The 288,358-nt window shown below is 45.9% G+C and overlaps 1 protein-coding gene and 1 long non-coding RNA gene across 2 annotated transcripts; both read right to left on the bottom strand.

Annotated features, from left to right (window-relative positions):
• Window positions 1–15,745: 15,745 nt before the first annotated feature.
• Window positions 15,746–92,444, bottom strand: LOC138282638 (uncharacterized). The gene is made up of 3 exons (XR_011200981.1): window positions 92,382–92,444; window positions 53,487–53,642; window positions 15,746–16,519 (listed from the first exon to the last, which is right to left on the bottom strand). It is a non-coding gene; the product is annotated as an uncharacterized lncRNA (long non-coding RNA).
• Window positions 92,445–100,544: 8,100 nt separating this feature from the next.
• LOC138277424 (carbonic anhydrase 13-like) lies at window positions 100,545–224,587 on the bottom strand. Its single transcript, XM_069219224.1, has 5 exons — window positions 224,375–224,587; window positions 193,149–193,346; window positions 122,567–122,685; window positions 104,591–104,683; window positions 100,545–100,580 (listed from the first exon to the last, which is right to left on the bottom strand). The coding sequence occupies exons 1-5, from the start codon at window positions 224,406–224,408 to the stop codon at window positions 100,545–100,547; spliced, it is 480 nt and encodes a 159-aa protein (XP_069075325.1). The 5' UTR covers window positions 224,409–224,587.
• Window positions 224,588–288,358: the final 63,771 nt, after the last annotated feature.

Here is a 288,358-nt window from a genome sequence, read left to right as displayed (position 1 = left end):
TTGACTGAACCACAAAGTCACTAAATAAACCTGTATTTATCCATCTGGTAGCTTGGCACAAAAGTGGTCAGGCTTAATCTAGAGGCAATGTGTGAAGTATTTATGCAGCATTCAAACAGTAATAAAGTAAAAAGAAAACACAAGAAAACTGTCAAACAAATTTGGAACAATAGAGCTATTTTTGATAAATCAAATGGAGCCAAATTGACAATTCCCAAAGCGTCACTAGCCAGTATCTCGTCACTCTGGACTGGGGCAAATTCATAAGCTTAAACTGACCACGATGGAGTCTGGGTCAGATACAGGGACCAAGTTCATCCCACTGAAGTCGGTGGCCACAGGAGGAGCCGCAAGTAGGGTTTTGCATTGGCAGGTACCTTCATGTGAGAGTGAGGAGCAGGCTGGACATTGTGAACAGTAGCTGTTATTCTACAAAAAGTCAGTCATCCTCAGAGATTCACGCTGGTGGTCAACGCAGGCCGTTTGGTCCAAAGAGTCCGCTTTGCAATTGCGAGGAGACCGAACCTTCAGATTTTTCACCAGGAGATCAGAGGGGGTGCATTCTGATGTCAGCCAAGGGTTCAGGACCAATGAAGCACCTCTTGGGGGATCAGGACTCACTGCACTAGAGGACTGCAGCAGGGCTCAGGCAGGTCCAGGCAGGTCCATTTGGCGTGGTCAGCTTGGCAGTTGCAGGGAGGTCTCTGGAATCTTGTTGTCAGAGACATTTTAAGACATGGGCAAAGTGGGCTCTGGCCTAGGGCCCAATCTTTTAGGAGGTCCATTGATAAAGCCAGGTCTGTCCTGCCCTGATGACCTCAAATGATTCTTAAACATAGATGGTCTTAAAAACTGTTTTCCTTTTGTTTATTTTTAATACGGGTACCATGTGAGAGTTTGCTACAGACATTTTGCAGAGAAATATTGCGTTTATATTTTTCAACATCATGCAACATCCATAAAGTTTCATTTAGAGCGAAACAGGACCTCACATTTTCAAAGGAGGAGAGGATTACCAAGATTATTCACAATAATATTAGTGAGCGTCTGTATTGCAATTTTGATAACACATGCCACCATCCCTGAAAATTAGATGGAAATACATTTATATTTGTACCAGTGTGCCTTTCAGTGTGTCAAGCACCTGGCCAAGGAGGACATGAAAGGGAAACATCCACAACAACGATGCTTGCGTTAACAACAACTCCCTTTTTCACTGCCTTAATCACGCATGTGCTGAACAACGCACATGCGTGATTAAGGCAGAGAAAAAGGGAGAGTGCATCGGGAGAGGATGTGGTCAGGTAAATAGGGCTGGGGCAGGGTCGGGGTAGTTTTTAGGGGTGGGGGATCGGTTTGTTTTTTTAGAGGTGGGGTGGGGGATCGGGGTAGTTCTGTTTTTTAGGGGCAGGGGGCTCAGGGTAGTTCTTTTTTTATGGGCGGATGGTCAGGTTGGTTTTGTTTTGGTGGTTGGGGGGTTGGGTACTTTTGTTCTTGGGGTGGGGTAGTTTCGTTTTTGGGAGAGGGGGTGGGGAGCCGGGTAGTTTGGTTTTTGGGGGTGGGGTGGAGCAGCAGGTGCAGTTTGGTTTTTGGGGGTAGGGGGGGGGGATCGGGTATTTTTGTTTTTGGGGGTGGGGACTTGGGTAGTTTGGTGTGGGGGGTGGGGAGGTTAGGGTAGTTTGGTTTTTGGAAGTGGGGGTGGGGGATCGGGGTATTTTGGTTTTTGGGGGTGGAGGTCAGGGTAGTTTGGTTTTTGGTGGTGGGGTATTTAGGCTTTTGGGGGGGTTGGAGTAGTTTGGTTTTTGGGGGTCGGGTGTGGGGGGGTCGGGTAGTTTTGTGTTAAGTGGCAGATGGGGAAGTTCAGGGAAGGGTTTAGGGCTCAGGGTGGGTGGGAGGTATCCGGGGTCGTTTTGTTTTAGGGGTGGGGTACTTCTGGGCCTTTAGGCAGGTGGGGTGGGTTGCATGCTAGAACCACGCATGCTGTTCCCACACATGCCTTTACTAGGCATGTTTTTACAATGAAAAATCTTTCTAAAGGCATTCGTGGTAAAAACGAGTTGTTCCATCATAAATTCAACATGAAAGAGCTATAATTAGATCATAATTTCAAAGCTGTTCCAAACGTAGCCCCCAAAATACATTTGGCCTGGGGACCCTAACATCCTTAAGATGCCCCTGCTTGTTCTGGGAATGTAGATCAAATAGAACGTCAACCAACTGACCCTTGAATGCCCTTCTAGGCAGCCTGGGTTTAAAGCAAGCAAGTCCACTCTTTCTTCTTCAAACAACAGGGCACTTCTTCTGAATCCTTCATAGGTCCAGGTTTTTTCTGACGAGAGGTTCTGAAGTTGCTATGCTTATACCCAGTACCAGCCTGTGGGTGGAGGATACCTCTTTGTTTAACCTGCCCACTTTCCTGGGTCTGACCCCAATGTGTATGGGGACAAAGGCAGGAAAGCCTTGGTGTGAGCTGCATTTGTCAGTGCCAGGGCAGACAACCCTTATAAGTCTGGAAGGTGGTGAGCATAGCCGTGAGGCTATCCTTCATAGCTCTGGAAGAGCTGAGTACAACCCCAGGGACATTTTCTCAGGAGAGGAACATCCTGTCTCCCACCCAAGGCCCCTTTGTCCCTATGTATGTAAGTAATACACAACACACCACAGGAAAGCCATTTTTAGTAATCTGGCCTGGACACTGACAGAAAGGCACATTTGGTTTAAACAGAAAAATCCCAACTTTATAAAAGTGGCATTTTCAGACCAGCAACGTAAAATCTGGCATTATCATTAGGCAAGATTTTACATTACAATGCAAATGAGTGAAAAAGCACTTCTCTATTTGTTACCAAAATGAAATTATCATTTTATTAGTGTAATAAGACAACCCAGTGTTAGTCTTTGGGAGAGCTATCCTTTCAACAGTGAAAACCCACTTTAGGAGTTTTTTACCATCAGGACATGTAAAACTTAAGTTCCCATTTTCTATTTTTTAAATACCATGCACCTACTGCAAAACTCTATGCTTAACATAAATCCTTCTTGTTAACTATATGCTTTGAACTTTGGATACCTAATACCTTTCTTGTGCGTACAAGGGGTTTAGTAAGTCTAGTAGTGGTTAATGCCAACTTTATGGGTGACATATAAGTATTAAAAACAATGGTTTATACCTGGCAAAAGGTTTATTTTGCCAGGCCCAACTCCCAGTTTAAAACTGCACTACAGGCTGCAGTGGCAGGTCTGAGACATTATTACAGTATTATTTTAGTGGGTGGCAAAATGTATGCTGCAGCTCACTATTAGCGTTTAATTTAAAGGACCGGGGTATAAGGAGGACCATCAACTAGAGACTTATAGGTAAATTAAATGTCCCAAACAGGTCTCTGCTAAGTTTACCATGTTTAGAAGGGAAAGCACACGCACTTTACCACTGATGACCAGAGGCAAAGTGCATAGTCCTAAAAGCCAGCATAAAAGGAATCAGCAAAGGGGGTAAAATTCTGGGTGACCCTGCAGATTCGACCCGGTTCAACATAACAAAACATTGGTGCACTTCTCGCATCAGCTTTCTGTGACCTTTCTAAACAATCAATTTTATTTCATATTATAGAGATAAAACAATGAACTGTGAAACGGGATGGCCGTGTTACATGTTGCACTGCACAGTACATACATGGAAAGGAAGAGCGAAGGATGTATGTGCCGTACTGGCTTCTTAAACTTTACATTATTTTCGACTGCATGGTTTCCTGGCAGAAACATATTTTTTTCTGTTATCAGATTGGAGAGAACCTGATCTATTCTAATGACAGCTAGGGACGTGAATAGTTTCTATTTATAACATTATATTTATAACATAGTAAGGAAATGGGGCAGTAAGAGTAGAGTAACTTTAAGGGTTTATCCTTTTTCAGGAAAACAACTATGAGGGTCACATTTCACAATGGAAGCGGTGAAGTACATTCATGTATTGAATCGATCAATTAAAGAAAAAAAGGAGATACTTCCTGTATAGGAAGTTGGTTTACCGTGCTCAGTAGGGAGTCAGGCCCAGCTGCCTTACTTATCAGGTAATCTTGAAGCTCAGCTAATGTAATTGAGACATGTAATGACTGGAAACTGAGAGGGAATGCAGAGCTATTGTGTTTAGATAATGTTCAGTTTTCTTTAATTGCATGTATCAGCTGTCTGAGAGCTGCAGAAGTTTTAATAATATGAGCAGAAGGCATTTAGAATATTACCCATGGTTAGACAGAGCTGTCCAGCTTGATCCAGCAATTCCCATGTAGATTGAAAGGTGACGTGTTCACATGCTTGATAGCTAGGAAGGCCCCCACACTGTCACCAACTTCGTACCTATAAACTTTACTAGGTCTGATGTGCTAGCTGGCTTACACATTGTATAAAAAATTAAGTGGGATATAGTATATATTAGTTCATCACATGTTTTGGTATATACTGAATGTTGTGATTGTGTCCGACATGTATGCTGATCTTTAAGGACCCCCATCATTTCATACCTAAGAGAATCTGCTAATGCGTTGTATGCTGTATGTTGTCTAAAGACATATTGCATTGTGAAGCCACGCATGAATGCATCATAGTATCACAAATGATAGCATCAGGAGCGGATTGGGTGTTTTCAGTAAGGAACATCTTAGTCGTTAGCTGCTGTATGTATGTCTTAGCCTTTAACAAAGATCCTTTCAATGTTCATTGAGGCAGTGGTTCCCAACCTGTGGTCTGGAGACCCCTGGAAGTTCATGAGGCCTCCTAAGGGGTCCAAGACCTCTTACACAATTAAATAATTTTAACAGATTAATAAAGTGCATACACATTTGGTGTCTAAATGTAGAATTCACATTTTTAAAACACACTGAAAATGATAAGGAATTTGAAATTGGAGGCTAAAAATTAGATTAGTATCTTCAAATTGACTCATGGAAGCAATGCAGGAGCATCAAACAGCATAAAGTATGATAGTATGGTCAGTGATGACTCAGTGGATTAACATTATGATTCAGTGGGGGTTTCTGGATTCCATTAATGATAAAGTGGGGGTCCATAGAAGTCAAAACATTGAGAACCACTGCATTATGGCATGGGTGGTCAAACTATACTTTTTTTAATGATGTCTAATGTTACAGAAGCATAAACGGACACCCAGAGATGATGATATTGCACCTGAGATATTTATGACAAGGCCTGCCTTATGAAATAGTAGTCTATTCTAGGGTACTGTTGAAGTACTATAGAAAGAAAGAATAGGCATTTGCCTGGGGATATCTCCATCTCCAGGGAGCTGTGACATCCAGTGCCTGACAAAAAGCTAAGATAGTATTTTGTATTCAAGCCATACACAGATGCAACTTGGTATTAGTAGTGTTAAGGTGCCGAGAGCTAATGCAGTTATAATCATCTGTAATAATACACCTCCCCATAGCTGTGATTATTTTATTTTGTATTTAATTCTATGGCATTCGTATGTCATCATTAGGCCCATGTAGGGAACAGATGTACAGTTTTTGGTTACCCATCATAATTGGTCAGTGGTATCTGACTTGGCTTGGATAACTTTAGGGGAATAATTAAATATTTAGATAGCAGCCTCTGTTACCTGAGGCAAAATTCTAAGAAAATGCCCCATGAATCTGTGAGTTTCTTTACATATAAACTGTATTTGACACAAGTTACAATCCACTATTTGCCACCTATTCTCTATTTATGTCTCCTACACCCCTACCTTTCTGTTCCCCACCCTCACATTGTCTCACCTGGGACCTGAAGCCAAAACTGACATCCCTCCACTCTTATGTCTTAGGTGGGAATGCTGATTTGCATTCCTAGAAATGGCACAGCTGCTACTGGAGAAAAGAGAGGGAAAAAGGCAGGGTGAGGTGGAGTAGAAGAGTTAGATGAAAGGGCAGCCGATAAGCCAACAACTCATTAGAGCTACCTGACTTAATAAACATTTGGGCTTCTTCTTGCTCAGTGAAAATGTTTAAGTCCCCCTGCCATGGTGTTTTCAGGCATCTCAGTGCTACAACAGAGGATATGATCCCCATTTGTTTTTATTCAGCCTGGCAGGTTTTCATTTCCCTTTATCTCTTGGCAATGTTAAAAGAATAGTCACGAAAAAATTATAAAAAAGTGTAACCTGCTGTTTTAGAGATGTTTCTTTTGATTCTAGTTTGTTCAGAATTCATTCATAGATTAGAAAGTTTTAAAAAAATACAAAAGACAGAGCTCCTTGGTTGAGAGTCAAATAAGTAATGTTGTGCTCTCTGATAATGGTTAGCAATTCCAGATAGTTGTCTTTATCCTGTTCCAGGATTGTTTCCCTTAAGAGATGTGAAATTTATGTGATAAAAGCCAGATTATCAGGTGATGGCTCTGTTCCTTCAGGGATACTAGCTATTCTATAATTAGTATGCCTTGAACGGTTCTCTTAGCATTTCCGTTCTAGGTTGCGAGCGGAGGTATTTTGTCACGTAGTGACATCTAAAAGTTGTGCTTGAGCCGACTCAATCTTCTGTGTGGCAAGATCATTGATACCACTTTATTCTGATAAATAATCCACTTTCTCATTTGGCTGCTTGAAATTCACTATATGCTTGTTTTGATCTTGGTTACTTTTGCAGTAGATGTATCAGATTATTTTTCATTTTGGTGCCAGGCAATTTGAGTTTGTTTGGCTTGTTTTCTTTGTTTGACATCCCTTCATACATTATGAGTTTTCATACATAAATTGCTGGACCTCATGGAATAACTTGACTAATATAGTAGTTGGTATCTTGAGTTAGCCTGGGGCACATAGATTTCATTGTCAGAAGATTACTGCTAAGTTGCCAGGTGAACTTCATAGAACCACCGTAGATCTAGCTGTGAGTTTATCTATCAGATCTATCTGAGGAGGCCTTGAGATCGCTCATTTTACAGTAATCACTCTCCAGCCATCCTTTTGGTTGATTGCACTGTTGCGAGGTATATGGGTCATGACAGGGGATGGTATTGAAGTTGGTAAACTAGTTCTTGGGTCATCTTTAGGCTGCTTATTCGTCTTGCTGGCTCTCTGTGTGAGTTATGATTTTTGTGGGTTAGTGGATAAAGCCTGCTTGCTCAAACTTGATATTTGGAGGGGATTGCATAATGTGGTATCCAGAGAAATAAGAACTGGATCCATAAGAAGCATACATGACTTAGCCACCAGCATCACCACCTCTAGATTAAAACTCTGTGATTGAGTGTATGACAGATTGCCAGATTATTTGGCTAGTTTAAATAGATGTGCAGCTTTTATCTGCTTCTTGTTTAGTCCTCTTGGATCAGTGGAGGATCTGGAGATCAACCCCAACCCATGAAATCCACTTCTGTAGGCATGGTCTTGGTGCATGTCAATTCCATTTTGGGGTGATCTATTGGAGCTGTATTTCTTGAGTGACTTGAGCTTATATTATAACTGAGAGCCTAAGTAGTGAGCCGCTCAGAACCAGCTCTTGCAGTGACCTTTTTCCATATTTTCTTCCAGTAATTCTGTATCTTCAAACTTAGGACCAGAATTATATTTTGGCATATAGATACTCTGTTGCCATGGTGATGGTCTGTTTATACTGCCAAGATAATGGGCCACCAACCAAATTTAATATGGGCAGACCTTAGGTTTAATCACATGATTAAATCCCTTGTGATGGCCCTGTGGAGTGAGTTCCTTCGAAGCTGGACCTCGATTCCCACCCACTTAATTTGCACTGGTGGAATAAGAGGTCAATTTTCACTGCCCATCACCTCCAGGAAAACAACAGCAGTAAGGGGCGGTGACAATGGCAAAAATGCTCCTGTTAGCATAGGATAAGTCTCTATGGCAACATTTTCTTTTTTGTTTTCGTAAAGAAAATCCTGCTTCAGGATTGTCTTTTTGAAAATAAAAAACGAAACACTATGGTGCAGGGCTCCAACATCATACTGTAAACAGCACTGACAGGAACTGCCATGATAGCGTTTCTGTCAGTGCTTTAGAAAAGACCGCAAGCTTGGTGGTGATTTCTAAATTTAGTGGGTGTCTCCCTGATTGAGAACATGAGAAACTGAGCGCCTGCCAAACTTAATATAATTGGCCCCTTATTCTGGCACAGGTATGTCACTCCTGCTCTTTCATGGTTATCAAGTAGCCCCAACACACCCACATACCACATTCAAAACACTAAATTATGTCATCTGACAAAAGAACCATGCCAGTATCAAGGCTCGTTGGTTGAATGTCACATATGTGACTAACAACATGTTGTCTTGGTAATCATATATCGGGATGCATAGATGTACTATTATGAGCTGCATATCTGAACACCTTGCTGATTATGTTAGTAGTCTATACAGTCAATTAAATGTAAAAATCTTGTGTGTGGTGAACATCAGCTCTTTTCACAAATGGCACTAACCGTCACCAAAACCATCTTCTCTCATGTTTACGAGGAGGAGCAAGAGAAAATGTTGACACACAACATCTTATATTTTCTGGTGCAAAAAGATAGATTCTGTGGATATATGGCTGTCGTTTATCCAAAAGAGAAGGTAGTCATACGTACAGCTTAACAAGAATGATTCTCCTGTTTGCATTCACACTAATAAAATCAGTAGGAAACATAAGACACTTGACAACTGACATAAAACACTGCCAGACTTAAGAAAAAGAACATGCATCGATACACATTGGACTAAATTTACTCCAGAGTAAGCACCACCCACTCTGTCACACAAACTAGAATTCCTCAGCATGAAACAATTGCTACTTCTGACTTGAGATATTAGACACAGTCTTAAAAGTCTTGATGAAACCAAGTTTCAATCTTTTTGAATAGTCTGGATCAAGGTCTTTGCCTGTGTTTTGTTGCATCTGACATTGACGGTAATATAGGGTGTATGCTTAGGGGCATATTTACAAGCCCTATGGCACAGGGCAGTGCAGCAAGTGACCTTGCTGTGCTGCCCTGCACCAGGGGGCAAAGGAAGAAATGCACCATATTTACAAGATACAGTGCATTTCTATCCTTTTTCTCCTGCACTGGCACACAAATTGCTGCCTAGAATCAATGCAGGCACCCTTGCAAGGGTGGTATTGAAAAACCAAACAAATTCAGCCATTACCTAAAATGTTAACCCTCCAATCACCCTTGGTACTCTTTGGTTTCTTAAAGAAAACTCTCACCCACAAGCGTTATGCCTTGGTGGCATGCTTCATCATTGGGTTCATCCCATTCCACAATGGAACGGGGTGTGCTGCGACCTACGAATTACGTGGTAGCACTTCTCATATTTTCCACTATGCTGGCAAAGAAGAGTGCAAAAAGGTTTAAACATACCTGCATTTCAAGGAAAACCTTGTTTTATTTCTTGCCCTAGTGGCAGTATGTTTTAAAACAGGGTGAGTGGAAAGAGAGGGTATTTAATGTACTTGCCTTTCAAATATATCTGTCTACATGTTTCAATCCTACCCCTAGGCTTTTCAACAGGACCAAGGGAGACTGCCTGGTGCCTCTCCCAATAGAAGAAATGTGATAATACTGGGGGTGACGGTGAACTCCACTCCTTTCATGGAGTTTGCTGAGTTTTCTGAAAAACTCCATGTAGCAGCGTCTTTTTCCTCACTTGCTCCTCGGTCGCTACCGCTCGTATTGAGAAATATTCTGTTCATGTTGAGGAAGCTGCAGCTCGAGTACTGTGGTGATATAGTGCTGCAAGTGGGCCTTAACCAAAAGTTTTTTTGAATTTGATGGGACCTTCTACTGACACTGCCTTTTAAACATGACAAGGTATCATTCCACTTCCCAACTTTGAACATTGATCCGTTTTTCGATGAGGCACCAATACAGCCACCTATTTATGTGGTCCTAAAAGTGGAACATGGAAGAAGTTCCACATAGCACTGGCACTGCCATTTTGAGAGCGGTGCTGGGAGGCCACCAAGTCGGTCAGATTCCCAACATTCTTCAACAACGTTGAGGAAGGTTACATTCAGACTCCGGTAAGGAAACTTGCAGGTTTGAAAGTGGGAGTGACACTTTGGAGTAGTGAGTACCATTATTTCTTGTTTGTTGCAGTATGAGAGAGGATAACGGCAAGAAGGAAGAGACATGCCATAATTTATCCTTTGCCTTGTTTCAGAGTGTGACTACAAGCTCACCCCTGCACCGAAGGATCCATGATACATGACCCTAATACTAGAATTGTATGTTGTGTATTTACCATACACAAAGTGTGCTCTATGTCGTTTGTCTTGTGTTGTGCTTCACATTACTCAGGCATCAATGAATGTGACCACCTCTTGTAATATTAAGTGCATTTATCATGACTGATTTTCAGGTTTGGGCTGTTTTATGTAAATCTAATGTGCTTAAGTCTAGTGCATATACCTAAGCAAACTTAACTACTGTCCAGGAGTAGGGCAGGTTAACTCTCTTGTTTGTACCTTTACAGGCAATTACCAAAACACGACAAGGAATAGGTGAAGTATGCCTTATTAACAACATGGAAAGGAGTGTGTAATGCTAGCGTGCCTGGTCCTTAATAAGTAAACTTATAAGGGGACGCGAATCGGTCGATGAACCTTTTGATTTGCATGGAGTATCCTAGCGACAGTGTAACCAATGTTGATCAATAATCAATACACAAATGAATAACCATTGAGCAAATATTAATCAGCAGTTAATAACTTCACACCATGACATTCAGTCATGAATAACCACAACTCAATATACGTTTTATCAGTTTTATTTCCCTATTAGTTACAATAGTAAGTAATGTGTTAATTCAAACTTTATTCAAAGCAATTCCATATTAATTCATTAGAAGGCGCCAAAAACATAATCTAATCAAAACTTGCATCAGAGTACATTCTAAAGCAGCAGCATAGGTCAATAACTGAATCAGGAATGAATGAATCTGCATGAATAGTGAAGTTCAGCAATCAGTTTGTCAATAAATTGTCTCTGCAATTGTCAATGTCATAAGGTAGGGACATCACCTAACCCAGAATAACATCTGCATGTCGGACTTCATGCTAAAATCAATTTAGAACATGAATTTGGAAAAACATCTAGCTAAAAGAAAGCTGTTAAACATCCCAGTTGGTACCTAGAAAGAAAAGACACAAAAAGGTAATTCAGTCACATTGTCATGGCTACCTATCCACAGTAATGGATCAAAAACAAAGTCAGTCTTCGTCTTCAGCTCACTAATCGATCAGCAGCTCATTAGGCTCTCATGAGCATGAGCCCAATGAGAGAATCTCAAATCTCTTCGATTTCGTAGTGTCACTCCGAACATCTGCACCTAACTCTCCCCTTCTGTCACGTCATTATATTAAAGTCACACAAACTATTCCCCAATTTCTAATTGGTCAATTAATCTCATGATTTCAAGTTATCCAATAGTCCTTATTATCCTAATCTGTAAAGTCTAACATTACACAGTTCTCAAGAGGTCAATTGGTTCGCTGTACGATGTCCTCATCGTCCGGCTTGCCAGGTAACGAAAATGTTGCATCTTCTTCTCCAGTCAGTATCTCCATTGTTCAAGTCCTAGGAAAGTACATCCAGTATACTTTACACTGATTTGGGTTCAACTTTTTCTCCGTCATCTCCTGTTCGTGGTTCACACATAGGATTTTTGCTGAGCAGATTTTATTAAACAGTAAGCGGTTCACGGTCAGTCCAGCACATTAGTTTTTTTCTACATTGCGCGTTAATAATCGACTTCTGCACAAGGCCTGGTAAACTAGGCCACAGCTTCGGCTAAGTTAGCTCTACAATATAATGTAAAACATATGTTATGTATCTCAATATGACATACTACTACATTATTCAATACGTTTTCCTATATTTCATACATGTTATTTATTTTATTAGTACATTTGTGAATCTTGGTGATTGCTCTCCGAGGGCAAATTTTCAAAAGTGTACTTTTCTTCTACATTAATTACTCAAACTACTTAAACGTTCATTTCTAATTAGTATACCTGCATTATCAGTAATAACACATTTATTTTCTTAGGAGTGGCACCAAGGCGTCACCCTTGGTCTTGATGAAAAGCCTAGAGATAGGCTTGAAACATGTAGACCAGATATATAAGAAAGGCAGGTACATTAAATATCCCTCATTTCCACTCACCCCTTTCTAACCATACTTCCACTAGGGCAAGAAATGAAAAAATGTTTTCCCTGAAGGGCAGGTATTTTAAAACCAAATCTTTTTGCACTTATGTAAGATCCCTCCACTCCTATCCTTTGCCAGCATAGTGGAAAATGTGAAAAGTGCTCTCACGTAATTCATAGATTGCAGCATGTCCCCTTCCATTGCGGAATGGGATGAACCCAATGATGAAGCATGCCACCAAGGGGCAATCCTGGTGGGTGAGGGTTTTCTATAGGAAATCAAAGGTTTCCAAGGTTGATTGGAAGGTTAATTTTTAGATAATGGCTGGACTTCTGTATGTTTTTTCTATATAGCTCTTTAGGAGGATAAGCCCCGTCTGTGTCTTCCTCCTACTCCCTCTTATGTTCATAAACCCTTGCAAGGGTGTTGGCGTTGTCAGCAGGATTGTTTTTTTCTGCAGAATGGGAGTCCTTTCTGCACAAAAACAATCCAGAGAGGCATTTTTCAGAATGCAGCACACATGAAAGAGGAACAACGAGGATAAAGAAAGATATTTCTTCTTGTTGCACCTACCGTAGGGAGGAGTACAGTTCTGATGCATTCCCAGGCTTACAGGTTATTGTAATGCATCAAAACTCACAGGTGTTGCATGGGCACACTTACACTAATGCACAAGGTATGCCTCCCTCTTGCAGTGTAAGGCAACACAGCGACTTGTACTCCTTTGTGTTACACCATATCTACAAGGCCAGGAACAATTAAGCAAAGTGGCTTTGCATGACCTGGCAGATATGGGCTTGTAAATATGCTCCTCAGTTTTTTTATATAGTTTGAACATCATTGTGCAAAGTTGTCGATGAAATGAAAAAGATGACAACATAACAGGCAAATGTCACAAATGTGTTCAGTTTTAGTTATTCTTCTAGAGTCTATGAATTTTAAGGAGGCATAAGTTATAATATAACATCTCTGGACATTTGTCCTCTAACATTATTTCACCTAATGGAATGCCTTGCTGTTCATACTTCAGAACCCGACTCTTGGAGGTCAATGAGCACTCCTCCTTAGATTCTTTGATGCTGTGACACATTGGAAGCTACCTGGGACATGATTGGGGCATCTTTCTCAGGTGATAACCTGTCCAAGTGTGGAGTAAATAAGTGAGTTTTTCACATGAGCAAATAGTTATCTCTTTTTTCACCTCCTTCATATCTTACCCGTGAAATTAATCTTTAGATTGAGGCAGTGCTCAAATCAGGGTTGACAAAATAATCCATATCTGTTTGCATGTGAGAGGGGACACTGATGTTCTATGCTGTTGACAAGTGTTTTGGTTGTGGGTGACACTCCTGAACACTGCAATGTGACCTCTCACTCTCTCTTTATGGACCTACACTTCCACTTTGTCATCAAACCGAAAGTTATTCTGGTTTGCAAAATGCACTGATCAGAATTACTGACTGTACTGGGCACATGCAAAAATCAGTCATGCAAATCTCCTGGCTCAATAACACTATCCACCCTAAAACTATTCCTCTCCTTTTCCAGTGTTAGCCTCCTTATTATACCTTGTCCTACAAAGAGTATTTACTCTCCCATTCTCTCTTTTTATTTCATTATTGGAAAAAGAGAGCTACATTTACCGTAAATTCACGCACAGCCACACAGTAGGCCACCTTGCTGGGCTGTACTGTGATGTGCTGGGTGAAAGGGCAGGAATGCAGAATGCAGCACATGTATAAAGAGGAAAAAAGGAGGAGAAATGAAACATATTTCTCCTTGTTAAATCTCCCCAGTTCTAGGTTGCTTGTGTTCCGGCTCAGGAAGGACCTGGTCTGGCAGTTTCAGCTGGACTGTTCCCATGAGCAGCAGGGTCAAGGCTGATTTGCATATATATGGGTCCAAAATGAGGTAGCATGCTGGGCAAAAAAAGGGGGATTGGGATGTGGCCCATGAGCTTGCCAGTGGCTGAGAATAATTTAAACATTTCATCCATCACCTTGTTGTTTTTTTATTTGTCTCCCTAAGTGAACCAGGTATACCTAGACATAGGTCCTGGGCTTACTGTGCCACTAGAACCAAGCAATATCTGGCTAAAGAGTTCTAACTAGAATGAAACCAGTCCTAGATTGCTTGTGTTCTGGTTCAGAGCAGATCTGGTCTGGCAGTTCCAACTGGGCTGTTCCCATGAGGTGCAGGGTCAAGACTGCTTTGTATACAGCTGGGTCCAAATGGAGGTGGCATGGTGAGCAAAACAGGATGGATTTGGATGAGGCCTTGAGTAAGTGACCTTTTTAATTAGGTGGGTCGGTGTCTAGTGAGAAATGGATGGCCTTCTCACCCCTTGAGTGGGATTAACTACTGCAGATTTCGAAGCACTAATTGATAAATCTGCAATTATAATTATATGGACGTCTTCCATAGGGCCCATGCACAAAAAGGTATTTTTGCCGTAAATGTAAGTTCATGGCCGAAAATACCTTGACAAATTGTCCTTTATAACACACCTTGCTGTGCTGCCCTGCATCACTGGGAAATGGCAGGAACGTGCTGTATTTAAAGAATACCTCCCATTACTGCTCTTCCCCCTGCTCTGGTGCCTGTTAGGCATGGTGCAAGGCTGCCTACATTGCATGCAAGATAGTTTTTGTGCAGGAAGGATAGTCTTCATGCACAAAAACAATGCTGAGAGGTGTTTTTCTCTTTCTACGTGTTCTGCAGAATGCATCACACATGGAAAGGAAAACAAAACAAGGATAAATAAAATAAATTTATCCTTGTTACGCCTCTACTGTGGAGGTGTATCTTTTTGACCCATTCCCAGGTTTACAAGCTCTTATGAATCTGGGAATGCATGAAAATCCATGGATGTTGTATGGGAACACCCATGTAACACCCATGGAAACGATTCCCTGGCACAGAGTAATGTAACACAGCAAATTGCACTGCGTTACATTCGTCAAGATTTATGAAGCCACACAAGGTGGCCTTGCGTGACTTCATAAATTTCACTTCAAGTTTGAGTTGCTCTTTCACCACATTACATGGTGCGATGCAAACTGGGTCATAAATATGCCCTTCCATTTTTGTTACATTCATTGCCCAATGGTATGCCTATTTTCCCAGATATTCTACTCCTTTTTGTTCTAGCTGGATTATACTTTGGATTTCCTAGTTATGGAAGTCCCTACTTTGGGCTCTTTTTGAACCCTAACCCCGGATGCGTTTGGTGCCTTACTTACCAAATGAATATCTTCCATTATCTACAGTCGAGAACTACTGATATTGCCAAGAAGGATTTTTGCCCTTGTGGCTTTTTTCTCCAACCTGGGACCCTCTTAAGAAGACCCTTGACGCACAAACATACTAAGAGCAGAATGCCACTTTTGCTACTTGAAGGAGTCACCCTTTCTTCGGGCAATCAAGGAGAAATCTTTAAAGACCTTCATAGTGTCCTTTCCTTCTTTTACACTTACAATTTTTGTATCTCAAAGAAAATGAACTAACATTAGCATGTCACCCTTCTTGGTGTTAGAAACATGCTGTGCTAAGCCATCAGAACGATTTTTAAACACCCACGAGAGTCGTAGAAATAAAACTATCCACATTAATGATATTCCAACACATACCATTTCCCATAAACCAAACAGAGGAAGATAGGACAGTTATAATTGTTTTTTTATTGATCAACATATGGCACTAAATGTCAATGTATTGTTGTATTTTAATTAAGGAGTGCCATACAATTGTTGCAGCGTGTACAATGACCATGCAAAGGCAATTTCCCAATTTGTCCAATATAATGAAATTTAGAATAATTTCAAATTCATTTTATTGAACATGTATACTTTTGACAACTGAAATAAATAGTTCTGCCTTTCGGAATGTTGAAGCAGGGAAGAGCAAATGCTGCAGCCCCCATGGTGTGGGGGGTGGAGGGGCCCGAGATCTAGGGCTCCCCTCAGCACAGTACCCTGGCTTGAGCGCTCTGGAGTGAGTCCAGACGGAGCCTCTACATGTATTTTGGAGGGGGAGGACCTCACGTTTCGTTATTCCACTGGCGAATGACCATTTGTCTTTTTTTGACTAGTTTAGTTGACCAGTTATGCATGATCTGCCTTGCATAAGGTGCCACTTCAGTGGCAAAAGGCAAGACTGAAATGGAAAATCCAATGGAATTTCTGTAGCCACAGTGCAGATATGGTTAGGAGGATGTGTGCTTTCTACCTGCCGTGCCAAGATGAGAGAAAGATTACTGAAAGGATGCTCGCACTTTCCGACCCTTCAGAGGTTGCGGTGGGCGATAATTGTTCACCATAGGACACGGGGTCTCCTTCTCTGAGTTAAAGTAAAGGCCACGCAGCTTGGCCATCTGAAAAACAGAAAACACCATTGTTGCTTTTTACATGGGTTCCATTGAGTTGGGTAATGACAACAACTATTATTTAAATCACAAAGGTTATCCAGACTTTGAGGTGCACTGGTTATACATAAAACCAAATAAAATCATAGCAAATAACATTATATTGTAAAAATATAGGAGTTGCATGAAAACGAAAACTATGGCCATCATTACGAGTCTGGTGGTCTACTGACTTGTGGTAGCATTCCCACCACTGACGGGCCGGCGGTGAAGACCACCAGGTTAAGATTGTGGCGGTTTGGCCTGTGCCAAACAGCCACTTACCCATTCCTACCGCCAGGGCGGGCTGACCGCAGGGCTGAAGATAAGCATCTCCGATCCCGCGGTCCACCTAGGATCGCTGGCGGTATTACAAGTCCCCTTCCCGCAAGGGATTTCGTGGCGGTAGCATTGCCACGAAATCCCTGGCAGCAGGGCTACCAGTGACATGAATTTGCATTCCTGTCACCAGTAGATGACTCCCCCAAACCCCCTGCAATCCCAACACCCCTCTCACCCCCTTCCATACCAGAACCCCCTCCCCCAACCTCTTTCATACCAGATTCCCCCTCCGCCACCCCCCTTCCATACCAGACTCCTCTCCCCCACCCCCTTCCATACCAGACCCCCCTGCATACACAAAAACACCCACACCCACACGCACCCCGCATACACTCATTCACAAAAACTGACATACACACATTCACTCACACCCATCCATACACGCATTCACACAGACATTCTAGCACGCACTCACTTCAACAGTCATACACGCATTCATACACTAATACATACACGCATACACACAGGCATGCACATACGCATTCATACATGCTAACAAACACTCATAAAAACACCCATACACAAACGCATACACACACAGATACACACTTACATTCACACATGTAGACAACACCCATTCACAAACGCACACAACACCCCCAACCATCCCTTCCCCCTCCCCTGTTGGACAATCAGCTTACCTTGTCCGGTGAGGAGGTCGTCCAGCAGGGAACGGGTGCTTCCTGCCCTGGCAGCACCCCTCCATCAGGACACCTCCAGGCCACATTACAGGTTGTAATACGGCTGGTGGATTCCTTTAGGCGGAGCGGGCCAGTGGTGGAACCACCCTTCGCCTCCGACTACCAGCACGACTACTGGTGGATTGCCACCCAAATTGTGGCGGAAATCCCTCAGTACTCATAATATGGTGGTCGGAAGACCGCCAGCACTGGAGGGCTTCCGGTGCCACGGCTTCGGCGGTCTGTGCAAAAGACCGCTGAAGTTACAATGAGGGCCTATATGCCTATTTATGGATGTGCTATAACACTGAATCCTGAATTTTAAATCTAACTTCTGGTTAAGTATTGTATTGTGTATTCCATGTAATGGCTTAATGCTGGATGCAGTCAAGTTGAAGCAACCACCCACAAACACATATATTGATATTTATTTCAATGATCTTCTGACAGAAGTCACCTATTTAAAGAGTTCACACTGGTGCTGATTCAGTCATTTGGGGATTTCAAGGAGTTGACCTAACATTGTGGGTACTCTAGTCAGCTATTATGATGGCTTCCAATGCCAATTGACAATCCACAGTCAACTTAGTATACAATTCTGGGGCACAGTATATTATCTGTTTCTTTAAACAGAAGCTTACTTTCTGAAAAGCTCAGCAGAAGTAACAACATCTATTGACAATTTGCCATTCAGCTCATGAGTGCGGTTGGGAAGGCAGCAGTCAGTAATCATAATGACTTCTGTAGCAAGGTTTCTATGTATATTTTCTAATGTTGTTAGCAATCTTGAAATGGATGTACGTTAATGTGATCAATATTGCCTATGCATTTAGAATGTTTGAGTGGATGGTGCAAATGCAGGGCCTAGAAGCTAGTGTAACTTGTTTGCATGGTGTGGCTCATGAATGTGTGGCTGATTACACTTTTCATTTAATCCATAATAAACAATGAAGAGAAATACACTTCCAATTCTGTGGCCCATGTACTGTTTACCCACACGGTAGCTGAAATGTGGCTACAAGGTGATAAATATATATATATTTTTTTTCTTTCTTTTTTTTTTTTTTTCTTTCTTTCTTTTCTCTTTTTCGGCTGCAATGTAAATGTAACTTTTCTGCTTTCTTCTTTTATGTGGACCCCGGTCGAGTTCCAAATCATAAATAAAATAAAATTGAAATTGAAATTGATACAAGGTGATATGCCCTTATGTGTTCTTTCTTCTAGGAAGCAGCAAGTAGAAGTAACAGTCATTTTATAGCTATATTTTTACTAGACGTATTGCACAATATCCTGTGTAATGATAGATACGCCACCCACCCCTCCTTGCTCAGTAGGAGACAGGGGTATGTAACGTTTAGTATATTCTGAATAATAACTGTTTGGTTGTTTCTGATTAGGCTTGTCTTGTTTCAGTTTCTACTTGTGAATTCGGGTCGGGTTTTTTAAAAACATTTTCCAATGTTTTTAAAAACCAAAAAAACAATGGGCATTATTGTTTATTCATTTTTCCTCCTTAAAAAGTCACAGTGATGGTGTACGTCCAGTGTGAATACAGGGCATTTCTTATTCACGTCCGCCCTTCATCAATTCTCTTTGTCAATTATTGATTCGGTCTTTTTTGCTTCTAACTCCATTTATCAAACCCTTTAATTGATGTTGCTCTTTCAATTTACTTTTCATTATTTCTTCCCCCGCCGTCTGTCCAAATTCCAAGCAGTCAAATCCCGCTTAGAAGATGTCCTCCCCCACACCTCAAGGATGTGCATGGATGGAGATATGTTTACACCTCATTAATATTTAATTATAGCAGTTAAAAGGTCAACTGGTGGGCATTTAACACACCTTCTTGCTGCTCTGTTCTTCAAACATATGACATATGAGGATTTGCTACTTAGGACATGATATATATTTTGTGGAGAGTTCAGTAATTTCAAACCACTGTTACAATGTGCTGTCTTTTGCCTGAAGACAACAAGCAAGGACTGAACTAATACATTTACTGTTACCATCTGATCAGAGACTATTCCTGCTGTACAAAGTCCTAACAAAGAAATCTGCTAAGGAACTATTATTAGGGCCACTGGAGTTATGAGATTCTGCTGCCGCTTCGTTTTTCACCTAATTAAGGAATTGCCATATTTGCCATATAATCAGCCGATTTTAACAAAAAATAAATTTTATTTCTAGCTCAAACAAATCAAAGTTACTGAAAACATTGCAACATGTGTTCTCCCGCATGTGTGGAAGGCCCTGTGCAAATATTAACTGGTCATCTTTCAGTTGCTTATATCTGTATTTGGTCATTAAACTCATACCAATGAGGTGAAATCTTTACCCAGACGGAATTTCTATGTGTAAAAATTAGAAAATAATGAAGTAAAACTCTAAAAAATGTGCCACATTATTCTGCATAACTCATCCTTTCCTGTGGCATAATTTAGACATCCCTTCTGCATAGTTTGGTGCTCTCTGCTGCATAATTCCTGTACCCTAATTATTATACATATTGTAAGCTTGCAGGTCTTCGGGGACAGAAAACAGTGTTGCTTTACGAAGAAGCAAATACAGGTAGTAAAGGAACTTTATGACTTGATGCCTTGGGTCATTTGCTAGTGCAGTTCACACTGTGACTGAAGCTTATTTTACATTGTTAGGCCATACTTGTGGGATTTTAGGTGTATATGAAGACAGCACCGCAGTGGCGGATCACAGGAGGGTAAAAGGACAGGGTGGTATGGCACGGGGCAGGGCCGGGCGGAGGGGGAACACAACAGAAAAAAATAATATAATTTTCAAAAACCATACCTTTTTGCTCGGTGCCACTCCTCTCCGCTCCCATCCGGTCCTCGACTGAACTGCATGCACAGGCTCCCAGCCTGCCCTGTGTCCAATCCTAGCAATGCTTTCATACTGTTGGTAGCATGAAAGCAGTGTTACCATTGGACGGAGCGCCCAGCCAGGGCGCTTCATGGCAGAGTAGAAGTCTCTGCCTGCTGTCTCCAACCCAGCAACGCAGCGCCTGCATTGATGGGTTGGAGAGATCCCAGTGCGCATGTGTGTTTGGGCAGCCCGAGACAGCCAGCCAAACATACACATACACTGAGGGGGAGTGCCCCTTTTACTATAAAATGATAATAAATGGTATCGTTTTATAGAAAACGTTTTCCAGCTGCTGCTGCTGGCGCAGAGGAGGGGCAGTGCTCCTCCGCCATATCGGAGGAACCGCCCCTGCAGCGCCACGACCTCTAGACATTTATTTTTTCCATGCATGTGGGAGGTCTTTGTTTATTTGAAAGTAGTGTGTGGACTGCCTTCCTGAGGGAAAGGTGTGACAATTGTGCAATGCACTTTACCTTTGGGTTCGGTGCAGAGTGCACTGTTCTAGTGAATTGTCCATCTTGGAGGAAAGAATAATCACAGTTCAAAATGTTTCTATTAAATGCAGTCCAAACCGTGGTGTATTGTGAGTGATGTTGCTAAGTGATAAACCTTGTTTTTGCATCAGACATTCTAAGGTTTAGTTTGAAATGTAGACCCTAGGACCTGGAGGTGCTGTTGATTTTGATATCTAGCATTAGGAATGACAGTTGATGTTGGTGACACTCAGTCTGTTTCATGAATACATTCTACATCAGTACACAGGCTCAGAATAGGTCCTGAGACGTTTTTTTGCTGAATCTGCTCCGTCTGTATCACATTCAAGGAAACACAGATCAGTGGTTGCCTATTCCTTTTTCTGAGCTGCACTGTGTATAGCTCATACACTAACTTAAAGATTTCCTGAGGTTATTTATGTTCTAAAAGCAGCAATGTTTTAGCATGCACAGTGCCTGAATAAGTCCATGATATGACCACTAATCCTTTTTATGATCTGGCATGCCAGCAGAGCTGTCACCAGACAATTATGTGAGCACTACGACAGAGGGGTTGGGCTCAGCTCACATTTTGAGAGCCAGAAGTACGTTTTGATTGGGCAGACATTGTATGCTTCCACAAAAAAGTACTTGCCCTACACAACTGACATTTTTGTTCATTTATCCAGCTGTCTGAGCATGAACCTTCAGGGGTACACAAATGACATTGTAATGCTACTAAAGTGTCTTAGATACCACGATAATTTATACAGCAGTACAGTTTAGAGGAGAGCAGTCCATCTACATGGATGTTTAGGTCTGGCTTGACAGTGCAACTGTCATTGGACCTTTTACCCAACACCAATATTATTCTATAGTTCTTTAATTCTGTACAAATACGTATCCATTCCCATGCTATTTACTTGTAATATTTAACATTCCCATATAACATTCCTTTAAAGCCAGACTCATTGGAATTGCCAATGTGTGTTCATGAGGGTATGCAGCTTTCTTGGCATGCTTTTCAGACTACCACAACGTAAACCAAACAGCAGCAGGGGTTGGCGTAGTGATTTATGAGGATATTGATTCTGAGGTATATGTATGCACAGTGATATTCGTTGCCACAATCTTGATACCAGAGCTGACAGAATCTAACCAACTGACCTCTTCCTTGCCAGTCACCAATGCAATGTCACCACTGAAAAAAATTGATTATCCATAAAATACCATAGGCTGGCCCAAAATGTGAAGAACACAGCAAACTAGCCAGTGGCAGAAGGCACCCAACCCAAACAAGCTAATAGCTCAAGGGACTGGTACAATACTATGTTTGCTTGGTGTATTAGTATTCTTATGTCTCTGACAGCACAACGCTGTCAATCCAAATCTGAAACAAAAAGTCTTCTGAAAACTTTGGACTTAAAATATCTAGTAAAGAGTTAGTACTTAAATTAAATGTGTATATTGGGATATTCATCATCCCCAAAAAGCTTCTTTGTGCTGATATTAAGTTTAAAACCAATACTTAATGTTATTCAAATATTTCTATTGCTCAGTATCATTACACACATTTTCTGTCGTGGAAGCAACAACCGAGAGTTTGCTTAATGTACATCAAGACTGATATCAATTAGGATAATGGAAAACACAGCAAATCTAAGAATTTAATTAAATGGAATGTGTTTAGTGTTGTCAAGGGAATCTAGGGCCAGATGTACAAAACATTGGTCACAAAAGTCTGGTCACAAAATGACATGTATTCTTTTAGTCAGTGTGGAATTTTGTGAATTGACTGAAGCAAGAATAGACTGGTTCACAAAATTACGAATTGTAGTGGGTTAAAATGCAACCTACCTCATCAATATTCATAAGGCAAGTTGTAAATTGAGACTCACCAGGATTCGTGTCCATCACAGTGATGGTAGCCTGCTGGGGTCATCAGGCCACCTGACTTGGATGGCTTTTGAAGCCTTTTTTTTTTTATTGCAGCCTTTTTTTTCCTTAAAGGAAACAAGGCTGTCTTTAAAAAAAGTGTTAAACTTTTTTAAAGGTTTTTAAGATTTGACAGTGGCCCCTTGGAGCCTTGGCTCCTTCCCCACACCTTTTTTTAAAAACTTTTTTTACATCCACATAATGGAAGAGGTCCCAAGAGGTGCTCGGTAACATTTCAATGTTTTACAATGGTTATTTCGGTCCTAAACATTGAAACATATGGATAAGAGGATGTATGACACAATTTTTTTGGAACAACAATATCATGATGCTGGGGGGTTGGGGAAGGGAGTGGCATGCCACAGAGCAAGATGGCTGCACCATGAGTTGGCTGCCTCACCGTAATTAATATCATCCCTCATTCGCCCACAAATCAGCACATGTCTTGTCTCAGAACTTATCCCTGAGTGAGGGAGACGTATTACGAGCCGGAGATCTGATAGTTTGTGCAAAAAGTAATAAGGTGCCCACGAACGGCCTGCAGTGCAGAGCCAGGCCTGCGGCTGAGATGCATCACCATTTTGAGGGAAGCAAGTCATACCGCTCCAATCACTAACATCAGAGAGCAGAGATGAGCCTATGGAGGTGCCACAGAGAGGGTCTTGTGCCTGGGGGGGTCTAATAAGATGCTGAGATTGCTGTGAGGCGAGCATGGGGCAGCGAAGTGTGATGCATAGTGGAGAGCCTTGCAGGCTCGATTGAAGTGCACAGGCTGTGGAGGCAGTTATAGAGCAGGCATGTAGCCCAAGGAGTTGACTGTGGCTTGAAAGGCCTCGGAGGCTCCCTTCAGGTGCTGGGGTTGCTGTCATATAGGCTGGGGAGCCGTGGGGGCTCAGGCGGCAGGCCGCGACGTAGCAGGCCCGAAGATGCACACTGAGTTCCAGCCCACAAGGGGAAGCAGGTTGGGCAAGATTGCAGGAGGGCCCAAAAGGACCCTGAAATCACCATAGCCCTCTCCAGCCCTACTAGCTACAATTGATGGCAGTGATGTGAAATTGGCACTGAGCTGAACGTGTGCTGGAGCTACACCCATTGACTCTACACCCTTTGAATAAGGGAGATGTGTTGCTGGGCCCTGCCGTGCTCCACCGGCAGCGAGGGGGGAGGCGCACACTGAGCCCTGTATGGAGATGCTGCAGACTTAGCGGCTTATGAGCCTCATTTGAGGTCAACCCTTAGGGAGCTGCACTTTATGTCTCTTTCCCTCATGCCCCTTTTGCTGACTCAGCCTGGTGCCTCAGGGGGCTGCTGTTCCAACCCATTCTGCTCATGTTGGGCTGATCTCTACTGCTCTAGCACTGACATTTGCCGCCAAGAGACAGCTGGAGGATTGTCAATGACTGACAAGTGCCTATAGCCACTCAATCAATCAATCCAAAAATGTATAGAGCGCGCTACTCACCCGTGAGGGTCTCAAGGTGCTGGGGGGGGGTGAGGTGGATTACTGTTTGAACAGCCACGTCTTGAGGTTTTTTCTGAAGAGCAGGAGGTTCTGAGTCTTGCGGAGGTTGGTGGGGAGGGAGTTCCAGGCCTTGGGGGCGGGGTAGGAGAAGGATCTGCCTCCGGTGGTGGCGCGTTGGATGCGTGGGACTGGTGCGAGTGCGAGGTCGGCAGAGCGGAGGTGGCGAGTAGGAGTGTGGAAATTCACTCTTTCGTTGAGGTAGGTTGGTCCAGTGTTGTGGAGGAATTTGTGTGCGTGGATGAGGATTTTGAAGGTGATCCTCTTGTCGATCGGGAGCCAGTGAAGGGATCTGAGGTGTGAGGAGATGTGTTCATGGCGTGGGAGGTCCAGGATGAGGCAGGCGGCTGCGTTCTGGATCCTCTGGAGTTTGCGTTTGAGTGTGGTGCCGGCGTAGAGGGCGTTCCCGTAGTCTAGCCTGCTGCTGATGAGTGCGTGGGTGACGGTCTTTCTGGTCTCTATGGGAATCCATTTGAAGGTTTTTCGCAGTATGCAGAGAGTGTTGAAACAGGAGGAGGTGATGGCGTTGATTTGCTGGGTCATGGAGAGGGAGGGGTCCAGGATGATGCCAAGGTTACATGCATGGTTTGAGGGGGTTGGTGGGGAGCCTAGGGCGGTGGACCACGAGGAGTCGTCCCATATGGTTTTGTTGGGGCCAAAAATTATGATTTCAGTTTTGTTGGAGTTGAGCTTGAGGTGGTTTGCTGTCATCCATGTGGGTGGTGTCAAGGAGTGCAGTGTGGAGGTTGGTTTTGGCGGTGGTAGGGTTAGGGGTGAGGGAGATGATGAGCAGGGTGTCGTCTGCGTAGGATATGATGGTGATTCCATGAGGTCAGAGGATGTTGGCGAGTGGGGTCATGTAAATGTTGAAAAGGGTAGGGCTGACGGAGGACCCTTGGGGGACTCCGCAGATGATTTTGGTGGCTGTGGAGTGGAAGGGAAGGAGGCGGACTTTCTGGGTCCTTTCAGTGAGGAAGAAGGTCAGCCAGTCTAGGTCCTTGTGTCGAATAACTGCGTTGTGGAGGCGTGTGCAGGATGTTTGATGGCAAACAGTCGAAGGCAGCGGAGAGGTCCAGGAGGATGAGTGCGACGGTCTCGCCCTTGTCGACTCTGGTTCTGATGTCGTCAGTACATGCAATGCAGGCGGTCTCAGTGCTGTGGTTTTTGCGGAACCCAGACTGGGAGGTGTCGAGTGTGTTGCTTTCCTCTAGGAAGTGGGACAGGCGGGTGTTCACTAGTTTCTCAGCGACCTTGGCGGGGAAGGGGAGGAGTGAAATTGGGCAGTAGTTGGTGAGGTCATCAGGGTCAGCTTTGGGCTTTTTCAGGAGTGCAGTGACTTCTGCGTGCTTCCATGGGTCTGGGAAGCTGGCGTCGTCGAAAGAGCTGTTGATTATGTCGCGAAGCTTGGGGGCGATGGTTGGGCTGGCTTTTTTGTAAATGCGATGGGGGCAGGGGTCCGAGGGGGATCCTGAGTGGATGGAATTCATTGTTTTTTCAGTTTCTTTGTCATTGGTAGGGGCCCAGGTGAGTAGTAGGTTGGGGGGGTCTTTGCTGGTCGAGTCGGTGTTGTGTGTGGCGGGTGCGTGTGGTGTGAAGAGATTGGTGACCACCTCAGGGGGTTGCTTTAGACATGGTGGGTAGCTGTGGTCCTCTGCCAGCTTAACTCAGCAAAATGGATAAATAGGCTATGGCTCTTGTGGTGCTCGGCTGTGTGGATGAACCAGAGGGTACTACAAAGGTCCCACCATGAGTGGCAATACCGCCCAGCAATGAACCCTTTCTGAAGGAATAATGGTAGTGAGAAAAGATGTGAATAGGACCAATGAACACAAACTCGATGCTGTCACAGTCAATGTCACATGTGGTGTGATCCATCTGGTGGACTTGTGGTTCAATCTGGTACCTGGGAGGGTCTAACCTTTAACATCTATTCAATATAGGTCCTGCCACGCCTCTGTGGTTCCCGATCTGAGCACCCTGGTTTAGATATGGTACCTGGTATCCTTATCCTGGAAGGGGACATTAACGTGGTAGCCGACTCTGGGGTTTTCAGGATGAACCAGGCAAGGTCCATTGAAACAACTTAACCCTTACCAGCTTTTATCGAGGCACTGGGTCTGGTGGACTTTTGGCATGACCATAAACCACTATAACATCAAGTCATTCCACCTCTTTCATACCAGATTCCCCCTCCGCCACCCCCCTTCCATACCAGACTCCTCTCCCCCACCCCCTTCCATACCAGACCCCCCTGCATACACAAAAACACCCACACGCACCCCGCATACACTCATTCACAAAAACTGACATACACACATTCACTCACACCCATCCATACACGCATTCACACAGACATTCTAGCACGCACTCACTTCAACAGTCATACACGCATTCATACACTAATACATACACGCATACACACAGGCATGCACATACGCATTCATACATGCTAACAAACACTCATAAAAACACCCATACACAAACGCATACACACACAGATACACACTTACATTCACACATGTAGACAACACCCATTCACAAACGCACACACAACACCCCCAACCACCCCTTCCCCCTCCTCTGTTGGACAATCAGCTTACCTTGTCCGGTGAGGAGGTCGTCCGGCAGGGAACGGGTGCTTCCCGCCCTGGCAGCACCCCTCTATCAGGACACCTCCAGGCCACATTACAGGTTGTAATACGGCTGGTGGATTCCTTTAGGCGGAGCGGGGCCAGTGGTGGAACCACCCTTCGCCTCCGACTACCAGCACGACTACTGGTGGATTGCCACCCAAATTGTGGCGGAAATCCCTCAGTACTCATAATATGGTGGTCGGAAGACCGCCAGCACTGGAGGGCTTCCGGTGCCACGGCTTCGGCGGTCTGTGCAAAAGACCGCTGAAGTTACAATGATGGCCTATATGCCTATTTATGGATGTGCTATAACACTGAATCCTGAATTTTAAATCTAACTTCTGGTTAAGTATTGTATTGTGTATTCCATGTAATGGCTTAATGCTGGATGCAGTCAAGTTGAAGCAACCACCCACAAACACATATATTGATATTTATTTCAATGATCTTCTGACAGAAGTCACCTATTTAAAGAGTTCACACTGGTGCTGATTCAGTCATTTGGGGATTTCAAGGAGTTGACCTAACATTGTGGGTACTCTAGTCAGCTATTATGATGGCTTCCAATGCCAATTGACAATCCACAGTCAACTTAGTATACAATTCTGGGGCACAGTATATTATCTGTTTCTTTAAACAGAAGCTTACTTTCTGAAAAGCTCAGCAGAAGTAACAACATCTATTGACAATTTGCCATTCAGCTCATGAGTGCGGTTGGGAAGGCAGCAGTCAGTAATCATAATGACTTCTGTAGCAAGGTTTCTATGTATATTTTCTAATGTTGTTAGCAATCTTGAAATGGATGTACGTTAACGTGATCAATATTGCCTATGCATTTAGAATGTTTGAGTGGATGGTGCAAATGCAGGGCCTAGAAGCTAGTGTAACTTGTTTGCATGGTGTGGCTCATGAATGTGTGGCTGATTACACTTTTCATTTAATCCATAATAAACAATGCAGAGAAATACACTTCCAATTCTGTGGCCCATGTACTGTTTACCCACACGGTAGCTGAAATGTGGCTACAAGGTGATAAATATATATATTTTTTTCTTTTTTTCTTTCTTTCTTTTCTCTTTTTCGGCTGCAATGTAAATGTAAATTTTCTGCTTTCTTCTTTTATGTGGACCCCGGTCGAGTTCCAAATCATAAATAAAATAAAATTGAAATTGAAATTGATACAAGGTGATATGCCCTTATGTGTTCTTTCTTCTAGGAAGCAGCAAGTAGAAGTAACAGTCATTTTATAGCTATATTTTTACTAGACGTATTGCACAATATCCTGTGTAATGATAGATACGCCACCCACCCCTCCTTGCTCAGTAGGAGACAGGGGTATGTAACGTTTAGTATATTCTGAATAATAACTGTTTGGTTGTTTCTGATTAGGCTTGTCTTGTTTCAGTTTCTACTTGTGAATTCGGGTCGGGTTTTTTAAAAACATTTTCCAATGTTTTTAAAAACCAAAAAAACAATGGGCATTATTGTTTATTCATTTTTCCTCCTTAAAAAGTCACAGTGATGGTGTACGTCCAGTGTGAATACAGGGCATTTCTTATTCACGTCCGCCCTTCATCAATTCCCTTTGTCAATTATTGATTCGGTCTTTTTTGCTTCTAACTCCATTTATCAAACCCTTTAATTGATGTTGCTCTTTCAATTTACTTTTCATTATTTCTTCCCCCGCCGTCTGTCCAAATTCCAAGCAGTCAAATCCCGCTTAGAAGATGTCCTCCCCCACACCTCAAGGATGTGCATGGATGGAGATATGTTTACACCTCATTAATATTTAATTATAGCAGTTAAAAGGTCAACTGGTGGGCATTTAACACACCTTCTTGCTGCTCTGTTCTTCAAACATATGACATATGAGGATTTGCTACTTAGGACATGATATATATTTTGTGGAGAGTTCAGTAATTTCAAACCACTGTTACAATGTGCTGTCTTTTGCCTGAAGACAACAAGCAAGGACTGAACTAATACATTTACTGTTACCATCTGATCAGAGACTATTCCTGCTGTACAAAGTCCTAACAAAGAAATCTGCTAAGGAACTATTATTAGGGCCACTGGAGTTATGAGATTCTGCTGCCGCTTCGTTTTTCACCTAATTAAGGAATTGCCATATTTGCCATATAATCAGCCGATTTTAACAAAAAATAAATTTTGTTTCTAGCTCAAACAAATCAAAGTTACTGAAAACATTGCAACATGTGTTCTCCCGCATGTGTGGAAGGCCCTGTGCAAATATTAACTGGTCATCTTTCAGTTGCTTATATCTGTATTTGGTCATTAAACTCATACCAATGAGGTGAAATCTTTACCCAGACGGAATTTCTATGTGTAAAAATTAGAAAATAATGAAGTAAAACTCTAAAAAATGTGCCACATTATTCTGCATAACTCATCCTTTCCTGTGGCATAATTTAGACATCCCTTCTGCATAGTTTGGTGCTCTCTGCTGCATAATTCCTGTACCCTAATTATTATACATATTGTAAGCTTGCAGGTCTTCGGTGACAGAAAACAGTGTTGCTTTACGAAGAAGCAAATACAGGTAGTAAAGGAACTTTATGACTTGATGCCTTGAGTCATTTGCTAGTGCAGTTCACACTGTGACTGAAGCTTATTTTACATTGTTAGGCCATACTTGTGGGATTTTAGGTGTATATGAAGACAGCACCACAGTGGCGGATCACAGGAGGGTAAAAGGACAGGGTGGTATGGCACGGGGCAGGGCCGGGCGGAGGGGGAACACAACAGAAAAAAATAATATAATTTTCAAAAACCATACCTTTTTGCTCGGTGCCACTCCTCTCCGCTCCCATCCGGTCCTCGACTGGACTGCATGCACAGGCTCCCAGCCTGCCCTGTGTCCAATCCTAGCAATGCTTTCATACTGTTGGTAGCATGAAAGCAGTGTTACCATTGAACGGAGCGCCCAGCCAGGGCGCTTCATGGCAGAGTGGAAGTCTCTGCCTGCTGTCTCCAACCCAGCAACGCAGCGCCTGCATTGATGGGTTGGAGAGATCCCAGTGCGCATGTGTGTTTGGGCAGCCCGAGACAGCCAGCCAAACATACACATACACTGAGGGGGAGTGCCCCTTTTACTATAAAATGGTAATAAATGGTATCGTTTTATAGAAAACGTTTTCCAGCTGCTGCTGCTGGCGCAGAGGAGGGGCAGTGCTCCTCCGCCATATCGGAGGGACCGCCCCTGCAGCGCCACGACCTCTAGACATTTATTTTTTCCATGCATGTGGGAGGTCTTTGTTTATTTGAATGTAGTGTGTGGACTGCCTTCCTGAGGGAAAGGTGTGACAATTGTGCAATGCACTTTACCTTTGGGTTCGGTGCAGAGTGCACTGTTCTAGTGAATTGTCCATCTTGGAGGAAAGAATAATCACAGTTCAAAATGTTTCTATTAAATGCAGTCCAAACCGTGGTGTATTGTGAGTGATGTTGCTAAGTGTCAAAGCTTGTTTTTGCATCAGACATTCTAAGGTTTAGTTTGAAATGTAGACCCTAGGACCTGGAGGTGCTGTTGATTTTGATATCTAGCATTAGGAATGACAGTTGATGTTGGTGACACTCAGTCTGTTTCATGAATACATTCTACATCAGTACACAGGCTCAGAATAGGTCCTGAGACGGTTTTTTGCTGAATCTGCTCCGTCTGTATCACATTCAAGGAAACACAGATCAGTGGTTGCCTATTCCTTTTTCTGAGCTGCACTGTGTATAGCTCATACACTAACTTAGAGATTTCCTGAGGTTATTTATGTTCTAAAAGCAGCAATGTTTTAGCATGCACAGTGCCTGAATAAGTCCATGATATGACCACTAATCCTTTTTATGATCTGGCATGCCAGCAGAGCTGTCACCAGACAATTATGTGAGCACTACGACAGAGGGGTTGGGCTCAGCTCACATTTTGAGAGCCAGAAGTACGTTTTGATTGGGCAGACATTGTATGCTTCCACAAAAAAGTACTTGCCCTACACAACTGACAATTTTGTTAATTTATCCAGCTGCCTGAGCATGAACCTTCAGGGGTACACAAATGACATTGTAATGCTACTAAAGTGTCTTAGATACCACGATAATTTATACAGCAGTACAGTTTAGAGGAGAGCAGTCCATCTACATGGATGTTTAGGTCTGGCTTGACAGTGCAACTGTCATTGGACCTTTTACCCAACACCAATATTAGTTCTTTAATTCTGTACAAATACGTATCCATTCCCATGCTATTTACTTGTAATATTTAACATTCCCATATAACATTCCTTTAAAGCCAGACTCATTGGAATTGCCAATGTGTGTTCATGAGGGTATGCAGCTTTCTTGGCATGCTTTTCAGACTACCACAATGTAAACCAAACAGCAGCAGGGGTTGGCGTAGTGATTTATGAGGATATTGATTCTGAGGTATATGTATGCACAGTGATCTTCGTTGCCACAATCTTGATACCAGAGCTGACAGAATCTAACCAACTGACCTCTTCCTTGCCAGTCACCAATGCAATGTCACCACTGAAAAAAATTGATTATCCATAAAATACCATAGGCTGGCCCAAAATGTGAAGAACACAGCAAACTAGCCAGTGGCAGAAGGCACCCAACCCAAACAAGCTAATAGCTCAAGGGACTGGTACAATACTATGTTTGCTTGGTGTATTAGTATTCTTATGTCTCTGACAGCACAACGCTGTCAATCCAAATCTGAAACAAAAAGTCTTCTGAAAACTTTGGACTTAAAATATCTAGTAAAGAGTTAGTACTTAAATTAAATGTGTATATTGGGATATTCATCATCCCCAAAAAGCTTCTTTGTGCTGATATTAAGTTTAAAACCTATACTTAATGTTATTCAAATATTTCTATTGCTCAGTATCATTACACAAATTTTCTGTCGTGGAAGCAACAACCGAGAGTTTGCTTAATGTACATCAAGACTGATATCAACTAGGATAATGGAAAACACAGCAAATCTAAGAATTTAATTAAATGGAATGTGTTTAGTGTTGTCAAGGGAATCTAGGGCCAGATGTACAAAACATTGGTCACAAAATTCTGGTCACAAAATGACATGTATTCTTTTAGTCAGTGTGGAATTTTGTGAATTGACTGAAGCAAGAATAGACTGGTTCACAAAATTACGAATTGTAGTGGGTTAAAATGCAACCTACCTCATCAATATTCATAAGGCAAGTTGTAAATTGAGACTCACCAGGATTCGTGTCCATCACAGTGATGGTAGCCTGCTGGGGTCATCAGGCCACCTGACTTGGATGGCTTTTGAAGCATTTTTTTTTTTTATTGCAGCCTTTTTTTTCCTTAAAGGAAACAAGGCTGTCTTTAAAAAAAGTGTTAAACTTTTTTAAAGGTTTTTAAGATTTGACAGTGGCCCCTTGGAGCCTTGGCTCCTTCCCCACACCTTTTTTTAAAAACTTTTTTTACATCCACATAATGGAAGGGGTCCCAAGAGGTGCTCGGTAACATTTCAATGTTTTACAATGGTTATTTCGGTCCTAAACATTGAAACATATGGATAAGAGGATGTATGACACAATTTTTTTGGAACAACAATATCATGATGCTGGGGGGTTGGGGAAGGGAGTGGCATGCCACAGAGCAAGATGGCTGCACCATGAGTTGGCTCCCTCACCGTAATTAATATCATCCCTCATTCGCCCACAAATCAGCACATGTCTTGTCTCAGAACTTATCCCTGAGTGAGGGAGACGTAATACGAGCCGGAGATCTGATAGTTTGTGCAAAAAGTAATAAGGTGCCCACGAACGGCCTGCAGTGCAGAGCCAGGCCTGCGGCTGAGATGCATCACCATTTTGAGGGAAGCAAGTCATACCGCTCCAATCACTAACATCAGAGAGCAGAGATGAGCCTATGGAGGTGCCACGGAGAGGGTCTTGTGCCTGGGGGGGTCTAATAAGATGCTGAGATTGCTGTGAGGTGAGCATGGGGCAGCGAAGTGTGATGCATAGTGGAGAGCCTTACAGGCTCGATTGAAGTGCACAGGCTGTGGAGGCAGTTATAGAGCAGGCATGTAGCCCAAGGAGTTGACTGTGGCTTGAAAGGCCTCGGAGGCTCCCTTCAGGTGCTGGGGTTGCTGTCATATAGGCTGGGGAGCCGTGGGGGCTCAGGCGGCAGGCCGCGACATAGCAGGCCCGAAGATGCACACTGAGTTCCAGCCCACAGGGGGAAGCAGGTTGGGCAAGATTGCAGGAGGGCCCAAAAGGACCCTGAAATCACCATAGCCCTCTCCAGCCCTACTAGCTACAATTGATGGCAGTGATGTGAAATTGGCACTGAGCTGAACGTGTGCTGGAGCTACACCCATTGACTCTACACCCTTTGAATAAGCGAGATGTGTTTCTGGGCCCTGCTGTGCTCCACCGGCAGCGAGGGGGGAGGCGCACACTGAGCCCTGTATGGAGATGCTGCAGACTTAGCGGCTTATGAGCCTCATTTGAGGATTTGAGGTCAACCCTTAGGGAGCTGCACTTTATGTCTCTTTCCCTCATGCCCCTTTTGCTGACTCAGCCTGGTGCCTCAGGGGGCTGCAGTTCCAACCCATTCTGCTCATGTTGGGCTGATCTCTACTGCTCTAGCACTGACATTTGCCGCCAAGAGACAGCTGGAGGATTGTCAATGGCTCACAAGTGCCTATAGCCACTCAATCAATCAATCCAAAAATGTATAGAGCGCGCTACTCACCCGTGAGGGTCTCAAGGTGCTGGGGGGGGGGGTGAGGTGGATTACTGTTTGAACAGCCACGTCTTGAGGTTTTTTCTGAAGAGCAGGAGGTTCTGAGTCTTGCGGAGGTTGGTGGGGAGGGAGTTCCAGGTCTTGGGGGCGAGGTAGGAGAAGGATCTGCCTCCGGTGGTGGCGCGTTGGATGCGTGGGACTGTGGCGAGTGCGAGGTCGGCAGAGCGGAGGTGGCGAGTAGGAGTGTGGAAATTCACTCTTTCGTTGAGGTAGGTTGGTCCAGTGTTGTGGAGGGATTTGTGTGCGTGGATGAGGATTTTGAAGGTGATCCTCTTGTCGATCGGGAGCCAGTGAAGGGATCTGAGGTGTGAGGAGATGTGTTCATGGCGTGGGAGGTCCAGGATGAGGCAGGCGGCTGCGTTCGGAATCCTCTGGAGTTTGCGTTTGAGTGTGGTGCCGGCGTAGAGGGCGTTCCCGTAGTCTAGCCTGCTGCTGATGAGTGCGTGGGTGACGGTCTTTCTGGTCTCTATGGGAATCCATTTGAAGGTTTTTCGCAGTATGCAGAGAGTGTTGAAACAGGAGGAGGTGATGCCGTTGATTTGCTGGGTCATGGAGAGGGAGGGGTCCAGGATGATGCCGAGGTTACATGCATGGTTTGAGGGGGTTGGTGGGGAGCCTAGGGCGGTGGACCACGAGGAGTCGTCCCATATGGTTTTGTTGGGGCCAAAAATTATGATTTCAGTTTTGTTGGAGTTGAGCTTGAGGTGGTTTGCTGTCATCCATGTGGGTGGTGTCAAGGAGTGCAGTGTGGAGGTTGGTTTTGGTGGTGGTAGGGTTAGGGGTGAGGGAGATGATGAGCAGGGTGTCGTCTGCGTAGGATATGATGGTGATTCCATGAGGTCGGAGGATGTTGGCGAGTGGGGTCATGTAAATGTTGAAAAGGGTAGGGCTGACAGAGGACCCTTGGGGGACTCCGCAGATGATTTTTGTGGCTGTGGAGTGGAAGGGAAGGAGGCGGACTTTCTGGGTCCTTTCAGTGAGCAAGAAGGTCAGCCAGTCTAGGTCCTTGTGTCGAATAACTGCGTTGTGGAGGCGTGTGCAGGATGTTTGATGGCAAACAGTCGAAGGCAGCCGAGAGGTCCAGGAGGATGAGTGCGACGGTCTCGCCCTTGTCGACTCTGGTTCTGATGTCGTCAATACATGCAATGCAGGCGGTCTCAGTGCTGTGGTTTTTGCAGAACCCAGACTGGGAGGTGTTGAGTGTGTTGCTTTCCTCTAGGAAGTGGGACAGGCGGGTGTTCACTAGTTTCTCAGCGACCTTGGCGGGGAAGGGGAGGAGTGAAATTGGGCGGTAGTTGGTGAGGTCATCAGGGTCAGCTTTGGGCTTTTTCAGGAGTGCAGTGACTTCTGCGTGCTTCCATAGGTCTGGGAAGCTGGCGGCGTCGAAAGAGCTGTTGATTATGTCGCGAAGCTTGGGGGCGATGGTTGGGCTGGCTTTTTTGTAAATGCGATGGGGGCAGGGGTCCGAGGGGGATCCTGAGTGGATGGAATTCATTGTTTTTTCAGTTTCTTTGTCATTGGTAGGGGCCCAGGTGAGTAGTAGGTTGGGGGGGTCTTTGCTGGTCGAGTCGGTGTTGTGTGTGGTGGGTGCGTGTGGTGTGAAGAGATTGGTGACCACCTCAGGGGGTTGCTTTAGACATGGTGGGTAGCTGTGGTCCTCTGCCAGCTTAACTCAGCAAAATGGATAAATAGGCTATGGCTCTTGTGGTGCTCGGCTGTGTGGATGAACCAGAGGGTACTACAAAGGTCCCACCATGAGTGGCAATACCGCCCAGCAATGAACCCTTTCTGAAGGAATAATGGTAGTGAGAAAAGATGTGAATAGGACCAATGAACCCAAACTCGATGCTGTCACAGTCAATGTCACATGTGGTGTGATCCATCTGGTGGACTTGTGGTTCAATCTGGTACCTGGGAGGGTCTAACCTTTAACATCTATTCAATATAGGTCCTGCCATGCCTCTGTGGTTCCCGATCTGAGCACCCTGGTTTAGATATGGTACCTGGTATCCTTATCCTGGAAGGGGACATTAACGTGGTAGCCGACTCTGGGGTTTTCAGGATGAACCAGGCAAGGTCCATTGAATCAACTTAACCCTTACCAGCTTTTATTGAGGCACTGGGTCTGGTGGACTTATGGCATGACCATAAACCACTATAACATCAAGTCATCTATTTCTCAGTGGTACGTTATAGCTACTCCCGGCTTTACTATATCTTCACACAACACCTGCATTCTAACAAGTTTCAAAACACAATACATAAGGCATGGTGCATCTTAGACCATTCTCCATTGGGAGTACCACTGCACAGGCAGCTGGGCTGCAGTGCGGGAATCCCAAGAATAGATCCTTGGTACTTGAAGGATAAAGTCCTAGGAGGACAACTTAGTGAGGTGGTAAATCAATACTTCCAGGAGAAGAAGGACACTGTAGACTCTGCTTGTGTTCTGTGGAGGCATTCAAGGCAGTCCTTAGGAGCCAGGCACTCTCTACTATAGGAGGGAAGAGAAGGGAATGACAAGCCTGCTTGGTAAAACCTGAACTCGAAATTCAGGGGCTAGAGCTCCATCTCCTCACCCTGGGAGGACGCTGATCTCAGGCACCGGCTCAACCTCAAGCAATGTGATTTTCAGGAGCTGACAGAGAATGTGGCTGGCACCCATGCTGTAGCTGCCAAGCATCAGCTTTACGACTTGGGTAAATTATTGCCATGGCTTGAGAGGCGAGACCAAGGTAGGAACTGAGTGCTGGAGATACTTGTTTAGACAAGTGTGGTCAGGAATATCAATGCTGAAATTGCAGATGCCTTTGTGACTTACTATGAAGGTACCTATACCTCTACAACCAGCATGACAGATGATGTCTGCGTCACCTTCCTCAAGGACATTCATTTCCCATCATTATCTGATGAAGACAGGTAGGTCCTAGACAGCAACCTCACTGCTGCTGAAGTACTACCCAAAGCAATTAGAGACCTTCAGTCAAGTAAGGTCTCTATAATGGTATTGCCAGCAAGCTGGCTGAGCACATGCTGGCAATGTACCAGGGAGCTTTGGAGCAGCGGCAATAGCCAGGGGACCAGAGCATGGCAACTATCATTGTGATTCCCAAAAAGAATAAGCCACTGATCAACTATGCGTCCTACAGGCCTATCTCCCTACTCAACGCAGAAGCTAAAATACTAGCAAAATTACTGGCGACCCAGCTCCTTCGGGTGAACACTACTGTGATTCACCCAGATCTGACAGGATTCATGGCGCTCAAAGGGGCCAGACTTAATTTGCAGCACTTATATGGAGTGCTTTGTATGACAGAATATGAGCTCTCTGGTTCTATCCTTGGATGCCAGGATGACTTTTGACAGCATAGAATGGAATTATATAATTTCAGTCCTAGGTTGTTTGGGGTTCATCCCCAAATATTGCAACTGGGTTACATGTCTCTACACAGGACCTATGTCAAAGTACAGATCAACAACATGCTATTACGGGCTTTCCCCTTGCAGAAAGGTACACAACAGGGTTGTCTACTGTCATCAATGATTTTTGCGTTGGCACTTGAGCCATTAGCAGCATGGGTTCAGCAGGACCCTTTGATACAGGGAGTGGGCGCCCTCTGGAATTAGAGACGTGTATATCATTATATGCTGATGACATGTTGCTATATCTCCCTCGATCCACGGACAGAGTTCTGCAAATGTTTCAGATCTTCAGGGATTTCTCTGGCTACCATATCAATTGGGACAAGTCCTGTGTCTACTCCCTTGCAGGAGGCACACTTACTCTACCCTCTGGAGGCAGTATACCGATGGCAGCGGATGGCTTTTTGTTCCTAGACATTTATATTACCCATGATCTTGCAAATTTCCTGCAAAGGAACCTCTACAAGTTTTTTGATCAATTTTGTTGAGATGTTTGTCACTCGAGAGCTCTGCCCCTTTCCCTAATGGGACGGGCTGCCATGTACAAGATGATGGTCTTACCCTGTTTCTTATAAGCACTTCATATCACACTGTTTAGGATTCCCTGAGACTTTTTCATAAAATAGATCTTGAAGTCCGATTGCTCTTGCAGGATGATGATGGCTCCTGTACTGCCCTCCGCAAGCTAAAGACAGGGGTGTATGATGGGGGTCTTGAAATCCCAGATATCCTCAAATGCTATTAGGCCTCACAACTAGTAGTGATAAATGACTGGGTCTTTGCAGACCACAATGAGCCAATGATACAGGTTGACAGAGAAGTGATGGGACCCAGGGGCTATCCAGCACTACATTACAAATGGGAGCGAGGAGAAACACTCGGACAGTTGTCGAGGTGTGGGTATGGCAACAAAACTCCTGGACTAGGCCAGAGAGTTGACAAAGCAGACACCCCCTATGGCATGGCAACTTACTGCAGGGTTTCTCCAAGTGGGGTCTGATAGGCATAGAGCGCTTGGGAGATTTATGGAACGAATCTGCCTTATTGACATTCAAGGCACTCCGGAGGGAATACCAACTGCCAGACTTGGAAAGGTACAGATATCTAGAGGTGGTGCTTGCCTTTGGGGGACACGCAAATAGCGGATTCAGCACTGCTGGAAGATCGGCTTCTCCTAGATCTCATGCCTGATAAAGCCATCTCCAATGCCTACAAAAAAATAATGAACAACATGCCTGACACTCTACACACTCTAAGGGACAAGTGGATAGCAGACTTGGGAGAGTTAGATGCTGACGAATGGAGGGAGGCTCTACAGAGCCCACGCTTTATTGCAATACAAGCAGGGCTCTGGCTTATTCAGCTTGGCATACACAGGTCATATTCCACCAGAACACTCTTGTACAGGACCGGATGGTGACAATCCAGTCAGTATCTGTGGGGCACTGGTCAGAAGGGAACCTTTATACATATATTTTGGGCCTGCCTGGTAATTCAGACTACTGGGAGGGAGTGACAGGAATAATGCCACAGGTTCTGAGCTTAGAGGTCCCACTTAATGCCAAATGGCTTCTGTTGAACACAGCTGCAGCCCGTCCTTTAGGGCGGAGGGGCCACGCCCCCCCCACCTTTTGCTGCTCATAAAGAGTGCCTGTCAGGCTGAGCAAATGTCAGTCTTCATGTTCAAATCAGGCGGCCAGAAGTGAGACGTGCAATTTGCGCAGGTTCCTGGCTGTCTGAGCTGAACTTTGAGGGCTGAAGAGGTCACAAGTCCTATGGGTGTGACCTCCTCAGCTCAGCAAAGGTGCCTCGAGGCCCTTCCCCTCGGTGACAAGGAGAAGTGTCACTCATTGACTTCGACCTGGGCACTTTAAGTTTAAGCCCTGAAGCGCCCAGGGCGAGTGTCAATCAGTGACACATGGTCACAGAGTGGGGAGGGGTCAGCAGTCTCACTGACCCCATCCCACACTGTGACGAAGTTGGGACTGCTGCCTTCCGAGGGAAGGCAGCAGTCCCAACCCTCCTAGGACCTCCAAGCTGAAGGTCAGTGTGTGTATGTGTGTGTGTGTTTTAAATGAATGTTTGGTGCGTGTGTGCATGTATGTTTGAATGTTGATGAGTGTTGTGAATGGATGTGCATGCGTGTGTGAATGAATGAGTGTGAGTGTGCTGCCTTCCCCTCTCCCTCCTAAAATTACTGGCCGCCACTGGTTGAACATAGAAGGTGAGCAGATGTGTCCCAAATATTCAAAATTGTGTTTAGTGTTGGGAGCTGGAGGGGCTAAATGAATTGTGTTACAGACATGAGGTGGCACCTCCCCCAAGTTTCTGACTGGGAATCAGACATGGACTGGTGTCAACACGTGGAGACAGTGGTGTATCACAGCAGGGGGGTGCCCGTGAAAATGGGAAAGAGTCTGGAGTGGCTGAAGTGCCTATCGGGATCACTAATACATATAGGCCCTCATTCTGACCCTGGCGGTCGGTGATAAAGCGGCGGCCAACCCGCCAACAGGCCGGCGGTCTAAAATATGCAATTCTGACCCTGGCGGGAACCGCCAACACAGCCCGCCAACTTAACACTCCGACCGCCACAGCGGTACAAACAAACAGCGCGGCGGTTCCCGCCAACAGCCCGGCGGCAGACAAAGTACCGCCCACCCTATTACGACCCACCAATCTGCCACCTTTTCCGGGGCGGGAGCACCGCCGATAAGAACACGGCGGAAACAGACTACGAACGGGAAAACGCTCACCTCTACGCACTCCACGCGAGATTCCGGCAGTATGGAGCCAGAGTTACAGGTCATCCCCGCACTCCTATTCCTCCTCATATACCAGGAGCACGCCCGGCGGCGCGGAAGACATCGGTGAGTACTGCACCTACGACACAGGGGAGGGAAAAGATTACCGGCACACACCCACCCACCCACACCCACTACAACACACACATCAATGCATTCCCACAGATCACTGTCACAACCCACAAACCACCCCCCTCCGAAATAATGCAAAGACCAAAAGAAGAGATCATAAACGGGCAGATATATTGAAATATGTACGCCATTAATCCCAATAAATAAATAAACTATGTACAAAATATATACAGCTACTAAATGTAGTCCAACCACTGTCCGTGGATCACAGGGGTCCTGTGCAAAGGGGCAAGGCCCAGTCCCACGACAAGAACTCCACGGAGAGAACACTGCAGGGGCATCAGAAAGAAAATAGGACAGGCACCTCAGGGGGAAGGGAAGGGGGGGCACCTCAGCCACTTGAGTACACGACGCCAGATCCACGAGGGGACTCCATGACCACTGGGCCATCCTGGGGAGAGCAAAGCCACAGTCCATACAGTCCATACAGTGGGTGGCCTGCCCACTGGGCCATCCTGGGGAGAGCAAAGCCACAGTCCATACAGTCCATACAGTGGGTGGCCTGCCCACTGGGCCATCCTGGGGAGAGCAAAGCCACAGTCCATACAGTCCATACAGTGGGTGGCCTGCCCACTGGGCCATCCTGGGGAGAGCACAGCCACAGTCCATACAGTCCATAACAGACCCCACTGCCACTGGAGGAGGCAAGTTGGCCAGAGGACATCCTGCAGCCCTGCCCGAGATAGATCCTGCCCTGCCACGTCTGCCAAAGGGCCAGCGGTTCTTGCCCTGAAGGGCCCAGTTCAGCGGTTCATGAGACGGCGGGGCCCAGTTCAGCGGTTCTTGCCTTGAAGGGCCCAGTTCAGCGGTTCTTGCCTTGAAGGGCCCAGTTCAGCGGTTCTTGAGACGGCGGGGCCCAGTTCAGCGGTTCTTGAGACGGCGGGGCCCAGTTCAGCGGTTCTTGAGACGGCGGGGCCCAGTTCAGCGGTTCTTGAGACGGCGGGGCCCAGTTCAGCGGTTCTTAAGACGGCGGGGCCCAGTTCAGCGGTTCTTGCCTTGAAGGGCCCAGTTCAGCGGTTCTTGCCTTGAAGGGCCCAGTTCAGCGGTTCTTGAGACGGCGGGGCCCAGTTCAGCGGTTCTTGCCTTGAAGGGCCCAGTTCAGCGGTTCTTGAGACGGCGGGGCCCAGTTCAGCGGTTCTTGAGACGGCGGGGCCCAGTTCAGCGGTTCTTGCCTTGAAGGGCCCAGTTCAGCGGTTCTTGCCTTGAAGGGCCCAGTTCAGCGGTTCTTGAGACGGCGGGGCCCAGTTCAGCGGATCTTGAGACGGCGGGGCCCAGTTCAGCGGTTCTTGAGACGGCGGGGCCCAGTTCAGCGGTTCTTGCCTTGAAGGGCACAGTTCAGCTGTTCTTGCCTTGAAGGGCCCAGTTCAGCGGTTCTTGAGACGGCGGGGCCCAGTTCAGCGGTTCTTGAGACGGCGGGGCCCAGTTCAGCGGTTCTTGAGACGGCGGGGCCCAGTTCAGCGGTTCTTGAGACGGCGGGGCCCAGTTCAGCGGTTCTTGCCTTGAAGGGCCCAGTTCAGCGGTTCTTGCCTTGAAGGGCCCAGTTCAGCGGTTCTTGAGACGGCGGGGCCCAGTTCAGCGGTTCTTGCCTTGAAGGGCCCAGTTCAGCGGTTCTTGAGACGGCGGGGCCCAGTTCAGCGGTTCTTGCCTTGAAGGGCCCAGTTCAGCGGTTCTTGCCTTGAAGGGCCCAGTTCAGCGGTTCTTGAGACGGCGGGGCCCAGTTCAGCGGTTCTTGAGACGGCGGGGCCCAGTTCAGCGGTTCTTGAGACGGCGGGGCCCAGTTCAGCGGTTCTTGCCTTGAAGGGCCCAGTTCAGCGGTTCTTGCCTTGAAGGGCCCAGTTCAGCGGTTCTTGAGACGGCGGGGCCCAGTTCAGCGGTTCTTGCCTTGAAGGGCCCAGTTCAGCGGTTCTTGAGACGGCGGGGCCCAGTTCAGCGGTTCTTGAGACGGCGGGGCCCAGTTCAGCGGTTCTTGCCTTGAAGGGCCCAGTTCAGCGGTTCTTGCCTTGAAGGGCCCAGTTCAGCGGTTCTTGAGACGGCGGACGGTCTATGGCCAACTGCTAAATGCCTGGTGGTGCCCTCCTGGGCAGCGGGGATGGTGCTCCTTCACTGCCCACCTGGGCTGTGGGTGGTGGGGCCCTCCTGGCCAGCTGGGCTGGGTCCTCCCTGGGCAGCGGCTATGGGGCTGGTGGGCTCTCCCGGGGCAGCTGTGCCGGTTCCTCCCGGGGCAGCGGCTATGGGGGTTGTGGGCTCCTCCTGGGCAGCAGGCCTGCTGCCTGACCTCTCCAACTTGCTGCCCTTGCCCTCCTTAGTCGTCGGCCTGTGGCCCTTTCCTCCCTTTGGAGCTGTGGCTGGTGACTGTCTCTGGGTGGTGTCCGGGGGGGATGTAGAAGGCGGGCTCCTGCGGCGCCCCTTCCGCCTTCTGCTCCTCTTCCCAGGGGGTGGGCTGGCTGTCCCCTTGCTGCTGGGCGAAGATCCAGACATGCGGGCTGGCGGGCTCCAATACCCCTGCACCCTTGTCAAGGGGGCTGCAGGGCTGGTGGTGGCTGAGGTGCTCTTCTTACCCCGACGAGAAGGAGGGGGGGGCTCAGGGTCAGGAAAGAAGTTAGTAGTGGCGAGGAAGAGCTTCTTGGGACAATGGAGAGTGGTAGGTACAGTGGGAATGGGAGTGGAGGGAGAGGATGTGGTTGTAGGTGAGTCACGTTTGCTGTCTTGGGTGCAGGTGCAGGAGGGATAGGCTGTCGTGAGGTGGATGGCTGTTGGGTGGGTGGGTGGCTGCGTTTGTGTGGTGTGGAAGAGGGGGTGACAGACACAGTGGGAGAGGACACAGGGGACGTGTAAATGGCAGTGGGGGTGGTGACTGCACGTGTGCGGACTGGAGTGGAGGGTGTGCTGGTGATGGAAACACTGGCTGATGGTGAGGTGAATGGAGGTGTGAGTGTAGACGTCACAGGGAGGGAGGAGGGAGACGAGGAGGTGGGGGTCACAGAGGTGGTAGTGACTGTTGGCATGTCTGCATCGGAATGTTGCGTGTGTGAATGTCTGCGTGATCTGTGGTGCTTATGTTTGGATGAGCTTCTCTTGGGTGTTGAGGTGTGTGCAGGCTGGTCTGATGGTGTGGGTGGGACAGGCAGAGGAACAGGAGACTGGGAGGAGGGAGTTAGTAGAGGCAGGCAGGAGACAGGGACAATGGCTGCCGTCAGTGCTGAGGCCAGAGCCTGGAACGATCGCTGATGGGCAGCCTGACCCGAATGAATGCCCTCCAGGTACGCATTGCTGCGATGAACCTCCCTCTCCACCCCCTGGATGGCATTCAAAAGGGTAGTCTGCCCAACAATGAGCGTTCGGAGGAGGTCAATGACCTCCTCACTGAGGGCAGCGGGGGTAACAGGGGCAGGGCCTGAGGTGCCTGGGGCGAAGGAGATGCCCGGCTTCCTGGCAGAGCGGGCACGGGGCGAACGCGGAGGGGCTGCTGGGAGGGCGGAGATGGTGCGCTGGGTGGCGGCTGTACCTGTAATGGCGGGGGGCACGGATGGTGCCACCCCCGCAAGGGAGCCCCCTTCCGAGGACGTGTCCGTGTCGCTGCAGGCTCCAGTCGTCCCGGTCGTGGAGCTCCCCTCGCCCTCCGTCTCACTGGTCCAGTCTGACTCTGTGGCATGGCCCTCCTGGGCCATGTGAGATGCAGCTCCCTCCTGCCCCGATGCCACTTCTCCTCCGCCTGCTGATGCTGATGCACACAAGCACAGAAAGACAAACAAAAAGGGGGGGGGAGAGAGAAATAAAGGGATATTGAGTACATGGATCTCCGGTACAGTTAGCGGACATGACAGACACAGATGCCCCCTGCACTAAGTTGCGCACTTGGGGTCCGCTACGCATTCCGTGGAACATGCCCTACACGCCTAGAGTTGACAACTGCACCCATGGATGACACGGCCCAGGGATGGCTGTACTGACAAACTACTGAGGGTGGTGGCTGGGGCACAGGGGCTTACGGGGGTGCCCAGCCTACAGATATCGCCCTGGCCTAGGGGGACCCCCAGCCCTCCTCCCCCACCCAGACACCTCCACTGCGCGACAACAGAGTAGATAATGCTTGTACTCACCCCCTTGTATCTGCTGTGCTGCCCTCACGCGCCCATCCAAATCAGGGTAGGCCACCGCCAGGATCCGGAACATCAGGGGGCTCAGTTGACGGCAGGCACCCCGCCTACGTTGGGAGGCCATCCCCAGCAGAGACTCGGCGGTCTTCTTGGTCCCGCGGCAGATGTCCTCCCACCTCTTGCGGCAGTGGGTGCCCCGTCGATGGTGGACCCCCAGGGCCCGGACTTCCTTGGCGATGGCACGCCAAATCCCGATCTTCTCATGGGCGCGGACCTATGTGACACGTACAGGGAGGGAGAAATACCACGTTCAAGTTACTCAGCATTTTCCTTTCCAGTGGCCCAACGCCCCCCATCCCCGCCAGGCCCCCCGCCATGCCCCCCGCCATGCCCAACATGCCCCCCATCCCCGCCAGGCCCCCCGCCAGGCCCAACATGCCCCCCATCCCCGCCAGGCCCCCGCCATGCCCCCCGCCATGCCCAACATGCCCCCCATCCCCGCCAGGCCCCCCGCCAGGCCCCCCGCCAGCCCCAACATGCCCCCCATCCCCGCCATGCCCCCCGCCATGCCCAACATGCCCCCCATCCCCGCCAGGCCCCCCGCCAGGCCCCCCGCCAGCCCCAACATGCCCCCCATCCCCGCCAGGCCCCCAAGCCAGCCAGTGGCCCCAAATCCATATTGAATTAAACTCACTTGTTGGTCTGGAGGACCGTAGAGTAGCGCATACTGGGGGAGGACCCCATCCACAAGTTTCTCCAACTCCTCTCCAGTGAAGGCAGGGGCCCTTTCCCCAGTCGCAGCAGCCATTGTCCCTTCCAGACCGAGGTCACAGCAACACTTGCAGTATAGGTCCTCTCCTGTGAAAGTTCAAGTCGCAAGTGGATAAGTAGATAGAAAATGGCGGTCACGTCCGCGGCGGTGCGTACCGCGGCGGTGCGTCCCGCCACCGCCGGCGCCCTTCGCCATTGGCTCCTGAAACCCATAGGCTTCAATGTTAACCAATGCGGCTTCGCGCCGCGGTCTTCGCCCGCCGCCCGCCGCGGTGTGCCACGCCAGCGCATTGACCTCACATCCCATTGTCACACTTCACAGGTCAGGCAGCCGCCATTTCCAGGGCCCACATGGCTCAATTTCAACTGCGTCACACAGGCCTAGGCCTTGCATAGCCACTCAGACACGCCATTCACTGCATAGAGAATCGTATACTGTGCTAGCTGTGAGTACGTACCTGTGGGTTGCTTGACTGTGTGCTCCATGTTGTCCTTCCTAGGCACCGTCCGCTGGGTTGGGCGAGGAGACGGATGAATCCTCCCGTGTACCGACCGCTGGTGGACCTGACGACAATGGAAGAACGCCACATTATCCTGACCTACCGTCTTAACCGTGCCACTATCCATGAACTGTGTGCCCGGCTGGAGCCCGACCTGATGTCCCCCATCCGCCAACCCACAGGGATTCCCCCTCTGGTGCAGGTCATGTCAGTACTACATTTCTTGGCAAGTGGGTCATTTCAGACAACCGTGGGAATTGCTTCCGGGATGTCTCAGCCCATGTTTTCGAAGGTGTTATCCAGAGTGTTGTCTGCCCTGATGAAATCCGTGAGGAACTACATCATTTTCCCTGAGGTGGGCGAATTGGCTACAGTGAAGGGTGATTTCTACGCCCTTGGACATATTCCCAACGTAATTGGTGCCATTGATGGGACCCATGTGGCTTTGGTTCCCCCAAGAGACAGGGAGCAGGTGTACAGGAACAGAAAAAGTTACCATTCAATGAACATCCAGGTGGTGTGTTTGGCTGACCAGTACATCTCGCATGTAAATGCCAAATTCCCAGGGTCAGTGCATGACGCCTACATCCTCAGGAATAGCAGCATCCCTTACGTGATGGAACAGCTACAGAGACACCGTGTATGGCTAGTGGGGGACTCTGGGTACCCCAACCTGTCGTGGCTACTGACCCCAGTAAGGAATCCCCGGACCAGGGCAGAGGAACGGTACAATGAGGCCCATGGGCGTACTAGGAGGGTGATCGAACGCACCTTTGGCCTCCTAAAGGCCAGGTTTAGGTGCCTGCATATGACCGGTGGATCCCTAATGTACTCACCTAAGAAGGTGTGTCACATCATCGTGGCCTGCTGCATGCTTCACAACCTGGCTTTGCGCCGCCAGGTGCCTTTCCTGCAGGAGGATGGTCGAGACGGTGGTGTTGTGGCAGCGGTGGAACCTGAGGAGAGTGACGAGGAGGAAGACGACGGGGCTGAAACAGACAACAGGGACAGAATCATTGAACAGTACTTCCAATAGGACACAGGTAACATTTCAAATATAATTTAGTAAATGTTAACTACTCTGCAGCATCTCTGCTGCCTGTCTATTTGCCCCAGTGTATGATGACTGAGTTTTGGCTTTTCCCTCCCTATTTCAGATCTGGGGTCCCCACTACGAGTCCTGTGCTTCGTTTCCCCATGGACTACAGCTTTGTGGCAGCTGTTTGTTGACTTCACCATGTACAAGGACATATTTGCACTGTCATGTCAATTACAATATATTGAAATCACAGCCAGACTCCAGATATTTTGGTGCAAAATAGGTGTTTATTGAAGTGCTCAAAATGGGATGGGTGGTTTCAAGTGGGTGGGGGCTATGGTGAAGGAATGTCCATGGCAGAGTCCAGAGTAACAGTCACACAGGTGCATTGTCCAGAGGCCTGTGGAGAGATGGAGCATGGGCAGTTCGAGGATGGACAGGGTGACAATGTGGGACAGTGGGATGACATCAGGTGGTATCCATTGCTGGCGGGGGTCTTGACATCCTACTCTGTCTTGCGAGATCTCAGGGCCCTCTTGCGGGGTGGTTCTTCTCCTGCAGGAGGTGGGGGTCTGGTGGGCTGCTGCTGTGCGGGGGCCTCCTGTCCACTAGCGCCGGCGGAGGTGGATGGCTGTTCTTGGTCCAGGCTAGTGGCAGGGGCCCTTGGGTGTTGTTCAGTGTCCGCCCTGCTGTTTACGAGGTCCTGCAGCAGCCCTACCATGGTAACCAGGGTGGTGTTGATGGCTCTGATGTCCTCCCTGTACCCCCGATAGTGTTCCTCCTGCAGCACCTGGATCTCCTGGAACCGGGCCAGTACCGTCGCCATCGTCTCCTGGGAGCGGTTGTATGCTCCCATGATGGTGGTGAGGACCTCGTGGAGAGTGGGTTCCCTGGGCCTCTCCTCCCCCCCCTGTCGCACAGCTGCCCGCCGAGTTGCCCTGTTTCCCTGGGCCTCTGCCCCCTGGCCGGTGTGCCCACTACCACTGCCCCCAGGTCCCTGTTGTTGTTGGGGTGGTGGGTTATCCTGGGTGCCCTGTAGTGTTAGACACACCGCAGATTGACGCGCCCTGGAGACAGAGGCATGGGCCCGCTGGGTGGGAGCTGTGCTGGTGTTCCCAGAGGGGTTAGGGTCTATAGTGGCCTGTGCCTGTGTGAGGGGAACCGACTGTCCAGAGGTCCCCGATGGTCCGGGCTGGTCATCGGTGTCCAGATCGACAGAGCTGCTGTCATCGCTGACGGCCTCTTGGGTGGGGGGTGTGGATAATTCTGGCCCCTCCGCCGCGGTGTGTTGACGGTCGGGTCCTGCAGGGGTATAGAGGTATGGTTATAGTTTCAATGTGTGGCATATGGGTGTATCTGTGGGTTCCCGTGTCCCCAAGTGCTGGCATTCGTGTGTGGGGGCTTTGGTGAGGGTGGCTTGTGGGGGGGATGTGTATATGCATTGGGCATGCTTTGGTGATGGGTGTCCATGCTTAGTGGACGCATGCAGGCCTAGGTTTTGGGATGTGTGGGTTGTGATGGTGAGACATTGGCGGGGAATAGGTGTGCTGGGGGTGGGGGTGAGGATGGTGGTGGGGGTGAGGATGGTGGTGGGGGTGAGGATGGTGGTGGGGGTGAGGGTGGGGGTGAGGATGGGGGTGGGGGTGAGGGTGGGGTTCGAGGATGGGGGTGAGGGTTGGGGTCTGATTTGGCATGCAGGTGGGGGGGAAGCAGTATTGAAGCTTCAACTTACCAGTATCCATTCCTCCGCCGACTCCTGCGAGGCCGTCAGGATGCAGGATGTTCAAGACTTCCTCCTCCCATGATGTGAATTGTGGGGGTTGAGGTGGGGGTCCTCCGCCAGTCTTCTGCACGGCGATGTTGTGCCTGGATACCATGGAACGCACCTTCCCCCGTAGGTCGTTCCATCGCTTCCTGATGTCTTCCCGATTTCTGGGGTGCTGTCCCACTGCGTTCACCCTGTCGACAATCCTCTGCCATAGCTCCGTCCTCCGGGCAATGCTGGTGTATTGTATCTGTGTGCCGAACAGCTGGGGCTCTACCCGAACGATTTCCTCCACCATAACCCTGAGTTCTTCGTCTGTGAAGCGGGGTTGTCTTTGGGGTGCCATGGGGTGGTGTGTATGATGTGTGGGGTGGAGTATGTGTATTTAAGTGAGTTGAGTGTGGTGGTGTGTGTTGTTTTGTGTGTGGATAGTGTGTGGGTGATGGTGTTGAGTGGCTGTGGCTGTTATGTTTTGGATGCTGGTGTCTCGCTCTTGTCTTCTTTACGAATTTTTAAGCGTAGGGGTTTGTGGGTGATGTGGGTGGGTGTTTTATATTGTATTGTGTGTGTGGGAGTGGTGTGTGTATGTGTATCAGGTGTGTGGGATTCAAATCGTCCAATGTGGGTGAGTTTTGTTCGTTTGTGTGTATTCTGATCGCGCCGGTGTGTCCCGCCAATGGAATACCGCGTTTGAATGACCGCCGCGTGGATTCGTGGGTCGTAATGGCATGGGCGTATTTCTGTTGGCGTGGCGGTGGAGGTTTGGTCACCTCCACCTTTCCGCCGACCGCTGGTCTGGCGGTCTGTTGTGGCGGTCGGATTTTCGGAGGTTTGCCTTCTGCGGGTCAGAATGACCGTGGCGGGTTTCCGCGACCGCGGCGGGATTATGGAGGATTTCTGACCGGCGGTAGGCGCCTTTTACCGCCGAGGTCAGAATGACCACCATAGAGTTATGCAGGTTGGGGATGCTAAGACCTTTGACCACACTGATGTGGATGTGCACTAAGCATTTACTTTTTCTGCTCCTGTGTCCTGGTAAATACTGTAACAAATTCCTGTATGAGATATTGCTATGTTTTTCTCCATACTGATGACTGTTCTATGGTTTTTACTGCAGCACTTGGAAAAATAATAAAAAGTGTTTTTAAAAAAGCAATATCATTACTCCAGAATATTGTGTCAAAAATGTTGTCTTTGTGTTGGTCCTGGCCCTCTCTTCAGGGTTACCCCCGAAGCTTTTTGCCGTCACCCCTTCTGTTACGCTGAATTTGCTTTTGTTGGTCTTAGAACCCTGTGCACTTCACCACTGCTATCCAGTGCTAGGGTGCTTGTGCTCACTCCCTAAAACATGATAAAATTGGTATACCTGATTGGCATAACTAGTTTAGTTATACGCCATTAGTAAAGTCGGATAACATATATCAAGGGCCTGTAAATTAAATGCCTCCAGTGGGCCTGAAGCAGTTATTGTGCCACCCACCTAAGTAGCCCCTTAAAGTGTGTCTCAGGCCTGTCATTGCAGCCTGAGTGCAGTTTTAAACTGCTTATTCGACTTGGCAAATGAAACCCTTTAGGAAAGTCTAAAAGTCCCTTTATAAGACATGTTGCCCCTCCAGTTGGCCCTAAATAACCCACAGGGCATGGTGAATTGTATTTAAAAACTTGGACAAGCACTTTTAAGTTTTACATGCCCTGATGGTGAAGAACTCATTTTCCACTACTGTGAGGCCTACCTTTCCCATAGGATAACATTGGGTCCCTGCATTACATTTAATAAGTATTAACTTTTGTTTAGCAGCAGACAGAAATGTCATGCCTGGAGTACAAGGAATTGTAATTTAAAATCTTCCTTAATTGTAAAGTCTGAATATAAGTTGCAATTCTGAAAATGCCACTTTTATCAAGTTGGCATTTTCTTGGCGTAACAATTTGGTCTCTGCATATTCCTTCCAGACAATCATACAAAAAGGGGACTGGGTGTTGGCAGGATGTCACATCCTGACAGGATTGGAGGGTGGATCTGTGCACAGCCCCATTTCCACGTCAAAGACCCTGTACACAAAGAACTTCACACTAGCCTTTTGTACCACTAGACAACCTGGGACCAGGCTGGGCGGAAGGGAATTGCAATCATCTGTGGGAGGAAAACTCTAGCTGTTTCTTCCACTTTAAAGCTGGCACCTGGTATAAAATTATGACCCTCAGAAGCACTCTTCAGTTCACTTCTGGACTGCAGGAGACTCTCAGAGGAATGCCATGCTGCCCATGGCCTGCTGTGTATTTCAGAGGACTGTCCTGTTGCACCAAGATGACTGCTATACTGGCCGAAACCTTCCCTGTGCCCTCAGATGCATGCACTGCTGCTTAAGGCCTGCTTTCTGCTTGAACCCAGGACTAGTAGAGTGACTCCAGTTGGCCGCCATCCTGATCAGACCTTCAGGAACCATCTTTAACTCGCACCTGGGTTAAATGCACACAGGAGTGACTCCCGACCCTCCAAGGGGTGCCCCTCCAGTCCTGGACCCTTGAAAGTGGTGCTAAAAGTGCCTGGATTGTTCAAATCCCAAACTTGGGACTTTAAAAATTTTAAGTCAAAATTTGCTGTGTGCACCAAGAAGAGACTGGGACCTATCTGTCCTCCAATCCACCCAAAGTGCATCGCCAGTCAACCGGACTTTGCAGTAGCTCCCACTATGTTCTTCTCTGGCAGCAAATCTTGTTCAGAGGCTTCTTAAAGAAGGGGTGTCCAGATCCTGCTGGAGAGTTTCAACTTCCCAAAAAAGAGACTAAGGCAATATTTATGGCCAAGTCACACAGTGCAGCACAGAATGTCACGTTACTGCGCTGCGCTGCACTGCGTGACAGGGAAAGGGCAGGAATGCACCGTATTTATAACAATATGGTGCATTCCTGTCTTTTCCCATGTGATGGTGCCCTTTTGGCTGCCTAGTGCCAATGCAGGCACCCTTGTACAGTGGCGCAAGGGTGCCTGTGTTGCATGTGTTGCATGCAGGATTGTTTTTGTGAAGGACGGGGCACCCTCCTGCACAGAAGCAATCCTGGGAGGTACATTCCTCTTTCTTTGTGTGCTGGACAATACAGCACACACAGAAAGAGGAAGAATCGAGGAAAAATAGAAATATTTCTCCTCATTATGCCTCCTCTGGGAAGACATAAGATTTCGGTGCATCCCCAGGTTTACAAGTTCTTGTAACCCGGGGAAGCATCAAAATCCATGGGAACACCCACGCAATGCCAATAGAACGCCTTACCAGAGCAGAGTAAAGCAATGCAGTGATGTGCACTGCATTGCGTTACTCCAGATTTTTGAAGCCACTCACAGCCACGCAAAGGCCCTTATTTATACTTTTTAACGCTGCATATGCGTAATTTCTTTACGCAAAATCGGCGCAAACTTACAAAATACAATTGTATTTTGTAAGTTTGCGCCGATTTTGCATCAAAAAATTACGCAAATGCAGCGCTGAAAAAGTATAAATAGGGGCCAAAGTGTCTTTGCATGGCTTCACAAATTTCACATATGTTTGTGTCTCTCTTGCACCACCAAGTGCTGAATAAAAACTATGGGACAAATTTATTAAAGGGTTGCATTGTTTTTGCAGCACGCAACAGGGTGCAAAAGTGACACAACCCTTAAAATGTGGTTTATCAAGCCATGCAAGGCCACTTTGTGTAGCCCTGAGTGGCTTCATATACCCAGAATAATGCAACACAGCGCAAATTGCTGCATTGCGTTCCTCTGCCCCAGGGAGATGTTTAATGGGTGGTGCGTGAGTGTTACCATGCAGCCCCCACGGACTTTGATGCATTCCCAGATTTACCATAAGTGGTAGACGTGGGAATGCGCCAGAACTGCTATTTCTCCCCAAGTGAGGCATAACGAGGAGAAATATGTTTACTTCTTGTGTTTTCCTCTTTCTATGTGTGCTGCTTCCTGCAGGTCACATAGAAAGATGGAAATGCCTCAGCAGATTGTTTCTATGTGATAAGATACCCCCTCCTGCACAAAAATAATCCTGCTTACAATGCAGGCACCCTTGCACCATGGTGAACGAGTGCAGGCATTGGCGCTAGGCAGCACATTGTGCGCCAGTGCTAGGAAAAGGCAGGAATGCAACGTATAATGTTAGATACAGTGCATTCCTGCCCGTTCTCTGTCATGGATCACAGCTCAGCAAGGTGACTTTTAATAAATGTGCCCCTTTACACATTGCCTCTAAGTTAAGCCTGACTGGGTTTGTGCCAAGTTACCAGGAAAATTTAGTGACGTTTGTGGTTCACCTTGACAAGGATTAGGCTGTTGCTTGAGAAAACCTCCCCCCAACCAGCAACCCAATTTCTCCCATTTCAAAAATATCAAGTTTACATGCTTTGAATGTCAAATACCAAAATATTTGTCAAAATATTGTGGAACCGAATTTCATCGAAAACAAGGTAAGTATATCCAAATGCTAACATATATATATATATATATATATATATATATATATATATATATGTGTGTATATATATATATATATATATATATATCTGCTGTCCCGAAAGCTTGCATGCCTGTATAATAAAAGGCATTGCTGCTTATGGGATTCGAGGGTTTGGGTAATCAATAACTGCTTGGCATACCACTATTTAGTAATGTGACGAAGTCAACATTAGGTATAATATTTGAATAGTTCCTAGAGCACGGCGTCTACTACTACTTTACAGGAAACTTGGACCTCCATCTTGCCTTTTCCTTAAACAACACCATAAACAATACATATGTTAGTCTTCTTATGGAGTGGTACTTATAATTAATGGAAGGCTTCAAAAGCAGTCGAGAGAAACAGATGCAGGTGAACAGCAGGAAGCAGAAACATACATAGGGCCTGATTCTAACTTTGGAGGACGGTGTTAAACCGTCCCAAAAGTGGCGGATATACCACCTACCGTATTACGAGTTCCATAGGATATAATGGACTCGTAATACGGTAGGTGATATATCCGCCACTTTTGGGACGGTTTAACACCGTCCTCCAAAGTTAGAATCAGGCCCATAGTATGCACCGCGTGCAGCGTAGTTCGTACCGCCATTGAGCGAAATAAATAAACTGTTAAAACCTGAGGAAAATGTTCATGAAGAATGTACCTGCTCTGCACCGAGGGTTAATGGTTCTCGTACAACTATCCATATGATGCTTTCGAGGAGGGGAGGTGTGGTCAAAGAGCCCTGGTAGGTCTAGTAATCCAGTGATCTAGGTAGTAAAACTGAAGGATCGTAATCGGTAAAATTGATTTGTTTACCCTGTAAAAATAAAATATATTTAGCTTCAACATAAATAACGCATACAAACATCTTAAACAAATGCGTGTTCCTGTAGAAGGGCCTGTCCCTTGACTAATCAAGCAAAATCCAAAGGTAGGAACTGAAGCTAAAGCTAATGAAATTAGAAGAAACAAATGTTAACAAACACTGCTGAAAATGGGGTTGGCGTTTCATAGTGAACAGCATTGGCGTTTGGTTGCAGTTTGGCTGTTGTGAAATTCACTGTAGCTGGAGGAGCAATGCATTTGTTCTTAGTGTGGTAATCAGATGGTATTGCTATCTGACCATTTCAGTTCCTGTTTGTGCGTATTATGTGATTAGCAAAGTGAGGGCAAAGGCAGGCCTGGAGACTAAGCATAGTCCGTAAAGAGGCTTGAGGCAAGAAATCAAGCATATTAAATGGGCCTGGATATCATATCTACCTTCAGCATCCAATATTATGCGATACATAGTGTAATGGCGCAATGATGATTCTAGGTAACATCCAGTGTCACAGTCATAATAGTGCCGAGCAGACTTCTTGCATTAGGTATATTCAATAACAATTTTCGATGTAACTTTAAAATTGCAATGTTCAAATATTTTATGAAGGGATTACAAAATAATCACATTAAAAAAAATTGCGGAGAAACCCATTTGCATTAAAACCATGCTGCAGGGCCTTACAGAGCATCAATAGAGACACCTCATCCTGCAGGACAGAAACTAAAAACTTGTTAGTCAAACAGGGGTTAATTACACACAATAAAATCCACTGCTTTGAGATATGCAAAAATGCTGAAGACTGGGACTTTTAGTGGCTTTGAGAAAACACCGTTCAACGACAGCCATAAACTGTAATATGCCTCTATCCTTCCTTTTTATTAGATATAATTTGGGGGTAATGCCAGGCACGATTCGCCACCCACACCCACAAGTGGTTATAACTATATGTCCGTTCAAAGTCTAGTTTAGCCAGTCACCCTATGATTGCACACTTTGGGGGTAAATAGAGCCACTTTTGATTTGATATGGATCACGATTAATTTATTTGCTGCATTGTATTTATCCAGGGCCAGTAGCAGGCGTTGCAAAATGACAGAAGATACACTCAGCAGTGCTGTTAGGTGGCAGCCTGTTATCTTCGGCATACATTAACGCGTTTTGCCAAGTGCACCTCTGTATCTAGTGTTTATTTATTCCACAACAGGGGGACCAACAATAGCCCCTGTCTTATCCCTTGTTTAGCCTTGGTGTGTGTGGAGCTTCCTTGAGATGGAGTCATTTGAACCTAATTTTACTCAGACACAAGCTTAATTGCAGGTACTAGTCTGCATGGAACCCACCACCCTACCATTTTGGCTAAGTAACCCCATATGTGCCCCATCGTATGCACCCTCATAATGTAGCAAACATACTAAGATAGGGCCACTTGTATGCACTGCTTTGTAGAATGAAGAACACACAACCGTAAAATTGCTGAGCATTCCAAAATGATGTAAAATCCCAATCTGAATATGTGGAACCATTTCAGCGTCCTTTGAACATTGCTCTAGAACATTTAATGCTAACTGGCCATGCCTCTTCACCACTACATTGAGACATTTGGCCTGATTTAGATCTTGGTGGAGGGAATACTCTCTCACAAACGTGACAGATAGCTCGTCTGCCTTATTGCGATCCCATGATATCCCATATGATATCCTATGTAAATCGTAATAAAGCAGACAGGATATCTGTCACATTTGTGACTGAGTATTCCCTCCACCAAGACCTAAATCAGGCCCATTCTCTTAAACACTATCTGAAGTCACACTAGCACTGTGCTTTGTCAAAACTGAGTAAAAAAGTGAACCACACCAGGCGGCTGGGATTACTCACTAATCAATTGAGAAATTATATGAAATTGTCAGCCATTAAGCCTAATAGCGTGAGTCAGGCCTAAATATTTTCACCCGAACACCTCTAGTAAATGTAACACTCCCACGGTTTGACCTCATTAAGAAGTCGGTACTGAGTGTTCACTTCTGAAAAGGCCACTGTTAGAAATGGGGTCTTTGGTTGGCAGTCAGGTTACCCCCTGTCCAAACAAGGACCCTCACTCTAGTCAGGGTAAGTCACACACAATCCAAATTATCCTGTGCCCACCCTCTGATAGCTTGGCACTGAGCAGTCAGGCTTAACTTAGAAGGCAATGTGTAAAGTATTTGTGCAATAAATCATAGAATAACACCACATAGCATCACAAAAATACACCACACAGTGTTTGGAAAAATATATAATATATATCTGGATAAATGTCGGTCAAAACAATCAAAGATGCAATAAGTAAATGTAGAAATATCACTGAAAAGTGATATAAAGTGGCTTAAGTCTTTTAAAAGCAAACAAAGGCCCTCATTCTGACCTTGGCGGTCTTTTCGCAAGACCGCTGAGTTACCGCCGCGGTGAAGACCGCCGACCGCGGCGGTGTGCCGCTGTGCACATTCTGACCGCTGGGAGCGTTCCGCCGGAAAACCGCCAGCAGCCACACTGGCGGTCGGCGGGAAAGTGGAGACTGGTCAACCTCCACCGCCACGCCAGCAGAACACCGCCCACAGAATTACGACCCACATTTCCGTGTGGCGGTCTTCTGTTGGCGGTCTTCTGTTGGCGGTCACGTCCCTATGGCTCCCGTCGCCTCCCGGAGGACCAACGCACAAGGTAAGGTGTTGTGTGATGTGGGCGTGCATGGGGGTGTGCGTGTGAGTGTGTAGAGGGGGTGTGTGAGTGCGTGTATGCGGGCGGGGGGTGCTGCTGTGTCTATGGGTAATGTGTGCTGTTCGGCAGGTGCGCATGTCGGCATGTATGTGTGCGGGTATGTGTCCCCGTTGTGTATGTGTGTGTAGGGGGTGTGTATATGTGCATTTTGGGGTGTGTGCATGTCGGGGTACATGTATGTGCATGTCGGGGTGGGGGTGGGGAGGGGGTTCGTACCACCTCTGGGGGGTGCCAGGGGGGTGGAGGGTGTAGGGGGAGGACTCGGGTGGGTAGTGGGGGGTGGGGGAGACCCCTATCAGTGCCTGGGAAGGAATTCCCTGGCCCCGATAGTGCTTACCGCCATGGTTCGCACGGCGGTTCCCGCCCGCAAGAAACCGCGGCGGTAGGCAGGGTCATAATACCCTTGGCGGTCTTGGGACGACCGCCGGGCCGGAGTGCGCAAACTCCAGCCCCGCGGTCATGACCGCCGTGGCGGTCGGAGTGGAGAAGTAGCGGTCGGTCGCGGCGGGGACCGCCGCGGTCAGAATGCCATTTTTAATACCGCCGGTCTGTTCGCGGTCCGACCGCCGTCTCTCCGCCGACCGCCAGGGTCAGAATGAGGGCCAAAGTCTCTTTCAAGCACAAAGTTCCTGGTTCGCATGAAAAATCTCCGCAAAGAACCACAGAGGAGGAGAAGCGTGGAAACAAAGGGGTGTGCATCGATTTCTCGGGCAGCACACAGTGATGCGTTGTTTAGTTTCCTCGCAGGGACGGCTGTGCGTCGATTTCTGGTGCTCGGTCGTGGATCCTCTTCAGGTTGCAGGGTTTTCAGACGCCCTGGGGATGATGCGTAGATTTCATGCGCTGGCAGGATGAAGTCACAGGAGCTGTGTCGATCTGGTGGGCATTGCGTCAAATTTTCTAACACACGGCAGGCGCTGCGTCAAGTCCTCTCTGGAAGTCGGGCTGCGTCGTTCCGGCTTAGCTATGCATCAATCCAGTGGGCAGTGCATAAAATTTCTGGTCGCTACGCTGGCACAGTGTCGATCTTCTTGTTGCGAAGTCGGGCTGTGTCTTTCCGGTTCGGTGTGCGGTGACATTTTCACCACGGTGCAGACCGTGCGTCATTTCTGCCAGGCTGTGCGTCACCACACAAGGAGTCCTTCTTGTAGAGATGAAGGGGGTTATTCCAACTTTGGAGGAGGTGTTAATCCGTCCCAAAAGTGATGGAAAAGTGACGGATTTACCACCAGCCATATTACGAGTCCATTATATCCTATGGAACTCGTAATACGGCTGGTGGTATATCCGTCACTTTACCGTCACTTTTGGGACGGATTAACACTCCTCCAAAGTTGGAATAACCCCCACAGTCTTTTTGGTCCTGAGACTTCAGGGAACAGGAAGCAAGCTCTACCCAAGCCCTTGGAGAACACTTCCCCACCACAGCCAGAGAGCAGCAAGGCAGCAGGGCAACAGCAATGCAGCAGTCCTTCACAGAAAGCAGTCAGATGAGTCCTTTGGGCAGCCAGGCAGTTCTTCTTAGTAGCATGAGGGTTCTGGTTACAAGTTTCTTCTCCAGGAAGTCTCTGAGTTGGAAGCGGCAGAGGCCATGTTTATAAACCCAAATGTGCCTTTGAAGTGAGGGAGACTTCAAAGAGTGGCTTAGAAGTGCACCAGGTCCCCTTTCAGTTTAATCCTGTCTGCCAGGGTCCCATAGGGGGTGTGGCAATCCTTTGTGTGAGAGCAGGCCCTCCACCCTCCCAGCCCAAGAAGACCCATTCAAAATGCAGATGTATGCAAGTGAGGCTGAGTATCCTGTGTTTGGGGTGTGTCTGAGTGAATGCACAAGGAGTTGTCAACTAAACCCAGCCAGACGTGGATTGTAAGGCACAGAAAGATTTAAGTGCAGAGAAATGCTCACTTTTTATAAGTGGCATTTCTAAAATAGTAATATTAAATCCACGGTCAACAGTCAGCAGGATTTTATATCACCATTCTGGCCATACTAAATATGACCTTTCTACTCCTTTTAGACCAGCAGCTACCACTCAAACAATGTACGAGGGCAGCCCCAATGTTAACCTGTGAAGTGAGCAGCCCTCACAGCAGTGTAAAAACAAGTTTAGGAGTTTTACACTATCAGGAGATGTACACTACATAGGTACATGTCCTGCCTTTTTCCCTACATAGCACCCTACCCTATGGGTTATCTAGGGTATAATTTAGGGGTGTCTTATATGTAGAAAAAGGGGAGCTTTAGGCTTGGCAAGTACTTTTAAATGCCAAGTCGAATTGGCAGTGAAACTGCCTACACAGGCCCTGAATGGCAGGCCTGAGACAGGGTTAAGGGGCTACTTATCAGTGCTGCAGGCCCACTAGTAGCATTTAATTTACAGGCCCTGGCCACATGTATGGGTATGAGCCAATGTCACCATGTTTTAAGGAAGAGAGAATATGCACTTTAGCACTGGTTGGCAGTGGTAAAGTGTGCAGAGTCCTAACACCAGCAAAACAATGTCAAAAAGTGGAGGGAGGCAGGCAAAAAGTTGAGGGTGACCACTCTAAGGCTGTCAGGTCTAACCATTGTCAATTGACATGCCTGTGAAGAGCAGTTGAAGGTTTAGAACTAAGGGCACTGAATAGCAGAATATAGCTGACTCTACTCTCAAGCTTAACTCTTTTCTCAGCAAAGGAGAATGCAGTTTTAAATTAAATGTTCCTCTCCTTTGTTTCACTATTGTAACTTGTGTGAAGTACAAATTTGAGTTGAGAATCCCCATGCCACCCAAGAAATTTGTATAACTCCTTTAATCTTTAGGGCAAAGCCAATATTACCCAGGAGAGAAAAGAATGATTTTTTTCTCTTGGTTGCTTAAACATATTAGTAAGTAGATAGATTTTAAATGGTTGAATCCCCCATGGGCCTTATTTAGTGTTGCTCACTGAGGTTAACAAAAAAGTGATGGCGGTAAACAAAAAAGTTACTGGTAAATTATGGGGGCCACATACGAGTCCATCCTTTTTTTATTCACTAATGCAAATGTGTCTAGCCCATATGCAAATTTGTCCAGCCCAAAGTGACAAACAAGGCCCTCTCTGAACCAGAACCCGAGCAACCCAAGGCCAGTTTCACCATAGCTGGGGTTCTTTAGTCGGGTGAGCACATGACCCATCTCTGGACATACCCATAGCACTAAGGTCATTGCACTGAAGTAAGCAAAAAAGTATGGGTGGTATGCTTGAGTCAATATTTGTCACTGGTAATTAGCCAGGCCATATCCCAGACCATTGTTTGATCCCATGTTAACTGTGCCATAGGACATAAGCAACACCCTACTGATGAGTCCCAAGTAGGGCAAAACTGATCTGAAGTTGTTTGTGGTCCTTTCTAGAGGGTTCCTCACTTGGCACCTCAGGACAGACTGTTCCAATGAGGTGTAGGGTTGATATTGATTTGCATAATGCAAGCCTTTGTCTAAAGTGACATGGTGAGTGAAAAATGATGGCCTAGAATGTGGACTCAAGCTATTGCCATTGGCTGAGATTAATTTGAGCAATGGGGAAGGAGGAGGGGAAAAGAGCGGACATTTATAAGAAAGCGTGAGGTTCTGAGAGCATAACTTTATGGATACAGTTCACCAGAAAATGAATCAAACTGTGAGGAATGGAAATCGGATGGTGTGAGTAAAGTAAGAAACTACCCAGGACCAGGCAGGCCTTTTACTCCACCAGGCATTTCTCAAGAAGGCTGGAGCCCTTGGAAGCTGGTTTGGAAAGCCCAGGGCCTCTCCTGATGCTATTAGAGCAGGCGTCCTAACTAGAAATTATTAATGAGTGTTTATGTATTTTGAATAATGAATTTTGTAGAAAATTAATAAAATAGAGAAAAATAATGCACACATTTTCAAAATGTAACCTCGGAAAATGTCCACCAATGATCATGAAATGTACTAAATAATGGTTAATACTTATGAAATATTGAAAAAGAATTAGATTAATGGAATAATATGTCATATTTAGGGTTCTGAAGTAGGCTCTAGCTCAGTGGTTCCCAACCTGTGGTCCGGGGACCCCTGGGGGTCCGCGAAGCCTTCTCAGGGGGTCCGCGAGAGCCTAGAAAATAAAAAAATATTAACAAATATTGACAAATTAGGTCCCCAGCTTCCAGTAATGACTCAGGTGGGGGTCCCCGGATTCTAATGATGATTCATTGGGGGTCCCTGGGTTCCATTAATGTTAAAGTGGGGGTCCACAGAAATCAAAAGGTTGGGAACCACTGCTCTATCTTATTAATTGTAGGCCTTAACTTAGCGAGTGTCTAGGCCTAGTTTTGCCAGGCCTCATGGAGAAGCTGTATTCCTTAGTGGTTAGTAAAAATGCTGATGGAGTGAATTATACTGTGAAATGTTCATTGTCTTGTTAAAAGTGCTTAGCAGAAGCTTTCCATGAGAATCAACTAACAGGAGATGATGTCCCTAAAATTGTAACAAGCAGTGTGTAATGTGTGTGAGATGTACTTTTCCAGGACGCAAACAATGAAGACACTGACTGGAAACGAAGATGCAACAAATTTGTTACCTGACGAGCCGGATGTTGAGGACATCGTAAAGCTGACCAATCAACCTCGTGCGAAGAGAGAAATATCAGAATTCATAGATTTGGGATAGAAATATTATTGGGTAACATATAAATGTACAATTAACAGACCAATAGGAAATTGGGGGATAGTTTAGGTGACTTTGATATTATAACGTGACATAGGAAAGTTATTTAGACTAAAGACTACGGAGAAAGATTTTAGGGAATTATGCATTATTGAGAAGAAGAAGAGATTAGAGATTCTGTCATTGGGCTCATACTCTCTGACGAGAGCCTGATGCTTTGCTGATCAATTTATGACCTGAGGACGAAGACTGATTCTGCTTGCTGACCCATACCGTGGATAGGTAGATATGATAATGTGACTGAATTGCATTTTTATGCCTTTTCTTTCTCTTTCTGCCCTGTCTCGATTTTCCCTAGCTAGATGTTTTCCTAAATTTGTGTTCTAAATTGTTTGCATGAAGCCCAACATGCTGATGCTAATCTGGGTTAGTTGAGGCTATACACATGACGACTGACGAATTGCAGGGACAAATGTTTGACAAACTATCTTACTGAATTCTATGTATCAGATATCACCATTGCAGCTGACTTTGCCATTGATCTGCACCTTTGCCTTAGAATGTTTTGTGATTCAAGCTTTGATTAGACTGTGTTTCTTTTATTGTATTGGTCAACCAGTATTGTTCTTATATGTGTTTCATCTGATTTTGAGACTAATCTACATGACTTTAGCATTATTAATATAAGGGAAATAAACGTATTACATTTTACTAAAGGTGTAGTTATTCATGGCTGAAAGGTCATCGTGCGTGACAGTTACTGACTCCATTGATTATTGATTTGACTATTGATTATTGTGTATTGATTATTTATTTTCTGTTCTGGAGCTATGGTAAGAACATCTTACACGAGTCAAAAGGTTCATCGACCTATATGCGCCCCCTTGTAAGTTTACTTATTAAGGACAGACGCTCTATGGTAGCAGAGGATGGGTAGTCTCTTTGGGAGCTTGCCATAGGTGCCCAGAACATAGTGACAGGTGTTAACAGTTGTGGGGAGAGACTGATGGACAGGTGTCCCTAGTTATGGTAATAGTTTAAAGATTGATCCTTTTGAGAGTTCATTATTATTGAGATTTGTATTTTGTTTTTTTTAAAGATATTTGTAGTGAAAAGCATGTTCCCTTAAGCCCAGAAATGACTTTCCCAGATCCTGGATCCTGCTAGTAGTGTTGGGTATGTTCCTGGCATTCTAGTAATAGAATGAGAGAGATAGGTTGTGCTTGCACAGCTTATGCAATTCGCAGGTGAATTGTGAAGTACGAGAGAATTTAGGGAGTTTGCGTACTCCAAATGAAGTTTGAGAGTAGGGAAGTCATCGAACTTCACGTGTGTGGCGCTTTGTGCTAAAAAATTGTCCACGTGGTTGTTGATGTAGGGACCCTGCGTGGTCTAAGCCTCCGGAGTATATTGAAAAGTGTATGAGACACTTGGTTATATGTTGTAATCTGTCTGGGTTTGGAAGGTTGATTAGGTGTGGTTAACAAGTCAGTGTGTGAGTTAAGTCAGTGAGAGAATATTTCAACTGAGATTTGGCAAGTCCTATGTGCACCAGGACAGACCCATTGATCAGTTGAAAGTGAAATTTGCAGGTCGAATTTTGCTTGCAAATCTGGGAGACCCAAAAAGAGGATTAGCTGCATGTGCAAAAGGACCATCAGTGAAAATCCATAAGGTTTCTGAAGCAATTGTGTTACCTTTCCTGTAGTGAAGCAGAAGATTTTTTTTTTGTTGTTTATGTTTTTGATTAGTGCTTGCAATATTTAGCATTAGTTTTGTGAGAATTTTAGTTTAGGAGGACGAGCTGCAAGACTTTGTCAGCCGCAGTACGTGTGAGTGTGACGTCATTTGAGCCTTGCTGGAATAGGTTATTTTGTGAGAAGGGTTGCGCACGTATTGGTTGCCATCTGTGAGAGGTAAATTGGTTGAGAACGTGGGTGAAAGGAATCTTGGGATTAAAAGTCATTTCCTAATTTGATTTTGAATAACAAAAAGTAGAATGGATGACATTTTTTAAGGCATTGAAGAGTGCCCTAAAGGGAGATAGGTATATTAGAGCGAGTGTAGGGGAGCCTACACCGCCGGAGGGTACACCGGCTTACATTTTAATAGAAGAGAGAGGTGTTGCGCCATGTCTTTGACTAAAGCAATGGTGCAAGTTGACATAGGAAAATGGGAGCTTAGCGTTCCCTGAGAATGGGACGTTTAATTTGAGAATTTTGGAGCAATTGCGGATGCGCTATATGAATCAAAGACCCTTCAGAGACCAGCACAGTTTGAGGCATTAGCAGTTTGGGAGCTGGTAGCTAGAGAGCAACAACAGTTGAAATTCAAAAAAAGAATAAGAAGGGTAGAAAAGACTTTAGCAGAAGCGAGATGATATTGGGAGCAGAAGAGATGGAGAACAGAGACTTTGGAGGGAATTAAGTTGTTTCCAGCTATTACCCAGGAGGAGGAGACAGGAGGAAAGAAAGTGACTAGAAAAACTAATAGGAGTCCGTCTGAGAGTAAGGAAGCTAAAAGGTCTTCCATAGTAGAGGAGGACTCAGAGGCTGAAGATCTTGTTAGGCAGATACTGAAAGACCAACCACCACCATATGCAGTGAATGAGAGTGGTCCAAGTACTAGTGGTGATACAACAGTCCCGGCACAGGCAATGGGGACAGTGAGTCCAGTGCAGGTTAATGCTAACCTGACACAGGGTGTGGTGCAAGGTAGTCCTAATGTGCAGACTACTCCTGCAGTTCAGGCACACATGCAGCCGCCACCGATACAAAAAATTTATCCTGATGTGCTAATTCTAGAGACAGTTTTGAACTTAGTGGTGCCTACGGAGCAAGTGGTTCCGAGACCAATGTTGGTCCAGACTGAGCTGACTCTGATCTTGTTGCCCCCAGTGCAGCCACAGATAATGCTGAGATTTACTCCAATGACAGGGACACAGTCAGACATTGACTCTGGTAATGAATCAAAATATGGGAGTTACTCTCCCACAGAGTACAGGTGCCAGAGCAGCCCCAGATGCAATATCGCTGCTGATTACTGTTGGTCCAGCTGTACCATTATTTGCACAGAGGAAACCAATTATGAGTGAACAGGGAGCAATGTCTCAGAGTCTAATGAGGATGGGACCAAATCAACAAGTTCAGGTAGTCTCTTCCGTGGGTCAAACCTTTGATGGATCGAGATCATTGTTAGATCTCAGTCCACTTGTTGCACTTCCAGATGCTATGAATGGACCAATTGCAGGTCAAAGTCTGAAACTATTGACACCACAAACTCTGAGTGCAGTGGTACAGCAGGTGCCACCGGTACAAGAAAGTAACGTTTCGTTACAGGGATTGAGAGCTCAGCAGTTGACTGAATGGTTAGACAAGCTGAACACTCCACAGTATGCTTCTAAGGGTGAGGAGCAATTGAATTTTGTCAGATTAAGCATGGAAGAGGGTGAACTAGTTTAAGGAACAATGGGGGTGAATAGATTAGAGTCCTACACTGAAGCAGAGTTGTGATACTTATGCCCAAGGATTACAAGGGAGGTGGGCAAAGTGCATTAAAGATTGGCAGATTTGGCAGAAAAACATGGCATAGAAATTGAGAAAACAAAGCATTTGAAGAGGAGTTACAGACTAGATTTTGAGGCAAATGATTTTGAACACATAAGGGCAGCCAGAATGTAGGAGCATCTTAAAGAATTATTGCAGAGTGTTGAGTTCTGGGCAGCTTTAGAGAAGTGGGAAGGCCGATGGGTAAAGAAAAGAGACAAGAGGAAAAGAGATTCTTTGGAGGTAACTGACAATGTACAACAGGACAAGGATCCGGTGAATATTTTACCAATGAGTGAAATCCCAGGGGGAAATTTTGTTCACATTCCTTGGAGTAGGAGTGATATTCTATAATTTACGAATGTTTATCCAAAATTGAGGGAGAAGCCAGTAGAGTGGTATCAGCAGACAGACAGGTTCGTGAAGCTTGCAAAGTGCTTGTGGGAGGACTTGAAGACCTTACTGGAAATAGGGATTCCAGCTGACTTGTGGGTTGAGTGTAAGAGAGCTGTTGATTGGCCAAAGTGAACCAGAGAGAGATAAGAGTACAAGTGCACCATCTCCTGAGGTAATGCAATTTTACTATACGGTGATTGATTTCCTGAAGATGAGGATTTCAACCAAAAATATTGATTGGCAGAGGATTGATAGGGCAGTGCAGGAAACAAGGGAATTGATACATGCGTCCTATGAGAGATTGTTGAAGGCGTTCAAAGAGTATAGTGGCAAAGAAGCAAATGCGCCGAAAGACAAGTTGCATTTTGTGTTCAGATTTGTGGAAGGATTGAGACCTGAAATAGGTCAGATTATAAAGAGTCATTTGATTTGCTGGCAAGCTAAGCCGATTGATGAGATGTTGCAGTAAGCAAAATACTGTAGTGATGAGATTGAGTTGAAGCAGAAGAAGTTGAATGAAAAGGCAATGGTGATGCAGATTAAGTCAGCTCAAACAGGAGTGCAAGGAAATGTTGTGCCGCAGATGCCACAGCAGCAGGGAAATGTCATGTTTCAGCCTCAGATGAGAGGTAGGGGTCATGGAGACAAAATGAATCGTGGTCAAGATTTGAATACTGTTGTGATTCAGAATGATGTGCCTGGAATGAAGAAGCTGTTGCCGTGTCACATTTGTGGAGCCATGGGACACTGGGAGCGGGAGTGTCCGATGATGGTGCAGGAGGGTGTTGTTCAGCACGGTAACAACGTCAATACATTTCAGAATGTGAGCGTACCAAGGTTAAGGGGTCCTAATCCAAATTCCCAGAATGTGAATCAGGTGCAAAATTTTCGGCCCATGCAACAGGTGCAAATGCCTTGTGCACAAGTGTCACAGTTACAGCCAATGCAGCAGCAGGTTCCCATGGTACCTAGACAGCACATGCAGATACCTCAAGCCCTGATGGAGCAGCAACAGATGATGCTTTCTTAACAGGTCACAGGTCAGAGACAAGACAGAAATAGTAACACAGTGCACCAATTCCCGTCACACAGTGAGAATGAAATAAATGTTGAATGGATGGGTGACAGTTCAGATGAGGAGCCATGTGTGCTTGCGACTTCTTTAGAAGTTGATCAGAGGGGACCCTATGTGAGGGGAAAGGTGATGGGTCACAGAGTTTCATTCTTGGTGGACACAGGAGCTACATGCTCTACCGTAAGAAGTGCAGAGGTCCTCAATCTGCCCCTTTCAGTTCAGGTTGGGGGGTAGCGAATCAGTATCTGACAAACCTGATTACTAACCCAGTGCAAGTTATGATTGGCAATTTTCAGGGACTATATAAATTTGTAATCTGCGATTCAAGTCCGGTATCCCTACTGGGGAGGGACTTGTTGGTTTAAACAAAGTGTTTAATTACTTGCTCAAATGATAGAATTGAGATCCAGACAAATAGTGATGATAAGGAAGACCCAGCCCCAGAAACGGAGTGTGAAACAATAAATGAGGAATACCCATTGATTGAATTTTTCCTGATGTTCACAGTAAAAGAGCTTCATTCTGATTTGCAGGGAACGGTACAAGAGAATGTGCGGGATTTGACAGGGAAAGAAGTGGGTTTGATCAAAGGAGTGAAGCCGACTAAGGTTACCTTAAAGCCAAATGCAGTTTTCCCGCAACGTCTGCAATACAAGATGACACAAGATGTCCTGATGAAAGTGTCTCGAATAATTGCAGATTTTGTGAAGCAGGGAGTTCTGAAGGAAGTGTTGAGCAGTCCATGAAATTCTGCAATAATGGGTTTGAAGAAGCCATGTGGGAAGGTTTTGATTGTTTAGGATTTGAGAAAAATAAATGAGATTGTGGTCAAGAGTTGTCCCGTAGTGCCCAATCCAGCTGCGATAATGTTCCAGATTCCATGTGATGCAGAATGGTTCACAGTCTTTGATTTGTCACAAGCGTTCGTTTCTGTGCCTCTTCATGGAATAGTCAATTTCTCTTTTGTTTCAAATTCTTGGATCAAGTCTACTGCTGATGTAGACTTCCTCAAGGGTACACGGAATTAACTTCCTTGTTCAATCAGATCCTAAGAAAAAGAATTTGGAGTTGTTGGAATTGCCTTTCCAATCGACTCTGGTACAGTACATTGATAACTAATTGATTGCGTCCAAAACAGGGGACGAGTGTAAGTATGACTCGATTGCCCTGTTGAATCATTTGGGAAAATATGATCATAAGGTGTCTCCACTGAAATTGTAGTACTGTCAGAAGGTAGTGAAGTATTTGGGTCAGCAAATAGAGAAAGGGTCGAGGAAAATATCCAGAGAGAGGATCACAATGATACTGCAGATAAGTCCCCCGACTACACAAAGAGATGTCAGGATGTTCCTGGGAATGGTGGGCTATTGTCGCCAATGGATCCCACATTTTTCAGAGATTTCTAAACCATTGTAGAAGCTGACTCATAAGGATGTCACCGATCCAATAGTGCTAGATCAGGATGAAATGAGAGCGTTCACCTAGTTGAGAAATAGTTTGTGTGGAGCTCCAGCGTTGGGTATGCCTGACTGCACGAAGTCTTTCACACTGTTCTGTCATGCACGATGAATGTTCATTGTCTGTCTTGACACAGGTCCATGGGGGTGCTCATCGCCCAGTAGAACATTTTTCAGCTACTTTGGAACTAGTTGCAGCAGCCTTACCAGGTTGTTTGCTTGCAGTTGCCGCAGTTGGTCAGAGTCTTTCAGAGTGTAAAGGCATGGTGATGGGATATCCCCTGACCATAATGGTCCCTCACGCAATTGAGATTTTACTGACAAGAACGAAAACCCAATACTTGACTGGTGCTAGTTTAACGAGGTATGAGACAAGTATTTTGGGAGCACCAAACGTGACACTGAAAAGATGTACAGTGCTGAACCCGGCAACTTTACTTCCAAGTGATACTATTGAAATTGAAAAAGAGGAAGATGTGGAACATGATTGTCTTGAAGTAACTGAGTTGTGCACGAAACCAAGAACTGACATTAGAGATACCTGATTGGAAGAAAATGACCAAATTGTTTTTGTTGATGGTTCTTGTCCGAGAGACAACACAGGGACATTGAGAGCAGGATATGCTGTGTGCACAATTACAGGTACCTTAGAGGTGTGTATTCTGCTCAGGTAGCAGAATTGGTTGCTCTTATTAGAGCGTGCCATGTTTTTGCTCGACTGAGAGTCACTATTCATTCAGATAGTTAAAATGGATTCGGAATAGTTCGTGATTTTGGTCAATTGTGATCACAGAGAGGTTTTCTGACCTCTACTGGATCACCAGTGAGAAATGGTAAACGAATAAAGGAATTGCTAGATGCAATTCAAATGCCTGAAGAAATTGCCATGGTAAAATGCAGTGGACTTCTAAAGTTGTAGGACTACGTGTCATTGGGGAATGGATATGCATATCAAGTCACAAAGTTTTGCGCATTGAACTGTATATCGTTCAAAGACAAGTGGGAACTGTTACCTGAAGAAGACACAACATGTACGGTTTATACATTAAAAGTGATTGACACTTTGGAGGGGCGTGGCCAAGCCATTGATAATGGTGGACGCGAGCTGAAGAAGCTCCGTGTCTCGCCCGGCTTATCTATGCCATCTGGGGGGTCAGGAGACCAACGACACCTGGCCGGTGACGGGGCAGGAGTCCGAGAGGCGCCGGACTGAACTGGCGTTGCACGCCGACTTGTAGGAGCGTCGCGCAGGACAATTAGACCGGGGCCGTCTGGGCCGGCGGCCTGGGGTGCTGGGCGTCATGTGCGCCGCGGCAGTGGAGCCTGAAAGCAGGGACGGCCTTGGGGTGAGACTCCTTCAAAAATACTGATGCCCCGGCGAGGGCAAGGCTGCAGGTGAGGAGCACGCGCAGGCTCCCTGCAGACTCCCCCGGGGGGCAGGAGGAGGATTTGAACCGGACCCGCGAGGCTCAGTGGGCGAGTCGCGGTGCGGGCGTGCCTGGGCGAGACCTGGCAGCAGGAGAGGGCCAGAGGAGGACCTCCCAAAGTATTAGTGCCCCATCGGGGGCACGGAGACAACATCTGTGGCCGCGGTGAACGTGGGGCTGTGTGTGCTGGCCTGCAGTGGCGGGAGCCTCGGTGCAGTGGAGGCTGGACTGGACCCGCTGACCCCCACGGATTAGCTTGCAGGTCTAACTTTGCCTGGCAGTTAACTTGGGGCCTTTGGAGGCTGGCAGTGGGACCCGTGGAACTGGAGGTTGGCGGTAGGAGGCCAGCGATGCAGTGGCTGGTGGCTGGGCTGCTCGTGCTGCTGCGCGGTACTGGTCTGGTCCCGCAGGCAAGCGGGCCCAGCCTGATTCAAGGACTGGAGCAGTGACGAGTGGAGAGGAGTTGAAGGAGCCTGGGTGGTGGAACGTTTGTTAATTGCGAGGACAACATCGGGTGGAGGTTCCTCTTTGGTGCCTGTTACTGTGGAGTCTGATACCTGCGGATGCTGGTGGTGCGGAGTTGGGAGTAGATCCTGGGTGTTCAACTCGGCACGGGACTGTTGTACCGTTTGAGGCAGTTTTTTGGCTTAATACCTCTGCACCAGCTACGATCACTTGAGTGTACGGAGCGGGTAAAGTTGGCGGAGAGGCAGCTGGTGAGAGACTGGGAAGAGGTTGGAATTGGCCTAGATCATGGCAGGGACGGGAGCTGGGAGGTCGCAAGACACGGCAGCGCAGGACAGCCAGAAGTTAGATGCAGTACTTGCTGCGGTGGAGCGCATTGGAGACTCATTGGAGCGGGCCCGCACATCATTGGAAGCCAAGATAGATAAGGTGACCAGTGATCTTGTTCTCTTGCATGGTGATCATCATAAGCTGGCGGACAAGACAGGTGCGATTGAGGCACGGGTGGATGAGTTGACGCCAATGGCATCCCATTTGAAGACGGAGATGGGAGACGTGCTGGCCCGTGTAGCGGAACTGGAACGTCATGTGGAGGATGCGGAGGGGCATTCCAGGAGGAACAATATGCAGGTGGTTTGCCGGATGGTACCGAGGGCCAGGATGCAGTGGCATATTCTGAGAACTGGCTACGGGGGCTGGTGCCGGCGGGCACGCTAACATCCTTTTTTCCGTGGAGCAGGCACATCGGATTCCCACACGGCCGAGACCTCCGGGGAGTGGTCCCTGTCCTTTCATAATCCACCTCCTCCATTACACGGACAGAGATGTTATACTTAAAACTGTGAGATCCTCTCCGCCCCCTCGGGTGAATGATGCGCAGGTTCTGCTGTTTCCAGACTACACTCTAGCAGTGCAGAGGGATCGGGCCTCCTACATGACCTTGAAGCGTAGACTCAGAGCTCTCGGCCTGGACTACTCTCTCTTATTCCCCGCCAAGCTCCACGTTGTAGCCGAGAACAAATCGCACTTCTTTACCATGCCAGAGGCAGCATGGGAGTGGCTCGAGTCAACGGGCAGCATCTCGGGTGGTACGGCGGAGCGGAGCGTGCCGGTGTTGCGGAGCAAGCGTAATCGGATCAGGTGCAGCCGGAAGAGAGGTGATGTGCACGCGGAAGCTGTGACTCATGCCGCGGATCTGGAGCAGCTCATACAGGAGAGGAGAGAGGCGATTCATTCTGCTGCGGCCATTAGTGCCTCCCCGGTAGCGTCGGAGTCGGAGACTGAAATCTCGTGGCCGCCTAGCGATCGACCTATCACGCCGGATCGACTTTCGGAGTTGGGCCTCACTGAGGGCCCCCCCGTAATGCCTGCCCCAGCAGATGAACTTTTTTAAGTGCTGCGGGAATTGCACTGCCTGGCCGGTCATTGATGTGGCCACCCGTCTGGAGTGCTGAGCTAGCTGGACTCGAATGAGAATATGTTGGTGATATAAGCAGATGGTGGGCCTGGTTGTCGAGCGTGGGCCATTGGCCTGTGAGAGTCAGACGGGTCATTGCTGGTATTGTACCTGTCTTTGTTTGCTGTTAGTTACTGTGGCCGGCTGTTGGGGTTTTTTCTTTCCCCCCCTTTCTGTTATCCAATATAGCCGGGTTATCTGGTTTGTGTGGGGCTTGCTTCCCTGTGAGATTGGCCTACCCCATTCTCCGACCAGCGGAGATTCACGATGTGTGGTTGCGATGCTGCATGTTTTTGTTGTTGGGTTTGGGCGGAGACCTGTTGTCTATCTGCTCTGATGGTATTGGTTATGTTTTGGCTATGCTGAAAGCTACATACAGAGCGCCTGATCGGGGGTTGGGAATCTGTTAACGCTGGTGCAGCGCTGTGCGGGGGGAGGGGCAGTTGTGGGTGGGGTGTAGCAGGCTCTTTGTGGCATGTCTTCAAACACTGTGATTACTTGGAATGTGAGGGGCATACATACCCCTAAGCGCCGGTATGCTATATACGCCTATCTTAGAAGGCACTCAGTGTATTTGGCTTTTCTTCAAGAGACACATTTGGTGCGCTCGGAGATCCCCCACTTGCAGAGGCGCTGGAGAGGGCAGTTATATGCTACAGGTCACTCCACCTGTGCTAGGGGTGCTCTGGTCTGGATTAGAGCGGTGGAAGAGCAGATCATAGATCCACAGGGTAGGTTTGTTCTGGTTCAGGGAGGCTGGCGGGCCGCGCCGTGGTACTGGGCTCTATCTATGCTCTGAATGTAGATCAGACCTCCTTTCTGCATGGGCTGTTTCAGCATTTGGCGGGTTGGAATGATTTCCCTTAGTTGCTGAGGGGGGACTTTAATAGTGTATTAGACATTGATTTGGACCGTACCTTCCCCCCGCTGCCTACGTCCCCGGTTGTGGCGGCTCTGCGTGGTTTAGTGACTTGGATGCAACGCTGGCAGTTGGTAGATATATGGCAGCAGCAGCACGCTGAGGACAGGGTTTATTCATATTATTCTGCCCCACACTCCCTGCATGTGCACCTGGACAGGATGCTTTGCATTCGGAATCTGGCCCCAGTGATTGTTGATACAGACTATTTGGGGCGAACTAATTCTGACCACAATCCGCAGCTTATGCGACTGAGCTGGGACTCTTCTCCTCCAGCTGTGCCCACTTGGAGGCTTTGAACGGAGCTAATAGAGGACGCTGCCTTTAGTGCGTCGCTGGGCGCAGTGATTCCGGAGTTCTTCAAGCATAACGATGGTACGGCTTTGTCGGGCTTGCTGGAATGGGATGCCTTTAAAATCTTCATTCGTGGACATTGCCTGGGAACTCAGTGTAATCTGCGCCTCTCCATCGAGCGCGACCTGGCTCGGGTGGAGCGTGACATGATGCGTCTGGAGAGAGAGGCATCTGATGGCTTTGCGGAGGAGTCGCTGCTTTCTGTGGCTCGCGCAGAGCGTCTCTTCCTACTTGAGCGCCTGCGCTGTCTGAATTATGCCGCGCACTCAGCGAGAACGCATGCCTCGGCAGACAAGACGGGCAGGCTACTGGCCTGGCTGATTCGCCGTGATTGCAAGAAGGGCCCGGTCATGGAGATTTGTTTGCAAGCTGGGGGAATGATACATACACCTGGGGAAACACACTCTGAGTTTATGAGGCAATATGAGGCGCTCTATGCCTCAAGTGTGCTTCCAATAGAGTGGCCTTGTAGCGACTTTCTTGCTGGAGTGGACCTCCCGCGTCTGGAGGAGGAGCAGATGGAGGCGCTTGAGGAGCCTCTTGATCTTGAGGAGATAAGGTCCAGTGTTGGTGAGCTTGCATCAGGTAAAACGCTGGGCCCAGATGGTCTACCGGCTGACTTTTACAAGGTTTTTGCTTCCAAGCTGGCGCCTTGATTGCTCCGTGTGAGGAGCCAGTTCAAAGGGGCTGTTTGCCAGCATCCCAGACGGAGGCACTGCTGGTGTCCCTTCCCAAGCAAGGGAGGGATCCAGTGGAGGTGGATTCGTATCGGCCTCTGGCGATGCTGAACGCTGACTATAAAATCCTGGCCAAGGCGCTAGCAATGCGCCTTGCACCGAGAGTACCGGATCTGGTTCACTTGGATCAGAACGGGTTTGTGTCGGCCAGGGATACGTCGCACAATATCAGACGGCTGTTTCGCGTTATGCAATACGCGAAGCGGGATTGGCCGTGGGCGGGAAGTCTCGTCCTGGATTTAGGGAAGGCTTTTGATTCTCTAGAATGGTCTTACCTGTTCAGGGTATTGCGGCGGTTTGGCATGGGACCCTACTTCACTCAGCTGGTTAAGCTGGTATATACTGAGCTGCAGGTTCGGGTAAAATTGGGGGGCATGGTATCGGAACCGGTTCGTGTGTGCAGGGGTACAAGACAGGGCTGTCCCCTTTCCCTGTTGTTGTTTTCTCTTGCCATGGAGCCCCTAGCGGCGGCCCTGCGGGGGGATGAATGGGGTATTGCCCTGGGGGACGGCTTGCATGTGGTATCCCTGAATGCTGACGACCTCCTCCTGTAATTTAGGGATGTTACGCGGATCCCTTTGGAAGTCGGGACGTTGTTGCAGCAATTTGCGTTGGTGTCTGGCCTCAGGGTTAATTGGTCCAAATCATGCCTCTTTCCTTTTGACTCCACGCTCCCGGATCCAGGGCTTTGCCTTGCTGGGAGTCCTGTCCTGTGGCAGCCACACAGTATCCGGTATTTGGGTGTCTGTATTTACCATCAGGTGAGGGACCTAGTTGATGGCAATCTTACGAGAGCGGTGTCCTCGATCAAATCCCAGAGGACTTTCTGGTGGATGCTGCTGCTGTCGGTGGCCGGTAGAATAGCGCTTTTAAAAATGGTAGTCCTACTGCGTCTATTGTATTTCTTTTCAAACCTTCCGCTCTATGTTCCTCCCAGTTTCTTTGGACTTTGGAATCAGTGTTGAGGGAATTTATCTGGAATGGGGGCCGTTGTAGGGTCGCCCTGAAAAAACTGTACTTATCGTTGGAGAATGGTGGGCTGGCGGTCCCTAATCTAAAGCACTACTACTTGGCTTCTCAGCTCCAGTGGGTGTCCACATGGCTGGCGGGCCTTCATCTGGTCGACACGGCATCTGAGCGGGGTGCTTGGTCTCTGCTGCAGGTTTCGCACTTATTTCATCCACTCGCACGTGTGCCAATGCCGAAACTATTCCTCAAGGTGGCGTATAGCTGTTTTCGTAGGTCCCTCCGTCTCACTGGGCGTGTGGTCCTATTTGCGCCGGCCTTGGTGCTGTTGGGCACGCCGCAAGGCCCCAGGATTACGTTGGGCTTGGAGCTACACACGTGGCATGAAGTGGAGTTGTGTACGCTAGGTGATCTCTATGAGGATGGCCAGCTGCTTTCGTTCTCTAGGCTTCAGGAATTGGGGCTGCCGTCAGGGCAGTTTTTGCTATACAATTAGTTTTTGAGGGCTCTGAGATCCAGGTGGGGAGATGTGTCGGTGGCTCCCCCCAAGCATTTGCTGATACAATACCTGCAGGTGATGGGACGGGGCGGCGATTGATCAGCTGGTTCACAGACGCGCTGCGGATGCATACTGTTCTCGAATGCGATGCGTTGCGCGAGGCCTGGGAGGAGGATGCAGGCAATTTAATTTCCGAAACGCAGTGGAGGTTAGCTCTTTCTGGCCACCTTAACATACCCCGCAACTCTAGATTTTGTTTAATTCAATTCTACATTGTTCACAGGGCCTAACTCACTACAGCTCTAGTGAACAGATATTTTGCTCGTCAGGATGCAGCTTGTCCCGCTGCTTTTGTGTAGATGTGGATTTGTTCCATATGCTATGGTCCTGCCCCCTCTTGAGCTGCTACTGGAAAGCAGTGGTGGTCTGCCTGTCGGAGTGCACGACGCAGGGGGTTCCGTTCACCCGAGAGGCGTGTGTGCTGGGACTTTTTCCCAGAAGTGTGCGGCATAGAGCTGCGGTTCGATTTACGGACCTGGGACTGATCACAGCTCAGCGTCTGGTAACTCGTAGGTGGAAGTCATCGGGCCCTCCGTCCGTGCAGACCTGGAAATACTCCTTTGAAGTGTGGGCGGGGCAGAGGGAGTGGCGTTGAAAAGAGAAGATGTTTTGGGGCTGCGCAAATATCCGTTGTCAGATAGCTGGGAGGATATGCTACTGCGCCTGCGGAATGTGAGTGGGGGCTCTGCTGTGGAGGAATCGGTCCAGGGCGGATATATGCCTGCTGGGGGAGTGGAGCGATGCGTAGGGGTGGTGTGTGCCTGATGGCTTGATTTGATGCAGAACTAGTGTGCTGAAGGGTGATGTTGATCAGGATCCACTATGGGGCTCTGCCCCATCAGCTGGTATATGTTGGGTTGTTGCAGATTAGTTCCCATGCTGATTAAGGCGCGCTTGAATGGTAATTTGATGCCTGCATAAATAGTATCCAGCAGTTGTTATTGTTCGTACTGTTTGTTTTTAATCTGTTCACAGGACAAGGACACCTATGCTTCGAGCCCCTGGCGTATGCATACCGTGCTCCCGAATTGCATAACTATCACTGGTGGGCCGGTGGAGCTTGGGTTCATCATGGTTTAACAGATGGGTTGGATTCTTGGCTACATCTTGTTATGACGCCTGTCTTTTTTTTGTAAGTGGGTATCCTAGTGAATTGAAATTGCACAATGGCAATTATCCAAATGTTAGTGTTTTTTTGGTGTTATGATGAGATAAAAAATGCTAATAAACAGATTTATAAAAAAAAAGTGATTGACACTTTCGAAGAGTTAAAATAGTTGCAGAGTAATGTCGACAAGGAGGAGAAACGTTCATGGAGTTAAATGAAATGTTTTCAAAGACAGGATGAATTTTGGGTTTCTAAACAGGGTCAACTGGTTTTGCCAAATAGCATGTTGTTTCAAATGGCAAGGTACTATCTTGGTCAGGCACACATTGGGAGGGATGCCATGGTTCGTCTGTTCAAAATTTATTGGTTTAACCCCAAGTCTAGACAAGCAGCTAAAGCCGTTTGTCCTCGCTGTGTCATTTGTCAGCAATCAAATGCAGGGAAACGGACAGTGGTAATTTGAGCCACGTTGGAAGAGCAGGAGGTCCATTCAGCAAAATGCAATTGGATTTTATTGAGATGCCTGTGTGCGGAAGTTTGAGATATGTGTTGGGGATTGTTTGCATCCTTGAAAAAGATTGATGAACTGAGCTGTTGAAACAATCTGAGAAACATTTTTGAGAAAGAAACTGTTGAACGTAACCGGAAAAGACATTGATAACCTGATTTGACTTTTTGAAACCTGATTTTGACAAGCTGCTAACTGAATTTTGACAAGGAAGAAGAGTTCCTGGAAGTGAAACTGAATTGCTGAAAGAAGGATTGTCTATTTTTGATTTTGGCTGCAAGGTTTTTTCCAAGATACTCTGCTTTCTGATTCTTTACAGATCATGGCTGACTTTGATAAGCACGTTAGAGATGCTAGGTGCTGTAAATATATGAGTATTGGTTTGGCAATTATATGTGGAATATTGTTTATAGTATTGATTGTCTGTTCTTGATGCAAAGGGAGCCAACCATACTTCTGTTTTTGAGACTACTACACTAACAGCTTTAGAGAGGTTTAAGCTAGATGAGAAGTATTTGCATGATTATTCCAATGCACAAGGAGATCTTTCTTCTAAAGTTTTCTATCGCTTGTTGAGTGAGTATGTTGAGACGATGGATATGAAGGATTGTATTGTGTCTATGCAGATTCCTTCATCACTCGAGGAAGGAGTCACCTATCATAGGGCCTGATTCCGACCCTGGCGGTAAAAACCGCCAGGGCCGTGGTCCGCGGGAGCACCGCCAACAGGCTGGCGGTGCTCCTTTGGGCATTCTGACCGCGGCGGTACAGCCGCGGCCAGAAACGGAAAGTTGGCGGTGTACCGCCGACTTTCCGCTGCCCAGGGTAATCCTCCATGGCGGCGCAGCTTGCTGCGCCGCCATGGGGATTCTGACCCCCATACCGCCATCCTGTTCCTGGCGGTTTCGGCCGCCAGGAACAGGATGGCGGTATGGGGTGTCGTGGGGCCCCTGGGGGCCCCTGCAGTGCCCATGCCAAGGGCATGGGCACTGCAGGGGCCCCCGTAAGAGAGCCCCACTTTGAATTTCAGTGTCTGCTTAGCAGACACTGAAATTCGCGACGGGTGCTACTGCACCCGTCGCACCCCTTCCACTCCGCCGGCTCCATTCGGAGCCGGCTTCCTCGTGGAAGGGTGTTTCCCGCTGGGCTGGCGGGCGGCCTTTTGGCGGTCGCCCGCCAGCCCAGCGGGAAACCCAGAATAACCGCAGCGGTCGTTTGACTGCGCAGCGGTATTCTGGCGGTTCCCGTTTGGCTGGCGGCGCCCGCCGCCAGCCAAACTCGGAATCACCCCCATAGTCTGCCATCAACCTACGGAATAAGTTGTAGTCTATTACTAGCAAGGTTTTATAACCAGGAGTAAATTCAGTATTTCTAGTCTAATCACTACCTTGAGTTTTCGTTTGTTCCTATCATTAGATATTTGAGTAGAGTAGCTAAGGATAATGACAAAGTATTAGTTAGAGTATTCTTTGAACCTACATTGATGTTTGGTACAGCATATGCGCATAAGAACAACCTAACATGCTTGCTTACACCAGTAGAGAAAGGCTTCTTAGATCATACTGACGACAGGAGAAAGGCATTAAAGGAGAAATTAGAAAAAGACTTAGAGAAAAGGACTTACAAGAATGATTATGCTTATAGTGCAATTAAAACGCAAGGGAAATTAGCTTTAGATGCATTACATGTAGGGAAGCTTTGTATATATATACCAAAGTCGCGCACTGACACTTTGGCCCTCATTCTGACCTTGGCGGGCGGCGGAGGCCGCCCGCCAAAGTCCCGCCGTCAGATTACCGTTCCGCGGTCGAAAGACCGCAGCGGTAATTCTGACTTTCCCGCTGGGCTGGCGGGCGGTCGCCTTCAGACCGCCCGCCAGCCCAGCGGGAAAGAGGCTTCCACGATGAAGCCGGCTCGGAATCGAGCCGGCGGAGTGGAAGCTGTGCGACGGGTGCAGTTGCACCCGTCGCGTATTTCACTGTCTGCGCAGCAGACAGTGAAATACATGTAGGGGCCCTCTTACGGGGGCCCCTGCAATGCCCATGCCAGTGGCATGGGCACTGCAGGGGCCCCCAGGGGCCCCGCGACCCCCCCTACCGCCATCCGGATCCCGGCGGTCCGACCGCCGGGATCTGGATGGCGGTAGGGGGGGTCGGAATCCCCGCGGCGGGGCAGCAAGCTGCGCCGCCGCGGAGGATTCAATGGGGCGGCGGTACACTGGCGGGACCCCGCCAGTGGTGCCGGTCCGACCGCGGCTTTACCGCCGCGGTCGGAATCCCCATTGGAGCACCGCCGGCCTGTCGGCGGTGCTCCCGCGGTCCTCCGCCCTGGCGGTCAAAGACCGCCAGGGTCAGAATGACCACCTTTATTTGTGGGTACGATTGAATGTAGGCATGTGTTTTTGTTTCAGAGTAAATGCACATTTATGTTGAATGGGCAGACCCTGCAATTCAGGGAATATCTTTTATTTGTGGACTTAATGCTTATTACCGTCTTCCAAGAGGATGGTATAGGACATGTTATTTGGGGATAGTTTTCCCAAATATTTACCAGACTGAGGATTTAAAAAAGTTTCAGAAAATGACTGAATTACATCATAACAGACAGAGCAGGGAGTCCTCTCCTGCGATAGTGGGAGATATGTTTGGTGCAGTGGTTCCTTTAGTGGGAGTAATCCTGAATTCGGTCACAATTCGAAAGTTGCCTACTATTGTAGATAACATGCTGACAAATTTTTCAGGGGCTATGCTCCCGATAGATACTGAATTGGCGGCGGATAGAGCTATGACTCTTCAAGCTCGTCTTGCTTTAGATATTCTTTTAGCGAAGGATGGTGGAGTCTGTAAAATGATTAACTCTAGGCATTGTTGCTCATACATTCCTAACAATAGTAAAGAGATAAAAGACTTAGGGGGTCATTCTGACCTCGGCGGTAAAAGCCGCTTACCGCCGGTCAGAAGGCCGCCACAATACCGCCGCGGCCGCGGTCAGCCGCCACGGACATTCTGACCCACAACTGCAAAACCTCCGAAAATCCGCCCTCCACTGCAGTCCGCCACATCAGCGGCCAGCGGTAAACTGGAGAAGACCAAACCTCCACCGCCACGCCAACAGAAATACGCCCATCCCATTATGACCCGCAAATCGACGCGGCGGTCATTCAACCGCGGTATTCCATTGGCGGTAGACCCCGCCGCGGTCAAAATACACACACCTTTACAAACCCCTACCACATTGGACAATTTGAAAGGCACACACCTGAAACACATACACACACCACTCCCACACATCCAATACCATATAAAACACACACCCACATCACCCACAAACCCCTACCAACAAAAACCAGAGACGAAGGAGAGAGAGAGACACATCAGAGAATAGATAGCCAGACACACAGAGGCACACCGCAACATCACACACACCACATAGAAGCACAAAGCACCACACACCAACACACACATCATCACATACACCACCCCACACCTCATAAACACCACCCCATGGCACCACAAAGGCACCCACGCTTTTCGGACCAAGAACTCCGGGTCATGGTGGAGGAGATCATAAGAGTGGAACCCCAGCTCTTCGGCTCACAGGTCCAGCACACCACCATAGCAAGGAAGGCGGAGCTCTGGCAGCGGATCGTGGACAGGGTCAACGCGGTGGGACAGCATCCCAGAAATAGAGAGGACATCCGCAAACGATGGAACGACCTACGGGGGAAGGTGCGCTCGATGGTCTCGCAACACAACATCGCAGTGCAGAAGACTGGCGGGGGACCCCCACCCACTCCACCCGAATTCACAACATGGGAGCAAGAGGTACTCAACATCCTGCATCCTGATGGCCTCGCTGGAGTACACGGAGGGATGGACTCTGGTAAGTACAAGGCCAACCACTTCACCCCCCCCAGCATGCTAACCCCCACCCTCACCCCCAACCCCCCAGCACACATCCTCCCTGAGAATGTCTCCCCAGCACAACCCACCCAACACCAACCCCTGCATGCCACCCCCAAACTATGGACACCCATCACCTAAGCATGACCACTGCACATACCCATCACCCCCCCCCACAAAACACCCTCACAACACCTCCCCCAAGAGAATGCCAGCACTGGGGGACAAGGGCACCTATAAAACGCAAGCTAATGCACACACAGAAACAATAACCATACCCTCTTACCCCATGCAGGACCCGAACGACAACACACCGGTCAGGAGGGACCAGAAATGTCCATCCCACCCCCGGAACAGGCCACTAGTGATGACAGCAACTCTGTCGACCTGGAACCTGACGACCAGCCCGGACCATCGGGGACCTCTGGGCAGTCAGTTCCCCTCACCCAGACACAGGCCACTGCAGACCCAACACCCTCTGGGAACAACCGCACAGCTCCCACCCAGCGGGCCCATGCCTCTGTCTCTAGGACAGGTCAAGCAGCGGTGTGTCTACCACTACAGGGCCCCCAGGGTAACCCACCAACCCAACAACAACAGGGACCTGGGGGCAGTGGGAGTGGGCACACCATCCAGGGGACAGAGGCCCAGGGAAACAGGGCAACTCGGAGGGCTGCTGTGCGACAGGGGGGGGGGGGAGAGGCCCAGGGAACCCACTCTCCAAGAGGCCCTCACCACCATCATGGCTGCCTACCACCACTCACAAGAGACGATGGCGACGGTACTGGCCAGGTTCCAGGAGATCCAGGCACAGCAGGAGCAACGCTACATGGGGTTCAGCGACCAACTCAGCAACATCTCAACCGCTATGGGGAGCATAGTCCAGGCCCTGAACCGCATAGAGGACACGTTTCGTGACCATGTGGCATCACACAGGGCCCCTGTCACTAGCCAGGAACAGGAACAGCCTACCACCTCCGTCGGCGCTAGTGGACAGGAGGCCCCACCACAACGACAGCCCACCAGAACCCCACCTCCTGCTGAAGAACAACCGCCCCGCAAAAGGAGCCTGAGATCCAAAAAACCGACAGAGTAGGATGTCAAGTCCCCCGCCGGCATCACATACCCCCTGAAGTCCTCCCACTGTCCCACATTGCCACCCTGTCAAACCTTGAACTGCCCCTGCTCCATCCTGCCACAGGCATATGGACAATGCACCTGTGAGACTGAGAACTGGACTCCGCCATGGACATTACTCCACCCCCACCCATCACTGTTTCACTATCATGTACCAATATCTATGCACTAATAATAAATCACACATTGCACTGAAATCAATCAGGACTCAGCCTGTCTTATTTACAAATGTATGACACATTACATATCAATTACGTATTGTGAACATTGTGAATTACACATACCGAGGTAACTTAGCATTAGTCCATGGGCCAACCAAGCCGAGGTCACGCAGTGGCTCATACAGCACAGAAAAGGGAAGGGAAAATCAAACATCATGTTCATAGGTCTGGGGGGAAACCGACAAAGTTGAGATGCAGGAGGCTTTCAGGAAATGTAAAATGGCATGGGTGATCATTACCTGTGTGCTACTGGAAATACTATGCTATTACTCTGTCCCTGTTGTCTGTGTCGTCCTCTGAGTCTTCCTCCTCTTCACTCTCCGCAGGCTCCACAGCTACTTCAACACCACCATCTGCACCATCCTCCTGCAGGAAAGGAACCTGACGTCGCAATGCCAGATTGTGAAGCATACAGCAGGCCACGATGATGTGGCACACCTTCTTTGGTGAGTACATCAGGGATCCCCCAGTCATATGCAGGCACCTAAACCTGGCCTTCGGGAGGCCAAAGGTCCTTTCGATGATCCTCCTAGTTCGCCCATGGGCCTCATTGTACCGTTCCTCTGCCCTGGTCCGGGGATTCCTTACTGGGGTCAGTAGCCAAGGCAGGTTGGGGTAACCAGAGTCACCTATTAGCCACACACGTTGTCTCTGTAGCTGCTCCATCACATAGGGGATGCTGCTATTTCGCATCACATACGCGTCATGCACTGACCCTGGGAACTTGGCATTTACATGGGAGATGTACTGGTCAGCCAAACAGACCACCTGGACATTCATCGAATGATAACTTTTTCTGTTTCGGTACACCTGCTCATCATCTTTTGGGGGTACCAAAGCCACATGGGTCCCATCAATGGCACCAATGATGTTGGGGATATGTCCAAGGGCATAGAAATCACCCTTCACTGTAGGCAAGTCACCCTCCTCTGGGAAAATGATGTAGCTCCGCATGAGTTTCATCAGGGCAGACAACACTCTACTCAAAATCTTTGAAAACATAGGCTGAGACATTCCAGATGACACGGCCACTGTAGTCTGGAATGACCCACTTGCCAAAAAATGGAGGACTGACAAAACCTGCACCAGAGGCGGAATCCCTGTGGGTTGGCGGATGGGGGACATCAGGGCTGGATCCAGCTGGGCACACAGTTCATGGATAGTGGCACGGTCAAGTCTGTATCGAAGTATTATATGGCGTTCTTCCATTGTCGACAGGTCCACCAGCGGTCGGTACACGCGAGGATTCCTCCTTCTCATCCCAAGTCCCAGCGGACGGTGCCTAGGAAGGACAACATGGAGCACAGAGTCAGCCAAACCACAGGTACGTACAGACAGCTTGCACAGTTAAAGAATGGCAATGGGTTGAAAGGCGTGTATGTGTGGCAATACAAGGCCTAGGCCTGTGTGTCGCAGTCAAAATTAAGCTATGTAGGCCCTTGAAATGGCGGCTGCCTGACCTGTGAAGTGGGACAATGGGATGTGAGGTCAATGCGCTGGCGGGGCACACCGTGGCGGAAGGCGGTCGAAGACCGCGGCGCAAAGCCGCATTGGTTAACATTGAAGCCTATGGGTTTCAGGAGCCAATGACGAAGTGCGCCGGCGGTCGCGGTACGCACCGCCGCGGTACGCACCGCCGTGGGCGTGACCGCCATTTTCTATCTGCTTAATCACTCGAGACCTGATCATCCACAGGAGAGGACCTTTACTGCAAGTGCTGCTGTGACCTCGGTCTGGAAGATACAATGGCTGCTGCGACTGGGGAAAGGGCCCCTGCCTTCACGTCTGAAGAGTTGGAGAAGCTCGTGGATGGGGTCCTCCCCCAGTATGCGCTACTCTACGGTCCTCCAGACCAACAAGTGAGTACACCGGGTGCACATGGAATGGGCTATGCCTCTGTGGATTGGGGTGGATGTAAGTTGGTGGGGTGGGGGGCTAATGAGGAGTGCAACGCCCGACAGATGAGAGCATGTGCCATATGGCAAAGTTGGTGGGGGGGGCCAATCACATCTAACATGCAGGTCATTGATGATTTCCTCCTTTCCACCCTGTACATGTCAAATAGGTCAGCGCCCATCAGAAGATAGAGATTTGGCGTGCCATCGCCAAGGAAGTCCGGAACTTGGGGGTCCACAACAGACGGGGCACCCACTGCCGCAAGAGGTGGGAGGACATCCGCTGCGGAACAAGGAAGACCGCAGAAACACTGCTGGGGATGGCCTCCCAACCTAGGAGGGGTGCCAGTCGCACCATGACCCCCCTGATGTCCCGGATCCTGGCGGTGGCCTACCCAGAATTGGATGGGCGCTTTAAGACATCACAGCAGACACAAGGGGGTGAGTATCAGCACATTCTCCTATCTTTCTGCGCAGTGGAGGCGTCTTGGTGGGGGAGGAGGGCTGTGGGTGACATTAGGCCAGGGCGCTTTCTGTAGTGTAGTCCTCTCCCTTAGGCATGGCCCTGTGCCCCCGGCCCCCACCTCGGTAGGGTGACAAGTACAGCCATTGAAGGTCCAGCATCTCCCATGTGCGCGTTTGACGTCTCTTGGCCTGTTGTCCTAGTCAGTAGTACTGAGTAGTGTACCCCGAATGCGCGGCTTAGTGCATTAGGCTCCTGTGTCTGTCCTCTCCGCCAACGGTGTTGACATTGCATGCACTCAACCTGGTCTTCTTTTTTCTCCCCCCACCCTTTCTCTTCATCTTCTTGTGCATGTGTGCATTAGCATCATCAGGCGGAGGAGATTTGGCATCGGAGCACGAGGGAGCTGCAGGACACAAGGCCCCGGTGGGCCCAGGAACAGACACCGAGGGCACCAGTAATCCGGAGGTCGAGGGGAGCACCACGACGGGGACCGCTGGTGAGAGCAGCGAAAGCGACACGTCCTCGGATGGGAGCTCCCTAGCGGTGGCGGCAACATCCGTGCCCCCCGCCTCTACAGGTACAGCCGCCACCCAGCGCACCAGCCCCGCACTCCCAGCAGCCCCTCAGTCTTCGCTCCGTGCCGGTTCGCCCAGGAAGGCGCGCGTCTCCTTCGCCCCAGGCACCTCAGCCCCTGCCCCTGTTGCCCCTGCTGCCCTCAGTGTGGAGCTCATTAACCTGGTAAGGACGCTCATTGTTGGGCAGACGACCCTTTTGAATGCCATCCAGGGTGTGCAAAGGGAGGTGCAACAGAGCAATGCGTACCTGGAGGGCATTCATTCAGGTCAGGCTGCCCATCAACGAGCGTTCACTGCTCTGGCCTCAGCACTGACGGCAGCCATTGTCCCTGTTTCCAGCCTCCCTCTTCTTACTGCCTCCAGCCTTTCTCTGTCTCCTGTTCCTCAGCCTATCCCATCCACACCATCAGACCAGCCTGCACACACCTCATCACCCAAGAGCAGCTCATCCAAACACAAGCACCACAGATCCCACAAACACTCACCCAAGCAACACCCAGATGCAGACATGCCAACAGCCACTGCCACCCCTGTGTCCCCCTCCTCCTCGTCTCCCTCCTCCCTCCCTGTGACGTCTACACTCACACCTGCATGCACCCCAACATCAGCCAGTGCTTCCATCACCACCTCACCCTCCAGTACAGTCCACACTCGTGCAGTCACCACCCCCACTGCCATTTACACATCCCCTGTGTCCTCTCCCACTGTGTCTGTCACCCCCTCTTCCAAGACACACAAACGCAGGCAGCCACCCACCCAACAGCCATCCACCTCACGACAGCCTACAGCACCAGCACCTTCACCCAATGACAGCACACCTGACTCTCCTACAACCACCTCCTCTACCTCCACTTCCATCTCCACTTCTCCTACCCTTTACCTTGGCCCTAAAAAACTTTTCCTGGCTAACCTTGACCTCTTTCCCCCCGATGAGCTCCCCCATCCATCTTCAAAGAGTCCCAAGAGAACCGCAGCCACCACCAGCCCAGCTTCGGGTGTCACTGTTGTGCATGGGTTCTGGAGCCCACCCTTTGCCAGCAGTGACACATCGATCAGCAGCAAGGACACGTCCAGCCCCCCCCCGGCAAGAGGACCCGCAAAAACAAGGGCCGCCGTGCGAGGACCGACAGGGCTGCCCCCAAGGAGCAATGTGCGGCCACTTCACCACCCACACCATCTAGGGGAGGCAAGGGCCCGAGAGCCCCATCAAAGGAGCGGAAGGGCAGCAGGAGCGCGGAGAAGGTGGACCCCACATGCCACATCCCAGCTGGGAAGGAGGACACTAAGGAGGCCAGGAGTCCGTCCCCGAAGGGTCCAGAAACGTCACGGTCCGAGGGCGACTGAGCCGGGAGTCCAGGCCAGGTCTGGCTCCCTTGACCTGCTGGATGAGCACCGCTGAACAGGGCCCGCGGGGCAGAAGAGCACCACTGAACAGGGCCCGCGGTGCAGAAGAGCACCGCTGAACAGGGCCCGCGGTGCAGAAGAGCACCGCTGAACAGGGCCTGCGGTGCAGAAGAGCACCGCTGAACAGGGCCCCGCCGTGGAGATAGGCACCGCTGAACAGGGCCCGCCGTGGAGAAGAGCACCGCTGAACAGGGCCCACGGTGCAGAAGAGCACCGCTGAACAGGGCCCCGCCGTGAAGATAGGCACCGCTGAACAGGGCCCGCCGTGGAGATAGGCACCGCTGAACAGGGCCCGCCGTGGAGAAGAGCACCGCTGAACAGGGCCCGCCGTGCAGAAGAGCACCGCTGAACAGGGCCCCGCCGTGAAGATAGGCACCGCTGAACAGGGCCCGCCGTGGAGATAGGCACCGCTGAACAGGGCCCGCGGTGCAGAAGAGCACCGCTGAACAGGGCCCCGCCGTCTCAAGCACCGCTCCGCTGTCTCGCCACCTCTCCGCTGGGCCCTTCCTGTCAAGCACCGCTCCGCTGGGCCCTTCCTGTCAAGCACCGCTCCGCTGGGCCCTTCATCTCAAGCACCGCTCTGCTGGGCCCTTCATCTCAAGCACCGCTCCGCTGGGCCCTTCCTGTCATGCACCGCTCCGCTGGGCAACGCCGTCTCAAGCACCGCTCCGCTGGGCCCTTCATCTCAAGCACCGCTCCGCTGGGCCCTTCATCTCAAGCACCGCTCCGCTGGGCCCTTCATCTCAAGCACCGCTCCGCTGGGCCCTTCCTGTCATGCACCGCTCCGCTGGGCAACGCCGTCTCAAGCACCGCTCCGCTGGGCCCTTCATCTCAAGCACCGCTCCGCTGGGCACCGCTGTCTCTCCACCTCTCCGCTGGGCCCTTCTTCTCAAGCACCGCTCCGCTGGGCCCTTCATCTCAAGCACCGCTCCGCTGGGCCCTTCATCTCAAGCACCGCTCCGCTGGGCACCGCTGTCTCTCCACCTCTCCGCTGGGCCCTTCATCTCAAACACCGCTCTGCTGGGCCCTTCATCTCAAGCACCGCTCCGCTGGGCCCTTCATCTCAAGCACCGCTCCGCTGGGCACCGCTGTCTCTCCACCTCTCCGCTGGGCCCTTCATCTCAAGCACCGCTCCGCTGGGCACCGCTGTCTCTCCACCTCTCCGCTGGGCCCTTCTTCTCAAGCACCGCTCCGCTGGGCCCTTCATCTCAAGCACCGCTCCGCTGGGCCCTTCATCTCAAGCACCGCTCCGCTGGGCACCGCTGTCTCTCCACCTCTCCGCTGGGCCCTTCATCTCAAGCACCGCTCCGCTGGGCCCTTCATCTCAAGCACCGCTCCACTGGGCCCTTCCTGTCAAGCACCGCTCCGCTGGGCCCTTCATCTCAAGCACCGCTCCGCTGGGCCCTTCCTGTCATGCACCGCTCCGCTGGGCACCGCCGTCTCAAGCACCGCTCCGCTGGGCCCTTCATCTCAAGCACCGCTCCGCTGGGCACCGCTGTCTCTCCACCTCTCCGCTGGGCCCTTCTTCTCAAGCACCGCTCCGCTGGGCCCTTCATCTCAAGCACCACTCCGCTGGGCCCTTCATCTCAAGCACCGCTCCGCTGGGCACCGCTGTCTCAATCACTGTTTATGGTTCACTGTGCCCACCATGCCTCCTCCTTGACCAGTAGAGACTGTCATCCACCTGATGGACTGTGGCTTTGCACTCCCCAGGATGGTCCAGTGGGCAGCCCACCCACTGTAGAGACATTGAGAGACTGTGGCTTTGCACTCCCCAGGATGGTCCAGTGGGCAGCCCACCCACTGTAGAGACATTGAGAGACTGTGGCTTTGCACTCCCCAGGATGGTACAGTGGGCAGCCCACCCACTGTAGAGACATTGAGAGACTGTGGCTTTGCACTCCCCAGGATGGTACAGTGGGCAGCCCAGCCACTGTAGAGACATTGAGAGACTGTGGCTTTGCACTCCCCAGGATGGTCCAGTGGGCAGCCCACCCACTGTAGAGACATTGAGAGACTGTGGCTTTGCACTCCCCAGGATGGTACAGTGGGCAGCCCACCCACTGTAGAGACATTGAGAGACTGTGGCTTTGCACTCCCCAGGATGGTCCAGTGGGCAGCCCACCCACTGTAGAGACATTGAGAGACTGTGGCTTTGCACTCCCCAGGATGGTCCAGTGGGCAGCCCACCCACTGTAGAGACATTGAGAGACTGTGGCTTTGCACTCCCCAGGATGGTCCAGTGGGCAGCCCACCCACTGTAGAGACATTGAGAGACTGTGGCTTTGCACTCCCCAGGATGGTCCAGTGGGCAGCCCAGCCACTGTAGAGACATTGAGAGACTGTGGCTTTGCACTCCCCAGGATGGTACAGTGGCTCCTCGTGGATCTGGCGTCGTGGACTCATGTGGCTGTGGTGCCCCCCCCTTCTCTTCCCCCTGAGGTGCCTGTAGTTTTTACATCTGATGCCCCTGCAGTGTTCTCTCCAAAGGACTCAGGTCTCCTGTGTGGGCTTTGCCCTTGTTTCTCAAAACTTTGGCCCACGGACATGATGAATTCGTAGGATGTGCAGGACTTGTTACTTCAGTTATACACTGATGTGTATGTCATTAGTTTTGTTGTGAATATCTTTCATGGTTGTACGATAATTTTCAGGAGCTTTTTGGTGCATAAATATTTATTCCAAATTTGATTATGTCCTAGCATTTTTCAGGGGTGTTTGGGTGGTGTCACTGTGACTTGTTGCTCTGCATTGGTGTGTACATAGTTGGGGGGGGGTGGGGGTCGCATATGTGTGTGCCCGTAACCTTTCGTCCTCCCCCCTCCCGTGTGTCGTAGGTGCAGTACTCACCATTGTCTTCTGCGCCGGACTTCGTACTCGTGGTAGATGAGAAGGTAGACGAGAGCAGGTAGGATGTTTAATTCGGGTTCCATGCTGTCCTCCTTCCTCCTGGAGTGCGTAGTGGTGAGCGTTTTCCCGTCCGTAGTCTGTTTCCGCCGTGTTTTTATCGGCGGTGCTCCCGCCCCGGAAAAGGTGGCGGATTGGTGAGTTGTGATAGTGTGGGCGGTACATTGGCTGCCGCCTGGCTGTTGGCGGTGACCGCCGCGCTGTTTGTTTGTATCGCCGTGGCGGTCGGAGTGTTAAAGTGGCTGTCTGTGTTGGCGGTTCCCGCCAGGGTCAGAATCCCATATTTTTTACCGCCAGCCTGTTGGCGGGTTGGCCGCCGCTTTAACACCGACCGCCAGGGTTAGAATCACCCCCTTACTTTCTAATCTGACTAATGCATGTAGTGATTTGAAGGAATTGAAAGAACTAGGTGTTTGGGAAAAGGTTGGCAAAGGGTTTGCTTCAGTGGGAAATTGGCTCAGCAACATTTGGAATGGGGTTCTATTGAAAATATTATAGGGAATACTAATTGTCTTGGTTTGTTTAATTGGGGTATTATGCAAATTATGTAAAAGGATTACATTGAAAAAGTCTAAGAATATTCAGAGGAGGGAAGAAAACAAGAGGGAAAGAATTTATAGGGAAAATTCAAGGAGAAGACAAAACTTTGAAGAAATTGATTTATAAAATTGTGGGTGGTAATTGGTGTGATGACACATTTATTCATCAGAGGAGGGATTGTTAGAGCAGGTGTCTTAACTAGAAATTACTAATGAGTGTTTATGTATTTGGAATAATGAATTTTGTAGAAAACGAATAACATAGAGAAAAATAATGCACACATTTGAAAATGTGACCTCGGAGAATGGCCACCAGTGATCACGAAATGTACTAATTAATGGTTAATACTTATGAAATGAATTAGATTAATGTAATAATATGTCATATTTAGGGTTATGAAGTATGATCTAGCTTATTTAGGCCTTAACTTAGTAAATGTCTTGGCCTAGTTTTGGCAGGACTCATGGAGAAGCTGTATTCCTCAGCGGTTAATACAAATTCTGATGGAGTGAATTAAACTGTGAAATGTTCATTGTCTTGTTAAAAGTGCTTAGCAGAAGATTTCCATCAGAATCAAGTAACAGGAGATGATGTCCCTAAAATTGTAACAAGCAGGGTGTGATGTGTGTGAGATGTACTTTCCTAGGGCGCAAACAATGAAGACACTGACTGGATACGAAGATGCAACAAATTTGTTACCTGACGAGCCGGATGATGAGGACATCGTAATGCGGACCAATCTAGTGTGAAGAGCGAAATATCAGAATTCATAGATTTGGGATAGAAATATTATTGGGTAGTGTATAAACGTATGATTAACTGACCAATGGGAAATTGGGGCATAGTTTGGGTGACTTTGATATAACAACGTGACAGAGGAAAATTATTCAGACTAGAGACTTCAGATTCTGTCATTGGGCTCATACTCTCTGACTGAGAGCCTGATGCTTTGCAGATCAATAGATTACCTGAGGACGAAGACTGATTCTGCTTGCTGACCCATACCGTGGATAGGTAGATATGACAATGTGACTGAATTGCATTTTTATGCCTTTTATTCTAGGTACCAAATGCGCTGTCTTGATTGTTTCCCTAGCTAGATGTTTTCCTAAATTTGTGTTCTAAATTGTTTGCATTAAGCCCAACATGCTGATGCTAATCTGGATTAGTTGAGGCTATACACATGACGACTGACGAATTGCAGGGACAGATGTCTGACAAACTTTATTGCTGAATTCTATGTATCATATATCACTATTGCAGCTGACTTTGCTATTGATCTGCACCGTTGCCTTACAATGTGTTGTGATTCAAGCTTTGATTAGATTGTGTTTCTTCCTTTGGTCAACCAGTATTGTTCTTATATGTGTTTCATATGATTTTGAGACCAATCTACATGACTTTAGCATTGTTAATATAAGGGAAATAAACTTATTAAATTTTACTAAAGGTGTGGTTATTCATGGCTTAAAGGTCATGGTGCGTGACAGTTACTGACTCCATTGATTATTGATTTTACTAATGGGTATTGATTATTGTGTATTGATTATTTGTTTTTTGTTCTGGAGCTGTGGTAAGAACATCTTAAACTAATCAAAATGTTCATCAACCTATACGCATCCCCTTGTAAGTTTACTTATTAAGGACTAACCCGCTAACAATGCCTCTGTCACTTTCCCCAGCTCTCTGAGGTTAATTGCAGTTGGCATGGGGAGGCTTTGAGAGAGAATAAGAGGGTGGGGGATGGTAAACAGAAAGTGAACCAGAGAGGGAGGAGAGAACGGGGAGAGAAGGACTGAGAGAATGGATGGATGGAAAGAGAGTGATTGAACGAAGAGTCAAAGGGAGAAGGGCTGGTTGAGTATTTTGCTAGGCTGCTTTTTGTTCCCCATTATGGTCCTGTAAGTGCAAAATAATTAGGTAGTATAAAATATCAAAATACACAAATGCACAGGAATGTCAGGAAGCACTTAAGAATTCTATCACAGGTGAACATGCTCTTACCATGATGACCTGTGTTCTTGGTTGAGGACAGGCATATTTGGTGACAGATGTATTAAAATCTGGTCACAAAATGATGGTCACAGTTTGCAACCAGTGTTTTTGAAACCAGAGTGCTAATTTGTGAAATAACTTATGTACTAATAGGTTGGATCACAAATTACTGAGTCTTAGGCCCATAATTATACTTTTTTTGCACCGCATTTGCGTCATTTTTTTATGCAAAAGCGGTGCAAACCTACAAAATATAATTGTGTTTTGTACGTTTGCGCCACTTTTGCGTCAAAAAATGACCCAAATGCGGTAAAAAAAGTATAAATATGGGCCTTAGTAGAGTTGCAATTCAGCATACCTCACAAAGATTAATTCTGAAAATTGTGACCTACTAGAAATCACAGCCATCACAGGGATGATGGCCAGCTGAGGTCGGTAGAACACCATGTCTGTGATTGCTTTTAAATAAAACACAATTGTTCTTTAAATGCAACTCATTTTCCTTAAATAAAAACGTGATGCTTTAAATCAAAAAAGATAAAAAGTGTAATTTTCATTTTTCAAGAGTAGGCAGTGGTCAATTGCACCACTGCCTACTCCTAAAGTACTTTTTTTCAACATTCAGAAAGTGGAAGGGGTCACTCCCTTTGAAGAAGTGGTAAAAAATTAATGTTTTGTTACCGGAATTCAGTCAAGAAACATTAATTCATACTATTCCAACTCGATAATTGAAAGGTAGGCCCTAAACATGCCCCTCCCAAATCCTGAATTTATATATGGTAACGTGTTGCAGAATAGCCATTTGGGTTTGATAAATAGAAGAAACCTTTTTGCGGCCCCAAAAAGGCTTCGTACATCTCGCCCTTAATTCTTGTGATGCCAGTTTTGATACATTTTGGTCCATTTCAATGAAAATAGCATATTACCCAATTTTGTTCAAAAGAAATCACATTGTCAGAAAAAAAAAAATTGTTATTCAAAAGAACTGTTTGATACCTGGGACACTGTAATTGACTACAAACACAAATTGTATTTGCAAGAAGCTATTGCTAAAACTCTAATTTAACGAATGATATTTTTAATTTCTTTTTTGTACCACTCGCAATTCTTGGTCAGAAAAGTATTTTTTTAATCAGACTTCTTTATGAGATTGTGGCTTCAGCTGTTTGTTTACCACTTAGATAAACACACTTGCAGATGGTGTATTTTCTATACAAAAGTAAGGTGAATGATTCTAAAACCCTTCTCTGTTGTCTTTTTGTCACTTGCATTGTGTATTATTTCTGTTCTTAAATGGGCCCTTCACGCGGTCACGGTACCTTGTTTGGAATTAGGCTCAGAGCGTCAATAACTTTCTGTAACCCAGGATTGGTGTCTCCGACCTGAAAAACAATAAATTGGTAAAGTGACTTCTCTCAGCTTTATTTTTTAGCACAGAAGAATAAACCAGACACCCTACACAAGGTCTAAATATTGCTTTGAAATATTATAAATAGCCAGCACTTATTTCATCATCTTCAGGAGTCCAGTCTAAGAATTGGACACACAGGGGGTTATTCTAACTTTGGAGGAGGTGTTAATCCGTCCCAAAAGTGACGGAAAAGTGACGGATTTACCACCAGCCGTATTACGAGTCCATTATATCCTATGGAACTCGTAATACGGGTGGTGGTATATCCGTCACTTTACCGTCACTTTTGGGACGGATTAACACTCCTCCAAAGTTAGAATAACCCCCACAACAGTCCTTAGTTAGGTATGCTGCGGTCAGGTGTTGGGTGTGATAATTATCCCACCCATTGAAATCCGACAGCCGGTGTCCCACATTTTTCGAATGCGAAAATTATCTCCTGTTCCAAGAGCCCTCAGTAATGGGAGATATATGGATCTTGGTGCTATTCGCATGTCCCGTTAGTGATCGGGTGTTAGCCCGTCTTCGGACTTCTTGCTTGTTAAATATTGGTAATACCTTGTGGACTTTTCAGATGGATTTGTCTTTGAATTGAGTACTTTAATAAGTGTCACAATGCAAAAGCAAGATGATTCAAAACAGACAGCAAAATTAAACATCAAAGTGGCATGCAGAGACGGTAAAGCAAAATAAATTATGAATAATATTAGGAGGAAATTATGGCAATCATTATCAGGATCGTTAGTCTTGTTTCAGAGTAACAGTTAATAAAAACTATTAAAAGTTAATTTGTGAAGCGAAGGTCCTAAGACCTCGACGTTTCGCTTGAAATAGTTTTATTTTCTATCTGTTTGAATGCCAGTGTTGACAGAACGTGGCATACGTGGCAGGTTATTTACTTGCATAGATATATTTTGTTGTGTTATTAAAATAAACCTTCTTGTTCCTAATACTGTAGTCTGCATAATGTAGCATGACATTAATGCGATCGCTGTTGTGCTAGAATATGAAACAAACAATTACTCTGGGAACCCATACGTTTTGTGTCAAGATATGGCAGCTGTAAGGGGGTGGAATCATGATGGGCAAAGTCATGAAAAGAAGAGTATGACAGTCAACCCTGCGACAAAGAAACCGACAAAAAGAGCAGTGACAGTAAATCTCTTGTGAGGTTATGGCATCTGCTTCAGATACCTTTCTGTGCCCTGCAAACATCAAGGGTAATAATAATAGCACAATAACTTCGATAGGTAACACCAGTGCTTAATTTGTAAATAAAAAGGTGCTGGTGCCCAAAGCCCTCCTCTTAAACACGCAGTTGCTGCAATAAAATGTAGGAACACGGAATACTGTGGCAGCGTAATACTGAAGCCATCTCGGGCCTCTTCAATCCATTTATAGCCCCCCCCCTGCCCCTTTAGCTCAATCTAGCAGCTTTCTGCTTTCTCCCTTTGTGACGCTTTTTCGTTTTTCCCTTCATCAGTCTTTCCCATATGTGTCTTTTGCTTGCAGCAAATGCTTGAGGCAGAAGAATAAGCCCCAGCAATCATAAATAAGGGCCGGCGCTCAGCACCAGAAACAACAAGCTCAAATTAAGCACTGGGTAACACACTTGCCAGAGAGATTTGTGTCTTGCCTAGTCATAGTTTAGACTGATAAAATAGTATAGAGGTTTGATGTGTTCCTGCAAAGCACATCATGCACCATGCAGATCACTGATCTGTATTTTATGTAGGTACATGGTTTCCTGCTTTTGACACAGAAATCCATTTGCTATTTGAAATTCGTACGTTACCGTTCTTCTAATACTGTATAGCACCGGGAGCTCTCATCTAGCATAGAAGATCTGCATACAAATTGCAAAGCATGGGTTTAGAATGTTATTGCTTATTTTTCTCTCTCTATTGCTTTTCTAATGTTGCTAAAAGGGACCTTGGGGTAGTAGCAAAGTCTTATTAGTACAGACAACCCCAACCACTCCTTTTGACACAGAGCTCCATTTGTTTTTTTAAATTCATATATTGCAATTCTTCTAATACGGCCCAGTGAGACATCACCCAGCATCAAAGCGCTGCTTACAAATTGCCAAACATGGGTTTAGAACCTTATTGAATGTTTTCTCTTCTGTTTGAGGTATAGGTATGCCCCTAGGTATTGTAATTCTGGAAAGCAGTTCTATGATGATATTACAATTTATCCCATAGAGGTCCAATAGGAAATGGGAAATAACAGGAAAAAATCACTGTTACAACACTGATTTCCACATTATAGTCACAAATTTGTATCCTTTTATAAAATGTGTTTTATTGGTACATACCGAATTGGCACTTATAAGTCCCTAGTAAAGTGAACTACACGTCCCCAGAGCCTGTAAACTAAATGCTAATAGACACTTGCAAGGCTGCTTGTGCCACCCTCTTAAGTAGCACTAAAAAACATGTCCCATGCCTGCCTTTGCAGCCTGAAAGCAGTGTTACACTACCATGTGACCTGGCATTGAAAACACCTCTTGCCAAGCCTTAAACTCCTCTTTCATTGCCTATAAGTCACCCCTAACGTTAGGCCATAGGTAGCCCATAGGTCAGGATGCTGTGTTACTGAAAGGCGGGACATATACTTTCAAGCTTTATATGCACAGGTAATAAAAGACTCCCAAAATCGTTTTTCACTACTGTGAGGCCTACTCCCTTTACATTCAATAAACTGTAATCTCTGATTAGGAAGAGATAGACTTGTCATGTTTAGTACCTATGGAACTGTAATGAGAAAATCCTCATTAATGGTAAAGTCGGATTTATTTCTACAATTCTGAAAATGCCTCTTTTAGAAAGTTGCCATTGTTGTGTCTTGTGTATTTGAATTTTGGTACCTTTTAGGATCCTGTAGGACTCCGTAGTATGATGACGTAATTGTTAGAATGTAGTGAGGTGAATGCAATTTTAGAATGTTAAGTTTGCGGTTCCACAATTAAGAATAAAAATGTGTAATACATATCTCAGTGTGTGGCATTTTCATTGACAGGAACCAGGCTTGAGAGGATACTAGAACTGGTGATGAGGATAGGATAAGTAACCCAAAGATCGACAGTGCCGTTCTGGAGAGTTTGCCTTGTCCAAGCAAACTGCTTGTGTATGCCATGTGTGCCTTCGTCGAAGTGCCAAACCAACAGTTGGCACATGTGGAGTCAAAGCCCAACTTCAACAGATGTAAAGCATTTGAAGATAAAGAAAGCTCTACTGAAAAGTCTACACATCAGTGGTCAAGAAACTATGTACAAAGCCATACAGAAAGGTATTGTGCTACAATGCAAAATACAGCTATGCAGTATATGGAGCACTGCTAAAGGGAGCCACAAACTGATATAGAAAAGAGTTTTAGCTGACAGAACAATTGATAACAAAGCATATTGTAGTTATACTTACCTAAGCCTTGAAAAGAAGAGCTGTTCAACCTCAGCTGAGGGCAAGGAGACCCAAGAAGAAGCACAGGGGTTGGGCTTACAGAGCTGTCCAATACATGAAGTGACACACAACCAAAGCTGTTGGGTGGCAGCTCAGGACAACTCCAAAAGTCTCCAGAAAGTGTAGGGCTCCATTGGAGACCAAGAAAGAGGCTACCATTGCACAGATTGTCGAAGACAATCCAGGGGTCAGTATGTCACAGGGCCTCAGAGATAGTGTGCATGAACCAATTCACCAAGACCAACAGGTGGAGCTGGAAATAGTTCTAGTTATAAGGTCAGCCAATCCTATGAACAGTTACAATGTTGATACCTTCCAGAAACCGCCACCCCCTTTCTATACCACTTGGATAGAGACATTTGATGATTTCATTGATGTGCTGGAAGAAACAGATATTGTAAAGATTATCAAGTACCTCGAAATCTTGCTGGTGATGGTGTAAAAGAATTCATAAAGAAAATGCTGTGTGCTGATGAAGTTGTGTACTGTCAAATCACAGAAGCTTTGAACCTCAAGTTCAATTCTGTGCTGAATGTAGATTACAAAATTATGTTTTCAGTCAAGAATGATAGAGAGTTAGTAAAACCATAGATTAATTGTTAGAGAGACTGGATACACTCTTAAATCACTGCAGATTTAATTAATTTAATGACAAAGAAGCATTATGGTCCGTATTTATACTTTTTTAGCGCCTCATTTGCACCGCTTTTGGATGCAAAAGCGGTGCAAACGTACAAAATAGAATTGTATTTTGTAAGTTTGTGCTGCTTTTGTGTAAAAAAGCAGAGCAAATGCGGCGCTAAAAAAGTATAAATATGGGCCTATGTCTCAGAGGAATTGATGGATGCCTGTCAGATTAATTCTGATGACAAATGCTGAAAGAAACTCTTAGTCTGGCGTGAGTTCTCATGGCTGCCAGAGCTGAAGAATGTGCTGATCAACAAACTGCTGACACAGAAGCCAGAGGTGCCCCAAGTGAATCATTCATGAACATGAAACATAAGCAGCAACACAAGGTTGAAGGACACAAGGTGATGTCTCCTTGGAAAAAGAAGTTATGTTTCAGGTGTAGATTGTCATTTCCACATCAATGTAAATGTCCTGCCATTGGACAGATATGCAAAGCTGTGGTAAAGAGAAACACTTTATAACAGTCTGAAAGGCAAAGGAAAAAGTAAGCGCATCATGGCAAGAAGAGAAAATGGCCAATCAAAGGTTCTGGGTGCTACACGCCTCCACAAGGCAAAGCGATCACATCGGTTGAGACAAATTGATGCCAAATGAAGTTGATCGTCATCTAAATCATCATCAAAAAGTTCATCAGGATAGAGTGAAAATTAATATGATTGCGCAATGTCAGTGTTTACCTCAGAGAAGCGCACATGTCGGACTGGCTGCATGTGAAGAGAAATACCAGTTAAGGGAAAGTCAACATGAGAAGGCACTCAAGTCATTCAAACATTGTCTAAAGATTACAATGAAAATATCTGGATGTGCAATTCCTTTTATCATCAACGGCAATGCGTCAATAAATATTATGCATGAGGAGAAATACAAGGAACGATCTTCTATGCTGCAATTGATGCCACTGAAATCAAAAGTGTACACATGGGCTGCATCAACGCCTCTGAAAAGTAAAGGCTTATTTGTAGCAATGATGGATCACAAGAGAAGAAACATGAAAGCACCCATTCACACACTTCATGATACAGCCTAATTACTAAGTTTCAGCACTGCTGCTAAAATGGGAATGATATTGGTGAATTACAATATGAATGCTCATTACCAAATAGTAAGTACATTTCCCTCATTATTTTATGGATTAGGGAAATTTAAGACTATGAAAGTGCAATTATACATCAGTGAATATGTTCACCTGTTGCTCAGAGTTACAGAAGAATTGCATTTAATTTACAAGAAGCTGCGGAAAAGGAACTGGAATCATTACTTAAGCATGATAATATTGAAAGCTCTACTGGTCCCGATGTCATGGGTTTTTCCCATAGTGGTAGTTCCAAAAAAAGGACAGTGAATGAACTGTACGTATCTGCATGTATATGCATCAAGCAAACAAGGCAATTAAAAGAGAACAACATCCAGATCCGCATATTGCTAATACGATAACACAATTTAACGGTGCAAAGGTCTTCTCTTGCTTTGATTTAAACAAAGGATATCATCATTTGCAACTCAAAGAGAATTGCAGGTTCGTTACAACTTTGGCACAGCATCTTTGGGTGCTTTTTTAAATTGCACAGGGTTACCATAGACTTGGAGTTGAGGGTATTTGCTTTTCCTAAATGGCCAATGCGCATTTAGGAAATGTTTTGTATTGAATAGGAATTGCAAATAGGAAATTTCCATGTGCAAGCCTCTAAATAGGAAATCGCAAAGTGGAATTACCTATTTGCAATTCCTATTCAGTACAAAGCATTTCCTTTAGGAAATGCAAATGCCATCAACTCCAAGTCTATGGTAGCCATGTGCAATTTAAAAAAAAGCACCCAAAGATGCTTTTCTACTGTGTAGAAAATGGCAATTAGTAATTCCCTTAAAGCCCATTTAGCATTTCTTAATGGGCCGAAATAGCAATTCGGACCGTTAAGTAGTGCTAAATTGCTTTGTAGATCAGGCCCTATATGTTGTAAAGAAATTGTCATTTTTTTATTCAGTGGTGGTGGGGGGGGGGAATGGTCATGTCTTGTGAGTATGAATGATGGAACCTTTTTGGATCCTCAGGGACTCCATAGCATGATGACATATCAGAACGTGGTGCAGTGAATGCAAGCTTAGAATGTTGAGTTTGTGGTTACACGCCCAAGAATAAAGATGAGTAATACATAGCTCTGTGTGTTGCGTATTTTTTGATGGGTACCCAGGCTGTGGAGGATGCTACAGGCATCTTCCTTCTCCTAGCCATGTGTGCCCACGGCCTGTCTTCAAAACACATCTGGGGTGGGGTGATAGCTTGACTTAGGAATTCCCTCTAGACTGCCACACACAGAGGGAACTTAAGTGTGACTGATAGGCAACATCCTGATGGGCCATCCTGGGCAGGATGGGAGGGAGTAGCTGCCCACAGCCTCACACTTACACCTGGATAGGCTGTGTCCTGACCCCAAACAAAGGACTACTTAACCCCTGTAGGGAGCCTGCAGCAAGGGCAGGAAGGGAGGTCCTCTGTGCACTCCAAAATATTTTTTTGAAGTCTCCCCCACTTCAAAGGCGCCACTGGGTTATCAGGCCCGGCTTCTGACCCTACCAACTCAGCACACTTCCTGACCTGTGGATAGTCTGCCAGGAAGAAGGAATACTGTGCTTCCATAAGGATTGCTATTCTGCAGGACTGCTGCTCTAGAAGAACTGCTTTCTTGCAGGGATGACCTGATGCCTGCTGCCCGCCTTGCCTGTGTGAGAAAGACTGGACCAGCAACACTTGAAACCAGAACCAGAGTGACTCCAAGGACTTGATGGCTTGCCTCCTGTTCTTCTGAAGTCTGAGGGACACAAAAGATTTCCAACTCATCACCTACAGCACCTGGCCCTTGACAGTGGGTTTAAAGTGCTACTCCAGTCCAAAACCCACACATCAGTGCCGTCAGAACCAGCTCATCTCCATCGACGCCGTTGCATCACCACTGCTGTGAGGTTCGAGAATCCTGCATTGCCATCGACACTGGCGCATCGCTGCTGCTGATGCGAGGATTGGGAACACTGCATTGCTAACTGTGCAATGCATTACCCCCATTCCTGACGCATTCCTGATTTTGCGTGGCTCGGAGGCGACTCATCGCCTGCATCTTCGGGATCAATGCCTCCTTTGCTCCTTGCATACTGTTCTCAATGTTGAAACAATTCTGAACCAAGGTATTGTTTCAGCGGACCAAGACTGGCTTCTGTATCCAATCCATGCTCCATCATGATGGCCTGACTTTTCAGATGTGACCCGGTCTAGCACAACCAGATAGTCCAGTCTGGCGCTTTATGCTTATAAGCACTACACTTCAGTTTATTCTTTAAAAATAAATTCATATCTCGACTTCTACTTATTAGATGATTGTCCTTTGGGTCTGTTTTGTTCATTAAATTAAACTTTATTTTTGTAGCAAGGTGTGGTATCTTTTTGTGTGGTATTCATTGTGATTTCTGCTTGGACAGGGTGCATACCTCTGCCAACCAGAAACCCCATTATCTAACACACCTAATGAAGGATTGGCAAAAAGAAAGACAGTAAATTCGTTTTGATTTTTTTGGTTTGATTTACATTTTTGAGGATACGTCGGCCAGAAGCAGATGAAGAGTGAATAAAGCTTTTACACTCTCAATGGCTGCTTGACACACGTATTCATGGAAAGAGTCCATCGTGGCTCACCATTTACTGCTTACCTGAAATAGGTGGTGAGGGTACAAGACTCAGCAACTTCATGGCACATTTAAAATCCGTTCAGGAAGTGAATAGATGGGATTACATAAACTGCCACGGTGATTCTATTAATTTGTGGTATGCGTTAATTTGCAGAGTTTCTATTTAGCACCATACTACAATTGTAAGGTTTTATGGCAGCATACGTAGTTTTAAAAAAAAATTGTCTATAGAAGACAATGTACAATCAGTGATTTTCACGGTCAAACTCCAGAACTAAAAGCTGCAAAAAGAAACGGAGAAAATAGCACACCTCTTCAAGGTGTACTATAGTCCTAAAAACACCTTAGGGGAAATTAACATGAACAGAGGCAGCTGATGCAGTAAGAACATAACATTTAATTATTCATAGATAATACCAGTGGTAAAACAAAGCACTTTTAAACAAGTGCAATTAAATATGCGTATCTGTAGGGGTATTGAAAAAAGTCTGAAAAACAAATGCTTTTAAATGATTTGGTTGGTGACTTTCTTTCTTCTGGGGTTGAGCTTGTCTGGCAAAGGACTTACACGGTGCAAAAGAGTAATTATTGACCGTCTCGAGATAGTTGTTTCTAGCGGGAAGTGAAAGGCGAGAACCCCATTCACTACAAGTGTTCTTAGGCATCCTACCAAACATCGTAGGCAATCCTCCTAACGAAGAAAAATGCAAATGGTGCATTTGTGCCTCAACAACTCTGGTTAAACTCCTTGGGACCTGTCAGCGAGCATTTAAATTTGTACTTAAGTACAAATTATATCGTTATAGCTTTACAGTCATAGCCCCATGCTTTCAGGGATATGTTTCTGCATTTAAGATATACAGATGCATTTACTTCAAGTTGTATTGAGAAGTCTACAATTTATTTTTTTATCACTTCAGTTTCTTGGACCTGACTGGAAAAGCTATTTCCTTTACTCATTTTGGCGCCGGGATATGGGAAGAAATCCTGACCTCGGTACCTGAAGCCAGGCTGTGCTTCCAAAATCACAATGTCCCAAACCACCTTGGCTCAATGCCTTGAGCAACCGGCCGCTGGTACAAGTTGACTCTTTACTACCTCTGACAGGAGAGGCAAAATATGAATTACCAAAAGAAGCCCCCATTACCTCACTGGTTTCCCTAACTCACTTCCTGAAGTACATAAATGACATCACATAAGTGTTTATCAAGTTTAAGAGGGAATATTCCTGGTCTGTAAATTGGAACCCTAAGTCCTAAAAGTGTTTCCTGGCATATATGGACTTACGGAACAAAATATATGGTGGTTCTTGGGGATGTATTTCAGCATTGCTGGGAGACGCTGCCTTATGACTGATGCAGCCAAAGCGTCAAAAAACACTTCCTCCATGACATCATCTTCACACTTGTTAGAGCAGGTGTTTTATTAAAAATATTAATGAATATTCATGTATTCTGAGTAATAGATTTGCGTAGAAAATGTAATAATATAGAGAAAAATAATGCACACTTTTGAAAATGTGTCCACGTGAGTGGCCTCCAATGTTCAAGAAGTGTACTTATTAATGGCTTATTAAAATGAAATATGGAGCTTATGTTTGATTTATGTAGTAATACGTCATATTAAGGGTTATGCATTATGTGTTAGCTTTATTAATTGAAAGCCTTAACTTAGCAAAGGTCTTGGCCTAGTTGCACGGCCTCATGTCAAGCTGTATTTCTTAATCGTTTATTAAATTGTCTGCTAGAGAACTAAATTGTGATATCCACTGTGCTGTCCAAATGTGCTCATAGCTAAAAGACCTTCTCATGAGAACTGCATGCTAGAAGATGCTGTTCTTGCGACTGCAGCATTGTAAATGTAACGTGTGTAAGACTGACTTTCTCAGGAGGGAACAATAACCATACTGACGAGTATAAGCTGCAACAATGTTGTTACCTGACAAGCAAGATGATGAGGACATTACAAGAGAAGCCAATCAGCGACATCTGAACTGTGAACTAGTAGAAACTGCAGAGTTGATGTTTTAGTTTTATTGGACAAAATGTGAACATGTGATCCCTTGACCAATATGGACTTGGAAAGTAGTTTTAGGAAATCTAACTTAGCTGGAATGCACTGAGTGAAGACAGCGCATTTGCCCATTTTCTTTCTTACCCAAAAGGCCATTACTTTACTGAGCATCTTGAGAGGTGCTTAACTTTACTGCTTAAAGACTTTGCGTTTTCTGAACTTTGATGCTGAATCCTGATGCCTTTCTGACCGAACTAATGTCCTGATGACGAAGACTATCTTAGCTTGCCGATCCAATTGAGGAGAGGTCTACTATCACTGATATGTTTGCTATGTCTATTTGCTTCCATAGTTAGATGTTTTCCAAATTTGTGTTGACTAAGTTGTTTTGCATGAAGCCCAAATCTTCACTAATGAAAGTTCGCTATAAGGAGTAACAATCAATGTCTTTTCTTTGCTGAATCTAAATGTATGTGAGATCGTTTGCACAATTGTTCTTGTTATTACTTTTCACTGTAACCTAGAATGTGCAGTTGTTCAAGCTTTTAGATTGAGTTTCTTTCGCAGATTCGGACAGACAGTGTTGTTTCTGTATGTTTATCATTTGATTTTGAGATTATCTTATGTGACATTAGCATTGTTAATATAAGGAAATAAATATTCTAACTTTTACTAAAAGGTGTGGTTATTCATGACTAAAAGGTCATGGTGTGTGATAGTTACTGATTACTAATGCAATTGAATATCATTGATTATTAATGTCATTGATTGGTTATTGATTATAGATCTGCATACTGGAGATATGGTGGGAACATCTTAAATGCGAGTCAAAAGGTTCATCAACCTATTCGCGTCCCCTTGTAAGTTCACTTATTAAGGTTAGACACGCCAACACACTGACCTCATCGGAGAACGCATGCACAGCTGCACACAGCTTTTCTGCTTTTTCGTGATAAATTCTCACTTATTGTGGCACAACCAACAGTCCGAGCTCTGCCCTCACTTTCTGCAACAGTAAACAGTGCCAACCACCAACTTCTCTCCTAGTCCCACAAAACCATCCTCGGCTTGCCGACCTATATTATCTCTGTTTATTCCATCTTCCTCTCTATTCCAACACGTTTCCTACACCAACACTACCTTTCACTATGTGACCACTCTACACAGCCTCTGGAGTTTGCCTTTTTTACTCTCCCACCCTCAAACGAGGCCTGTCACCTTCACTTAAGCACAGGAAAGGACTGGAAAACTAAAACCAGTCCTAGAATAAAGTTAAAACCAACCCTGCTCCCTTTGCCTCCTCGTTCTATCCCTTCCCATGGATCTCCGTCAAAGCCTCCCTGTGCCTGCTACAATTAATCTAACATAAGTGATAGGGGCACCATTTGTGGTCCTGGGCTTTCCAAACCAGCCTCCAAGGGCTCCTGTCTACCAGGGAAATGCCCATTGGAATAAAAGACCCGTCTAGTCCTGCTTGAGAGGAGGTACAATTCCACTCTCTCTGCATTGAAATAGACCCCGAAGAACCACAGGCTTTTCCTGTGAAATCTATCCCACCCACCACGCTCACACAGGTAAGGGTGACTAGAGTGGCAACCCTGTGAACAGTAGAAGTTTGACAATACGAGTAACTATATTTGTAAAATGTAATGTTTTTGTGGTGTCCCAGTGGCTTGTCCTCACGCTCGAGTTTATCTTCCAATGTGTGAGCGTATTCTGTAGTAGATACCCATATTATCTTCTGCATTTCTTGGTGGGATTCAGGGATTTTCTTTTACATTTTCAGCTGATTGCGAACATATTGTAGCTTTTTTCAAGCTTCTCGTGCTAATCCATATTCATTTTGGTGTGTAAAAAATGACGTTGTGACTTGTACATTTTCTCACTTTGCTGCATGTTTTGTGCCTTAAGTAGCCATAAACAATACAATCACGTGAGAACAATACCCTTGCCCCTGTCATAACTATTTAAGCTTAATTAGGAATTTTCATCCCTTTTTTAAGCATCAGTATGCGCAGTCACTATCCTAGCAGTCGTGATTGATAGCATGGGAAGACTGAAAAGAACCCTAATTTGTGTTTTAGTTCTCTTATTAAAAATACAGGTAGACAGAATGTTTTCTATGAGTAATTAAAAAACATGAAAAGCGGTATGGGGTCCTATTAGTGTAGTACAAATATAAAAGTACATTTGTCACCGTAAATCCTCCACAGATTGGAGTGTAAATCAGCATACATTGCAGAGGCGAACAACAAAAAGCAGTACATAATTCACTAACCTCCAAAAAAAGAGCAATAACACCAAACCCATTTTTGTGTTTTGAAGCTTCATCAAAAGAACCATATTTTGCATTCCAGTGACCCAAATGAAGCTAAAACAAAAGCAGAAATATTAGTTTTTAATAATCTTTGGTAGTTAAAGTAAACAATATTCATGGAAAGATGTTAGCGTATGCATTTAAGAAGGAGAAATACAACTTTGGGAAACTCCAGACCATTGAATTTGGTAATAGGCGGTTGACTGCCCTTGTTCCTAGTTGACAGATCAGCAAAGCTCGAAATAAGGGTGTATGTTTTTTTTATTAATACGCATTGGTAATCAGGCAAAATCATTAGCTTTCAGCATTCTCGATGTCAGCCAAAGATTCTCAATTTCACCGTTTAATGCAAAGTATTGGTGAAGAGGCACTAGTCCACATTTCTCTATAGATTTCCTGCCCTGGGTTTCCCAGGGGTAGGGTATCTTGGAACGCAAGACCATCAGAGATCAAAAAGGCCTTGACCCACTTTTTGTCACCAGGTATGATGTGGTACGTAGTCCTCTTGTGTACTGTGAGATGGGATAAAATAAGGCAGCATCTGGGTGTGGGGGGCACCAGTGTGCAGGATGACAGGCCATCAAACCATGTCAGGTTGTGGGCAGAAAGCAAACGGATCTTAAATCATGTCATGGGTGAGGAGACAAAGCAGAGTAAGTGTAAAACTAATAAGAAGCACTAATCCCCTGCCATTACTCTACAAAGGCCAGGAGACAGCACAAAACAAAGAAATAAGAAAAGCATGTGAGTCAAGAAAATGTTGCTCTCAGAAAACTGAAAATTATGGAAGTCTGACCAGTGGCAAGGGTTATAATGCAAGGTCTGTGTCTTCCAGATCAGTAGGGGAAGAAAGACCAAACAGGACAAGGGCAGTTACGCAGAAGTCTATTGGGAACAAGTATCCCAGCAAGTACTTGGATGTGTGGTTCCTGTACACTCAGTTCGCTCATCCTATTTGAGTTCCCTCCACCTTTGTTTTGGTTTCCCTGCCTTTGTTCCATGTTTCTTCCCACTTACCTGCATTTCCCCTAAAGGAAGGCTGTGCCATCTGCTTGGGTCTTCTACACCTAACCACCTATACAATGTTGCAAGTCGTGGTATCCACCTTCTGCTTCCAAAAGCCTCTGAAATAATGTTTTTTTTTCTTTATCTCTTTTTAAACCATTCGATCTTGGCAATTTGCAGAGCTAGCAAGGTTTTCAAGCAGCTCACACATTTTGAGTCTTGGGATTTTTACAAATGTGCACACTCTTTACTAAAACAAGCCAGATAGACGTTCTGCCCTTAGGAGCAACACAATACATTTATTAATGAAAGAGGGGTGACTGTGAAAATTGCTCTGACACATCAAGCCACCCACAAGGCATTTAATCTGACACCCGGGATAGAAGCTATGCCTTAGGATATTTAACTCTTCTAGCTCAGTTTTAAAAATGCTTAAAACAAGTCTCGGAGTGAGGTATAGTCTTTAGGAGATTCCAGTACGAAAAACTATTTATACTTGAGTCATTGCTCAAATTAAATGTGCTTATATTAGTTGGGTGATTATTATATTTTAAATTGCAAATGTTTTAGGTATAATAGAAATATAGAAGCAGAACAACAATTATTTAAAGTACAGGGCATAGTAAGCATTGTTAGAACTGGAACATCTAAGTAATAAATCATAAAATTATTAGGAACTATTTTTTAGAATATAAAACACTCTCTCTTTCACCGACTCCCAACTCTCCCTCATACACAACACAAAAGACAAAAAAGAAATACAAAAATAAACAAAATGCATTAAAAAGTATAAAGGGGAGCTAAATGAATGAAGAAAGTAACATGAATGAATACTGCAGACTAACATTTTTAACACAAGTATAAAGTTCATCGAAATAAATCCATATTTGATTAAATTTATATAAAATTCCTGAACCATGGTACCTCGCTTCTTCTAAGGAAGGCTCAACAGCTGTTGCATTTAGACAGCCACACTTGACTGTGATTTTACTTCCACAAAGTATTGATTTATTGGCAATTAATAAAGCTACAACTAGAAAAGTTTGAAAGGTTAAACATTTTACCAAAAAGTTTGTATCATGATGAATGTCTTCCAACCCGATTTAATCATCACATCCAATAGGAAAACACAACCATGAACTACAAGAACAATATCAAATTACAAACACTAATAACATGAGACTTCCACAGAATCACCTCCGTTTGTTGTCTACCCTATCAAAGATGAGTGTTAATTTGCATATTGTCTAATTTAGTAACCTTTTTAATTTGAGCAGCAATTCATGCAGGTTGCCACAATAAATTTTCCTCTGTAATATAATATTCTGTTTAGTGTAGTCAATAGAACTTCGTTACACCAGTCTCTGCAGATTAGGATCCAGACTCCAAAAATAGCATTTAATGCTACTATTCTCATTAGTTGCTGCACCCTTATCACGAGGTGAAGTGGGCCAGTAAACTAACTATATGGCCTTTATGAAGAGGAACACATCAAGTGTATGTGACAGTACAGTAGTGCATGCTTTGCTGGGAGTTTCCTTTAATGTAAACTTTAGATTTGTTAATCTTGAGACATTAATTAACAGCATTCAGAATGTGATTCTGACGAGGAATAGAGATATTCATCTCCAGTTGTTGAGCAAATATCACCAGGATATTGAAATGAAAGGGAACACTCAAACACCCAGCAGGCTAAGCGACATCCATTATAACTTACTGTATTGAGACACAAAGATTCACCATTCAAAGCAAGCAACTTGCCATTCCTTCAATAATATCATTTTAACAACCTTAGGAATAACTACAGACCAGTCTCTCTACATCAAGTTAAAATATCAGAGAAAGAGAAAGCCACACTCAGTATTTCTGATTAGCCCATGATATGGGTACCCTGAGTGGTAAATATTGGTGTATTTGGTGTATTTGGCCCGCACCCTATATCTATCAGTCATACACCTGAAAGAATGTGATTGATGTTGCCTTCTTTATGAACTTCCTTTCAGATTAGGATTTTTACATGCATTGTATACTATACAAAGAACATTAATCCCTCACTACTATTTTCTTTTCCCACCATTCCATCAACATCTGCCCCTTCATAGAGGCTTGTATTCTTATATTAAGTAACACCAAAGTAACACCAAATGTGCTGTACAGTGGTCAAGGGTTAAATTGGAAATAGCAATCCTTCACAATATGAAAGTGCATTTACCCAAATTCAATTATTACTACATTCTTAACCAATAAATGATAATGTTCCTCAGGCTTATCCCACAAGTTTCCTGTATTTACTGACCCATTTAACTATCATAATCAAACTAAAGTCCAAAGTTATGAAAGTTATCTGGTGCAAAGTTGAGTTACGCAGAAGAATGTGGTTTTCCTTTCATATGGTTAGGGTTAACTAGGTGAGTGGGTTCCTGCAACTAAAAACATGGTTGTAGTTTAAAGATTTTTTACTGTAAAACAACAGCAGTTATATAGTCAGACACCTGTTTCAAATAAAACACAGGTTTAACCTGGAAAAAGGAGTTGTACCTGTTGCGTCCAAGGGGATGAAGTTGCTCATTTTGGTACAGGACATGATGAGAATGGAGTTAGAGCATTTGTGCAGCGAAGGTGTGATCAAGCCAATAGAAGACATAGGTTGGCCCTGATAGTCCTGGCAAAGAAGGCAAGTGGGGAGATAGACTTTTGCCTTCATCTAAAGGTGTTAAAACTGAGGACATCGTAAACAAGCATCCACTAACATCACCAAAATGGTCTCTGAGAAGTCTGTTTAAGAACAGTGCTGTCTTCGACCGGGACAAAGAATGTAAAGATGAATTTGAGATGATCAAGAAAGATTTGTCGATGGTGCCAAGTTTGGAAGCCTTCAGACCTAGTCAAAAAATTATGATTGTCACTGATGAAAATTGAAAATGCGATCCTGTTGCATGTAGTTTATGGAGATGAGAGGGCTACAACTTTTGCTTCAAAAGTCTTTGAGAGGGGCTTGCTGTAAGCTGGGGGGTGAGAATATTTCAAAGTTTTGTATGTAATGAGATAGTCACCATCCATATAGACCATAAGCCTTAAAGGTAATTTCCAACAAAACATGCTTGAATATGGTGTCTGGAAGAATCTGTTAGTGAAGTGCTGCATTTCAGGTAATTGCACTTGAGGTTGAGTATATCCCATAACGTACTAACTGTTCTGCTGACTGGTTGTCAAGGATTGTGGTGGAGGTGTAGCAGTAGGGGATGAATGGTCTGAAGAGAAAGTGTGTGTAGTTACAGCAGTGGTTGTCACTGAGTATAATGGGAAAGGAGGCTTAAGTGGTGATGAAGTTTCAATGGTATCATGAGGCATCTGAGTTGTGGGTGGTCTAAGTTCTCTGGCTGAGAAAAATGGACTGCTCTGTAGGGGTACTAGATTAGTACCACCAGTAGGTTTAAGAGGCAGCCCTGTTGGAAATTGGATTATTAGTAGATGCAGGTAGGTGCCTATAGCTTGCAAGAAGGACAAAATCGAACATAAGGTCCAGTCAAGGTCTCAATAAATTAATCCTTGCTCAACCCTTGGTAGATTGGCTGTGAGCAGCCAGGCTTAACTTAGGAGACAGGTGTGTAAATAATTTAAGAACAACAGTACAATAAATAAGTAAAACACAAAATGCAATTAAATATATAAAAAACGCTTACATTTTTATGAACAAAATGACAAAAATCTAGGGCATCTGGGCAATAGCAAGGGTGTACCCTAGTGATCCTATTACAACTGGGTACATCAATGTAGTATACAAGGAAATGTTTGCAACAGGGACTAATGTTGCAATTGTCTTTACACCAGTGAGTACCTCAATTAGTCTTAGGAGCTGTAGAAAATTATTTATTAGAATACATTTCTTATAATTCATCAAAATCTTGCAAACGCATGTTACCTAAAACACTATGCATTTGAAATATGAAAACACCATATCTACTTCAAAAAACATATAACATAAATAGACAAATCACTAGAACACAAAAAGACAGTCACAAGCTGTGCCAGATTTCTAGTTAAAAATACTGTTCAATAAAGTCTTACTCCAATCTTCCAATTTACTCAGTTCAATGTGGCTGCATTCCTTGATTAATTAGTCAACATACAAGGTATTTCAAAAGAAAACACATTAAAAGGACACTTCCCTCCACTTATTTCCAAAGATATGGTTCACATACACATACTTAAATGTCTTTTTACATTTCAAACAACTCTTCCACAGAAGATGTCAACATGTTTCGGCCCCTATCAAATGTGGTCTTACTCAGGACAATGGAAGAAAAGAGGTACCTAATCAACAAATAATGTATACACCTATAATATTCTGAGATTAAAAAGCAAGGCGTTTAAAGACAATAGCATCTTGTGACTAAGAAGTACATCAGGTGTCAAGAGACCCCACATGCCCTGTTATATACTAGGGGCTTACATGTAGTTTGTCATGCTAATTATAATTATACCTAATTGACATATCTCTTTTAAATAGTGCACTGGCCTTGGCTTTGATTAGCAGAGCCCAGGGCCCAGTCAGAATCAGTAACCACTCGTATCAGTAAAAAGTGGGTTGATCAGGGCAAAAGGATGACTTTCTAGCCGTGGCATATTTCTTTCCCAGAAAGCACTTGTTTGCAAAAAGCCAAAATAGAGGAAATCTATCCTGGAGGTTAAGGTCTGGCTAACCCAACATAAAGGTGTGGCTAACCATCCTTACCACTTCCCTTCCAGCCCCTCTCTTAATCTAATTACTGGGGCTCCCATCTGCTGGAGTGCAGTAAATAGGAGAGGTCTGGTTTCAGTCCTAACTGATTTTCCTTTCTTTTAAGACCAGTTTGGCCACCCAGCCTCCTTCCTGCTCTGGCATCTGCTGCTTCAGTTATTTTCCCAACAGATGGCTCCTTTGTCTCAGCTCAGGCCACTTCACACCTCTTTAAGGCTGTCAAAGGCTGACCAATCAGGAGAGGCTGCTACAGGTCTAGCTATTGGTAACTTTAGGGAAAGACCTTTAAAACACTTTCCTTGTAATAGTTCTGATAAATTGAACATTGGCAAGTTATTAGGTTTATCTTAACTATTAATTTGACACCTTGAATTTTATTTTTAGCTTACTTCAATCAAAAGTTCAAAAGTAAGACTTTATTAATTTAAAATTAGGCCTTTCCATGTTAGACTATCGAAAGAAGACACTACAATGGAGAAAAAGCAAAATTGGCAGTTTTTCCCTCACCAGGGCTTATAAAACATCTTTTATAATGTCTATGATTACAAGCCACTCGAACCCTGGGGCACCTAGGCGACACTTATGGCTGACATATATGCATAAATAAGGCAGTTAATGACTTTGGAAGTACCTCTAAATCTACAATAGGATTTGCATATAGTTTTTACTTAAAAGCAGCCTGCAAAGTAGGGCTGACTTTCAAAATGACAGCAAGCCACACAGCAGTGCACACTTAAGTGCATTAAATCTGATGGGCCTCTAAATCTACATGCTCTACCATATACTAGAGACTTACAGGTGAGTTGTTAGTACCAACTGTAATTTTTCCTAATTACCATGTACTTTTAATTGGTGCACAGTCAGAAAAGATTGATTATAAACAAAATTCCCACCTCAAGAAAATGTCTATATTAATTTATTATGTAAGAAAAATTAGAGAAAGTTCTGTAAAAAAGTATTTAAAGCAATTTAAGTAATGTTTGAAAAAATAAAGTTACATTTATTTTTTACATTTAAACATGTTATTAAAATGTTAATATTAAATGAAGTAATAGGTAGCATTTTATTTTTGTATATTTTTTACATTAAATTAAATGCGTATATCATTTTGAAGTGTCTAAATAAATTACTTTATTTTAATGTTATTTGCTATGGGGTTCTATTTTAAGTTTCTGCCTCCATTATTTTCTACTGGAGGGTGTTGCAGTTACCATGGATGGCCATGTGTGATGCTGGACTTATTCCATGTATAAGCCGGAGTACATTTACTACTGTTTTGAATACTTTTAGAATTGCAGTTTGTAAATAGTAATTGACTTACTATTTTGCGGGTGAGTGCATGTCAGTTCATAAACCCCTCATTAACCCTGCATAGACCCATCCCATTAAGTAAGAAAGATTCCACATTTTCCTGCTACTCCCCATACCACCCATGTTTACTACTAAACAATGTACATATGTATGCAAAGATCTCTGCAGTCATGGCATAGATCTCCTTACATTACAGATCTAAAGAGGTGTAGACCTCAGCATATGGATGAGTGAATAGCATTTTGTTGTACCTGAATAGTACTGCTGTAATTCAACTAAACATTTAAAAAAATGAAGTTTGCAAATAGGTCCCATAATATCTTTCCCTTATGTTCTTCAACCCTGTACTTTTAGTCGAGTTATAATTTCTCTTTGTGTCTGATTTGTGTTGTGAATTTCTTTTTTTCAGAAAGGAAGATATGTGGCATCTTTGTGATACTGTTGTGATTCCCCCTGGAATGTTACTATTTGAACCTCTAGGCTATGACTTTAATCAGCTGAAGAGAAATGCTATGTGGATGGGGTGTGTTAAATAAAGTTTACTTTATACTTATCGTTAAGGGACATTAAGGCCCTCAGAAGCCGCGAGAGCCAACATACCGCCAGTGCTGGCGGTATGCTTGACACCCTATTATAACTTTTCCACTGGCCCAGCGGACGGAAACAGTGTTTCAGACCGCTGGCCCAGCAGAAAAGTCACATCAACATTAAAGTCGGCTCATAATAGAGCCGGCAGCAATGTTGATGTGCAGTGGGTGCAGCAGCACTCGTTGCGCATTTCACTGCCCGTGACAATTACGGGCAGTGACATGCGCGATGGGGCTGTGCCTCGGGCCCCTGCACTGCCCATGCCAAGTGCATGGGCAGTGCAGGGACCCCCAGGGGCACCCTGAGTCCCCCTTACCGCCAGCCATTCCATGGCGGTGTTTACCGCCATGGGCAGGCTGGTGGTTGGGGATTATGACCGCCCGGCGGAAGCCTGGCGCTATATTGGAGGGACCGGCATATGACCGTGGCGAATGCGCAACGGTCATAATATGCTAGTGGAATACCGCCAGCCTGTTGGCGGTGTTACCGCCAGTGTTCCGCCGACCGCCAGGGTTGTAATGAGGGCCTAAATGCCTTAAAAAAATCAGACAGGGGAAACATGAGTACAGACACGGAAGTTTGCTGTCCCTTGCAGGTTTCTATCCCTGCATTCTCAAGTAGTCACAGGTGGTCAGGAAATGCTTCTTGCTTCATTATTATTCATGAAATAAGTGGCTTATCATTCTTCTTTGAAAGTTTAGTTTACAATCACTTGACATACAATTTGTACCTGCTGTCTGGCGATCAGGAATTCATATATTAGGCTCTTAGTTCAATAACCCTCTCACATGCAGGAAATGAAGTGAACACAGATTACCAGACTTCAGACCTTATTACGTGTGACTGCTTGATTCTCACTTGGTTAGTAACCACCAGGACCCCCTCGGGCAAGAAATACCTACCTTGACCTTGCCTGTCTATAGCCTACTAGCTGAAGAAGAAAAGGAGAGTGAAAATTACGTTGCTGCAGATGTGCAGAGCCTGCACCACCCTGCAAACACACTCTGAAAGCTCACAGCCACCCTTCCGCTTGGGCCAAAAACTAGAGTCCTGAGGGCACACCAGTCCTCATTGCCAACTAAACTGCCATCTGAATCCACACAGCATCACTCAAGATGAAGGGAACATCAGCTCACCTTTCAACTGAACAGAAATGTTCCATTCCTGTCTCTCAAACCTTTGGACTAGAGTGTAAATAACCCATACACTCACTCAGAGAGTTTGGTTCTTGAAAAGGAAGGTCAGCTTCATAGTGGCAACTCAGTATTTAACTCCAAATTGGCAAACTGGTCCCTCCCTTATAAGTCCCTAGTATATGGTACGTAGGTACCCAGGGCATTGGTGTTCCAGGGGATCCCTAAGGCTTCTACAGGACTGCCATTGCAGCCTGTGTGAAATAAAGCCTTTTTCACTGCATCAGGTCACTTATAAGTCACCTATACATCAGGTCTTCCAACCCTGAAGGCTGGGTGCAAAGTACCTGCGTGTAAGGGCACCCCTGCATTTTCTCAGACTTCATGAGTGTGTGGATGCCATTTTACGCATGCACTTGACATAGGTCAATACCTATGTCCAGCTTCACAATGGTAACTCCGAACATGGCCATGTAAGGTGTCTAACAACTGGGAATTGTACCCCAAAACTGATTCCAGTATCGGTTGCACAATCCTATGTACTCTGGCGGCTTCACTATGGACCCCCAGTACTGTCATACCAGCCTTCTGAGGTTATCCAGGCACCACCAGCTAGTGACACCTCACAGACAGGCTTCTGCCCTCCTGGGGCTTGAGCAGCTCAATTCCAGGAAGGCAGAACAAAGCATTTCCTTTGGGAGAGGGGTGTTACACCCTCTCCCTTTGGAAATAGGTGTTACAGGCATGGGAGGGGTATCCTCCCAGAGCCTCTGGAAATGCTGTGAAGGGCACAGACGGTGCCTTCCTTGCATAATCCAGCCTACACCAGTTCAGGGACCCCCAGTGCCTGCTCTGGCATGAAACTGGACAAAAGAAAGGGAAGTGACCACTTCCATGTCCATCACCACCCCAGGGGTAGTGCCCAGAGCTCCTCCAGAGTGTCCCTTGGTGTTGCCATCTTTGATTCCAAAGTGGTGGGGCACTCTGGGAGCATTTGAGTGGCAAGTACCAGCAGGTGACGTCAGAGACCCCTCCTGATAGGTGCTTACCTTGTTAGGTGTCCAATCCCCCTCTCAGGGCTATATAGGGTCTCTCCTCTGGGTGTTTCTTCAGATTCTGTTTGCAAGACTTCGGCAGGAATCATCTGCATCATTTACTTCATTTTCTACTGATGGATCAACCGCTGACGGCTCCAGTAATTCTACAAAACTGAAACAAAGAAGCTAAGACGTGCATCCTCCGAGGACTGCCTGTCTTCAGCCTGCACCGGAAGAACCAAAGGAATCTCCCGTGGAGTGATGGAGTCACTTCTGTGCTTCAGCAGGCATCGCTCTGCAGTGGCTTGGGTCCCCCCTTCAGACAACAGGTGTGATCCAGCAACACAGGTGGTGGACTAAAGATACTCCGGAAGTCCCAACGTCCAGCTGTCCAACTTTGGTGGAGGTAAGAGCCTGCCTGCCCACGCAAGACAGTACCTCCTTGCACAGAGTGACTTGCAGTTGCCAAGGCTTGTGTGCAATCTTCCGAATAGTTCTTTATGCACAGCACGGCTTAGGCCCCCAGCACTCCCTCCTGCACTTTACTGGGGACTAACAAGTTGTCAACTCCAGAGCAGCACGTGCTCTATTGGCGACAAAAATGCAAAAACCCAGCACTCTCAAAACAACGTAATTTATGCATTGTGCTGATATGTTGTGGTTTAACCTTTTGCATTGCAGAGTTCAATCCTGAAAAACTTATTTTTAATATGCTTACAAATACTGTTCCTTTGCAATGTATTGCTGCAGGTTTTTAGAGTGTGTTAGGGTGTGGCCCCTTTCCAGGGCCTTCCAGAGACTTTCCCTGCAACATGCCTGGGCATGGTTCTGGGCTGGGCGAAGACTCTATAAAAGAGAGCCAACCCAACTCCCAGTGCTCACTATTCAGAGGTCCCGGTGCAGAGCAGCAGCTTCTTCCTGAGCTCCTGTCCCGGCAGCCTATTTGGATCTTCCAGTCTTCTGCCCTTCATCCTTCATTGGTGATCATTGTTCCAGGCGGTAAGACGGTGGTTGGACTGTCCTGACACCATTATTGAGAATTTTCTTATTCTTGGTTTAATTCTTAAAAGAGTAACAGATTACTTGCGCGCTACCATTTCTTGACATTTATATGGTAGTTTACAAAGAGGCGCGATGTGTTTCATAAAGGTTTGACTTTGTTATCCATTGCGTGCTACCATTTCTTGACATTGGCATGGTGGCTTAAGAATCGGCAAGACGCGCAATTTGTTTTATGGTGTTTAAACATTGTTGTCCATTGCACGCTACAATTTCTTGACATTTACAGGATGTTTTACGAATTGGCAAGACGCGCAAATCATTTCATGAGGATTTAACTTTGTTGTTCATTGCACGCTACCATTTCTTGACATTTACAGGGTGGCTTAAGAATCGGCAAAAGAAGCGCGATTCCCTTCATTGTACTTTGATCTTGTTATTTATTGTGAGCTGTTATTTCTTGACATTTACATCGTGTTTTACGAATCGGCAAGACGCGCGATTCAATTAATGATGATTTGACTTTGATATTCATTGCGTGCTACCATTTCTTGATATTTTACATGGTGACACTCGAATCAGCAAGACGCACGATTCTCTCCTCGAGTTTAATTCATGTTGTTTATTGTATGCCACTATTCTAAGATATTTATCACGTAATATTCGAGTTGACAAGTTATGTGATTTGTTTCCTGAATCCATATTGTGTTATTCATGGGGCACAATCCTTTTATGGTGTTTACTATATATATATATATATATATATATATATATATATATATATATATATATATATATATATATCTGCAATATGCGCAATTTGTGTTGAAACATTTTAAGAGTACACAGAAGGCCAGAGTTTCTAGATGCAATATTGTATGGTCCTAGTATACATTCTCAAAACAAGATTTATATGACTGCTTTAAAATTTAGTCAGTATGTTTTTCTGATCCTCATGTAAAGGACATTACTTGAATAAGAAAGTTTTCATTTAATTCATCTTGATTCCCCTACAGGTATCCGGCCATCTTGAAACTTAGTTGTTTTAAACTTAACTCTTGGATTGTTCATGTTTTCAGAGTGACTAGGCTTAGAATCATAGTCTAGTATAGATTTCAGGAGATATAATTTTCATATTCTGTATTCTAACCTTTTTATTACTACAGGTCTCCTTCCCAGCTGTTCCCTTCCTAATCCCCTCTTGAACTCTCTCAGTCTCTGTGATTTATCTATCAAAGTCTTGGAGCTGTTCCGTGGTGGACGTGTTGGGAACGTGCACAGACCCCGAGAATCTGGTGACTCTGACACAAGTAGATTAAATAAGCTAATTGGGGTTGAACCAATGTCACCATGTTTTAAGGGAAAGAGCATATGCACTTTAGCACTGGTTAGCAGTGGTAAATTGAGCAGAGCCCTAAAACTAGCAAAAACAGTGTCCACAAAGTGGAGGGAGACAGGCAGAATGTTAGGGGTGACCACCCTAAGGCTGGCAGGTCTAACAGTCACTAAAATAAAGTACCTTTAATTTTGGTAACATTGAGTATTGTCTTTCATGTGTGTAAGTACTGTATGCCTACAGTGGTATTGCAAGAGCTTTGCATGTCTTCTAGTTCAGCCTTGGCTGCTCAGCTACAGCTACCTCTAGACAGCCTAAGCTGCTAGACACTGACTACATTTCACTAATAAGGGATAACTCGACCTGGTATAAGGTGTAAGTACCTTTGGTACTCACTACAAACCAGGCCAGCCTCCTACATGTTATCACTCTGGACTACTGCCAGACATGGTGACAACTACACATTCCCTTGAATCCCACTGTGACATGCAAGACTGAATTTGAGAAAAGCGAACAGCCCAAAAGGACCAGGAAAAGAAAAGAAAAAGACCAAACTGACCAGCTGCTTGCCCTCACATCCCAGGTCTCCCTACCCAGCACTAACAGACACTACAAGCTCAAACACGGAAAGAAGGAGAAAATAAACGATAGGACCTTCTAATAAGATCTGCTCTCATTTCTTTGTATCCACTCCTCTCCAGCTCTCCTACAAAGGCTCAAATGCCTGCCAGCATCTCCTCAAACAGGAGAGTCTACCTTCCCACTACCTGCCTCCCTACTAAGCTGTAATATTAGCCTCTCCATAAACTGGCATTGTCAGCCAGCATCTCCAGGTGAGAGTCTAGTATTTCAATTATAACATATCTCTTTCTAAAATAGGATTATTTTCAAAATAACATTTAATAAATCAAAACTATATGAAACACTCTTCCCTTAAGGAAGGCAATGAGTCCTAAGAATAGAAAAAGGAAGAAAGGCACATGGAATTAATACTGAAGTCTGTAACAAGGGGTGAATGTCATGACAAAAATGCTATTAGATTATTTTTTGAGGCCCTGATTGGTCCATGGAATTAATTCTCAAACTTGATTTAACAATTTTTCTGCCAGGGTGTTTAGGCACCTCCATTCCAGAATTTTATTCAAGGTTAGGTTTTTCAAACACATGTACCTCTTTTGTTTCTTTGTGCACCCATACAAACTATGGAGCAGATTTCTTGTTTATAGAGCAATGCAGCTCAGCAGCCAAAGTTGCTGTGCTGTATTGTGCAAGAGGGAGAAAGTAGTGCAGAACCATATTTTATAAAGGGGATTCTGGGTAAGACAAAGTGGTGGCATTCTAGTAAGGCACACAACACAAAACGCCTCCAGATGTCAAATGTTCAGAAATGTTGGGGTTAGTAGGTTAGGTGTGGGATGACCCAGGCCCAGATGTGTGTTTCTGTTTTCCAGCAAGAAGCCCTGAATTCCTTAAATTTGTTCTTAGGATGAGAAAAAATCCAAACATCAGGACTCCTTGCTCAGGTGCCGACACGTGTGTATGTGTTTCTGTTTGAGTCCCAGTAAGAAGTCAGTAATAGTGTGAGTTTATTCTGAAATTGAGAAAAAATCCAAGCAGTTTGTATTTATTATGTAGCTAAGAAAAAATTTAAACATCTCTCTGGATCCTCGCTCTGTCATAGACATGCATATGTGTATATATCAGCACCCCTGTGAGAAGTCAAGTGCAGTGTGGGTTTATTGTGGGCCACAAAGAAACCCAAACAGCATCAGGACTCCTTGATGGGGCACAGTTTGTGTACGTGACTGCACCTCAGTGAGGAGCCAGTAGAAGTTTTGATTTTTTTAGCTGCCAAGAAGAAATTCAAACAGCATCCAGTCTCCTCGCTGAGACGTGAACGTGTCTGTGTGTGTCTGCGCCACAGTGAGCAACCAAGTGTGGTTTGTATTTTTTATCAGGCTTAAATAAAATCATCGAAACAGCGTCCAGGTTCTTTTCTGGGGCACAGATTTGTGTGTGTGTTCTCAAGCTGGTGGTTATAGCTACGAAACAGCTGAGGGCAGCCATAACTCCTCCCATATTACTGCCCACTAGCTGGGCCTGGTAGGTGTTATGGAATATCGCGCAACCTCATCCAATATTTATGTGGTCACTAGTGATGTCATATGCTTATTAATGACGTGGTCTGGAAGTGAGCACAGAGGCCACCTCCTTAGGGAGTTTCTTGGTGCTCAGACAGGATCAGGCACCATTAAACACCTTCCTCCCATACCCTAGGACTAAAAGGAGCTTGTCCCTCATCTGAGGACAAAGCAATTAATTAAATAAAGGTGCTGCCCTCGGGGCAGCAATCAAAACAACATTATATTTATACATCATAAGGACATCCTAGCAACACCTTTTTATGATGTATGCATAATTTTGTTAAGAAAGTGAAGGAGCTAACACATATCACTTCAAAGAGACCTTCCCCTTAAAAACAGGTGAAGAAATTAAGTTGAGAGAATGGCCTAAATTGCAATTTACTCATGGCGGACAAATAAGAGATTCTTTGAAAGTACAAAAAATAAAGAGAGTAACCTGTATTATGACTTTTTCAGGGAGGATAAATAAGTCCAGGTGTCTATTAAGCGTTAGAACATCATGAATTCAAACACAGAGATGTTTTTAGATAAACCACTTTTCATGATAAGAAGGAAAAGAAATATCAGGGGTCAAATAGTTCATACATATAGAGATGAACGGGGGATAAACAAAACAAAATGTTTTGACCTCCCCAGTGGCAAAACATTTTCCCTGTCGAAACTGAGAAGTATGCATATCAGCATGGAACACAGGGTGACTATATTTGGAGGGCACACTGCAGTGATGTGATTAATCTCTGTATGCATGGTCTGAGTTGGCGTGCTGTGAAGTCTTGAGTGTAAATGCTGTGAGAACTTGATGATGCATGGAAAGCTGGTGTCTGTGTCCTGGGTGAACCCTAGGTGTGGATTACAGTTGGAGTGTTAATGGAGTCCTAACAGGAATTATCAGGCTGTGGCTGTAACATAAGGGTCTAACATGAAATGAAAAACGTATCTCCAACCAGAGTTGCTCCAGGCTAATTTGAAGACCCTGCTCTCCAACAACAACAAAGGCTTTACAATTTTATGAAATTACAAATTGTCGAGCTAAAAGCATTATTTATATGAGCATATGTCCCTGGGGTCCAGGATATCTGGGAAAAATTGACAGGGAGCTAGGGTTTTGGATTGGAGGGCACAGGTAGAGCATAAGGAGGAACATTTTAGTGCTAGGGGTTATTCACATTAAGACCTAAAGTGGGTGAATTTGGAAAAATTCAGGCAATCAAGAAGTAAAGTTAGACATAACTAGAAAGAAAAACGTGAGTGATCAATACTGAATTTTTCAATTACAAACTTGGGATAAGGTCATAATGGGGAAGAGTTGATTGACCATTAAGTACCTGATTGTCTGATGCTGATGTTAATGTAAAAAACATCAGAAATTATCTTTCTAATCCTAACAATGCGGGAACATGTAATTCACTTTTAAGTACCAGATACTTCCACGTTCTAGCCATTATAAAATATATGTATTAAATGAGAAAGATCACTTTCTTTTCTCCTTATGAACAGTCTATTGTATTTGTAAGGTGAAATGTAGCATTTGATGAAGGTTGTTTTATGAATATCTGATATCTATTCAACATAGCCTTATAATTATCCATTTTAAATATGGAATAATTAATATTCATCTAATCTTTTATGTCTTTATACTGTGAGGAAGGCTTGTTGGCGGTATATAACATTATGCTGTATGAATATGCATTATCTATTAGAATAGTCTGGAGGTCCTAAATTTAGGGACAAAAGCGAGGTATTAAGGATAACCCTTCAAACTATTTTTGATTATTGCTTATCGTAGATTAGTAAAAATTGTTTGCCAAATATTCTGACTGGACACTGAAATATGGTCGGATAGGGTTTTGTATCACAGGACCATTAAAAGATGGTGCCTGCCCTTTAAGACGCTACACATAATAAGTAATGCCTATATAATCTGAGAATGATTCCAGTTTGCAAATGGGATTTGAGCCCTAAAAATGTAAAGGTGCCTCTTTCTCTGATTGTGATAGAGTGTGTAATGTTGAAAGAATAACCTACTGAGGATTGGGAGATTTTGACTAAAGCAACATAACAAACTTCATCAGGAACAGCTAGTAATATTTACGTTTTTTTGTAAGATATTCATCATGCATGCAAAGGTCAGCATCTTCAAGTTACACAGCCACCATTACTACTTTTAGCTACTTTGTGAGGGGGAAATAAGGGACCTTAGAAGCTGAAGTAAGGTATCAATGTAAGATACTCCGTAATCAAGGCTGAGGGCCTGAATCATAATTTTCTTTTCTGTAAGTTTACAATTGCTTTTCACAAAGGTATTTTACTAGCAGTATCTTTTGATTGCTGAGTCTCCACACATAAAAAGATAGGACTGTCCTTTTTTTTTTACTCGTAGAGACTTCACTAGTAAAATACATCTGTGAGTAGCAAGCAATCATAAACGTACAGAAAAGTGTAAGCTTACCTTTGTGATCAGGCCCACAGTTACCATTTTGCTATAATGCTGTTATTACATATCAAAACTAGTAGTAATTAATATGTAATAAAGGGGCATAATTGAGGCACTCCAGGAAAGACCTAAGGCATTAGTGTCCAAAATGTGCAATTGGGTGGCCTGTTTTGAATTATAAGAATGTATGATGAAGGAGAGTTATACAAGGAGTTACTTCTTACAAGTGATCAGTTGAAATACTGAGTCTACTGTGTGGAAATTAAGGGTGGTCATTCAAAGAGATTACAAGAAATTGTTCTGCCTCCTTTCCATTGAGTTATGGTGAGCAGATACTATATTTGTGACTCATTAGTAGATAATAGATTATGAGAATATATTGAATCAATCTGTGAAGAGGCACTTAGGGGCAGTTTATTTTGGGTGTTAAAGGGGTATTCTTCACTGTTGATATAGTAAAACTGATCTTTGCACTCTTGCTTCATATGATATATATAATAAACAATGTATATAATTCAAATGCAAGGATTTGAATTGTAATACCTTTTGAAGCAAAGAAAATATGTGATTAATGTTCGATATTTCTGTTATAAATCTACTCACTTCAGTTGCATTTTAAATTATGTTATACCTGCTTAGTTTGTAACAAAAACACAAACCTACACACTTCACCACAATTAGGGCCTCATTACAAGTGTGGCGCTCAGACCACTGCCAACAGGAGCAGTATGACCACCACATTATGACCGTGGCGGAGCTGCCACGGTCTGATCGCCGGCACTGGCAGGTTACCCCCAGCCAATGGCCTGGCGGTGCCGGCGGTCTCAATCCGCCAGGGAAGCCTCTGGGTTACGTCCCGTGTTTCCACCAGCCTATGCATGTTGGTCCCACTGCCATGCAAAGGCTGGCAGAAAGGGAGTCCCGGGGCCCCTTGGGCAGCCCTGTTGCACTTTTCACTGTGGGCATGTGGGCGATGTGTGCTGTTGCATCCAACCTCTATTACGAGCCGGCGGCAATGTTGTGGTGTGTTTCTCACAGGGCTGGTGAGTGGAAATGCTTTTTCCACCTGCCGGCCCACCAGGAAACTCGTTGTAGGTACCGCAGAGGGACGGCCGCATAAACGGTCACCCCGATGCGGACTTCAGTGCCAAGGTCATAATGGGGGCCTGAGTTCTGCACACAATTCCTTATTTTAAAACTGGGTGGTACCTCTGTTGAGGATGTCCGTCCGTCCACAGTGTGCTCAGAGCCGTGGTCATCAGATGATCCCCAGTGCATATGCATTTGTTTCAGCCGGTAGACTCCTGGGAGTGGTCCACCACTCAGCACTGCAACCCAAACACCATGACATCAAATTAGTTTCAGACATGTTAGGAGCTTTGCTCTACTGTTTTGATCAAGATTTCTTAATTCAAAAGACATGATCTAATGCTTCTTAACACCAGACCCTTTTTCACTCTATGTTCTTTTAAATTGTCCATGAAATCAAAGTTCTTTTAACACATTTTTTCGTTAAGTAAAGTTGTAAATATCTTAAGCAACAGCTCGGCTACTCAACCAATGCACAGAGAAAGTCGATTTTGGAACTCATAGTAATAAATCCTCGACATGAGGATTGTGTTAATTAATATGTCAACAAGCAGCTACCCTATGCTCTCACCTTGAAGCAACACACACCCTCTTTAGCAGGAGATCTTAGGATATCTTCATCCTCTTATTCCAGTCACAAGTGCTCCTTTCTTAAAACTAAGTAATTACATTTACTTGTTAAAAACTGCTCTACTAAAGACATACATTTTGAAGGTCATGAAAAAATACTACCTGCCTACATTCCAAGTTGGGCTCCTACGCAAATACATCGGGAAACACTGCTTCAGAGTATTGAAACTAGAGGGACTGAATCACATTTAAAATTGCACAAACCAGGAGATGGGTCAACTTATTCCTTCCTATTTCATATGTTGTCAAATAGTTCACTGTTTTATAACCTCCAAAGTGCAAATGGGTAGAAAATGATTTGCGATCCTTAATCACCCAAATATATGTGATTTACTTCTTCCATTAAAGCCCTTCTCAAAACGTGAGGCCTGCACCCTTCTGTCTCAGGAACCGCAGGTGAAATGTTAAGGGAGATTCTTAGCGATTCGGATTAAAAACAACAACCTCAAACTACTGAACAAAACAATGTAATGTACGATTTCTGTGCTCAGTGGTTGTTGTCTGGGAAAAGCTGAAGAAACCCATGGACGGAAACTGAGCTGCAATTATACTTCTGAACCCCTCTGGTGCTTCCTACATCATATATCACACCACTCACATTAAAGGACTAGCCCATAAGGGCATCAAAGAAAAAGCCTTCGAATGAACTACGTCCTTAATCTCTGAGGCAACACGTATAGGCCCAGATTTATGGTGTCCTAGCACCATTCCAATGGCATTTTGTTGACACTAATGAGGCGTTGGAAGGGCAAAAGCGCTGTGCCACTTTGCAACCCTTTGCGCCACATTATGTCCGCGCCAGGCATAATGTATGCACAGGGGCATTTACGCTGTAAAAATGGTGCAAAGTAATTTGCAGCATTTTTATCCGCATTTTTTAATGCCTGCAAAGAGGCTACCTTTGTGTTCATTGGGCCTCTGGGTGCTTTGCAGAATTAGCATCATAATTTTTGACACTAGTCCTGCAAAGCGCCAGAATAGCGCTAAAAATGATTACGCTAGTCCGCCTGACTACCGCCATGATGTGCCGTATTGTAAATGGTGGCATTTGGGGGGCGCTAAGGGGCCCAAGAAAAGTGGCGCTGCACTAGGTGCAGTGCCACTTTTCATAAATTTGGGCCATAGCCCCCACCTCAACTTACACAGGCTCTGCAGTGCACATCTATTCAGTTATGCCAGAAGAAGTACCACCACTCTTCAACACTCACCTTCGTCTGTTACTTGCCAATCTTTTTTTTCAACATTGGTTCTTGCTTATGGCACCAAAAGATGTGAAAACAAATTTAAATTAAAAGTAAAACTTTAGGACCGTGCTTCAAGCCATATGATAACTGGATACGTCAAAACTGCCTGCAACTTAAACCTTTGAAATCAGAAACTCTGACTCACAAATTGGACCATATTGGTGGACAACTTTCAACGGCCGCAGGAATCTGTTGACTCACCTATACCAGATAGTAGTGTCAAATTTGGAAAGTTGTCTTATTCTTTAGTCTGTCATTGACAGAGCAAGTGTAACCAATGGGAAAATATCCTACCTGCATGCACAAACGTCACTGGTGGATTGTCCTTTTTCTTGTTTAGTTACAATATGTAGCAGTGTCTATCACCCTAATGCTGTCAACGATGAACTGCTCTATCCAGCTTTCCTTTGGATATTTGCATAATTCCTACAAATGCTGTATAAACACAGCCACAAGGTCAGTCCTCTATTTGCCTCCTAGGAAAAAATCTTACTAGCTCTACAGAGCCTGCATACTTTCTAAACGGACAAATCTCATAGCTCTTGCATCTCTCATATTACCCTTTAAAAATGGAAAATATTAGTGAGATTGCCCACCAATTCTGTAAAACTTACAAATCGGTCAATCAGGTATTTAAATCGTGTGAAAAATATTACAAATGTTCCCAAATATACTGGGTGCTATTCACAAAGGTAAACTTATGCATGAGTAATTCTACACATGTATGTTTGCGCTTACACTTTTGAGTAACTTTACTGCTTTTGGCACTCCACCGTTTACAAGTGTAAAGCATGAACGTCATTGTAATTTGTAATTACAACCCATGGCTTGCTCCTTGTGACCACTGGCACTGGCTTTATGACCACTGGCTTCAGAGGTGGCAAAATCAGTACCAGAACAAAGAGTGACTCCATTCTCCCTATTTTACGCCCATTTTCATTATACTAATTATGTTTATAATTGTATTATTCAGTATTAGTATAATAAACAATAGAGCACAAGTAGCTGGAATGCAGCATTTGGTTGCAGCTAAGGTAAGAAAAAATGCTTTTAAATGTATGTTGTGTGTGTGCGTATGCATGAGTGTGTGCTTATGTGGGACAGAGAGAGTGAATGTGCAAGTAAGTGTGAATGTATGTGTAAGCAAGAGTCAGGGGCAGGTAGTGAGAATGTGTGAGCTTGAGTGTAGGTAAGTATGAGTGAGTCATAATGAGTGAAAATGAGCGACTGGAATCGACTGAGTGGGAGTAAATGAGAATCAGGGTGTGGAATGATAATGAGTGTGAGTGGATGTTAGACCTATCGCAGGACAGTCACCCACGCCTTAGTCACAAGCAAGCTCGACTACGACAACGCCCTCTACTCCGGCACCTCAACTAGGCACATCAAAAAACTTCAACTCCTCCAGAACGCCACTGCCAGACTCATTCTGGAACTCCCACGACAAGAACACATCTCTGAACACCTGAGTACCCTCCACTGGCTACCGGTCGGGAAGTGAATCACCTTCAAGCTTCTCACCCACACATACAAGGCCATAGACAATGCAGGACCAGCCTACCTAAACCACTGCGTCTCCTTCCACACCCCCACCAGATCCTTCCGCTCTGCCCAGATGTCCCTAGCCACGTCCTTCGCATCCGTAAAACCACCAGCGGAGGATGATCTTTCACCTACTCTGCAGTAAAAGCTGGAACAACCTCCCCCTGCACCTCAGACAACGCCCGTCGCTCACCAGCTTCAGGAAGAACCTAAAGACGTGGCTCTGCGGATGAGGCCCTTCCCTTCCCCCGAGCGCCTTGAGACCCTCACGGGTGAGTAGTTGCGCTTTACAAATACTTGAGTCAATGATTGATTGATTGATTGATTAGACCTGACAGCCTTAGGTTGGTCACCCCCAGCTTTTTGCCTGCCTGCCTCCCTCCACTTTTTGACACTGTTTTTGATGGTTTTAGATCTCTGTGCACTTTACCACTGCTAACCAGTGCTAAAGTGCATATGCTCTCGCCCTTAAAACATGGTGACATTGACTCCTACCCAATTGACATATTTAGTTTACTTGTAATCCCTAGTAAAGTGCACTGCATGTGCCCAGGGCCTGTAAATTAAATGCTATCAATGGGCCTGCAGCACTGATTGTGCTACCCACATAAGTAGCCCCTTAACATGTCCCAGGCCTGCCAATGCAAGGTCTGTGTGTGCAGTTTCACTGCCCCTTAGACTTGGCATTTAATAGTACTTGCCAAGCCGTAAACACCCCTTTTTCTACATATAAGGCGCCCCAAAGGAAGGCCCTAGGTAACCCCTAGGGCAGGTTGCTGTGTAGCTAAAAGGCAGTGTTTGTGTTTTATATGCCCTGGTAGTGGACAACTCCTAAATGTGTTTTCCACTGATGTGAGACCTGCTTCTTTCATAGATTAACATAAGGGCTACCCTCATATACTGTTTGAGTGGTAGATTATGATCAGAAAGGAGTAGACAGGTCATATTTAGTATGGCCAGAATGGTAATACAAAATCCTGCTGACTGGTGAGGTTGAATTTTATATTACTATTTTAGAAATGCCACTTTTAGAAAGTGAGCATTTCTCTGCCCTTAAAATTCTTTTGTCCCTTGCAGCCTGTCTCCAATCCATGTCTAGGCTGGGCTGGTTGACAGCTTCCTTGTGCATTTCACCCAGACAACCACAAACAGAAGATGCTCAGTCACACGTGCACACATCTGCATACTGAATGGGTCTTCCTGGCCTGGAAGGGTGGAGGGCCTGACACTTACATTTCAAAGGACAGTGGCCTGCCCTCATACAATGGACTGCCAAACCCCCACTGGGATCCTGGTAGAGAGGATTGTACTGAAATTGTACCTTTTGCACTTCAAAAGGTACTTTTGGGTATATAAACTGGATCCTTGACCCTATCAACATAGACAATTCCTGGGACAGACACTCTGAACCAGATCCTGCAACCTGCCAAGAGGAGCTGCCTGGGTGGCCAAAGTACTCACATGGACTGCTTTGCTGTGAAAGACTGCTGCCTTGCTGTTGCCCTGCTGACTTGCTGGCCTCTGGCTCTCCTGAAGAGTGCTCTCAAAGTGCTTGGATTGAGCTTGCCTCCTGTTTCCTGAAGTCTCAGGGCCAAAAAGACTTCATCTCCTCAAAGGAGCTCCTTGTGCGGTGAAAATCGATGCACAGCCTGCCGGAACTGAAGCACAGCCTTCCCAGCATTGAGAAAATCCCTGCATCACCGAACCAGAAGGATGCAGCCCAGCTCCCTGAGTGGTGATTGATGCAGTACCATTGTTGCAACAGGAACTTTGATGCATAGCCCATTTGATTGACGCATCACCAAGCCGGAACGATACAGCCCAACTCCCTACAGGAAGGATCGACACAGCGCCTGCCGTGTGACAGAAACTCCAACACATCGACCACTGGGTCGACGCAGCACCTGTGACTTCGTCCTTTACCCCAGTATTTCCACACATCATCCATGGGCGTCAAAAGACCCTGCATCGCAAAGAGGATCCAAGCCTGCACATCAGAATTCGAAACAAAGCCATTGCCGCGTGGAAAAGAATCAACTCATCATCTGTGTGCACCCGGAAATCCGACACACACCTACCATTTTCCACACATCTCCTGCTCTGCAGTCCTCGTGTGTGTAATTTTGATGCAAACTAAGTACTTTGTGCTTGCAAGAGACAACTGTTGCTTTTAAGAACTAAAGACTCTTCTTATCATTATAAAAGTGATATTTCAACTTTTGATTATCAAATCTCGATAGTTTTGACCTTAATTTAGTCAAATAAATATCTTATATTTTTCTAAACCTGTGTGGTGTCTTTTTGTGGTGTTCTCACAGTGTTATTGCAAAATTTATTGCACAAATACTTTACACATTGCCTTCTAAGTTAAGCATGACTGCTCTCTGCCATGCTACCAAAGGATGGGCACAGGATAATTTGGATTGTGTGTGACTTACCCTGACTAGGATTGTGGTTCCTGCTGGGACAAGGGTGGATATCTCTGCCAACTCGAGACCCCATTTCTAACAGTGAGAAAGAGCGAATGTGAGTGAGTGAAGTTAAGTGCGTGAGTGAGAATGTGCTGTTATATTTGCAAGTATGTCATTGGCCCTGCTTATGAAAGTTAATTATTATCTTACAGAGACACACATGGTAAAATACTGAGCCTGGCATACTTCATGCATTTCTTAGCAGACAGAAGTGCCAAAATGCTGCCATACTCAGGTACTTTTTGACATTACAGTCACCTATGGTATATGGATGGCATAAATGTAAAACGTCTAGCACTGGCATTTTGGGGGCACCCAAAGCATATGAGGGACCCATGACAAAATGCTACCCCTAGCACAATGGAGGTAACTGTTGACATATGGTGGCATACACAGCACATTTTGAAAAAGAGCTCAATTCTTGGGGTCGCGTCAGGTTGCATTGGCGTACTAAGCCATGATAGGATTTGAAAATGTACTGAGAGCCCTTTCAGAGTCTATGGCTTTATTGCAAATTTATATGAAACTTGTGCTTTAAAATGCACTATTTGGTCACATTCTTTTCAAATATTTCTCAGGGTGAGAAACTCCCTCATAGAGGCTGGGCTTTCTCTCCTCACCCCCTCACTACAATTCAGGACAAGTTTTAATTCCCTGAAATTTCAAAGATTAAATCACGCACCATATTATAGATGGAATCTAAAACGGACATTTGTTTGTGTTGCATTTTCACATTATTCATGCAGTTATAATCAAACTTTAGCGATTTCAATTATTGTGATGTAATCAGGATTAAGGTAATTTAACATGACTTCCTGGAAGAAATAAGGCTCAAGGGTCATATGACGTCACTTTCTGTTGTGTCATTAAGGCCAAAGGGTATGTGATGTTACTTCAGCTACATCTGGCATTTTAGTAAATCGACGCTTGTTGTGCAAGATTACTCAGGCCCAGATTCATGGGGATTTGGCACAGGGCAGTGCAGCAAGTCAGCCCTACTTTTTTAAATATATACATGGTTCATTTGGCAAAACTGGCATAATCGTATTGCAACATCTCAAAATAAAATGATGGACGGAGTGTTGAAACTTTTCAAACATACCCCCAGTCTTAGATCTGTGTTTAGTCCATCGTTATTTTGCTTGCCACATCACCCCGGTTTGGACCATGCTATATGCAAATCAGTCTTGACCCTGCTCCCCAGAGGAACAGTCAAGCCTGAACTGCCAAGCCAGGTCCTCCCTGGACTGAAAACAAGCATCCTAGTACTGGTGAGGCAAATGTTAGCTGACACCTGGGCAGGGCTCTTTTTTTGTCCCTCCCCCCAGCCAACAATCTCAGTGAGGGAGCAGCTGCCCCCCAGAACTGGTTTGAGAATATCACAGTGGAGGAATCGCTCATTTTCTTGGCCACACTTTTTAAGGTGAACCTACAGGCTCAACAAAAAAGACGAAAGATTTCAATGTCTTGGATTGGGCATAGAGGAGCACTGTGGTATTATCTGCAGTAGGGCCCTCAGGAAATGCTGCAAAAGTGGGTGATGTTACCTTTAGGGTCTTTTCCCTATTTGCTAGGGAGGGGCCAGGATTAACTCTCACCCACAGGCTACTATCTGACATATATTTGGCATCCCTGGGCACCCTCTTCTGAAAATGACTAGATTTGTCGAAGAAAGAAGAAGGACTGCATCTACTGTTGTGATCTGTGATGAGACCTGAAATGCTGGACCTTCTCGCATGTGTGCCTAGGACAAAGAAGTGGACTTCAAGGGTCAGTTGAAAGAAGCCCTTTTCCTGAAAAGTCAAGCTGAACAGTCCCAGCTGGACCTGCCCTGGGCCTGCTGCTGGTGCCTGCTGGAGTGAGTCTTGACTTCCAAGTGCTGTTCCTAAGGTAATGGGACCCTTGGCTGTTTCAAAGTACTCCTCTTAAAATCCTGAAATACCTGAGACTTAGAAACTTAATGGCTCCAAAGACCTACGGAGGACCAAGACAATCCAGCAAAGTCAATCCCATGAAGGTTTGTTGCCAGAGATTTATGTTGCTCCGGCTCTGATCTTTTCCACATCAGCAAATCAATTTCAAGCGGACAACACAGAGAAGGTATTTGGCCAGACAAAGCCCTATTTGGCTATTGCTTGCAGCCTTGTCCCGCTGGAGGAAACTAAGCCGCACAAAGTGACTACGTTACAACACAGAAATATTCATCAAGTGAAGGCCCCAAAAGTATCCAGCTGGCGACGGGACTTACTTGGGCACACATTTTTAATTTCTCCCTGTTGGAAAATGGGTTATTGGTAGGGCAGGTAGGTACCTACACCTAGCAACAAGCCACTAACCTCCACATAGGTACAGTTAGGTCTCAGTAAATTAATCCCAGCTCAACCCTTGGTAGCTTGGCAACGAGCGTCAAGGCTTAACTTAGGAGACAAAGTGTAAAGCATTCAAATATCACAAAACAGTAATTAAATAAAACACAGGAAACAGTTTAAAAATCCAAAACCAATTTATAAAAATAGCTTATATTTTTATCTTTAAAATTACACAAAAACGATTAAAATCGGTTCAGGGGAACCGGAGATATGAATTTTTAAAGTATTATTATTTTCTAGCGCTTAGAAATAAAAAGCGCCAATCGGGTCATCTGGTTGCACCAGGACCGGGGCAAAGTCAAACTTTCAGGCCGACTGCGATGGAGCCCTGCTCGGCTACAAGTCACGGGAGGCCTCAGTTAAAAAGTTACCTTCTGACTTAGTCTCTTTTTTGATGTTTTTCTTCCCCGGGACGAACCTGCCAGTTGAATCCGACCTCCTGGAGCCCTTGTCCGGATACGCGAAGTCGGTTTCCTCGGTGGTGATTTTTACCTTCGGACTTAGTCGTTTTTTCGAGATGAAAATCCTTCGACCGGGATAAACCTGGATCTTGATCCGACGTCCGTGGAGCCCTCCTCGGATACGATGGCTGGGAGGTCCCGATCAACTTTTTACGTTCGGACTTAGTCTCTTTTTTGGATGTTTTTCTTTACCGGGACGAACCACGAAGTCAGGCCGGGTCACGGTTGAGGCAAGCCGGCTAGAATTTCCGCGGCGGGTCGGTCCCTCTCTGGAGCTTTTTTTCAAAAATTCTCAAATCTTTTCCAAACTTCTGGGGCTTCACCCAGATGTTCTTTTAAGGTTATTTTGGGGTCCACAGCTCACCCCAAGGGTCCAGAAGTTCTGTGATGGTCCTTGGGGGGTGCGGACTTCAACTCCCAGAATGCACCTGGCGCAAACTCCTTTTTGGCCACTGGACAGTGGTCAGCTGGTCGCTTTCTTCAGGAGTTGGTGCAGGGGACTCTGGTTAGCAATTTTTCACCTGTAGCAAACAGGGAGTCCCTCCTTGAACCAGTGGAAGCCAGGCAAAGTCCTTCTTGTGGTGAAGCCCAAGTGTGCAGCTGGTGCAGTCTTTCTGAGTGCAGGGTCCAGGTGCAGGCCAGGGGTCCAGCAGGGCAGTCCTTCTTCTTCTTTAGTTCCTTTCTTGTTGAATTCTGGAGGGGATCTGAGGTGTGGGTGCAGGTCTGCCAGTTTTATCCTTGCTCCTGGGTGAAAAGCAGGGGGGCCCTGGTTCTCCAATCAGGGACAGGGTCGTCCCCCTGTGATGACCACTTCCTGGGAAGTGTGGCAAAAATCCATCCCAGAAGGCAACAGTTTCTAAAAATCCAACATGGATGAATCTGATTTTTGGAGGTTACATCTGGCTGAGCCCACCCACTGGTGTGGCTAAAAATCATAAACACACCCCTCTCCTGCCCTCTCCTAATCTAATCAAGGGGGCACCTAGCTGTCTGGGGTTGCAGGATGTGGGGGTGTTGCTGGGTGCTGCAAATGTCCTTCTCTGCCTTTGAAGACCAGTTTGGCAGCCCTCCCCCTTCCTGCCTCACCATCTGCTGAGGGGAGATTCTCTCCCCCAAGCACATTCCTTTGTGTGAAGTCAGGCCACTTCACACCTCATCAAGGTAGCCTGGCAGAAGCTGCTGCAGGCTGGCCAATCAGAGCACAGCAGCAAAAACAATGCAGAGCTGAAATTGGCAACTTTTTAGGTAAAGTCTAAACTTTTTACCTGAACTAGTTATATTAAATCCAACAACTGGAAGTTGTGGGATTTATTATAACAATCAATTTGATACCAAATTCTTGGTATGTAACATTTAAGGAGACTTTAAAATTTAAAATAAAGTCTGCCCATTCTAGCCTATGAAGGCCATTTACTTCAATGAGGGAAAAACGAATTTGGCTGTTTTTACCTCACCAGGGCTTAGAAATCTATTTTTATAAAGTCCCTGCTTATAGTTACATGGCACCCAGCCCTAGGGGCACATAGGGCACACCTTAGGGGTGACTTATATGTAAAAATAAGGTAGTTTAAGACTTTGGAAGTACCTTTAATTCCAAAGTCGAATTTGCATATAACTTTAATTTAAAAGCAGCCAGCAAGGCAGGCTTGCTTTTAAAATGAGACTGGGCACCTCAGCAATGCACCTAGGTGTGCACCACCTATGCTGTGGTCCCTAAACCTACATGCCCTACCATATACTAGGGGCTTATAGGTAGGTTAACTTAGCCAATTATAATTAGCCTAATTTGCATATCCATTTTACACAGAGCACAGGCCCTGGGACTGGTTAGCAGTACCCAGGGCACCATCAGAGTCAGGAAAACACCAGCATAAAGTGGAAAATGGGGGCAAAAAGTTATGGGGCCTCTGCAATCAGCCCTAGTTTCTCACACTCCCTCTAGTAGCTTTACCACCAAAAGTCATCAGCTTCACTGGGACCTTGTTTGACAACAATCCAGCCTTGTTGAGCCCTTCTCAATCTTAGCCTGGTGCCTTACTCTGCTGAGGATTTGTGACTATTATTTCAGAGAAAATGTCCGAAGGTAAAACTTACAATCTAGTCGACTAGGTATCTTTATCCAACCAGTGCTCTATCACAGTCACCCTTAAATCACAGCTAGGTACTGGTAATGGTCAACCAGATTACCGTGGTTGATGCCTAGAACTTTTTTTCGTGCTATTTCTCTTTAAACCGTTTATAAAATCATAGCTGCGAATACCCTTATAGGATTTTTATCCTTTGAGTGTCATTTTCTTCATTAAATTATTCTCTATTTTTATAAATTGGAGTGGGATTATTATCACGCTGTGTTTTCAACTTTTTAACTGGTTCTTCAAAATACTTTACACATTTTTTAAGTTAAACATGTCCACTTTGTTCCTTAGCTTTAAGGGGTTGAGCCCATGTTTAAATTATTGAAGCTTATACTTGTAACAAGAACAGTGACCTTATTACTTACGGTGGACTACCATCCACTCCAACTAATACTCCACTTTCTCCCAAAAATCTTTGAGTATATTCTTATGAACACACTCAAAAACCTAGGCCACCCTCTTATAACTTCCAGATTGGACTACAGATATGGGCTGTGTTGGAAAATGGGTTATTGGTAAGGGTAGGTAAATACCTACACTTAGCAATAGGCCACTAACCTCCACTTAGGTCCAGTTAGGTCTCAATAAATTAAACCTAGCTCAACACTTGGTAGCTTGCCAACGAGTGACAAGGCTTAACATAGGAGACAAAGCTTAAAGCATTCAAATATCACAAAACAGTAATTAAATAAACAACAGAAAACTGTTTAAAATCAAAACCAATTTATACAAATAAAGAATTAGTGCTTTTTAGCGCTCAGATACGTACTTCTCCAAACTTCTGGATCTTCTCCCAGATGTTTTTTAAGGTTCTTTTGAGGTCCACAGCTCACCCCAAGGTTCAGAAGCTCTGAGATGCTCCTTGAGGGTGCGGACTGCAACTCCCAGGATGCACCTGGCACAAACTCCAATTTGGCCACTGGACAGTGGTCAGCTGGTCAGTTTCTTCAGGAGTTGGTGCAGGGGACTCTGGTTAACAATTGTTCACCTGTAGTAAACAGGGAGTCCCTCCTTGAACCAGTGGAAGCCAGGCAAAGTCCTTCTTGTGGTGAAGCCCAAGTGTGCAGCTGGTGCAGTCCTCCAGAGTGCAGTGTCCAGGTGCAGACCAGGGGTCCAGCAGGGCAGTCTTTCTTCTCCTGTAGTTCTTCCTTGTAGGTATCTGTGGTATGGGACAGGTCTGCCAGTTTTATCCTTGCTCCTTGGTGAAAAACAGGGGGGTCCTGGTTCTCCAATCAGGTGCAGGGTCCTTCCCCCTGTGATGATTACTTCCTGGGAAGTTTGGCAAAAATCAATCCCAGGGAGCAACATTCCTGTCGTGATGGGACCACTCACCTGAAAAGCAGGATGTCTGCAGGGGAGATGGTATGCCCCCAACCTCCTGGAATACCTCTCAGCACTTCCTGGTGGACACAGAAACCCCAGGAGGTGTCCCAAAAGGAAAGGGGGAGTGGAAGAGAAAGAGACAAAACACTGCCACATCTTGCCGGTCCAGCCAGGCACCCTGTATCTTCGGGGGGGGGCAGGTCGTTGTTGACAGAGTGATAGTAGAGTTAGTGCACTCAACTTCCTTGAAACTGAATCTCTCTTTCTGATATGGGCACGGGGGCGGTAGAAGGACACCGGGATGCTCCAGCACTTGCCTTGGATAATAATAACTGTTGGCACAATTACTATCACTGCATTACCAAAAACCCAAACTGAGTACCATAACAATGAGTACTTCGACACTGGGGCTGGCTTCACAGAGATTCATTGTTGCACACTACAATTAGAACTGTGGTTGCACTAATCATGCACAAGAAAGACAAACAAGGGCATTAATTATATCACATATAACTTTCCTGCATGCATAGGGTTAAACTAAAAGGAACAAAAACAATCCAAGAAACACAAATGTCTACTCTGGGTTCAAACAGTTAGGGTTGCCCTGTTTGGTTTCACTGTGTATGTGAAAAACCCTTCCAAAAGCAAATTCCGCAAAACTGAAACACAGGCATGAATGACACAATTTAAAATCCAAGAGTTATGCTATTAGAGAAAGAAAAGTCACGTAAATGCTCTTTTAAAATTGCACTGTCACCTTTTGTAATACTTGAGCTCAAGCAGATTTCCTGAAGCACATTTAGGCAAGTAACTACAATATTAATGTAGAATGTTCAGAAATGCATTTGTCTCTTCAAGATAAGCACTCAGCCAAAATACAAGGTCTGAAATACACCAGCTGTTCTAGGAAAGCGCAGCTCTCAAAGAACAAACTCCCTGGAGAATAGTAGTCACTTAGCTGCAGTCTTTTCCAGAGTGCTGGAGGAATGCCCGGTGTCAGCTGGTACAAGAACGAAGATAAGAATTGCCTCAAAAGTCCTGAATACGAGGATCACAGCAGGGGCTGGACTGCCAAGTCAGATGCTGAGATCAGGAAGCAAAACAAAGCCAAGCAGGGAGGCATGCTTCACTCTGCTATTTATAGCCAATCAGGAAAGCAGTTGAGTTTCCACACTTGGATGAGTCACCACACTCAATTAGAAGCACATGTCTACACCTGCTCACATTAGCAAACAAGAATTGGTAAAACAAGCATTGATAAAACCAATTGTGTAACACAGCACATTATGTTTACTTAGAAACATGAAGGTTTAACCAAGAACAGAGATATGATTTAACCCTAATCCCTGGGGATGTTGACAGATAACGCAGGAGGCACCTTGGGGATCCTGACAATTCCTAAAAAATCCATCATGGCTGAAAATGATTTTTGGGGGTTACATCTGGCTTAGCCCACCCTTTGGTGTGGCTAAAAATCCTAATCACACCCCTCCCCTGCCCTCTCCTAATCTAATCACCTAATTGTCTGGGTTTGCAGGATGTGATGGACGTGCTGGGTTGCTCCAAATGTCCTTCTATCCCTTTGAAGACCAGTTTGGAAGTCCTCCCCACCTTCCTGCCTCTCCATCTGCTGAGGGAAGTTCTCCTCCCCCAGGCACATCTATTTGTATTCAACCCAAGCTACTTCACACCTCATCAAGGCATCCTGGCCAGGCTGCCAGAGGCTGGCCAATCAGAGCAAAGCACTGCAGGGCTGAAGTTGACAACTTTTTAGGTAAAGTTTAAAACTCTTTACCTGAACAAGTTATATTAAATACAACAATTGTAAGTTCTGGGATTTATTATAACAATTAATTTGATACCAAACTTGAAGTGTCTGTCACTTAAGGGGACTTTTTTGAATTAAGATAACGTCTCCCCATTCTAGCCTATGGAGGTCATTCACTACAATGAGGGAAAAGCAAATATGGCTGTTTTACCTCACCAGGGCCTATAAAACTATTTTTATAAGGTTCCTGCTTATAGTTACATGGCACCCAACCCTAGGGGCACATAGGGAACACCTTAGGGGTGACTTATATGTAAACATAAGGTCGTTTAAGACTTTGGAAGTACTTTTAATTCCAAAGTCTAATTTGCATGTAATTTTAATTTAAAAACAGCCACCAAGGCAGGCCTGCCTTTAAAATGACACTGGACACCTCAGCAGTGCACCTATGGGGGCACTACCTATGCTGGGGTCCCTAAACCTACATGCCCTACCATATACTAGGGACTTATAGGTAGGTTAATATTGGCAATTATAATTAGCCTAATTTGCATATCCACTTTACACAGAGCACTGGCCCTGTGACTGGTAAAAAGTACCCAGGGCACAGCCAAGAGTCAGTAACCACCAGTATCTGTCCCAAACGTTTGAGTGTGATCAGGGCAAAAATGAGGACGTTCTTACAGTCTGCTGTTAGGTGCCTCCCAAATGACTAATTTACTGCTGGGCTGATTATTAACAGTTATAGACTCCAGTCCCTTGCTCCGGCTCTCACCCACAGGGCAGTCATGGGTTAATTGCTCGCCTGGTATACTACAGTCAGGGTTCTCAGGTCACAGGACAGAGACTCCTTGTTGCCCCTGGATTTTACATGATCCGGAACTGGAGATTAGTTCTTCATATTTTCTCAAATACTTTCCCCCTACAATTTCGCTGCATCATCTCAGAGCCTGGTTTCCGAAAATCTATTGAAACCTGTCTAATTACGCTCTAGTTCCGTGTTTGAAATACACGCAGCTAGTTTACGGGTCATAACAATGGGACACTCAATTTCGAGGGGCTATGAGCTTCCCAGCTTTTCATTTCATCCAATCCATCTTTTCATTCGTGGTTCTCTGTTTTACTTTTGACAATTATTTACTTGGAGATTATTCCAGAGAGAGTTATCCTATGATAATTAATTTTAGGTGACACTTTTTTTTCTTCTTGTCTGAATAATACCATTGTTTTAAACTGGAATTTATATAAGTTTTGTCGGCGTTCCGATGTAACTCTCTGATTACCCTTTTGCTTTTTTTCCAACAGGTGGCAGTATTGCAACTTCTATAAACATTTATTTTCGTAGGTACTTGTTTTAATATGGAAATAATTTATCAAAAGTAACTATTACTTAATTGTTTTTCACATTATTGCACTGCCATACTACTTGGACCCTCTTGTCTATTAAATTGTCACTTCAATCTTTTTCTGACTTCATTCGATTAAAAAACGCCAGGGAACAATCACTCACCTTTTTAACTATTCCACACTTTTATTACTTAAACCCGAATATTTATGATCTCCATGGTTTTTCCTACTTTCATTTTAGGTCCTTGAATAAATTACACACGATATTTACTAACTGCGGTTACTAAATCCATATAAAGACATCATCACAGCAATCACATCTCTGAGTTACTCATTCAAATTTATTAGGGAGATATGGAAGTTGAATACAGCCTTCTCTAAATAAATCTGGTCACAGTCTTTCACAAAACGACATGGAAATACAACATTTCAGAAAGGGAAACAGATCAAGTGACATTGCCCAAAGCAAATTTCAAAGTTGTTCCTGTGGAAACATGCATCTTTAAATTCTGCAGGAACACACACACCCTTAGAAATAGAGATTTTTCATCAGCGAAGATCCTTTTCACACTAACCCCGAAGAAATCAATGGTCTCGAGATAAAAACAGGGAACCTACTGTTGTATTTAGCTATCATTCTGTCAGTGTATCCAAATGCAGTTCAGGTTCCCAGGTTACTGGAACACATAGTAATGTGACAGCAGTATTTTGTTTAAATGTGTATATATAAAAAAGCTTTGTCAAAGACAAGAGGTCGCACTGCTGGGTCCATTTGTCTTTGTCAATAGTTTTAGCAATATGTTACTGTGTGTACATGGTATATTTTACACAAGTAAAGACTTTGAACTTGTTGACATTTGTTAATTCTCTTTTCTTTAGTCCAATTTCGTGTTGTTTTAGAATTCACTTTACTGAGTTGTTCAATTCAACTGCTCCCTGGTGAAGCTGATTGAAATATGCTCAGCTTCTCTAGGAATCAAGTGCAAAAAGCAAAACATGGACAAGAGACAGCAACGTGGAACAGTGGGACGGGAGTGAAATCCCTGAGGCTACAGGTGGGAGAATACAACTGGGGGGCTATGAAAAAGCAACACTGGGGTGTGGGGGGGCAGAGGTAACATAGGGGTGCGGGTAGCGGAAGCAAAATGATTGGCAGAAAAAGCAGCATGAAAAAATTAAACGTGGAGAGAGCAATCAGAGTAGGTGGGAAGAAGCACGCAGGCAAGAGAGAGAGCCTAACACAGAGCAGAGAGAAGGAAGGAGAAGAAGATTAGGGAGACAACTTGAAAACACACATGTTTGCCTGGAATGCTTAAACAAAAAAGGAAAAAAGTAGCACTTGAAAAATGAACAGTTTAAGAACACAATTAAAGCACCCATGTTCGCTCCAGGGAAGGGACAAACACAAGGAGAAGAAGGAAAGCCCACACAAGCTAATAAATAAGACGCAAGTTAATAAGAGTAACAATGAGGTTAACCAATGGTAAGCAATGGGCGTACTCAACGCCTACTGAAAGTTAACAATACGTTTTGCAACAGACAGCGCATGTGCTGTCGAATAGAAGGAACCTAAAAGCGATATAACACAAAATAATTGAAAACATCAACAACTTGAAGATCAAGTTTTTTCACAAGTTGTTAATACCATTATCTTGTCATATTGCAGATGAGCAATTTTTTTTTGAATGAATGATGTATATACAATATCTTTTTTGACAAGTCTTTTTACTCTTACCAAAATACATAAAACTAACATGCGCAAATGAAAAATACGCAAATGAAAAATGGTGTGTGCCAAATTCTACAAAGAACTGAGTTCACTGTGCAAGTCGTAGGCAGATCAAAAAGTGACTTCAAAACAGAAACTTCATTCAAAGTATATCTACGGTCCTACAAACGAGCACACATCCAATCTATGAATATATATAATAATATGAATCTAAAATAATGACATTTTGCTGGCCTAACTACAGTATCATCATGTTTCCCATTTATTTTACCTTCAGCACTATTCACCAGATGAATACAACAGTTTGATTCTGCGAGAAAGCTCCTCAGACATCATGATCGTTTTTGTATTAAGAACATAACTAATTAATGCCAAGATTTTGGGAGTCCATACTGAAAACATCTATCATTTTATAGCTTTCAATAAAGCTGCCTGAATACCCCAAAAGTCATGGCTAGATGATGATATTTGACTAGCTCTTGTGGGGGCATTACTGGATGAAGTCTTCACATAAGATTCAATAGCAGGAGAGATAAGTCAAGACACCGATCAACTAAGTTGGACTCTCTCATCTTTCCGAACACAATCAAAAGAGACCGAGTACAGGTCTGAGTGGGTCGTTGATTCTATGGGTGGTGATTGATAGTTCAACTATATCCATGCAGCAGCATACAATGCATTGTCTTGATCCTGATAGGCTAGAGGGTTTATATGTTTACTACATTTGTTGCTTTGGTTTGCTATTTGTAACTGTTTTTCCCTCATCTAGGTTCTCACACTGATTGAGAATATTCCACCAGTTTCAGGTTTCATATTTTCGCAGGCCTCCACAGAGAGTCAGGAGTGGGGAGATTTGGATTGGCCCAGGTGGCACACTACTCCCACCGATGCGAATCTTCCATGCCCGCCATGACTCCCTACAGTGGGCTGTCCTGGACCGTTAACGGTCTTCCAGACAAGATCAAGGGGGTTATTCTAACTTTGGAGGAGTGTTAATCCGTCCCAAAAGTGACGGTAAAGTGACGGATATACCACCAGCCGTATTACGAGTTCCATAGGATATAATGGACTCGTAATACGGCTGGTGGTAAATCCATCACTTTTCCGTCACTTTTGGGACGGATTAACACCTCCTCCAAAGTTAGAATAACCCCCCAAGTGTTCTGCTGTGATGCAACATGCCCACTGTTTTCTGCCGTCTGTTTTGATGCTCCAGGAAACCCATTTACTGAGTAAAAATTGGCCATTCCTACACTGTCATGGATATGATAGTGTGCATTATGCAGGGTTTGACAAGGGACTTCAGGGGGGTGGAGATTCTCTTGCGTGGTGACCCGGTCCTGGCTTGACCCTCAGGGTCAATATATCGCCTTGGAGGGCTTGGCGGAGGGTTGCCCACTAAACTCCCTATGCGTTAATGCCCCATAACCATTTTCCGGGAAATTGTGGTGCACCTACCACGCAGCCTTACCCATATAAGGCTGACTTCAATGCAGTTATGGACCATGCCTTAGACTCCACCAGACCCCAGTTTAACACCCATTTTCTAAGTACAAAAGCACTTCTTAAGTCGGCAGGCACTCTGGGCCTGTGTGACAATTGGAGGGTCTGGCACCCTAGACAGAGGCAATCCACCCATTCCTCTGCAGCACACCATAACCACGCACACAATTGCATGTGTTTTATGCCGGCTTCTGATACCCCTAATGTGTCACAAGTACAAATTCTCCCTCGAGGGATCTCAGACCATGCCCCAATATTACTCCTTCTGAGAGACACCAGAACGGTGTCCAGCCCAAAGTGGCAGCTTAACTCCTGGCAACTCCAAGATAATCTCCAAGACCGTGTCTTAAAGCAAGACATAATGCAATACTTTCAGCTTAAAGAGAGATCGTCCAATAGGTGGGCGTTCTCTGGGTTGCCAGTAAAGCCACAATCAGGAGGCACACTAAGAGGTTACTTAGGCTAACAGGGAACACGCAACATCAATGCATTGCACACCTCCAAGCTAGAGCACTTGACCTTGAGTTCGCCCACACCAGACAGCTAGCTCTCATTTGGAAGGAGCTTAGACACCTCTCTTTGGAGGCAGCAAAGCAGATTTGGAGCATGTCGCAGGTCTATGAATGGGGGGGGGCAGAACAGAATGCTACAGCATTGGTTAGTGACCTGGCTCTTGGCCAGTAGGGTGATCCCTGAAATCAGTGATGGAGGTGGTTGTGTGCTACCATGCGTCCTCTGTCATTGCCCAGGCTATAGACGATTATTACTCATTCCCTTATGCAGCAGTACCATGGTCTGTCAATGAATTGAGGATGACTCTCCTAGACGAAGTGATGTGACACTTGCTCTCCTCTCTGACAGTGAATGTCGAGACCTGGGGGCTATAATCACTGTGGAGGAGATTGTAAAGGCTATTGCGGCAATGGCTCCTGGTAAGAGGCCAGATCCCGATGGCTACCCTACACAATTTTGTGCCAAAGATAGGGATATTCTTACTCTGCACTTACTAAATCTGTGCACTAAAGCGGTGACCACTGGTTCCTTTCCAAGTGACCTTAACCAAGCCACAATCGTAGTAATCCCAAGTCATTACCTCAGTCAACAGTATGCTCAACAATCGCCCCATTTACCTCATAAACGAGGAGGTAAAAATAATCACAACCATTATAGCAAGGAATCTGAAACGAGTTCCTTGGTCCCTAATTCATCTGGACCAGTGTGACTTAATGCAAGACAGGAGCAGATAGCACTGCCTGAGACACCTTCACGCAGCACTGGCACATCACCATCTTTTATCACCCCCTACTAGCGCTCTTGCTAGTAATCTTTAAAAAGGCATTTAATACTGTAGACCGGGGGTACCTAGCAAACGTGCTTGAGCGAGGAGGCTTCAGTCCACATTTTCAGGGTTTCTTCTAAACACTTTACGCCAGCCCATCAGTTACAGTCCTCATTAACGGAGCAGTTTCTGGTGAATTTCCCATCAGGCGAGGGACCTGCCAGGGCTGTCCCTTATCCCCCCTCCTGTTTGCACTTGTTATCAAACCCCTAGGGAGGCTTATAAAGGATGACATGCTGATTCAGGGATGGGAGTGGGAGTTGGGACACAGAGACAGCATAGCCTTATATGCGGAAGATGTTCTTCTATATTTGGCAAATTCGGCTACCAGTGGTCCCCATTGCTACCAGATACTAAGGGGCATATTTATACTCTGTCTGCGCCGCATTGCGTCCAAAATTTTGATGCAGATTCAGCGCAAACCTAACACCATATTTATACCATGACGTCCAACCCCGCGAACATCAAAATTCCTCTATGTGCGTCATTTTCTGGATGCGGGAAACCACCTTGCGTTAATGACATGCAAGGTAAGCGTTCCCGTCCAAAAAATGACTTTAATGCCTGTGCGCCTTATTTATACTCCTGTGCCATTTTCACGCACAGGAGGGGGGCGGGCCTTAAAAAACGGCGCACAGCCTGATATGCGCTGTTTCTTAACGCCTCAGGGAAGGCAAGCGTTAAGGGGCCTGTGGGCTCTCTTCCATGGTCTCTGACCATGGAAGCAGTCCAGAGGTGCCCTTCTCTGCCCCCAGGACACCCCTTGCCACCCTCGCCCACCCCTGGAGGACACCCATGGATGGGGGGACCCATCCCAGGTAAGTAGAGGTAAGTATAATTTTTTATTTTTTTAAAAGTGGCATAGGGGGGCCTAACTTGGGCCCCCTACATGCCACTGTGCCCAATGGCCATGCCCAGGGGACAGAAGTCCCCTGGGCATGGCCATTGGGCAGGGGAGCATGACTCCTGTGATTTTTTACTGTAACCTGACTTGCACCATTTTTTGATGCACAACCCCCATTTTTCCCTACGCCAGCGCTGCCCGGTTAGAGTCATTTTTTTATCGCAAAATTTCCCACACCCAGTCTCTCACCATTGGTTTCGAGAGATGGACTCACTAGTGATTGTCTTTCTGGGACACCAGTCCAGGCCGCAGCTAGCATTTCATACATGCCATCCCTCTCCATACAATGGTGGGCCAGGCATGTCTAATCTATTTTTGTCTCACCTAGCAGCCCAACCTCTGGTCCACGATGACTGGATCAATGGCGGTTGGTCGAATCCAGCATATAGGCTGTAACTACGTACATTTCGCTTTCCTCGTATCTTGACAATGCTCTATGGAGGTACTATCCCCACTCCAGATGTGACCCGCATGGTGTTTCATGGATGGAGAGCAGCCCTCAGACAATCAGTTTGTTGGTCTAGACTCCCTCAGCAGACTCCCTTGTGGCATGGCACATTGTTGGGGGAGGGGACTGCCTTGGAAGGGTTTGGTTCGTGGAATTCCATTGGCATCACAATCTTGGGGGATGTGTGGAGGAGAACCCACATAACTTCCTTTCAGGAACTAGCGTATATCAATTCCTTGTCTAGGACATAGTTCCACAACTACTTGCAATTGAGCCTCTCGACGGCTTGGACTGGAGGCACACCCTAATGGCCCCCAGGATGATCACAATATCATTCAAACTCCAATTCATGCAAACATACTACCTAGAATCTGTGTACCTCTCACCCGACCGGCTACTGGTCCAGCCTCCTGGCGTTGCTCACATATTCCCTCTGATTTCTTTCAAATGTCAAGGATATGTCCATCTTGACACGATGCTGGGAGTCAGTGCTAGCTGATCTTTCCGATGGTTTAAATCTTGAGATTCAGCCCTTCCCGTTATAGATCCTGTTGAATGGTGTTGGTCACGCAACAAAACATAAAAAAATATGGAACAAGTGGTGTGGAGGAGGAGGTTTGGACTCAATATGAAGTGGCCTGGCTTGTTATGTTATCTACTTGCGGGTTTGTAATGTTTCTCAATACTGGTCCTACGAATATGATGTATGCTGGGTCTCGAAGGGGTTTACTGTCAGGCATCAATGTGACTTGTTATAACTCAAAGAAAATAATAAAAACTTGTTTATCAAAAAAAGATTCAATACCAGGAAAGGATAGCATATTAATTTTTGGTAATATATAACTCTTCCTTGATAGTGCTGTAAACCCCTTCTTCCATATGTTATGGAAATCTGATTAAACTTAGATCAAATCCAGCTGTTAACATTATAATAGTAGTAATTATCATCACCTAAATGACTCAACTACTGTTGAGGTTGAGTTATTAAATGCTGTATTTACTCTTATGTCAACAGGGTAAGCACATAATATCAGAGGAATTTACCTTACGGTTCAATGGCCAACAACATGTCATAGCAGCCAGTTTAAAGAAGGTTCTTGTTGTACCTGATGTGGTTTTACCTGGTGTAGTTTCCCCTCACATTTTTTGCCTTCCAAACTCCTGTTTTGTAGACTTAGACCCATATTTATACTTTTTGACGCAAAACTGTGCCGACGCAGTTTTGCGTCAAAAATTTTACCGCCGGCTAACGCCCTTACTTTGCACCGTGCAGGCATCAAATTTATACTTTAATTCACGGCGGGGCAAACCACAGGTGTGGGACTTTTTTTTTTTACTCAAACCAATGCGTCACATCGAAAAGAAAAACAACGTTAACGCGGCGAAAATGACTGCGAGCCGGTTTACGACGTGGCAAACCGGATACACGCTGTTTTTTGACAAAACAAAATGGATTCCAGATGCCTGCACAGGCCCCAGGAAGATGACAACAGACCAGAAACAAGCCAGGAGTACAGGGAGAAGAAGAAAAGAAAGTGTCGCTTCAGTGCAGAGGAGCAGGAAATTCTGGTGAAAGAGGTGATGGAACACCAGCACCAACTGTTTCTCACCTCAAAGTTGCCAATTAGTAGGAGAGAGGCAATATGTAAACAAATTGTTGACAAGATCAACAGCGTTGCAGAAGTACGAGAGCAGTCATCAAGTGCAAGAAACGCTGGCATGACTGCAAGCGCAGGACCAAGGAAAAGATGGCCAGGAACAGGAAGGCAGCACTGCAGACTGGAGGTTGGAGTCCACCACCTCAAGAGGCCCTCGACCACATGGAGGAGATGGTCGCAGCCGTCATCCCAGAGGAGATCATCACAGGGATTCAAGGATAGGACAGCGCAGACTACCAGGAGACAACACACATGCAGGGTAAGTCGCATGGGGAATTAAAATGCACAAATGGGGAGTGGACATACCTACTACACAATGCATGTAAGTTATGATATTCAGGGAGTGGCGTGGGTAAGGGGGCATGTCACAAGGGCATGGGCTGTACAAAGGAAACCTGGGGCACAGTACTACACTACACCAACAACCTTTGCATGGGGATATGCTGCCATGCCAAGGATGTTGGAAAGGTAAAGCCAGGGCAGGAGGGTAGGGTACAACGTAAAACTGGCAGCCCGTAACACGTCAGCCAGTATTCTCCCTACATGAACTAGGGCCCAATTAACAACCTCTGGCCATATCTGCAAGTGGAATATAACATTGAGAACAGTTGCCATTACCACCTCTGCTGTGTGTGCAGGTCAAGTAGCTAATGTTAGTAACGTCCCCATGGATCAAACACACCCATATTACAGGGTCCAGGATGACAACATTATCAATCCCCTAAAATCAATACAAATGTCCCAAACCTGTCAAATGTGATTGTCCATAGTTGCTACAAACATCAGCCATTGTCATAAACATTAGGAGGTACACAGCACTAATGTCATACCCATGCTGCACATGTCAGGGTCCACCCTGTGCCTGGGTCACAATAGCTCCAATGACACCATGCAACATCCCAAATGCCATACTGCTCAGACAACAGCATTGAGGGGGAGGACATATGTAACTGGTTACAGAAATACACCTGCACAGTCAGAGGAGGAAATGGAACACTGATAGGACAATCAGTGCAATCCAATGCAGCACACATTCCCCAACATCATTACCAATGCTGACATCTGTATCGTGCCATACCAATGCTATACATAGTATATGCTAGATCTCAACAACATATAGGTGGATGTGAAAGATCAGAGATTGGGGCAGTTCCAGAATGTTAAGTGTGGTGCTAGTGCCATCAGAACACCCACAGCCAGTGAAAGGCCTCACCATGAGAATGGAAGTAGACTGAGGGTTGAGTAGGACAAGAAGGTGGCAATTCACAATTTGGCCTGAACCAACACCTAGACGATGTGATGCTGACAAGTCCACAAACTGACCACAATGCATGTGACATGCAGATGGGGCATAGGCCTGGGAGAATGCTAATATGAAAGACAAGAACAATGAACAGGAACCAAGATCACAATGTGAAAATTATCGGAAGGCAGGCATGTCACATTACAAATGCCACAACACAGACACACTAATTGTACCGTATCTCATTGCAGAGGGTGATGGCTCTCCTGTGTAAATGCCTATCCAGGTCTACCCTGATGACATGGATGACAAGCTGACAAACATCAGCCAGCAGACCCTCCAAGATGTCCTTGGAACCATCCAGACCCCACCTTCAGTCACAAGGAGGAGCACATAACTAGCAGCCATCACAAAGGACCCACCCACCACCCCAATTGTACGTCCTGCCAGCTCCAACACAGCTGAGGACTCTGACGACCCTGGCACCAGCTTTGAGCGAACTGTAGTCGGAGAACAGCGGGATCTGGCCAAGGAGGTGCGGGGGCGGGGATGCAAACTGTGGCAGCCAGCCTAGAGGGGGTGTCTTCGTGCATGATGCCAACTGAGGAACAGGCAGCAGCTATGCAAGGGCGAACAACAATCTTGCAGGAACTTGAAAAAAGGTTGAAGGAAATCAGCACAGCTGTAATCGAGTTGACCCAACATCTACAACAACAATCCTGTCAATGCGTGCACGAATGCAATATTGAACCCCTCAGGGCCGACCTGGCTGCCTACCACAGTGATGTGGCTGCTATTCTTAAGAACCAGCAGCTTCTCCTTGCTGCAGTACTGCCCTTAAGAGCCCCACAGTTGGCAGCTACTGGGATGTCTGACTCCACATCTTCAAACACTGAGGTGTGTGTTGCCCCTTCACAACCACCACCACCAAGGACAGAGGAGACAACACACACATCAGAAGATGAAGATGTGGAACAGATCACCTTCACCTGTAAGAGTACCCGGTAGCACTAGTCCCTGCCACATGGCCACCTATCACCAAGGTTCTGTGCTTTGTAACATACCAGTCTTGCAACAACTGTACTCAAGCACTGTTCTTCAGCACACTGTTTATCTTGTCACCCTGCCCTGTGATTGCCTCTCACTACCTCATTGACAAATCGTGTCCCTCTGCACTGTCTGACACTTCACCCCAGCATGTCCAATGACATGTCCCTTTGCATTTGTGTAGGATCACAATGGAAGATGTCACACTAATGGACTCACAATCATGGACAATGTACATATAGCACTACAGCACTTTCAAATAAATAGCACTTACACAACAACTTAGTCTCTGTGTAATGTGAAACATCAACCGTGATGGCCATCAGTGATGTTTACCTCAGGTCAATGATTATTGATTGTCAATACACCTGACCTAAACGAATGTTGGCTGATAACTATGCACGGTGGTCTGGATTGTACCATCATCTGCCCTTCCTGAGGGTTGTTTCTGAGGAAAATAGAAACCATAACCATAATGCTATGTTGGACAGAATAACGCTTCCTCAAGGGATATCTAAGCCAGAAAAGAGTGCCTTCAACTTTTTCTTCACGCCAAAACTTACGTATGTGACATTTGCCACAATTTTTACCTAACACACACCATACAGCATGAATGGATGTGTATGAGTTTCCATACAAATAAGTCACCGGGCTGAACATTGTAACAAATGATAGGTGTGAGTCATATATACCATACTACATGAGAGCAAACTACCAGTCACTTTATAAGGATTCGCTTGGACATCAGGCTGCATGCAGACTTAACACAGTGTCCTCAATACCAAATCTGGTAGCAAAGTATGTGACATTGAAAACATACATCACAAATTAACCACACTTTGGGATAAATAGTAACCGTCAGTGGTGGGTGCAATGGATGGCCGAATCTTAGCTAAGTAGCTTTGGTGTAGCTGCCAATGTAACAGCTCAGTTGGGATTTGGTTGCAGCATGGGACACAAAAGCTAATACAAAAGAGACACTCATGCCAAGGCCCTGATCTACAAGCATTTGACACATACTGTAAAGGGTTACCTAAATATTTATTAAACAATAAAAACAGAAGCTAAAACCAGGGGAAACACCTTACCTAACCTAAACTATTCTAACTACACATTACCCACAACTGGCCCTAACTAACCTAAGCTAAGTTTACTTATCACATTTAATGAAATGATCTAAACATCAGCCCCCCACCTCCCTTATAAGACTGGACACATGGAGGACAACATATACTAACCTAAACACATACTATCTTATACTAGACAAATATATATTTTTGGGGATTGTTTTTTAATATATATATATATATATTTTTTTTTTAAACACCAAAACCTCAACATCGTCTAACACACATAATAAAAAAGAGTTATAAAAAGGATCATACCCCACCCCCACAGACTACTACTAACTAAACTAACAGCCTATACTAACCTAACACTAAGCCCTCTAAACCCACTAATTAAAAGAACCAGGAAAGAGGAGGGAGGGGAGGGAATCATGGCTGAGTATAATGTCTACAAGTTGGCCCTCCGAAGGGTCTTTTTGATGGCATGCACCCTCCGATTTACTTGTGCCACCTCCTACTGCAGCCTGGTCATTTTCCGCAACATACAGTCCAAGTTCTGTTGCTTCTGTAGAAAAGCTGCTGGTTCTATGACTGCAGCAGGGGTGGTCTGGGTGCCAGTGGAGGAAGTATGGGCCCTTGTCGGTGCCATGTCTGTAGGAGGAGGTGCAGGTAGTGCTGTGACAGGTCCTGGAGCTGTGGATGTTGACGGTCCAGCAAAGGTGCCTGCTAATGTTGGTGCCACCTGGGTGGTAGTGGTGGTGCTGGTGGTGGTGGTTTTGGTGGACATGAAAGGGCCCTCTTGGGCAAATGCCCTCCACGCTCTTTCATCGCGATAACGCCTTGCCATGTTGCGGAACCCTGACTCCACATCCAGAATGTGGCGGTAACGCATCGCCCTGCGCTGAAACTTCCGAATCTGGATGGGATTCATATTGGCAGTTGTTAAAACAAATATAAAACCAAACATTAGCTACTTCATTGTGTAATATGGCTCCAGAAGTAAATCATATAATACATCTAATATACCAAAAACAGGCCATATCATCATACAGATCACTGATTGTCCCTGAGGCAGTACATACAAAGGCAGCCTACATATGTCCATTCATCAAACAGCACAGCAAAACTCCAAAAGATGTGTAACAACTTGAATGACTTTGGCATCATTGTTCAGCCATTTGTCAGGTAAAAATTATGCTGCAAGTCCTCCAACACTGACAGGCCAACAAACTACTATGTTCTTGATGACAATCAAGAGCCTCAAGATCTGCAAGTTGTAAATGGAATTGCCAGGATAGAATGCAGTTGCTAATCATGAGTGGGTATCCTAGGTTTGGACAAGTGACTTACAGATTTACATGTCTGTGTACTAAACTTGGATCATCAGTCCTAGGTACACTATTCACAACCCTAGGCCTGTGCCTGGTGGGGGGGGGGGTGGACAAGCAACAAATACTTTCAAACAACAAGGACACCCAGGAAACTTTGGACAGCTGTACATGGGTATGGCCAGCCCACCACAGGTAAGGAGGAAGTCCAACTAGGATACACCCAAACCTTGGACAATCCCATCCTCACTTATGTTTGGAAATGCAGACCATTGTCAACATAATTTCCTACCAATAACCCATGACTTACAAAAAGCAGATAGATGCAAGCACACATCTGGTCATGAGCTGCATGCACACCTAGGCCATTGTACTCAAGTGCCTCATACTCGTAGCACAACATGTGGAGCTACATGCTGCTAGGAAGTCAATCATACAGTCAAACATGTTCATTAGTTAATAGGGAAGCTGAAGTCTGTGGGTAAAACTTTGGCATCCCTATTCTGGGAGAATCAGGGTCTGACTTGCTGACCAAATCACTAATATGGTCCTCTGCTACATTTTCTGAATTTAAGTTTTATCCACATAACTCATCCCTATTCACATGGCCTTGCCTACAGGACTGACCTAAAATCCCAAATTATGACAAAACGCTAATTATTGGCCAACTCAAAGATGGGGAAAAAATGATACTCCACTCAAGGAACATATCCGATCATTGACCAGCGCATCACACCTTGCTATGTGTCCAACACACAGGAGTCAATCACACATCATCAGCAAACACAACACAGAACAGAAATATCAACACTTACTATAGAGATGTCTGGGTCCACAAATCGAGCCACCTCTCTGATAGTGTAGGGTGCAGGTCCACCTGTAAGGCATGGAAGGGAGAAATGTGCTCAAATTCTGTGCACTGTACAACACTTCCAAATAAATACAAATACTATGTGTAATATTAACTCAGAAAGTCAAGCCTCTCAGACATGATGATACTGCATCCTACATGCCACTGCAAACATGTACAGACCCGGGGACTCCAGTGAGTGATACACACATATCTGCACACATGCAGTGGCCCTAACTATCAGGTGGTGGCTCCTTCATTAGTTAGCAGACTAATTCATGGAGTGTATTCCTCTCATCATGTGTATCCATGAGAGACATGCCAAGCCACTTTCCGGGAGGACTGCAATACCAGTCACCCAGCTATTGTGACGAAGAGCAATTTAAAACACACAGGTACAATGTACAGAGGGCCAGGGACAGTTGTTAACCCTCAATTTGTATCATTTTCTTCATTTGATGTGCCACAGCTATGGTAATTAGCACAAACCATAGAGATATGAACCCGTGTGAATACCTTTCGGCATCCATCCCTAATTTAAATGTGGCACTACAAACTCCAAATATCAGTCTAAGATGTTACCTGAGGTCAGCTATAACTTGTTACGTATGTGTCAGAATCCAGTTCAGACATGTATCACAAAACATTGTGGAACACTATATTTCCTGTAAAAATCTGGATTTAAAACATGTGTTTCCTGATACACTCACAGACCATGCATGAAACATATGTTAGAGCCACATTAGCATCATCAATTGACGTGAAGGCAGCACTAATTTACAGGCTCCTGTTGTGTTTTGAAAGTTAGTCTAGCTGTTGCGTCAACAAATGACGGTAATGTGTAGGAATTGTTGTATATCTCACAGGCAAATGTGGCCCATATTTGTGCATTTTTTGCGCCGCATTTGTGCTGCTTTTTGACACAAAAGCGGTACTAACTTACAAAATACAATTGTATTTTGTAAGTTTGCACCGCTCTTGCTTAAAAAAATTATGCAAATGTGGTGCTAATAAAGGAGAAATATTGGCCTTTATGTTTAACTTGCATTCCACATGTTCAAAAACATTGCCTGCAGCATATGAACAAATCAGCTACTGGCACTACAGAGCATTTAAATGTGCACATTACTCTGATTTGTACTCACCAACAGGGCCACCAATCACAATCCCCAGGTGGTCCAGCAGGTCTTGCTCCCGGGCAACTAGGTCAGCCCAACGGTATTTCAGCTGGTGGTCATTGCGCGGTGTATTGTAGTTTCGCTGTAGATGGTACAACACCTTTGCCCACTGGAACCTCCTTGCCTTTGTGTAGTAGCCCTGTATCACACGACCACTTGCTTCAATCATTAATGGCAGGAAGTGGCACACCAGCCAAATAAAGCCACCCAGCTCCTCCTCTCTCATCCTGCCAAGACGGGCCTACCCAACATGCTTGCACCATAAAAAGGGAATAAAGGGGTACAGAGGAGAATAGAGGAAAACTAACAGAACACAGCCCAAATATCCCCAAACTAACACTACCCACAACAGATTCCCAACACTACAAAGATAAATGTTGACAGCAGAAATAACCAAAAAAACACTAACACGGGATACCACAGACACTTACGAAATACAAAAAGAAAATCATTATTGGGGTCCATGTTGTCACAGTTACGTGCTGGTCTAGTCATGAGTCTGTGGAGCCATTTCCTGCATCTACAAAGTATTCTTCACTGATCAATTGAAGGAAAGCCAATGAGGAATTGAGAACACACATGGGGATAGTCCAGCTATGGCACTGCAGACATGTTATGAGACTGACAACAGGGCAACCTTGGTGTGCTGACAAAGTTAATGTATTAGGATTCTTAAACTGGCAGGTGTCCTCACAACATTTGTACACAGGTTGGCCTCTAAAATTCCCACTGCATCCGGGAACATCAGTGCCTCTGTGCTGATTAATCTCACAGGTATTCACCACGCAAGCCCCATTAATATGTGGAGGGCAATGTGAATCAGCATGTGGACTGTCAGGGTCATACCATGTGTTGACATTTCATTCACATTATCTGACGCTGTTTGTTGTGCTGGAGGAACCATACCCAATCCATGCATACAGCCATGGTACACTGTCACTATCTGTCACTCATGCATACATGTAACCCAGACAAGGGATAGGCCATGATTCGGTTATTTGGAGAAATGTTCCACCCCATGGTACGATAAGTAAACTGATTATGCTATACAATGTATTTGAGTATGCATTGTAGACCCACCTGACACAATACCCCAGGAGGAAAGTGAAGCTGGGAAAGCAACTATGATACAAATGTAGCCACAGGGAACCTTTACGGTAATTCAAAGACAGGAACCAGTCAGGCTAACAAGATGCAGGGTCAATCAGGATCCAAAAATTTAACAAGGCAAATACACAGTGAACAGACTGAGACTGGTCAAAGGTGGAACAACATTGTAGAAAATGGAAACTGTGTTTCTCCTGTGTGTTGGAACGTAACACAATAACCCAAGGGCTGTGTTGCACAGCTGATTTTTACGCAATGCATAAAAGTGTTTTAAAGATAAAATGGCAGCTTCTATGCTGTTTCAGGCAGCTGCAAGGGCAGTGCATGTTCAAATGGCTGGTCTCCACGGAGGTGCTCACAGGTGTGTGCAGCTTCAGTCTCTCACAAGTCCTGTGGGTGAGAAGTTCAAAGGGCCAACAGTACCTTTCACATGGGAAGCAATGTACAGGTTATGAAGGGTCCTACAGACTACAAGGCAGTGCATTATTTAACCAGACGTCCATGAAGACAGAAGTACAATGACTATGGCATACCATACTCAAGAGGGAAGCACACAGGATTCACATTGTGAGTCTGGGTGTGTGTAGAGGAGGGATTATTTGGGTACTCATATTCCCTTTCCAGGGACCTCTGAAGAAGGGTGGGGTGAGACAGGGAACATGGGTGTGGCAGGACTTGGGACATGGGCTGCCATGTGCAGGGGATGTCTTGTGAGCAATGCTAGGCATACCTGGGGCACTTGTGCTATTCATTTGCTTCTTATATGGACATTTTGTCACACATAGTCCTTGCAAAGATAGGTGATGTAACACTCACTGCTGTCAAGGGTCTGGTCATACCTTCTCATCACCAATGCAATAGCACCTCCACTGCCTCATGTATGAGGCACTTTTTTCCCTTATTGACGAATGTGTGCCATATGCTGCGATGAATCATGTTGCCAACATGCATGTGTGAAATAGCTGTGGTCCTCTGCTATTGCCCTTCAAATGTGAAATGTACAGATATATGTCATTTACAGTGTGTGTGAATTTGGCTGTACATTCATACGCATCAAGTTTGCTGGGGATTTTTCTGAGTCCTAATCTATATTTCTGCAATGCTCCATGAGGCTATACTCTGATTCTGATAGGGATACTGTTATGCAAAAATGATTATCCAGAACATGATATAGTGATTAGAATAGGTGTTTATTGACATATGGTAAAACAGTTGTGATGGATGAGTAGAGTTAAAATACATTTTGTACAATATGGTGTCTCCGACACAATCCTGCAGCAGTGTTTGGATGGTCCCCCTGATGTTGATGGACAGCATCCTCCTCTTCCTCCTTTTCAGGCATTTGTGGGTTGGGTTCCTATAGGGGAATGTTCCTTCTTACACATATGTTGTGCAGGATGGCACAGGTCAAAATTATTTTGCATACCATTTCAGGTGAGTATAGGAGGCTGCCTCCAGTGATGTTGAGGCACCTGAATCTTGACTTCAGGATGCCAAAGGTCCTCTCGACTATGGTGCGTGTCCTCCTATGTGCCTCATTATAGGCACGCTCTGCTGCAGTGCTTGGGTTTGCAATTGGGGTCATGATCCATGGCTGGATCCCATACCCCTGATCAGCTGAAAGAGAAAATGAGTGAGAACATGTTGATGTAGCTTGCAACATAATTATCACTTTGCATGGCAGTTGTTCTCTTGTGTTGTCTGTGACTCATCTGTGTTTGTGTTATTGTGTGGAATCCTAGGCTTCTAGGATGTACCATCAGCATTGGGTTGTTTCCTTATCTGAACGGGTGTTTGGTTGATTGACCAGATGTCATCAGTATTTTTGTAGAGTTGCAGTACAGTGTGTACTCCCTTGCATTATGTCATTGGAAAGAGGTGTCCCTGTGTCTTAACTGGGGGTGAGATGATACTTCCATACACAGAATTAAGTCCACAGTGGTGGTAACACAGTTGCATCTATATACCCCGGACATCCCGTCCAATTTCACATATGCAAAATAATTATTTAAACATCAGTGAGACCCTAAGATTTGGATAGGTGACAATGTACAACACATCTCCTTACATTGTCAGCACTGACGTGTTGACAATTGACCATGCACTAATTTCACAAGTGTTACAAGTTCACTGTAGACCTATTTCTCTGCCCTTGCCAAGTCGACTCAGGTTGTAACGTGTACCTATACTACTGAACATGTTCTAGTTCAGAGGGCTAACTTGGTTGTGAGGTTGTCATTTTGAGTGTCAGAAGGTCCGTATACCTGTACTTCTGTTGTGTGTGTGTGAATTTGTCGCAAAGCATATGTGTAGGAATGTGCACTTTCAATATTGTCCCAACAATATGTGTTCTTTGCACAGTCCACTTGCTTATTGGTAGTGGGCAATGTGAGAGCAGGAGTGATGTGAGATATTGGTACAGCCTCAATGATTGCATGTCACCTTCATTGTAGTCATCATCATGCTATGTGTGTCATGGTGTTTGACCTGCAGAGAAACACATTACACACCCCTTACACAGAACGTATTGGTTGGAAGGGTGTTTGATTGCGTGTTCTGGATGTGATATTGAAAGATTAATCTTCCAAATTGTACTGCCAGTTGAGGCCATGTCATTGTCATTGTGTTATTTTAAATTGTCCCCTTGTGTCTGTGGAGTGGTATCTGTTGTTCTTTCGTACTGCCATTTGTCCATAGGTGTGTATCCCATTGGGTGAGGTTATCAAACATGCCTAGAGGTGTCACAACCTCATTGTCTTCCTGGCCACGTGTTGATGTTGTGGTGTATGTGTTGTGTGTCCTAGAGGGTTGCTGTTCTCTGTGTATATAACTGGGTTTCTGTACTTACCAACAAGTAGGCCATTTCCATATAGTTAATCCTGGAAGTGTTGATTGATGGTGCAGTGACGGAAGATGAATGAATCATGTACACTCCCAGGATACTTTGCCACAATGTTGGTGATCAATCCCCAGTGATCGACAATGGCCTGCACATTGATGGAGTGTGTGTGCTTCCTGTTGCAGTATAGATGTTCGGTTGCAGCAGGTGGCACAAGGCATACATGTGTGCAGTCAGTAGCACCAAGCATGTGTGGGAAGCCATTAATTTGGTAAAACCCCTGTTTTGTCTCCTACTGCTTGTGCTGTGTGTTGGAGAAGCTAATGTGGCGGGTGTGAGGAGATGATAGCATCCAGTACCTTGGGAAGGAAGGCGGAGAATGAGGGCTGCCAACAAGTGGAGTGCAGCTAGCAGCTTGGTTTCTGCAAGCTGGGTGCCAACTGTGGCTCTGAATGATGTCTTGTTGGCAGAGTCCCAGAAGGGCTGTCCTGGTGCGGAATATCCTCTCCTGCCTTCTGCGTTGCCTTTGAGGTCCCTGCTGGTGTTGTGGAAGCTGCTGTTGTTGGTCCTGTGCTCTGCGTCTGCGTGCATGCTGGATGAAAAGCACCTCCATGTCTTCCTTTTGGAGCTCTGCTGTTGCTTTTCTGTGTTTTCATCAAGTACAGGTGTATTTGCCCCATTTTAACGCCTGACCTGACCCAGGCATTATTTTTTTACGCAAATCGGGCTGTGCGTCCTTTTCCGACTCCACCTCCCAGCCGTGTGGGATTTTGGCATGATTGGATATATAAGGCGCACAGGTGTTTAAGTCATTTTTTGGATGGGAACCCCTACCTTGCATGTCATTTAAGCAAGGCGGTTTGCCGCATCCAGAAAATGACGCACACAGCAGAATTTTGTCGTTCACGGGCTCGGGGTCAAAGTTTAAATATGGTGAACAGTTTGCGCCGAATGTGCATCAAATTTATTGACGCACATTCGGCGCAAACAGAGTATAAATATGCCCCTTAATTTTTGCTAGCTTTAGGACTTTGCACACTCATTACTGCTAACCTGTGCTAAAGTGCTTGTACTTTCTCCTCCAAACCTGATAGTCTCCTTTAAACCTGGTAGAATTAGCTTACACCCAATTTGGCACACTTAATTTACTAGTAAGTCCCTAGCAAAGTGCTACTACACATACTCAGGGAATTATGAAAAATAAATGCTACTAGTGGCCTGCAGCACTCATCGAGACACCCACTTAAATAGACCTTTAAACATGTCTCAGGCTTGCCATTGCAGCCTATGTGTGATGTCTTCGAACTGCCACTTCAACCTGGCAAAATAATCCTTATGCCAGGCCTAACCTTTCTTTTGAATAAATGTAAGTGACTTCTTGGTTATCCCTTAACAGGCCAGAGTGCAGGGTGATGTGTATTTAAAAAGGTGGATGTACTTTTAGGATTTACATGTCCTGGTAGTGAAAAACTCATACATTTGTTTTTCTCTATTGCAAGGCCAACATTTCCCACAGACAGAATAACATTCGGTTATATGATTACATTTTATAAATGATACATTTCAAATTGGAGACAAGCAGAGTTTGGTGCCTAAAATATTATAATTAAAAGCCCTCTTTAATGGTAACACTGGATTGTTAATTACAGGTCTAAAAATGCCCCATGCCACTTTTAGGAAGTTGGCATTTTGTTGTCCTAACCATTTTGTGCCTGCAGCCTGACCCTAAGTCACATGGCTAGATGTAGCTGGCACTTGGCTTTTGTCTAATGTTCCTAGACAGTGGGACAAAGGGGAGATAGATGTTAGTTGGATGGGTTGCTCTGGGTTGATGAGTGGGAGGAGCTGTCACCTACCACATTTGCACATCACAAGGGCTCTACCTGAGCATCCTACCTCTCATGCATTCAAGTTATACCCTCACACACATCTCACATTTAGGAGCAATGAAGAGGCCTATTCTTGAGACTACCTGGATTTTTCTTTGGTTAGGCCAGAAGCAACTTCCCAATTTGGTTTGCAGACAAAAACACCCATATCCAAGGTGTAAAGAAATGGCTCCCTGTTGCAGTTACCCCCCACTTTTTGCCTGATACTGATGCTGACTTGACTGAGAAGTGTGCTGGGACCCTGCTAACCAGGCCCCAGCACCAGTGTTCCTTCACCTAAAATGTACCATTGTATCCACAATTGGCACACCCTGGCATTCAGATAAGTCCCTTGTAACTGGTACTTCTAGTACCAAGGGCCCTGATGCCAAGGAAGGTCTCTAAGGGCTGCAGCATGTCTTATGCCACCCTAGAGACCCCTCACTCAGCACAGACACACTGCTTACAAGCCTGTGTGTGCTAGTGAGAACAAAATGAGTAAGTCGACATGGCACTCCCCTCAGGGTGCCATGCCAGCCTCTCACTGCCTATGCAGTATAGGTAAGACACCCCTCTAGCAGGCCTTACAGCCCTAAGGCAGGGTGCACTATACCATAGGTGAGGGTACCAGTGCATGAGCACTGTGCCCCTACAGTGTCTAAACAAAACCTTAGACATTGTAAGTGCAGGGTAGCCATAAGAGTATATGGTCTGGGAGTCTGTCAAACACGAACTCCACAGCACCATAATGGCTACACTGAAAACTGGGAAGTTTGGTATCAAACTTCTCAGCACAATAAATGCACACTGATGCCAGTGTACATTTTATTGTAAAATACACCACAGAGGGCACCTTAGAGGTGCCCCCTGAAACTTAACCGACTGTCTGTGTAGGCTGACTAGTTTTAGCAGCCTGCCACAAACCGAGACATGTTGCTGGCCCCATGGGGAGAGTGCCTTTGTCACTCTGAGGCCAGTAACAAAGCCTGCACTGGGTGGAGATGCTAACACCTCTCCCAGGCAGGAATTGTCACACCTGGCGGTGAGCCTCAAAGGCTCACCTCCTTTGTGCCAACCCAGCAGGACACTCCAGCTAGTGGAGTTGCCCGCCCCCTCCGGCCAGGCCCCACTTTTGGCGGCAAGGCCGGAGAAGATAATGAGAATAACAAGGAGGAGTCACTGGCCAGTCAGGACAGCCCCTAAGGTGTCCTGAGCTGAGGTGACTCTAACTTTTAGAAATCCTCCATCTTGCAGATGGAGGATTCCCCCAATAGGGTTAGGATTGTGACCCCCTCCCCTTGGGAGGAGGCACAAAGAGGGTGTACCCACCCTCAGGGCTAGTAGCCATTGGCTACTAACCCCCCAGACCTAAACACGCCCTTAAATTTAGTATTTAAGGGCTACCCTGAACCCTAGAAAATTAGATTCCTGCAACTACAAGAAGAAGGACTGCCCAGCTGAAAACCCCTGCAGCGGAAGACCAGAAGACGACAACTGCCTTGGCTCCAGAAACTCACCGGCCTGTCTCCTGCCTTCCAAAGATCCTGCTCCAGCGACGCCTTCCAAAGGGACCAGCGACCTCGACATCCTCTGAGGACTGCCCCTACTTCGAAAAGACAAGAAACTCCCGAGGACAGCGGACCTGCTCCAAGAAAGGCTGCAACTTTGTTTCCAGCAGCTTTGAAAGAACCCTGCAAGCTCCCCGCAAGAAGCGTGAGACTTGCAACACTGCACCCGGCGACCCCGACTCGGCTGGTGGAGATCCAACACCTCAGGAGGGACCCCAGGACTACTCTGATACTGTGAGTACCAAAACCTGTCCCCCCTGAGCCCCCACAGCGCCGCCTGCAGAGGGAATCCCGAGGCTTCCCCTGACCGCGACTCTTTGAATCCAAAAGTCCCGACGCCTGGGAGAGACCCTGCACCCGCAGCCCCCAGGACCTGAAGGACCGGACTTTCACTGGAGAAGTGACCCCCAGGAGTCCCTCTCCCTTGCCCAAGTGGAGGTTTCCCCGAGGAACCCCCCCCTTGCCTGCCTGCAGCGCTGAAGAGATCCCGAGATCTCTCATAGACTAACATTGCGAACCCGACGCCTGTTCCTACACTGCACCCGGCCGCCCCCGCGCTGCTGAGGGTGAAATTTCTGTGTGGACTTGTGTCCCCCCCGGTGCCCTACAAAACCCCCCTGGTCTGCCCTCCGAAGACGCGGGTACTTACCTGCAAGCAGACCGGAACCGGGGCACCCCCTTCTCTCCATTCTAGCCTATGCGTTTTGGGCACCACTTTGAACTCTGCACCTGACCGGCCCTGCGCTGCTGGTGTGGTGACTTTGGGGTTGCTCTGAACCCCCAACGGTGGGCTACCTTGGACCAAGAACTGAACCCTGTAAGTGTCTTACTTACCTGGTAAAACTAACCAAAACTTACCTCCCCTAGGAACTGTGAAAATTGCACTAAGTGTCCACTTTTAAAACAGCTATTTGTGAATAACTTGAAAAGTATACATGCAATTTTGATGATTTGAAGTTCCTAAAGTACTTACCTGCAATACCTTTCGAATGAGATATTACATGTAGAATTTGAACCTGTGGTTCTTAAAATAAACTAAGAAAAGATATTTTTCTATATAAAAACCTATTGGCTGGATTTGTCTCTGAGTGTGTGTACCTCATTTATTGTCTATGTGTATGTACAACAAATGCTTAACACTACTCCTTGGATAAGCCTACTGCTCGACCACACTACCACAAAATAGAGCATTAGTATTATCTATTTTTACCACTATTTTACCTCTAAGGGGAACCCTTGGACTCTGTGCATGCTACTCCTTACTTTGAAATAGCACATACAGAGCCAACTTCCTACATTGGTGGATCAGCGGTGGGGTACAAGACTTTGCATTTGCTGGACTACTCAGCCAATACCTGATCACACGACAAATTCCAAAATTGTCATTAGAAATTGATTTTTGCAATTTGAAAAGTTTTCTAAATTCTTAAAAGACCTGCTAGGGCCTTGTGTTAGATCCTGTTTAGCATTTCTTTTAGAGTTTAAAAGTTTGTAAAAGTTTGAATTAGATTCTAGAACCAGTTGTAGATTCTTAAAAAGTATTCCAACTTTTAGAAGCAAAATGTCTAGCACAGATGTGACTGTGGTGGAACTCGACACCACACCTTACCTCCATCTTAAGATGAGGGAGCTAAGGTCACTCTGTAAAATAAAGAAAATAACAATGGGCCCCAAACCTACCAAAATACAGCTCCAGGAGCTTTTGGCAGAGTTTGAAAAGGCCAACCCCTCTGAGGGTGGCAACTCAGAGGAAGAGGATAGTGACTTGGAGGACAATTCCCCCCTACCAATCCTATCTAGGGAGAACAGGGTCCCTCAAACCCTGACTCCAAAAATAATAGTCAGAGATGCTGGTTCCCTCACAGGAGAGACCAACACCTCTGAAATCACTGAGGATAGCCCCAGTGAAGAGGACATCCAGTTAGCCAGGATGGCCAAAAGATTGGCTTTGGAAAGACAGCTCCTAGCCATAGAAAGGGAAAGAAAAGAGATGGGCCTAGGTCCCATCGATGGTGGCAGCAACTTAAATAGGGTCAGAGATTCTCCTGACATCCTAAAAATCCCCAAAGGGATTGTAACAAAATATGAAGATGGTGATGACATCACCAAATGGTTCACAGCTTTTGAGAGGGCTTGTGTAACCAGAAAAGTAAACAGATCTCACTGGGGTGCTCTCCTTTGGGAAATGTTCACTGGAAAGTGTAGGGATAGACTCCTCACACTCTCTGGAAAAGATGCAGAATCTTATGACCTCATGAAGGGTACCCTGATTGAGGGCTTTGGATTCTCCACTGAGGAGTATAGAATTAGATTCAGGGGGGCTCAAAAATCCTCGAGCCAGACCTGGGTTGATTTTGTAGACTACTCAGTAAAAACACTGGATGGTTGGTTAACTGGAAATGAAGTGTGTGACTATGTTGGGCTTTATAATTTGTTTATGAAAGAACACATTTTAAGTAACTGCTTCAATGAAAAGTTGCATCAGTATCTGGTAGACCTAGGTCCAATTTCTCCCCAAGAATTGGGAAAGAAGGCAGACCACTGGGTCAAGACTAGGGTAACCAAAACTTCCACTGGGGGTGACCAAAAGAAAGGGGTTACAAAAACTCCCCAGGAGAAAGTGGGTGACACTAGAAACAAAGAAAAAGAGTCCTCTGTAGGCCCCCAAAAACCAGAACAGGTGGGTGGGCCCCAAGACACAACCCAAAACAAAGGTGGGTACCAGGGTAAGAACTGGGATGCCACTAAGGCATGGTGCCACAACTGTAAACAGTCTGGGCACCACACCAAGGACACTTCTTGTCCCAAAAACAAACCCCAGAACAAAATTCCTGGGGTAACCAGTGTAGCCATGGGAGATGACTCCTCAGATGAGGTCTTCCTAGCCTTCCACTGGAAACAGGGCCCAACAGGTGAGTTGGAGATTCCAGAGGGAAGTAGACACTTCCACCACCTACTGGTGAATGGAATCCCAACCACTGCCCTGAGAGACACTTGTGCCAGTCACACTATTGTGCATGACAGGCTGGTGCTCTCAAACCAGTACATCCCAGGTGAGACTGCCAGGGTAAGAGTTAGCCTAGACAGGGTCACTAAGAGGCCTGTGGCTTTAGTGCCCATAGAAGTGGGTGGCACTCTTAGCTGGAGAAGGGTAGTAGTCAGTACCGACCTCCCCCTTGATTGTCTCCTTGGAAATGACTACCCAGAGGTTAGTCAGAGCCCAAGTGAGGAACTGGTCCAGTGCCAGTCCTCTCCCAAGGATTCTGGAAGTCCTGCCTCTGCAGTAAATGCAAGCAGGCCCCAGAAGAAGAAGAAAAGAAAACAGAGTAGGAAGGGTGGACAAACTTTAGCCAAGGTTACAGCAAGCCAAGGAGATTCTGCTCCAGTAGGGGAGAACTCCAAAAATGGCCCTGATAAAGTCCAACCTGACCCACAAGAAGTCCTGGCTAGTCAGGCAACTGTTAAACCTGAGTGGGTGGCTCCTCAGCTAACAGAAGAAAGAGTGGAAGAAGGGTGTTTACTACAAGATGTGGTAACCCCCCACTCTAATACAGCAGACAGGCAACCTGAACCCAAAGAAGCCTGTAACTTAGCCCCTTCCCTTTTAGGTGAAGAGCTAAAGGTGTGGTTCTGGGCACTGACAGCTGTCAGTGGCCTCTGCTGGGTGTTAGCCTTTGTGGCTGCACTATCCTTAGCATGGTGGTCTGACCCCATGCCAAATAGCAAGTTAGGCCCCCTGACCCTATTGGTCATGGTGGGGTTACTCCAGCTCTGGGTAACCTCTCTGGGTAAGCTAGGGGTAACCCTGGCCAAGATAAGGTTAGCAGAGGTGGATACCTCTAAGACCAAAATAGAAAGAATGGGTGGAGACATTGAAGAGGCAGACAAGAGGCAATTCAGACTAGGTCCTATCACTGTGGAAGTAGGTCAGTTCCCCAAAGGGAATGACCTGAACAGAAGGATGTAAGGCAGAGTAGGCCCTGCAACTAACCAGCCTATTTCTCCTACTCTTCCTCGCCTGACAGACTAGGAAGACTCTCCCAGCTTGGGCTGAGTCTCCTGGCCTGTGGGCTGGGGGGGGCTTGTGTAAAGAAATGGCTCCCTGTTGCAGTTACCCCCCACTTTTTGCCTGATACTGATGCTGACTTGACTGAGAAGTGTGCTGGGACCCTGCTAACCAGGCCCCAGCACCAGTGTTCCTTCACCTAAAATGTACCATTGTATCCACAATTGGCACACCCTGGCATTCAGATAAGTCCCTTGTAACTGGTACTTCTAGTACCAAGGGCCCTGATGCCAAGGAAGGTCTCTAAGGGCTGCAGCATGTCTTATGCCACCCTAGAGACCCCTCACTCAGCACAGACACACTGCTTACAAGCCTGTGTGTGCTAGTGAGAACAAAATGAGTAAGTCGACATGGCACTCCCCTCAGGGTGCCATGCCAGCCTCTCACTGCCTATGCAGTATAGGTAAGACACCCCTCTAGCAGGCCTTACAGCCCTAAGGCAGGGTGCACTATACCATAGGTGAGGGTACCAGTGCATGAGCACTGTGCCCCTACAGTGTCTAAACAAAACCTTAGACATTGTAAGTGCAGGGTAGCCATAAGAGTATATGGTCTGGGAGTCTGTCAAACACGAACTCCACAGCACCATAATGGCTACACTGAAAACTGGGAAGTTTGGTATCAAACTTCTCAGCACAATAAATGCACACTGATGCCAGTGTACATTTTATTGTAAAATACACCACAGAGGGCACCTTAGAGGTGCCCCCTGAAACTTAACCGACTGTCTGTGTAGGCTGACTAGTTTTAGCAGCCTGCCACAAACCGAGACATGTTGCTGGCCCCATGGGGAGAGTGCCTTTGTCACTCTGAGGCCAGTAACAAAGCCTGCACTGGGTGGAGATGCTAACACCTCTCCCAGGCAGGAATTGTCACACCTGGCGGTGAGCCTCAAAGGCTCACCTCCTTTGTGCCAACCCAGCAGGACACTCCAGCTAGTGGAGTTGCCCGCCCCCTCCGGCCAGGCCCCACTTTTGGCGGCAAGGCCGGAGAAGATAATGAGAATAACAAGGAGGAGTCACTGGCCAGTCAGGACAGCCCCTAAGGTGTCCTGAGCTGAGGTGACTCTAACTTTTAGAAATCCTCCATCTTGCAGATGGAGGATTCCCCCAATAGGGTTAGGATTGTGACCCCCTCCCCTTGGGAGGAGGCACAAAGAGGGTGTACCCACCCTCAGGGCTAGTAGCCATTGGCTACTAACCCCCCAGACCTAAACACGCCCTTAAATTTAGTATTTAAGGGCTACCCTGAACCCTAGAAAATTAGATTCCTGCAACTACAAGAAGAAGGACTGCCCAGCTGAAAACCCCTGCAGCGGAAGACCAGAAGACGACAACTGCCTTGGCTCCAGAAACTCACCGGCCTGTCTCCTGCCTTCCAAAGATCCTGCTCCAGCGACGCCTTCCAAAGGGACCAGCGACCTCGACATCCTCTGAGGACTGCCCCTACTTCGAAAAGACAAGAAACTCCCGAGGACAGCGGACCTGCTCCAAGAAAGGCTGCAACTTTGTTTCCAGCAGCTTTGAAAGAACCCTGCAAGCTCCCCGCAAGAAGCGTGAGACTTGCAACACTGCACCCGGCGACCCCGACTCGGCTGGTGGAGATCCAACACCTCAGGAGGGACCCCAGGACTACTCTGATACTGTGAGTACCAAAACCTGTCCCCCCTGAGCCCCCACAGCGCCGCCTGCAGAGGGAATCCCGAGGCTTCCCCTGACCGCGACTCTTTGAATCCAAAAGTCCCGACGCCTGGGAGAGACCCTGCACCCGCAGCCCCCAGGACCTGAAGGACCGGACTTTCACTGGAGAAGTGACCCCCAGGAGTCCCTCTCCCTTGCCCAAGTGGAGGTTTCCCCGAGGAACCCCCCCCTTGCCTGCCTGCAGCGCTGAAGAGATCCCGAGATCTCTCATAGACTAACATTGCGAACCCGACGCCTGTTCCTACACTGCACCCGGCCGCCCCCGCGCTGCTGAGGGTGAAATTTCTGTGTGGACTTGTGTCCCCCCCGGTGCCCTACAAAACCCCCCTGGTCTGCCCTCCGAAGACGCGGGTACTTACCTGCAAGCAGACCGGAACCGGGGCACCCCCTTCTCTCCATTCTAGCCTATGCGTTTTGGGCACCACTTTGAACTCTGCACCTGACCGGCCCTGCGCTGCTGGTGTGGTGACTTTGGGGTTGCTCTGAACCCCCAACGGTGGGCTACCTTGGACCAAGAACTGAACCCTGTAAGTGTCTTACTTACCTGGTAAAACTAACCAAAACTTACCTCCCCTAGGAACTGTGAAAATTGCACTAAGTGTCCACTTTTAAAACAGCTATTTGTGAATAACTTGAAAAGTATACATGCAATTTTGATGATTTGAAGTTCCTAAAGTACTTACCTGCAATACCTTTCGAATGAGATATTACATGTAGAATTTGAACCTGTGGTTCTTAAAATAAACTAAGAAAAGATATTTTTCTATATAAAAACCTATTGGCTGGATTTGTCTCTGAGTGTGTGTACCTCATTTATTGTCTATGTGTATGTACAACAAATGCTTAACACTACTCCTTGGATAAGCCTACTGCTCGACCACACTACCACAAAATAGAGCATTAGTATTATCTATTTTTACCACTATTTTACCTCTAAGGGGAACCCTTGGACTCTGTGCATGCTACTCCTTACTTTGAAATAGCACATACAGAGCCAACTTCCTACACAAGGACTGCAGATCAGTTGCTGCCAACCATTAGTCATGGCACAGCCTGATCATGGGTATGCTAGTCCTTCATGAATAGTACTACTACTTTAAGAGGACTCATATAGTCAAAGAGAGTTTAGTACACAGTTGGAAAGTGACATACAAATCATATCAGGTACATTAACGGTGCTTGTAACATGAGCTATCACCATAAGATATCGTATCCTTCAACCATAGTGTTAAAATGAGGAGCAGGATGGCACATGGTGACCGTAACAAGAACTTTCGATATTCATTCTATGTCATCTAAAGATGTACATTGTTAAGAAAACTATTCCACTTTCAAAAAACTCCACAATGTAGAATGCAACCTGCAAAGAAGTAGACAACTTGAGCAACTTCAGGGAGTTGTCTTTCATGGCCATTAGCTACATCAAATGCTCATGGTACATCTGGACAGTGAATTTTGTCAGAGGCATCCATTTGCTTTATAAAAGGCCCAATACAGCTAGGTGTCTAAAGTGCAGGGTATGTGCTAAAAGCCTCACTGAGACTATGAAATGCTTTTTGACTTTTCACAGTTCAACTCCCTTGTGTGAGATGTTTATTGAAAACCAAGACAATCAGTGGAACCACAGTCCCATAATTCAGCAGAGTCTTGGTATTGCTTGGCTAGGTCTGGAAAACCTACCAGCCCGACACAACCTATATTTTCTCTTCAAGAAGGTAGATTTTCCTGAAGCCTATCTGATGCCCAAAGTAAACTATCAAGACATGCTCAATTGGCAATTACTGTCCTCATTTGTCATACTTGTTCTGTTTATGGCTTGCAGAACCTTCTCCTGGTGGCTAAGATGCTCCTTCAAGAAAGCACTACAAGTATGACACCCATCTGCCATTGGAAAGTGGTATGGTACCAGCCCAAATGGCATCACCTGGTAGTAATAAGTTTCTATCGAAATACCAAATTCTGTTTTGTCATTTATGCAGTGGGATAGCACGATCTACCAGTAGCCAACGGTCTGATTAAAAATGGCTCTATGATGTTGAAGTATTTAGCTTGCCCACAAGCTTAGCTTATATCAGAACCTCATAATTTCTCATCTTGATGACCTCACTAGGACTATAGTTGTCCATGCAAAATTGTAAGTAGTTGATATCTTCCTTGGGAATAAGAAATTGCACAAAATTGCTTTGAAATAACCATAATAGATGATGCCATGTTGATTCATTTATTGGTTATTTGTTTGCCAATGTTTTGTATAGGTTGTCCTGCTTTCTTACCTCTGAGGCATTTAGCCTCATTCTTGAGCTTGAACTCAGATGTGCGTCTGCTATCCGAGTTTCTGTAAAGTGTGGTATTTCTTGATGTATTTATGAAGAAATCTTATAAAAAGTCATGGAATAGCACATCAGCAACCCAAAAGCCTCATATAGGTTCCAGGTCTGCAGAGTTAGCACCAAATGAAAGACAAAACACAGAGTAGAGGAACAGAACAGTATCTAACGCCAGTGCAGAGACATTTCCAGTACAACCACTTCAAGGCAATCTAAGCTTACCAATGCAAGAGATCACTCCTGTGAGGTATTTCAAAATATCTTCCACTCTGCTATTCCCTCACCTTGACACCTAGGTAGTTGAATCCTAGGTATTCTTCCACTAACCACAACAATCCTGCTTATATAAAATCACACAATTATGCAGCAAACCTGATCGAACAGTAAATTACTCTTTTACTAGGACACTCAGACTCTAAGAAAAATCAACAGTCAACCAGCCTTTTTCTTCATACTTACTATGCTAAACCACTAAGGAAACGGAAATTTAAGTGACTTTGCACTCACAAATATCTGAATATCATTTCCGCAAAATCATGTTAGTCCCATACATAATACACATAAACTAGTCCTTTCAAGAAACTATAGTTCTGATCACCACTAAACAATCCATTATTGTCATTTGAGCAGTGCCATTCCCACCAATTTGAGATTCTTCTTGGAGGACACAAAGCTTTAAAAAAAGACTGCCCCTTGTAGTCTGCAGATCCCTTTTTTAACAATTGCTTTCAAAATCCCTGGGTACTAGCACTGCGAAGCGCCTCACAGCGCCTGCATTGCAGCGCCCTCTGCCTGTCTTGCCCTCTCATTGCTGCTTAGGCCTTGCTGACCTTTGCTGTTTTCTGGCCTTCAGGTCTTGCTGTCCTCTGGCACCCTCCTTCCATCTCACCTCTTCAGCAACTGAGGCCCCCACATTTCTTACCTTTTTTCCTTCCTCCCTCGCGCTCACCTCCCTCTTCCTGCCCCTCCCTCTCCAGGACCTATTTAATGGCAGTAACTGTGCGACACCATTCAACAGATCCTCTGTACACCCCTGGGCACTAGCACTGTGAAGCACTTTACAGCATCTGCAGTGCAATGCCCCCTCTGCCTGCCTTGCCCATTGGTTACTGCTTAGGTCTTACTGGCCTTTGCTGTTTTCTGGCTCGCAGGCCTTGCCGTCTTCAGGCTTCCCCTCTCCCTTCCTGTCTCTCCCTCATCTCAGGCCACCTTTTTTCCTAGCCTCCCCTTCCCGCCCCTTCCTCCTCAGAACCTAATTAATGGCAGTTGCTGTGTGATTGTGCAGCGGGCACACCAAAGGCGTGCAAAAGGCAAGCCTGTCTGTGCCTGTCTGTGCCAGGATTGCAAGCAGCGCCAGGACCCCTGGATCTGCCATCCACAGCCGGACTGTGTCCAGCACCAGGACCCTTGGATCTGCCGTCACCCAAACTGCGTCCAGCACCAGGACCCAGTACTCTTCTGACGAGATCAATAACCTCAGACCTAAGGTTCTGAACCCCAACTGCGGCATCGCCTCACCTCGACACACCAAAGGTCCACTCTCTTGCCGCCACTGCCACGTCTCCTGCAACTCAGCAACACTGCAAACTCCATCCTGCAGATGCCCACCCACAGACCACAACTTCACAGCACACTACTAAATGCCCGATCCATCTGCAAGCATGCCAAAGAAATCTGGGACACCATCATCGACCTCACACCTGAAATAATGTTTATCACCGAAACATGGCTTACCCCCACATCAGCACTGGACATTGCCACTGCAGAACCCCCTGGATACAAGATGATCCACCCCGACCGCCCTAACAGGCACTGCGGAGCCATCATCATCATCCACAAAGACTCCCTCCACTGCTCCACCTTGGACGATGACACATCCCTGACCATGGAACACCTCAACTTCTAGATCAAAGCTGATGCCAAAACCACCATCAGAGGAATCCTCGCCTACAGACCCCAGGGCACCTGTCACAGTTTCTGCAACTCCATTCTGGACTTCATTGCCCCACTAGCTATCAACTCCAACCACTACATCTTCTTGGGGGAGCTCAACTTCCACCTAGAAGACCCGGATGACTCTAACTCCGCCTCCCTCCTCGAGAACATGAACATCATTGGCCTCTCTCAACTTGTCAACACCCCCACACATAGCACTGGACACACTCTGGACCCCATTTCTCAAACAGCGACAGCGCCAAGTTCTCCCACACCCCGAGGTAACATGGACTGAGCACCACCTCGTCCATTTTACCTTCGAGGGACAGACGGAAGCCCCGACGATACCACCAAACCTCCCTGCCAAATCTGGAGCAGAGTAATGGAAACAACCTTGATCTCCTCCCTCAAGGAAGAAAGACCCACGACCGCTGACTCCCTCGAAAACCGTGTCAATAACTACTCCAACTGGATCTCCTCAGCCACTGACACCATAGCCCCCCTGAAGTACACCACCAATAGGAAACCCACCAAGCAGGCAAGGTGATTCACCTCGGAAGTCTCAAGCCTTAAACGCCACTGCAAGAAACTGGAGTGATACTAGCACAGCAACAAGACCCCCACCAACCTCGACTCTTTCAGAGCTGCCTTCAACAGTTATCTCCACCGAATCAGGGAGACCAAGAAAGAAGCTCTCAACATACGCATCGAGGCCAGCACCAACCCCACCAAAGAGCTATTCAGTATCGTCAGAGAATTCTTCTGCTCTTCCGCCACAGAGAACACAATCCACCTCTTCCAAGCTCTCTGTAACACACTCTCTGACTTCTTTCTCCGGCCTTCTAGACCCTCACCCACCACACCCTTATCACCAGACTCCACAGCCTGGGCATTCAAGACAATGCACTCCACTGGCTCGCCTCCTTCCTCTCTGGCCGAATGCAGAGTATCCTCCTACCCCGCATCTTCTACTCACCCAGGAACATCATCTGCGGTGTTCCCCAGGACTCCTCCCTCAGCCCCACATTCTTCAACACCTACATGACCCCACTGGCTGACATCGCTGGCATGCACCCCCGGCTTGAACTCATCCCCTACACTGATGACACCCAGCTCATCCTATCCCTCACCAACAACGCTTCCACCACATTATTGAACTTTCAAAACACCATGACCGAAATCGCCACCTGGATGAGGAACACCTGCCTCAAGCTAAATTTGGACAAGACAGGATCCTCATCTTCGGGGACAAGCCCTCCCCCTAGGACAACACATGGTGGCCTACCACCCTAGGTTCCCCTCCCACCCCTATCAACCATGCATGCAATCTCAGCATTATCGTGGACACCCAACTCACAGTGAAACAACATATCAACATTGTCTCCTCTTCCTGCTTCCACATTCTCCGCATGCTCTACGAAATCTTCTGATGGATCCCCCATCACAATCAGGAAGACAGTCACCCAGGCCCTCATCTCCAGCTGTCTCGCCTACGGCAACGCATTCTTTGCCAGAACCACAATGCAGCTCACCGCCTCAAGACCATCCAGAACATGGCAGCAATACTCATCCTCGACCTCCCCAGAAGAATCAGCATCTCTCCCCACCTCAGGGCCCTCCACTGGCTCCCCATCTAGCAAAGATGCCACTTCAAACTCCTCATGCACACCTACAACGCCTTCCCCGACGTCAGACCTACCTACATCAACAAACTCATCACATGCCACCGTCCCACTAGAGAGCTCCGCTCAGCCATCCCTGCTCTGGCATACGTCCCACGCATCAGCTCAGAACGCCTCAGTGGCCGCACCTTCTCCTACTGGAACGACCTCTCCCTCCACCTGCACACCTCCCCTTCTCTGGAAGACTTCAGAAAACAACTCAAGACATGGTTTTTCAACCTCCATAACCAGCCCGCCAAGACTCATAGACTCCCCCCAGCACCTGGAGATCCCCCGGGGTGACAAGTTCACTCTCTACAAATCTTCATGATTGATTGATCTTCATGTTATGGGACCAGTACCTGGAAGGTAGATGCGTCTTGATCCCTGGACTGTTGGATTGATGAGAATCATGCCTATTAAAGATTTATTTCACCAACATGCCAGACACAGCCTTTTCTCTTGGTTGCTGGATAACACTGCCACATGGGTGAACAACCCCATGGTCTGGGCTTGGGAATTTAACACAACAATGTATATTAAACATAGTCTGAGAACCTTATTGAAAACATATTGAAGATATATTAGGAGTCACTGCATGTTGGCTGCATCACAAAATCATTGAAAAAATCACTTATCGTTGTGGTACCTAAGCCCTGATAAGTACTCAGAGCAATGTGTCCCTACCACCCCTCTCTGTGATGATGATGGACTCAAAGAATATTAACACATGGAAAACAGCATCTACAAGCATCCTAAAGCTTTCATGCAGCTGGCCCCTGCCGCTGCGGCCCCGCTCCCCTCCCCCACCTCCTCTTTGACCGGTTTTACCGCCGCTGCCAATCCCTGCAGCCCCACCCCCCCAGCCTTCCCATTTGCCCAGCCCTCCCTCCTCCCAGCTGCCACTCCCTCCCTCCTCCCCATTTATCGCAGCGCAGACGCGCGCAGCGGGGGCGCCATTGGCGCGCCAAAAGTGTGCCAAATGCAAGCCCGTCTGCACCCGTCCGTGCCAAGACCGCACCCAGTGCCAGTCCCCCTGGCCCCTCAGACAAATCTACTCCCCCCACACTCTCCACTCACTCAACCCAGGCCCTCGCCCCACCTGCACCCTTTCCAGCCCCACACACACTCATGGCCCCTTCACCTGCTACAACTGTCATTTCTCCTGCTCCTCATCCCTCACACCACACGCCAACCATAGCGACCCCCCCAACAACAAACACAACACCCCCAACGCAATACTCACCTGCTCTGCCCCCACCCCTACCAACCAGCCCCGCCGCACACCACCCCACAACCAGAACACACTCCGCAACAACACCCTCATGCACCACACCAACACCACCCACCACAACCACCTCAACTGCCTGCTCCTCAACACCCACTCCCTTCACAAACATGCCATAGAACTCTGGGACCTCATCACATCACACTCACCTGACATCGCCTTCCTCACGGAAACCTGGACCAACCCCTCCTCGGGACCCGACATAGCCATCGCCACCCCCAAGGGATACAATCTCCAATGCAAAGACCGCCTCAACAGGCCAGGTGGTGGCATCGCCATCCTACACAGGGACGCCATCAAAGTCACCACCAGCTCCCAAGACACTATCGACAACACAGAACACATGCACTTCTTAATCCACATTAACAACAACTCCACCCTCAGAGGTACACTAATCTACAGACCACCAGGACCATGCCCCGCCTTCTTCGACACCGTCGCCGACACCATCAGCTCGCACGCCCTCACCTCCACAGACTACATCCTCCTCTGTGATTTCAACTTTCACTTGGAGAACCTTCAAGACCACAACTCAACCTCCCTCATAGACAACCTCACCATCCTCAGACTCAAACAACTGGTCACCGCACCCACCCACTCAGCAAGACACACGCTCGACGCAATTTTCACCTCAAGCCAACACAGAGCCTACACCCACACCACCGATCTCCACTGGACTGACCACCACTGCGTCCACTTCGCCTTCAAGAAACACCCCACACACCACCATCAACACACCACACCCTACCAGATGTGGGACAAGATCCCCACAGAACGTCTGAACTCCCAACTGGCTCACAACCTCCCCCCCCACACCAACAACCCCAACGCAGGAGCACACAACCTCTCTAAATGGATCACTACCTGCACAGACACACTAGCCCCCCTCAGAAAACACATTGCCACCTGCAACATCAAGAATGCCCCATGGTTCACCCCCGAACTGCAAGACTCCAAACGCAAATGCCGCCAAGCGGACAAAATATGGTGACAAGAACCTTCTACAACCAACTTCTCCACCCTCAAAACTACCATTCGCACCCATCACCAACTCATACGCACCAACAAATGAGATCACTACAAGACACGTCTTGACAACTCCCAAAACAGCAAAGAACTCTTCACCATCAATAAAGAGCTAGCCAAACCTAAAGCCAGCAATATAGACCCCACACACACACACACACAGCCCCTATATGATGCCCTCTCCAGCCCCTTCCACCACAAAATCCTGGACATCCACAACAGCTTCGTACCACGCACACCCACCACACACACCCCTCACTCACCCAACTCAACCCCAACTCATGACCCCCCACCACACTCACAACCTGGGCCCCCACAACACACAAAGAAACCGAAAAAAAATGAACTCCATCCACTCCGGATCCCCCTCCGACCCCTGTCCTCATTGCATCTACAACAAAGCCAGCCCAACCATCGCCCCCATACTCCGTGACATAATCAACTCCTCTTTCGACTCAGCCACCTACCCAGACCCCTGGAAGCACGCAGAAATCACTGCTCTCCTAAAAAACCCAAAGCCGACCCGGAGGTCCTCTCCAACTATCGCCCCATCTTCCTCCTCCCGTTCCCCGCCAAGGTTGCTGAGAAACTAGTCAACGCCCGCCTATCCCACTTTCTCGAAGAAAACAACACTCTTGTCCCCTCACAATCCGGGTTCCCCAAAGAACCACAGCACGGAAACCGCCCTCATCGCATGCACTGACGACATCAGGACCAAAGTCGACAAAGGCGAGACCGTCGCACTCATCCTCCTAGACCTCTCCACAGCCTTTGACACTGTCTGCCACCACACACTCCGCACACGCCTCCACAACACAGGAATTCACCACAAAGCCTTAGACTGGCTCACCTCCTTCCTCACCGACCGGACCCAAAGAGTCCGCCTTCCACCTTTCAACTCCACCGCTACCAAGATCATCTGCGGAGTCCCCCAAGGGTTGTCCCTCAGCCCCACACTCTTCAACATTTACATGATCCCTCTAGCCAACATCCTCCGACCACATGGAATCACTATCCTCTCCTACGCAGATGACACCCAACTCATCCTCTCCCTCACCCGCAACTCCACCACTGCCAAAACCAACCTACACGCTGCTCTCCTCAACACCGCCAACTGGATGACAACTAACCACCTCAAGCTTAACTCCAACAAAACCGAGATCATCATCTTCGGCCCCAACAAAACCATATGGGACGACTCCTGGTGGCCCACCGCCCTAGGCCCCGCACCAACCCCCGCAAACCACGCACGCAACCTCGGCATCATCCTGGGCCCCTCCCTCTCCATGACACAGCAAATCAGTGCACTAACCTCCTCCTGCTTCCACACACTCTGCACTCTAAAAAAATCCTTCAAATGGATTCCCCCAGAGACAAGGAAGACAGTCACCCATGCACTCATCAGCAGCAGACTTGACTATGGTAACGCCCTCTACGCCGGCACCACACTCAAACTCAAACGCAAGCTCCAGAGAATCCAGAACACAGCCGCACGCCTCGTCCTTGGCCTCCCCCGCCACAAACGAATCTCACCACACCTCAAATCCCTTCACTGGCTCCCCATAGACAAGAGAATCACTTTCAAGATCCTTATCCACGCACACAAATCTCTCCACAACACCGGCCAGACCTACCTCAACGAAAGAGTGAACTTCCACACTCCCACCCGCAACCTCCGATCAGCACTAGCTACAGTACCCCGCATCCAACGAACCACCACAGGAGGCAGGGTCTTCTCTTACCTCGCCCCCACAACATGGAACTCCCTCACCACCAACCTCCGCAAAACCAAAGACCTCCTACTCTTCAGAAAAAACCTCAAGACATGGTTGTTCGAACAGTAACCCCCCCTCAACCCCTCCCCACAAGCGCCTTGAGACCCTCATGGGTGGGTTGCGCGCTCTATACATTTTTTTGATTGATTGATTGACTTATTGATTAATCTGAATGAGTTTTATAAACTATTCACTTAGATCAGGGCCACTGGTAGGAGTGAGAGCTGTTACATCCTTATGGGAGTTGTGCACTTTGATGAAGCAAGGGCGAAACACGTGGTCTGCCTTCGCTCCTTTATACCATATGCCAGATTCTCTATGGGGGTGTGTGACTCATGGCAGGGATTCCACTATAAGCCACTAGAACCTAAAACATAAAAATAAATTGTATCACTGGGACAAAGGGATGCACACCCTTTTTCATTCATGTAAAGAGCTTTACTGTGAGAAAAGGCCACTTCACTCTTAGTAGCCAAACTAAAATGGGAGAGGGACGGAACCTCAGAACCCAACTAATTCACTTTCAATATATTAGTAGAATTTACCTTAACCCCAAAATCTTAAACAAGATATAGCTGACATACACAGAGTGCTGTCTCAGATTTAAAATGGATAAGGCAGATTTCCTACATATAGGTGGTCATTACAACCCTGGCGGTCGGTGTTAAAGCAGCGGTAAAACCGCCAACAGGCCGGCGGAAAAAAACTGGACAGCCACTTTAACACTCCGACCACCAAGGCGGTACAAAGAAACACCGCGGTGGTAACCGCCAACAGACAAGGCGGAGGACAATGTACCGCCGACAGAATTACAACAGTCCAATCCGCCACCTTTTCGGGGCGGATTCACCACGAATAAAAACACAGCGGAAAGAGGACTTGGAAGGGGAAACGCTCACCTCTACACACCCCACGAGGAACCAGGACGCCATGGAACCCGAGCTCCAGATTCTTCCAGCCTTTATCTTCCTGCTCCTCTACCAGGAGCACGAATGCCGGCGGCGAAGACCACGGTGGGTACTGCACCTACGACACAGGGGAGGGGGGAGGGAAAAAACAGTGACACACACACGCAACACTCCCACCCCCACCCTCACCCACTACAACACACACACTAATACATCATGATACATTACAGTTACACCCCGAACCCCCCCCTGGAAGAATGCAAGGACAAAAGGAAATGAGTCGAATGATTGTAATATATTCAAATACAGTAATTAAAAATATATACATATATAAAGATATGTACACTATAAACAAATATATACACCGAGAATACAAGTCCAAGGTATTCCACTATCATAGTCCGTGGACCACTGGGCCCAAAAGGCATGGGCGAGGCCCACACAAGATACCCGAACAAGACGGAGAGAACACTGCTGGGGCATCAGATAGAAAAAAAGAGGCACCTAAGGGGGAAGGGAAGGGGGGCACCTCAGCCGGATGAGTGCACAACGCCAGATCCACGAGGGGGCTCCATGCCCACTGTTCAATCCTGGGGAGTGCAAAGCCACAGTCTCTCAAGTCTCTGCAGTGGGTGGGTTGCCCACTGTTCAATCCTAAAAAGTGCAAAGCCACAGTCTCTCAAGTCTCTACAGTGGGTGGGTTGCCCACTGTTCAATCCTGGGGAGTGCAAAGCCACAGTTCTCAAGTCTCTACAGAGGATGGTTTGCCCACTGTTCAATCCTGGGGAGTGCAAAGCCACAGTCTTTCAAGTCTCTTCAGTGGGTGATTTGCCCACTGTTCAGTCCTGGGGAGTGCAAAGCCACAGTCTCTCAAGTCTCTACAGTGGGTGGTTTGCCCACTGCTTAATCCTGGGGAATGCAAAGCCACAGTCTCTCAAGTGGATAACATTCTCCACTGGTTCTGGAGGGGGCCTGGTGCCCAGAGTGCTTCATCGTGCTTGTGGCAGCCTCAGTAGCATCGGAATCTTTGGCGCTCACTGGCCTGAGGTGCTGATGGCGGCAGTGTCCTGGGCACAGTTGCTGGTGGCGGCGGTGTTCTGGGCAGCAGTGCTGGTGGCGGCCGTGCAGATTTTCCCAGACTTGCCGGTTTTACTGTGCCCCTTCCCCACCTTGGATGGTGGCGCAGCTGTCTCCACACTCCCAACTGTACCCCTGGGAGTGGCTTTGGTGGCTGATTTCTTTCCTCTCTCCCGCCGGGCATTGGCCAGCTTTTTGTGCTTTACAGGTGGGGGACTATCCATGCTCTGGCTCCTTGCCACACTGGCTGCCCTGCTGCCTGGCGCACTCCAGAAGCCGGTTACTACTGGCACCACTGGTCCCGCAGATGTTGTGACTGAGGTGCTGGGTTGGGACCTGGAGAGGCGGGCCCTAGGAGACTGAAGGGGTGGGGGAGGTGAGGGGAAGAGGTCATGGTGGGACAGGAAATGTTTTTTGGGAACACTGGGACGGGTAGATGGAGGGGGTTTGGGAGTGGAGGAAGAGGTAGTGGTTGTAGGAGGTGGACGTTTTGTGACTTTGGGTGAAGGTGCATGGGCTGGCGGCTGTTGTGAGGTGGATGGCTGTTGGGTGGATGTGTGGCTGCGTTTGTGTACCTTGGGAGGTGGGCTCACAGACACACTGGTAGAGGACACAGGGGATGCGTTAATGGTAGTGGGGTGGTGACTGCACATGAGCGGGGTGTGGTGGTGGGTGTGCTGGTGATTGATGTAGTGGCTGAGGATGTAGTACATGCAGGTGTGAGTGGAGATGAGACAGGGAGGGAGGAGGGAGACGGGGACAAGGGGGACACAGTGGAGGCAGTGGATGTTGGTGTGTCTGCATGTGTATGATGCTTGCGTGAGTGCCTGTGGGATGTGTGGTGCTTATGTTTGCCAGAGCTTCCCTTGTGTGTTGACGTGTGTGCATGCTGGTCTGATGGTGTGCTTGGGATAGGCTGAGGTACAGGGGTTTAGGTCTGGGTGGAGGAAGTTGGAGGGGGGAGGCTAGAGACAGGGACAATGGCTGCCATCAATGCTGAGGCCAGAGTCTGAAAAGCTCGCTGATGGGCTGCCTGACCAGAATGAATGCCCTCCAGGTATGCACTGGTTTGTTGCAACTGCCTCTCTCCACCCTGGATGGCATTCAAAATGGTAGACTGACCAACAGTAAGGGACCTGAGGAGGTCAATGGCCTCCTCACTGATGGCAGCAGGGGTGACAGGGGCAGGGGCTGAGGTGCCTGGGGTGAAGGAGATGCCCACCCTCCTGGGTGAGCGGGCACGAGACACACGGTGAGGGGCTGCTGGTAGGGCGGTGCTGGAGGCTGTACCTGTAGATGCGGGGGCACAGATGGGCACGCCACCGCAAGGGAGCTCCCATCAGAGAAGGAGTCCGTATCGCTGGTATCAGCTCCTGTCCCCGCCGTGGAGCTCCCCTCGCCCTCCGCCCCACTGGTGAATTCAGACTTTGTTGTGTCGCCCTCCAGGGCCATTTGGGATGCAGCTCCCTCCTGCTCCGGTGCCACTGCTCCTCTGCCTGATGATGCTAATGCACACAAGAACAGGACAACCACAAAAAGGGGGGGAGACAGAAGAAAGACATGTTGAGTGCATGCAATACCGCTACAGTTGGCGGACACGACAGACACAGAAGCCCCCTGCACTACGCCGTGCACTTGGAGTTCCCTAATCAATCCCAGGGACATGGGTTACAAGGCTATGCCCGATTGCTGCACACATGGATGTCACAGGAGCCTGACTAGGTGTAGTTGGCACTGTACACAGGTGGGGTGGGGCGCCACAGGGCCTGCCTTAAGAAGGGACCTTGCATACTAAATTCGCCTTGGCCTAGGGGAACCCACAGCCCACCTCCCCCACCCAGACACCTACAATGCGCACTGAATCAGCAGAATGAGAGTGTACTCACCCCCTTGTGGCTGCTGTGATGCCCTCAAGCGCCCATCCAACTCCAGGTACGCCACCGCCAGGATCCTGAACACCGTCTTCTTGCTCCAGCGGCGAATGTCCTTCCATCTTTTCCGGCAGTGGGTGCTCCGTCTGTGGTAGACCCCCTGGGTCCGGACTTCCTTGGCAATGGCACGCCAAATGTCCTTCTTCTGGTGGGTGCTGACCTACAGGAATAGTACAGGGGAAAAGGAGAAGATATTACCGTCCACACCATCACAGTCATTGGTCCGCATCCCTACCCTTGCCATGACGCACATGCGCTCACCGTCGTTTCATGCATGCCTCATTCTAACCCCCCCTATCTTTCATCCACACCACTCCACACTGGCATTGCCCATACAGCATGCTCACATTGTACTTACCTGTTTGTCTGGAGGACCGTAGAGTAGCTTGTACTGGGGGAGGACCCCATCCACTAGTTTCTCCAACTCCTCGGTGCTGAAGGCAGGAGCCCTTTCCCCAGACACACGAGCCATTGTCTCTTCCAGATGAGGGCACAGCAGCACTTGCTGTGTAGGTCCTCTCATGTCAAAGATCTGGTATCAAGTAATTGAACAGAGAAAAAATGGTGGTCACGTCCGCGGCGGTGCGTACCGTCACTGCTGGCGTACATTGTCATTGGCTCCTGGGACCCATTGGGTCCAATGTTAACCAATGCAGGATAGCGTGGCTGTCTTCGACTGCCCACCGCGACGGTGTACAACGGCAGCGCAGTTACCTCATATCCCCTTGTCCCACTTTACAGGTCAGGCAGCCGCCAGTTCATGGGCCCACATGGCATTATTTTGGACTGCGTCACACATGTCTAGGCCTTGCTTAAACACTAATACAGGCATATGTCGATTTGCTAATATTTTCCGATTAAGCTGTGTTTACGTACCTCAGAGTTGGTTGACTCTCTGCTCGCTGTTCTCCTCCATAGGCACGTCCGCCGGGGCATTTGAGGAGATGGCGCCATCCTTCGGTGTACAGACCGCTGGTGGACCTGTCGACAATGGAGGAGTGACATGTGATCATCACCTACAGACCTGATCGTACCACAATCCTGGAACTGTGTGCCCAGTTGGAGCCAGACCTGATGTCAGCTATCCGCCATCGACAGGAATCCCCCCTCAAGTGCAGGTGCCATCAGTACTCCATTTCCTAGCAAGTGGGTCTTTTCAAACTACAGTGGCCATAGCATCAGGGATGTCCCAGCCTATGTTTTCCAACGTCTTGTCCAGAGTGTTGTCTGCCCTGCTGAAACACATGCGGAGCTACATCGTTTTCCCTCAGGTGGAGGATTTGCCTACAGTGAAAGGTGATTTCTATGCCCTAGGACATATCCCCAACATCATAGGTGCCATTGATGGGACACATGTGGCCTTGGTCCCCCCCGCAGGAGTGAACAGGTGTACAGAAACCGGGAGAGTTACCATTCGATGAATGTGCAGATGGTGTTTTTGGCAGACCAGTACATCTCCCATGTGAATGCCAAATTTCCTGGCTTAGTGCATGACGCTTATATTCTATGGAACAGCAGCATCCCTTATTTGATGGGGCAAATCCAGAGGCACCGTGTGTGGCTATTAGGTGAGAACATGGACCCAATACAGTGTGACTGGGTGTCTGGGTCTGGGGATGTCCCTATGAGTTAGTGTGTGTCTAAAAGTTGTCCCTCGACATTTGCAGGTGACTCTGGTTACCCCAACCTGTCATGGCTACTGACCCCAGTGAGGAATCCCAGGGCAAGGGCAGAGGAATGCTACAATGAGGCCCATGGGCGAACTAGGAGGGTTATAGAGCGGACCTTCGGCCTCCTGAAGGCCAGGTTCCAGTGGCTCCATATGACAGGTGGTTCCCTATTCTACTCACCAAAGAATGTGTGCCAGATCATCGTGGCCTGCTGTATGCTTCACAACTTGGCTTTGCGACGACAGGTGCCTTTTCTGCAGGAGGATGGTCCAGATGGAGGTGTTGTGGCAGCTGTGGAATCAGTGGACAGTGAATATGAGGAAGCAGAAGAAGAGGACATAGACAACAGGGACACGGTGATCCTGCAATACTTCCAGTGAGACACAGGTAAGAAGACAACACTGCCTGCTACATCTGAATTAATTCTACTACCTCTCATCTGTCTGTCATTTTCACCCAGTGTATGGTCACTGAGTTGTCACTTTCCCTTACGATTTCACAGATGTGGGTCCCACTGTGTAACATCTGCTTTGTTTCCGCATGGACTAGAGCTGTGTGACATAGGTATGTTGACATTACATTTGATATAGCATTTTGCCACTATTATTGCTAATACACATTTTCGAAAGCACAGACAGACTCCTGATTATTTTGTGATTTAAGGGTGTTTATTTAAGTGCTCAATAGTGGAGGGGGTTGCAAAATGGTCAGGGGTGATGGTGGAGGAATGTCAATGGCAGAGTCCAGTCTATTAGTCTCACAGGTGCATTGTCCAAAGGGGCATAGGAAGTGGAGCTCAGGCAGTTAAAGAATGGACAGGGTGACAAAGTGGGACAGAAGGATGACAATCAGGGAGGTCTCATTTCTTGGCGGGGGTCTTGGCATTGTTCTCTGTCTTTGTCCTGGATCTCAGGGACCGCTTGCAGGGTGGTTCTCCATCTGCAGGGGGTGGGGTGCTGGTGTGGTTGTCCTGTGGTGGTGCCTCCTGTCCACTAGTGCCGGCAGAGGTGGTGGGCAGTTCATCATCCAGGCTAGTGTCAGGGACCACTTGTTGAGCCACAGTGTCCCTCCTGGTGTTGACAAGTTCCTTCAGCACACCTACAATGGTGCCCAGGGTGGAATTGATGTATTTGAGTTCCTCCCTGAACCCCAAATACTGATCCTCCTGCAGCCGCTGGGTCTCCTGAAACTTGGCCAGTACCGTTGCCATTGTCTCCTGGGAATGGTGGTAGGCTCCCATGATGTTGTAGACGGCCTCGTGGAGAGTGGGTTCACTGGGCCTGTCCTCCACCTGTCGCACAGCAGCCCTCCCAGTTCCCCTGTGTTCCTGGGCCTCTGTCCCCTGAACCGTGTGCCCACTACCACTGCCCCCAGGTCCCTGGTGTTGTTGGGGTGGTGGGTTAGCCTGGTTTCCCTGTAGTGGTGGACACACTGCTGATTGACGTGTCCTGGGGACAGAGGTATGGGCCCACTGGGTGGGTGCTGTGCTGGTGTTTCCAGAGGGGGGAAGCTCTGTAGTGGCCTGTGCCAGTGTGAGGAGAACCGACTGTCCCGAGGTCCCAGATGGGCAGGGCTGGTCATCTTGAGCCAGTTGGACAGAGCTGCTGTCATCACTGTGGGCCTCTTCTGTGGGTGGAGTGGACATATCTGGACCCTCCTGTCTGGTGACGTTGGGTAGGGGTCCTGCAGGGGTGTAAAGGCATGATTATTGCATCTGTGTGTGCCATGGTGTGCAATGGGTGGGTGACCGTGTACCCCAGTGCTTGCATTCCTGTGTAGGACCCTGTGTGATAATGGTTTAGGGGGGTGTATGGGTATGTGCAGTGGCCATGCTTTGGTGTTACATGCATGGCTTGGGTTTGGGATGTGTGGTTTGTGATATTGGGACATACGTGAGGAGTTGGAGTGATGGGGGTGAGGGCGAGGGTGGGGTTATATGATAGCATGCAGGTATGATGGGGAATGAAGTAGTTAAAGTTTTGACTTATCAGAGTCCATTCCTCCAGCTACTCCTGCGAGGCCCTCAGGATGCAGTATAGTCAAGACCTGCTCCTCCCATGTAGTGAGTTCTGGGGGAGGAGGTGGGTGGTCCGCCGCCAGTCCTCTGAACCGCAAGGTGGTGTCTTGAGACCACGGAACGCACCTTCCCCCGTAGGTTGTTCCACCTCTTCCTGATGTCATCCCTAGTTCTTGGGTGCTATCCCACTGCATTGACCCTGTCCACGATTCTTTGCCATAGCTCCATCTTCCTAGCTATGGTGGTGTGCTGCACCTGTGATCCGAATAGCTGTGGCTCTACCCTGATGATTTCCTCCACCCTGAGCTCATCCTCAGAGAACCTGGGGTGTCTTTGCGGGGCCATGGGGTGGTGTGGGTGATGTGTGGGGTGGTGTGTGTTGTGATGTGTGGGGTGATATTTAGAGGTGTGTTGTGTGAGGTGCTTGGATGTTGTGTGAGTGATGGTGTTGAGTGCCTGTGGATGCTAGTTTGTAGATGGTGGTGTGTCTCTCTCTGGCCTTCAGTCACAATTGTTGACATAAGGTTTTGTGGGTGATGTGGGTGTGTGTTTTATATTGTATTGGGTGTGTGGGAGTGGTGTGTGTGTATGTGTATCAGGTGTGTGTATATGTAATTGTCCAACGTGGTAGTGTTTTGTAAGTGTGTGTGTATTTTGATCGCAGCGGTGTGTACCGCCAATGGAATCCCGCGGTTGAAAGAACGCTGCATGGATTCGTGGGTCGTGATAGTGTGGGCGTATTCCTGCTGGCGTGACGGTGGAGGTTTTGTTATCGCCAGTTTATCACTGACCTTTGGTGTGGCGGACTTGTGTTGGTGTCTGGATTTTGGCGGATTCCGAGCTGTGGGTCATAAGGACCGTGGCGGAATTCTGCGGCCGCGGCGGTGTGTTGGCGGTCTTCTGCGCGGCGGTAAGCGTCTTTTACCACCAATGTTGTAATGACCCCCATAGTCTACTCGTGTGGGATGAGGCAAGGATTCTAAAAGAAGGTAGGGTCACATCTGAAGTTGCAATGAGTAGTATGATTAGAATGGGCTTATGTGGACACATACTGGGTCTCCATCATGCCTCCATCATGAAATAGCATATGGTGTGTTTGTATCTCATTCTTGCAAATCACAACTCCTTGCATACAGGAAAGTGCTACATGAAAGGAGTTCCATGTGCTAGCTATGGCATAAAGAGCTGACTGAATGGCTGCTAGCCATAGAATCCACATGACCATGATGAGAAAGGACTATAAACTAGCAGAAGACATCACTGATATTAGAGCATTAACTGATACTCTAAAAGAGCATATTGAAGAAGCGGCAAGTGACTGCGGTTTCTCCTAGCCGTCCCCACCCACTCCACCCACTCCACCCACTAAGGACTCATGTTTGAATTTTGCAAATTACTACTTGTAGAAATGACTTTATTGGTTCCTGCTGTCGTCTAGATCCGAAACTTGACCGCATGAAGTTGGCACATTACAGTTGTTGATACAGGTTTCAGCTGACATTCCTTCCTTCTATTCCTTTATCCCTCTTCCTTTTTTTAATCGTATACTTTTTTTCTTTTTATATATCAGGTTGCATCTGTCAAGATGATAAAATAAAAATATATTAAAAAAATAATGTGACATACAATGAAAACAAAAACTTGTTTTAGTAAAAATATAATTTTTCTATCGAAAAAATGAGTCCCTTTGCAAACAGTGCTATACTTTTTGCAATGCCTTTCACAATTTAGGCTGCAAGGTGTAATGTTTGACGATGCGGTGATACAGAGGGAGTGGGCAGTGGGGGGATTGAACATGAACAAGGTATAAGGAATTGAGGGCCGCGCCTCATCGCTGGCTGAAGGGGCACGTTATCCTTTCACGAAAACCCAATCTTACAACTCTGTGGTCACCATCACTTCATGGCAGGCCACAGTCAGATGAAGTCAAAGCCATAATCAGACTGCAGCTGGATGCTGCTGGAATCCCAAGCTTCAGGTGACATCATCATTCACTGTCAAACTACAGCAAGTCAATGGCAAGTTATAGCAAGGTAACTGAACCATGGTCAGGACGAGGTTAAATTATAAAGAGTGCGTGGCAAAAACATGACAAATTACAAACTGTCAAGTTATTGTCAGCCCACTGTCCATTTGAAGTTGGCACAGGAAGAGCCTGGCACGCTGTGATTGTTACTAGTATCAGACTCAGGCCACCCTTTCCGTGAAAAGCTATTTCGACTAAATATGAAATATGGGAAATAAAAATTGGGACCTCTATGGTCATAGGTAGAAAGGACTGTCGTATCATCGTCTAGCCTTTGTTAAAAGAGGACTGTAGCAACATCGTCTAGCATTTTTGTCAAAATAGCCGCTAAACATTTCTCAATCATGTTGGCACGGTGTATCGATTAGGCTTTACACAAAGAACAAGCATGCCACAGATAAAAAAACGTTTCATTCCATCTTTCTCTAGAAACTGAAAAAATATTCAAAATAGTTTCACTTTATAATTTAATTTTCGCTGTTGTCTACTCGTACATGTAATAAACGCATTGCCCCTATCCAGGAACAACCTGCCAGTGCCAGCGGCAGGATTAGTGAAAGTCTTTCATGAAAATCCTCTCCTTGATGCCATCTGAACTGTAGATTACATCAATCAGCTCGGGCCCTCGTGCAGCCATCTGTCACTTGTCAAGCAGCAGCACTGTGCACGCGCAAGGCTGTGCTGCGTCCCGGAACCAGTGGGATGCGCGTGCTCTCCTTAGGCTTCCTGCTGTCGCAGAATTGAGTTTCTTTCTCTATTCACTCTTCCAATAATCTCTTATCACTCAGCCTCGATTATTAAAGAAGTACGAAGATGACTTTAAATCAGTCCCACTTCTAACAAGTGATGCAACCTTGCATTCTTGTGAAGCTAGTATACCTGTTTGTGTTTGTATTTTTATAATCATGTTGTTGATGTGAAGCACAGTTTATTCAACTTCTATTGGCATTTGAAGGGTCTGAATTTGGAGAGAAACGACATGATGTCACAGGTATAATAAGTAGTCTCTACATGATAAAATAACTCATCAATTACGCCATGTCGTTCTAAATGGACGGTAATGTCAACATGTTTATTCCAGTGTAAGTAGTCACTGTGATGCTCAGTGCTTAATTTGAGCGGGTGATTGCCGGTGGGACCACCTGCACTTATTTTCGGAGACCGGTACTTATTTTCCACGTAAAGCAATTACTGCGAGCAAAGAAAGACGGAAACGCGTCACAAAGGAAGAAAGCAGAAAGCTGCAAGTGTGAGCTATAGGGGCAGGGAGTGGCTGTAAATGGATTGGAGAGGCCCGAGTTGGCTTTAGGATTACGCTGCCTCAGTTTTCTGTACTCGTACATTTAAATGTAGCAGTCACGTGTTTCAGACGAGAGCTTGGGCACCGGCAAGTTTTTTTTATCTCAAATTAACCGCTGGTGATACTCTTGAATGCTTGGGCACTGGTGAGGCACTCCATCTTCTGCAGAGTACCCTGGCAATTAATTCATTTCTCAACCACCTTCAACATGTACATGATTCCCACTGGATACATACTTACTGATTACAACATTTAGGCCATCAGTACACTGATTACACGCAATTAATTGACACGTCCCTACCTGAAGCTCTTTACGAACAAGATAAAATTCCTTCTGTTCAGTAACAAAAAAAGCTCCATATTCAATTGTGGCTCTCTTGTCTGAACCTAGATGAATGCACCCCAAATTGACTTTTACTGCACCATCACTTAGACTCATTATTGACCTGAATTTGCCTTAAAGGAACAAACGTCAGTACAACAGTGCAAGCCTGGTGCTTTACTACTTGTAGTTGGCAATACTTTACTCAATGGCCCACATCTGCCCACCTGAAAGCATCATACATACTGAGTTAGGTTTCATTTACGCCCTGAAGAAGCTCAACCACATCACCTCTACACTGAGGGAACTACATGAACTACCCTGCTAGCCCTGCATATATCTTCAAGACCATCTGCATCACCTATAAGAAACAGCCCTCCAACAAATCTAGCCAACAAACTAACCAGTACTACCCTAAATAATGACCTGCCTCGCCGTAAGCTATCCTAATTTACACCTCAGGGGTCCTGTCTGGTCTTCAGAGACCTGTTTTTACCCAGGTGGGCTTGTGATTTATAAGTATCCCTACATACATGAATATATACATACTTACAAAACATCATGCCACCAAAGTTAGGATGCATACAAGCAACTGTAATCTGGATGACAAGCCAGTGGACTTCGGATGCATAAAGGAAAAATGATTTTGTGAAGCTGACATAGCTTCTACCCCTCTGTTTCTTCTTTCCATGATCAGGGCTCATCTTTAATATGATTCAAGCGACACGCACAGGGTCATGTAGAGTCCTGTGCATAATCCAAGGGTAATACGTTGATGTGCAAATGGTATGCATCATATTACCCCTAGAGTTAGAACCTATGGCAGCAGTATGCTTTAAATTATATGGGCCAGCAAATGCTAATAGCCCTGCATCTGTTTTGGCACTTCGTTATCCCACAAAAACCTGCTAATGTGAAGGAATGGTATAAATATATGCTAATGTAACTACTGCATGTTTCTGGCATCAGTGCAAATTTCACTGACAGGGAATAGCAGCAAACTAGCAGACACACACCACATAATGAGAAATAAGCAGAGTAATACCCTCTTTGAAGCATGTAGATATTGAACGCAAGCAGGAGTGCAGTGTGAGGGCTATGCACACCGTGTTGTTGCAGGTGCAAATTGCATAGACCTACTAGAGGCACTCTTAAATACATCTAATCATGTCACCCTTCAATTACAAATAAAGAAGTGTGGCGATTATGTACTTTCTTAACTGAAGATGTGTGTGAAACCACCATGAAACGGCTGGCAGAGAACCAGGTTGTAATCAGCAGGGCGGCACAGAGTTCAGCTCTGTCCTGGCTGATCCCATCAAGCACTGCCGCCAGCCTGTCGGGATCTCCGATCCCAGCAGAAAATGTAGTAGGTTGTCAGGGCTGCCTGCCAGCCTTGTAATGTGGCAGTCGGACCCCCACAACTGCAGCGGTCCGACAGCCATCGTGAGTGTGGCGGTCCAAGGACCGCCTCACTCGTAATTAGGCCCCTATGTTTCTTGACAGCCAGTCTAAAACAGATTCACAAACACCCTTTGTTTGCAACTGCTCACGAGGCTCCATTAACAAAAAATGGGAGAATATACTTGTGACTCCAATGCAAAAAATATCAGTCATAACATGAGGATCCCTAGTCAGGCTTTGCCATAATCAGTCATAAAGGAGGGGTTTGCCTTGTAAGTTTATGAGCATTCACAACCTGTAACTCTAGCAAAATGGTACAAAAAACAATTACATGCATTTTCAAGACAAGGCCTACACACATTCCTCATCAGGTGATGTGGTACTAGAACAATAAACTTTAAATATAGTGCTACAAAAAATTCGGTAAGCAAAAATATTGATGATAAAATACCTACAACATAATTATAATATATATTATATTATTATATATCAACAAAGATAAATATATCTTGAATATGTAGATGTGGAGTTAAGAGCAGTAAATCTGTACTTACCAATATATATTTATCTCATTTTATATTTTAAAGTCAGTTTCTTTGGTATGATTTTCTTGAAGCACTGTTGGAGATGACCCTATTAGGGGATTTCCCTGAATTGTTTTGCTTTTTTTCTCCAGGTCTTTTGTTGGCTCTCTTTGTGTGGACTTAAGACTCTGGGTACTTTCCGAATGTACTGCAGTGGGAAAGTGCGCATGCCCTGCCCACACATGCTAGAAGGGGGCCCTTATGTGCTTGGTTCAGGTGCTGCTCCCCGGAGCGCCCTGTGAAAACGTACATACCTGGACAGGTACAGCCCTGGCTACCAGTGGGACATCGCACTGAGTATGCCACCTATTAGTATAGCCTGTGAAACATGTATCAGGCCTGCCAATGCAGGCCTGTGGAGGCGCAGTTGCACTTAGGCTTTGGTAGGCACTACTAACTTCATAGCCAATTCTGAGGGGACCCTCGCTATCCCTGGAGCACTCCCCAAGGGCAGGGTGGGTGGTAGACGGAAGGCTGGGCACATACACATGAGAGTCCTCTGCCCGGTAGGGAAGAACCCGCCACACGGGTTCCTTGCCTTGTGGGGGGGGTCCAGCTCTTCCCATACGTTTTTGCTGATTCCCTACCAGGTGGCCTTAGGGCCCTGAGCACTTTTCCACTGTTGATACAGTGTGGAATTGGAAGCGCCTTCCTACATATATGGGATATGGTGCTGGCCAGTGTGTGCGCGTGTGCCCACTGGTACGCCAAACCTGTTCTGAGCATGTCATAGCAGACCTGTGTGTTCACTTGCCTCTCTGGCATGTTTAAAAATGTATCCAGCCTGTCTTAACAGGCCCAGGAGTGCGCAGTAGCATCTATGGTGCTTTAAACCTGCATCCAGCCTTTTGTAACAGGCCTGTGCATGCACACTAGCACCTAGTTTTTTTTAAAATATGCATCCAGCCTGTCATAGCAAGCCTAGGTGAGTGTACTTGCACCTATGGTGCTTTAAACATGTATCCTGCCTGTCTTAGCAGGCCTGTGTGCGCACTTGCACCTATGGTGCTTTTAACCATGTGTCCAGTCTGCCAATGCAGGCTTGTATATGCACAAGGGCACGTATGCACAGAAAGTGAAGAATACCCATGTGTGTTTTCACTGCATGGGAGAGCTGCTCTGCCCATAGGTTAGCATGGGGGAAGTGTTAAATTACTCCTAGCCGTATCAGTGGATTGCAGCAGAAGAGCCTCATGTTGTTTACTATCATTAGATTCATCCTGACAAACCCCCTTCTGTGGTAAAGGTGGTTTTGTCAATAAACATGGAGAAATGCCACTTCTGGAAAGTGGACATTTCTCTTCCGTAAAACTTTTTTGTGCCTTTTGATTCGACTCGAGTCCACACTGGGGAATGGAGGAGCACATCTGTGTATTCCCCAGCGACAGCTATAATACTTGAGGGCACAACTGGACAGAAGACCTCTGCCATTTTTGGGCCCGGTTGGTTAGACTGGAGGGACACATTCTGACACTTGGCCTATCGGGCCAGAGCATGGCTCCACTAAAGATTACGATCTGCATTCCACAGCCCCATGGCAGACAGGACTGAAATTTAGGGGAGACATATAAGGTTTAAAGGGGAGCCCTCTGAACCTCCCCCCAACTTCAAAGGCACACTACAGGCTAACTACTGGTGCCACACTGCAGCAAAATAGAGATACACTGCAGGAACGTAGGACGGAGACTGTGGACTGTGTTGTCCTGGCTGTTTTTGGCTTACCCCTTGTTCGCTTGTGGAGGTCTCAGAGACATTAAAGACCTCTCACAAGGGACTTACACCTTCTAGCTATCTCATTTGGAGAGCGGTGCCCCCGTAAGTGCCCACATCATCTGCTGTACTCCATCTGGTAGCAGCAGTGTGAGCATGGAAGTCAGTATTGCGCCTGGAGACTGGATTTGCCTGGTGCAGAGCCTTCAAAGTACTGCCTGCATCCAATTAATGTGGCCCCTCTTCTTGGGGTCAGGGCATGCGTAAGTGTTCTGCTGGTAGTGGAGGGATTTACCAGTTGCAGGACTCCGCATGGCCCGCTTTTGCCGAGCATGCCGCATGTGTCTAGTGCGGCACCCAACTGAATGCTCATTGTGTGCGGTGTCCAATTCACTGTTTGCGACCCTTGGAGGTGGGGTTGTAAACATAGCTGTGTTGCATTCTTCCTTGTGTGGCACCACTGAACTCAAGTCTCTATGTGTGACCTGATTTGTCTAGTGAGGCTAAAATCATTGCGCACCAGACGCTGCGCCTCACTCCAGAGAGGTACCGCATTCATAACTCTTCGTGTGTGTCTGGATTTGTCTTATGCGACTCAAGTCATCGTGCTCTAAATGTTGTGTCTCATTCCAGTGAGGTACGGCAATGATAACTCTTCATGTGTGCCTGGATTTATCTGGTGCGACTCAAGTCATCGCGCGCCAGACGTTTTGTGCAAGCTTGGTACTTTACCACCTGCGGTTGGCAATACTCTACTCAATCACCCACACTTGCCCACCTGAAAGCATCATACATACTGAGTTAGGTTTCATTTAGGTCCTGAAGAAGCTCGGCCACATCACCTCCACACTGAGGGCCCACAATGAATCCTAGCTGTAACTGTGGATTGCAGCAGAGGAGCCTCATGTTGTTTACTATCATTGAATTTGTCCTGATAAACCCCTTTCAGTGGTAAGAAATCATCTTCAAGACCATCTGCTTTACCTATAAGGAACAGCCCTCTAACAAATCTAGCCAACACACCAAGAACTACTACCCTAAATTATGACTTGCCTCATCGTAAACTATCGTAATTTACATCTCTGGTCTCTTGTCTGGTCTCCAGAGCTCTTTTTCTTCCCAGGTAGGCTTGTGATACATAAGTAACCCTTCATACATAAATGTATATGTTAGAAATGGGGTCTTTGGTTGGCAGTCAGGTTACCCCCTGTCCAAGCTAGGACCCTCACTCTAATCAGGGCAAAGGAGAAAAACACCTGGTTGACTCCTGCTCACACCCTTGGTAGCTTGGCACGAGCAGAAAGGCTTAGCTCAGAAGCAATGTGTAAAGTATTGTTCTGCCAACTTCACCTCTCAAGGGCCCAGGGACTGGAAGGGACACAATTTGGCAGGGCAGGAGTCTCAACAGAGCGTCCAGGTGCTGGCAGAGGAAGTCTTTGATGGCTCTGAGACTTCAGAACAGGGGGCAAGCTAAGTCCAAGCCCTTGGAGATTCTTCTCAAGCAGGAATGCACAACAAAGTCCAGTTTTTGTCCCCTTTCACAGGCAGAAGCAGCAACTGCAGGATAGCCCAACAAAGCACAGTCACAGGCAGGGGCAGCACTTCTCCTCAGCTCTTCAGCTCTTCTCCTTGGCAGAGGTTCCTCTTGAATCCAGAAGTGATCTTAAAATCTGGGGTTTTGGGTCTAATACTTATACCCCTTTCTCCCTTTGAAGTAGGCAAACCTCAAAGGAAAGTCGCTGTTGTTTACTAGATCCTGCCTTGCCCAGGCCAGGCCCCAGACGCACACCACGGTGTTGGAGACTGCATTGTGTGAGGGCAGGCACAGCCCATTCATGTGTAAGTGACCACTCCTCCCTCCACTCCAGACCAGATGACTCACCGGGAATTGAAGACTACACCCCAACTCCCTTTATGTCACTGTCTAAAAGAGATTCACAAACAGCCCAACTGTTAGTCTGACCCAGACAGGGAATCCACAAACAGGCAGAGTCACAGAATGGTTTAAGCAAGAAAATGCCTACTTTCTAAAAGTTGCATTTTCAAACTAACAATGTAAAAACCAATTTCATTGATAGATGTATTTTTAAATTGTGACTTCAGAGACCCCAAACTCCAAATTTTGATCTGCTCAAAGGGAAACTGCACTTTAAGAATATTTAAAGGCAGCCCCAATGTTAACCTATGAGAGGCACAGGCCAACAATGAAAACACACCAGTACATGTCCCACCTTTGATATACACTGCATCCTGCCCATGGGGCTACCTAGGGCCTACCTTAGCGGTGCCTTACATGTCTAAAAAGGGAAGGTTTGGACCTGGCAAGTGGATACACTTGCCAGGTCGAATTGTCAGATTAAAACTGTACACACAGACACTGCAGTGGCAGGTCTGATCCATGTTTACAGGGGTACTTATGTGGGTGGCACAATCAGTGCTGCAGACCTACTACTAGCATTTGATTTACAGGCCCTGGGCACCTCTAGTGCACTGTACTAGGGACTTATAAGTAAAATATGCCAATAATGGAAAAGCCAATTACACATACAGTTTCTCATACGGAGCACTTGCACTTTAACACTTGTCAGCAGTGGTAAAGTGCCCAGAGTAACAAAAATAGCAAAAACAGAGTTCAGCACACAGCAGCAACCTAGGAAGCAGAGGCAAAATGTTAGAGGAGAGCACACCAAAGATGCCAGGTCTAACAGTATACACAACACCATGCCACCAAAGTTTGAGTACATACAAGTGACTATAATCTAGATGACAAGCCAGTGGATTTTGGATGTATAAAGGAAAAATAATATTATTAAGTTGATGTAGCTTATACCCCTCTGTTCTTTCTCTCCATGTGCAATGCTCATCTTTAATATGATTCAGGTGACACGCACAGGGTAATGTAGAGTCCTGTGCTGAATCCAAGGGTAATACTTTAATGTGAAAGTGGTATGTATCATTTTACCCCTAGAGTCAGAACCTATGAGCAATACATATGTGAGTTGAACTCACCTGACTTGTCTTGTGAGTCATCAAATTCTATATTGAAGGACTGCCCGTTGTTGTGGAGCTTTTGGGCGCTGGATGAATCATAGTTGACGGTTAAGGGTTGGAGCGTGGCATCAAATGTGGCTTCTTTAGTTCTGATGTCAATAGGGGACTGAAAATCTCCATCAGCAACAGGGAACAACGTATGCCAGTGATTGGGCCCTGTGAAAAGAAAAACTTTCTTACAACATAGTCTATAACATTTCAAGCAATCTAAATAATAGCACACACCATTGCTAAAGCAGTGTTTGAAATCTTAAAGTATCATAGGAGAATAAAAGGCATTTGCACGTAGAAATATATTAGAAAATATTTTCATAGACATGATAGTTATGTGTATACTTGTCCTTAATAAATAAAAAAATAATGGGCCTGGTACACCAGGCAATTATCAGCTCTAAACGTACATTTACAGCTGAAAATGGCTCTTCTGACTACTCTAAGCCATTTAAACAAGCACTGACAAAGTCAATAGGTCTCAACTTGGTCATGAAGGCTGCTTATTTACACATGCATTGTAGTGCATGAGCCAGCATGTGTCATGAATTGGGTGATGGTGCAGGAGGCCATTTGCAGGAGGGCTATGTTAGAATGGTAAGTTAAAAACGTGAGAAATAAAAATAAGTCATCCTCGTTAAAAAATGTACATTGAACATGGGGAGAATGTAGAAGCAGGACAGAGAGAATGAAGAGAGAATGTAGAAGAAACTGGAAAAACAGAGAACAAAACAAGGAAAGACCTGCACTGTGATGAGGTGATGAAATTATAATAAACACAAATCCTTTAGTAGGCAGTGGAAGGGCACATCTCATCCAATCAGAAAACTGTGAGAGCAAAATGCCCTGCGTCAATACAGAAGAGGGGAGAGAACTATTAAATCAGAAGCACACAAGTGAGATGAACAGCAAAACCATTCAATCATGGACAGGGGGCTGTCCTAAAGCTCTAATTTGAGAATAATGGAAAAAATAAGCCTATGTTTATGAAAAAGTGGTTCATCAGAGCTAATGTACCACATTTTCTGTGCCCCCTACCGGCGCCTAACAACACCATTGTGGTGCCATATTGATTATACAATGCACTATGGCATTGTTAGTAAAATAGTGTCAACATTTTTTATGCTATTTTGCCACTTTCCTACACTAGCGTAAAACCTTTTGACGCTAGTGTAGGAAAGTGCAAGAAGGCCCATAGGTTTCTGAGCAGGCACTAAAAATGATGCCAAAAATGCAGCAGTAAAATCTGTTAAATTTCATTGCACAATTTTTGCCGGCCTCCTAGTGCTGGAACGCCCCCTTGCATACATTATGTCTGGCACAGGCATGATGTGGCGAAAGGGGTTTCAAAGTGGCGCAATGCATGCATTTCACCACTTTATAAATGTGGCACGGGAAAAGGCCACCTTAGCGTCAAAACAATTATGCGTAGGCAGTGCTAAGTCGGCGCTAAGGTGGTTCAAGGGGCTCCTAAATATGCTCGTAGGTCTGTCTACAGACAGTTAAAGCATTCCGCAGCCAGTACCTAAAAAATGTATGCATGAATGCATTTAAAATTGCATGAAATAATAACACATCAGCGTACAATTACACAGTACTAAACCCAATACAAGGGGTAGTGAGTGGACAGAGCTAGATGTGGTATGCTTTGAAAATCAAACTTTCCTTTCCCCAACAGTCACAGCTTAGGAAAAAGTAATGCAAAGCAGAGTACTTTCATGGGTACAAATTTAAACTCCCTTTGTGAATTGCAACGCATAATATTTACTGAATAGAAGCAAAACTATTTCCAGAAAAACGCCTTTCATTGCCCAGTGATGTATACAGTAATACATGTATACAGCTTCACACATTCCCGTGTATCTCTCAGTAATAGAATGTTAGAGTTCTCAGTTCACTGTGCACCCGGGATAGGTTATGTCCGGTGTGTGTCAGGCAGGTACACTTTGTGTACTGCCAGCCCAACCATGAGTAATGTCAACCCTTGAACACACCACACCTTCGCCGTCCAACAGTGCAACTGAATACGTTCACTTCACATATTATCACTGGCCAAACATTATCCCTGGGATTAGCAATGGAAAAGTAAACACATCAAAGTACAATCCAGGTGAAATGGCATGTTTTGTTAAAGATCTGTGGATAACGTTGAAGGCAGAGATTGGAAAGGTGTATTAATCTACGGTTCTGTTGCTTGTGGAGTCACAATTCCTGGACGAAAATTAAAGACGTGTTTTTCAGTTTGGATAGCTTGCTACAGTGCTGTAGTGCATGACGATTATCAAACGTATGAGTGGATTGGTGGAGAATTGATGTTTGGGAGCAAATGCCATGGGCAGCTGGTGATCCGCAGGCTCTCTCACAGTCGGCTAGCTACTCGCACATGGCTAGAAGTAAACAGACGAGGGTTGTGGAGGAGGCCCCAGAATTCGTTCACACACTACACTGAACCATGACTAAGCACAGCATGCCTTCTCAAAATCATTACAAACTTCGATTACTACCCTTACCGTAAACCAACCCACGTCATAACCGGCTACAGTTGATTTTAAAGTGTCAAACTCCCTCCTACTTCAAGTTGCCATTGCTTTTTCTAGAGCCCTAGGCAAGGTCCTAGTACTGACGAGAACAGCAACATGCAGTCATGTTTCCAGCAAATGTCGTCCTGAGCTGGGCTTTTTATTGAAGTACAGATGAGTTCAAGTTACTGGCTGTGCAGGGGCAGTGTATATTATTTGTTAGCTGCAAAGGCAGGACGATAATTCCAATCAAAGAAAACACTTCCAATAAATGCAAAACTCTCCTCTAGCTTGCACAGTGTACCTATCTGTCAACAAAAACCTGAAACATTTCCAATGAACCCCTCTCATCAAGTCCATTTGAGGAAAAACATATGGCAGAAAGAACATGCCTCAGCAAAACCAATAGGCCTGGCCTCAGTAAGCTGGTGCAGTATTTATTTTTAATATATATAAGCATGTGACACAAACATACAAAGAGAAACGCAGCACAAGCTTGCAATACAAATTTAAAATAGAAAAAAAACTGTTGTGGTGGTTTGACTAGTGATATTTTAAATGCCACTCAGTTCATTTCAGTCCGGTTGCCTCGTGTATTTTATAATTGCTAGTTGTGAAGGAGACAAGAATAAATCACCACCTAACCACGGATACACATCTTAGGCAGTTATCTGCTTATAATGTCACTTAGAGACTTTAAAACAACTATAAAAAATGACAGAAAATAAATCACCAACTAACTGGACACCGAACTGCAACCAAAGAGTTCATATTTAAAATTAATATTAAAAAAATTAAAAACTGTTGTTAATGAAAATAAAATAATTATTTTTAGATGGATGTGAGTCATGTACAGAGGCTTACCGCAGATGCTCAAAGTAAATAGAGCTAACGGAAACAAATGAGCTTACCCATCGCCCCATGCTGCATGCTGTGGTTAGCAGAGACAAAATGCGCATGACAATTCAATTGACCAATGAATATAGCTTGCTGACCCTATGCTGGCATTATTTGTTTTAGGGTGTCGAGCTTGGGTTAGTCCCTCCAGTGAAGCATACCTAGTTTAGTGTATTCTTCCATGAGTGTCTGCTTTCTGTAAATGGGCCTTTAAAGTTTGGTCTTATCTTGTCACATTTGCTGTGCATTCAAAGGCGAAGGTCAAGTGACAGGCTCTGTATTTCAAAAGAGACTGGTGCTTACTTTTCGTTCCGTGACTTCAAAGTGAATGATCTATGAGACGAACGTGCTGGGTATTGAAAAGGGAAAGATTTTCCTAGCCTTTTAAATGTATGTAAATGAACTGTGCAAATACTTCAAAATATATCAGAATTAGCAAAGCAAAAATGGAGCACTTTTTTTGTACTTCTGGAGTGTTGCGGAAACAAACATAGTAATATGATCAAAACATATCAATGCACTAAATGATGCCATTTCCTCACATTATTGTTTGTGTGCTGTATAGTTTTATCAGTAAAACTGTGCAAATGTAATGGTCATCTCAATTGAAAATGTGTTGTCTGTAATGGCTGTGGGCTACCACACCAAGCATACTCCACTTTGTGCCATTCAACTGTATGCCACTGCATGACATCTACAACATCCCAGTCTACAACACTCCATTCTACGACACTCAATGCCACTCAACTCTATGACAGTCCATGCTGCTTCACTCTGTTCTACGCTATGCCGTACTACCCCACTCCACTCTATGACACTTTAATCCACTCTATGCTACTCCACGTCACTCCACTGAATGCCACTTCACTCTACTATATACTACACTGCTCTATGACACTCCAATCTACACCCCTCCACTCTATTGCACTCTACTCCATTCTATGCCACTCCACTCTATGACACTCCACTCTATGTCACTCTAAGCCACTCCACTCTGTGACATACTATGCCACTTCTCTAGGCCACTCTATGCACAACTCTACTCTATGCCACTCAATGACTCGCCACTCTATGACACTCCACAACACTCTACACCACTCTGTGCCCCTCCATTATATGCCCCTCCACTCCATGCCACTCCGCAATAATTTACTACAATCTACACAATACCACACCACTCCACTTTATGCTACTTCGCTCTATGCCACTGCAGTCTATGTGACTTCACTCTATACCACTCCACTCTGCAAAGCTCCACTCCATGACACTCTACTCCACTTCATGCCACTCTCCTCTATGCCACTAACTTTTAACCATGCTGAACAGCATCCGTGCTGGTATACAACATGGCTGAAGCGAATAGGTCTTGCATAGGTGAGACAGCACTGTGAAAGAAGCATCCGTCCACTTCCAAATGAAGCTGTGCATGAAACTTTGAAGTGAAAATGAGCTTCCAGTTGCTAGGCATAACGAGCCTGTTACACAAAGGGTTAAGGAGATCTCTGCCTTTCTTACTGTCTCTTTAAGACCTTATTTGTGAGTTCCATGATTGTTGCAAGCTGGGAGTGATTCTACACTGGGTCATGGATGTGCAGCCTCAAGACCTTTGTGGTGCTATGAGCAGTATTGTGGCCCTGTCTACCATTTTGATCCCCCAATCTGTGACACCACAGGCAGGAGAACATCAGTGCGGTAGAACCGGTTGTTGTGGCCAGGAGTAAGGGGTGCCTGTTGCCTGGCTGTGCTGACTAAGGTGAGAGGCATTGAGTGGATCCTGCTAAACCCACACCAACCCTCTTGTATATGTGTCTGGGCTGTATCTGTGAAGTGTACCTTCTGGTGAGATTGTTTCTTGGAAGATGTAGTGCACTTGGCAGCACCTCAAGAGAGATAGGTCAGCTAGTCCATGTTGAGCCAATACTTAATGCAGGACTACAGGCACCGTTGGAACCTGCTAAACCCACACCAACCCTCTAGTAGATGTGTCTGGGCTGTATCTGTGAAGTGTAACTTCTGGTGAGATTGTTTCTTGGAAGATGTAGTGCGCTTGGCAGCACCTCAAGAGAGATAGGTCAGCTAGGCCAAGTTGAGCCAATACTTAATGCAGGACTATAGGCACCATTTAGGTGAGCCACACGTTGTCAACGATTGTCAAAGACAGATGGCACAAACTGGTCCAGAGTAACAAAATGCATTCCATTACGTCTAAGGAATCGGAGGGGAAGAGCCTGGGGTGTGCAGGGAGAGAACCCTGTCTGTCTGACATATTAGTGGCAATACAGAGCTCAAGGGTGGCTCTGGAGTGGACGGTAGACACAGTAGCCATTGAGGTCAACTAACTCTGGGTTTTCTTTCACAGGATTGCGGGGACAATCATAGCAGCAGAGGAGCAGGTGGGGTTATGCAGAGAAAGATTGGCCAACTGAAGGTAGAAGAGACTTCTCTGATGCTGCATGTAACAACCATGGAGGAAAGGGTCGAGGATGCAGAGGGATGTTCTTGTCACGATAATTTGCACTTTGTTGGGTTTTCAGAGAGGGCCGAGGGCCCCTCTGCATAACTGTTATTGGAAGATTAAGTCACTCACGTGTTTTTCATGACTAAGAGAGCAGTAATCATATCATTCATGCCACCGCAACCACCTGGAGCCTCTCACGTGCATTAATTACAAGACTTTTAATTCATCAAGATTGCAACACTATCCTGCAGTACATCAGGTTATCGGGCCCACTGAAATTTGAAAATTGGCCAATTCTTATGCCCCCTGATTACATCAAGAGGGTACAGGATTAAAGACTTTCTACCAGTGAAATTCCAAGACTTGAAATTGAAGTATAGTCTGATCTTCCCAGCGAAGTTGGAGGTTCAATTAGAAGGAAAATCCTGCATTTTCTTTACCCAGCTGAGGCATGTATTTGGATTGAACTGATGGGGGTCAATCCGATGGGGAGTGAGGGGTGGAGCACTATGGACACTCCATTACCTTTTAGATCTGCAATGTTGATGAAAGGCTCATGACAGTCCACACAGGGACACAACACTACCTCAGTGGGGAGAATAGAGATATAGCCAGAAAGCCCAATGTTGGATGTCAACACTATACAAGGAACTGAGGAGAAGTTTCTACTTCTTAGAGACTCTGTACAAGACATTAGTTAGGACTCTACTGGTTGTGGTCTGGTTGAGTCTGCCTGAAGTCACCCTCTTGTTAGTGGTTTGGCACGTACTCTTGATCATACACTGGGGTGGGGGGGATCGTCAATACTGAAAATGTGGAGCGAATTGTTAATGAAGGGATGTGGGCTGGGTGTCCGCAGGGACACAAATGATGGTTGCTTTTGTGGGGATCAAACTGATGAGTGGATCAATTGTGGAAGATGCATATTTGGTTGGGGAATGCATCTGTTTGCATACTAATATTTACTGTTTCTTCCATGTGACCTAAGACATAATATTTAGGAATTATGTTATTCAGTAACACTTGGATGGATGGGCTCAGAAGCAATGCCGAGAGATAGGGGAAGCTTAGAGATACTGCTGGATCTGGCCCTTTCTGCAGGGTCACACCCAAACACTTTGGCTTCACCCCTCCTGTTTTGCTGAATTTGTTTTTGTTGACTTTAGGAGTCTGTGCTCTTTACTTCTTCTAACCAGTTCTAAAATGCTTGTGCTCTCTCCTTTAAATCTGGCTTACATCCAATTGGCACATTTAATTTACTTGTAAGTAAAGTGGTACTATATGTCCCCATGGCCTGTAAATGAACGGATTCCAGTGGGCCTGCAGCACTTATTGTGCCACCCATTGAAGTGGCCCATTAGCCTGTGTGTAGCTGTAAACTGCCACTTTGATCTGGCAAAATAAACCTTTTGCTAGGCCTAAACCTTCCTTTTTAATACAAACAGATCACCCCTATGGTAGGCCCGAAACAGCCCCTGTGGTGGGGTGCAGTGCATTTAAAAAGTGGGACATGTGCTTTCAAGTTTTACGTGTCCTGATAGTAAAAAATAACTATCCTATTCATTTTTTACATAATGCAAAGCCTGCCTCTACCATAGAATAACATTGGGTTATCTGATTACATTTAATACTTTCATTTCAGAGCAGGTAGGAATCTTATTTTTGGTGTCTAAGGAACTGTAATTAAAAATCCTCTTTAACAGTAAAGTTGTCTTTTAAGTCACACCTCTGAACATGGCAGTTTTAGAAATTTGGCATTTTCTTGTCCTAAATGTTTGATGCCTTCAGGCTCAGAGCTTGAGTTAAAAGGCAGTATGCCATTAAATACAATAGGTCCCTATGTACTCTGCAGGAGTAGCACCAAAATGTTGGTGCTACTCCTGCAGAGTACATCAGTAGCATGAAAAATAAATTATGCAATAGCCCCCTATCCTGCACCATGATGCGCCGTATTTTAAATACAGTGCATTTATGGTGGTGGTAGGGAGTGCTAAAGGGCTTAAGAAACTTTTCTTAAATATACCCATATGTATTCAGAAGAGAAGAGGACTGCACACTTTGGGTTAAAGGGGGGGAAAATAAAAACCCAGAAAAAGTGCTATCATCCATCAAAGTAGTGTCCAATGAGTGGTAAATTGTGTGCAGCACCCATGGAATGTACATGGCTGTAAAGGAATGAGCTGTTATCTCTAAAGTGTGTCCAGCAGCAAATCTGTTCAGTGACCTCTTAAACATGTGGGGCATATTTTCTAACATCTGACTGAGTACATCAACTAAAGTCACTGTGCTTTGTTTAGTCAAAGGGAGAGAGCAGAACAGCTCCCTATCTACTAAGATGTGGCGCAGTTCCTCACTCCCCCAGCCCACTCACTTTAGACTGCTTTGCAATAGCACATACCCTTGTATGTGTTGCTTGCTGTTTAGCATAGCTTTTGAACTGGAATGGTGCCCTTCCAGTACAAAGTACTAGGGTAGAGTAGTACAGCAGACATGCAAACCTGAACAAATTTGGACAAAAAAAAGAAAAACGTTTCTCCAATGTTACATCTGCCTAGAGGAGGAGTACATTTTTGGTGTATATTTTTGGTACAAAGCTGTGTCTACCTTTCTCAGCAGATAGTGCTTTGTATCAAAATCCATGGTTAATTAATGGAAACACCCATGTACCACCCATGGAACAGCCCCTTGATGCAAAGTAGCACAAAGCAGTGCATAATGCTACTTTGAGATATTTTAGGGCTATTTTCCACAACAAAACAAGATTTGTGTTATAACGTAAAGCTGAAAACAACATTTTGTCCCACTTTGTGCCACTCTTGTTCATTTGGCAGGGGTTGGCTCTTATTCTAGAATGACATTGGATTGCTTTGGAGGTTGTGCTACTTTTCAAGATCCTTCATTGAATATGTTTAGGGTCCTTAATATGGCCGACAGTCAGAAACAAGTCTAGCTAGCCATGTAATGTCTCAGGATGGATACACATATTCACAATTTAGAAAACAAGTGCAGATTTTAATAGCTTACCAGAGACTTTTGCACTGCACATGCTAAACTGTATTCCAAGGACCCCAGAAACATTTGGAGTGATGTGTGATACCGTATTAGAACATCAAAATGTTGAGAGCTCCATTTAAGACAATGGAGTAGCTCCGGGCTTGTAATGCCTGGTATAAGCCTTCTTCTCTAACATTCCAATGTTTGTCAATACGTTTCTCCCTTTTTAATTTCGAACATTCTGCCCTAAGTCGGTGGAATATTCTAATAGCCTTATAACCCTTCTGCCTTGGGCTATATCTGCTGTTAAAGACCCTCTCCCTCTTTATGGACCCTTAACTGTGGCTCTGGCATTTAACTAATTTTCAGGGCTTTTAACAACCAGTATAGCCCACAGCAGAAGCCAATAAGGTGTATTAACAGCCAAATGTATGCTACAATAGAGCCACATAACAATAACAGCTTGAATAAACAGAGGTCGTGCTCACCATCTGTCTTTCGGTTCATTTCCCACCCCGCTGTGTGTCACTTGATCTTGTTAGTATTCGTGTTGCATGCCATTGGTTTAGGGAAACATCTGTGATGTTCATTTGAAGCATCATGAAATGCATGATCATTAATCCGTGCATTTCCAATAATGCAATAGTGTACAGAGCCCAACTAGTAATAGGACAAAACAGGCCAACAGTTTTGGTATAACCACACCTGGTGCTTTGTAAAAAATACTGCAAAAAGATGATTAAGAACACATTCAGTAACATTTAACATTTTGAATTTCAAATATCTACCTCTTCTATCAAAAGAGACAACTTTTCTAATGACATATATTTTCTTTTGGTAGCCACAGTTACACTAACAGCACAGCTTTTTAGGCCTTTTTTTGCAAATTGGCAATATATAGTGGCAATGTGTGTTGGTACTAGTATGCACCTGCCTGCAATGGACTGAATATAGCACAAGCCCCAAGTAAGGATAAGTTGTTTCAAGGTCAAGAACAAAGGCCCTCCTTATGACCCTGGAAGACGGCGGTATTATGGAGAAAAGTACTGCCAACAGGTTAGCGGTACTTCTCCTCATAATATGACATTGGCGGTTTGGCTCTAGCCAAACTGCCAATGTACCACTCTGTCCGCCACAACAATAACAGCTGCCGGCTGGAGACTTCAGTCTCCAGCCCAGCAGCCTTCACTAGCCCGCCCGCGGGATTATGACTCTGCCTACCGCCATGGTTTTCGTGGCTTCCTTACCGCCACGAAAACCATGGTGGTAGGCACTATCAGTGACAGCAGTTCCTTCCCTGTTACTGATAGGGGTCTTCCCCGCCCCCTCCCCAGAATTCCCCCCTCAACATACACGCCACTTTACGCACCATCACACACACTCATACACACACTTATACCCACATGCACCCACGCATGCATTCATCAATTCACACACACATCCAAACACACTGACATACATACGAGCACACACGCATTCACACAACCACACATACCACACGCAGTGCACACCCACATTCACGCACACAGAAACATACAAACACACCCCCCACACACACACAACACCCCCCACCCACCCTCCCTTCCCTGTCGGAGCACCCAACTTACCTGATTTCAGGGGTTCCTCTGGCAGGAGACAGGACGGGGCGCTGCTGCCAGCAGCAGCGTCCACTAGCAGAACACCGCCAGACCGTATCATGGGTCATGATACAGTTGACAGAGGTCTACTGGCGTGGTGCTGCTGCTAGCAGCAGCGCTACTTTACCACCGTCCACCTCCATGACTGTAGTGAAGACTGCCCTGTGCTTCATTACTGCCACCTACCAATCCCAGCACCCTATGCCCCCACACATTGAAATAAACTTTCGACTCCTGCATTGTGTGGCCCACAGTCGAAGTGGGGGGGAGGGAAGTGGTGGACTTCAGTGGGCAATATGCCATGGAACTCACGCTCAGCACGGAAGCGGCCAGCACGAGGCCTGTGTGACTTGTGCATGTGTGGGCTTCCGCCCCCTCTAAAACAGCAAGGAATTCTAGAGCATTAAAGGGGTCAAGATCAAAAGGGCTTCATCTGGAGTGCTCGTGCTAACCTGCTTGGCCTGGAAAAGATTGGAGTGTGACGAGTTCGGTCAGCAGAGTGTATGCGGCCCCAGTAGACTCTCACCAATATCTATAGGGATTTCTCATATCCAAATAGGAGGCAGGTAGTTAAGGTGGTCAGAAGCTCCCAAGGAATAAATCCCAATGAATAAATCAGACAGGCAACCGGAATGCAATCTGGAAAGTCCGTGTGAGGCAAGAAAAGGGCTACCAAAGAGGACAAGGCAAAGCTCCCAGGTAAATACCTCAGTGATATGCCAAGATGACTTCATTAAAGAAGAAAAATCCTCCAATTCACAGTTTAAGAAAGCAACACGTGCAGTACCTGTAAGAAAGCAACACGTGCAGTACCTGTAAAAAAGAAGGGTATAAAATAATGGATTTCCTAGTGACCTGACACTTAAAATCAGAAGATGAAATCAAAGCTCTCCCGGGGCACACTAATTCACAAACTGTTGTCAGGAGAGCATCCTTTTCCACATCAAATAGCTACCCACAGAAGTCGATACAGCAAAGCAAAATCTGTCAAAATAAATCATTTTCATTGTTAGAGAAAAAGAAGGTGAACAATGACAGGGCCAGCCTGATTGAGTGTACCTCATCCCTAAACTTTAGTAATTGGGAGACCTTAAGCTCAAGATTAGATCCAATCAATCGGTCAGAGAAGTTAGCACCTGCTGCAACACAGGACCAACCACTAATCGAACTTTTAGATTATATTGATTTACAGATAATGTCAGTGGCCCACAAGAAAAGAACACATTGGTTCCTATGTCAGGACAACGCCAGGAGTTTGGGGATAAAATTATCGATACCACAGTCAGCTTAAGTTCTTTCTTGGCATGCTTGAGCAGCTCTCCCAACAGTGAAAATCCCTACAGTGTAGATCAGTCCCCACCAAATCAAAGAAAGTGGCTGCAGCAACCGGGGTATCTTACGAGCAAAATAGTCACAGCAACCGGGGAGGTAATCCCCCAAAATCAAAACAACAAAGAAGAAGTTGTACCTGGCAACCTAGAGGCAGAGGCGCCAGCCAAAACAAGGAGAGTTTTCCTGTCAACGATGGATGTCATGTCGGCAGCAATAAATCATCTGGCTAACAAACAATATCTTTAAGTGGACCTCCTAAATATAATGGCACAACATATTGTGGGCATAGACACAAAGCTGCAAGCCGTAAAGGATCTGATTCAGAAAGCCCCAAAACATAATTATATGAAGCAAGTTGTGTGTGAATGCGCCACTTTAGGTGATAAGCCTCAGGCCATAGGTAATGAGATACTTCTGGACGTCATGGCCCAAGCCATGAAACAAAGGGAAAGGTATTGGGCACATGAACTGGACACAAAAGCTACTTCCGATGTCAACATTGACAAGGAGCATGCAGAGGGTGATTCTAGGGGGTCACCGACCTCAAAGTCCGGCATATAAGTGGGCAATTGGTGTCCAGCAGTGCACTCAGCCCCTCACAGTTAGACAATTCTAACACAAGGGAAAAAACTGAGAAAACAAAGAAGGCACCTGAGGTGGGAGACCTCTGTGAACCGGACCTTGCAAAAACCAAAAGGGAGAACAAAGAACAAAGCAAGACATGGAAAAAATGAAAAAAGGTCCAGTAAAAAAACATATAGCAGTTTTTCACTCAGCAAAAGCACTCAACTTCACCTATTGTCAGTGAAGGACAAAATAATGTGTCTGACCCAAACGGATAAATGCAGGATGCTACAGAAGGGGCAAGTCCCAATAATGTCTCAGCCAGTCCGAACCCTGGTCCCCCAAGACAAACCTCAGCACAGCTAGGTAGGGGACAAATAAAACAAAGAAAATCATCAGGTCGGTCATCTACGGGAGAAATCCAAGAGGCTAAACCCAGATGAGCAAGGGACTCCAAAAACAGTTCGGGAGGAAAAGGGATCCGTGTGCTCATCTGCAAGCACAGCAAACAGTAATGACACAGATATCAAAAATAAGATTAAATCCCAGTATGTGAGCCTGGATCAACCTCTAAGGGGGATGGAGAGAAGAATCAGTCACCCCCAAACCGCTGCTGTCCCATGGAGAGTTAAGACTACAACAGGGGCAGGAAGTTAACTGTAAGAGAATCTCACAAGGATTCACTAGGGCAAAACCAGCAGAGAGGGACTTGACACCCCAGCCCCTGAGGCAAAAGAACTCCTCCTTGTACCAAACTACAGGTCACAGGGGGTGCTCCACTTTCTTAATAGAGGAAAGTTCATAAAACTGATAAGGGAAATTGAAGAACTCTCCTATATAACTTCCACAGACCTGTTATCAGTAGAATTTAAACCAAATCCCTAAAGAAGCAACCAAGAAGCTACTGTAACAATGTGGGCCATCCTGCGCCTAGTAAACCAACTACTTACCCACCTTGACATATTTAACTATAGAGTTACAAAAATTAGAACCACCCCGATATCCAGGGTTGTTGTGGGCCGTCACAGCAACCAGGAAATCAGTGCTGAGAGGTGCAACAGGAGCAGATACAAATTTGAGAAATGTGGAAAAGTTAATAGTCGTGAAATTTTCAAGTGAGCTTGAACCGGGACAGGTCCATCAGGAACACTGAGAGTCCCGGCTCTCAAGTACCCAAAAAGACCAAAGGCCCAGGGAGTTAACAGGCATTAACTGCTCCTGACAAGTACAGAGAGACCAGGCGGCTGTAACCAGACAGAGACCGCATTAGCATCTGTTCATGGAATGTACATGGAATCGAGACACTATTGCATAACGTGGATGGTTGGTCCTTCCTTTAGGAATTCAACATCATCTTGATGCAGGAAACATGGAGCCCAGGGCCGACAGCAGTGGTATGCTCAATGTAGAGCTGCGGGTACCAGTAATGAAATCCTGAAAATAAGGTCACCTAAAGGAAGGTCTGTCAACATTTATTTCAATTCCACTTAGATGGGGTAAAGATACAATTGATGTAGGGCTGAACTGGATTCAAGTAACAAAGCTGACTTCCAAAAGGTGTTGCCGCACTCAAAAAGCATTAATGCTTGTAAATGTTTATATTCATCCAAACAAAACACACAAAGGGGGAAAAGTGGAAACCCTGTGCAAAATAATAAAGGCAGTACAGGGGCAATACCACAGGGTTATTATTTCATTTCTGGTGATTTTAATTGAGACTTGGTCAATGCTAGCAGAAAAAAGACAAAGTCCCAGGATGGAAACAAATAAAGGACATTTTTGAAAAATCTAGGCCTAAGTGTATTAAATGAAAACAGCAAGGATGATAAACTAGCTTCGAGTATGTTCCTAAGTGGCAGAAACTGCTCAACTATCTATCACTGATAAGTAATTCAGCATGGTCATTGGTGTGCAAATTTCAAATTTGGTGCAGAACTGAGAGTGACCATTTTCCCCAAAACAATGCAACTAGCATGTAAGTTCGACCAGCTGCAAGAATCCAGCAGCTTAATTTATTCCCCAGTCACATTCACTCTTAAAAAAAAAAATGGCACCAACAAGGGACAGTTATCATAATGGAAGAAGTTTACTACATTGTAGGAGCTTCAGAGGGAAGAAAAAGACTAGAGGTTTTGCAAAACAAAGCCTCTGTATCGATAAGAGATTGGAATAAAGAATGGGCATGGTTAACATCGACCTTATTAGCAAAATTTCCAGTCACAATACAGTCACCAATCCAGTGAGATGTTCTGAATAAAAAGATGGGCCGTGAAAGGCAGAACTGGTTTGATAGGGATGTGAGCATTCAAAAAGCCCAAATAACCTGAGAAACCAGTAAACTGATGAAAGTGGGCACAAGGGGACATGTAACAGATAAATCTATTCTTCAGGACCCGAAAGCTTAGTATCACAAACACTGTTGGAGAGAAAAAAGAAGGTTCTTGGAGAAAATGTAGATTAAGGTATTGTGGGCAAGCAAAAAACCAAATAGCAAAATGTTTATTTAATTGGTGAATGAGTCGGCAACTGGAAAGAACAGATATCAAAATGCAGGAATCTACTCCAGCTCTTGGGAGACCCACATTTGTGCAATGTATGGGTTATCAGGAAGTAATGCTGAGGGCGAAAGAAGCTTGCAAACCAAAATAGAGAAGAGATGCATAAGGACCTCTCAAGCCCAGGAAGAGAAGCTTATCAACGGAATTCAGATGATGAGAAAATTCTAATTCTCGCCCTTCAACAACAAGCATATGACACTTTAGTTGTGGTTCCTGCACAATTAATTCACCTAATTTAGAAAATGAAGTAAGAAGGGGGCAGCAGGTCCAATTGGTCTCCCCAATGCCATCTTTAAAAGAGATCCAGAGTATTGGGCTCACTACTTGACTCCCTTGTTAAATGTTATTCCCTGCATCCAATGGATTCCAGGGGCATGGAAAGGCAGCATTATTCACACAATCTACAAGAGTGGAAACATAGCTCTGCCCTCGAATTATAGGCTTTTAGCTTTAATCGACATTGAGGCAAAGCTCTACGCATCTTGTTTACTCCAGCACCTCCACACGTGGGCAGGACGAAAACAATCTGATCCCAAGATTCGAAACAGGGTTCAGAGCAGGCATGAGACCTCTTACAAACTTAACAGCACTCTGCCGTATAGTAGAAAAAGTTACATACAGAAAAACAAGTCTCTTTGCCTGTTTCATAGATATCAAGTCGGCCTTTGATCGGGTCCCCAGAGGAAGCCTTTGGTCTAAACTGTATAGATAGGGAATTCCTAAAAATCTTCTGATGGCAATCACAGAATTATAACCTGATACTTGGGTACAAGTAAAAATAGAAGTTTGCAGCAAACTAACAAACAAGATACCCACCACAATTGGCTAAAAGCAGGAGTGCGTATTGGCCCAAGCCTTTTCAATTTTTATCTGCCAGACCTTGCTGGGGTGATTTCTCAGGTCAATAGTGTTAGAAATGGGGTTTTTGGTTGGCAGTTAGGTTGCCCTCTGTCCAAGCAAGAACCCTCACTCTAGTCAGGGTAAGTCACACACAATCCAAAATCAGCCTGTGCTCACCCTCCGGTAGCTTGGCACGAGCAGTCAGGCTTAACTTAGAAGGCAATGTGTAAAGCATTTGTGCAATAAATCATACAACACCATAGTATAACACCACAAAAATACACCACACAGTGTTTAGAAAAATATAGAATATTTATCTGGATAATTGTAGGTCAAAACGATCAAAGTTGCAATACGAATTTGTAAAGATATCACTGAAAAGTGATATTAAGAGTCTTTAAGTCTTTAAAAAGCAATAAAGTGTCTTTCAAGCACAGAGTACCTGGTTTCTGGTGGGAAATCTCCTCAGAGGGCCACAGGAGAAGAGATGCGTGGAAAAAGGGGTGTGTGCGTCGTTTTCCGCTCAGCACACACAGACTTGCGTCGTTCTTTTCCACGCGGGGAAGTCGGGCGTCGTTTTCCGGCGCGCAGACAGTCTCTTTTTGTGGATCGCGAGGATTACCAGATGTCCCGGGTCTGTGCGTGGATTCTCCTGCTTATTTTCCGGCTGCGCGTCGTTCTGCGGGGCGGCGCGTCGAAGTTTCGATCTCACGGTAGGCGTCGCGTCGATTTCTCCTTGGAAGTCGGGCGGCGTTGTCCTTGCGAGGCCGTGCGTCGAAATTTTGGTCTCACGGCAGGCGTCGCGTCGATTTCTCCTTGGAAGTCGGGCGGCGTTGTCCTTGCGAGGCCGTGCGTCAAAGTTTCGCACTCACGGTAGGCGTCGCGTCGATTTCTCCTTGGAAGTCGGGCGGCTTTGTCCTTGCGAGGTTGTGCGTCGAAGTCTCGATCGTCCCGAGGGCGTCGCGTTGATCAGCATCGGTGTGCGGCGTTTTTCTCGCCGCGAAACAAGCTGTGCGTCGAAATTTTCGGCGCACGGAGCGTCCACGTGAAAGGAAGAAGTCTTTTTGGTCCTGAGACTTCAAGGAACAGGAGGCAAGCTCTATCCAAGCCCTTGGAGAGCACTTTCACAGCCAGACAAGAGTTCAGCAAGGCAGCAGGGCAACAGCAAGACAGCAGTCCTTTGGAGAAAGCAGACAGGTGAGTCCTTTGAGCAGCCAGGCAGTTCTTCTTGGCAGGATGTAGTTTCTGGTTCAGGTTTCTTCTCCAGCAAGTGTCTGATGAGGTAGGGCAGAGGCCCTGTTTTATACTAAGTTGTGCCTTTGAAGTGGGGGTGATTTCAAAGAGTCTCTAAGAAATGCACCAAGTTCCCTTTCAGCTCAATCCTGTCTGCCAGAGTCCCAGTAGGGGGTGTGGCAGTCCTTTGTGTGAGGGCAGGCCCTCCACCCTCCCAGCCCAGGAAGACCCATTCAAAATGCAGATGTATGCAAGTGAGGCTGAGTACCCTGTGTTTGGGGTGTGTCTGAGTGAATGCACAAGGAGCTGTCAACTAAACCTAGCCAGACGTGGATTGAAGGGCACAACAAGTTTTTAGTGCAAAGAAATGCTCACTTTCTAAAAGTGGCATTTCTAGAATAGTAATATTAAATCCGACTTCACCAGTCAGCAGGACTTTATATTACCATTCTGGCCATACTAAATATGACCTTCCTGCTCCTTTCAGATCAGCAGCTGCCACTTCAACAGTGTATGAGGGCAGCCCCAATGTTAGCCTATGAAGGGAGCAGGCCTCACAGTAGTGTAAAAACGAATTTAGGAGTTTTACACTACCAGGACATATAACTACACAGGTACATGTCCTGCCTTTTACCTACACAGCACCCTGCTCTAGGGGTTACCTAGGGCACACATTAGGGATGACTTATATGTAGAAAAAGGGGAGTTCTAGGCTTGGCAAGTACTTTTAAATGCCAAGTCGAAGTGGCAGTGAAACTGCACACACAGGCCTTGCAATGGCAGGCCTGAGACAAGGTTAAGGGGCTACTGAGGTGGGTGGCACAACCAGTGCTGTAGGCCCACTAGTAGCATTTAATCTACAGGCCCTAGGCACATGTAGTGCACTCTACTAGGGACTTACAGGTAAATTAAAGAGTCAATCATGGATAAACCAATCAATAGTACAATTTACACAGAGAGCATATGCACTTTAGCACTGGTTAGCAGTGGTAAAGTGCTCAGAGGTCAAAAGCCAACAACAACAGGTCAGAAAAAAATAGGAGGAAGGAGGCAAAAAGTTTGGGGATGTCCCTGTCAAAAAGCCAGGTCCAACATGACCCCCCACCAGCCTAAAGCCAGGGGAGAACAATCACTAGCCTGATGTACTTCCCTGTTTGAGGCGACAGAACAAGGACCCAGGCCCACAACAGCAGGGGCATGCTCCAGTTCTTCGCCTTCCTGACTCCAATTGGATCCCTCTGTCCATACTCTCAGGGCCCACTAAGCCCATCCATGGGGAACCTTTCTCCTTTCCTGCGGATCCCATCTGTGCAGCACCTAACCTTACATTGCTCACAGATGTATCCCAGGAGCAGGATAGTACCACCAGGACCAACACAGTGGTGTTGCCCATTCTATCCCCGGGGTGGGATACTTGTCCCCTCCCCAGGGATAACTCTGTCCACCCGGACAGCAAGCCACAGTGATTACTGACAGCTGCCAGGGATAAGAGCCAGGCCCCAGGCCTCTCAAAGCTCTCCAACCACTGTGGCTGTGGAGAGTGGGGGGCGGTAGCCCCAGGTGCTGGGCACCCTTTAACCACTCTCCCTTCCACCAGGTCAGGGATGACAGCCTGAACCTGGTCCTCCCCTCTGGGGCTTTGTACCCTCCCTCCTGGAGCGGTACCCCCAGAGTCCAACATGGCCAGGGGGCTTACAGAAGTCGCCCTGTACCATTCCTCCACCAGTGCAGGGCTGTTAACCTGCCACTGGCCCTCCAACCTGGGGTCTATACCTTCAGGTTGGACTAGGGCCCGGGGTGAGGCTTCCCTCCCCCTGCCCTCCCTTCTGGGGTCCAGCACCCTCCAACTAGGAGTGGCCTCCTCAGAAGACAACATGGTAGGGGCACTGTTATCAGTAGCCCCTCCCTCCAGGTCCGGGGGGACACCCTGAACCTGGTCTTCCAGCCCAGGGTCTGTACCCTCAGACTGGATCACCGCCTGGCAAACCAGGACTTCCTGGGAGGCACACCTACCCCCCACCAGGTCAGAGTTTAACCTCTGCACCTGCCCATTCAACTCAGAGTCACCACCCTGAAGTTGAACAATTGCCTGGCACGCCAGGACTTCCTGGAGGGCACACTGACCCTCCACCAGGTCAGAGTTTAACCTCTGCACCTGACCATTCAACTCAGAGTCACCACCCTGAAGTTGAACAATTGCCTGGCACACCAGGACTTCCTGGAGGGCACACTGACCCTCCACCAGGTCAGAGTTTAACCTCTGCACCTGACCATTCAACTCAGAGTCACCACCCTGAAGTTGAACAATTGCCTGGCGCACCAGGACTTTCTGGGAGGCACACCTACCTCCCACCAGGTCAGAGTTTAACCTCTGAGCCTGGTTCCCCAACCCAGGGTCACCACCCTGAGGTTGGGCAATTGCCTGGCACGCCAGGACTTTCTGGGGGGCACACCTACCCCCCACCAGGTCAGAGTTTAACCTCTGAACCTGGTCATCCAACCCAGAGTCAACACCCTGAGGTTGGACAATTGCCTGGCACAGCAGGGCTTCTTGGGAGGCACACCTACCTCCCACCAGGTCAGAGTTTAACCTCTGAACCTGGGTATCCAACCCAGAGTCAGCACCCTGAGGTGGGACAATGGCCTGGCACAGCAGGGCTTCTTGGGAGGCACACCTACCTCCCACCAGGTCAGAGTTTAACCTCTGAACCTGGGTATCCAACCCAGAGTCAGCACTCTGAGGTTGAACAATTGCCTGGCACGCCAGGCCTTTCTGGAGGGCACACTGACCCTCCACCAGGTCAGAGTTTAACCTCTGAACTGGGCCATTCAACTCAGAGTTACCACCCTGAAGTAGAACAATCGCCTGGCACGCCAGGACTTCCTGGAGGGCCCACTGACCCTCCACCAGGTCAGAGTTTAACCTCTGAACCTGGTTCTCCAACCTAGGGTCACCATCCTGAGGTTGGACAACTGCCTGGTACACCAGGGCTTTCTGGGGGGCACACCTACCCCCCACCAGGTCAGAGGTTAACCTCTGAACCTGGATATCCAACCCAGAGTCACCACCCTGAGGTTGAACCATTGCCTGGCAGGCCAGGACTTTCAGGGAGGCACACCTACCTCCCACCAGGTCAGAGTTTAACCTCTGAGCCTGGTTCTCCAACCCAGGGTCACCACCCTGAGGTTGAACCATTGCCTGGTAGACCAGGACTTTCTGGGGGGCACACCTACCCCCCACCAGGTCAGAGTTTGACCTCTGAACCGGGTTAGCCAACCCAGAGTCACCACCCTGAGGTTGGGCAATTGCCTGGCACCACAGGACTTTCTGGGAGGCACACCTACCTCCCACCAGGTCAGAGTTTAACCTCTGAACCTGGCCATCCAACCCAGAGTCGACACCCTGAGGTTGGACAACTGCCTGGCACGCCAGGACTTTCTGGGGGGCACACCTACCCCCCACCAGGTCAGAGTTTGACCTCTTCACCTGGTAAGCCAACCCAGAGTCACCACCCTGAGGTTGAGCCATTGCCTGGCATTCCAGGACTTTCTGGGGGGCACATCTACCCCCCACCAGGTCAAAGTTTAACCTCTGAACCCGGTTATCCAACCCAGAGTCACCACCCTGAGGTTGAATCTTTGCCTGGCATGCCAGGACTTCCGGGGGGGCACTCTCACCCCCCACAAGGGACACGCCGTCCCCAAGGGCCACACAAGAGTCTGGTTGGCGCAGGTCTCCCGACCTCTGCCCATCCGGCAGAGTCTGGGTTTCCCCCAAACCAGAAACGGTCTCACCTGGGTCATTCCTGGGGGGCTCTGCTCTCAGAGCTGACCCCTGACTTTCAAGATCCTCCACTAGGGTCTGCCACCCCCTCTCAACCCTATGTCTGGACTTCTGCACCCCCTCACTAGGAGTGGTACTGCCAGACACCAGAACTGTTGGGATGCTGTCTACAGTCATCCCCCCAAGTTCTTCGGACACTGCGGGGCTTCCCTCAAAAGGTGGCCCTACGGTACAGGTTAGGCTCTGAGACCTACCTGGGACACTACAATCCTCTCCCACCTCACTTGGTCGGGAACCACCTAGACCACTCCCTTCAGGAGCACCCCCAAATGCCTCTCCAGACTCTCTGGTACTCACCCAAAAGTCTGCCTCCACTGTAAGTTCCCTGGGGTCAGAGAACTCACACTCCACCTGGTGTTGGCGTAGCTCTGGAAAATAAGGACCAGACATATGCTCTCCAGCAATTACATCACTCTGCCCTTCACATGTATTAACCACAGTACCCTTCACCCAACCACCTAGTAACTCAGCCTTGGAAAAGCACTCTACATCACCCTCTTGAGACTGGTGAGACAGTTTCTGTCTGTCCCTGACACTCAACCCAAACTCTTCTGGGATGTCTCTACACTCTATATCCAGGACGTCCACCAGGGGGGAACCCTTTTCTCTGTCACTCTCTGCTAGAGTCAGTAAAGTGTCCCTCCCCCCAGTAGGAATATGACTCCCTGTGCCAGTTCCCCAATCCTTCTCAGGGACCCTGTGCATAACGGGAACTACCTCATACCCTTGAACTGCCTGGGGTGTGTCAACTCCCTTCTTCAAGTTGGGCACCACATCTCTGGGCTTGTGCCCTTCTTCAGCAGTACTAGATGCAAGATTTTTGCTGCCACCATCTGAACTGGACTCAGCCCTTCCGGCCTCCAGTTTCAGCTCTTTACAGCTCAGCTCTTGAGCTGCAATCTTTTCTTCTTCCAGGGCTAAAAGTCTTTTTGCCTCAACCTCTGCAAGATACTCCTCTAATTGTTGCTCCTGTCGCCTTTGACTTCGGAGCCATTCATCTATTTCTGGGTCACTGTCCAACTCTGAGTAGCCTTCCTCCTCATCTGAGTAGTCTTCCTCCTCATCTGAGGGGTACTTAGTCATTTGGTTTCTTGCTGCCTCTCTCTCTGCCCATCTTTCCTCCCCCCAGACTATGTAGTGATGGAGCATCTCCGCTTTAGTAGATCTCCTTGCTACAGGAAGGCCCCATTGTCTGCAAAGCTTCCTTAGGTCAGCCTTAGTGAGGTGGTCAGTACGAACAAAGAATGAGTAGGTAAGCAATCCCATTTTGATAAGATCTTATCAGCAAAAACCAAAATCCAAAGTCCAAAATATCAATAGTATATCCAGGAGGACATCAGAGAACCAAGAGCCAAAAAAAAGATGAAAAATCAAGTTGACCTTCCACTGTGGGTAGGTAGTGAAATACTTAGTTACTGTATGTCACTGCACAAACACAAGTCCTATCCTCACCGCTGATCACCAATGTTAGAAATGGGGTTTTTGGTTGGCAGTTAGGTTGCCCTCTGTCCAAGCAAGAACCCTCACTCTAGTCAGGGTAAGTCACACACAATCCAAAATCAGCCTGTGCTCACCCTCCGGTAGCTTGGCACGAGCAGTCAGGCTTAACTTAGAAGGCAATGTGTAAAGCATTTGTGCAATAAATCATACAACACCATAGTATAACACCACAAAAATACACCACACAGTGTTTAGAAAAATATAGAATATTTATCTGGATAATTGTAGGTCAAAACGATCAAAGTTGCAATACGAATTTGTAAAGATATCACTGAAAAGTGATATTAAGAGTCTTTAAGTCTTTAAAAAGCAATAAAGTGTCTTTCAAGCACAGAGTACCTGGTTTCTGGTGGGAAATCTCCTCAGAGGGCCACAGGAGAAGAGATGCGTGGAAAAAGGGGTGTGTGCGTCGTTTTCCGCTCAGCACACACAGACTTGCGTCGTTCTTTTCCACGCGGGGAAGTCGGGCGTCGTTTTCCGGCGCGCAGACAGTCTCTTTTTGTGGATCGCGAGGATTACCAGATGTCCCGGGTCTGTGCGTGGATTCTCCTGCTTATTTTCCGGCTGCGCGTCGTTCTGCGGGGCGGCGCGTCGAAGTTTCGATCTCACGGTAGGCGTCGCGTCGATTTCTCCTTGGAAGTCGGGCGGCGTTGTCCTTGCGAGGCCGTGCGTCGAAATTTTGGTCTCACGGCAGGCGTCGCGTCGATTTCTCCTTGGAAGTCGGGCGGCGTTGTCCTTGCGAGGCCGTGCGTCAAAGTTTCGCACTCACGGTAGGCGTCGCGTCGATTTCTCCTTGGAAGTCGGGCGGCTTTGTCCTTGCGAGGTTGTGCGTCGAAGTCTCGATCGTCCCGAGGGCGTCGCGTTGATCAGCGTCGGTGTGCGGCGTTTTTCTCGCCGCGAAACAAGCTGTGCGTCGAAATTTTCGGCGCACGGAGCGTCCACGTGAAAGGAAGAAGTCTTTTTGGTCCTGAGACTTCAAGGAACAGGAGGCAAGCTCTATCCAAGCCCTTGGAGAGCACTTTCACAGCCAGACAAGAGTTCAGCAAGGCAGCAGGGCAACAGCAAGACAGCAGTCCTTTGGAGAAAGCAGACAGGTGAGTCCTTTGAGCAGCCAGGCAGTTCTTCTTGGCAGGATGTAGTTTCTGGTTCAGGTTTCTTCTCCAGCAAGTGTCTGATGAGGTAGGGCAGAGGCCCTGTTTTATACTAAGTTGTGCCTTTGAAGTGGGGGTGATTTCAAAGAGTCTCTAAGAAATGCACCAAGTTCCCTTTCAGCTCAATCCTGTCTGCCAGAGTCCCAGTAGGGGGTGTGGCAGTCCTTTGTGTGAGGGCAGGCCCTCCACCCTCCCAGCCCAGGAAGACCCATTCAAAATGCAGATGTATGCAAGTGAGGCTGAGTACCCTGTGTTTGGGGTGTGTCTGAGTGAATGCACAAGGAGCTGTCAACTAAACCTAGCCAGACGTGGATTGAAGGGCACAACAAGTTTTTAGTGCAAAGAAATGCTCACTTTCTAAAAGTGGCATTTCTAGAATAGTAATATTAAATCCGACTTCACCAGTCAGCAGGACTTTATATTACCATTCTGGCCATACTAAATATGACCTTCCTGCTCCTTTCAGATCAGCAGCTGCCACTTCAACAGTGTATGAGGGCAGCCCCAATGTTAGCCTATGAAGGGAGCAGGCCTCACAGTAGTGTAAAAACGAATTTAGGAGTTTTACACTACCAGGACATATAACTACACAGGTACATGTCCTGCCTTTTACCTACACAGCACCCTGCTCTAGGGGTTACCTAGGGCACACATTAGGGATGACTTATATGTAGAAAAAGGGGAGTTCTAGGCTTGGCAAGTACTTTTAAATGCCAAGTCGAAGTGGCAGTGAAACTGCACACACAGGCCTTGCAATGGCAGGCCTGAGACAAGGTTAAGGGGCTACTGAGGTGGGTGGCACAACCAGTGCTGAAGTCCCACTAGTAGCATTTAATCTACAGGCCCTAGGCACATGTAGTGCACTCTACTAGGGACTTACAGGTAAATTAAAGAGTCAATCATGGATAAACCAATCAATAGTACAATTTACACAGAGAGCATATGCACTTTAGCACTGGTTAGCAGTGGTAAAGTGCTCAGAGGTCAAAAGCCAACAACAACAGGTCAGAAAAAAATAGGAGGAAGGAGGCAAAAAGTTTGGGGATGTCCCTGTCAAAAAGCCAGGTCCAACAAATAGTCACATACCAGCCATCACCTCAGAAAAAGTAGCATGTTTACAATACACTGACAACATTGTGTTTGCTAGATCAAACACCAATGGGCCTGCTACGCTGAATGAAAGCCCTAAAACTATTCCTGGATAAACTTGAAGAAAACAAAACTAATGCGGTTGGTGGATTCCAAATATAAGTCTTTTGATTGGTTTCTTGGAGGGAAAAGAGTGCAGGTGGCCCCCACATAAAAATATCTGCGTGTACACATGGAACCTTGAATGACAGGGAAGCATCAATTGATCGCAATTCCAGCAAAAGCACAGTCTCTGATGTACAGTTTCAGATTGCTCAAGAAGAATCTGGACTGTCCCTCTTTGAACCATCTTCTTAAAGTAATGTCGTCAAAGCTGCTGCCTGCAGTATTCTGTGGTGAGGAAGTCATGAGGGGCTGGGAGATCTGCTCACTAAACAAAATTCAAACTAAAGTATATCCTACTGGTTTAAATATTCCTCCAAGTGCATCCCCAGCCCAAGTTCAGCTTGAGTTTAGACTAAAAAATCAGTCCTTTCATAAGGGTGCATTCCTCAAACTATGTTGGAGGCTATGGTCGTCAGAGAACATGTCTATAAACAACCTTTGCTGGTTAGCAGTGCAGGATCAACAAGTTGTCAATAGAAAAGACTCCTGGGGAAACTACCTAAATCAGGTGATTCAAGCCCTGGGCATATTTGTCAACTTACATGCCGCACTTGACTCCTTGCTGCAAAGTATTACACTTTAGTCTGAGATTTTTATAATTGTTAGCCTGTTTTTATTGTCAGCAGCTTGTTCTGACTTGATATTGCATACTGCTAGTATGTTTCATATGCACTTTATGTCTGTTAACCTATATATCAAACTTGACTCCTCGCCATACCAGATTCTTTGCCACAAAGTATCATGATTTAATATGAGGCTTGTTCTGACCTGATATCACATATTGTTAGTAATTTCATAAGCACTTTATATCTGCTAACATACATTCTACACTTGACTCCTTGCTGTAAAGTATCATGTTTTAATTTGAGATTTTTATAATTGTTAGTCTGTTTTTATTGCTTTTTATATCGTAATGGTTTTAATTACCTGCATACAATAAAGATCATAGATTATAGATTGAGCCTTTTTGGCTGTCAAGGTAATGTCCTGGCCTGGATTTGTTCATTTTTGGAAGAACACTCTCAGCGTTTTTTTCTGCATCCATTTTCATCTTCTCCCAAACCCCTGGTTTGTGGGGTGCCTCAGGGCTCTGTCCTCAGTCCACTGCTGTTCAACTTTTATTTGGCACCTTTGGCCAACCTTATTGAGACCTGAGGAGTCAAGGTGGTATCCTGTGTGGATGGTACACAACTGCTGTTCTCATTTAAGATCAGAAGCAGCCTTTTTGTCAATTTTAAAGAGTGCTTAAAAGGCATTACCAATTGGATGGATGCTAACTTTTTAAAATTGAATGTGAACAATCCTGAGGTACTTTTTTCAGCCAGATGGCTCCTCTGCCCTCGAGCCTTTGGTGGCCCATGAGCTGAACCCACCACTGGTATTGTCCGCATCTACTAGAAATGTAGGGATCATGCTTGATTCCAACATTTCCTTTACTAGTCAGATTAGGCAGTTCGCATCATACTGCCTTCTGAGGTTAAGATCAGTCAGGAAGCTATTGCCTCTGCTTCCAAAAGAGTCTCGAAAAACCCCAATCCATGCTCTTCTGATATTGCATTTGGATTATGCCATCAGTTTAAATCTGGGCCCTCCTGCTTTCTTGTGCCATAGGCAGTCAGGCTGATGCGTCGGGTCCCCTTTCGCCCACACATCTCACCTCACCTGAAGCAGCTTCATTGACTTCCTGTTGCTAAGACGGTTGAATTCAAAGCCTTGACATTGGCATTCTGAGTGGCTGGGGGCAAAGGCCCTCAATACCTATGAAATTGACTTGGCCTGTACCAACAGGCGAGATCCCTGAGATCTAATCATCTTCGACTCTTGCGCATTCTGAGTTTTGCCAAAGTTCACCAGGGTGGCAGGTATTTTTCGGTACTAATGGCTAAACTCTGGTACTCTCTGCCTGTTAAACTCTGTATGACTGAGTTCAAGTACTGCTTCAGGAAAAATCTCAAAACCTGACTCCTTAAGCAAGTGTACATCTAAGTCTCTGGTCTCGTTTTTCAGTCTCTGCTTTTGAGCACCAGGACTCCTGAACTAAGGCAGCTGCAAACTTCACAAATTACAGTTTGACAAAATATTTTCCTTTACTGGCACAAATGGATTCCAATGTATCGAATTCTGCTTATTTTACCTTTTTCTGGACAGTTTTTCCAGTTCACTGTATTTTCGTCTTTTCTAGAAAAATGTGAAGGCGATAATTACCTGGCATGCATTTTCCCCCTCAAAACTTGGAATCTTGATGTAGGGGTAAAAAGGGATGTTGCTGTATGACTACATATATAATGAATCTGTGAGTGTTTGATTTAAAAAAAATGTTGTTTGGGGGAATATTTCTTTTATAATTTGTAGCAAGTGTATGTATGCTCTGTTATTGTTAACTACGATACTGGTGTAAATAAAAAATGCATCAATAAAAAATGGAAAAGGTGGCACTGAAGATACAAAGTGTGAGAAAGTCACCCTTTTAGCATGTTCACCCCAAAATTTCGGACTGATACTGATGGTAACTGACCCTAACTGTGCCCTGGACTTTCCCTAACAGGCCCTGGGCCAGTGCTCTGAATAAAAGGCATAGGGGCAAATGGCACAATATTACAATATATAATTCCAATTGGCAATGACAGACCCTGTAGGTCCCTACTAGACAATAAGGGAAGAGGGATTCAAACTACCTATAAGTCCTTAGTATATAGAAGGACAGGGGAGTTTAGAGGCCCTGTAGATTTCCTGCACCGGAGTGTGCACTGCTGTGTGCCTGCTGTCATTTTTAAAGGCAGCATGCCTTGCAGACTGTTTTTAAAATGTAAAATGTATGCAAATTTGACCTTGGAATTGAAGTTACTTCCAAAGTAAGAACCTACCTTATTTTTACATATATGTCACCCCCAAGGTCTCCCCTAGATGCCAAAGGGGTAGGGAGCCATGTAACTATAAGCAGGGCCAATACAAATATATTGTATATGCCCTGGTGAGAGAAAAACAGCACCTTTCATTTTTACCTATTGTAGAAAGTTGGCTCCATAGGCTATAATTGAAATATTTTTCATAAGTCTAAATATTGCTACCAAAAAGATAAAAATGCCAGGAAATGACTCAAATGAATGCTAATGATAAATGCAACAATTTGCAATTGATGAATTTATCATAATTTATACAGAAATGAAGGTATGGGACTTTCCTTACTGTAAGCCACATTCCAGCCTGCCAACAGTCTGTCCTGATTGGTCAGCCCTAACAGGATTAGCCAGGCTGCTTTGATGAGGTTATAAGTGGCATGCACTGAGCAGAGGTTATCTGATGGGGGAAGTAGGCAGATAGTGAAGCCAGACCAGGAAGGGGGGCTGGATGAATCAAACTGAGGCTTCAAAAAGATACCAGTCATAAAGGAATGCAGCAAGGACTGCCCTCTCACCCCTGTGTCCCACAGATAGATGGTGGACTTAGGAAAGGACTTTGCAAATGTCAGGAGGGGGATTTAATGGAAATGAGATACAACAGCGGGTTGGTTTAGCCAGATCTTACTCATCTGGAGGAACATAATCCATCTTGGAATGTTGAAGTGCAGTGTTTTATGGAACAAGAAGATGTCATGCTTTGGAGGAAGTTGTCATACTTCAGGGTGGCACCCCACACCTCAGTGGACAAGGATGCCCACTGACTGTCCCCCATGATGATTAAATAAAAGTGGCTGATTTGCATTGTGATTTATGTCTGCTGCCTGAATCCACAAAAAGAAGGATGGCCCTGCTGAAACCCTGGTTTGCAACCCAGAGGCCTACATACTTAAGGACTGTGCCTGTTGCACACTGGAACCACAGCCCAAAGGACTTTGTCTTGCTTCAAAAAGGACTCACAAGTGGACTCCCTGAAGCAACAGGTTAAAAGAGCTTCCCTGCACCAACTTCTACAGTTGTCCCCAGCCTAGAGTTAGTCCAGTGGACTTGCAAGGATTTGACAAGGTGCATTGTGGGAATAGTACTTGCAGTGTTCCAAGAAGCAACTGAGATATTCTGGAACCTTTGATTGGGGGTGTGGATAACTTCCTTGTGTCAAGAAACACTTCTAGAAGTAACTGTAAAAGTGTTACATTGAGGATGTCTGGAACTGTGTCCCGGTGCAGTGCAACCTTCCCTGTAAGTGCTATTTGTTTCTAAGCACTAGTTTTACTTTCAAGCTTAAAAATTCATGTTTATTTCCCTATAATGGACTTTTGTCATTTTGGTGTCATTTTTAAAATACAAATATTTACTATTTTTGTAAATTGGTGTGGGTTTTTATTGTGTGTTGTGTCTTGCTTATTTACTGTGTTGGTGTATTTGACTGCTTTACATACCTGACTCCTGACTTAAGCCTGACTGCTCATTGCCAAGCTAGAAGGGATCAAGCCAGAAGATACTTTGAGGGACCTTGACTGGGTACAACCCTGTGTTGGCGCTGTATTGCTGGAGGTAGGTCTATACTTACCCCTACAAATACCCAGCCTCTAATACAAGGCACATCAAACATTAAGCTTTGGGAAAAGAGACAACTATATATTTCCTTTAAAAAAGTTGAATGCAGGCAGTGAAGTTCTGAGCGCTGTATTAATAGTATGTGAATTCACTTAGTGTTAGCACAGTTATTCGCAGACATGCCAACAACACCAAAAATATGTTGCACGTGGGTTTTCAGTAGATTTAAAATCGGAGATGAAATAGTATATAACTACCGTAATTTGTCAAGAAAAGTGGCAAAAGTAGACAAATATGAACATCAACATCACAGTGATATTTGACCAACAATGTCATTATTCCGCACGTGAAGAGTCAAAAATGAATCTGTGCGTTGGTGATTACCATGAGAATGGAGTTGATTAGGAGGGCAGGGTGATAGCGTTTTCTATTAGGGAAACACCACAGTATTCCTGCCACCTCATATGCAATGCATGTATTACTTAGTGCAGGTAAGCAGGCACCTGACATTTATTCTATGTTCCTACTTTTATTGTGAGTTTAATATTTCAATGTCGCGACAGAATTGCACGCCATCTGATTTTTAATCAAAAGACCCCTGTGACACTGCATCTACTGAACTGTTGTTGGTAGCTATGCCGCTGATCCTGTCTATCTCACTGGGTGTCAGACTCAGGGCTAAAAGTTAATAATGACAATAACTATTCCAGAAGTAGGGTGACCATATTTTGAGGAGCAAGAACAGGTCAGACATAAAAGGACTAAATACATTAATATCACGTTAATATCTGGCCTGTACGTTTTTTTGCGTAGCTTTGTGAATGTGTGCCTATACATGTGTATATACACACACACATACAAGACTACATATATAAAATTAGCTATGGCTTCACCTCACATCCTTTATCCCCAACCCGCCCCCACCCACCTCTCTCTGCTCCCCACTTTGTCTCTCTGCTGGGAGCAGACAGGAGACTGTGTTGCCTGACAGCAACAGATAAAATACTTTTATTATTTCATAAATACTTTGGGGGTCATTACGACCCTGGCGGTCAGAGACCGCCAGGGGTAATGTGTCGTCCGTACCGCCAACAGGCTGGCGGTACGAAGACCCGTATTACGACCGCGGCGGTAGCGCCGCGGTCGCACCGCCGGGGCCGGCGGTTTCCCGCCGTTTTAGCCCCGGCGGTGATAATCCGCAAGCAGCGCTGCCCTGGGGATTATGACTCCCCTACCGCCAGCCTGAAGAGGCTGGCGGTAAGGGGAGTCCTGGGGCCCCTGGGGGCCCCATGCAGCTTTTCACTGTCTGCATAGCAGACAGTGAAAAGCGCGACGGGTGCTACTGCACCCGTCGCACGCCCGCAACACCGCCGGCTCCATTAGGAGCCGGCTCCTATGTTGCGGCCTCATCCCCGCTGGGCCGGCGGGCGTAAACTAGGTTTGCGCCCGCCGGCCCAGCGGGGATGTTGTAATGGGGTCCGCGGGAGTGCGGCTGCATTGGCGGCCGCACGGCTGTTACCTACCGCCGCCCGCCAAGCTTGTAATGACCCCCTTTATTTCTTACTTTGTAGGCCTCTTTAATTTATGCTTCCCTTGGTAACCTGACCTTTGTCCCAAAAACCGGGACATTTATTTAATAATCTGACCTTTGTCCCAAAAACCGGGACATTTATTTAAACTTTAGAGAAGCGTCGGGACACCGGGACAGTCCTCTAAAAACCAGGACTGTCCGGTGAAATACGGGACGTCTGGTCACCCAATATATTCACCAAAGCAAAAATCTCTGCTGTATCCGGTGATTCAATGGAAATGGTCGACTGGTGCGATAAGGTACAGGGCGCATTCCAGAGCGCTGGAAGAGGGGGGCGCGCTGAGGCTAGTGGCGCTGGTTCAGATGCTACCCTTTGCATTCCCTTCCAAAGAACCCAAGTAACTTACTTCCAGGGAGACAGACTCACCATTGTGCTCAGCGTAGCCCCATGAGTGCGCCATTCCTGCCTCAAGCGGCCGCCTCCCTACGATTCCCGGTCAGTCGGTCAGTCTTTGTGGCGGGGTAGTACTGATAATTCCTTCATCGCCATCTTACTGTCGCATTTATCTCAACAGCAGGAGGGTTTGGCATTCGCGAGCTCAGCCTGTGCGGGGCGGAGAGATATAGGATTATCCTCTTTCAGCTGTGACAGCGACCAGCCACACCCAACCGTCCACTTCCACCTCACTATCCACCCCATTAGCCCTAACAGATCGCCTCAGTCACTCAGCCACCGGAGGTCAGCGCCGAGCCATGGCCCTGGTAAGGGTAAAGACACGGAGCCACCTTGAGGCAGAGCCACCCGAGTCTCTGCGGAGTCGAAAAGCACCTTTGCAGCCTATCGGGAGTGTCGTCAGGCGCATTCCAAAGCTCCCTCTGCCGCAGGGGCATCTTAAGGATTTCGGGAGCCTTGGGGCAAACGTATTTTGTGGGCCCATGTTCGTGACACCTTTCAAGTTATGAACCAATTTCAGCTTTTTCATGTCTTCAGCTGCACTGGGCGAAATTCTAAAAGAATTTACATCTAATATTCGGGGATAGTGGTGTGTTTTCAATAGTATAACACAACAACAGTTCACTATTATTATTACAAATAAGCTTTGCTACCCCTCTCCCATTTCTCATATGTGAGGTCCAGTTTTGTTCTAAAAGAAAAAAAATATGGATGTTACATGGTGTTGAAAAGCATACATTTTTCTGCAAAATGTCTGTAATAGACTTTCCTTACATCAGCCACACAGAAACTACATTCATGGAAAACTATATTTAAAACAATCTTAAAGAATTATTTAAGGTCATTGGTGCAAGAGACTCTGCAGAAGAGAGCTGGCTCTACTGGCCCATTCTGGAAACCGTGGGCCAGGGCCCACTTTGCCCGTGCCTTAAAACGTCTCTTCTCCACCCTCTCACCACCGTTCGTGAATGAGCCCAGGACACCGCTGCAGTCGAGCAATCCCTGCAGGTCAGACTCAGGTGTTAAGTCTACGTTAGCGCCGTATCCTTCGCAGACGCACCTTGAGCTGAATTCCGCATCTGTTTTATTGCGATGTGGGTCGTTATCAAGAGCACGGTATCGCGCAGATTGTTCCAGTAGCCTCGTTGGGTCCCGATAATCCCGTCTGGGTAAATGATTGACCCCGTCTTCCCTGCACAAGCAGCTCCTTTCTTATCCGTGGTGTCGGTGTGCGCTCGTGAGTCGAGGTTTGATAGAACATAGATGTAAGTCCTTGCTGCTCTCTTGTGTGGAACACTAAACATTAAACGTTCGGGTGCTGTAATAGCCAATGTAATTGTGATGTGCCTTAGGGTGACCACTTGGCATTGATGCAAATTCTGGACAGGACTGTATAAAATTCACGACAAAAGGTCAACATTCAGGGCAAAAATTCAGGACAAAGTGTCAAACTTCAGGACAAAAACTCAAGAACAAACATCAGTTTTACAGACACACCCAATAGAGGCCATGCCTCACTATGTTGTCCGTGCATTTATTTACTCTTTTTTAAGATAGCACTATTTATTCACTGTGGTCATTTTGTGGTTGCCTCCTGGTATGCTACATTCAGGTGTCACATTACGTCCTTGTTCAGTAGCATATGCTAGTCACCAAGGCCATCACCCCTACCCAAATCTACCCACTTTTTTCTTGAAGAGAAAGAAACAGCAACATTTTAATTATGTTTCTGAACATTTTAAAACCCCTGGCAAACGGTTTGAGATCAAATTCCATTTCTGTAGGTATGGTTACAGACAGTCAAGAAGAATGAGAAGACATGGAAAAAGCAAAATAGCTAACCAAGGAGTATTTTAAAAGAAACCAAAATTGGTATCAAATTATTTATATTAGATTTGTAGTATAACACAAAATCCCTGCATGGCACTGCAGAAACACAAGTCATAATCCTTACAGCTGAAAAGTTATGTAAGAAATTGGGTTACTGGTTGAGGGAGGGTGAAACCCTAAGCAGCAACCAGAATTCCTCAGGTGGGTGAAGTCAGAAGCAACTCCAAATTAACCTGTGCTTAACCTTCTAGAAGCTTGGCACATACCAGTCATGCTTAACTTAGAGGCAATGTGTAAACTTCAAACAGGTATAAAGTGAAAACACTCAAGAAAAATCCCACACCAATTAAAATAAGTAGTACATTAATTGAGACCAAAACAACAAAAGTCCAATTTGTAGAACCCAATATATACAATTTTAAAGGTTTTGTAGAAATCAAGCACTAAGGAGCAAAAAGCGCCAACCGCATTTATCTAGTCGCAGTACACCCTGTCCATCTCACAAGTTCTAGGCCAACTGCAATGGAGGGGAGCCCGGATACAGAACTGAGCTCACTCCACTGATAAAGTACCTTGTGGGCCTGACCGTCAAGATGCAAAGTCGTTATGTTGAGAGGGGCGGGCCAGCATCGAGGAGTCATCAACTAGGAGCTGCAATGTAAGGTCTGACACTGAGATGCATAGTGCAGCAGCAGAGTTTCTTACCATCGGCAAAGAGCTGGGATGTGAGGTCTTATGTCGTCATCGATGCAGAGACTTGTGCTGCAGTGCACCAGCACAGAGGATGAGATGCTTCATGCTGGCCCAGTGTCAGGTGGCTTTGTCATCAAAGTAGGCACTGGTGCTTGCGAGGACTTGCAATGAGATGTGTTGGTATCAAGGATGAGCTGCGTCACGCTGGGCTTCAGTCATTTATGGGCTGCAGCATGCTTCATCAAGATGCAAGGAGATGGGTCAGTGTTGAAGAAGCCAGTTATGTCCCTGTGGCTTTAAACGGCAGGCAGCCAACTGACCCTTCTAGATTTTACCACACCATGTATACTCCACTCTGCTCTGCTCCACTCCACACCACTGCACCCTACTCTGCATCACTACACTTTACACCACTCCATGCCACTGCTTTGCACTCTTCTCCATTCTGAACCACTCTAAATTACGCCACTGCAGTCTATGCTACTTCACACTATGCCTCTCTACTCTACACTGTACCACTCTTCTCTGTGCCAATGCACTATATGCATCTGTGCACCACTGCGTTCTGTGCCTCTGCACGCTATACCCCTCCAGTTTAGGCAACACCAATCTAGTCCACACAACTCTACTCTATGCCACTCTGCAACACTGCACTGTACGCCACTGCACTCTAAGCGAATACACTCTATGCTAGTGCACTTTACTCTGTAACACTCAACTCTATGCCCCTGCACTCTATATCAACACACTGTAAGTCACTCTAATGCACTCTTCACCTCTGCACTCTATGCCACAGCACTCTATTACTCTATGCCATCACACTCAATGCCACTCTACGCAACTCCACTCTACCCTGCACCTCTCCACTCTAAGCCACTTCACTCTTCTGTGAAACAATCGACTTTATGCCACTGCACTCTGTGCCACTGCATTCTATGCCACTGCACTCTACCCTGCACCTCTCCACTCTATGCAACTGCACTCTACTCTGAAACAATCTATTCTACACGACTGCACTCTACACCACTCTGACCACTGCACTCTAGTTCAATGCACTCTACTCCACTGCACGCTGACACTCTACTCTGCAACACTGCACTGGCCACCCCTATATTCTACACCACTCTACTCTGTACTACTGCATTCTGCACCAATGCACTCTATTCCACTGCACTCTATGCTATTCTACTCTGCCCCATCCCACTCTATGCCACTGCACTCTACACCAGTGCACTCTAAACAACTGCAATGTATGCCACTGCCCTTTACTCTGCACCACTGTACTCTACGCCACTGTTCTCTGTACCACTCTATACCACTGCACTGACACTTTACTATGCAACACTGCACTCTACACCACTCTACTCTGTACTACTGCATTCTATGCCACTGCACTCTCTGCCACTGCACTGTGCATCACTGCACTCTACGCCACTGCACTCTAGGCACTATACTGTACTCTACACAACTCTACAGTACTCCACTCAGCACCACTCTATGCCAGGTGAGTCGACTCTGCACTCTGACACTGCACCAATCTGCATTACTGCACTCTCTGCCACTTTATTATATGCCACTCTATTCCACTGCACTCTATGCTACTCTACCCCATGCCACTCTATGCCACTGCACTCTGCACCAATGCACTCTAAACAATTGCGCTGTATGCCACTGCCCTCTACTCTGCACCACTGTACTCTACGCCACTGCTCTCTGTGCCACTGTATTCCACTGCACTGACACTCTACTATGCAACATTGCACTTTCCGCCACTGTACTGTACAACAATCTACTCTGTACTACTGCATTCTACGCCACTGCACTCTATGCCACTGCACTCTACACCACTCTACTCTGCATCACTCCAGTCTACGCAACTGCACTCTACAGCACTGTACTCTACTCTGCACCACACCACTCTACACTACTCCACTCTATGCCACTGCACTCTCCGCCACGCAAGTCTATTCTGCACTCTATGCCACTGCACCACTCTACATTGCTGCACTCTCTTGCACTCTATTGTATGCCACTCTATTCCACTGCACTATATGCCACTCTACTCTGCCCCACGCCCCTCCATGTCACTGCACTCTAAACCACTGCATTCTACGCCAATGCACTCTCAACAACTGCCCTGTACCCCACTAAACTGTACTCTGCACCACTACGCCACTGCTCCTATGCCACTCTACTTCCCTCCACACCACTATGCCACTAACATTTAGCCATGAACTGCAGCCACTCTTGAGTATAACATGGCTAAAACACATTGGCAAAGCAAATGACGAAACCTATTGGCTTTGCCAATGTTTGTTAGGACTATGAGGTACGGAGCTCCCTGAAAGAACTGTGAATGTGTAAGTCCTTATTATCAACATGCATATGATGCCTAGTCGGGGGTGTTAAGCGCTATATAAATACAATTACATCATAATATAGGCTTCTACAAAATGCGCAAATACATTTCGGTTAAATTAAAAAAAGTGCTTCTCTAATACAGATTTGAACTATATACAGTTTATACCTAGTACTAACATTTTTTATAATACTCCATTAAAACCACACATTCCACAGCTCACCTTGGAACACCATTACAATACCTCTCTAAAAGAAAATATCTTTGCTATCAGAAAGCTTCAAGTGACTCCTTTAATTGAAGTCAATGCAGGTTTTCAAGCCCCTTTGCATTTGCAGATTTACCAGTTGCGCACATTTGCATTTCTTAAGGGAAGGAGACACCCTGACAAGAAGGCCTTTTCTTACCTGTCTGCCCCACCCTCTCTCAGAGGACAGCAGACTTCCTGCCTGTCAATCCAGCTGGGGAAACTGATCTGCCTGTAATTTCGCCCTGCCTCCGTTGTCCTTTAGGTGAAAGGCTAAAATTACGGACAAATGCCATCCATTAAGACTTTCATCATGGACAACGGACAGCGAGGCAAAATTACGGGCAGTCCGTGATGGGTGGTCACCCTAAAGTGCCTGCACACAGCTGGTTAAGAAGTGCTGTTACTCTGTTTATGAAAGTGATTGTAGGAACCTGTAATGCCGGGTTGCAGTTGTACAGATTCTTGCACGGACTGAGGAATACCCAAAGATTTTAAACTATTCTTTCTAAATCCACTGTGGGTTACCCTTTCAGTTTTGGTTGGTTGTTCTGTTTTCATGTTACAATTGTTAGCGAGTGGTTTTGTACTGAAATAGCACTAGGACGGTCTACATTTATCGGCAGGACCCTTTACAAACAATGTATCCTTTATTCAAGCCTTCTCAACACACATAAATCTCTCTTCTTTCCATGGGTAAATGGTGATATGGCAATCTTTGGAAACAATATCTGTAGCCCAATAATGTGCACTATCTGAGGCAGGTATAGTTAATTTGAATCCGAAGCCCAGTGCTTAAAATGGAAAAATAGAAGTGCAGGTACTAACTCAGTGACAAATCTAGTGGGCCGTCCTCCTTTCTTCCGTGGCCATTTTCTCTCTTGCCAAGGCTTTCTCAGACTCAGCCTTCTCCTTCTCTGCTTCCAATTTGAGCTTGGACTTTTGCGACTTAAACTCTGTCTCAGCCTTTCTGTCTGCCATCTCCTCTGGATACATGCTCCAGGAGGAAACAATGCTTTCCGGTCTGTGAGGGATCCCCAATTCTAGAGGCAAGATACCCCCTCCCCCCCTGTGCTGCATTTCAGGACCTGCGCTCAGGTCTTCTCCTTGCCCTTCCATATCATCATCATGGTCATCCACTGTTACCATTAACTGATGAGGCTTGCTCAGGTCCTCAGAGCTTCCTGGAGCATCAACTTCTTGGTGCCCTATTTAATTGGAAGTCATCTTTCCTTACAGAACTCCTTGAGCTCAGCCACAGCGGGCAGTCCAGGTTGATGAGCTCAAATTCCATTTCTGTAGGTATGGTTACAGACAGTCAAGAAGAATGAGAAGACATATGGAAAAAGCAAAATAGCTAACCAAGGAGTATTTTAAAAGAAACTTAAATTGGTATCAAATTATTTATATCAGATTTGTAGTATAACACAAAATCCCTGTATGGCACTGCACAAACACAAGTCCTAATCCTTACAGCTGAAAAGTTATGTAGGAAATTGGTTTACTGGTTGAGGGAGGGTGAAACTCTAAGCAGCAACCAGAATTTCTGAGGTGGGTGAAGTCATAAGCAACTCCAAGTTAACCTGTGCTTAACTTTCTAGAAGCTTGGCACAAACCAGTCATGCTTAACTTAGAGGCAATGTGTAAACTTCAAACAGGTATAAAGTGAAAACACTCAAAAAAAATCCCACACCAATTAAAAAAAGTAGTACATTAGTTGAGACCAAAACAACAAAAGTCCAATTTGTAGAACCCAATATATACAATTTTAAAAGTTTTGAAGAAATCAAGCGCTAAGAAGCAAAAAGCGCCAACCGCATTTATCTAGTCGCAGTAGATCCTGTCCATCTCACAAGTTCTAGGCCAACTGCAATGGAGGGGAGCCCAAATACAGAACTGAGCTCACTCTGCTGATAAAGTACCTTGTAGGCCTGAGCGCCAAGATGCAAAGTTGTTATGTTGAGAGGGGCGGGCCGGCATCAAGGAGCCATCAACTAGGAGCTGCAATGTAAGGTCTGACACTGAGATGCATGGTGCAGCAGCAGACTTTCTTACTATCGGCAAAGAGCTGGGATGCGAGGTCTTATGTCGTCATCAATGCAGAGACTTGTGCTGCAGTGCACCAGCACAGAGGATGAGATGCTTCATGCTGGGCCAGTGTGAGGTGGCTTTGACTTCAAAGAAGGCACCAGTGCTTGCGAGGACTTGCAATGAGATGTGTTGGTATCAAGGATGAGCTGCGTCATGCTGGGCTTGACTCTTTCATGGGCTGCAGCATGCTTCATCAAGATGCAAGGAGATGGGTCCGTGTCGAAGAAGCCAGTTATGTCCCTGTGGCTTTAACTGGCATGCAGGCAACTGACCCTTCTAGATTTACCAGAGTTCTGGGTCGATACAGGCAGGCTGGATTCATCAGGGAAGCTCAGAGCAACAGTAGGCTTTGGCAGCAGTGTATACCTTAGCAAGCAGGTCAGAGGGGCAGACTTCACAGTTGGACTCTCCTTCTTCCTGACAGAGTTCACAGGTCCAGAAGTGATCTGAAAAGTTGGAAGCTTTGAAGTAGGAGAAACGCCTGGAGGGTTCCCCCCAGACATGTTTGGAACTTCCTTCCTCCCTGCCCTGGCCCCAGCTAGGGACTAGTGTGACTGTGTTGAGGCAGACTCTTCGTGATGTGCAAGTGTGGTAGGTGACAGATCCTCCCCCTCATCAAGACAAAGATGACCCCTATCCTTTCTCTCACTGTCAGGGAGCAATACACAAAGACCAACTGCCAGCTACACCCAATCATGTGACCCAGGATACAGGCTTCAGGGACCAAATGGTTGGGACAAGAAAATAACAACCTTTTAAAAATGACATTTGCAGCATTGTGACTTAAAATCTGACTTAACGATTATAGAAGCTTTCTAATGTGCAATGTGCCCCCCAGTGAGAAGAGAAAACTACACATAAGGGAGGAGTGAAAGAAAGTGAAAAGAGGAATAACGGTTAAAAACAAACAACTTGTAATTTAATTTGGGATGTCAGGCATAAATTGTGAGGGCACTCATACTGAATAGGTGATGGAGGGGGTCCTCCATGTACTTTGGATGGGGTCCCCCTCAAGTTTCGTAACAGCACTGCTAGGTGGGGCCCACACCACTTAGGGATGTTAATGATCAATTGGCATCTGTCTGGCATTACCATCTAACTGTGTAAATGCGGATGTATGAAAATGGTGGGATCATAGTGAATATATCAAAATATACATACTTACAGGTATCAAGGACCCATGAGCATGGTGTACAGAATGCACAATGTCCAGGCAAGAACAGGTGAAGCAAAGCCCCAGCCAAACACTGGGCTCGGCTGTTCAAGTCCGTACATGTGTGGAATCATACTGATGGAGGACTGAACACCGCCTGCATCAGCAAGTGACTTGTCACCAGTGCAATGCCATGATGAGCAAGGGAGCAGTGCATTGTCACTGTCCCTGGGTGAAGTGAATTCACTTCACCCAGGGAGAGTGCTCCATGATGGTGCACTGCACTCTTGCTTGTCTGGCATTGTCCAGCGATGTTTTGCGACCAGGTTGGGACAGATTGATTTTTAATGATTCTCCTTTGTTAGGGTAGGTCAAAGATTCACTAAAATTTTCCATGACATGATGACTCCTTTGTTAAAGAAGCCTTCACTCGACCCAGAAATGCAGGCAAAGCCTCAACAGGTTTGGTAATGATGAAGGAGGTAGGATGTCTTGCTCTTTAAAGAAAATTACACTAAAGGAAGCTGATGAATTGGCCCAGACACTGATCTTGGTGCTGAGAAATGGGATGGACAGCTCAAATCAACAAGGACTGGCAAAGCCAATATATCTGATGCTGGCTGACAACATTTGGCTTTGCTAATGTTTGTCAGTGGTTTCAATATTGCCTTACACTAGAACTAAAAATGAAGAATTGTTAAGAATTTGCCTGCATGACAAACCACAAACCTTTACAGCAGTTTCTCTATTTGTTGGCTCATGTACAGTCTCCTCCATCAAATTATCTTTAAGTATTTTAAGGAAGAAGTAAGAAAAGGTGTGTGGTTGTATTAACATCAAAAATATAATTTTTTTAAAAGGTTCGAAGTGTTTTTTTCAGACTTATCATAGGCAGTGGAAAATGGCTCAGTAGATCTCAACCGACATATAGGAATCAGTATATTAAATCTTAGGGGAGTGCTATAAACCTTCACAAGAAACTCATGCAAGGATAGAGGAGGCAGCACTGTGGCACAAACCCATACTGGTAGGTGGATTACCAAGCATGGTTTCAATGCATTCACATGAGAGCTGTGTTTATTGAAATGGGCAAAAAGGTGGGGTGAAACTTCAACTGGTTATGAGTGATGTTGGGATTAAATGGGTGATCACGAGTAATGAGGACAGAGGATCTGAATTTACAACTGCACCAATCTGTAGATAAAATGGAGATGCATGGAGTGTACTTTATATGTTAACATTATGGGGGTTATTCTAACTTTGGAGGAGGTGTTAATCCATCCCAAAAGTGACGGAAAAGTGACGGATTTACCACCAGACGTATTACGAGTCCATTATATCCTATGGAACTCGTAATACGGCTGGTGGTATATACGTCACTTTACCGTCACTTTTGGGACAGATTAACACTCCTCCAAAGTTAGAATAACCCCCTATGTCTTTACATGCAGTGGCAGCTGGATTTATATTGCCCCACTGCTCATGAAAGTACACAACCAACAAATTTTAAATTGAACGACTTATCAGAATTTCTGAATCTTTACAGAAATTCTACTTGCGCCTGATATCTAAGGTATTAGGCATGCAGATGCAAAGTTATTCCTCCTATTCAGGTAAACATAAACATACCCCTAAGGTAGATTAGTGTTTTTTTTACATAAAGGCTTAAAAGCAAGGCTATGAGAGTTTATCATAGTCTAGCAATGTTTTTGACCATTAGCAATTGAATGGGAAAGCTATTGTCCAACAACCTTAAAATTCAGACCCCCATGTAGATTCCTAAACTAAAAGATACAACACTTGAAATCCTCCAGATAGATGTGAAGTGGATTTCAAGTTTCCATGCAATTCCCCCTGTCCCCAGATGTTGGGGATAGGGGTAAGGTCTGGATGAAGGTTAGTTCCTAGAGTAATGGATTTGGTAAAGGAAGCACAAGGCAATGCAGTTACAATATACAGTTTTGCAGTAAGCAGACAGGTAGCCGTGGCAAAGGTGGATTGAGAAAAAATTAAAACAATAGTCCCAATAGTTAAAAAATCAGATAATGACCGACAAAGGTTTACACCTATGTTTGGAGTAAAATTCCAACCTTTTCAGAATTTTCAGGAATCCCTGCAGTGTTTCATGGACGCTTTGATAACTGCAATTTGTCATGATTATTTCTGTAATTCTTTTGTGTTTTTCAAGTTCTTCCTATGCATATGCATTTTGCATGCCTAAATGTAATAAGTGTGCATTTAGTATAGTGGTGGACAACCATCTCACAAGGACAGGCCAAGTCAACACAGTTGCCGCTTCCTCCCCCTTCTCACCCTCAAAATCTTCACAAAGTTATTCCAATGGCTCCCCCTCAAGATTCACTGATCCGCCACTCAAGCCGTCATTACAAGCAGCAAGCTAGACTACAACATGCACTGTATGTCAGTATCATCATCCAACTGACCTGAAGACTACAAACAATCCAAAACACAGCTGCCACACTCACACTCAGGATTCCCCCTTACACACACATCAATCCACACTTCAGTGACCTTCACTGGCTCCCTATTTACAAACATGCACTCTTCAAGCCCTGATACACACATACAAAGCCCTACACAGCCTAGGCCCCACTTACCTCAAAACCTGCATCAAGTCCACACACCTACCAGACACCTCCAACCAGTGCGACTCCTGCTCAGACACATCACCCACATACGCAGAGCAAGCAACCAAGCTTTCTCCCACCAAGCCCCAAAATCTGAACTGAGCTTCCCTTTCTCATAAGAGCTGCCTCATCAATACTTGGGGTCCATAGGAAATTGGAATCTGTATTATAGGCTCTTTACCTAAGCACCAGACCCAGTCTGATCAGTCTCTGCATAACATCGCCAGGATATCCTCCCAGGTGATTGGTATGCTCTACAAATGCTCATAACATAACATTTACTCACATGCCATACTTCACAAAAGAGTAAATAGTGGTCAAAATTAATATTACATGTGAGCAAAATAGATTATATGTGAGTCCAATAAATTGATATGGACAAATGTTTTTTTGAATTGCCTATTTTGTTTTGCCTATGTCCACCATTCCTTAGAGCAGAAGATGGTCATGTATAAAAAGAAACATTTTGAAGTCAGGAAAAATGGTTTGCATCTTTGCCAAGAAGACAAAGAGACATAATAGACTTCTTTTTGAGTTTGAAGGGCGGCCTCTGCCACCCGCCAAACTCTTTCGAATGGAAAACTGCCACTCCAGTTTTCCACCTACAGGCCCTATTGAGTTTTCAGCTGGGATTTTCCACCTGCTGGCCCAGTGGAATACTCACCAAAACATTGATGCCGATTGTAATCAAGCCGGCGGCCATGTTGCAGTGCATCAGGTGCAAGCAGAGCTTTTCACTGCCCGTAATTGAGGCAGTGAAATGCGCAACAGGCCTGTCTTTTGGGGCCTCTGCACTGCCCATGCCAAGTGCATGGGCAGTGCAGAGGCCCCCATGATGTCCCAGTCACCCCGTCTCAGCCAGCCTTTGCATGGTGGTGGGACCACCATGCAAAAGCTGGCAGAGAGAGTACTCATAATCCCTAGGGCAGTGCTGCTTGCAACACTGCCCTGGTGGATTAAGACCGCCAGTACCGGTAGGCTGTTGACAGAGCGGCAACCTGGTGGTGCCGGCAGTCAGACCATGGTGGCTCTACCAGGGTCGTAATGTAAAATCCGAACCGCTGCTTTGGTGGCGGTCTGACTTTCACAGCAAGTCTGGTGATCCCAGGACTGCCAGACTCGTAATAAGGGCCAATGTGTACAACCATAGTGCTAAAATCCAGGCCCCAGTTTTGAGCCACTTATCATTACAAGAAGGATCAAGAGAAGGTTCTGGGTGTTATTTTGAAAAATTCATGCATTTCTGAGATAGACCCAGTCACTACTCACATTGATATATTTTTGCAATGACCTAAAAGTACAAGTGTTCATTTATTCTGTGCAGTAGCAACATAATTCTAAAATCACAGAATAAAACAATGACTTGTTTTATATAGAGCTCTAAACACCACAGTTTATGTTGGTTCTAATCTCTGTAAATAATTGATAATATTATTTCCATGTTAACGGTATACAGTGGTTGATGGATCTTGGAAGGATGAACACCTAAGTTTGCCTTGCCAGCATTCATACTCAATACCTTCAGTTTGTAAATTTGGTAGTAGCAAGAAGTGAACTTGCATATCTATCTTGTCAGCATAAGTGACTGTAAAAATTAAAGAAGTTAAAATTCCATGTGCAGTTGGGCTTCGACTGACTATTATAAAATAGCATAAACAGTTGCTACATCCCATGATGACAATCGTAATGACTGTTTTTCTAAATGAAGTCTTTGACCAAAGCTTTTCTGCTCATGGCTGGTAAAGATTAAACTAAATATGCATCCTACCACCGAGTCTAATTGCTGATCCCTGCCTTTTGGATCCGCAGCTGCAAAGTATAAAGCTACTGAGATTCATAACTTTAAGGTTGTTAGTTTGTTTAATGGGGATTTCCTTTTTGTGCACTAATAATGGTTATTAATAATGACTTTTTACTTATAAAAATGGTTTTCCAGATCAATTGGACATATGGTGTTCAGCCCAGGCGTAGCCATTGGTATGGCTCTAGAGACTGGAGAATTACAAGAATTCGAAATATGAACTGCCAAGACATTCGGATGATGCACAGTTTGAACGGTGCATACAAATTAATATAATGAACAGCTATTTCTTCTGCAAAACATTACGAGTTTCAGCACCACCTCATAAATAGTAGGCTCTCTCAACTTTAACTTTAGAAAACTTTGGAGGAACAGATTGGATGATACAAGTGTTCGATCATACATGCGGTATATCACATATGCGGAAAAAATCTTTTCAGAATTTTGTTTTCTGACTATTTGAACAGCACGGCAGAACGTAGAGTGCAATGGGAAAGAGCAGCAGCACAACTCTTTGATGGGACCAGCTATGGTCTGGATGTGAACCAACAAAATAGTACACATTTGCGTACAACATCTAATATTATTGTTGAAGTCGGAGCAAGCATGGCGTCGGCGTAACTGCGTTTTCCGCAGTCCCGCCTACCAGTGGAGCTGAAGACACAGCAGCCGCGGCAGCCGCGGTTGAGCGGCCGAATTAGCGGAATTAGCGGCAGATTATGCCGATTTCGGCCCGCGTTTCCCTCCCACAGTTTTCGCCTACCAGGGGGGACTGAAGGTGTGGCGGCTCGCGGCGGCCGCAGCGGAGTGGCCGAATAAGCGGCAGAAACAGGCCGAATTCTCTCCGGTGCGGAGGAAGTGAGGAGCCTGCACTATTGGGGCTCCAGGCTGCACAGATCCAGCGGTGCTCGGGCAAGGATTCCGAGCACCGTTTAAATATTGGAGACAGATTTTCTATTAAAGATGCACGCGACCCCCTAGGCAGTATGGGGTGGAAAAGTCCTCCTGGAGACCCATAGCAGCAGTGGCAAGGAGTAAGGTGACAAAACTTTCAGGATCAAACTATGCTTCCACCTGGAGGAGAAGAGGGGTGAGCAGGGCTGAAGGACTGGCAAATCACCAGGAGAAAACAAAAGAAAGCAGACAGAAGGAGAGCCCGGTGTACCTCATTTCTGCAGGTAACCAAGCTGGGGCTTTTTGGTAAAAAAATGGGCGGAAAAAATAGGGGGAAGAATCTTCGTTAAAAGTACTGTGATTCTAGAAATTGATATCGTCCCTACCATCTAATATCACCTTGACATATCTCCACCTCTCGTTTTTTTGGAGGGTGGGGGGGGGAAAGGCGGGGGAGAGAGAAAAGCCGTGGACAGTGGACAGAGGTGAGAGGTAATAAAAAATAAAATAAAAAAAAAGGGAAGTAAAAGGAGAACTAAAATCTGAAGACCTCTGATGAGACCTCTGATGTTGCCATTAGGCCCACAAGATAACCCAAGTCTGTATTTATATACCCCCTTATGGCTTTTGAAAAACTTGACAAAACAATATATTGCAGATGCAGCCTCAGCGTCAACTGGGGTAAAAAGACTATTTAGGCTGCTGTCACATGTATTGAAGGTCAAGATGCCACCCAAACCCACCCGTAATCTTGGAGAAAAGACTGAAGGAATGAAAGTGACACGGGTTGGTCGAGATAAAGGAGAGCTAACGGGAGCAAACAAACGCCTGACGGCAGTTGTAGCCAAACCGGCTGTGGAAAATATGTCGAGTTTGGGGAGAGGTGCTAAGACAAGTGATAATACTATTACCCCCCCGACGGAAATCAAGGTTAAGGGCAAAAGCCAATCTACTATTGTGACTTTTCTTGCAGGGGGAGCACAGGATATACGGCCTGCACATATAATCCCCCCCTCTGAAAGTAATATGGTAGGGACAGAATCTATCCCAAGCATCGGCAGTATGAAGGAGTGTACTATTAACAACGATCCCCCTCTGAACTTTAGACAAGGCATGGAGAGTATGCCAGAGTTGGAAGGCGACCATAGGGAGACAAGAGGGAAGGGGCTGGGCCCTTCTACCGAAAATAAACAGCCTCAAGCACAACAATATGACTGGTCTGAGCGATTGGAACATCAGGATGGGGAAGGAGGTGTATTTATATTAAGACCTGCAACAGAAGGAGAGAACTCACACAAGGCTCTGGCAAATACTAAAAATGTGGGCAGAATAGTAGGAAAAGACCCCCAAACTGTGGAATGGGGCAGGGACAATAGTGATACATTTTACTCTCTGACAGAAGAGTCTGATCTCAGCAGTGGCGATCACAGTCTTGGGGGGTCGGAGGATAGTGAAACATCAGAGACTGAAGATAAAACTTCAAGTAATGAACCCACAGTGCAACAGCTGCGTCGACACCGGAAATCAGTCAAAACACGATCTTGCTCCCAGGGGTCTCCAGGAAACCCGCCATCCACGGGTAGTAGGAGTTTAAAATGGGACTATTCTGGCATTGGACTTGCGGATTCTTCGTCTATAACTAACCAGGGCTCAGCTAAGAGCAATAAGGAAACAGACATAGGTCCCTCCACCTATAGCCCATCTGCAATAGGGGCTGAGGCAGGAATGCTGCAGTCAATTTACAGCTCAATCAAAGAGCTGCAAACAGAAACTAGGATTGAAAGTCGAAGTGCAAGGATTGCTACAAAGAAATTACAGGGAACAGTTCGCAAAGTTGCAAAATCATGCACGGAAATCGAGACTAAGTTGTCGTTAATGGAAGAAAGGATTGTGGCAGTTGAGGAGGATGTTGTTAATCTTAAAGAACAGAACACTATGAGAGACGAACAACTGACGGATGTAATGTGGAAATTGGAAGATTTTGAGAATAGACAAAGAAGGAATAATCTCCGAATTTTGGGCATACCGGAAGGGCTAGAAGGAAGCAATATACGGACATATATGATTACCTTTTTGCGAGGTGCCTTCCCGGAACTGGGGAACTGGAACTGGGAGAATGAATTGCAGCGGGTGCACAGGTTTCCGCGAAATCGGCGGGAGGGGGCCCAACGTGCGGACTCTAAATATCCCAGAGCAGTTTTAGTTTATTTTGGGAACTATCTATTGCGACAAGAGATATTGGATAAAACCCACCCAAATACCCCTCGTACAGTGGATGGGGTAACTTTTTTCACCCGCCCTGATTTCTGTCACGCTACTGTTGAACGGAGATGGCGGCTCTGACATCTTATTAAACCGGTCTTAGATAAAGGTGGGGAGGCATATCTGCTGGCCCCTGCTTGCCTTAAAATAATATTGAATGGGAAAACAGAAGTATTTACTTCGGAAATTAAAGCAAAAGAATACGTGATGGGGGTCAGATAGCGAAATGGAGTTACTCGGAAAGCAAAAGTGCTCCGGTAACTGGTGGGTGGGCCCGCACGTATACGACGCCAACACTCAGGCCATGAGTGGTCTAATTGCTCTACAGGGTGGGGGGCCAGTCTTGGGGAGGAAGGTAACAGGGGAGGGGGATGGAAGAGACTGGTCTGGGGGGGAAGGGGAGGGAGGAGGGGCAGAGGATGGGGGTGGGGAATGAGGGCAGGATTGGGGATAAGGAGAAGGAGGGGAGGAAAGGGGGGAAGGGATAGAAAATGAGGGAGTAAAATGGAAAGGAATGAAAGTAGGAATGCAACAAGGAAAACAACAGAAGCAGGGGCAGAGTAAAATACAAGGAGGGGAACAAATTGAGAGGAAAATTCAAGAGAAAGTGCAGTTGGATATAAAAATCTGGGAGAGTAAAAAGAAGAAAGAAAGGAAACCAAAAATAGTAAATGGCTAGACTTCGAATTGCTTCAATTAATATATGTGGGTTAAATGACCCTCGTAAAAGAAGTAGAGTAGCGGAGGAACTAAAAACCTTTAAGGCAGACATCTACTGTTTACAGGAGACACATGTGGAATATAAAAATGCTGGAATTCTGGGTATACTCGGTATGAAAGTAATTGCTCGGTCAGAACAAGAGGCTAGAACTAAAGGGGTGGCGATATTCGATCGGACTAATAAATTAAATTTTACTAGGCAGAAGGCGGACAGGGGAGGGAGATGGGTAATTGTAGAATGTAGTTATGGGTATGGTAGCTTTACACTATGCTCTGTTTATGGGGCAGTTACGGATGATCCTATAGTTTTAGATACTCTCGCTATAGAATTAACAGGATGGGCTCCCCCGTAGATTCTATGTGGTGACTGCAACTTTAATGGCTCTTGGGCGGGATTACAAGATGTTTTAGCACCTACGAAGAAGTACCAGGGGCGTAAACCTCGAGTATATAATGCAATGGTCGCCATTCAGAAAGAATTAGGATTAGTGGATGCATGGGTGAGATTATGCAAACCAGACCATGGATATACCTATTATTCGTTCCCACATGCGAAATTAGCACGACTTGACTACTTTTTGATTTCTCCTGTATTATTGAACCGGGATAGGATAGAGTCATATCCACGGGTTGTATCAGATCATAATCCCTTAGTACTAGAATTGGAATTGGATGGGTTAAAACCAAAGGTTAGGAGATGGACATTTGAAAGAGGGCTTCTTAAGGACCCGGAATATTGCATATATATGAGCAAGTGGATAGCTGAATTCTTGGGGTTCAACCAAGGGACAGCTCCGGTAGAGATAGTTTGGGATACTTTAAAAGCCGGAATACGAGGTGAAACATTGAGTTTCAGCATTAAAAAGCAAAAAAATGCCCAAAGCAGAATAAAAGATTTTCAAACGAAACTAAGGGTGCTAGAAAGACAGTTGGTTATTGCAATAGAAACTGGGGGTGATATAAAAAGGGCCCAGGAGGAAGTTGTTATAGCTAAAGCAGCAATTAACGAGACTATGACCCAAAGAATAGCGGAGAAATATCTAGCGCAACGCTCACAAGGGTATGAGTATGGAGAAAAATCCGGGCGTTTACTAGCAATACGGGCAAGCCAGAAAATAGCATCCAGGATTATTAGAGAGATTAAAGATTGGCAAGGACAAACGGTGTTAGATGTAGATGGAATTAGGAAGGTTTTCCACAGATACTATACGGAATTGTATGATGACACATCTATATATTCAGAGGAAGAAATGTTGAAATTTTTAAGCCCCATAAAAGGGGATAAACTACCGGAGAGTGATACTCTATATCTAGGGGAACAGATAGATATCTCGGAAATCGACAAAGCACTGGGTGATTTAGCCACTGGAAAAGCCACAGGCCCTGATTCAATTCCCTTAGAGTTTTATAAAACGTTTAAAGCTATATTGCTTCCGGCAATGATAGAGTTGTTTATTCAGGTGCAGAATGGAGGGGCAATCCCTCCGTTGTGGGATATGGCTAATGTAGTAATGTTTTTGAAGAAATGGAAAACCCCATCAAACCCAGCGTCATACCGGCCAATTACATTAATCAATAGCGACACTAAAATATATTCAAAGATATTAGCCGCTCAATTATCTCGGGTAATTAGGAAGATAGTCCTCCCTAGACAGCACAGGTTTGTGCCAGGAAGGGATCCCACTGATCATATTCGAAGGGTTATCGCACTCTTGGACGCTACGGAAGTGGCTGAGGAGCCGATGGCAGTCGCATTATTAGATGCAGAAAAGGCATTCGATCGGGTGAACTGGAAGTATCTATGGCATGTAATGGAGCATTATGGGCTAGGGAAGAAATTTATCGCAGCAATAAGGGCCCTATATAGATCACCGGTAGTGAAAATTCAACTAATGGGGGGACAATCGGAGAATGTTCAGGTTAAGAGAGGTACTAGACAGGGATGTCCATGTTCTCCGCTCGTGTTTGCTGTATATATAGATCCCTTGCTCAGACAGATCGAAGAAAATAATAAGATTCCACCGATTCATAGGCAGGGATGGGATACAAAAGTTTTAGCCTATGCAGATGATATAGCTATATTAACTCCCACCCCTGACCCGGCATTGAGAGAGGTTGAGAAGGTATCAATGATATTTGGAAGATTTTCTGGATATCTCCTAAACAGAGCTAAAACGCAGATATTGATTAATCAATATACAAACACTCAGGATACCCGAAGGGTGGATCATGCAGTATATCTGGGTATAGATATTACGCCACAAGTAGGAGAAATTGTTACGTTAAATCTAGATCCCATACTTGCTAAAGCAAGACAAGATTTGTGCAGATGGAATAATCTACATCTAACTATTATGGGAAGGTGTAATATGGTAAAAATGATTTTCCTCTCTAAGCTGCTGTATTTGTTTCGGGCTGTACCGCTGAGTTTCACTAATCCCAGATTCAAAGAGATAGATAGGGTGGTTATGAGATTCATCTGGGCATATGGCAAGTGTAGAAGAGCAAGTAAATTCATGTCTCTTTCTCGAGAAAGAGGGGGTTGGTCCTTACCGAATATAAAATGATACCAAATGGCAGCAGCTTTTCAATATATGCGCCCTTTATGGGGTTCTAAGAAAGAAGGGATTCCGGAAGAGGATTGTCCTAACATATATGAACTGCAGATAGGAGCAGTAGCTAATGGGTGTCTGGTAACATTTCACGAGCCCGGGTACTACAAGAAAACTCGATATAAGGTATTGGAGGCAGCTTATAAGTGCTGGCGGCCATGGTATAAAAAGAAAGGATTTGGCAGATATAATTGCTACACCATGATTGAAAAGAACCCAGCGCTCCCGGAAATATTTAAGGATAAATGTATGGCAAGCTGGGCCTCTGTAGGTATAGTGAGGCTCGGGAATTTCTTTGATAATTTTGGGGTCAAAGCATTTGGTGATTTACAGAAGTGCTATGGGTTAGAGCGTAGGGATTTTTTAAAATACTTACAGATACAAGATTTTCTTGTAAAGAAAACAGGAGGTGTGCAGGGATTTAGAAGTGATCAATTACTGGATGATATTTTGACTAATCCTAATATATCAATTAGGTCAATCTACCGATCACTAATGGCAGAACAGCCTGATGACCTAGAGAAGAATAGTGAAAAGTGGAACAAGAAACTGGAAGATGGGAGTAAGATCTTTTTAAGGTCATTAGATTTGGGGCATACCATCCTACTTTCCTCCTCCCTCCAAGCGCAACATTATAAGACCATGTTTGATCTGTATCATACTCCAGCTCATCTTGTTAAATGGGGCAGCTTATCGGGAACAAGCTGTCCAAGATGTGGGATGTATGGAACAGATATTGTACACATGATGGCTACATGCGGGGAATTAAAGGATTTGAGGGAGGGCATTCAATCTGTATTGAAAGGAGTTTTGGGATATGATCTAGTTCTTACCCCTGAGACGATGGTCTTAGGGGTTAGCGGTGAAACGGATAATCTACATAGAGCATTTATTTTTGTGGCTATGGCGGTATATCGACTGTGTATATCATCTGCTTGGCTTAACGTACGACCTCCATCCTGGCAGCAATGGCTGGCCAGATTATTGTCTGTATATTATTTGGAGATAGCATTGTATGAACGTAAAGGGAAACAGGCTAGGAGGAAAGGGAAGTTTATATGGGGGGCATTTCAGGATTGGATTTTGGCTCATAATGATTAAGGGGGTAATTCTGACCCTGGCGGTCGGTGATAAAGCGGCGGCCAACCCCCCCAACAGGCCGGCGGTCAAAAAAATGCAATTCTGACCCTGGCGGGAACCGCCAACACAGCCCGCCGCATTAACACTCCGACCGCCACGGCGGAACAAACAAACAGCGCGGCGGTCACCGCCAACAGCCAGGCGGCAGACAATGTACCGCCCACCCTATCACGACCCACCAATCCGCCACCTTTTCCGGGGCGGGAGCCCCGCCGATAAAAACACGGCGGAAACAGACATTTTCAATGGAAAACGCTCACCTCGACACACTCCACGCGGAATCCGGACAGCATGGTACCCGAATTGAACATCATACCTGCTCTCGTCTACCTGCTCATCTACCACGAGTACGAACTCCGGCGCAGACGTCAACGGTGAGTACTGCACCTACGACACACGGGAGGGGGGAGGAAGCAAGGTTATGGGCATACATATGCGACCCCCCCACCCCCACAATATGTACACACCAATGCAGAGCAGGAAGTCACAGTGACACCACACAAAGACCCTTTAAAAATACAATGACACAACCAAATTTGGAATAAATTTTCATGTACAAAAAAAGCACCTGGAAATAATTGAGCAACCGTGAAAAATATTTACAAAAACCAAAAAGATATACACATCAGTGTATCACTGAAGTAACAAGTCCTGCACATCCTACGAATCTAACATGTCCGTGGGCCAAGGTTCTGCGAAACAAGGGCAAAGCCCACACACGAGACCTGAGTCCTTTGGAGAGAACACTGCAGGGGCATCCGATGTCAAAACTACAGGCACCTCAGGGGGAAGGGAAGGGGGGGCCACCACAGGCACATGAGTCCACGACGCCAGATCCACGAGGAGCCACCATGCCCACTGTACCATCCTGGGGAGTGCAAAGCCACAGTCTCTCAAGTCTCTGCAGTGGGTGGGTTGCCCACTGTGCCATCCTGGGGAGTGCAAAGCCACAGTCTCTCAAGTCTCCCAAGTGGGTGGGTTGCCCACTGTGCCATCCTGGGGAGTGCAAAGCCACAGTCTCTCAAGTCTCCCAAGTGGGTGGGTTGCCCACTGGACCATCCTGGGGAGTGCAAAGCCACAGTCTCTCAAGTCTCTACAGTGGGTGGATTGCCCACTGGACCATCCTGGGGAGTGCAAAGCCACAGTCTCTCAGGTGGATTACAGAGTCCACTGGTCAAGGAGGAGGCATGGTGGGCACAGTGAACCATAAACAGTGCCTGAGACGGCGGGACCCAGCGCAGCGGTGCATGACATGGCGATGTCCAGCGGAGCGGTGCTTGAGACGGCGGGGCCCAGCGGAGCGGTGCTTGACAGGAAGGGCCCAGCGGAGCGGTGCTTGAGACGGCGGGTCCCAGCGGAGCGGTGCTTGAGACGGCGGTGCCCAGCGGAGCGGTGCAGAGATGAAGGGCCCAGCGGAGCGGTGCTTGAGACGGCGGTGGCCAGCGAAGCGGTGCTTGAGATGAAGGGCCCAGCGGAGCGGTGCTTGAGATGAAGGGCCCAGCGGAGCGGTACTTGAGATGAAGGGCCCAGCGGAGCGGTGCTTGAGATGAAGGGCCCAGCGGAGCGGTGCTTGACAGGAAGGGCCCAGCGGAGCGGTGCTTGAGACGGCGGGGCCCAGCGGAGCGGTGCTTGACAGGAAGGGCCCAGCGGAGCGGTGCTTGAGACGGCGGGGCCCAGCGGAGCGGTGCTTGAGACGGCGGGGCCCAGCGGAGCGGTGCTTGACAGGAAGGGCCCAGCGGAGCGGTGCTTGACAGGAAGGGCCCAGCGGAGCGGTGCTTGAGACGGCGGGGCCCTGTTCAGCGGTACCTGTCTTCACGGCGGGGCCCTGTTCAGCGGTACCTGTCTTCACGGCGGGGCCCGGGTCAGCGGTGCTCCTCTGCACGGCGGGGCCCTGTTCAGCGGTGCTCTTCTGCACGGCGGGGCCCTGTTCAGCGGTACCTGTCTTCACGGCGGGGCCCTGTTCAGCGGTACCTGTCTTCACGGCGGGGCCCTGTTCAGCGGTGCTCTTCTGCACGGCGGGGCCCTGTTCAGCGGTACCTGTCTTCACGGCGGGGCCCTGTTCAGCGGTACCTGTCTTCACGGCGGGGCCCTGTTCAGCGGTGCTCCTCTGCACGGCGGGGCCCTGTTCAGCGGTGCTCTTCTGCACGGCGGGGCCCTGTTCAGCGGTACCTGTCTTCACGGCGGGGCCCTGTTCAGCGGTACCTGTCTTCACGGCGGGGCCCTGTTCAGAGGTGCTCCTCTGCACGGCGGGGCCCTGTTCAGCAGTGCTCTTCTGCACGGCGGGGCCCTGTTCAGCGGTACCTGTCTTCACGGCGGGGCCCTGTTCAGCGGTACCTGTCTTCACAGCGGGGCCCTGTTCAGCGGTGCTCCTCTGCACGGCGGGGCCCTGTTCAGCGGTGCTCTTCTGCACGGCGGGGCCCTGTTCAGCGGTACCTGTCTTCATGGCGGGGCCCTGTTCAGCGGTACCTGTCTTCACGGCGGGGCCCTGTTCAGTGGTACCTGTCTTCACGGCGGGGCCCTGTTCAGCGGTGCTCTTCTGCACGGCGGGGCCCTGTTCAGCGGTACCTGTCTTCACGGCGGAGCCCTGTTCAGCGGTACCTGTCTTCACGGCGGGGCCCTGTTCAGCGGTACCTGTCTTCACGGCGGGGCCCTGTTCAGCGGTGCTCTTGCAGTATGTCAAGGGAGTCATACCTGGCCTGGACACCCTGCTCAGTTGCCCTCCGACCGTGCTGTGTCAGGCCCCTTCGGGGAGTGAGTCCTGGGCCCTTTGGTGTCGTCCCTTGCAGCCGGGATGGGGCTTGTGGGGCCCTCCTGCTCCGCGCTCCTGGTGGTTGTCCTCTCCGCCCTGCTGTCCTTCCGCTCCTTAGATGGGGCTCTCGGGCCCTTGCCTCCCCTGGCTGCTGTGGCCGGTGAAGTGGCCGGAGTAACCTCCTTGGCGGCAGCCGTCTCTGTCCGCTCACGGCGGCCCTTCAATTTCCGGGTCCTCTTGCCTGGGGGGGGGCTGGCTGTCCCCTTGCTGCTCACCGAAGTGTTACTGCCGCCAAAGGGTGGACTCCACATGCCATGCACCACTTGCACTGTAGTAGTTGGGCTGGTGGTGGCTGAGGTGCCCTTGGGACTTTTCCCAGTTGGAGGGGGTGGGTCGGGGGAGGGAAAGAGGTCAAAACTGGAGAGGTAATTTTTCTTGGGACCAAGGTAAGGGGTAGGAGTAGTGGTGAGAGAAGTGGAGGAAGAGGATGTGGTTGTATGAGAGCCAGGTGTGCTGTCCTTGGGTGCAGGTGACTGGGACGTAGGCTGTGGTGAGGTGGTTGGCTGTTGTTTGGGTGTCTGCCTGCGTTTATGTGTCTTGGAAGAGGGGGTGACAGACACAGTGGGAGAGGACACAGGGGACGTGTAAATGCCAGTGGGGGTGGTGACTGCAGGTGTGCGGACTGTAGTGGAGGGTTTGCTGGTGGTGGAAGAATTAGCTGATGTTGGGGTGCATGCAGGTGTGAGTGTAGACGTCACAGGGAGGGAGGAGGGAGACGAGGAGGACGGGGACACAGAGGTGGTAGTGACTGTTGATATGTCTGCATCTGTGTGTTGCTTGGGTGAATGCTTGTGTTTTCTGTGGTGCTTATGTTTGGATGAGCTGGCCTTGGGTGTTGAGGTGTGTGCAGGCTGGTCTGATGGTGTGGATGGGATAGGTTGAGGTACAGGAGACAGAGAAAGGGTGGAGGCAGATAGAAGAGGGAGACTGGAGACAGGGACAATGGCTGCCGTCAGTGCTGAGGCCAGAGCAGTGAACGCTCGTTGATGGGCAGCCTGACCCGAATGAATGCCCTCCAGGTAGGCATTGCTCCGATGCACCTCCCTTTCCACCCCCTGGATGGCATTCAGAAGGGTAGTCTGCCCAACAATGAGCGTCCTCACCAGGTCAATGAGCTCCGCACTGAGGGCAGCAGGGGTAACAGAGGCAGGGGCTGAGGTGCCTGGGGCGAAGGAGACGCGCGCCTTCCTGGCCGAGCGACCACGGAGCGAAGACTGAGGGGCTGCTGGGAGGGCGGTGCTGGTGCGCTGGGTGGCGGCTGTACCTGTTGTTGCGGGGGGCACAGATGGTGCCGCCCCCGCTAGGGAGCTCCCAAACGAGGACGTGTCCGTGTCGCTGGTGTCTCCACCGGCCCCCGTTGTGGTGCTCCCCTCGCCCTCCGGATCACTGGTGCCCTCGGTGTCTGTGTCAGTGCCCACCGGGGCCTGGTGACCTGCAGCTCCCTCCTGCTCCGACGCCAAATCTCCTCCGCCTGATGATGCTAAAACACAAGAAGACAAAGATTTAGGGTGGGGGGAAAAATTCAACAAAGTTGAGTGCATGCCTTAGCAATACCCTTTGCGGAGAGGACAGACACAGGTGCCTTGTGCACTAAGTCGCGAACTTGGGGTACACTACTCAGTACTTCTGACTAGGCCAACAGGTCTAGGGACAACACACGCGCACATGTGTGATGCTGGAGCATGGGTAGCTGCACTTGGCACCCTACAGAGGTGGGGGGCGGGGCACAGGGCCATGCCTAAGGGAGCGGACTACACTACAGAGAGCGCCCTGGCCTAATGTCACCCACAGCCCTCCTCCCCCACCCAGACGCCTCCAATGCGCATACAGATAGGAGAATGTGCGGATACTCACCCCCTTGTGTCTGCTGTGCTGTCCTCAAGCGCCCATCCAAATTAGGGTAGGCCACCGCCAGGATCCGGGACATCAGGGGGGTCATGGTGCGACTGGCACCCCTCCTAGGTCGGGAGGCCATCCCCAGCAGTGTTTCTGCGGTCTTCCTCGTTCCGCAGCGGATGTCCTCCCACCTCTTGCGGCAGTGGGTACCCCGTCTGTTGTGGACCCCCATGTTCCGGACTTCCTCGGCGATGGCACGCCAAATATCGATTTTCTGGTGGGCGCTCACCTGTTTGACATGTACAGGGTGGGAAAGAGAAACCGTCACATATCTGCATGTTTGGAGTACATGCCCCCCCCTCCCCAACCTTGTCATGGTTCCCATTCTCTCATCTGTCGTGCGTTGCACTCCCCATTCCCTCCACACCCCACCAACTTACATCCCCCCCCCCTCCACACAGGCATAACCCATTCAATGTGCACTGAGTGTACTCACCTGTTGGTCTGGAGGACCGTAGAGTTGCGCATACTGGGGGAGGACCCCGTCCACGAGCTTCTCCAACTCTTCTGAACTGAAGGCGGGGGCCCTTTCACCAGTAGCAGCAGCCATTGTCACTTCCAGACCGAGTTCACAGCAGCACTTGCAGTATAGGTCCTCTCCTGTGGATGATCAGGTCTCGAATGATTAAGCAGATAGAAAATGGCGGTCACGCCCGCGGCGGTGCGTACCGCGGCGGTGCGTCCCGCGACCACCGGCGCACATCGTCATTGGCTCCTGAAACCCATAGGCTTCAATGTTAACCAATGCGTCTTCGCACAGCGGTCTTCGACCGCCTACCGCCACGGTGCGCCCCGCCAGCGCAGTGACCTCACATCCCATTGTCCCACTTCACAGGTCAGGCATCGGCCATTTCAAGGGCCCACATGGCTTAATTTCTAATGCGTCACACAGGCCTAGGCCTTGCAATGGCACACATACAAACATATCAAACCATACATTTACCTGTACTGTGCAAGCTGTGTTGTACGTACCTGTGAGTGGATTGACTCTGTACTCCATATTCTCCTTCCTAGGCACCGTCCGCTGGGACTAGCGATGAGAAGGAGGAATCCTCGCGTGTACCGGCCGCTGGTGGACCTGTCCACAATGGAAGAACGCAACATAATACTACGATACCGACTTGACCGAGCCTCCATCCATGAACTGTGTGCCCAGCTGGAGCCAGCCCTGATGTCCCCCATCCGCCAACCCACAGGAATTCCCCCTCTAGTGCACGTTCTGTCTGTCCTCCATTTCTTTGCAACTGGCTCATTCCAGACAACAGTGGCCATGTCATCTGGGATGTCTCAGCCTATGTTTTCCAAGATCTTATCCAGAGTGTTGTCTGCCCTGATGAAACTCATGCGGAGCTACATCATTTTCCCAGAGGAGGGTGATTTGCCTACAGTGAAAGCTGATTTCTATGCCCTTGGACACATCCCCAACATCATTGGTGCAATTGATGGGACCCATGTGGCTTTAGTCCCCCCAAATGACGATGAACAGGTGTACAGGAACAGGAAGAATTACCATTCAATGAATATCCAGGTGGTCTGTTTGGCTGACCAGTACATCTCCCATGTAAATGCCAAGTTCCCAGGGTCAGTGCATGACGCGTACGTTATGCGAAATAGCAGCATTCCCTATGTGATGGACCAGCTACAGAGACAGCGTGTGTGGCTAATAGGTGACTCTGGTTACCCCAACCTGCCGTGGCTATTGACCCCAGTGAGGAATCCCAGGACCAGAGCAGAGGAACGATACAATGAGGCCCATGGGCGTACTAGGAGGGTGATTGAGCGAACCTTTGGGCTCCTGAAGGCCAGGTTTAGGTGCCTGCATATGACAGGTGGATCCCTAATGTACTCACCAAAGAAGGTGTGCCATATCATCGTGGCGTGCTGTATGCTCCACAACCTGGCTTTGCGACGCCAGGTGCCTTTCCTGCAGGAGGATGGTCCAGATGGTGGTGTTGTAGAAGCCGTGGAGCCTGTGGAGAGTGGAGGAAGACTCTGAGGACGACACAGACAATAGGGACAGAGTGATACAACAGTATTTCCAGTAACACACAGGTAAGAATCACCCACGCCATTTCACAATTGCTTATAGCCTCCTGCATCTGTACTTTCTGTAGTTCCCCACAGATGTTTTTCATAAATTTTTGCCTTTCCCTTCCCTTCTCAGTGCTGTCTGACTCAGTACCTGACTTCTGCTTGTTGGCCCATGAAATACAGCGTATTGACATTGGTATGTTGTCATGACTAATTGACAGAACAGAAATCGAACAGTAATATGTAATACATTTGTCAATAATACAGCATGACTCAAAACAGATTTGTGTGCAAAATGTGATTTATTTACAGTGCTAGATATCGGTACATGTGATTCTAAGGGTGATGGGTGGGGGTGGAGGAATATCCATGGCAGAGTCCAGTTCTCAGTCTCACAGGTGCATTGTCCTTTTGCCTGTGGAAGGATGGAGCATAGGCAGTTCATGGTTGGACAGGGTGGCAATGTGGGACAGTGGGAAGACTTGAGGGGGTATGTCCTGCTGGCGGAGGTCTTGACATCCTACTCTGTCTTTTTTTTTGGTCTCAGGCTCCTCTTACGGGGTGGTTGTTCTTCAGCAGGAGGTGGGGTTCTGGGGGGCTGTCGAGGTGTTGGGACCTCCTGTCCACTAGCGCCGGCGGAGGTGGTAGGCTGTTCCTGGTCCGGGCTAGTGACAGGGGCCCTGTGTGGTGCACTATGGTCCCGCAACGCGTCCTCTATCCTGTTGAGGGCCAGGACGATGGTCCCCATTGCGGTCCCGATGATTCTCAGCTCCTCCCTGAACCCCATGTAGCGTTCCTCCTGCTGTGCCTGGATCTCAGTGAACCTGGCCAGTACCGTCGCCATCGTTTCTTGGGATTGGTGGTATGCCCCCATGATGGTGGTGAGGGCCTCTTGGAGAGTGGGTTCCCTGGGCCTCTCCTCCCCCCCCTGTCGCACAGCAGCCCTCCGAGCTGCCCGGTTTCCCCGGCCTCTGTCCCATGGACGGTGTGCCTGCTACCACTGCCCCCAGGTCCCTGTTGTTGTTGGGGTGTTGGGTTAGCCTGGGTGCCCTGTAGTGGCAGACACACCGCTGATTGAGCTGTCCTAGAGACAGAATTCATGGGCCCGCTTGGTGGGAGCTGTGCTGGTGTTGGCAGAGGGGGTCGGGTCTGGTGTGGCCTGTGGCTGCCTGAGGGGAACCGACTGCCCAGAGGTCCCCGATGGTCCGGGCTGGTCATCAGGTTCACTGTCGACAGAGCTGCTATCCTCAGTGTGGGCCTGTTCCGGTGGTGGGATGGACACTTCTGGACCCTCCTGGCTGGTGTGTTGTCGTTCGGGTCCTGCATGGGGTAAGAGAGTTTGGTTATTGTTTCTGTGTGTACAATAGCGTGCGTGTTATGGGTGCCCTTGTCCCCCAGTGCAGGCATTCCCTTGAGGGAGGTGTTGTGAGGGTAGTTAGTGGGGGGGGGGGTTAGTGCAGTGGTCATGCTTAGGTGATGGGTGCCCATGATTTGTGTTGGCATGCAGGAGTTGGTGTTGGGATGGGTGGGTTGTGCTGGTGAGACATTGTCAGGGAGGATGTGTGCTGGGGGGTTGGGGGTGAGGGTGGGGGTGTGGGTTGGCATGCTGGTGGGGTGGGGGGGATATAGTAGTTGAGATTGGACTTACCAGAGTCCATTCCTCCGGCTACTCCTGCGAGGCCCTGAGGATGCAGGATGTTCAAGACGTCTTGCTCCCACGATGTGAATTCGGGAGGGGTGGGTGGGGGTCCGCCGCCAGTCTTCTGGACCGCGATGTTGTGCCTGGAGACCATCGATCGGACCTTCCCCCGTAGGTCTTTCCATCTTTTGCGTATGTCCTCCCTATTCCTGGGATGCTGTCCCACCGCGTTGACCCTGTCCACGATCCGCTGCCATAGCTCCGCCTTTCTAGCTATACTGGTGTGCTGCACCTGCGAGCCGAAGAGCTGGGGTTCCACTCTTAGGATTTCCTCCACCATGACCCGGAGTTCTTGGTCCGAAAAGCGTGGGTGCCTTTGGGGTGCCATGGGGTGGTGTGGGTGAGGTGTGGGGTGGTGTATGTGATGATGAGTATGTTGGTGAGTGGTGCTTTGTGCTACTATGTGGTGTGTGTGATGGTGTAGTGTGCCTCAGTGTGTCTTGCTTTGGATTGTCTGCTGTGTCTCTCTCTCCTTCTCTCAGTAATTATGGTCGCAGGGGTTTGTGGGTGATGTGGGTGTGTGTTTTATAGTTGGTTGATTGTGTGGGAGTGGTGTGTGTATGTGTATCAGGTGTGTGTATTTCAAATTGTCCAATGTGGCTGTGTTTTGGTGATGTGTGTGTATTCTGACCGCCGCGGTGTGTACCGCCAATGGAATACCGCGTTTGAATGACCGCCGTGTGGATTCGTGGGTCGTAATGGCATGGGCGTATTTCTGTTGGCGTGACGGTGGAGGTTTGGTCATCTTCAGTTTATCGCTGCCCGCTGATGTGGCGGGCTGCAGTGGAGGACGGAATTTTGGAGGTTTGGCCGTTGTGGGTCAGAATGACCGTGGCGGTTAACCGCGGCTGCGGCGGTGTTATGGCGGTCTTCTGACCGGCGGTAAGGGCCTTTTACCGCCGAGGTCAGAATGACCCCCTAAATGTTTAAAACAAAATAGTATGTCACTATTTAAGTGATGGACATTTTTCTCCCAAAAGTCTTTCCCCTGCGGGCTTGAACTTGTGTCGTTTTTTCATATGTATTTGTTATATGATCCCTTTCCAAGATAAAAAAAAATCAAAAAAAAAAAAAATCTAATATTATTAAAGATTTGGAAAAAGCACATGTTTTAGAACTAAAAAAATAGTGGGAGGTGACCTTGTTAACCAAATATATTGAAAATGGCAGAGTGCCACGAGGCCTATGCATTTTAATATTGCCCACACTTGTTGATATAGATCCAGACTTATTAGAAGAGTGGAGGACACAGATATCCGATTGTTCTTTCAAACTTATGGGCACGTTAATTACACAAGCAAAACAACGTATGGAAGAACAAATTAAAAATATAGAGGATTTAATGAAAGAATTAGAAAAAGTATCTAATCAGGAAGAAGTGCAAATGCTATTAGGAAAGATGGAAGAACGAGTTACAAAACAGGAGGAGGAGATTAAAAAACGGAAGGCACACAAATTCAATAGATACAAACTGGATTATGAACATGGTAGAATTTACACTTTTGCACGCAAATATGACACTTTGAGGATCAAAGAAAAGATGAATATTGGAGGAGACATGGCTGTGATTTACAGTAAAACAGATGTGAGCTCTGATCCAGGATAATCAGCAGATGTGGCGCCACTCAACAAACTGGTTTTCGAGGCGAGATGCAACTCATGCAAATGGCTCCACCGCAACCGGGCAGAAGCAGAGGACGAGGCCGTGGAAGCACAAGACGAGGCGAGGGAAGGGGAAGAGGCACAAAACACAAACACTAGATATATGTCCCAATCTATGGACCAATTTTATTAACATCAATAAAATTGTGAACATTTCACAGAGTACATTGGCAACGAATCAAGAAAGAATTTTGAACTTAGGGCTCAGTTTTTGTCCATCTATTGACTGGGACTATGCAAAACATGAATCAAAATGTATAACTTTGTGTGGAAATGATGTCTCATTAAATACTATGCAGTGAAAACCCCAGCCTCGAGATCAGCTAAAGAACCACAGAATGGAACACTTTCTGGATTCAAAATAAGAGACACTCCTGATCTTGTAGCTATTAACAATTTAGTCGATGAGAATGCAGCAGAGAATCAGATCATTGACACTAGTGACTATACAGATATAAGAATAATCGAGAGGATAGGCTTCACCACTGATTTGTCCATAGCCAGCACCTTGAAACTATTGAGCAAATTTAACCATCAGCTGCCTAGTGGAAACCTAATTGATACCTTCCATGTACTGGTAGTATGAGACATTGATAAATTACGTATGAAACCACAGACAAAAAAATATAAGATCAAGAAACTTCACTCCCAAAGATTGGAAAAATCTGAATCAACTTAAAGAGAACAAATGAACTATTGTTAAACCGTCAGACAAGGGGTGGCAACAACGTTATTATGGATGTGGCAGATTACATAAAGGAAGCCCAGAGCCAATTGACAAATGGCGATAATTATGAGAGGTTGTGAATGAATCCAACTACAAATTACCAAAGATCTATCATGGGTTGCTAGACGAATGGTTGACTAATCAACTTATAGAATATGAGGAATACCAATATTTAAAAACGGATTTTCCAAGAACTCTGTGTATTTACTTTTTACTTAAAAACCATAAAAACAAATGCCACCCTCCGGGGAGACCTATTGTGAGCATGATTAATTCTCTTTTGGAGAACACTTCGTGGTACTTGGATCTCTTTTTATGCCCATACATAACTGAGTTGCTATCTTATCCACGTGACACCACAGACCTTTTATCTAAAATACATAATATTCGTTTGAACAATAATTATCGTATGGTCACAATAGATGTATCCTCTCTATATACATCGATTAATCATCATTCTGGCATGGAGGCATACAGGTATTTCTTAAAGACACGGCCCATAGAACTTTTTCAACATACTGAAATGCTAATGTCAATGTTGTAATTTTGCCTTACGCACAATGCTTTCCTATTCAATAACGAACATTATCTTCAAAAACAAGGTACAGCAATGGGTGCATCTTTTGCTCCTACTTATGCAAATCTCTATATGGGATGGTGGGAAAAAGAAGTAGCATGGTCTGATGCTCTTAGCCCACATGTCATACTGTTGGTGAGATACATGGATGATCTCTTCCTCATATGGGATGTCCATGAGGATATCGTACTGAAATATATCAAAATACTCAACAACAACAAATGAAATATTCAACTTGAGACAACTTGGAGTAGGAATAGAATTGAGTTTCTGAATGTCCTGCTTGAGGTCAAGAATGACAGATTAGAGACTTCAGTGTATCGAAAACCTCCTGCTTGTAATTCTATACTACATCGTAATAGTGGGCACCCGAAAGTGTTAAAACGGAGTATACCATATAGTCAATTCCTTCAGGCTCGCAGGAGATGTTCGGATGATGTTAGGCTTTGAAAAGGAAATTATGGCTATGACACAAAGATTTTTGGAGAGGGGTTATCCATACAACATTTTGATTGACGCACAGAACAGGGTGAAATGTAAAACAAGAGAGGAATTGCTTTTTAAGAATCAATTGGTCAATGATAACCCAATAAGTAGATCTCCTGCAAGACTCTTTTTGGGGTATAATCATCAACACTCAGCATTCAAAAATAGTTTGCAACGTAACTGGCATGTCTTACAAAATGATCAACATATAAAAGGGGAAATTAGTCAACATCCACAAATCACATATTGGAAGACCTGTTCGTTAGGGGATCATTTGACTATGAGTCTTTTTGTCCAAAATGAGAACAAAAGTAGTACATCATGGTTGACTAAAAAGAGTGTGGGTTTTTGGAAATGTGGTCATTGCAAGGCCTGTAAATATGCCCCAAGTGTGCAGAGTTTCCAAAACTCTGAAAGAACAAATTGCCTGATTAGAGACCGAATTACTAGTGAAACAGAATATGTCATCTATATCATTGAATGTGGTTGCCAGATGAAATATGTAGGCAGCACTATTCACAAATTGAAAATCAGGTTCTTGCAACATCTTAGAGCCATCTAGAATCAAGATAGATCTTATCCTCTGGCCAAACATTTTTGGGACATACATGGAGGAGACTGTGGCCCTTTAACCTTCTATGGGATCAGATTGATTAAATTAGGTGCCAGGTTAGGCTATCGGTCACTTGAACTAAGACAAATGGAATCAAAGATGATTTTATTGCTTGGCTCAGAGAACCCTTAGGGACATAACTTGGATGCTGAATTATATGTCCATTTGTACAACTAAATTTGAGAAGGAAAAAATGAGGATTTGTCAGAAATGCCTAGATATATTTCTCCTATGTTGATATCAGATATGTTGGTTATAGCTGTTAGGGGACATGAAGGTTGATACCTATATATTTATGATATTTGAGTATATTAGATGTTGAAAGTAGAAATTAGGATTGCTAAAACTTGTTATGATTGTTTTTGTATTTCTAACATTTTTATTCAGCTATTTCACTTGGCACTTTAATGTATGGTCTACGTTTTCTGATATAGACATAACTCATCTATTAGGTTATGTTAAATGTATTGGTGCCGATTATTTGATGTGGCCTATTGAAATCATGGGGAGGTTCAGACAATGCCAATATCAGTCATATTACAAGCAAAATAGAGACTATGGGCCTCATTACAACCCTGGCGCTCAAAGACCGCCAGGGCTGTTTTGGCGATTGTACCGCAAACAGGCTGGCGGTACAATATGCTGTATAAGGACCGCGGCGGTAGCGCCATGGTGGCACCGCCGGGACCGGCGGTTTCCCACCATGTTTGTCCCAGTGGTTTCAATCCACCAGGGCAGCGCTGCTTGCAGCGCTGCCCAGGGGATTATGACTACCCTTCCCCCCAGCCTGTCCATGGCAGTAGAGACAACCATGGAAAGGCTGGGGCGAAGGGGAGTCGCAGGGCCCATGGGGGCCCCTGCACTGCCCATGCACTTGTCATGGGCAGTGCAGGGGCCCCCGTGCACAGCCCCACCCCACTTTTCACTGTCTGCACAGCAGACAGTGAAAAGCGCAACGGGTGCAGCTGCACTCGTTGCACGGCCGCAACACCGCCGGCTCCATTAGGAGCCGGCTCCAATGTTACGGCCGACATCCCCATTGGGCCGACGGGCAGAAACTCTGTTTTTGCCCGCTGGCCCAGAAGGGATGTCGTAATGCGGGCGGTGGGATTGCGGTCGTATAGGCGGCCGCTCGGCGGTCAAACCTTAAGGTTGAAATGAGGGCCTATGTTCATTAGAAGTATTGCACTATGCCACTTTAAATATGGGAAGGAAAATCTATATATTATAAATGTTAAGTTTGAGCTATATACAAATTCTTATAATTTGCATTAGTGAGATTCATTGAAACATATCATTATATATATTGCTATTTAAGTATGAGAGTAGTTTTGTTGTATGATAGGCATGATGTAACTTTAAAATCAGGTTACACATATTGAGCGACGAGGTTACTCTCAAACCATATCATATATTTTGAAATATTGAAATAGATACCTCATACGAGTATAGAATGCTACAGGTTGTGCAATTAATTAGCGAATACATTTTGAATTTTTAGTAACATATTAGGCACTTGCATTTCTACTTTTGATTAATTTGTTATTCAATATACAAAATGAAGATTTGATCTGTATATATACATCTGCATTAATAGATTTCAGATTGAAATGACTGCGAGTGCAACTTATAAATGTTATTCATATATGTGGGTGTTTATCTATTCCATATTATGCAATATTTTAATAACAGCAATGGTTATGACAAGGTTGACATATTTATTACAATATACTTGTTGGTAAATAGGAACATATCATGAGATAGGATGGCTATCAACAAGATGAGATATATATTACAAGATGGCCGCTCCATTGTCTCTGCACGTTATGGGAGTAAAAATAGATGAGGGACTATCACGATATTTGAGGAGGTGGTGATTGTGATGGGAATGTCCAGTAGAAGGCATCAGCCGAAACGCGTTGACATTTCATTTTTTGTTTAGGAAGTAGCACTATTTTTGCACTTTATTTGGAATAAATGAACAATCATCAACAAATGGAGGATTGTCCTTTTTATGTGTTGGCAGTTGTGAAATCTTTTCATGGTGTGGCCGTATAATGAGTGAAAACTGACCTTTTTGGAAGATAGATATATATATATATATATATAGAGAGAGAGAGAGAGAGAGAGAAAGTGAGAGATGGAATTGACTTAATTGCAGTATAAAAAACTCATATGATGTGGAGAAATGTGTTTATTTATATGTTTTAGTTATGCCACATTTTCATTCAAAACACCACTTTAGACAAGATAGATGCCATCTCTATCAATCATTCCTGTTCCCTCGTGTCCCTGAGAACATCTTCTCCCCATAGGCTATGCGGAGTACACTCAAGCTGATGTGTAGTACTTTATTTCCACTGTTACGATTACACTGCTTTCAATTAACCTTTCCTGTTATCTCTGACTTGTAACGTTTGTCAAGGTCTCTTACACTGCCATCTGCTGCGATCACTAGTCTATTTATTGGGAAGAAGTCCTATTGTCTAAATATTTCATATTTGTTATGACATCTCCGAATGACCTTAGCATAGAGGGAGTTGAATGAGTTTTTTTAGAAATGGGATAGTGCGTATGTTTGAAGGTAATAACGTGTATTATTCTTGAGTTCTAATTTGTTAAAGAATTGATACTTTTGCTCACACCACGATGATTCTGTATAATTTGCTACGCACAAAATGGGTATAAGAAACCCTAGATTAAGGGAATGAAGCAGATTTTGAAAGATTTTTGTGAAAACATTCCTATGCTGCTACCGATGCTGCCCGATTTTGTTATGATTTTATTTATTGAGACTAAGAATATTTTTCTCACTTTTACATACTCTTTATAATTTTGCATCTGAGAACCTTCATGGCAGTTGACTCTAAAGTGCTTTTTTTAAATGTTGTAACAAAACCTTTTAACTTTTATTGTTCTAGAATTCAGTTAATGACTGTGCCCCATTTTTTAATGAATTGTTTTCCTCAGCTAATTGATGTTTGAAGAGGTGCCTTGATGCTCATTCAATCTGTGAGAGAATCATTGGATGTTAATTTTTGGAGTGTTCCGTTTTTGAGATGTCTAAATTTTGGGGTACAGTTTAGCTCCAACAAATCTTGGTAGCAAAGGATGTCTGGCACATTAAAAAGCACCTCCTTTTGACTAAGAGACCCTTAGCCTCGCATCTTACACCTGGTCCTGGGAGATAGATGATTTTCTGATGGAGCCCACAGTGTTGGGATTTTGCTAAGAAGTTTGACTTGCAGTGCCACGTCTGAGTGATTTGGATTGTAAGTATGAACAGGTCAGCATGATTTTTTGAGTTGTGACTTTTTGAGGTGTTTATGATGTGTTGCTGAGTTCGAGTTTGTGAAATGGATTGCTATACTGTATGTGAGATGTTGGGTTATTCAATGCATATTTTGGGTTCAATTGGAGGTTTAAAAACTATTGTGCTGATGTATTATTCTTATTTGTGAATTTTGTTGTATAAAGAATTTGTTTTTCAGATGGTTGTTTTTTGTTGTCAGATTCATCAAAATCCAAGATCTCAAGATATTGTGGTTTACTTGTCTGCATAAATTAGTGTGTACTACGAGGCCCTGCAAACACACATACATGGATTGGGGTTTCTGAATTAACAAATTTTCCTTTTCAGAGTTGCGTGCTTAATTTGGGTTGATGTGCCTTGCTCCTCACTGCATGGGCATAGGTGCATTTGCCAAGGTCAATTACCGCTGGTTGAAAGTCTATCCAGTGTGAATTGTGGTTTAAAACAGTATTGCTTGTGAGATTTGTTTTACCTTAATTTGTTGATTTTTTTTCCTATTTAGGTTGAGCAGACAAGGCTTATTTTGTGTAGGAATAAGTGAAAAAGTTATTACAAATGGTTTTCTCATTCACTTAGAAGTATCAGTGTGATTGGTCAGACAGCTGGGGAGATGCACTCAGACTGTTGAAATGTCACCAGAAAGCCATGCTGTCAGTGATTGGTTGCTGACAGAACCACACTGTGATAGGTTGACCTTTGGCAGAGCCGCACTCGGATTGGTTGTTGTTTGCTAGTTATTTTTGTGTGACTTTTGGGATTGGTTTGTGCACAAATAATGGGAGCTGTACTTGAAAAAGTCTAACGTTTCTGTTGTATCTTCTACTGAGGGTCAGTACTTACCTGCAGAGGGAATACCTAAATATGGATTGATGACAAACATCGGCTTCTATACGTGTACCTAGATTTCTGAGTGGCATAACTATACTGCTTCTGATAAAAACGTACAGTTTTCTTTAAAAGGTATGTTTAACATTTGAAAGCCAGATTTCCTGGAACAAACAATGAACATAAGAAAGCTGTTGCCTAGACCCACCCAGTTTGAGCCATCAAAGAAATGGAATTGAATGGCACAGAAATGGAAAGAAAGAAAATGACAAAGCATGTGAAGTGTTCATGTGCACAATGGATTAGAGAACAAGTGGGATTGACATTAGAAATGTTGGAGGAAACATTGGTTTTACCTTCAATAATTTAAGAAACTAAAAAGGGTATAAAGGAGGGAAATGAACAAAATCATTATTCAGAAGAGGAGAATATTATTTTTGAATTCCAGACCTTCTCCATTAAATGACAGAGCATAGGAAAATGGTGCTGGTACTAGGTGGTGTACCCGATATGGCAACTACAGTGGTACAGATACAGTGCCCATCTACAGCTGTGGTTGTTTGGTTGTTAGTACAATAACAAATGCCCATCTGAAATTGCAATGACCACGTAACCAAGCACTAGTAGAGAGATCACAGTTGTTTATCAAATCAATCTACCTCTTATTATAGTTGTGGTTGAAGAGGCTCTGGAAGAGAGGAATATTAATGTTGGTCTGTTGAAAATTGAATTTGGAGAAATGTTACAAGGGACAATCGATTTATATAGACTATTTTTTAAAACTCATTTTATTGAGTTTTATATTGACAGTCCCCAATTACATAAACCCTTATAAGGTTAGGCGACTCTGTAGCTTGAACATACATGTTAGCTTATTAAACTGCAGGGATTTACCAGAGTCATTTATGTAGAGCATTTGGTTGCATCCAATGTCATTCTGTCACATTAACAGCAGCTATCCTTCAACCACAAACATTAATAAATAAATGCCCCATTACTCCCCCCTCCCATAGTTGCATCAGTAGAATTCCCAAGCAATCAATACAAGTGCTTCTTCAATGCTCCTGGGTAATTAAGTTCAATCAGACCATGGTTATTATCGCAGTTGCTGAGATTCGTAAAGGAGGACAGGGTGTCCAGGAACAAATCCCCTGAGGACAAGAGAGAGTCTGTTTTACTCTAAATGCAAGAAAAGTTTCCTAAGTGTCTTCTTTGTGTAAGCTAATAGTTTGGAGGTCTGCTACCAGGGGTTCCAATGCCTGCGCCATCTCCACAGTGCCTACTCCAAGGTGCCTACTCCCCTTTTAGCTTCCCACAGCAGCACCTCTTCTTCTAATGCCGCCCATTTTTCTAATTCACTATACCATTTTAGTATGCTGGGTCCCTCAGCTACTTTTCAGTTCCTTGCAATCTCTCCCCATTTGCCAGCAGAAATGCTAGATCTTGGAATTTATTTTTAGAGGTATGTTGGAACCAGCTTATTAGGCAGTGCACTGGTGTGCATGGGACTTCCTTACTTAAGACAGCCTCCATAGTTTCCGTGATCTCCTCCCAGTGGGGGCGCATCTCTAAGAGACCCGCCCCAACCTCACCACACATGGGGCAAACCGCATACTCTATTTGAAGGTAATGCTGGCCGTGTTCTGGGATTAGGTATGCACTCTGGAAAATATAAATATTAATCAAATTGAAGAGAGCGTTTCTAGACATATGAGGAGTCCCATCAGGAATGGAAGCTCAGGCTGCCTCTGATGTTGGCGTTCTCAGGTCTCCGTCCCAGCTGCTCTTCAATTTCTCCAACAGGCGATGCAGGTTTTCCACAATGGCTCGGTACAAGCAGGAGACAACTTTAATTGTACAAGAAGAAAGGGCTATGTATCAACAGCTTCTCTGGGCCTGAGGTTCAGCAGCCCCCATCTGCCTGTGTTGGAGGAAGTGCCCCTGAGTGAGATCAATCTCTGTACTGAAATCCTCAAAGGGAAGCAACTCCCCTACTTCATAAAGTTCTCCAAGGGTAGTGGCTCCCGCACTCTTCAATCCCCTCCATGTGGCAGTTCTTCTAACATTGTAATGAGTAAATCTGGGCTGTATGAGCTCTTGATGTGAGTTTTCCATCAACATTGGGCCCAGCATTTAGTGATCACCCAGAATTCCTCTGTGTATTGGGGCAAGACACATCTAACCCTTAGTAGGGTCTTCATTAGCTCCTGCAGTTTAGGCACAAATGGGCAGAGAACTCGGTCAGGTCTCTGACAGTCCTCCAGCCACTGTACAAGCAATTGTAGCTGGCCCGCCAAGTAGTGCGCCTCAAAATCTGGACCCGGAAGCCCTCCCTCTGTCTTAGGATGTTGAAGCGTAACCAAAGCCATCCATTTGTGAGCAGGTCCCCAAACGAATGCTACAACCAAGGAGTCTAGGGCCAGATGTAGCAAGTCGGCAATTTGAGACTTGCGAATTGCGAGTCCCTGCGACTCGCAATTTGCAAGTCGAAAATTGCTATGCATTACGGTGTCTCAGACACCGACTGCGACTCGCAATGGGGTCGCAATGACCCACCTCATGAATATTCATGAGGTGGGTCGCAAATTGCGGCCCCATTGCGAGTATAGGCACTCGCTAACATGGAGGCCTGCTGTCGTCAGCAGACCTCCATGTTTGCGACCTGCTTTTCAATAAAGCAGTTTTTTTTTTTTTTAAGTGTAGCCCGTTTTCCTAACAGGAAAACGAGCTCCACTTCAAAAAAAACGAAACCTTTTGTTTCGGTTTTTTTTCAGGGCAGGGAGTGGTCCCTTGGACCACTCCCTACCCTGAAAAAATATTTTGGGGTCCAGTCACAAACTGGAAGGGGTCCCATGGGGACCCCTTCCAATTTGCGATTGGGTTACCATCCACTTGAAGTGGATGGTAACTGCGATGCCATTTGCGACCGCATATGCGGTCGCAAATGGTATTGCATCCCAATGCGACTCGCAAATAGGAAGGGAACACCCCTTCCTATTTGCAAGTCTGAAATGCATTTTGCGAGTCGGTAACGACTCGCAAAATGCATTTCTTCATTGGGATACGCGTTTAGCGAGTCGCAAACGGCAAATTTTGCCGTTTGCGACTCGCTAAACGTTTGCTACATCTGGCCCCTAGTTCTCTAAATATCACCTGAGGTATTCATATTGGGAGTGTTCCAAAAAAGTATAGGAGGTGTGGTAGGGCAATCATTTTCAGTAATGTTATTCTGCCTATCATTGACAGGGGAAGTGTTTTCCAAAAATCTAATCTTGGTTTAAGGGATCGCACAGCTCCACCCACATTACCTTCAAAAAGGTCAGTTCGATCTTGGTAAATCTTAACACCCAGGTAAGCCAAACGTCTAGGGGCCCGCTGCAGGGGAGACAAGTACTCAGGGGGATCTGTGTCCAGGGCTGCTGGGAACACACATGATTTCCACCAATTCAATTCAAGACCGACAACATTCTGAAATCCTCTAGCATGGCCTTAGCCTCTAGCTCGGCATATGTGTCCATCAGGAATATTAAAAGATCATCAGCATATAGAGCTTTCCAATGCTAGTGGCCTATTAGAGTCAACCCGTGGAAGTGGACTCCCAATCGTGTCAAAGCTGCCACGGGCTCCATGGCTAGGACAAAGAGCAGTGGCAACAAAAGACACCACTCCCATATTCTTCTCCCCACCCCGTAACTGTGTGAAAGACTCCTATTCATTCAGACACTAGCAGTTGGATCGGTTTAGACCCCCGGGTGCATATGCGTCATTACTTCATATAAATACTCCAATTATAGGCTAAAAAAAACTTTTCTTTACAAACTGCCATGCTTGCTGCTTTCTCTTGGTCAACATATTGATTTGTATGACTATTGACATACAATGTTGATGAAATTAGGTATTTGATCAAAGAGGCAGCCAGATATACAAATGAACCAAATGAAAGGAATAAGCTGGTGATTTTGAAATTGACATTAATAAATGAAGCATGTGAGATAGAACTATACAATGGATTTGACACACGATGAAATAAAATAATTGAGTTTGATGGCCATGCTCATGGTCCCAATCCAATCGACGTCTGTGTATAATATGCATGATCAGAAACAGTTCTGTATAACAATGCCTTCAGCCCCAGTGATGCAGCAAAACATGAAGAATAAAATAACATACTGTTCAGGGTACCAACAGAACTCACTGATTCTGGGTTCTGATCCTTCTCAGTTTTCTTCAGAGAGTAATCCAGAAGTCTCATTAATTATTTAATTGAAAGATAAATGGAATGGAACATTTTGAAGAAATACAGGAAAAGATGGAAGAGGAGGACAACAAATAAAAAGAAATTCAAGAAATCAGAGGGGTCACCTAGCAAATCGGAAGTGGGTTCAGGATTGTTTTTATGTTTTTGGAAGTTCTATTGAGGAAATATAGGAACATTTAGGGAAATTATACCAATTTAGGAACATTTAGTATACATGCCATGGACAGGAACTGATCTTTATGATTTTACCACACATTTTCAGAAATTGTGAGAACAACCTGAAAAGTGAGAGAAGGATGTTCATAGACTGACAACAATTTCACAGATGCTGTGAACTGACTTGAAATCTTTATTTGACATTGTAATTCCAAGTGATTTGTGGTCCGAATGTAAGGTTGGTGTTGCTTGGCCAGCTGAAGAACCAGCTTGAATTGCTCCTAATAGTGCTCCATCTGAGGAGGTAGATAATAAATACAGACAGGTGATTGAACATTGGAAGAAGAAAGAGCTAGAAATTAATATTAATTGGGCAAACATTTGAGAACTTCACAGGAGGCAAAAGAGTCAGTGCATGCTTATTATGAAAGGCTTGTGCAGATTTTTAAGAGGCACAGTGGAGCTGAAGAACCCGCAAAAGATGGTGTCAACTGTTCCATTTCTGTTTTCATTATGGGTTTGTGTCCAGAATTAAGCAGTCATATACAACAAAGTGAAATGTGTTGATGGATAAAGAGTATCAATGATATCTTGAAACTAGCCAACAACAGTAGTGATTGGTTTGGTGCAAAGTGGAAGAGGATTCAAGAGAAGCTGATGGTTGTTCAGACACAGCAATTTGAATGCCCAAAATCAGTTGCTGGGTGCAGACATGTGTTATGTTCAAAGTGGAAAAGCTAGAGTGAATGGAATGACTCATATGCAAGGTCTGAGAATAGGGAATTGGGCAAATGCAAAGACAAGGTGATGGAAAAATAATGATGGTGAATAGTTCTGGAAATAATGCAAATGAAGTGTTGAAGAAGAACACAGCCTGTCACATCTGTGGTAAAATTGGGCATTGTAAGAGGCAATGCAGGCAAAATCCATATAGAATCCAGAATGAATTTGTTTGTTAGGTGCAGAATTATACATTGCTCATGGTCCCAATCCAATCGACGTCTGTGAATAGTATGCATGATCAGAAACAGTTCTGTATAACAATGCCTTCAGCCCCAGTGGTGCAGCAAACCATGAAGAATAAAATAACATACTGTTCAGGGTACCAACAGAACTCACTGATTCTGGGTTTTGATCCTTCTCAGTTTTCTTCAGAGAGTAATCCACAATGACGGTGCCTGAGAGAGGGGGAAGATTGCTTGGTTGGAGCAGTCTTGGGGGTAGCTCAATACATTGATGATGAAGTCAATGGCCTCTCTGTTTCATTTTTAAATGACACAGGTGCTTCCCATTCTTCAGTTCATTTTGTGGAAGTTCTAAACCTAACCCTCTCTGGAAGAGAATTCCAAGTTGTAGAGATTAGTAATAAACACATTATTAATCAGGTTATAGCAGATGTCTCAGGTCAAATAGGACAAATGGAGAAAAAACATCATTACGTTTTGTGTGATTCAAGTTGTGTGAATTTGTTAGGCAGAGGCTTGCTTTGCAAAATGAATTGTGCCATTTACTGCAAAGCAAATGGTGTTTACTTTGGAACACAAGATAGGGATTCGGCGTTCAAAATTGTTAGAAATTGGGTCTTTGGTTGGCAGTCAGGTTACCCCCTGTCCAAGCAAGGACCCTCACTCTAGTCAGGGTAAGTCACACACAATCCAAATTATCCTGTGCCCACCCTCAGGTAGCTTGGCACTACGCAGTCAGGCTTAACTTCGAAGGCAATGTGTAAAGAATGTGTGCAATAAGTCATACAATAACACAATATAGCACCACAAAAATACACCACAGAGTGTTTAGAAAAATATATAATATTTATCTGGATATTTGCAGGTCAAAACGATCAAAGACGCAATAAGTAAATGTAGAGATATCACTGATAAGTGATATAAAGTGTCTTAAGTCTTTTTAAAGCAAACAAAGTATCTTGTTTGCTTGAAAAAGTTCCAAAAAGGGCCACAGAGGAGGAGAAGTGGGGAAACAAAAGGGTGTGCATCGATTTCTCGGGCCGCACACAATGATGCGTTGTTTCGTTTCCGCGCAGGGCTGGCTGTGCATCGATTTCTGGCGCTCAGTTGTTTATCCTCTTCGGGTTGCGGGGTTTTCAGAGGCCCCGGGGTCTGTGCGTGGAATCCTGGGCTTGCGGAGCAAAGTCACAACCACTGCGTCGCTCCGTTGGGTGCTGCTTGGAAGTTTCTTCCGCACGGCAGGCGCTGCAACGATTTCTCCTCTGGAAGTTGGGCTGCGTCGTCCCAGGTCGGCTGTGCATCGATCCGGTGGGCCATGCGTTGAAGTTCTGTTTGAAGCACAGGCGCCGCTTCAATCTTCTCCTTCTAAGTCACGCTGCGTCATTCCGGTTCAGCGTGCGGTGAATTTCTCACCGCGGGGCAGGCTTTGCGCCAGTTTTAGCAAGCTGTGCGTCACATTTTCACCGCATAAGGAGTCCAGTTGCAAGGGAGAAGTCTTTTTGGTCCTGAGACTTCAGGGAACAGGAGGCAAGCTCTATCCAAGCCCTTGGAGAGCATCTCTTCACCACAACTAGAGAGCAGCAAGGCAGCAGGGCAACAGCAAGGCAGCAGTCCTTCACAGAAAGCAGTCAGGTGAGCCATTTGGGCAGCCAGGCAGTTCTTCTTGGCAGGATGCAGGTTCTGGTTCCATTTATCTTCTCCAGGAAGTGTCTCAGTTGGAAGGGGCAGAGGCCCTGTTTATATACCCAAATGTGCCTTTGAAGTGGAGGAGACTTCAAAGAGTGGCTTAGAAGTGCACCAGGTCCCCCATCAGTTCAATCCTGTCTGCCAGGGTCCCAGTAGGGGGTGTGTCCTTTGTGTGAGAGCAGGCCCTCCACCCTCCCTGCCCAGTAAGACCCATTCAAAATGCAGATGTATGCAATTGAGGCTGAGTATCCTGTGTTTGGGGTGTGTCTGAGTGAATGCACAAGGAGCTGTCAACTAAACCCAGCCAGACGTGGATTGTAAGGCACAGAAAGATTTAAGTACAAAGAAATGCTCACTTTCTAAAAGTGGCATTTCTAAAAGAGTAATACTAAATCCAACTTCACCAGTCAGCAGGATTTTATATCACCATTCTGCCCATACTATATATGACCTTCCTACTCCTTTCAGATCAGCAGCTATCACTCAAACAATGTATGAAGGCAGCCCCAATGTTAGCCAATGTTAGCCTATGAAGGAAGCAGGCCTCACAGCAGTGTAAAAACGCATTTTGGAGTTTTACACTACCAGGACATGTAAACTACTTGGGGTATCTTATATGTTGAATAAGGGGAGTTATAGGCTTGGCAAGTACTTTTAAATGCCAAGTCGAATTGGCAGCGAAACTGCACACACAAGCCTTGCAATGGCAGGCCTGAGACAAGGTTAAGGGGCTACTTAAGTGGGTGGCACAATCAGTGATGCAGGCCCACTAGTAGCATTTAATCTACAGGCCTTGGGCACATATAGTGCATACTACTAGGGACTTATAATTAAATTAAATATTCCAATTGGGTATGATCCAATGTTACCATGTTTAAAGGGAGGGAGCATATGCACTTTAGCACTGGTTAGCAGTGGTAAAGTGTGCAGAGTCTAAAAACCAGCAAAAACAATGTCCAAAAAGTGGAGGGAGGCAGGCAAAAAGTTAAGGGTGACCACCCTAAGGCTGTCAGGTCTAACAAAAATCAAATCACAAAATTCAAGGGTTCAATGGGGCATGGCCTGGTGCACCAAAATGGCAGACAAACTGTAGCACTGCACCTAGTTGGGGCCTAAAATCTTTCAACATCTGGAAGGCATTGAGTGCTTTTTGCCTGACAACAAGCCCCTCCCACGCTCTCCTGCGAGGTAAGTTGTGGGAGCTGGAGAGGTGGTTCCAGAGTTGCATCAGAGAAATTGCTAGTGAAGGCCATCATCACTCAGGGGGCACAGCCTTTTGCTGTGGCTGTCGAGAAACATTTGCAGTATTAGGCAGAGTGTGGCTGGGTGGATCAGCCCTGTGGAGGAACAAAGAAGGCTGCCTATTTACCTACCCATGAGATGGTGAATTGTGTGTGCCGCTTGCTCAGGATGGCAGGGGTCCGAATGTGGGGCAAGCCTGCTAATTCCTCCAGAGTGGCGAACATTGCCTGCGCTGTTGGCTGGCAGTAGGGTCGGTCTTTATCCTTTGGACAGGACTCCTGGGGTTGAACAAGTCCATGTACATTGTAAAGGCACATCAGTGTCCTTACAAATGGGGCAGTACAGAACTAGGAGGCTCCTCGTTCAATTGCAGCTCTGGGCATGGTGTCTGGTAGCCCTAATAAAACATCCTGTGACTCCCTGGGTTTCACTGCACTGGTGGAGCTTGCAGCAGGACCATGGACTGAAAATTTAGACATGATTCTCAATGGAACTACAGGCACTAGGTGAGATCTAGAAAACAAGGTGGATACAGTGGCAGTTGAACTGGGTCTTCTATGTGAGGATCAATGAAAGCTCTTGGTCCGGGTAAAAAACACTTAAACAGCCATACAAGACATGTAGCCATGGACTGACAACCTTAGTAAAGAAGTTACTGAACTTACAGACAAGGTCCCCTACCTAGTGTATAAGGTGGAAGATATGAAAGGGCATTCTAGACATAGGGGGTCATTCCGAGCCCGCCGCCCGCCAAGCGGGAACCGCCAGAAGACCGTACCACGGTCATTCTGGGTTTCCCACTGGGCTGGCGGGCGACCGCCCGCCAGCCCAGTGGGAAACACCCTTCTACGATGAAGCCGGCTCCGAATGGAGCCGGCGGAGTGGAAGGTGTGCGACGGGTGCAGTGGCACCCGTCGCGAATTTCAGTGCCTGCTAAACAGACACTGAAATTCAAAGTGGGGCCCTCTTACGGGGGCCCCTGCAGTGCCCATGCCGTTGGCATGGGCACTGCAGGGGCCCCCAGGGGCCCCATGACACCCCTCACCGCCATCCTGTTCCTGGCGGTCGAAACCACCAGGAACAGGATGGCGGTGAGGGGGTCGGAATCCCCCATGGCGGCGCAGCAAGCTGCGCCGCCATGGAGGATTCCCCTGGGCAGCGGAAAGTCGGCGGTACACCGCCGACTTTCCGTTTCTGACCGCGGCTGTACCACCGCGGTCAGAATGCCCAAAGGAGCACCGCCAGCCTGTTGGCGGTGCTCCCGCGGACCCCGGCCCTGGCGGTAATTACCGCCAGGGTCGGAATGACCCCCATAATAACGTTGGCAATATAGGATTCCCAGAAGGTATAGAAGGCACGGTTCCCACCACTTTAATTGAAACTAGGCTTTATACTCACATTGTGCCCACAGGACTCCTCCTCTCATATAGGAAAGAGGGTTATTGGTTGAGGGTGGTGGAAGTCCCATTTAAATAACAAACACAATACTTGTCAGGTCAGACCACAAAAGTCACCTGTGTTTAACACCCTTTTAGCTTGGCACAAAATCACCTAGGTTTAACTTAGAGGTAAATTGTAAAGTATTTATGCAGCACACAAACAGTAAAAAGTGAAAATGCAACACAAGAAAAATCTTCAAACCAACTTTAATAAACATAATGACCAAAGAATGATTGGAATCCAATGAGTAGAACCGTAGAGATTCAATTTCAAATTTTAAGTACATATAGCGACTAAAAGCACAAAGTGGCACTTGCAGTCATCTGGTCGTGCTAGACTGAGAGAAATTCACAAGTTCCGGCGGTCTGTGATGGAGTGTAAGTCAGATACAGGGACCAGGTTAGTCCCGCTGAAAGAGTTATGGTCTCAAAACCTGGTGAAAAGAGTTTTGTTTGTGGAGGAGGAGGAGGACACGAAGAGCAGGGAGAACATCATGGATGGTCAATGCTGTGGCATGAAGAGTAGGTCGGGTATTGTGGGCTGTTGTCTCTGCAGCGTGAGGTGCCAGTTCGGTGTCACGGATAGTTATCACTGGAGATTTGTCTTGGAGATCACTGTGGGCTGTCTTTGCTGTAGCACAAAGTGAAGATCTCACATTGCCTGTTGTACCTGTTGTTGACGGCAATCGTTGTAGTGGAAAGAGCTTCATAAACATTTCACGTAGGTGGTCATTGTGGGTAGTAGAATCTTAGTGCAAAGGGGTCCATTCTCAGTCGCGAAGAGCCCAAAATTCATAGTTTCAACTTTTTGTCTTGGAAGGAGCTCAGACTGATGCCAGTCAAGGGTCCAGAACCTAGGGGGACCAGGGATTCTTTACAGCAGAGGCCAGCAACGTCAGACACAAAGATGCCATAGAGGCGGGCTGCACAACTTTGGAGAAATCACATGTCTTAATCTTCCCAGATTACACTTAAATCAGCGGGTCTCAATCTTGAGCTTCAAACGTCATCTGAGGGACATTAGGTTTAAGTATTAATTTTAATTCCCTGTGGAACTGAAGGCAGTTGAGAACTAATGCTTACATATTTTCACAGAGCCTACAGACACATGGGATTGGGTCAAGCAACATGTTGCACCAGCAGAGAGAGATGATTCCTCTCACATCCACCAAAGACTACCGGTAATGGTCACAGCACTCATGGTGGGATCGCAGATGCTTACTCCCAGGGTACCTTTGACAGCACAGCTGCATTCTGAGAGGATTCCGGTCTTGACCACCTTGGCTCTAGTGTAGGACCCAGACCTGCACCACTCCGCTGATGACTCAGACAGTGCTTCTTCAGACAAAGAATCAGGGGCCTTTCCCCCCTCAATGACACCCCAAACAGATGAGGACATATTATAAATGACAGTGCATCCTACACTACACTCTCAGTAGAAGGATAATACACTGTCTGTTCAGGCTACCACTGCACTATGCATTACACCCATGTCCTGCCCCTCTCGCATGCAGTGCCTCTTCAATGTTCAGCACAGTCATGGGGGCTCTTTCGCCCACAGACTCCCTTAGGAGTTACTATGGTATTGGGCAACAATAGCTGCTCCTAGATAAGCACATACTTGTATGCTGTCACTTACAATATATCCTTCCTAGAGAGGGGCCCATTGGAACACTACATTGGTTACCATCGGGTCCACCCTGTTCGCTTTGCCTCACCCCGCTTGTGGGTTCACTGTAACTTACATATTCTCAACTTACTGGTTCTGTAGCAGAGTTCTGTTGTTTGGGCAGCCAGATTTTGTTCCACCACCCTGGGTTTGAGAGTTGAGTAGTTCTTGTTGTCAAGCCTGATCTTTACCATGTATATCTGGGTGTCATCGGATTGTATCATAAGACATGCCCGAAACTGCCTCGCCACAGATTTTGAGCCCTGAGGACTGTGTTCTCCAGTATGCGTCAAAATTCGATAACATGGTCACATTGACACTAGCGACATGATACATCTGGGGCATGGACACAATCCCTATGAATGTGTGTGAGTGAAGGAAGAATTTTGGAGATGATGCTTGATTCCTGCTTTCATCTTAGCATGGCTTCAGAACAGTTATTCAGTAACAAATTTAGGGAAGATTAAAATACATAGAATGAACATCAGGGCAGGTGTAAGGGAGGTCAGGAGAGCAAGGTGAATGTATAGCCTGAGACACCCATGGAGTTTCATGATAGGATTGTCATGGAGAACGTCTAAGCCTCATTGAAGGGAGTTGACATTAAAGAATGGTCCCACCAGGCATTTTGTACACCCTAATACCCAAATGCAGCAAGTTCAACTTAAGCTTGCTGAAGATATGTGTATGGGTTTTCAGAATACGTTTTTGGAGGTGTTTAGAGGAGAACTGGGGAGTTTAAAATCATTACCTGTCACTGTTTACATTTGATGACATATGGAATCAGAAAAGTTATGTAAGATCAGGATGTGGAAGCCAGAGAGTGATTGAGCTTGACTTTCATAGCCAAAAAGCCTAAAGAGGAGAGTCATCTCTGTGTGGATATCTGAGCTCTAAACAAGGAAGGGTGGTAGACAGATACTGGCTACCTAATGTCTCAAAAATCATTTTTATATTCACCGGGACAAAAATTGTTAGGATCTTACATTATGCTTATGGGACCTGGCTGGAGTCAAATATGTTCTAGACTATATTTTGATATATGTGGACTCTTGCAGGGAGCACAATGACTCTGCCAGGAGAGTTCTCAAGAATTTGAAGGAGTATGGCTTAATTGTGAGAGTGGGCAAGTGCCCATTTGACGGGAAACAAATTCAGTGTCTGGGACAGTGCCTGTCTTCAGCTGATGTGAGACCAAAAATAGAACCTGGGGAGATGATTACAATAGAAGGGAGGGAGGCCCTTCTTTCATTCATAGGAATTGTGGTCGATTTAACAGCAGACTTGCAGAGAAAAGAAGTACCATGAGGGGATTGCTTATAAAATGTTGTGTTCCAGTGCCAAGTTTAGTGATGAATTTAACCCATTAACTGTGAAGGACATGGTCACAGCCTCTGCATTACCTTTGGAAGGCATAGGACTTCAAGTCCCATTCTACACTTTCTCAGAGAAAATAACTCTAGTTCTTTCTAAAACAATTAAGTCAGGATGCAAGGGAAAAGCTTCCTTCATGTCCCAAATGTATTTTTTAATTTGTGTGGCAAGAAGTGCATACAACGTTCTGACATCACACAGTTGAAGTGAAACATTGAGAGCTTTCACTTTGGTGAGTGCTTGGGGTCATATCAGATCCCCATGCACCAATTCAAGTGGCAGACATACTGCTGGGAAAGGGACAGTTTTCTATCAGACCCTAATACTTACGCGGTGGTTGAATGTAACACCTGTCCACTGACAACTTGAGCAAGCAGTTGTGAGAGAATTAGCGGTAAACTATGACAAGCGGGGAAAGAGGGGGTTAGAGCAGGGAACACGAGTATTAACACCTGCAGCAAGATAGCTCCATCAATTTAGCTTCCTTCCAGTCATGATTCTTTCAGAACTCACATATTAATACTTTTTATAGGAAATGTGAAACTTCCAACTGCAGAAAATGGTGCATGTAAACTCACTTGGCTATTTGGGCTGAGAAATTACTAATGGCAGTCTGTGCCAACAAATAATGTCAAACCTAAACTTTCATTTAACAACCGTCAAATAAGTACACCAAGGTCCATATTACACAAGTTTCCTGGGGGTGCAACAAGCATGTGCGTCTGCTCTGTGAACCCCCAGGGCACTTTGGTATTAAAAAAAGGGACTGCAGACACTTCTGCGATCCCCTTCTGTAACACTGATAGTGCTGTCCCACGTGTTGCACCAGTGATATTTCCAGAGGCCATTCCTTCATTTACATGTGGGCATGACCTCATGCAAATGAGAGAAATTCTTTGCCTTTGCATCTGTGCTGTATTATGGACGTGGGAGCAAAGGAAAAGAAGTGCGCAGGAGGCATACTTAGAACGACTCCACATAAAGGTGGTGGACTGTCGGTGGCCTCCCTGTGAGCAGCCCTCCCATGGACCCCACAGACATCATCCTGCAAGGGGGTTCAGTCATTCTCTGCACCCGCCTGCAAGGGGATTTCTGTCCTGGAGCTAACATGCAAGTGGGTGCTATCTGCACAGTGAAACACTGAGCAACTGATTAAAGCAGCTGCTTCATAGTTCACTGAATGTGCTCCCCTCTCCTCGGGCAGCCCCCAGTTCATGGCTGCCCTTAAGGCAGTGCATTCATTCTAATCCGGTACAATGTTCATGCTTGTGCCCTGTTAAATGGTGTACCATGGTGCAAACATGAACAGTGCTCCTGATCTATAATACAGGCCCTGGAACATATATCATATTCTTACATTCACCCTCGTTACTCATTTTATTTTGATCCATCAGTCCACTTAGAATTGTCTATTCACTATTAGATAATCTATTTAGTTTCATTCCTCTCAAGAAATAATCAATGAATAGGTTCAGTGGTACAATCAGTTGCTTCTCCTAGCGAGATTGATAACTGTTCGGACTGTTCCTGTAATGGTTCGATATTTTTTCCATTACACCAGACAACTTTCCATCAAACAACATGTTCCTATATGAACTTTCTGAATGCCATTCACCCAAAACAAAAAACTCTCTAATGGGCAGTATTTGAAGAATGAACCCACGATTTTATGAATAATTCTAAACTGGGTATGCCCTCAAGACATAAAGGGGGTTATTCTAACTTTGGAGGAGTGTTAATCCGTCCCAAAAGTGACGGTAAAGTGACGGATATACCACCAGCCGTATTACGAGTTCCATAGGATATAATGGACTCGTAATACGGCTGGTGGTAAATCCGTCACTTTTCCGTCACTTTTGGGACGGATTAACACCTCCTCCAAAGTTAGAATAACCCCCAAAGTATCACATTATGAACCAGTGAAGCATGATTGTGGCCAGCGTGGTTGTGTTTTAATACCAGATACATATTTGTTTACACTGCTCTCCAGTAAGATTACCAAAGCTTATGAAAGCAGCGGCCATTTTGGGCACAGTGCTCTTGAAGGCACATCTGTTGTGTTGACGTGCTGGTTATTAACCCCTACAGTGCGGGCGTCGGACACTGGCTGACCCCCACACTACCTCCCTGGTGCGGCTCACGACACGTGTCCCACACCAGGGAGGGGGTTAAAAAATCCTCTAGTGCGTTGCACTAGAAGATCTAGAAGATCTTCTGTGTCTCCCCCACCGGCCCCTTTGTGACATCAGCATGACGCGAGGCACGCTGACGTCATTGTTTTGTTTTCCCCATCAGAGCAGGAAGCGGCCTTGTGGGAAAACGGCCCCAAACGGCCTTCCCGACGTTCGGGAAGGCCTTGTTTGAAAGGGGATACTCTTCCATTTCAAACGAGGCCTTCTTGAACAGGTTTCCTGGCCCTCAAGCGATTGCAAACCCCCCCCCCCACCCCCCCCCCCCCTCCCCCACCGGGCAGAAGTTTTTTTTTTTTTAAAGAAATTGACAGGGGGTCACCCGTGGACAGAGCAAACCCCTGTGCGGGCAATAATTCTTTTTTTTAGTAGTTGTATGGTTTTCCTGGGGGCCATTATGGCCCATAAGGAAACCATACACTACAAAAAAAATATAGATCTATATATATAGATCTGCATATATATAGATATAGTTATCTATGTATGCTCCCTTGTGTCTGGACAAAGCCATACCCCTCTGAAGAGCTCTAATGAGAGCGAAACACGTGTCAGGGGTTGCTTTACTCATTCCAGGTTGGTTTGGATGGTATTTGACCAGTCCAAAGCTGTAATACTGTGCCTGGAGTGGTAAATGGCTTTTGTCATTTTACAGCTCGGCAAGGATATGTCAATCCTATGCTTAAAGATTTTGCTCTATAAATGGCAAAAGACTTTGTCACTATCTAGCTCGGCAAGGATATCACTGTGCTGATCTTATGCTTAAAAACTTTGCTAGATAAGCAGACATTTTAGGTGAGCAAATCTAGAGTGTCGCTGGTGTTGCAGGGTGCTCATTACTAGAGCAGCTCTCCACCTAAAATTGGGAACTTCCCAGAGCTCTCCTTTGTTTTTTGCATAGATATATCTATATAGATAGATATAGATCTATATAGATCACTTTTGTCAATGCATGTGTGATTTCCCTGTGGGCTGCGATCGGCCCCCAGGAAAACTGGACCCACATATAAAAGTGATATATATATATATATATATATATATATATATATATATATATATATATTGGCACCAGTTGTCTTGCAGTTGCAGCTTGCGTCTTCAAAGCAATGCACATACTTCAACTGACAAGTTTCAATTGTGACTTTTAGGAAACCAATAATAAAGTCAAGTAAGTCTTGTAATTATGATTCTGCTATAAAAGAATCAGACTTTTGTCTAGTGGCAGTTTTGATGCCATAAAGTAGCGCTGAAGGTTCATATGCCTACTGCAAAGAGCAAATGTCTATTTTATGTAAATAGCTGAGTACATTAGTAAAGTCAGTCATTACCTGCGCTGTAATACAAATGAAATGGATGTGTGGGGAGCGGATAGGGAGAGATGAAGGGCACTTTTGCTGGGTGGTAGTGAGGGAATCAGAGGAGGATGACATTGGAGTGGGAGCACCAATAATGATTGTTGGACTGGGCGCTAGAGGTGCTAAAGACTGTGACGATTGGTATGTGACAAGGTGTTTTTTGAGTGTCTTGAAAGAATGTGCTGATTGAATGAAAAAGCGAAGGTAAGGTGACCTCTACTGTTGCAGGTATCACACACACACCAGCAATTTTGTGACTGTCTACGTAGGCTAGTGTTTTAGAGCAACAATTTAGCCAGAAGCAGAGATGGCAACTTGTTGGATGACTGCTGCTCAAGCTCCAGGTTATAGAGGACAGCTCTGACATAGGATCAGAGACTGAGACAGCAGATACTGACACAGCATCTGAGGGATAGGAAAATGGTGCAGACTCTGGAAGTGATTTTTCATTCGATAACTCCTCTTTCAGGGGAGAGGGAGGTGATGAGGACAGTCCTGCTGTCCCTTCGCAAGCACAGCCTGTGCAATGGGATAATAGCGGGTTAGCCCAACCCAGAGAGCAGGTGCATGTGGCAGCAAGTATAGAGAGAGAGTGCTCTCTTAGGAGCTCCCCAATTTAGTTCAGCCCCAAATTCCACCACCCAAATCGTATTGTGGAGACATCAAAACAAACTTGTTTTTGTAAGGCCAGCACCTGTATTTTTGGTCCTGGGCTCGGCAGCGATATAAACATACGAAACCCAGATATTTCTGGAAACTAGAGATGTGACAGAGGTGTGACTTGTGTGGATTCATCAAAGTTTTCTTACCCAGAATACCCTGCAAAGCTGAAATGTTGAATAAAAACTATTTTTTCTTGCATTTCTGTCACACAAACTACAGGAATATGCTGGGATCGACAAAGTTCCTACCACCCAGTGCTTCTGCACCTGACCTAATAAAAACACTACCCCACTTGAGTGCCTGTATCTAGTGCCTGCGTCAGGAATGGATCACCCCAGGGTCAACAGTTGCCCTCATGTAAGGACCAACATTGACTGTTGTGTGATCTAGTCCTTTCACGGGCACTAGGCCTAACTACACAAGTGAGATACGATTTTTATTGAGAGACTTGGGGGAATGCTGGGTGGAAAGAAATTTGTGGCACCTCTCAGATTCCAGAACTTTATAGCACCAAAATGTGAGAAAAAAGTGTTTTTTGGACAATTATTGAGGTTTGCAAAGGATTCTGGGTAACAGAACCTGGTGAGAGCCCCACAAGTCACCCCATCTTGGATTCCCCTAGGTGTCTAGTTTTAAAAAATGCACAGGTTTGGTAGGTTTCCTGTGGCATTCTAAGTTCAGAATGCATTCTTTGGAATGTGAGGGTCTCCAAGGTGACAGCAGCAGTTGGAGGAGAGAGACGAAGAAGGAGATTGGGGAGAGAAGCACCTGTAGGCTGAGGTGTTTATTTCCATTAACAGAAGCTTATGAAAATAAAGACGGTGTTATATCTTTCAAAAGCCCGCCACCCTTTCATCATTTCACTGGCGACGAGGATGGTGAAGCTTCTGATTGAGTTATAATTGGAACATTGAACACCTCAACTACTTCGGGTACAGTGCGATCTTCGTTAACTGTTGGTTACTGTCTTGCTGTGCCAGACTACTGTGTCAGGAGCTGACTTACTTTAATTTTTGGCCTGGTGTATGTTATTTTTGGACCGGTCTGGCATCGCTAGGTGCAACACTTAACCGGCACGTTACGCGCTGAGAGCGGATCGCATGCACTACATTCCACCATTAAGTGGATCGAGTGTGCCTGTTTGCACCTGTTTAAGCACCACGTGTTGCTGTACCCCGGCAACTCTAACAGGCTCTACACGCACTAGAAGTGGATTGCGTGCGCAACCCTAACGGGCTCTGCACGCGCTGGAAGCGGATCGCGTGCACTGCTGGTGTTGAGGGTGGATTGCATGCGCCGCACAGCGTCTACTCAGGCAGTGTCTTCTGCTGTACCCCTGTCCTCACTCATTGTATTACTTCTTACTGGCCACGAAGAAGCTCCGGTGCATCGTATACTTCCTGCACTATCTTGTACTTCCTGTATGGGACAGTGCGTGTCAAGCCTCGTTTTCACTCGAGAAAACACAGCGGCCGTCTTGCTGAGTTGAGAAAAACATAAATTGGATGTAGAAGCTGCTGGTGACCATCCCATCCATATTACACTGGGCATAGTAATTTACATATATATATATATATATATGTACTTTTTTTTTTTTTTTTTCTATGGCAGCCATCTTGCAGTGCTAAAAAATCCTCTCAACTGTTGTGGTCAACAATTTTTTTTACTTGTCAAACAATAACTTTTCTTGCAGTCTTTTAATTTTTGTGCCAATAGTATTACAGTCTACAAGATCTTCAACATGCAGAATGTTACATGTCCGCCATTTTTTTTTGTCTTCTCCTGGAGAACCACATATTCCTTGGAAAAAATGGAAAAGTGTTTTTGCGCACTATGCCAGGGTTTGTGGAACTTCTCTAAGTGCAGAACGGAAAATGTCTCTTTTATTACACTGTTTAGGTCCTGAAGGGCAAGAAGTGTTTGAGACTCTACCTGAACTTACAGTTGAAGAGGCTAGTGATCTCAATGACTTTGAAATATGTATTAAAAAACTTGACTTGCACTATTTACCGAAGATTTCCACAGTTTTAGAAAGATATCATTTTGGGAAAAGATTTCAAAGACCAGGGGAATCTGTAGAAGAATATATTACGGCACTTAGGAAATTAGCTTGAACTTGTGGTTTTGGTAGCAGCAAAGATGAGCGTTTGAGGGATCAATTTATGTTCGGCTGCAACATTGATAAAGCAAAGAAATCCTTTTGGACTAAGGACAATCTGTCACTTAATGAGGTAGTATCCATTGCCAAAACACATGAACATAGCTCAGCTTGTCTTGATGAAATAAAAAAAAAAAGTTTGCAGGGAAAAGAAGATGAAATCCATCTTGTCAATCAAGGATGTTGCATACAGGTTAAGTCAAACTCTCAGAAATCTGTAAAAAGTAGTTATGACAACTCGGGATTCAAGAAGAGTGTGCAGGGTAGATATTACAGGTGTGGTGAGTTTGGTCATTATGCCAATTTTAATGGTTGTATAGGCTGGATAGTGTTTTGTAAATCCTGTGGAAAAAAGGGGCATGTCGCTTCATGTTGTAAAAATTAAAAAAAGAAAAAAGGGGTTCAGGAAATAGCATTAGAGGATGACAATTCTCCAACAGAATTTGCATTACAAATAAAAAATGGAGTAAGTGGTCCAGTGGAGGTTGTACACATTGAAGGAGTAAGTGTCCCTATGATGTTTGATTCAGGTGCAAAGATCACCTTGATCCCCAAGAGTATTTTTGATAAACATTTAAGATCCTCTGTAAGGTTGTTCAGGCCGGACATTTCTCCTAAAGGATATGGTGGGGAACCTATCAAGTTGTTGGGTTACTTTATAGGTGCCATTCAATACATGGATAGATTTACAGCTGGCAAGATATATATCTCCATCAGAGGAGATTCTCTCATTAGTTGGTCTCACCAGAAGGATTTAAGAGTTTATCTTGATCCAAATGAGACCCCGTTGGTTAGACTGAAAGATCGTGGCTGTGTCAATACAGTGGAAAATGTCAGACCTTCTTATGAGCAGGAGTTCTCTGATCTCTTTCAGTCTAAACTTGGCTGTTTAAAGGGCTACATTCAAGGAAATCAAGATAAAAAAGGGGTGTTACTCCTGTGGTCAACAAAGTGAGAGGTGTTCCCTTGATGGTCAAGGAAAAATGAGGTTGGAGTTAGAAAGGCAAGAACTGGATGGAATAATTGAGAGGGTAGAAGCCACTGAGTGGTTGGCCCCAGTCGTGATGGCCGTAAAAGCTAATGGTGAGCCGAGATTGTGTGTTGATTTGAGGGAGTTGAATAAATGTGTCATTATAGATCATTATCCCTTGCCTAACGTAAATGAAATGTTAGCTCTTCTTGGTGATGCAAAATGTTTTTCATCCATTGACTTGACCTCTGCTTATCATCAGATTAAGTTACACAAAAATTCACAACACTTGACAGCTTTCATAACACCTTTTGGCACTTACAAGTTTGTCCAGATGCCTTTTAGTTTAGTCTCTGCGGCTCTGGTATTCCAACGTGCCATGGAGAGAGTCCCTGAAGGAATACAAGGTATCAAGATATACCAAGATGACATTTTAGTACATGGGAAAAATGTAGCTGAACATAACTTTAGAGTTCAGCAAGCTCTTCAGAGACTAAGAGAAAGTGGCTTAACATTGAAAGCTGAAAAATGTAGATTCAATCTTGAGGAAATTGAGTATTTGGGTTACAAGATCTCTTCTAATGGTATTGAGCCAAAAGAAAACCTAGTCAATGCAATTGATAATCTTTCATGTCCTGCTTCAAAAGAAGAGGTAATGAAGTTTTTAGGAATGGCTGAATTTTATAGTAAGTTTGTGGACAATTTTGCTGAAAAAAACAAAGCCATTAGAGAGTTAGTTAGAAAGGGTGTTACATTTTGGTGGGACAAAGCATGTGATAATGAGTTTAAGAATGTGAAATACATCCTTAAGTGTGCTCCATGTTTTCAGAGTTTTGAACCAGGCTGACAAACTATTATTATGTCTGATGCTAGCGCCAAAGGTCTCAGCGCTGTTTTACTGCAAATTCACAATGGCGGGAAGAAAACAATACTCTTAATTTCAAGGTGTCTAAAGGGTGCAGAATTAAATTATTCTGTGATCGAGATGGAGGCACTTGCTGTGTATTGGAAAGTGAATAAGCTGAGGAAATTTGTTTGGGGTAGTAAATTCTTTGTGAGAACTGACCAAAAACCCTTGAAATAAATTTTCAAGAAAAAAGGCCTAGATGCTATTTCAGGAAGGATTAGAAAATGGGTAGTGTCTCTACAAGAATTTTGTTTTGAAGTTCAATATGTACCTGGCGCTCAAAATCTTATTGCAGATTGCTTTTCCAGGCTTGTGGATGAAGTTTCAGATTCTGAGGATCAGTTTATTGGAAGTTTTGATGACTTTGATGTTTGTATGATCAGAGAAGGTATAATTAGAGAGAGTGAGTGGATGACTGAACTTAGGAGTGATGTGGTTATGCAGGAGGTTCTTAAGAAAATCAAAAATGGATGGGCTGGCCATGAGAAGCAAGATCAACACTTGTGTGGCTTTTGGAGGGTCAGGGATGACTTGTCCTCTCAGGGAGGTTTATTATTGAGAGGGACTGAACTGATTCCTCCAGAGAAGCTAAGGAAGGAACTTATATTAATAGCTCACGAAAGTCATCCCGGAATTTCTAAGACTAAGGAGAGATTAAGGCTCACATATTGGTGGCTGGGAATGGACGTCCAAATTGAGCGGAGTGTAACAGAGTGTGTAGAGTGTTCCAGGGCTGATAAGATGTTAATGTGTAGAACTCAACCTATGGAAGTGAGGGAACTACCAAGTGAACCTTGGCAGGAAGTTTCATTAGACATTTTGGGGCCTATCAGATATTCCAACACAGACAAGTATGTTATAGTTTTAATGGACATGTTTTCAAGATGGCCAGAAATTGGAATTACATCATCTGTAGAAACACAAGTAGTCATAGATTTTCTCAATCAAATCTTTGATAGGGAAGGGTTTCCATCTTCCATTCTTACTGACAATGGGGTACAGCTTGTGTCTCATGACATGGAAAGGTTTCTTACTGATAGAGGAATTATACATAAGAAAGCCTCTCTCTACCATCCTGAGACAAATGGTATGGTGGAGAGGTTAATCAGGGTTTTAAAAGAAACTATTCAACTAGCTTTAGCCAATAACAAATGATGGAAGGAGGACATTTTGAATAAAATTAAGAGTTATAGGTTAACTCCTCACATGAGTACGGGTCTTACGCCGTTTGAGTTGTTTAAGCGCCGCAAACCCAACACACAGGTGTGTCCTTCATGGGTAAATGATAAAATGGGCTTAGAACCGGATGTTGGGAGTAAGGTGGAACGTAAGATCAACAGAGAAATTAGAAAGGCTTTTGAAAGAAAAGCCAACTTTGACAGGAGGAAAGCAGTAAAAAAAAATTGTAATTTGTGTGGGGGATTTTGTTAAAGTGAAGAATCCCCGTTTTGGTCTGTCCAGGAGTTTTTCTAAATTTTCTTCCCCTCTCAAAGTGATAAAAGTTATGAGAAATGCTGTGAAGACTGAGGATCACAAAATATGGAACATTGAGAGAGTGGTAAAAATCACTGGAGTAGGGAAAGGTGAATCAGTGGGAAGTTGTAAAAAAAGGGGTGAACAAGAGGATGGCGGTGTAAAACTGAGAAAGAGCTTCATGTCCATTAGACGTCCTAGATTCTTAGAAGACTTTGTTTAAACATAATTAGGGGTGAGCCCCACATTTCACATGTGTCAATGTAAATATTGTTATTACTTATTTTGTTAAGAAAAGATGTAGATTCTCAAATGTTTTGATTTTAGGTAATTATATCTACAATTGTTTATTCACCTCTGTAACTGTATTTATGATTTGTATTATCTGGTTGTTTCTTCAACGGAATGGGCGATACAATTTGATTTTGTTGATAAGGGGAAGATGTGTGGCATTCTAAGTTCAGAATGCATTCTTTGGAATGTGAGTGTCTCCAAGGTGACAGCAGCAGTTCAAGGAGCGAGACGAAGAAGGAGACTGGGGAGAGAAGCACCTGAGGTGTTTATTTCCATTAACAGAAGCTTATGAAAATAAAGACGGTGTTACATCTTTCAAAAGACTGCGACCCTTTCATCATTTCATTTCCCTAGGTGCCAGCTGAGCTAGAGGCCAAAATCCACAGCTAGGCACTTTCCAAAAAACAGCTCTGTTTTCTATGAGAAAATGTGATGTGTCCACTTTGTGTTTTGGGTCATTTCCTGTTGCGGGCGCTAGGCCTACCCACACAAGTGAGGTACCATTTTTATCAGAAGACTTGGGGAAATGCTGGGTAGAAGAAATTTGTGGCTCCTCCCAGATTCCGGAACTTTCTGTCACCAAAATATGAGGAAAAAGTGGTTTTTTGGCCAAATTTTGAGGTTTGCAAAGGATTCTGGGTAACTGAACCTGGTGAGAGCCCCACAAGTCACCCCATCTTGGATTCCCCTAGGAGTCTAGTTTTCAATAATGCACAGGTTTGCTAGGTATCCCTAGGTGCCGGCTGAGCTAGAGACCAAAATCTACAGGTAGGCACTTTGCAAAAAACACATCAGATTTCAATGTAAAAATGTGATGTGTCCATGTTGCGTTTCCTGTCACGAGCATTAGGTCTACCGACGTAAGTGAGGTACCATTTTTATTGGGAGACTTGGGGTAATACAGACTAGCAAACAAGTGTTATTGCCCCTTACATTTTTTCCTTCCAAATGTAAGACAGTGTGTAAAAAAGATGTCTATTTGAGAAATGGCCTGTAATTCACATGCTAGTATGGGCACCCCGGAATTGAGAGATGTGCAAATAATCACTGCTTCTCAACACCTTATCTTGTTCCCATTCTGGAAATACAAAGGTTTTCTTGATACCTATTTTTCACTCTTTATATTTCAGCAAATGAATTGCTGCATACGCGGTATAGAATGAAAACCTATTGCAAGGTGCAGCTCATTTATTGGCTTTGGGTACCTAGGGATCTTGATGAACCTACAAGCCCTATATATCCCTGCAACTAGCAGAGTCCAGCAGACATAACGGTATATTGCTTTAAAAAATCTGACATCGCAGGGAAAAGTTACAGAGTAAAACGTGGAAAAAAATGGCTGGTTTTTTCAGCTTAATTTCAATATTTTTTTATTTCAGCTGTTATTTTCTGTAGGAAAACCTTAATGGATTTACACGAATGACTCCTTGCTGAATTCAGGATTTTGTCTACTTTTCAGAAATGTTTAGCTGTCTGGGATCCAGCATTGGTTTCACACCCATTCCTGTCACTAACTGGAAGGCGGCTGAAAGCACAAAAAATAGTGAAAATGGGGTATGCCCCAGTAAAATGCCAAAATTGTGTTCAAAAATGTGTTTTTCCGATGCAAGTCTGAATGTTCCTGAAAGCTGGGAAGATGGTGATTTTAGCGTTGCAAACCCTTTGTTGATGCCATCTTTGGGGAAAAAACACAAGCCTCCATTTTTTTTTAAACAAAATTTTCACAGTATTTTGAATAATTTCTTGGTCTCCTCTAGGGGAACCCACAAACTCTGGGCACCTTTTGAATCCCTAGGATGCTGGAAAAAATGGACGCAAATTTGGCGTGTATAGCTTATGTGGACAAAAAGTTATTAAGGCCTAAGCGCAAACTACCCCAAATAGTCAAAAAAATGGCTCAGCAAGTGGGGGGGGTGGGTTTGGGGGGGCAGAGGGAGAGGGGGGAAGGGCCCAGCAGCCAAGGGGTTAACGCTTTCACCTTTGGAGGTTCGAATGTTTACAGCGTTACAGTTAAGAAGGTTCAGCACTGGACAGCTCCCTTCAGTCTGCCTAGGGATCAGCAGCAGCTGCTCGCCGAAGAATTTCATAGACTCGAAAGCAAAAGAGAACGTTTTATCCCGAGCAGCTCCAAGCAGTAATGCACACTGATCGATAGTGACTTACCTGAAGGTACAATAAAACACCGGAACAGGGAAGGATAATGTTCTAAATAAATGAGCAATAGCAAAGTAATCAAAGACATTACTGTCGAAAATGCTTAGGCTAAAGTTGATTTTATGTTAATCAGGTCTGATTTATAAGGCAGCAAAGGCACACTTTAGATTAGATTTCATGTAGGAAACATCACAAGAGTTCTAGGTAGAAAACATAATTTGTATATTTGCATAATAGGAAATCAGAGACGTTAGTCGGGAAAACTTTACCTGCAAGAAAATTCAGAGAGATTTATGAGAGTGGTAAGAGGGAACACAAGGTACAGAGGACACGGGGCCCTTAAGTCAAAGATCCCCAAACACAGCAAATACAAAGTTAAAAGTTCCCTCTCATTACATCTATGCTGAAGGATACACAATGGAGAAACAGTGACCGGAGGATACCAAGCATCACTGCACATCAAGTGTCATCAGAAGTCCACAACTGGAGTATCAGCCTTTCTCTCTCTCGCTAGCTCCTTCTGTCACCTCATTCCTCACTCCCCTGCAGTGCAGCTTGTGACTGTCGGTTTCAGGACACTGATTGACAGAGGTCTGGAGTGGAACTGGGAGCTAGCAGCTTGCGGATGTGGCTCGCCTCCACGAGTTCCAGCAAGAAAGGTTAGTGCTTATCCGAGCTTGACAACGTAAGGCAGTGAGCAAGAAGGGACGCTATTTGCAAAATGACCTCTTAATCACATGATGGTATGTGAACCCCAAAATTCAGAGTTGACAAATAATCACTGTTTTTAAGTTCAGTACCTAGTTACAAAATGCACAGGTTTCCTTCATACCCGTTTTTTATCAATTAGATTTTCTCATATAAATTGACACATGGTCAGCTCACAATTCATTATTATTTTATTCTGCGGCTCAATTGTTGTCTCCAATATCCCATAGTTTTGGACAACCAACAAACATTATATATTCCTGTGACCAGAGGAGACTGATAAATTTAGTGGTGTATTACTTTACAAACTGTCTTTAGGAGCAAAAAATAACAGAGGCAAATTTTGTCACCTATTTCTTTTTTTTCCTACTTTACTAACATTATTTTTTAATGTAACGATTAATATCTTTGGGAAAACCATGAAAGATCTATACACTTATGAAGTTTGTCGACTTTTCAGAAATTTATGGCTTTTCGGGTTCATTCATTGGTTTCACTTGTTTACACAACAAACTGCAAGGAAGTAGAAACTATAAAAAATTGGAAAATGGACTACTGTCATGAAAAAAAAGGTTTGTACTTTACACAGTCTGCTTGTCTTGTCTGGTGTTATAAATTAGTCCTGCCTGTCATAACGCGTCCCGACCAAGGTACTTTACTTACACGGGGACTCGTTTTAGGCCATCGAATCTTTTGACCCTGATTGGAGACACCTTAAGACGAGATCTCTATTCTGCATTGCAATCAATGAATCAATAACCCCATCAATATTCACAATAGCGATCAATCAAATCAATTAATAAGAATCGAAACATACCATGACCCTCCAGCCATGAATAACCACACAATTTTAGTAAGATTTATGATATTTATTCCCTATTTGTTACACTCTACTAGCAAGTTTATTAGTCTCAATACCAGAAAACACAATAACAATGTCACAATGTGGCAACTTGAATATGACTTAAACAAAGCAAAGATCATGAACATTAGAACAAAGCACAACGTCAACATGAATCAACTTTAGCAGAGTATCATTAGCACGTTATTCAACAAAGCAAGATTCAGTCACTTGTCTATTTGCATCCGAATTAGTGAACTCCTTAACTATCCTCTAATTGGCATCAGCATGTTGTGGTTCATGTAAAACAATTTAGTAACAAAAATTTAGAAAACATCTAACTATGGCCTCTATCAAAAGAGCAGTTGGTA

This window comes from Pleurodeles waltl, chromosome 2_2 (genome assembly GCF_031143425.1).
Source record: "Pleurodeles waltl isolate 20211129_DDA chromosome 2_2, aPleWal1.hap1.20221129, whole genome shotgun sequence".
In the NCBI taxonomy this organism is placed as follows: domain Eukaryota; kingdom Metazoa; phylum Chordata; class Amphibia; order Caudata; family Salamandridae; genus Pleurodeles; species Pleurodeles waltl.
This window is presented reverse-complemented; position numbering and strand designations above follow the sequence as displayed.

What these genes read in the sequence shown, in the direction of transcription:
- LOC138277424 (XM_069219224.1), bottom strand. Translation starts at nt 224,408, where the DNA reads ATGGCGCACTCATGGGGCTACGCTGAGCACAATG. An exon ending in GGGCTACGCTGAGCACAATG is followed by an intron (nt 193,347 to 224,374) that starts GTGAGTCTGTCT and finishes TTCTTTTCACAG; the next exon opens with GGCCCAATCACTGGCATACG. An exon ending in TGACTCACAAGACAAGTCAG is followed by an intron (nt 122,686 to 193,148) that starts GTGAGTTCAACT and finishes TTTGGGTTGCAG; the next exon opens with TGCTGAGTGGTGGACCACTC.